General features: G+C 37.8%; 4 protein-coding genes, 1 non-coding gene and 1 pseudogene across 7 annotated transcripts; 2 read left to right on the forward strand and 4 right to left on the reverse strand.

Annotated features, from left to right (window-relative positions):
• Positions 1-14454: 14454 nt before the first annotated feature.
• Positions 14455-155966, forward strand: NT5DC1 (5'-nucleotidase domain containing 1). Of its 2 annotated transcripts, none has more exons than XM_053591767.1 (12): positions 14455-14720; positions 18122-18213; positions 19794-19865; positions 24815-24921; positions 29726-29805; positions 32168-32252; positions 124356-124530; positions 127050-127147; positions 137605-137723; positions 138911-139072; positions 150989-151157; positions 154875-155632. In XM_053591767.1, the coding sequence occupies exons 1-12, from the start codon at positions 14628-14630 to the stop codon at positions 154913-154915; spliced, it is 1293 nt and encodes a 430-aa protein (XP_053447742.1). In that variant the 5' UTR covers positions 14455-14627; the 3' UTR covers positions 154916-155632. The 2 variants fall into 2 exon arrangements, with proteins under 2 accessions (XP_053447742.1, XP_053447741.1); XM_053591766.1 differs by lacking the exon at positions 154875-155632 and adding an exon at positions 155640-155966 and having other exon boundaries at positions 14457-14720.
• Positions 32777-41696, reverse strand: COL10A1 (collagen type X alpha 1 chain). The gene is made up of 3 exons (XM_053591765.1): positions 41627-41696; positions 40946-41111; positions 32777-36225 (listed from the first exon to the last, which is right to left on the reverse strand). The coding sequence occupies exons 2-3, from the start codon at positions 41094-41096 to the stop codon at positions 34337-34339; spliced, it is 2040 nt and encodes a 679-aa protein (XP_053447740.1). The 5' UTR covers positions 41097-41111; positions 41627-41696; the 3' UTR covers positions 32777-34336.
• A 7654-nt stretch (positions 155967-163620) lies between the features above and the next one.
• TSPYL4 (TSPY like 4) lies at positions 163621-167436 on the reverse strand. The gene has a single exon (XM_053591638.1). It carries the CDS (start codon positions 167417-167419, stop codon positions 166061-166063), a length of 1359 nt encoding a protein of 452 aa, XP_053447613.1. The 5' UTR covers positions 167420-167436; the 3' UTR covers positions 163621-166060.
• On the reverse strand, positions 167417-179479 carry TSPYL1 (TSPY like 1). 2 transcript variants are annotated; one of them, XR_008380179.1, is made up of 2 exons: positions 178034-179479; positions 167417-167545 (listed from the first exon to the last, which is right to left on the reverse strand). XR_008380179.1 is itself a non-coding variant. In XM_053591639.1 (1 exon), exon 1 carries the CDS (start codon positions 179398-179400, stop codon positions 178111-178113), a length of 1290 nt encoding a protein of 429 aa, XP_053447614.1. In that variant the 5' UTR covers positions 179401-179479; the 3' UTR covers positions 176521-178110. The 2 variants fall into 2 exon arrangements, 1 of the variants encoding a protein (XP_053447614.1); XM_053591639.1 differs by lacking the exon at positions 167417-167545 and having other exon boundaries at positions 176521-179479.
• Positions 179480-180447: 968 nt separating this feature from the next.
• On the reverse strand, positions 180448-180552 carry LOC128586911 (U6 spliceosomal RNA). The gene has a single exon (XR_008380368.1). It is a non-coding gene; the product is annotated as a U6 spliceosomal RNA (small nuclear RNA).
• A 7016-nt stretch (positions 180553-187568) lies between these two features.
• Positions 187569-189170, forward strand: LOC128586119 (prohibitin 1-like; annotated as a pseudogene).
• The last annotated feature ends 71143 nt before the right edge of the window (positions 189171-260313 follow it).

Raw genomic sequence — 260313 nt, forward strand, 5'->3', positions numbered from 1 at the left:
GCAGAAATTAGGTTCATTTCAATCACCCAGGAGGAGGGAGTCTTAGCTCTCACCAAGACCCCTCTGATTCTCTTTTTCCTACTTGCTTGTAGGAAGTAGGAATTTCCTACTCTTCTCTTCTTTGGAAAATAAACACATTGTCATCCATCTACTCATTTCTGCACTGTGAATCACAGACCCTATTATTACAGGTTGAGTAAGTCAATCAACAAATATTTATTCAGTACTTCATGTTGGTCCTGGGGACAAAAATGTAAACCAGACAGGCACAGTCCCGGTCCTCAGGGAGTTTACAGGCATGAAAGATAGAGATTAAATCAATAATCATAAAATTATTTCGTTTTTAGTGTCAATTGCAGGACATCATCCTGGTTGTGACAGTTGGAGGCTTCCATGGAAGTGACAACTAAGCTGAGATGTACAGAGAGATTAAGATGAGCTAGGGCAGAGGACAGACGAGGACTTCATGAAGAGGGAACCCCATGTGCAAAGTCCTGACACAGGCAGGAGCCCTTTGCTTTCTAGGTGCTTGAAGAAGACCACCTTGGCTGGATTGAACAAATTAAGGAAAATGACAAGAGGTGATAATGAAAAACAGAGGAGCCAGATCTACAGGGCCCTGGAGATTATAGAATGTGAAAATGTAATGATTATAGAATGTGAAAATGTAATGAGATAATAAATACGACATTTTCTACATAACAACCCTTCATTCAAGATTGATTGCTTGAGGCCGGGTGCAGTGACTCACTCCTGTAATCCTAACACTCTGGGTGGGTGAGGCAGGAGGATCCCTTGAGCTCAGGAACCTAAGCAAGAGCAATACCCTATATCTACTAAAAATAGGGAAAAAAAATTAGCTGGGTATCCTGGCATTGGTGGAATTTCTTTCTGCAGTAGGTCCTTGGTCTTGGGGATTCAAAGAATGAACCCATGAACCACAGATAGTGGTAAGATAGGATTTATTAAATAGAAAGGAATATAGAAGGAATAAAAAGCACCAGAACTTCTGGCAGAGGGAAAGATCCAACTGGAAAATCTCCCACGTGGGGATTTTTGTCTAGGGATACCAGGTTTGAGAATTACTTTTGGCCAGGACTTGGTAGATGGAAGATACCTTTTCAATGTTGATGAGTGTATTAACAAATGAATGCAGTAAAGGGCAGGCTCCCACTTCAGAAGAGCCCCATCCAGCTCACATGAAACTGCCCAGGCCTAGGAAACTGGGGTCCCTATCCAGTCCTGGGAGGCAAGGGACCCTGCCCTGTATCCTTGGCGGTGCCTGCAGTCTCAGAAGGAGTCAGAGATTGCTATGAGGTGGCTACCAGAAGAGCACTCTACACTGGAAAATAGAGTGAGACTCTGGAAATAAACATTAAACTAATCAGCCTACAAAAGTTACTACATGGATAATTACAACACAGAAGAGAAATATCCAACTGCAGTCTAGATAAGAAACAATAGGTTATTATTTGCACTGTTTGAGAACTTTCTGGAAGGTATCCATCCATAGAATATGAAAAATATGAAAAACAATGGCTATTTTCCAGACAGCTATTGATATAAAAGCTTTCTACATGTTAGAGAAAAAAAATCAGAAAGAAAAGTAAACAAGAGGTATTAATAGGCAATTCTAGGCAAAGAAATATAGAAGGCTTTCTAAGCATATAACATATGTTCAATGTTATTAATAATGAGAGAAATATAAATTGAAACAATAATGAGGATCTATCATTTGCCCTAGATTGACAAAAAATATAAATATTTATAATACATATTTTTACAAGGATGTGAGAAAATAGATGTCTTCAAATTTTTTTGTGTGAAGGTGCAAGTCAGTATCATCTTGGAGAGCAATTTGGCAATAATTAAAATATATATTCTGTTTGATCCCACAATTCTACTTGTAAAAATTATTTCATAGAAATACTATGTGCTATTCAGAAAGGTAAGACAATGAGAATAATAATAATGGTTGCATTTTTAAAGCACTTATTATGGACCAAAGGATATTATTAAGAGAAAACAGCAAGTACATACTCATTTATCTGATATTTTAATTGAAATTCTTTTATGTGCCATACACTGTTCCAGGTGCTAGAAGCTCAAAAATAATACAAAAAGTCTCTATCTTCATGAAGATTTACATCATAGTGGGAAAGGGGGAGAATGATAATAACAATAAGCATAGTAAATAGAATAAATAGCATGTTCTCTTAAAAAGTATTAAGAGAAGGGATATGGACAGTGGGAGATTGAAAATCAAATCTATTACCCAAGGACAGGTTATTTAAGCAAAAAATATACAGAAGGCCTACAGATACCTGGGGACAGAGTATTCCAGGTAGAATGACATGATATTATAAAGACGGGGGTGGCGGAGGCTTGTACAGTATATTTGAGGAATAGAAAGAAGAGTGGTTTGTCCATAGCAGAGTGAGCACAAGGATAGTGCAGTAAGAGACAAGAAGGGGTAACAGAAACAAGACAATGTAGCCCTTGCCGCCCACTATGATGGGCTCAGACTTGAATGAGGCTGGAAGCCATTGGAAGGGTATGAGCAGAGGAAAGGCAAAATCTATTCTATGCTAAAAGGACCTCTGTCTGTTGGATCCAGGATAGGATAAGGGTGAAAAAGGCAAGGGCAGAAGCAGGAAGATCAATCAGGAGGCTATCGATAAGATTTTAGACTGGAGATGGTGGTGACCTGGATCTAGGTGGTAGCATTAAAGGTGGTTAGAAACGGTCAGATTCTGGATATATTTTTAAAGTGGAGATGTGAGTGAAAGATTAGGGATAGAAACTATCTCAAAGGGCCCATAGATAAAAATCCCCCCATCACACTGCCTTGCACTGCACACAGGGCAGAGGTGTAGACACCTGTAGGTCTAAACAGGATGTGAAGCCCCCAGACTGCCCAGAGTTAACATTCCTAACCTGAATGGCAACAGTTGGGGTTTTGATAACTCCCTCTGCCCTATACAGCATCATTTAGCAACACCTCGGGAGTTCAAACAGAATGCTTACCAATTAAAAGATTAAGATCTGACTGGGCAAGTCTAAGTAGATTGGGAACCATAGGGTAAGGGAGGAAAGTTATGGACTACACCCTAAGCATTGTATCCATTCTTATTTTCATTTTATGATTTTGTGACTACATGACATTTATTTTCTTCTGCTTTTTTCCATTACTTCCTCATTCTTCACTGCTAGGGTAAAGTTCTTTCTTTCTGTCATTAACTTTGTTCAATAAAAGATTTCTGAGGTTTCCCCTGAGGCAGCACCTCCTTGCCATTCTTTGGTGCATGTGGAATTGCTCACCCCTTACAGCCTTTGGCTATCGTATTACTAATAACTTGAATGTGAGTGCTTTTCTCCCCTCAGTGGTCCAACCTCTGAAGTAGAGCAGTGGAACATGGAGGTGCTGCAATTGATAACAGATAAGATATGAAATGTAAGAGCAAGAAAGAAATTTAGAATAACTCCAAACATTTTTGCCTGAGAAATTGAAAAAACAGACCTTCTATCAACTAGTATAGGGAAGACGGTGGGTACAGTAGATTTTGGAGGAATGGTTAGGAATTCACTTTTAGACATTTGAGTTGAGAGGTCTGCTAGATCTCCCAATGGAGAAGTCAAGTGGACAATTAGACCTGTCAACCTCAATTTCAGGGGAGAGTTTAAGCCTAGAAATATAGGAGTTTTCAAAGTATAGATTTGTTTTCGAGACATTAGATCAAAAATAGAGAAGAGAAAATAGTAGGCAGAGGGAAGAAGAGAAGGCAAGAGATTCCAGGAACTCAAAAGTTTAGACATCAGGAAGACGAGGAAAAACCAGGAAAGGAGGCTGAGAAGGCAGCCAGTGGGGTGCAAGTTTCTATAAAGCAAAAAGTGTTCAAAAAGAAGGGAGTGCTCAGCTTTTCCAAGAGACACTCACAGGTAAAATAAATTGAGGACTGAAGATTGACCATTGGATTTGGCAAAAGAATAACACTGATGACCTTAAAGTTTGGGTAGAATGTTGGAGGAACAAGTTCATCTTCATATGCTTAAGAGAGAACGGGGAGAAGGGACTGCAGACAGTGAAACAGGCAACGATTTCAATAAGATTGATTTCATCAAAGAAGAGCAGAGAGACAAGTTGGCTCCTGGAAAAGGAATTTTTATTTTAATATGGGAAAATTAACAGCATGTTTGTATAATGATGAGAAATATTTAGTAGAAATAAAAAATGATATTACAGGAAAGAAAGAAAAGCAATACTTTTGAGAGGATGAAGCCTAATGACCAAGTGGAGGGTTGGCCTTACATGTAAGTGCAGATTATCTATAGCAGTGATTCTCAAATTTCAGTTTGCATCAGAATCGCCTGCAAGTTTTACAGATTGCTGGACCCCACTCACAGAGCATCTGATGCAGTATTTCTCAGGTGGTACCCAAGAATTTCTGTTTCTAACAAATTGGCTCTTGGTCTGGGCACCACAAGATAAGAACTATTGCTTATACTAAGACATGAGGTCAAGTACCTGAGTATGGGTGCTAGAGGGTAGGTTAATATGGTTTGTAAGAGCTTAAGGAAAATTTTTTTGATTGCTTCTATTTCCCCCCCCCTCCCAAAAAAAGAAGCTTGGTCAATACCTGAGATTGAAGATGAGGGTGTAGGTGTTAGCAGTTTGACGAGAGGAAAAATAGGAAATAATTGTCTAGCACAGCAGTAGAGTGAATGCACTAGGGCACCAAAATATGATTGCCCAGTAGCATTAAGTACTCATTGAAATACACATACAATGAATGTATATATTTTCTTTAGGCAGGATCAGTTGCTCAGGTGCAAATGCAGAGAACAGTCAAACCTGTGTATCTGTTAAGCAAAAAGAGATAACTCTGTGTGTGTGTGAGAGAGAGAGAAGTAACTATTGCTGCACAAGTAACCTCAAAACTCAGTGGCTTCAGTAAGTAAACCAAACAGACAACCTTCAGAATGGGAGAAGATTTTTGCAGGCTATGCTTCTGACAAAGGTCTGATAACTAGAATCCACAGAGAACTCAAATTAATCAATAAGAAAAGAACAAATAACCCCATTTTTATGTGGGCAAGAGACTTGAACAGAAACTTCTCTGATGAAGACAGACTCATGGCCTACAAACAAATGAAAAAATGCTCATCATCTTTTTTTATTATTAAATTATAGCTGTGTACATTAATGCGATCATGGGGCACTATACACTGGTTTTATATACCATTTGACATATTTTCATCACATTGGTTAACATAGCCTTCCTCATCATCCTTAATTATCAGAGAAATGCAAATTAAAACCACTTGGAGATAACATCTAACTCCAGTAAGATTAGCCCACAACACAAAATCCCCAAACTACAGACGTTGGTGTGGATGTGGAGAGAAGGAATGCTTCTACACTGCTGGTGGGAAGGCAAGCTAATATGACCTTTTAGGAAAGAAGTTTGGAGAACACTCAAGGAACTAAAACTAGACCTACCACTCGAACCTGCAATTCCTCTACTAGGTATATACCCAGATGATCAAAAATTATTCTATGACAAAGTTTGCACCAGAAAGTTTATTGCAGCCCAGTTCATAATAGCCAAGACATGGAAATAGCCCAGGTGCCCATTGACGCACAAATGTATTAACAAATTGTGGTATATGTACACAATGGAATACTATGTAACTATAAAAAAGATGAAGACTTCACATCTTTTATGCTTACCTGGATGGAGCTGGAACATATTCTTCTTAGTAAAGTATCTCAAGAATTGGGAAAAAAGTATCCAATGTACTCAATACTACTATTAAATCAATATATAATCACCTACACATTCATATGTATGGCAAAACATTACTATAGTCCAGAAAGTAGAAGGGAAGAGGGGAAGAGGGAGGGTATTTAGGGGAACCTCACCTAATGTGCATGATAACGTGCACGATGCAATGGTACATTTTAAAGCTATTAAGCAAAGACTAAAATTGTGATGGATGTGTTACTTAGTTCAATGTAAGCATTTCACATTGTATATCAAATCAGTACACTGAACCCCATAAGTGTATCAATGTACAAATTTATGATTTAATAAAAGCAAAAAAATATAAAAAACAATAAGAAAAAACTCAGTGGCTTAAGATAGTAGTTATTATTGTTCAAGAGTCTGTGGTCATCTGGGTAGGTCTTATTGATCTGAACTAGGCTTAGCTTATTAAGGTTGGGCTTACAGATCAGCTCACAGATCAGCTGGGAACTGACTGGTTTCAAATGGTGCTGTTCCCACATCTGGCACTCCATTGGCTGTAACCACTTGGGTACTGAGTTAATATCTGGTCACACAAGGGGCTAGCCCAACCTTATTCACATAGCAACAGCAGGGTTCCCGGAAAGTGTGGAATCTCTCAAGGCCTCTTTTGATTCAGACTCAGAATTGGAAAACTGTCACTTTCCACTGGAGCAGAGTAGTAGACTCTGAGGCTGAGCCTTGATGAGAAGGGTTGCACAGTCACATTGTGAGGTGCACGGATACAAGGAAAGGAAGAAGGATGGTTGTTTTTGAAGTCCACCACCACCATGCTTGTAATTTTTCTTAGGAGTATGGAAAGGTGAGAGAGGAATATAAAAATTAAGTCTTCATCAGTGAAGTGATTATAATGATTCTCCATGAATATTCTTGACAAAAGGGAGTGAGAACATAGTGGCAGTGAAGGGCAGCAGGGAGAACGTGGGAACCAGGAGACTGCAGAAGGCTGCTGTCCTCCAAGAACTGTTGAATTGGGTACTTTAGGAGATGATCTGGAAAGATGAGGACTTGAGACAGTTGTATGCTTGCTTTTGAGATTATGGTGGAGTGGGTGTCTGGCACAGTGTAGGTGACTTATAATCATGAGATTATATACATGTGTACTGTATATCTTCATATCCACATTCTGTACATTGGAATATATCTATCAGACATTTGTTCAACTGATATGAACAGTTATGTCTGGGAAGAATCACAAATGTGTGAAGTAGTGAAAGGAAATTTTCATTGTCTTCCTATTTGCTTTTTTGTTGTTGTTTCACAACCACATGTATTATGCATAAATAACGTTGTATAGACTCCAAAGAAAAAGTTCAAATAATAAAGAGAAATAGAGTTTTTAAAAAGGCAACATTATTGGATGACTTCGCACAGAGATCACACTTTGAATTTCATCTGTAAATGAGTATGCTTTCCCTTATTCCATACTGCCAGGGGTGAGGCCATTATCTACAGTTCTTTTTTTTTTTTTTTTTTTTTTATTTTTGGCCGGGGCTGGGCTTGAACCCGCCACCTCCGGCATATGGGACCGGCGCCCTACCCGTTGAGCCACAGGCGCCGCCCTATCTACAGTTCTTAATACAGTGCTGCGCATATGGAAGGAGCTCCGTAGTAACATTAGCTGTTTCTTCACTGACTGACAAGTTCCCCCTCAACACATGCACATGAAGTGTGTGGGTGTACATGTATGCTACACACTCACACTCACTCACACACACACACACACACACACACAGTGATGGGATAGTGATATATAAGAACACAAATTCTATAATATTTGTGTACGTTCCTTGGACCACTCTCAAACTGGGGGATAAAAAGGAGGGGAAAAAATGGACATTCTGTTTATATTGCTTACCTGGCTAATTTGCAGAAGAGAGTAATCATAATAAATGATACATATATTCCTACTGTAAGATGTAAGCAGCATTTATTCAATCATTCTCATTAATAATGGTTTACATTATCCAAATGCATTTTAAAAATATAGATTTAAGAACAAGAATAAATTTCAAGGGTTAAAAAGTACTATTTTCTAGCAGTCAACAATTATAATAAGATACTATTTCAATATAGACAAAAATCTATTAATAGAAGCTGGGGGAATTCCATGAACCTCACAATAAAATATACAAATATAAGTTGCTAAAACAAGTATTTTTCTATATGATGTACTACTAAAAAAGTAAGTGTTGCTGGGTAAGTTCATTCTTGGGTTCCTAAAATATTAGCTTAGGCCTTCTTTAACCTGTAATTATTTATAGAGCCTGCATGTCAGTTCTTGGTGTAGACAATAAAGAGTTTACCAGGCTCGGCGCCTGTAGCTCAAGTGCCTAAGGCGCCAGCCACATACACCTGAGCTGGTGTTGTGAATCCAGCCTGGGCTGCCAAACAACAGATATAACAGAAAGAGAAGATATAGGATGAATAGTAGATTAGAGGCAGACTGACCACCACAGAGTATGTGATAGGAATTATGTCAGTTTAAGTGCGGTACATTCCTAACATCCCTAGTTCAAGGTTCTTCTTATGTATTGTCATAGTTCAATTTCTCATGTCTAGCTAATATCGCAGATGGCATTCTGGTACTCTGAGTAAGAAAAGCCAAGGACAATGTCTGACAAATTCAATAAGAATTTATAAATAATTGATTCATCTTTTAATATGATTAGCTCTCCTTGCATGCATTCTTACGTTTAAGTCATGAAAGTACACGTACTGCCCAAGAGGTCTGAAGACAATTCATACACATGAATCTGAAACATGGAGGCTGGGCAAGGTGCATCATGCCTGTAATCCTAACATCCTGGGAGGCAGAAGCAGGAAGATTCCTTGAGCTCAGGAGTTTAAGACCAGTCTATAGAAACAGTGAGTCACATCTAGATAGATGGTCTAAGGCAGCCACCCTAATTTCCCCCACTGTAGTATACATACCTCCTTTCTCTGTGGTTCTAAAGCAGCAGGTTTCCTGTGACTGTGCAAGAGAGGTGCAGGGGTTAGCTGAGTGTAGAGTGGCAAGCTTGAAATGGCCTCATGGTTTGAGCCGAAACTAAACATCACAGTAACTAGAAGGGTTCCAGACTTTATGCAGCTGGGGTGGTTATTGACAGTGTGGCCAGTGTGGCCTGACACAACCAAAGATCACCAGGGATGGTCTAGCTCAGGAAAAGCCATGCGTATGGAGGCCATTAGCCAAGGACAAAAATCCTCCTTTCAGACTCCTCCTCAGTATGTCAGCCCTTCTACAACTTAAAGGCTTCATGCCCCAGTAAGAACAGCCAAAGGGAAGTATTATGAAGTTGTCCATCAAAGAGACACAGTTGAAACTACAACTGCTGAGTTCACCTTGAGTTTTTGGTTGACAGTTTATTTGCAACTTAACTACTGGTAAATCGAGGTTCTCCATCATATACTGTTAAAAGTTGGTTATTTGAACCTTAAAGCAAAACTTAACATTTATTCTCATTAAATTTCAACTGTTCATTGCTCCATCATTTGAGATCTTTTGAATAACAACACTGCCATGTAATATTTTAGCTCCTTTTTTTTTTTTTTTGTAGAGACAGAGTCTCACTTTATGGCCCTCAGTAGAGTGCCGTGGCCTCACACAGCTCACAGCAACCTCCAACTCCTGGGCTTAATCAATTCTCTTGCCTCAGCCTCCCGAGTAGCTGGGACTACAGGCGCCCGCCACAACGCCCGGCTTTTTTTTGGTTGCAGTTTGGCTGGGGCCGGGTTTGAACCCGCCACCCTCGGTATATGGGGCTGGCGCCTTATGGACTGAGCCACAGGCAACGCCCAATATTTTAGCTCTTTATCCAAGAGGAACTCATTTCATATTTTAAACACTGGTTCTTTATCCAGACACAACCTTTGTAAGAAGTTTTCTACCAAAGGACTTTGTCCCCTCATATCGTTCCCTCGCCATCATCAAACATAAATACATGGGCGGTGCCTGTGGCTCAGTTGGTAGGGCGCTGGCCCCATATGCCGAGGGTGGCGGGTTCAAACCCGGCCCTGGCCAAACTGCAACCAAAAAAAAAATAGCCGGGTGTTGTGGCGGGCGCCTGTAGTCCCAGCTACTGGGGAGGCTGAGGCAAGAGCATCAATAAACCCAGGAGTTGGAGGTTGCTGTGAGCTGTGTGAGGCCACGGCACTCTACCAAGGGCCATAAAGTGAGACTCTGTCTCTACAAAAAAAAAAAAAAACATAAATACACATGAAAAAAACACAGTGAAATTTCTAAGTAGATTTCTCTTCTTGTGGCAAAAATAGAAATGAAGAGTAGAAAAGGGAGTATTTTTTATTAAGATATTTAAAGATTTGAATATTACTAAAGAAATCAGATGAAACATTTTCCTAACGCAGAACTACTGCCATCTAAAGTCCTCAGCATAGTATTACAAATCAGCTTTTGCTTCTATTTAGCTAAATGGCTAATGCATACGTATTTCAATGCCATGGAGATTAATTACAAGGCATTTGTATTTTTCCTCATTGTTTTCAAATTCTTAAATAAACTTTCTTATTACCTCTTAAACAAATGATATGGGCCAGAGAAAGCATGTAGAATAGTTTAGGGTACATAAAAAGTTGAACATATAATATTTAATTTGGAGTATTTAGAAAAGCACATTTTAAACTAATAAAAAAATAAACAGGTCATTCTCCTCCTATCCCAAATTAACAGTCAAGCAAATAATATTTACTACATAGATGTTAAAATACAGTATTTTAAATTCCTAAAAGATTATTTAGTGAGTTATGACGGAGTCTAAAACTTAAGTTATTGGATCACAAAGTTTTAATAACAAATTAAGTAAAAGTCACACCTACGGTAAAAGTTTCTAAGTCATAGCATTACCTTCATTAAAAGACGGGTCAGTTGACATGATGAAATTTAATTCTAGAAAATCAGCAATATAACTTCTTATCTGTGAGTGTTTCTAAATTATTATATAACTCTCTAGTTATAAAAAGAGTACATGGAATACTAAAAATAAAACTCTAAAACTTTACAACATGGTATCAATACTACATATAAGTAAAAGCATGCAAATTTAAAATGTAACACATAACAGAAGTCAAAGATCCTTAGGGGATCTTTTAAATAGCAAATACTATTTGCTTGCTACATTTAACAGAATATTAGAATCAGCTTTTATTATTGACTATCTTAGTCTGCTCAGGTCACTTTAACAGAATACTAAACACTGAATGGCTTAAACAACAAAATTATCTTCTCACATTTCTGAAGGCAAGAAGTCCAAGATCAAGGTGCTGTCAGGGTTGGTTTCTGGTGAGGCCTCTCTCCTTGGCTTGCAGACAGCCACCTTCTGTGGCTCCTCACAGGGTCTTTTTCCGGTACTTATAATCTCTGCTATCTCTTTCTTTTCTAAGTTTATTAATTCTATTGGTGTTCTTATGACCTTATTCAGCTTTAACCACGTCCTTAAAGGCCCTAACTCCAAATATAATCATAGTCACACTAAGGGTTGGGACTTAAATATATGAATTGGCTGGGGACACAATTCAGCTCATGACACTGATTCCTCCTCCTCCCCCTCTCTCCTAAGACAAAGACACAAAGAGAAGTTTGGGCCCAAAAACCCTAACTTTCAGAGCAAGTTGTGGAATTTGCCCACCCCTTATGGATCTGACCCTGGGCACAGATGTCACCTTTGCACTGCCCAGGCCAGGTCACCCTTCCCTTTCTTTTTTTTTTTTTTTTTTGTGATTTTTGGCCGGGGCTGGGTTTGAACCCGCCACCTCCGGCATATGGGACCGGCGCCCTACTCCTTGAGCCACAGGCGCCACCCCACCCTTCCCTTTCAATAAACCTGGCCTAAACATCTCTGCTGCAGCCTTGTCTCTGGGCACACCTGCTCCTATCTTTCATTTAACATATCACACAAAGAAAAAAAATTAATTCATAGCTAAGTAGAAGATTGAACTTTTAGGTATCAGTAGAAGAGATGTGGTATTTTATCAGTAAGTTTGATAAAAGTCTAATGTGCAGGGAAAATGAAATATCTGTATTTGAATGTAAGCCTTATGAAACAATTAAAATGAATGTTTGAGGCTGGGTGCAGTGGCTCATGCCTGTAATCCTAGCACCCTGGGAGGCTGAGAGGGGTTAATTGCCTGAACTCACAGGTTTGAGACCAGCCTGAGCAAGAGCGAGGCCCTGGCTCTAAAAAAAATAGCCTGGCAGGTGCCTGTATTCCCAGCTACTACTGGGGAAGCTGAAACAAGAGAATAGCTTGAGCCCAAGAGTTTGAGGTTGCTGTGAGCTACGAGACAACACGGCACTGTACCAAGGGCAAAAAAGTGAGACTCTTATCTCAAAAACAAATAAATAAAATAAAATAAATAAATGGAATGTTTCTATTTAAACTCAGGGTCATGTAGGGAATCAGGGAAGAGAGAGGACTCAACCCATGTTCTTAGTGGAGTTAGACTGAGGTTTAAGGTAGATTGTAGGAAAGTGAGTGGGGTTCAAAGACAAATACAAACCTCCAGGGTGGCGCCTGTGGCTCAAGGAGTGGGGTGCTGTCCCCATATACTGGGGTGGTGGGTTTGAGCCCTGCCCCGGCCAAGAAACTGCAAAAAAAAACACCCCAAAACAAAACCAAATACAAACCTCCAGGTGAAGGGACTAAGTAACTTGCAAAATTCTGCCACAAAGTATTAATCATGTGGACTTTCTGGCCCAAGGGTTCTTTGGGTAGGCATGAGGAATGTATTAATAAAAAATATAAGTTGTTATTCAGCAAGTAGCTATGATTGTTAATACACATGCCTAAGGGCCGCTCCAGTCCCAGGGCCTCCTGGTTACCCACCATAGGGTCTTTGGTTAAGAGTGCCCCAGGTTCCTTCTCTCCCCTCATCCCCAGTGAACTCCCCATCTTCAGTTTTGCACCCTCAAGAGGTTGTCTGAGAGGACTTTTTTGCTGAGTCATCAAAAAGCAATAATTTTACAGTCTTCCCTCAGGCAATGAATGTTCTAGGACATTTACATTACTAAGGGAAGTGCTTCTTCCCACTATAAAATAAGATATCCTCCAAGGGGTCTTGTGGGCTTCACTGTATAGTCCTCATGGGAGTTTGATTTTAGTAGCTATTATAGGGAGCAAAGAGGCATGCTAAGGCCAATGTTTCACAGCCAACAAGCTAGGGGACAACCCAGCTTTTTCTCTTTTGGTTCACAGACATTAAAGATGTGGTTGCTGGGCTGTTAACAGTGAACAGAAGCTCAGTCTTCTTGAGGATTCTTTCCTGCTTCTATTTCAGAGAGATTTGTTTGGGACTTCTAATGGCTATGCTGGAACAAGTCATCCATGTTAAATGGGTCCACTAAGTGTAAATGTCCTCCTACCCGATTCAACTATCTATTGGTCTTCGTTAAGTCACGTGATTCCTCTGTTTGCCTCAGTAAGGATTAGTTCTTGTAAGGGTTCAATGTCATTCTCAATTATAGTTTCATTATGTCATGTCTATCGATTTTTTCCATTAGACAAAATGTTCCTTAAGTTTAAAACAGAAGCAGTATAAAGATAATAGATTTGTATTTTCCTTTTTAGATGAGGAGCTGTACTGTAAAGATCTGAAAGTATTAGTCCTCCACATCTGGGAATCATGGAGAGAAGTAAATCCCTAAAAGCATCTATTGAATGTGAAGGATTAACTTTTCTCCTCTCCATCTAAAACGACACTAGTTACATACAGTCCTTGAGAGAACTGAGCAAGCTGTCACTCACTTTTTGCCCCAGAGAGTGTGCACCAGTCTTTCTCTTCATAGCTCACTGCAATCTCAAATTCCTGGGCTCAGGCCATCCTCCTGCTTCAGCCTCCAGAGAGCAGGACTACAGGCAAGGGCCAGAACCTGCTGATTTTTCTATTTTTAGTGGGGGGGAGGGGGGGAAGCTGATCTCTAACGCCAGGCTCAGTTGCTTGCCCTGCCTCCCCTCCCAGAGTGCTAGGATTACAGGCGTGAGCCGCTGCCCAGGCCTCGTTTCGTATTCCATAAACTTTAAAAACTCTTTGTAAACATTCTTTCTTCAGCAGTATGCTCCCTACATATCTCTATGAAGTTTCTAATGCCTTCATTAAAAAATTCAATAAAAAAGTAGAATCATCAAATAAACAATACTGGTTTCTTTAACCAGTGTCATTTTGTAAAATGGTCCTTTCTTATGTCAAATAATTTTATTTTCTAACGCACTCCAGGGGATGGAATGATGATGGGTTTCTTTTCCATTTTACTACTTAAGAAACTGTGGAAGTATAAATTTTCGGCTTAACCCACTGTCAGAGATCACCTGGGCGAGATTTACCAAACCGTAGGGTAACTGGGTCAGAGGGTTACCAGTGGAAGAACCTAATCTCACACTGTTCTGCGCACAAGGGTAAAGGGCAGGTCTAACTTCACGACCTCCTGGATTCCGAGGCGCTCTGAGTGCAGTTAATTTGGTTGTAACCCTTGGCAAAGGCTACCTGCTAACAGACCCTAGGCGCACAGCGGTGGCACGGCTTCCTGGTCACCGCCTGCCTTGGGGAGTCCCGGGCCAAGGGAAAGAGCAGCCCGTGAGGGCGTCCGGGCGTGAGGCGGCCGCGCGGCGGAAGAGCCGGGACGCGGGCGGCACTATGGGCGGCTGCGAAGAGTGTCCAGGGGCGGCGCTAGAGGGCACCGCAAGCGCCGCAGGCCGCGGGCTGGGACCCGGGCGCCCGCAGCCCCGCCCCACCTCGTCCCGCCGCATCCGGCCCGCGCTCGTCGCACCCTTCCCGGCTGAGGCGCTACCCGGTGCTCCCCGAGCAGCCATGGCTCAGCACTTCTCCCTGGCCGCCTGCGACGTGGTCGGCTTCGACCTGGACCACACTCTGTGTCGCTACAACCTGCCCGAGAGCGCCCCGGTGAGTGGCGCGGGCTGCCCGGGCGCGCGGCGTGCAGCCTCCATGGCGGCCGGGGCTCGAGTTGCCTCCGGGCTGGGGCGGCGGTGAGGGCCTCCGGGGACTGGCAGTCGCCGAGCCCTTCCGCGGACCTCGGCCTCCCGCAGCGGGGCGGGCGGAAGTGCGCGGCCCCCGCTCCTCCCGGTGCGCGGCGACCGCCTTATGGAGCCCAACCCTCAGCTGAGGTTGAGCAGGGGAAGGAAAGGAACGGAGGAGGGGCAACTTGGGCAAGATCGGACTAGAGAAACGGTTTCCAGGGCAGAGGAGCGGCGGGGCCGGCGGTCCGAGGGTGTCCTTGCACGTCCTCCGCCTTGGAACTTCTTTGCTTCGACATTCTGGGCACCAGTTGAGAGTGGGGTACGGCCACCTGCTTCAGGACTTGGATTATCCATGGCTGCGTTTTTCCGTTTACCAAGTAGCCGCCAGTCAGGGACAGATTGTGTAGTGTATTAGAAGGAACACTAGTTGAAAAGTCATAAGAATCTTAGCCCAAATTTTGCCTTTTATCACCGAGAAGAAAACAAACCTTTACTGTGCACCTGCTGCATGCTCCACGCACTTTGAATAAATTCTTATCCCAGTAACTCCCTGCGAAGTTTGGGTCCTCACTGTGCTTTGAGGTTGGGGAAAACACAATGCCAGACCTGTACCCTCAAATTAATTGTCTTCATTTCCCCGTTCCTTCGTTTCACAAGGAAAATAATTGTGAAAAGCTAACAATGTTTTTTTTGTTTGTCTGTTTTTGTTTTTTAGTCAAGATCTAAGCATCCATGCAGAAAAAACCCAGGCAGGTTGTAAGCACAGTAGTCAAAGCAGGGACTTTTCAGTCAGACTGCCTACCATCAGCCCTACCATCACTAGCTCTGTGATTTCGAGCCAGTTCCCTAACCTGTATTTCTTAAATTTACACATCTGTAAAATGGGGCCAATAATTGTATTTACCTCAAAAGATTACTAAAAGGATTAAATGGGCAATAGATGTATAATGCTTAGATAGTACCTGGCTAATACAAGTGTTTGGTTTTATGGTTACTACTCAGACCATTTTAAAATCTCACAATTTATGGGCAGAAGTCTTAGGTCATGGTGCAGATACCAGCCAGGGCTGCTGCTGCTTAGGGATGTTAGCAGCTAGTCAAAAAGGAGTGGCCATGTAAATTACTTGTGTGTTTTCTATGTACAGACGATTAAAAAAAAAGTGTACTTTTCCTGCTATTGTACTTTTCTGCTTTCTTACCATACAGGTCTGTTTTCCTTAGTCATATTTAGAACTAAGGCTTTTCTTTACTTCTTGATCCTTTAGCCACAATTTTCCTGAGGCCTCTGATTCAGATTTTCCTTCCCTCTGTGCCTTTGAGATCCCTTCCTAGTTGACATTTTTCTGCACCTCCTTTCTAGTCATCTTCCTGTGGAGGATGTATAGTTAAACCACTGTCATGTTAGAGCCAATTTTGTCCATATGTGAGCATAACACTTCAGAATGTAAGATTCTCAGAGACAAGGATTTTTTTTATCATAAGCCTGGAATATGAGCAATGTTTCAAAGTTGGAAACAGTAACCTGGTGAGTTTTGGATCTGTTTGGTGTAAAAATCTTTTAAGTCCCACAGTGTGCTGAGCACTATCCTAGAGCTGGAGATTAAGAGATGAACATCACAAAGGCCATCAGGCAGTCCAGTTTGAAGACTTAGTCTCTGGTCCCTGGGATGAAGAGTATTTCTTGGATCTTGTCTCCTTCCTGGAGGGTCTCCTCCCTTCCACACAGTTCCTTCACCCTTCAGTTCTCATCTTCAGTACCCTAGCATTTAGGAAACATTCTGGGCACCTTGATGTTTGCCCCTCCATTCCAGTCCCCCCTCCAGTTTTCCATAAGGCTAATTTCCCATACAGTATTAACATTTCTTGTTTATTTGTCAGACTTCTCTTAGCGCCTAGGGCAGTGTTTTCCAACCTTTTCTATCTCACAGCACACTTGAACCTATAGTTAAACTTCTCACAGCACACTTAAATTATGTTGATCCAAAAAAAAAAAAGCATAAAAAAAGAATATACTTACTTTGCTTTGAACTTCTTTTGAAAATAATTAATGATCCTTAAAATTTTCAAGGTACAGCAGTTGAAAATCACTGCCCTATAGGTTTGCAATCTTTATGTAGTTTTAAGATATGTCACCTGTGGTTCTGAGTCACCATGAGGGTTGAGAACTGTTGATATATAGTGTTGTCATAATGTGGGTGTATTAACAGTTGACCCTGGATTAGGGTCATGTTGCACTGGATGGGAGTACATGTATAGTGATTTTAATTAGCTTTGTGACAGAGCATAGCTCTGGTTGACAAGGAGCTTTGGGTTCTTCACACTCATCTCCTAACATTCAGACTCCAGCTGTGTGCAGGTCCCTCAGTTTCTGGACATGTGGATCACTCAGCTCACTGCTCCATCTGGTGTCAGTGTCAGCCCCACCTACCCAGAGATACCTTCCCCCATCTCAGATGCCCTTTTCTCCCTGTTAGCATGCTACGTTATCAAAACTGTCATGGGCTAATATCTACAGAAGAGGAGTCAGATTGTTCACTGTGTCCTTTGGGGACCACTGCTCTGCCTCAGGTTCGAGCGTATCTGACAGCAGCCCCCTAAGAACACTCTCCTGAGATAAAGGAAAGTAGGGCCGATGTGGACATTCATCTACCTTTTCTCTGGTTTTTCTTTTTTTTTTTTTTTTTTGGGTCGGCACAGTTCAGTTCTTTTAAAATTTAGCCACCTCTTAAAAAAATATATATTTCACTTAAAAACCTAGCATTTTTATTGTTGAGAAATCAGAAGATCTGTCAATAATCAGCAAAGCATCTGTTGTTTATTGTACTTGCTTCCAAAGGCTTCCTTTGTTTTTCCTCAGATGTTTTGGCGGAGAAATAAGAGATATCTGATAGAGGCTTCATGATTTCCGCCTCTATATCACCTGCCTGGTCCTCACACATATTTCACCTTGAGGCTCCCCTGAGGTGGGGCCTTTTCTAGCAAGGGTGGACCAAGGATGGATATAATGGTAGGATGGTCAACATGTTTATTGTCTTAGTGATACGTTAAATAAGTTTACAAAGTTATGTTGAGTCTTGAATTATGATCTCCAGCACATTAGAATTTGGGAGTAGGATCAGTAATTGTCCCTGGTTTGTCATTTGGACAGGACAACTGCCTGGGGCTCGCAGGGGTCTTTGTGAAGGGGGCTTAAACAGCACAACTGCCTATATTTCCTTCCTCCTGCTTTCCCTATCCAGGGATTCCATTAGGTTTTCAGGTCTGTGAAATTGAGAACGAACAGGGAGTTTTATATTTAATCTTTTTTTTTCTTCCCCTTACTTTCAGCTCATTTACAATAGCTTTGCTCAGTTCCTAGTTAAGGAGAGAGGGTATGATAAGGAATTGCTCAATGTGACCCCAGAGGATTGGGATTTCTGGTAAGTTCTTTTATTTTTTTTTTAAGGTCTACACATTCCCTATGTTACTTTCTGATAAAATTTTACTGCTTCCTCTTCCATGAAGTTAGAACATGAAATATGAAATTGAGTCAAAGGACAAGATGTCTTCAGTACTACAAGTTTTGTGTTTAATGGATTAAAAATCTTTGCTACTTTACACAAGATTGCACATGCTTAATTAAATGTAAAAATAAGCTATGAACGTACATGACTAACTTGGATATTTTTAAATGATTTAATTTTGTCATCATTAGGAGTTTCGGAGATTAAGAACTGTTTCTAAAATTTACATCTTTAAGAAAAAAAGTATTACCCTTCAAATTAAGAACTATAAGAGAAAAGGTGGAATTTTCATGGGTGTAATGAGGAGGTGTCTGAATCAGGACATTTGGTTTTCTGTAATTTGGACAGACATTCTTGTTTAAGTCTCTTGTGTATACTCCCTGCTTAGTTTAGGTTTCAACATCCTAAAGCTTCCTTTATCTGTCTTCTTCATTTAAAGAGCAAAAATCCTAAGCCATTCAATTGTTCAGTTTAAAATTAATAGTAATCCTAAAATATATGAAAATACATGCATAATGTTCATCTGGTATATATTCTTCCAGTATTTGGTTAGTCTTTTCTGATGTTTCCCTTTTATAAATGAAAGAAACAGAACCATTTTGCTATATGAAACTATGTTAACAAGTGTGATAAAAATGTGTCAAACGGTCTATAAAACCAGTGTATGGTGCCCCATGATTGCATTAATGTACACAGCTATGATTTAATAATAATAATAAAAAAATAAAGCCAACATGTCAGATAAAAGCCTTCTGAATGAAAAAAAAAAAAAAACAAACTACTGACTCTGGAAATAATGTGGTGAACAAAAGTAAATAATGCTTCTAAAGTACCCTGCCGTTGTTTTAAATTCCCTTGGTATTTGGTGGCCATTAAACCTCTTTGCTTTTATTATTCTTAATAATAAATCTGTACCTCACTTTTCTCCCCAAATCCCACAAGTCTTTTCTAGTGAAGAATCTCCAACTTGGCATTTGACTTTATTTTAGTGGTTTTCAATAATATGCTTTAATATGCTTTGCCCACAGGGCAAGTTCTTATAACCTGACCTATATTGAGGCAGAAATCTAAAGAATATAGAAAAGACTCTGGCTAAGCACTTGTAGAATATAAGTGTGTATGTGTACATGTGTCTTATTTAATGGCAGTCGTTTGCACATTTTAAAAGAGGCACAGGCTGATGTTTTACTTTTTTCTTTGAGATTCTTCTTTTTGAAAGCCTAAAGATTTCACAAGCTAAACATGCTGCCCTTTGTTTGCCACATACCTGTTTACCTGCTGTGTGGTGGACTGTTTACCTGCTGTGTGGTGGATATTTACTTTTACAGTTCTTGGGTATTCTTATTCATGTGGTTAATGTATCATTATTAACCACACGAATAAGCTGGGTGAGGGAATAATTTTTTAGCATTGCGACTTTTAAAAAAATGTAGATTGTTCCTTCTTAGGTTGGCTGTAGATACAAACTGATTGACAATCACACTTTTCTATTTCAGTTGCAAGGGTTTAGCACTGGATCTAGAAGATGGGAACTTCATTAAACTTGCAGATAATGGCACTGTGCTCAGGTAATCAGATTTTAGTTGTAAAATCAAAACTTTACGTCCTCCGGGATACTAGATTAGTTTGTAGCATTTGACCCTTAAGGTGGGGGTTAAATAAGATTATTATTTTAGTGAATAAGGTGACAGATTATCTTCTAACTGCATGTCTTTGTATGAATTGTGTTAAGATATCTAACTACAAATCTTTTTATGAATTGTGTAAACCATTAAATACAAACCTGTGATTATTAGCTTTAAAGGTCTAGTTCCTTTAAATTTAGCTCATTAGAAATGTTTGCAGGAAATACAACAGAAAGTTAATAACTTGCTTCTATTCATTGACCACTCCTTACTGCAGAAGAGCCAGGGAATTATATTTTTAGGTGGGTATGTAGGTGCCTAGAATAAAATCAGGTTCTTTCCATTAAGGAGGAAGGAGAGAATGGGTATGGGTTGGGGTTGTTCATCTATGCCTATCTTTCTTCTATTAATCCAAATTCTCCCCCGTTGTACAGGGCTCATGTGTCTTAGCACCTTCTAGACTGTTCCAATCTCACCAACCTTTCCTACACTCAATGCTGTTGTTCTTTCCTTCCCTTCTGTCCAAGTGGGCCCAACCTTCCAAGTGCTGGGAAGGTACGGCAAGCAGTCCGAAGCAGCTGCTATGCTGCTTTCCGTCATTCAGAGGGTTCCAGGGAGTGGGCATCTGTTTTATCCTCAGTACGAATAGTTCAAGCAAGTCAACATGGCCATGAAGCCCTGCCGTTTATTATTTATACAAACCCGGTCAGAGTCAAGAAGACTCTCAGCAAAAGTCGATTCTTACATATATTCTCTGTTTTCATACCCTATTCTTTTCGCATAATACAAATTCCCTTCACAGTGTCCCCCAGACCATCCCCTAAGCTGCATCTGACTAGAGCAAGGGTGGTGCCACTTTGGATTATTTTGTAATTTCTTTCCATGTTTCTTCCCCGAGGCAACTAGAGATAGTGTGTGTGTGTGTGTGTGTGTGTGTTCGTTTGTATACACATACAATGCTACTTTGACTGTGGCCTTTATACTGTCAGATTCTTACAGCTTACTTGGCTATTGTCATTGTGTATGAATTGTGTAAACCTATGAATTGTGTCACCTGTGGTTAAAAGAGTGAAAAGCATTCCACAATTTTGTTTCTTTCTGTCATTGTTCTGTCTGCCCCTTCCCACCACCCCTCCCTGAAGGTCTACCCTCTCCATTCTAGCTCTGCAGTTCCTCCTGAATTTTAATAGCTTATTTCCTTGATGCCTTCTTTCAACCACTATAGTAGGTTCCTTGTCTGATCTTATTTCCCATTCAGGATTCTTCCATCTTTACATATACCTTTCTAAAATGTTAACCTCTTTATAAAAAGGAGCCTGTTTGTGATTTCCACCCCTCTGTTTGCTCTTCTTAATTTCATTTCTTTTTTCCTTCATATTATTTTTTTCCACAATATATATACCAAGAGAATGCTAATAATACTCCCTATCATTGTAATTTTTCACAATAAACTGTATAAGATGTCAACTACAGTAGTCTCACCTTATCTGAGGGGAGTATGTTCCAAGATCCTCAGTGGATGCCTGAAAATGCCGCTAGTATTGCTCTCTATTATGCTATGTATACATTAAACTATGCTTTTTCCTATACATGCATACTTGTGATAAAGTTTAATTCATAAAATTAGGTACAGTCAGAGGTTAACAATAACTAATAACAGAATAGAACAATCATGACAATACTCAGAGGGAGAGATGCACACTTTAAAACTTATCAGTTGTTTATTTCTAGAATTTCCTTTTAATATTTTTGGACCATGGGTTGGCCATGGGTAAATGAAACTGCAGAAAAGAAAAGTAGGAATTTGGGAGGGATTGCTGTATTTCTTTCTCTACAGGGTAGGAGTCTCTTAACCAGGCCTAACTGATGGAAAAGCAGTATTCTGAGCACAGAAAATGGCTACTTTTTCATCCTATTGGATTTTTTTTTTTTTTTTTTTTTTTTTTTTGGTCACTTTCCTTTTGCCAGTTCCCTGTGTGGTTTTAACTGTTCTATGTCTGAGAGTGGGGACGGGGCTGCCCATTTTGTCTTTGCAGTCTCCATGTGTTCACAGTCATCTGCCCTCAAGTGCGAGGTGCCTGCATGCATCCCGTGGGCCTGCTGCAGCTCACTTTCTAGCTCTGGAATCTGTTGCTCTTTCTCTGATGTGGCCAGAACCAGCTTCCCACCACACTCACCTAGTGGTTTTCTAATTGTTCCAGTTATGTTAATCTTATCTGTATGGCTGAATGGTCTAGAAAACTCTGAAGACTCCTCCAGAAGACTCCTAGAATTCATAAATTCAGTAAAGTCTCAGGTTACAAAATCAGTGTATAGAACTCAATAGGATTTCTGTATACTATTAATAGTCAAGCTGAGAATCAAATCAAGAACTCAGTACCATTCGCAATAGCTGCCAAAAAAAAAAAAAGAAAACCTAGAAATATACTTAAGCAAGGAGTTGAAAGATTTCCAAAAGGAGAACTACAAAACACTAATGAAAGAATCGTAGCTGACACAAACAAATGGAAACCATCCCATCCTAATGGACTGAAAGAATCAATATTGTTAACATGTCCGTACTGCCCAAAGTAATTTATAGATTTGATGCAATTCATGTCAAAATACCCACATCACTTTTCACAGTAGTAGTAAAAACAAATTTTTTTTTTTTTTGTAGAGACAGAGTCTCACTGTACCGCCCTCAGGTAGAGTGCCGTGGCGTCACACGGCTCACAGCAACCTCTAACTCTCGGGCTTACGCGATTCTCTTGCCTCAGCCTCCCGAGCAGCTGGGACTACAGGCGCCCGCCACAACGCCCGGCTATTTTTTTGTTGCAGTTTGGCCGGGGCTGGGTTTGAACTTGCCACCCTCGGCATATGGGGCTGGTGCCCTACTCACTGAGCCACAGGCACCGCCCGTAAAAACAAATTTTAAATTTCATATATAATCAAAAAAGAACCCAAATAGCCAAAGCAATCATAAGCAAAAAGAACAAATCTGGAGGTATCACATTACCTGCCTTTAGATTACACTACAGGGCTAAAAGTAACTAGAACAGTATGACACTGGTATAAAAGTAAACCATAGGTCAATGGAACAGAATAGAGAACCCAGAAATAAAACTATATACCTACAACCGTCTGATCTTCAACAAAGCAGACAATAACATAAACTGGGAAGAGGATGCCCAGTTTTATAAATTGTGCTGAGAGAATTGGAGAGCTGCATGCTGAGGAATGGACTGGATCCCTGGCTCTCACCATACACAAAAATTAACTCAAGATGGATTAAAGACTTAACTATAAGAACTGACACAAAAATTATAGAAAGTAACTTAAGAAAAACTCTGATGAATATTAGCCGACAAAGAATTTATGACTAAGACTGCCAAAACAAATATAACAAAAATATAAATAAATGGATCTTAAAGTAAAAAGTTTCTGCACCACAAAAGAAATAATCAAATAGACAACCTACAGAATGAGAGAAAATATTTGTTAACTATACATCTGACAGAAAACTAATATCAAGAATTTACAAGATACTCAAATCAGCAATAAAAAAAAAAGGCCATTAAAAAGAGGGTAAAAGGTTGGGTGCAGTGGTTCACACCTGTAATCCTAGCACTTTGGGAGCATCACTAGAAGTCAGGAATTTGAGATCAGCAAAGTGAGACCCCCATCTCTACTAAATTGAGAAAAATTAGCTGGGCATGACTCAAACCTATAGTCCCAGCTACTCAGGAGGCTGAGGTAGGAGGATTGCCTGAGTCCAGAAGTTTGGGGTTGCTGTGAGTTAGGCTGAGGCTGTGGCATGCTAGGATGGCTGACAGCAAGACTGTCTCAAAATAAAAATGGCCAAAGGACATGAACAGACATTTTTCAAAAGAGAATACACAGTTGGCCAACAAACATGAAAAAAATGCTCAACGTACCAATTATTAGGGAAATGCAAATTAAAACCACAATGAAAGACCACCTTACACCTGTATATATGTATGTGTAGCACATTTTCTTTATTATCAGCTGTTGGGCACTTAATATTGATTCCTTATTTTTGCAATTTTGTGCTGTGATAAACATCAAAGTGCATGTGTCTTTTTGATATAATGACTTCTTTTCCTTTGAGTGGGTCCCTAGAAGTGGCATTGTTGGACCAAATGATAGGTCTTCTTTTAGTTCTTTGAGGAAGCTCCATATTGTTTTCCATAGAATTGGACTAATTTACTTTCCCTCCAACAGGGAATATAATGATTGTACAAGCCTTCCTTTTTCATTCCATCTGTACTAAATCTATTGTTTTCTGACTTTTTAATAATAGCCACTCTGACAGGTGGCTATTGTCCTCACTGATGTATCTCAGGAATGGAAAAGCAAAGTTTGCATGTACTCACTTATAAGCAGGAGCTGAAGGAAGGGTATCATGGTCAGAGTGGTATAATGAACTTTGGAGACTCAGAAAAGAGAAAGGTAGGAGGGGGCATAAGAAATCAAAAATTAACTATCGGGTACAATTTATTCTATGTTAGTGGCATGTACACTGAAACCCCTAACTTCACCAGTACACAGTTCATCTATGTAACAAAAAGCCACTTGTAGCCCCTAAATATATTGAAATAAAATAATTTCAAAAATAAATGACAACTTCAACAGGAAATGGTGGTGTCTTATCCAGTGTTGACCTCAGAGTGAGCATCTCCTAATCACTGGCTAGTTGGTGGTTTAAAGGGAGGAAAAAATGGAATTGTCCATAGAAAATGCTGTATAGAATGAACCCTAAATGGGGAAATTACCCAATTAAAAACAGAAAAAAAAAATCTTTGCTAGCTTCAGTGGCAGAGGGGATCAATAGTTGCAATGCTAGAGAAGGGAACTGTTGATAAACAGTGTACATCATCTCCTGAAACCAGGGCAAGCCATGGCACCAAGATGATGACTGCTGAAGCACTGTCAGAGGCATATGGCAAGGAGGAGTGGAAACACTTCGTATCGGACACGGGAATGGTTTGCCGCTCAGGTATGGCCCTTTTGTTTTAGACCTTGAATCATCTACATGAGGGCACAAAGAAGACACCCCCCACCCCTTACCTCTTGCTGGGCAGGATGTACAAGGGAGTGATGTTGGGATTTTTTTTTTTTTTTTTTAACAGATGTGTCTTTGAAATGGCACTGGTTCAAAGTGCTGCTAGCCTTTCCACATTGCCTTATTTAAGGTTTTTGTTTTTTGTTTTTTGTTTTTTTAATTTCAGAATATTATGTGGGTAAAAATGTTTTGGTTATGTACATTGCTTTTGTAAAAAAAAAATAATTTAGGTCAAAGTTACAAGCATGCCTATCACCCAGACAGTGTACTTTGTACCTGTTAGGTATGAATTTACCCCCCCACCCCCGCCACCTACTTGGTTTTTGATGAGTGTTATTTCTGTATGTGCGTAGAAGTATTGATTGATAGTTCCAATTTAACAGTGAGTACACATGGCTTTTGTTTTTCCCTTTTTTTTTTTTTTTTTTTGTGAGGCAGAGTCTTACTATGTCACCCTCGGTAGAGTGCAATGGCATCACAGCTCACAGCAACCTCCAACTCTTGGCTTAACCAATTCACTTGCCTCAGCCTCTCAAGTAGCTGGGACTACAGGCGCCTTCCACAATGCCCGGCTATTTGTTTTATTGTTATCGTTGTGGTTATCATTGTTGTTTTAGCTGGCCCAGGCTGGATTCGAACCCTCCAGTCTCAGCGTATTTGGCCAGCGCCCTACCCACTGAGCTACAGGTGCCGCCACACCACTCATGTATTGATGAGCACTTGGGTGGTTTCCACATCTTTTCAATTGTGAATTGTGCTGCTGTAAACATTCAAATGCAGGTGTGTCCTTTTCATAAATGTGGGGTAAATGCTCAGTAGTGGAATCGCTGGGTTGAATGGTAGATCTACTTTTAGTTCTTTGAGGTGTCTCCAGACTACTTTCCGTCCCACCAACTGTGTTGGTCTTCCTGTCTCTGTATCCATGCCAGCATTTGTTGTTTTAGGACTTTTTGATCATTGAAAAAGTCCCAAGGTTTTGTTGATACTCCTTTTACTTGTACTTGTTCTGGAGTGGATATTAACACTTAGGAATAACATATTCCTCCGCTGTCCTGTATTCTTTATCAGTTTGGTACCTGCTCAACCTTTCCCTTCTCCACCTCCCACTTCACTCCACATTCTCAATACCCTACCACTCTTGTTTTTTTTTTTTTTTTTTTTTAGAATTCTCATTATAGAAATGAAAAGAAGGAAGAGTAGCTGTCTCTGACAAAGCTTAATTTTTAAAAGTATACAAGAAAGATCATGTATGTACTTTGCTTTTTTAAATTTACAGCTTGGAGAGCCTGGCATCAGCACAAACACAGGTGTACCTCATTCTTTTAAATGCTGGGGGCCTGCTGTGCTGTCCAGGGCCTGTATCATGATTTATTTAATCATTCCCCTTGCAGTGGACATTTATATTGTATCTGGTGTTTTGCTTTTACAAACAAGCCTGAAGTAATGTTTATATCCAGAATAAATTCCTGGAAGTAACTTGCTCTAAGGATCCATAGGTTTCAAATTTTGTATATATATTGGCAAATAAGGCCTTTATGTTCAGGAACGCCACTTCTCTCTGTGTAGCTTCCTTTTGCATTGAATGTATTCATCCTCAGAGTTAGGTACGGGGTCATAAAGTATGTTCCCTGCCAGTATGTTTAGGAAATTTAAGGCATTGATGGTTATAGAAATTTATAAGGACAATTTATTTGATAATATCTTTTCAGGTAGTTGACCTGACCTGAGGATGGTTTTCCTTGCCGACCAATCTTTAGAACGTTTTGAGCTTGGGCGGCACCTGTGGCTCAAGGAGTAGGGCGCCGGTCCCATATGCCGGAGGTGGCGGGTTCAAACCCAGCCCCGGCCAAAAAAAAAGAAAAGAACGTTTTGAGCTGTTTTCCCTTAATGGTAGATCGTGTAGAAACAGTTCAGTATAGTGAAGTCACAAGGGCTTGATGCCAGATGGTCCTAGTTGGTTCTGGGTAGTGCCGGGTAAAGTGACTCTGGTCAGTTACTAAGCTACTTTTAGCATCAGTTTTCTTTAAGAGGAGATGATATCACTTATCTGCAGAAGTGAGAACCTTGCCAACATAAACTGTTGTTTTCCCCTCAGTCACTCATGTGCCTTTGTTCCATCTTGACTAAGACAGAAGGAGTAGGATTGGCATTGGGTTCTTGGGGATAGTTTTTCTGTGTGTAAAGCTTAATGGTTAAAGGACTTGGTTTGGATTCAGGGGCTTGTTTCATTGAACTGAACTCACTCATCTTTTCATTCACAATGAGCTCTCTAGTCTATGGAGAGATGGAGATTAAGGATTTCATATGGTACAGTCCAGGAACTTGGGTATTGGAAGAGGCATTGGGAGCAGGCTGCCCCATTTAATAGCTCACGGCTGAACAAGCTGTCCTTATGTCCCCATCATGGACATTCAGCCCAAGTATGATGGTCAAGTGACATCCTCCTCTTGCCTTGTGGGCAGGAACCAGTGGGTCCTTATTAACCTCCTCAGACCTGAGTTATGTGATGAAACTTCAACCATGACTCATAATGTTTCAACTCTTAGATTGAATTTTACCAGGAAAGGGGAGAATAGGAAGAGAAAAGCAAGGATGTCTCACTGGGCTTGATGAGATTCTTCCTGTTCCAGCAATGCCCAAGACAGCTAGGAATCAGGTTCAGGCAGGTCCCTGTAATGTCAGGCCAGGAGATAAGATCAAGTGCAGCTTATTAAACTTTGAAAAGCTTTGTCCACTGTGCTAGGTCTTGGGAGTCCTGGAGTGTTATGTGCTCTTACGGTCTAGGGCAGTGTGGGCAGAAATGCACACTGTCTTGTAAGACCAAGTCAACTAAAATATTTTCAACTGAAAGGACACAAAACTGTACAGCCATATTTTGAATTAACTTTGACTTTATTTTTTATACATTTTCAATAAATTGATAGGGTGAGACAAAAGGCACTAAGTGATATTCAGAGAGATAGACCCCCTGGCTTCTGGAAATGATTTTCTCCTAATAAGCCATTTAATTATTAGATAATTGATTCATTCATTTAACAAACATTTGTTGAGTGCTTACAATATTCTGGACAGTACGCCTAGTGGACCCTTAAGGAACAAGACAAATATGTTCCATCACCTCAGATTCGTGGCTAATAAATGAAAGGACGGAGGACTCAAAATCAGGCAGTTGTCATAATGTGCTCAAGAATAGTTTTAAGACTATTTGAAAATACTTTTATTATTATTAAACTAAAATCTGGCTCAACATATCAGTTCTGTTTGGTTCTTCTTTGTACCCAGAGTTCCCTAGGGTTTGAGTTCCCCCAATAGTGGAGTGGTTACTTTTAATCTCAGTGAGCAGGAGTGAGCGAATGAGAGGGTGACACATGGAAGGAAGGAAGGAGCAGCAAAGGCTGGATTCCACCGAGACTTCCGAGGAGAAGCACCAAGAATACCTCCTAGAGTTGTTGTTCCACGGGGCAGGCTCTTGACCTGTTAGTTGAGGTAATTCCTCAAGGTCATGCATAAGAAATCAAAGCCCTCTCTTCTATGAGATTCTGAAATACATCTGTACTCTTGAGTTTTTCTAAGATATGCCACTGTGACCTCACATGCATGGTTAGTGTTCCTCTCATCACCCCATTTTTCTCATACTGTACTGAAATTTGTCTCTAGTGGCCTGAAAATCAAATGCGGTACTATAAGTGGGGCCAATCAGCACATTATGAAAAGGCTAACCTTCTGTGTGGAGCACTTCATGGTACTCCAGGGGCAGGTTATTTGAATGTTTTGAAATTCAGTGGCTTTGATAATATGCATTTTGGTTTTTTCACATTCCCATTATAGTTGGGGCATATTCTGGTTTTAGTTTATATATTTTTAAACACAAGTAGAATATATTTTTTTTCCTTTTTGAGATAGTCCTGCTATATTGCTGTCGGTAGAATATATTATATCGCTCTCAGTAGAGTACTATGGCATCACAGCTCATAGCAACTTCAAACTCTTGGGCTTAGGTGATTCTCTTGCCTCAGCCTCCCAAGTAGCTGGGACTACAGGCGCCCACCACAAGGCCCGGCTATTTTTTTATTGCAGTTGTCATTGTTGCTTAGCTGGCCTGGGCCGGGTTCGAAACCTCCATCCTCAGTGCATGTGGCTGGCACCACTGAGCTATGGGTGCCAAGCCTAGAATATTTTTGAATAAAATGCTTGACTTATATATATCATAGTCTAACTTTCTTGTAATACTCTCAAAGCTTTACAGCTTACCCTTTAAACCTCAAAGCTTTAGACCTTTCTTAAAAGATGATGTGCCCCCCCCTTTTTTTTTTGAGACAAACTCTCACCCTGTCGCCTTGGGTAGAATGCTGTGGCGTCATAACTCATAGGAACCTCAAACTGTTGGGCTTTAGCAATCCTCTTGTCTCAGGCTTCTGAGTAGCTAGGACTACAGGCATATGCCACTGCATCTGGCTAGTTTTTCTGTTTTTAGTAGAGGCGGGTCTGACTCTTGCTTAGGCTGATCTTGAACTCCTAAGCTCAAGCAAGCCATCCTCCCCAGCCTCCCAGAGTGTTAGGATTACAGGCATGAGCCACTGCGCCTAGAATGATGATGTACCAATTTTAACTGAAAAGGAGGATTCTTCAGATAATTAAACCAAAATCTAGTGTCTTGTCAGCCATGTTTCTGTGTTTTTCACATATATGATGCGTTAATCTGTGCCCAGTTTAAAATTATAATTTTGTTCTTTTTTAGGAAAGTACTATTTTTATGATAACTATTTTGACCTGCCAGGAGCTCTTCTATGTGCCAGGGTGGTGGACTTACTAACAAAGGTAAGTAGAAACTCATATTTTAAAACTATGACATGTATTGAATCATAAGTCAGAGGACTTAAATATATATAATTTTCAAGTTGAGATTTTAGTTAGTTTCTTCTTTGTGGTTTCAGAGGTGATGGGAAAGGAAAAACATGGTGAATTTGGTGAAAGTATTTTTGGAAAATTAAATAGCAGTGGCTTTTTTTTTCCCCCCAGGGAAAATAAACCTATTCTCCAGTAGGGGGTGCAAAAGTCTAGAAAAGGAAAATACAGACCAACACTTGAATCTGGAAAAAATATTTTCTTTAGCAGAATAAATAGTTTCACTAATAGAATAAAATAATAAAAGTAATTCAGAAAATTCCACATGTGTAAACGCATTCTAAATAATATAAAACCAGAAAAATGAGATGAAATTTTTTAATTATTTTGAACATAGGTTAATACATATAGATTTTCCCTTCATACTGTATATAAAGATTAAAAAGATCTCTGATACAATGTAATATCAGTTTGTATTTGAAACTTAAGACCTATGAGCGTAAATGGATTTACCTGTCAGAATCACTTTCCATTTTGCATGTTTGTCTTTTGAAATCACTGTCACCATGTTTATGATAGAGCACAGATAATGGTTTATCGAATGGTTTATTTGAATCAGAATTATATCCATATGTTTGTGAAAAGTTTCTGTTGAGCAATAGTTTGGGTATGTTTGTAGAAGTCTTCATTAACACAAGATGGAGTCAGTTTTTCATTTTGTAGTTACTCCAAGCAAAATGTATCCATAAGTATTAGAGACTTTGTATAGATAGAAATATCTAGTAGTCTGTCTTTATTTAGATAGAAGGACACTGGTTAATGTTTCCAAGGAAGCAATGGGTTATGGGGTTTTGTGTTTCAACATAATGTTTATTTGCTTTCTGGTTTAAAAAACATTAAAAATGATTTACACTTTGGATTTAGAACCTCATTTATCTCACCGATAGAGACTTGCTGCTCTTTAAGATTGAAGTTCAGGTTAAGTGTGTACTGAATTTTAAAACCCCCAGCTGTTGGGGCTTTATGATTGCAGGCTCTTTAGCCCCATTGATGCCCTAGTATGTTCAGTAACACATGCTGACATCTCAGAAATTATATAACATTGTAACATTTAGGCTTCAAGCGGAAATTTTTATTTAATTTGGGCTATATGAACTATGTTAACTTTTAGTGATATGTATGTGCATATATAGCAGTGATTTTTGTAGATTTCTCTTTTTAAAGTCACTTTTAGTCATGCTTGTAATCTAGCACTCTGGAAGGCTGAAGTAGGAGGATCCTTTGAATTCAGGAGTGTGAGACCAGCCTGAGCAAGTGCAAGACCCTGTCTCTACTAAAAACACAAAAAATTAGCTAGGTGTGGTGGCACACACCTGTAGTCTCAACTATGTGAGTGGCTAAGGGAGGAGGATCACCTAAGCCCAGGAGTTTGAGGTTACTTTGAACTAGGCTGATGCCATGGCACTCTAGCCTGGGCAACAGAGTGAGACTCTATCTCCAAACAAACAAAATAAAAAAAGTGAAGTCACTTTCAGGAGAATGAGAACTCTATTAGTAGAGTTCTATTATGTTTTCTAAAACATATATACCTGTCTTAGAATATAGTAATGCAGATGCTTCTTTACTTTTGGTGGGGTTACCTCCCAGTAACCCCATTGTAAGTTAAAGATACCTATAAGTTGGAAATGAATTTAATACGTCTAACCTGCCAAACATAGCTTAGCCTAGCCTTCCTTAAATGTTCTCAGAACAGTCGTGCATTAACCTATAGTTGGGTAAAATCATCTAACACAGAGTCTACTTTATAATAAAGTGTTGAATATCTCATGCAGTTTATTGACTCCTATGCTAAAAATGAAAAACATGGCTGGGTGCGGTGGCACACGCCTGTAATCCTAGCACTCTGGGAGGCCAAGGCGGGTGGATCGCTTGAGCTCACAAGTTTGAGACTAGCCTGAGCAAGAGCGAGACCCCATCTCTAAAAATAGCCAGGTGTTCTGATGGGCGCCTGTAGTCCCAGCTACTTGGGAGGCTGAGGCAAGAGAATAGTTTGAGTCCAAGAGTTTGAGGTTGCTGTGAGCTGTGATGACAGGGCAATCTACCAAGGTTGACAAAATGAGACTCTGAATAAAAAAAAAGAAAGAAAATGAAAAACATAATGATTGTGTGGGTTTCTACTGAATCTATCACTTTCATATTATCATAAAGTCAAAAAATCTTGTGTGAACCATCTTAAGTTGGGGACTGTCTGTGTAGTTAATTGTTTGCCAGCATTTTTCACTATGTTTGAAAACAGAAGTATTGCATGTGTTACATTTGCAGTTTTGTTTTCCAGAAGAACAATGGTCAAAAAACATTTGATTTTTGGAAGGATATTGTTGCTGGTATACAACATAATTATAAAATGTCAGCTTTTAAGGGTGAGTAACACAAAGAAAGACTTCCTAATAGATATTTTTAAAATACTGTATATCTAGTGAAGTAGTTGGAAGTTGCCTATTTTTGACTGTAATTTGATCTTAATTATGTCATAAGAAACTATAAAGTTGGTTCTGCTTACATTGTAAGAGGTTCTTTTGTTCATGTCTGTTTCATGGCGATAATTGCCATCATTCCAAGTTGTGCTGTTAAACTGTCTTTTATAAAAATGTTTGCCAGTAGGGTTGTTCTCTGGGTTCCCCAGGATTTAAGTTCCAGCTTTGCTGTTTGCTGGCTTGGGCATGAAGGGTTGGTGACACTTGTAACCATTAGTGTAGTTAGTTCTAGACAGGTGGGCAAAGTACCTGCCAGAGGAAATTTCATTCTTGTTGCTTAAGGAATAGAACTGGCTGACCCAGAATGGGAGCAGAGATATCATCAGCCTAAGGTTTTACCTTTTCATTCACAGCTTTATTTGAGTTACACAAGGTTGCTTCTAGGGAATAAATAGATGTCTCTATCATATGTTACTCCAGTGACTTAAACCAGATCATCCTGGTTCAGGTAATGGCTTGATGGATACTTGACAGCAGTATTTTTTAGCTTCAAAAAATGTTGCCTTTTGATTGACATAAAAATTACTCGCCTTCCTTTTCATGTATAATAACTCAAGCCATCAAAATAATTTTAAGTATTATGACTAAAAACATGTCAAGACAATAAATAGTAACTGCAGGATACTTGCTCAAACTATATATTTCTATGCCACCTGCTGCTTTCCCTTCTAGAAGAAAATCACTGCTTTGGGCCTGGTCATCAGCTCTTGACTCTAGCTCATCGCATGTGGCTTTGTGGGTCCCTTTTCAGTTTATTCTGAAGGCCTGGGTGTGTGGGACTGCCCAACCCCATTGGAAGGACATATCCATGACAATGATAAAAGCCACCCAACATTTTATTGTTTTACTTTGTAATTAACTTTGTAAAATGAAAGCCCTTTTAAGAATGGTTGAAAAGAACAAATTGCTGTTTTCAAATAAATCCAGCATGATAGGTCTATTGACATTATTTTATTGCATTGTAAATAAGTAGTAGGTAAAACATTTCATGCTTTAATAAGTGAGGCACAGCTTGAAAGTTTTAAACAGCAATATAAAAATACAGTACAGAGCATAAATAAATAACATCTTTTTACTTCTAGTCAAAGTTTGAAACCCTTGGTGGTTAGTTATAATTTCACTGAAGTGGGAGGCAGAAGGTACCTATGCCCATGTTCTACAAGCCCACAAAATCATCTCACATAAGATTCTGTAAGGAATTAAAGAAATCAAATTAATCACATTTATGTTAAATAAATAAGGTCAGATACCTGTTTCCAAGTTGGCTGGGTATGTAAAAAGTTTTTCTGCAATCACAGGAAAGGTTTATCGACTATAAAGCACCTTGCATTTCAGATTGATTTTTCAACACAATATTTTGGGGTTTTACGAGAGCTTTAAAAAGTATATATGCACCCATATAGTTGAACAGATCTTGATTGGAAAGGGACCATATAGGCCTCTGAATAATGCACCATCAGAAATATCGCAGGGTATACAATGTTTTTTAAATTTGAATATTCAAGTGTTTAAGTTCTATAAAGTTATACGATACTACCTCTTGATTATTTCCTACAAAGTCTCATATTGAGTGTTAGAAACAGCCTTATTTTATAAGTAAATCCTGAGTTTCTGAAATCAAATTTAATGTAATTTGGAGCCATATTTCTGTTATTTTGTGGTAGTTTACACAAAACATATATATATGTTTTAGCTCAGCAAGACTTCTGTGGTGAAATTTTTAAATATTAAGGGAGTTTACAGAATATTTTAAGGGCCATAGGATTGCTGACTAGTGATTCAAGAGGGTCTTCTCATATAGTCTAGTATTGCTGGTCACTTTCAAAGGGGAGAGAAATTATTGATCTGATAGCTTGGAAATAAAAATCATGTTCTTTTCAACCTATCTCCATATGCATTTTGTGGGGTGGAATGGAGTTGGGGAAATGCCTTTCAAGCAGAGGATTTAAATTAGCTCAGTGGGAACGTGCTCACATCGGAGTCACTAAGAATCCTGTGAAAGAGGAGTGGACATAGTCAGAGGAGTACAGGCCATTCGAATCTGCATTGGGCAGCTGGAGCCACACCTGGTCATTTTCTATGAGATCAATTATGGCGCTCCCTGAAGCCTGATCTAAGTAGCCTTTGGAATATTCTTCATAGGTGTACATCATGGGGGTGCCGTTCTTATACAGGCCCACCCAAACGTGGGTCCCTTTCACATGCACATGGTAGGAGAAATAGTATATTCCTGGTATCCTACAGGTAAAGATTCCAGTTCTTGGGTCATAATGCTGTTGCCTGTTATACAAAATCTTATCAAATGGGATGGGAGTACCTGTTGCTGGGTAAGCTTTGGAGAGAATAACAGTAAAAGCAGACACAGGTATTCCTATTATTCCCTGGTTGGTACTAACAAGAGACATTCCAGAAAGACTAGGCCTCTGGCTTGCCTTTATAAGCACCTTAGGCACAGTTGCTTGGCCTGGGGGACCTGGGGGGCCTGGGGGCCCTGGGAGACCAGGCTGTCCAATGTAGCCTCTTGGCCCTGGTGGCCCTGATGGCCCAGTGGGTCCGGGGAGGCCCTTTGTTGCTATGCCAGCTGGGCCAGGTAGACCTGGATTTCCTGGATCCCCTTTAGCTCCAGGGAATCCAGGGATGCCTGGTGGCCCAATAAGGCCTCTGGCACCTGGTATTCCAGGGTCTCCTCTAGGACCAGCCTCACCATTGTGTCCAGGCACTCCCTTAGCTCCTTCTGGGCCCACAGGGCCTGGGAGACCAGGAGGTCCTCTAACTCCAGGGTCACCTTTTGGGCCCATTAGCCCTGGGTTCCCTTTAGGGCCGTTGAGACCTGGTTCTCCTGGGAACCCTGATTTTCCATCTAACCCGGGGAAGCCCCTTTCTCCCTTAGCCCCAGGGAATCCTGTAGGCCCAGCTGGCCCACTCTCACCTTTAGCGCCTGGGAGACCATAGTTGCCTGGGATGCCTTTAGGACCTTGGGGTCCCATATTTCCAGGAGGTCCAGTCAGACCTGGCTCCCCAGGATGACCTACTGGCCCTTGTTCACCCTTGGCACCTGGAGCCCCTGTAAAGCCAGCAGGTCCTCTTTGTCCCTTCAGTCCTGGCAAGCCTGGTCTCCCATAGCCCGGCTCCCCTGGGGGCCCAGCTATTCCTGGAGCCCCAGGGAGACCTTTTGTTCCTGGAATCCCTGGGTGGCCTGGGAGTCCTGCAATTCCTGGCTTTCCAATGCATGCTGGTCCTCGTTCCCCAGGAGGACCTCGGGGACCTGGTAGACCAGCTAGTCCCTTTTCTCCTGGAAAACCCTGATCTCCTTTGATGCCTGGCTCTCCTGGAAACCCGGTTTCACCTCTTTTTCCCACTCCAGTAGGGCCAGGTGGTCCCATGGGACCCTGTCGGCCTGGAAGGCCCCTCTCACCTGGGTGGCCAGGAACGCCATACCCCATATCCCCTTTCCGTCCACTCACACCAGGGTCTCCTGGCGCACCCTTTTCTCCAGGAAAGCCTCTGGGGCCCTGGGCTCCTTCAGGTCCTTGTTGTCCAGGTTTTCCTGTCACAGAGAGTCCAGCTGGGCCGGGGATTCCTCGTGGCCCTGGTAGGCCTCGTGGTCCTTGAAAACCAGCTGGTCCAATGTCTCCTTTCGGTCCATATGGTCCTCTCTCCCCTGGTTTTCCTGGGAATCCTGGCAAACCTGGCTTCCCAATGCCTGGTGGTCCTGGTGGTCCTGGCAGCCCTGGCTCTCCTTGCTGTCCAGGACTTCCATAGCCTGGTTTTCCTGGTGGTCCAGAAGGACCTGGGTGCCCTCGAGGTCCAACAGGGCCTGGTAGACCAGGAACTCCTTTCTCTCCTTTTACTGGTATACCTAAAAGACACATCCAACTTAGCCACCCAGAGAGGTGGGTGGTTAGTAATGTTAAGGATAATCGTTGCTTCTCAAAATAGGAATTGGGACAGAACATTGCATTGTCATTCAGTCCACGTGGGCAGACCATTTCTGAAATGGTTTTAGATAATACATTTTACATTGTTGAAAAAAACAACTGCTAGAGAAGGTATTTACAGAAAACCATGGTTACCATAATACTTTCATCACATCTTAATGATCCATGAAGATAAGCTGGGATTGAGTAATTCCTCTAAAATAAGACTGTAGTGGAGGTAAATCGATCACATTTATTTTGGGAAAATTACTTAGAACAGAAAGGAAAAAAGCTCTTGCACAGAAAAGGCAGAAAAGACAAGTACAGAATAAGCGAGAAATTGTTTAGGAACTAAATTTTCCCTCACAAAGCTGTCGTATCAGATATAAATGAGAAATGGAATTAGTTCTGATTTACATCTGCCCTGCTGAGAACAGTTTAGATTTAAGTTGCTTTTTTTTTAAAACTTCAATGTGCACATTTCAAGTTTAAGTCAATATACTCTTCATTTTTAAACCTGAATCAAAGAATTAAAGAGAATTAGACATAATGGGTAAGGTACATAAAATAGTAGTAAAGTGCTTATCTAATTACAAGTAAATATTATTTGATTTCATAGACCTATGTGTTCATTTAACCAGATGTATAATGATAAACTTAAATTCAAAAATCACATAGTCAGTGCTATTGGGCCACAGGTGCGGAGAAAGCACAGGACATGTCCTGCAAGGGTTTTAGTCACAGAGTAAAATACGTATGCCCGTGATAAGAACTTGCAGAGGTATCCAGAGGCTGGTTTGGTCATTCAAAGGTGGGATGTAACAGGCATCGCAGGCATTATGTTATACTTTTAGGGAACTATTATTCGGTCATTCTTTTGGCATTAATTATAATAAGCATCTACATGAAAAATTTCTTTATTTTTCAGAGAAATTCTTTAATAGTAAAGATAATAAAATTATATAATTTTTAATATCTACTTGCAAAATTTTAATATAAATCATTTTCTTTTTAATAAATTTCAGAAACATAGTAGAATGTCTGCTTATACTATTTAGATTCTTATACTGTTGGAAAATGGTTCATGGTAATATAGATTTAGTAGATCTCATAGTAGTTGAATAGTTTAACCACAACCCTGAAAATGACTTATAGCATGACTTTTGAGCCTCATCTTTTTGGGGTGGGAGAGGGATGTTAAACTGTAACTAAATCTATTATGGTTTAAAAAATCAAAATGAAGACTACAAGGGAATTAATAGTAAATTAATTAAAATGAATTGCAAATTGCCTTTGAAAACATTTTTATGGTTATAGTTCTCTTTAACCATTTGTTGTTGGGACACAAATGTATTAAAATAATCTGTCATATTAATTGACACACAACAAGAAGTCAGCCAACAGCAGTTGCTAGTGTTATTCTCATGGTAAAGATGTTCCTGAGATTTGAAAAACATATTCCGTATATAAAATACAGAGCAAATCATTAAATATATAGCTGAAATAGGAAAACAATTGCCTTAGATTTAGGTATCTTTTTATCTTGTACTAATTAGAGGTATATTTCAGTTTGTAAACATTTAAACATATAGAGCTTTCACATGGATTTTAAAAATAAAACAGGAGAAAGAACTGTAAGAAAAAGTAATTTTTGAAAAAGCTTTCCACATGTTAAGCCACATATTATTGACTTTAGTGTACATACATGATAAATCTATATATATGAATGCATATTGATACTTTGCAAATAGAATGGATAAATAAGGCATATCTTAATGGTTTGGAATAAAATACTGTTTTTTAAAAAATGCAAACCATGTTAGATTGAGTTTGCATCAGAGTTTGCATAATCTTATTAAAGATTATGTTCATACTAAAAATAATTATCTTAATGTGACTGGAAATCTGTTTACTGTTAAATAGGAAAAACAAGTCAGTGACAGCAGCTGCACTGGGCACCATTTGAGGCTAGAACTCCAATGTCAGGGTTATCTTTGTGGCTTGGAATGTTGTCCTGGGTCCTTACTTCTCAGTGCAAGAGACAATTTGAGTTCTAGTGAGTCTTTGAGGGACAGCCCCTATTTGTAGCTTGTTTTTGGAAAAAAATTTCATTCATTCAAGATTAGGATAGCACCATCCTCAAGGAAAAGTGAGTTCCTACTATTAAGTTTTGTAAATGGCTCAAACTGGGCGGTGACTGTGGCTCAGTGGGTAGGGCGCCAGCCCCATATACCAAGGATGGAGAGTTCGAACCCAGCCCCAGCCAAACTGCAACAAAAAAATAGTCAGGCGTTGTGGCAGGTGCCTGTAGTCCCAGCTACTCAGGAGGTTGAGGCAAGAGAATCTCCTAAGCCCAGGAGTTGGAGGTTGCTGTGAGCTGTGTGACGCCAGGGCACTCTACTGAGGGCGATAGAGTGAGACTGTGTCTCTACAAAAAAATAAAGAAAAAAAAAATAAATGGCTCAAACTGAAATAGTGGTCATATGTGTCGGACTGTGGCGGCATCTATGTCTGCTTGCTAGCTGTGCCATCCTCTGCAGCATAATTTAGTGTGCTTTGGTTGAATTCTGTTTTAGTCTGTGTTAAGCAGATATGCCTAGGAATTATAGGAACTTTTTGAATGTCCGTTATCACCTTAATATTTTGCTTGTATTTGCCTGTGTACTTTTGTGTTTCATTCAGTGCACTCATGCCTACCAAGAGGTTATATTGTATTTGAGTTTCTATCTTGCATAATCAAAGAGACCAAGATTAATAGATTCACTTTTGAACTTTTCATTTGTTAAGATATTTTCATTTGTGCTGTAAAAATAGCCAAGATGATGCAGTATATTAAGGGGGGAAGATAGAAATATTTTTAACCTTATAAATGTGGTGCATTTTATTTTTAATTCAAGACTATTTATCAGGATCTTGGTATGGTATAAACAAGTCCGAATTTATGGTCATGGAGAGTATTGAATCCTGTGCTGCTTGTTACAGCATTACAGATTGCATTTGTTGCCTTCAAGTAAAGTTTCTTTTCTATTTTTTTCTTTCTTAGCTTTTATCTTTATTTTATATTGTGAGACATTCAAGAGGATCTGTACCTTTTGTGAAATACTCTAAATTTTACCTTTCTTCTTAAAATGACAATCTTACAAGTTTCATGTGCTCAAATGGTTTTTCTCAAAAGCCTAGTATTTAAAGTGTATGACAAATAGCTGTGGCTTTATTTACGTGATAAAATATATAGCTAAAGTGAAAACTATTGTGGAAAGGAAATTCGAAGCCCACAATATGTTCAGATTATTTAGTAGATGTTTTGTAGACAGTTTGTTGTCAGATGGTAGTATCATTATTATTAGTAGTATTATTTGAGACAGAGTCTTAACTGTGTCACCCTTGGTAGAGTGCTGTGGTGTCACAGCTCACAGCAACCTCAAACTCTCGGGCTTAAGATTCTCTTGCCTCAATCAGTGTAGCCTGGCTTATTGTACCCTCAATGAATCCCCAACAATAAAAAAAAATAAATAAAAAATAAAAAAAAAAAGATTCTCTTGGCTCAGCCTCCCAAGTAGCTGGGACTACAGGCATCTGTGACAATGCCCAGCTATTTTTTTGTTGCAGTTGTCATTGTTGTTTGGCAGGCCAGGGCCCAGTTCGAACCCGCCAGCTCCCGTGTATGTGGCCGGCGCTCTAGCCACTGAGCTACAGGCTCCAAGCCTGTCAGATGGTATTAAATAGAATTAGTGAGTATGAGGCCCTGATCTGAGAATCTCTTAGTCTTAGTCCTCACATGCATCATTTTAACACCTTTCACAGTAACCAAGAAAACCGGGCAGATGAGTCAAGGAGAAAGTTAAAATTTACCTAAGGCTACAGCCGTACGGTTGTAGTAGTAAAAATATAATGACAAGTAATGTAAGTAGTATCTGTAATACTAGGAATAGCAGCACTTAAAGCCCTCCACAGGTATTAACTCATTTCATCTTCAGGATAGCCCCTTGAGATTACCGTTCCTTGTTTCATATGTGAGGAAACTAAGGCACAGAGAGGATAAACTACTTGCCCAAGGTCACACAGCCTGTATGTGACAGTTAAGTTTGTGCATTATGACCCTAAATGATACTAAAAGAGTGTAAGTAATTATGAGAATTGCTGCTTCATTTCTCTATTAATTGCTGCCCCCCTCCATAAACTTATTTGATAGACTAAGTTTTGTGTTTATTTATGAGCTAGCTGAATGAGTTTTAAAAGTAAATGTTTAAGTGTTTAGATATATAAATCTCTTTGTACAATTGGCAATTATTTTTACTTTAAAATTTGTAAAAATAAATAAATAAATAAAATAAATAAAATAAAATTTGTACACTTGATTAGTTTTGATTGGATTAATATTTCCAGATTATGTATGGTTATTTATGTAAAAACATTATTTAAAGAAATAAGTCTCTACATACAAAAATTCTTAATACTCTTCAGGTTTATCTTTTTTACTAGACTTTAAGGCATACACTTTCTGCTATTTTGCAAGGGATATTAATGTTCTTGAGTAGACCTACTTTTTCACAAATCATCTTATTGTAATAATTTGAGCTGATCAAGGAGTTTGAAAATCATTTATGATGTTAAAAGCATCAGTCAACTGGTTAATAGAGCAAAATAAACAATTCAGTTTACCTTTAGTCTTTATGGTGTAGGGAATGACTAAGTGTGTCTTGGTGTTGAGTACTGGTCCTTTTATGCTTTTGGGTGGTTCGGATCGTTCAGCATAAAAGCACTGAACCAAGTTCAAGGACACTAGCAGCAAAAAGGCTATTTGTGGCAGCATATTCTCTGGTGGATTCTGAAAAACAGAAAAGAACAATTTTGTACAGCTTTGTTATGGACCTGTTTTATTATACTAATTTTGTATAGATGAATTCTTTATACAGTTATCTACTTTTTTACTCTATCCTACATATTTTGAATATATGCCATACATTAATGTGAGATAATATTTTTATTTATGTGAATAAGTGACTTGGTTGTTTTTAGAAGCCACATTCAAGTAATCAAGTAAAAATACAGTGATTTACAAAAAAAAAAAGAAACAAATTATTATTGGCTGTCTCTAGGATCTTTGACATGGCCTGAAATATCCAGTAGTTTCAAAATATACTGATGCAGATTAAGGCAAGTTTGTAAAATATGATTTTATTAAGACTACTTATATAGACAGAAATAAGAATTTATGAGTATATTTTAGTAGAAACTCTTTTTTTAAATTCACAAAGGAAATCCAAACAGTTAATTTTTTGAAGCTTGTTTTTAAGCAAGCTAACATGGAGTCCACCAGCCCACATCAGTTTATGGACTTACCTGGGTGCTGGGAGTTCCTGGAGATGGTGTCTTGGCAGCTTTCTGATGCCTTCACTGCCCAGGTGAGCAGTGCAGAAGGTGCCTCTCCAGAGCTGCCCTGCCTTATTTATACTGCTTTTCCTTACTACATGAGGTTACCCTGAATTTAAGCTCCTCCCTTTAGAGGTGGTAAACACTAATTATGGTGGAACTTCTCTTGGGCAGGCACACAGATCAGGTTAGGCTCTTTTTCCTTGTTTTCTTACTAAAAAATAAACTCTTTGTCTTAAATACATATTAATAGTTTTAACAATGTACCATCTTTTTCTGTGTTTTCTTTTTTAGCTATTATTACTCTCATGTTTAGGCCGGTTCATGATGAGATGATCATATCCCATTGTTATTTTTGAAAAAACACATTCTGTGTCACTTGGTTAAAAATATGTGGTAGTACACATAAGTTGGTGAAGAATTCTCTTGGAGGATTTAAACCATCATCTAAATTCTTCAGTTATTATGTAAAGCCATTAATGTGTCCATTAATGTTTCTAAATTTTGATGAAAATAACTTAATCCCAAGTCTTATTTTTAATCTTGAAAGAAAGAATCAAAATGGTGAAAATGTAGGAATGCCGTTTACATGTCAGAATTTTAGTGTAAGCCTTCAGAAGTTAGTAAGAGAAATTTAAAGTATGATATAGCATATTAAATATTTAAAATGTGTGCACATTAAATATTTTAAGTTGTTCAGACAGAGGCAGGACATCTGTGAATTTGGTAGTACCCTGAAGGATTTAGATTCTTTATTCACATACTGTGAATGGCTGCAGATTTTCTTGCTTCAATTTGGATTTTACTTTAGAGTTTGCAGTAGCGTTTGCAAAAATTCCTTAACTTGATAAACCTCATGTTTATTCACACAAGGTTGCTGTGTTAATTGCAGAAAAAAAAAGTTTTTCTGAAAACATTGCTTTCAGCTTTAAAAAATATGATTGGCTTACTTTGCAGTTTCCTTTGGGGATCTTGAATCATCCCAATTAGAAAAAATTTTCCCCAAAGGTGGAAGTAAATGTTACTATTGTCAATTTCAGTAGTTAGGTTCTCTTTAACAATGTGAGGAGAATTCTAAAATTCGTTTTCAAGATCCTATAAAAAATCTAATGAGTGCAGGATGTTGAGAGCCCAAGTTTTGTTACTTAATTTCATAATTTCAAATCTAAATCAAATTGACTACACAGGTAAACTGGTTGAGAATGAGAATTCCATGCATAAGCATGCATACATCGTTTTTGTACCTCCACAGAACTAAAGTAGTATAGATTGATTATTGATCAATAATTGAATGTTTGGTGAATGATACAAAGGCTTGACCTTTTTCTTTTTCTTTCTCTCTCTTTATAGGCAGTTTTCTGTGTTTGTATAATAAGCCTTGTATAACCCCTTATAGAAATGTAAGTGGATAACTAATCTCAGTGCTTCTTTTTCTCCGCTTTCTTTTAAGTCTTTTGTTAATGGTCACATTTAAAATCTACAGTGTGATATATCTCTACGCAACACTCATACTTGAAAAGTATGCCTTTTTTATCAGTTCAGATTAACAGGATAATTGGAAAGTTTATATTGTAATCCTTTCATCATTTGGAAATTATATATGGAATAACTTTTGTAATTATAATGCTGTGTCTTCCAGAAGTAATGCTGTTCTGTGCTTGAGTGTGATATTGTTATGTTACAGAATTACATGCAAATAATGCAAATTACAAATAATGGCTTCTTTTATGAGCCGATTATCTATACCAGTCTTTTATTACAAATTCATAAACATGTAATTCGATAACACAACAATATCACACTCAAGCCCATAAGGGCACAACTTTTTCTGTTGTGTACTGTATGTATGTACTCTGTATGTACTCTGCTATTATCTGTAAGAGACCCCAAAAGATGTAAGAGAGACAACACCTGGCTTCCATTTCCTTATGGTTGATTTGGGTAAGATTTTGAAAAAGTAGATGAGATGACATTATGGATGCTCTTGAATACTAGTTGAATTTGCTTTGAAAGGAATTTTTAGAAACACATATTTTAGTGGTCACATACATGTATACTCCTATGTGATTATTTAGGGAGTTATATAGGAGTTTTTTATGAGAACATTCAGAAGATTAATTCTCAGCTCTCTATACCTAGCACTAAAGCACCTGTGTAGACCATTTGTTCATCTGTGGCTATTCCAGCAATATTCAGAGCTTCTTCTGTTTTTTCATCAATACAATGAAAAGTTTGAGTTAAGTGGTTTCTAAGGTTTTGCCAACTTTTAAAATTAAATTATTCTCATGCTGAGGTATTCTGCTGCTTTCAGGGTTAGATGGTAGACTTGGCTTTGTTTAGTACTGTTAGAGCCCAAAACCCAAAAATCCATACCAGGTGGTCGTATGCCTGCCGTCTTTTGGGGATGTATAAACATACGGGAATATTTATCATCCTATATTCCCCTTAAGTTTTGGAAAAGGTGGTGTCTTTATTAGATAAACCTTGGGTATTCAACGCTTTTTGCAAATAGTGTACATATTTCAGCACAAGGAATCTGACTACTGTTTGCTTTGTTAGTCACGTAAGAAGCACTGTGTCATCCAAGACAGATTGTAGAATCAGAATATTTGCTAGCTGCACCCCACCCAATTCTGTATTTAAAACTATTTTTATTCTGGGTGTTTACTTGTAGCTGTTTGAAGTGACTAATTTGTGACTTCGTAAAGGAAAACCATTCCACTTACAACATAGAACCATGCTCTTTAAATTCAGTAATCTAAGAGATTTTTTAAAAGAAAATATCAAATATTAATGATATTTTTTGAAAATCTAGCAATTAGCTGTTATTAAGCTTGCCTATTCATTGATATATCCCTGGGTCATCATTGATGATATGCCAAAAGTATTTCTTGAGTACCTTTTGAGTGTCAGGCATTCAGATAAATACTAGGCAGACAATGTATATTCCTTTGCATTTAAGGTATTTACACAGCAGTTCTCAACTTCTTTTCCCCACTCCTGTAGTCCTGAGGGATATGACACAATTCCTTCAATCTTTGAGGTTCAACTACTAGTGATAGTTCAGAGACTCAATTTTGAAAAAACTTCCCAGGTGATCACAGACATATCATGTATATTTTTAATTGATTGATTGATTGTTCAAATTAGGTTCATGAATGGCCATTAATTGATATGTCTGTTGCTATGGTTTGAACATGTCCCCCAGCATTCATGTATTAGAAACTTAATCACTGGCTCGTAGCCTGTAGCTCAGCATCTAGGGCACCAGCCACATATACCGGACCTGGCGGGTTCAAATCCAGCCTGGACCTGCCAAACAACAATGACAACTACAACCAAAAAATAGCCAGGCGTTGTGGCAGGCACCTGTAGTCCCAGATACTTGGGAGACTAAGGCAAGAGAATTGCTTAAGCCCAAGAGTTTGAGGTTGCCATGAGCGGTGGTGCCCCGGCACTCGACCCAGGGTGACGTAGTGAGACTCTGTCTCAAAAAAAAAGAAAGAAAGAAACTTAATCCCCAATGCAAAGTGTTGGGAGGTGGGACATTTAAATGGTGATTTGGTTGTGAGGTCTCTGCTCTCATGTTTGCATTAATGATGTTATTATGGAAATGGGTCATGAGAGTGGACTTGTTATAAAAGCTAGCTTGCCCTCTTGCTCACTTTCGCCCTCTTTTGGACATTGCTTTCTGCCTTCTGCCATGGACAGATGATGCATCTAGAAAGCCCTTGCCAGGTGCTGGTGCCAAGATTATGGACTTCTCGATCTCCAGAACCAAATAAAGTTATATATTACCCAGTCAGTGGTATTCTGTTATAGCAGCACAGAACAAAGAAACCAAGAGCCATCTCCAGCACACACTGAATATTTCCCCAGTCAAATTTACAAGACAAGGAAGTTAGAGAAATTGAGCATCTATTACTGACCTAGCCACCCTATGTATTACCTTCCTTTTATAAGTGGCTATGTTTTAGAAAACACTTGAGTTATCCTTTGTTGTTTAAAAAGTGCATATATTTATTCATAATCTTAGGTAAATAGCATCACAATACACAGAAGACCTTTCTTTATTTTACCTCTTTTTGATGTTACAGGCTTTATTGAGATCACTGAAGTGTAACTTTAATAAAGATGGACTGCATTCTTTTTTACAGCTTTATAGTACTCCATTGCATGGATGTACCATAGTTTTTTCAACTATTCCCCTGTTTGATAGACATCTATGCTATTTCCTGCCTTTCATTAATAGAAATACTTTGTGGTGAATAACTTAGTGTGTATATATATCTTTTACCTGAATATCTTTGGGAGAGATTCTTACAGTTGGGATTCTTGGGTCAGAATGTAATTTTACTAGATTTAATTAAATTGCCCTCCATAAGTGTTATATCATTTTGCATTTCTACCAGCAATGTGTGAGAATGTCTGTTTCCTGATAGGCTCACCAATAAGATCTGTTGTTTAGATTTTATTGAACCTTTAGATTTTTGCCCATCTTGGTGAAAATTGGTACCTTAGTCTAGAAGTAATTTTCATTCATCTAAGAGTGTGGTTAGACTGTATCTCCAGCTCACTTTTTCTGTAAGCTTTCTATAGCTTAGGATTTTAAACCTCCATTCCATGATAGTTTGCACATATTTTTCCCAGTCTGTTATTTGTTTTTGTTAGTTTGCTTATAGAGTCTTTTTTACCTGCAAAATTTTCCCTTAAGATGCATAAAGTTTTGATTCAGAGTATTATTGTTCTTTTATAAACTCTGAGCTGTAGGGGGCATTAAAGGTCATCTAGAGTAATCACATTATTCTCTAGAGGAAGAATTAGTTTCTCTGTTGTGCATGTCCCCACCAAAGCTACTGTTTGGTTGAGTCTGACTTCTGCAGCGACATGCTGTTGCTGAGAGAGCCCATTGAGGGGAAACACTGACTAAGCTAATGTGTTCATCCCCTTGCCCAGCAGGATACTGACTTTCCTGTTCCTCTGACCCTTCATCCTTTTAGCAGTGGAAATGGGAAGAGTGCCCAGAAGTTTAGTCAGGTCACCTCAAGACCCACAGCTTCTAACACCACCGTGCTCTACCTCATTTCTCTTGACAAAAATTTTGAAAGGACATTCTTAAGTGCTACTATAAGCTCAGAATCTAAAAATGCTCTATTTGTGTAAAAATAGTCTAATGTGGTTTAGTGGTTAGATACCTACTGAAGGCTTGAAAAGAGAAGTTCATGCATAAAACAGATGTTTGTGAAGAACCCCTGAAACATCAGGTCAGTTCAGGAAAGTAAGAGTAATTTAGAAGGTTTGAATGAGGGGTTTATATTCTATTTTGTATTGTGTATAAATTACTACATTAGTTAAGGAGCTCATAGTTGTGTGCTCCAAGCACTTAATGACGTCACCTTCTTTCCACAGTTACCTGGCTGAATTAAAAATACAGAACATCTTGGCTCCTGGACCTAAGATCATCAAGGATCTTGGGCACCCTGGGGCTTCTAGTCATTCCCACATGTTCCTACTCACATTTTCAGCTTTCACGTGTAGTTTCTACTAAGTTGAAAGGAGAAATTAGATAGCAGCAGTCCCCAAATTTTTGGCACCAGGGACAGTTTAATCAAAGACAGGTTTTCCATCAACTGAGGTGGGACTGAGGTGAAGGGCATTAGATTCTCAGATTCTCATAAGGAATGTACAACCAAGATCCCTCACATGTGCAGTTTACAGTAGGGTTTGTGCTCCTATGACCATCTGATGTTGCTGCTGATGTGACAAGAGGCTGTGATGTGAGTGATGGGGGGTGGCTGTAAATACAGTTGAAGATTTGTTACCTCTCCTGCTGCTTACTTCCTGCTGTGCAGCCAGGGACCAGTATGAGTCGACAGCCCGGGGTTTGGAGACCACAGAGGTAGAGACTTAAAGTGTTAGTTGGGGAAGTCACAGAGTGACACTTTTGATTTAAATCTTTTTGTTCCCCAGTTTACTATCATAGGTAGTATTTCAGAACAACTTTGTATTTGCCACCTATAGTGTGCAAAGTCCCTATAGGGTATGAAGTCCCTCTCAAGCACCTGAGTACCTGTAGGGTTTGGGTGACACACAGGCCACCAAGACTGATGCTTATGCAGGTATGTAACTTATCAGTGTTGGCAATTAAAATGCATCCTGGAGTTTTCAGTGTAGGTTATACTGCCTGCTTACCATTTGAACAAAAATATTTTGTCTGCTGGCCCATAGACCTCCACCCCTAACAGTGGAGGGATATGGAGTACTTTCCTTCGCTCCATGGCTCCTGCCTCCTGCCCACCAGTTGGCCTGAGCAGGACACCTGGCCATTTTGTACCCAGGTTTCCTCCTTGTCTACTTCCATCATTCCTTCACATTTAAAAAGATAATTGCTGTTTAGAAAAAATGTAGAAAATACAATTCATACAACATTAGCTACTATGACCACAAATAGTGGTGTCCCCCCAACCAGGACATTTTTAGTGCTAAAGTTCTTATTTAAACATTTATGAGTCAAAAATAACTCTTACCACTTCTGATGCCAATAAGGCTGAAATGTAGACAGCCGATGGCCTTCTCTTGCTTTCTCTTTTTTCTCTTTATATTTTTATTCATTAGGAACTTTGGGAGGTGAAATAAGATATGTGTGAGGTAGCAGAACAGTGCCTGGCAATGCTCAGTAAATGTGAATAGTGATGATGACCATAGTGGTGTCAATGCAGTAAGAATCTCTGACATTAAACTGGAATCTCTTTATAGTGCCGCTCTCTCCAATGATTGTCAGGCTGCATCTGACTCTCTACTTTGCACTACCCGCTAGGTTGGGTGCTGGGAACATGCAGCAGGAGCTGACTCATGGAGGAGACAGACACCAAACACTGAAGCCACTTACAGCCTCTGCTCTGGCTGTTAGTGTCTGTGTGATTCTGTTTTCCTGATCATAAGCTGGTGCTCTCCCTCTCATCACACTGTATATTCTATTCTGGACATAACTTGAGGACTGTTGGCTGTTTATCATTGAAACTCTGCTATATACAAAAACTGCCATGGTTAAAAGCATGGACATCATAAATATTGCTGGGTGAAGATACTAAGAGCTTGAGTGTAAATGGTTTGCTTCACACTAGTGGGCGTCCAAGGGTGGGGCTTTTGCATGGTGCTGGATTGAATCTGGGTGTTTCCAGCCCATGTCTTACCTTAAAATAACTCAAACTCCTCTTATAGAGGTCCCAGTGTCAATATCTGCTTCCCAAAGCAGTTTTCACAAAAGAAACTAGCTTTGTCTACTTTTCTAGTGACTGTGTACCTTAAATAGTTCTTTTGGCTAGTTAGTTAAAATTTCAGAGTTGGATTTTCCAAAGACGGTATTTCTCAAAGTAAGCATGATAGGCGGCATAGGTGTAAGAGGATAGGGTGCAGGTTAGAGCCCGCGATAGAAAGAAAAGGAAAAAGAGAAGCCCAGACTGTTAGGGATTTAGAGGTATTTCTTTAAAAGTCTTAGAACCCAGAACTATGCAGTTTCAGAGCAACAGTAACTACCTAGATATGGTGCTTCATTTTCCAAAATTTTTTATTCATCCAGACCTCATTTACTTGTTGGTACATGGATTCAGTCAACTCTTTCATGTGTTAAAAATATACTAAAATGCCAGGAAATAAAAATGGCCTCATAAACTACTGATGGCACTTACTAATTCTTTCTCTACCCAGCCTGTTAGCGTCTTCTCTCCTGAATGTAAATATGTATATGACTGTTAAAGAGGTAAGAAATTATTATTTGGATTGTGAGTATTGAATAGAAATTTTAAAATTTTAGCATTTCTAAGATGAACAATTTGAGAATTGCATCACCTTCACTAAAAAATGAGTTATTAGAGCAGCAAGAAATACTTATCTTAGTAAGTACCAGAAGCTGACACTGAAATTTTGCCCATAGCATAACTCATTTTTTGCAACTATACGTAAGTCCTCTAGATAGCATTGCCGCAGTCTGTAGTTCTACCTATTATTCAGCAAATATGCTTGGGCAGAGTTCCCATAAAAATCTTAGGTGATATGACAGTCCATTACTTAATGAACAATAAACTTACATTCCAAAAACATTTGTCATAAGTTACACTGGATATTTGCTCTGGCCTCATACTTTAATTCAAATAATTCTTTGTTGTTGTTGTTCCTGGAATGTTTTAGGCACCACTCTAGTCTGTGGGTCAACATACCCAGCCTTGGTCGTGTTTTCTTAAATATTCGGGATTTTAAAAAATTTCTTTCCAGCTTTATTGGGGCATGATTGACAAATAAAAGTTGTATAAATCTCAAGTATACAACATGGTGTTTTGAGAGATATACATGTGTAATACATTGTGAAAGGATCACCAAAACCAAGCTAATTGACATATCCATCACTTAGGTACCGTTTTTTGTGTGTTTGGTGAATACGTAAGATCTGCTTTCTTAGCAGACTGTAAGTACAGTATATATGATACAATATTGTTAACTATAGCCACCATGCTCTACATTAGATTTCCTGAACTTACCATTCTGCACAATTGAAACTTTCTGCCTCTGACGGACATCTCCACATTATCCTCGCCCTCCTGACAAACCCCATTCTACTCTCTGCTTCTATGAACTGGACTTTTTTTTAGATTTCACAAGTGAAATGAGATTGTGCAGTGTTTGTCTTTCTGTGTCTGGCCTATTTCACTTAACATAATATCCTTCAGGTTTGTCCATGTTGTCACAATATCAGAATTTTCTTCCTTTTTATGGCTGAATATTATTCATATGTGTTTTGTGTATGTACATACACACATTTTCTTTATTCCTTCAGCCCATGCTTAGACAAATACTATTGTTTACTGGCTAAGATATCTGTTTTTTTTTTTGTTTTTTTTTTGTAGAGATAGAGTCTCACTGTACCGCCCTCGGGTAGAGTGCCGTAGCGTCACACGGCTCACAGCAACCTCTAACTCTTGGGCTTACGCGATTCTCTTGCCTGAGCCTCCCCAGCAGCTGGGACTACAGGTGCCCGCCACAACGCCTGGCTATTTTTTTGTTGCAGTTTGGCTGGGGTTGGGTTTGAACCCGCCACCCTTGGCATATGGGGCCGGCGCCCTATTCACTGAGCCACAGGCGCCGCCCTAAGATATCTTTTATAAAATGCACATATGCCATATTTACAAATTTGGAGTCTTTTACAGTTGTGAAAATCTATTAGAAAATGCCCACCTCAATAGCTAACATATTTTAAGCTTTTATGTGCTAGGTAGAATTCTAAGAACTATGCAGGTATTATTTCATTTACTCCTCAAAGCAGCCCCCTGCATAACTGTTATTGTTGTTATTATTCCCATCGTTAAAAATAATTTCAAGGCCCAGACAGTTTAAACATCCTGACCAAGAATACTGTGGTAAAGTTACTGCTCTCTGTGGATATATTTCTTGAGGATTTATGAAGAACCCAGTATAATTCTGAGAATAGTACTACTTAATTAGGAACTACTATATTGGCTATTCCTTGTTAAGAATTAGTTTGAAAGTGAATTCTCAATACGTTTTCTGTCCAAATCATCATCTCAGATTGATGGAAACTGTTTTTATTCTTCACCTTTGAAAGGGCTATGTTGTTTCAGTTCGAAGATGGGTCAATTCAGAATTTGCCAATTAAAAAAAAAAAAGCTAATTGAAAAGAAAATTGTGCTAATGTCTATATATTTGTTTTTATCCTGAAGAAGTATCAAATATACTTATTTTTTAGAACACTGTCGCCTGTTGTTATTTTTTTTCTTTTTTTTTTTTATTAAATCATATCTGTGTACATTGATATGATCATGGGGCATCATTCACTAGCTTCACAGACCATTTACCAAGTTTCACATATACCCTTGTAAGATGCACCGCTGGTGTAATCCCACCAATCCCCTTCTCTCTACCCACCTACCCCCACCCACCCCTCCCTTTCCCCCTTCCCCCTATTCTTAGGTTGTAACTGGGTTATAGCTTTCATGTGAAAACCCTAAATTAGTCTCATAGTAGGACTGAGTACATTGGATACTTTCTCTTCCATTCTTGAGATACTTTACTAAGAAGAATATGTTCCAGCTCCATCCATGTAAACATGAAAGAGGTAAAGTCTCCATCTTTCTTTAGCCTGTTGTTATTGAAAGAGTGGTTTAATGAAAAAAATTCTTGATGTTTTGAGAGACTTTTGAATTATTACTAATATTGTAATCCTAACAATAAGTTAGCTGTAGTTAAAGTAAAGAAGCTATATTAGTTCTGACAAAAAGACATCTCATTTAAGGAATTTTAGTGTAGTTGAGTAGTTTGATGGTTTTTATTTTAAAGGACAGTTTTCTGTGAGTTGATTTATAATTTGAATTCTCTTATTAATAATCTCCTAAATTACCTTTGGGCTGCTTTTTAAAGTATTAATATTTCTTTAGATTTAATATGATCAAATTAACTTTGAGCTAAGGATTAATCTTACTCTTATCTTTAGCTCACTTGTGCCTTTCAACTAGAAAAAACTCATTTTTGAATTGTCAAATACAACATAAGGAACTTTAGTATCACATAATCGTATTAGATCAGAAACTTTATAATATATTTTAAATTTAGTATTCTATTTTGATGTAGGACTAGCATGCTTATCAGAGAATCTTTTATTTTCCTACAAATTTAGGTAAGTTTAATATTTTACATATAGAAAATTATATTCCAATATAATTTCAATATAAAGTTTCAACATAACACCACTTCTTACTTCTGGGTTCACAGCAGTTTCATTGTGTTTAGTATTTAGAGTGGAACTGGTGGAATGGCATTAGAGTCTATGCTTGATTTTGCAAAGAGTAGCACATAGCACTAACTGACATGTATCAGTGAGATACATTTAGAACTTCATTTTGTGGTCTTAATGTTTGTATAGAATTTCATCAGCAAAGTAGTTACAGTGCTGTTCCAACTTTGAAAGATGTAATTGGCACTCTCTTCCTTGTTTCTCTCCATCTCTTGTAAACTGCTCCATACTGCTGAAGCTGCAAGCTTCTGTATTTGGCAGTTCTGAAAGATGTTTTCTTTGTTCTAAAAGCCTTTGTTCCCTGCGTCAGAGTTTCTTCACATATTTGTCAGTCGGAGTAAAGGGAAATCCTACAAATTCTCCCCAAAACCTGGATTAATTTAGAATACTGTGTTTCATATAGGGAAATTTTGGTGGATTAAACACATAGACATTATGGTTTATGCTTTATATACATTGTGGTTTACATTATATCCTTTATACACATTATGGTTTTTGCTTATTTGGAAGAAGTCTATGGTTCTGTCATAAGTAATTGCTATGACATTCCTAGAGACAGGATTTTGTTACTTTGAATAACATTTAGAAGCAATACCAAAATGCTTAATAAGCTTGCCTCTGGCATAGACAATAGTTGAAGGAATTTTAAAGAATATACATAACATTAAAATATACAAAACATTGACATTTTCCCAACTTTTTACTTTCATTTTTTTTGTTATTGTTCAGAATGAATCAGTTCTACTATTTACAGTATTTTTCCTGTGAAAATTTCCAATAAGTCACACTGTCCTCATTAGCCGGGGTTAAGGAATGAAAGTATGATATTTTTTAATTGCTTTTGAATTAGTGTTTTTCTACATATTTAACTGTTTGATATATAATTTTTAAAAGACAGTGATCATTTTCATGGATAAGCCTAGGAAATAAAACATTCAGCAAAATAATTATAATAATTCTTTTAATTATAATTTGAACAAGAAAGATTACTACTGAGTGTTAATGATTGCAACATTGTTGAATTTATAGTTTTATTTGATTATAATGTGCTTTCTCTGTTAGATTTTAATCTATAGATTTTAATCTATAGTAAAATATTTGTAACCCTTTATGAAAGTGCAGATTGAATGGAATGTCCTAAATCTTTTTATAACTTGAGAAAAAAACTTAGATTAGGAGCCTTTTCACTATGTTTTTTCACATTCATTGCCAAATAAAGTCATTTTTATTTTTATAATGAGGCTGTCGAGAGCTTGTGTTTTAGTGGTATCGTCCAGTCTGCATTCAGATATTTGGCTTTCCTGGGGTTTTACATAATTTGGCTCCTTTTTAAAACAGAGTATGAAAATGAGTATATTCTTGTTACAACATTAAAATGAAAGCTTAAAGGAAAACACCAACTTTCATTCACATACACTAAGCTGCTAAATATATTTATTGAATATGGGTTTTTTTTGTCTTCTATATTACTTTAAATATAAGACTCTATGTTTAGAACTCAAATATTTAGATGTATTTAAATTAACCTTGAATTCCAATAAGCCAATAAATAGACTCTTAAGAGTTTATTTGTAATCCACACCAGACTTTGGGGCAACTGTTTCTTAAACGTCACACCACTAATATAATCTTTCAGGGCACTGGGTGTGATGGCAGGAAGTAAACCAGTAGTGGTGAGCCAATGGTATTTGTCCCTGACTACTTTCAGCTAGTTCACCATATCCCAGCCACAAATATGCATGATAGGAGAATGAGAGCTGTGTTTGGCACGTAGTTCAAAAAGAGAGTTTTTCAAACAAAGGATCTAAGATTGATGGCATTGTTCTTTGTACAGCTTTTTGAAAGTTATTGGATTTGTTTTAAAATGTTCTAGTTGCTAACAGTGAAGAAGTGATTTGAAGGAAAAGAATGAATTAGAAAATGAACTTGAAATAGTCTCAAGGCGAATGGACATACCAGTCATAGATTTGATTCTTACCTTTTAAATCTAATTCATGAGCAAAGGTACGGGACATAAACACTTCCTTTGAGTTCTGTCCTGAAGCCTTAAAATGTATTGACACCTTCTTTAAATTCTCCTTACTCTGCAAAGTGTTGTTACAGAGGACAGTCCTTGCCTGCTTACTTTTAAATGTCTCCAAGTGAATTTGTTTAGAAGGATTAGATATGATGAAATGAATGGGCAAAAAAATATTTGGCTTATCAACATCTTTTAACATTTATATAATGGTATTCAGAGCAGTGAACCCTGCCCAGAGTTTTGTGTTTGCAAATTATTTTAATTTGGTATGAAATGTAGCTTTTTTGCAGAGTACTCCACCAGGCGGAAGTCTTCCCTTACTTATTTCAGGAGTGTAGCACACAAGCAGACGGATACTCTCCGCCTTCTCTCACAGTTACCACATGCATGGTTATCAGCCACATTTCTTACATCCTGACTTGTTCATTATTATTACAGTAAGTACTAATTAGAAAAAACTTTCGCACTTGTGCAGTGGATGTGCTGGGCAGAATTTGAGGCAGGGAGAATCCCTGGAGTATGATAAAGGAATATAATCGGAGAAATGATTAAAAGGAAATCAAACAAATGAAAAGTTATCCAGGCTGCATGAAAACTTTGGCTGTGTACTTTCGTGATTTTAGATAGCTTGTTAGATGGACTTGATCATACTTTGACTTCTCAAGTTCAGACAAAAGGAACAAAAAGGAAGCTACATGACATAATTGGAGTTACTTCACTTAAAATGGGGGAAAGAATCTCTTTGGGTTAAAGCGAGGGAAGTTCAACTACCAGCCAGTTGGAAACTTTGATTTAAACAGAAGAAAATACAGGCAAGGTGCAGTGGCTCACACCTGTAATCCTAGCACTCTGGGAGGCTGAAGCAAGTGGATTGCTTGAGCTCAGGAGTTTAAGACCAGCCTGAGCAAAAGTAAGACCCCATCTCTGCTAACAATAGAAAAACTTAGGCAAGAGGATTGCTTGAGCCCAGGAGTTTGAGGTTGCTGTGAGCTAGGATGATGCCATGGCACTCTACCCAGGGCCTCAGTGAGACTCTGTCTCAAAAAAATGAAAAAGAAAATACAATAGACCCTCCATAGATGACCACCTCCCTAAGTTGACCTAATGTTCACAGACTGGACATGTATCGTGCATACTCAGTGCAAGTTCCTATGTTGACCACTTCTATGGTCAAGACAAGTTGGTTACAGCCCCTTGGGTGGTCACATTGTAGAGTTTCTACTGCATATGCTGAGGAAGAAGAGGAAGCTAAATGAATTATGTAGTTCAATGAACTAAGCAAGAATTTATGTGAATCTTATGGTCTCCTCTAGCTATGGTACAACATAGAAATTCACCCAAGGGGACTGGGAAATACAGTTTGTGATAAAGGTAGTGTTTCAAATCAGTGAAAGACAGATTATTTAAAAAGTACAAAAAGTGGTATTTGACCCATGGAGGCATCTGAGAAAATAAAGTTGTGTGCTACCTCATACCTAATACCAAATTCAATACTACAGAGATCAGAGATCTAAGCACTATAAAAGAAATATATATTAGTAGAAAATGTGAGGAAAAATACATATTTCTTGTCTTTAATCCTGGAGTTAGAAAGCCTTTTGAATTATGATCTCAAACCCAAAACCATGAAAGATAATATGAATCTGACAGCATTAAAAAACATTCTGCATATAAAGAGAAGTACATGTAAAATTAAAGATAAATGACAAACTAGGAGAAAAATTTCCAAGTCATATAATTGACAAGGAGCTGATCGTCTAAATAACCTTCTTTAAAAAGTATTAAAAACAAAAAAGCCAGTTGAATAATAATAATAAAGGATATAAAGAGTTCGATGAAAAGGAAATATAAATGGCTTTAAACCTGTGCAAAGATCTACAATTTTAAGCATAATAGCAAATAGGGCCAGGCCTGGTGGCTCACTCCTGTAATCCTGTTACTCGAGGAGGCTAAGGCGGGTGGATTGCCCTGAGCTCACAGGTTGGAGACCAGTCTAAACAAGAGTGAGACCCTGTCTCTAAAAATAGCCAGATGTTATGGTGGGAGCCTATAGTCCCAGCTACTCTGAAGGCTGAGACAAGTGAATCACTTGAGCCCGAGAGTTGGAGGTTGCTGTGAGCTGTGATACCACGGGACTCTACCAAGGGTGACAAAATGAGACTCTGTCTCAAAAAATAAAACAAAACAAAAATAGCAAATAGAAACCGCCACAGGAAGTGTAAGTTAATGTGAACTTTTAACAGTTTTCAATGTATGTGTCTTTTGCCCAAGAATTCCATCTGTAAGCATTTATCCTACAGGGCGGCGCCTGTGGCTCAAGGAGTAGTACTCCAGCCCCATATAACGGAGTTGGCAGGTTCAAACCCGGCCCCAGCCAAAAAACTGGGGGGTGGGGGGTGGGGGTAAGCACGAGGTTCAACACAACTATGGATACTTAAAAAAAAAAAAAAAAAGAATTTATCCTGCAGATACAGTTGCATATTTGCAGATGATGGATAATAGAGTTATTCATTACATCATTGTTTGTAATAGCAGAAGGAAACTGCCCAAATATTCATTAATAAAACTAGCTACATTTTTTTGTACATTTGTACAGTAGAATATTAAGTAGTCATTAAAAAGACAGAGGTAATGTGTTATGGACTATGAAAACACCTCCAGAATATATTTTGTAGAAAGCCAGGCGTATAGAAAAGATTATATGGTATACAGCATTTGTGTAAAATACATACACATGGTTGATAGATACATAACAGAGAATTATCTCTTATGCCTTGTGTAAAGATAGACAGTAAATAGTAAGACAGCTTGCCACTGGAAATGGGAATTGGATAGACTAACTTTTCATTGTGTTCCAGTCTTTGCCTTTTGAATGTTGTACACTTTATAAGCATAATCTATTTAAAAACTATATCATATTTTTTAAGTCCTTATAAAAATACAAAAACCAAAGAGAAAAGAATGTGACATTTGTTTTCGTTGCAGTTTATCATAGATGCCATCCAAACATTGCCTACTTTTTGGAGCATTCGAATACAGTGATAGGCAACTATAATCCAAATTATATTTAATATATATTTTTTGCTAGTACTAGTCAATGTTGCTTTTCCTTAGGACCATCATTGTTAATACCGATTTTCATAGTACTTTCAAAATGTGGTAAGGTTAATTAATGGAAGTATTAAAATGGTAACAGTTTTCTTTTTTTTTTTTTTGCTTTCACTATTCCTGCTTTATTTATTTTTTTTTATTAAATCATAGCTGTGTACATTGATATATGTAAGTTTTTAGTACATCAATTTGTTAAGAAATGACTAAAAGTTGTAAGGAACATATAACAAACTCATTAATCACTAAATTTTTTTTTGAGATAGAGTCTCACTATGTTGCTCTTAGTAGAGTGCTGTATCATCACAGGTCACAGCAACCTCAAACTCTTGTGCTTAAGTGATTCTCTTGCCTCAGCCTCCTGAGTAGCTGGGAATACAAGCACTCGCCACAACGCCCGGCTATTTTTTTGTTGTGGTTGTCATTGTTGATTGGCAAGCCTGGGCTCGGTTCAAATCCCACAGCTCCAGTGTATGTGGCTGGCACCCTAGCCACTGAGCTACAGGCACCAAGCCCACTAAAATTTTTTTTAAATTTTAGCAGAAGCTAAAAAGCTTCTGCACAGCAAAACAAATAATCAACAGAGTAAAAAGACAATCTGCAGAATGAGAAAAAAGTGTTAACTATACCTTCGACAAATAGCTAATATCCAGAATCTATAAAGAACCCAAACAAATCAGCAAGAAAAAATAAAACAGTAATCCCACTAAAAAATGGGAAACAACATGAACAGATATGTCTCAAAGGAAGATACACAAATAGCCAACAAACATGAAAAATGCTCAACTTCACTATCATCAGGGAAATGCAAATTAAAACCACAATAAGATATCGCCTACCTTACCCAGAATGGTCATTATTAAAAAGTCAAAAAACAATAGATGTTGGCATGGATGCAGTGAAAAGGGAATGATTGTACATTGTTGCTGTGAATGTAAATTAATACAATCTCTATGGAAGACAACATGGAGATTTCTAAAAGAAATAAAAGGAAACCAACCATTTGATCTGGTCATCCCACTACTGGGGACTTACACAAAGGAAGAGATGTCATCTTATAAAAAAGATACCTGCACTCAAATGTTTATTCCAACACAATTCACAATTGCAGTGTTAGGGAACCAACCTAAGTACCCATCAGCTGATGAGCAGATAAAGAAAATGTGATATATGTATATACACACACACACACATATACACGCACCATGGATTACCTCTGAGCCATACAGAAAGAATGAAATAATGTCTTTTGCAACAGTTTGGTTGGAATTGGAGGCCATCATCCTCTGTGAAGTTAACTAGGGAATGGAAAACCAAATATTGCATGTTTTCACTTATAAGTGGGAGCTAAGCTGTGGGTATGCATGGTCATACAGGATGTCATAGCTGACAGTGAAAACTCGGAAAGGTTGGGAAGGAGGTGAGGGATGAAAAACTACCTATTAGATGCACTAAATGTTATTAAGGTAACAGTTATATTAAAAGCCAGAGTGGCTGTATCTGCAGTTAGTTCAGTAAACGGGTGCCAGAATTATGTGATGAATGGGACAGGAAGAGCATGCCCTTTTAATGGCTTCCAACATAATGAGGTTTCATTAGTTATGTGAGATTACAAAGCAGATATTAAAACAACTACCTCTGCTGGATTTCTTGCACCTATTTGGTGCTAGAATTTCTAGCCTTGGCAAAACAAAATTAAGGCAGATATAAGGGAGTGGTTCTGTTGCCTTCTTCAGTAATTGTTAATATTTTCTCCATATGGCCTGGGGAATTTGTCCAACAAGATTCAGATGTTGCCTGCTGCAAGTATAACTGAAGTGGATGTTGGGTATAAATTCAATGATACTCTGGTCCTTTCTGGCGCTTCTAATAAGCAGGTGGTGATATTCAAAATATTTAACAGTTAATAAGATGCAGACTCTGAGCAATCAAATTGGCCCCCGGCTGAGATGACTTACCTGCAGGCTGACTATAAACCCTGTTGAACACAATAATTAAGAAAATGCCATGAAGGCTATATTAACCAGTTCGGTGAAAATATTTCAGACTGTATATGGAACCAGCACATTGTACCTCATGATTGCATTATTGTACACAGCTATGATATAAAAAAAAATAAAAAATAAAAGCCAGAGTGTACAATTAATCTATGTAACTGGTACTCCTAAATCTATCCAAATTCTTGAAAAAGGCAAATATCCCGGCTTGACACCTGTAGCACAGTGGTTATGGCGCCAGTCACATACACCGAGGCTGGCGGGTTTGAATCCAGCCCTGGCCAGCTGAAAAATGACAACTGCAACAAGAAAATAGCCAGGCATTGTGGCACCTATAGTCCCAGCTACGTGGGAGGCTGAGGCAAGAGAATCGCTTAAGCCCAAGAGTTAGAGGTTGCTATGAGCTGTGATGCCATGGCACTCTACCGAGGGTGACATAGTGAGACTCTGTTTTAAAAAATAAAATAAAAATAAAAAGGCAAATATCCTTCACTCAGAAAATTTTTGTGTTATTTTTCTCTATGGGAGAAAGGCAACTGAGGAAAATAATGTCTAATATTCAGGTATACTTCAGTGTACTATTTTTTTAAACCATAGTCTTTGTGGTTTTTAGGCAGTCATTTCTATAAGAAAATCAAAATAGAAGTCTAACAAGGAAAAATAAGGAGCTAGCCAAAGAAATATTTTTAATAAATATATATTACGTGACACCAGTTTATGAATTACAGCTTATTCTGAGGAGCCAGTCCTTTGTTTTTATCACTAGGTGATACTAAACATTTAAGTGATGGGAATTGACTATTCTTCTCAGACTTTCTTAGACATTTGGATTTTTAGCCTATTTTTCGTGTGTTTCTTAATTTTCTTTTTATTACATAATAAAACAGGTACATAATCCATGGAGAAACACACGTGGTCAGTAAGTCAACAAAGTTCTCAAAATATTATTTTGCCTGGTAGAACATTTGGAGTAATTACACATTTGGTTCAGAATTTGAATATTATTAGCAGTTCAATACAATTTAAATTACTCAGTAACTTCCAAAAGTTTAAAGTCAGAACTTTCTCACAATTAATAGCTTAAGTATGTTTTTTCATCACTGCAAGATTTCAGAGAATTATATTTCTATATACTGAGTTACTCTTCTTTCCACCGTGGATGACAGGAAGTCACATAGACGGTGGGTCTTTATTGGACTGACTCAGCATTTTTAGGATTATAATCTTCTAAATTATTTCCAGGCCACTATTAACAGAACACTGACCTATTCAAAGGCTACTTTAGTAAGATAAATAAGTTGGGTCTGAGATGGAGCTTTCAAAACAAGAGTGGTGTTTTAAAAGTAGAGTACATAGAACTATTGCTTTTAACAAAGGTGAACCAAAGGACAACTGTCAAAAGGGTGTCTAGCCTATTAATTAGAGAAATGATCATTTTTCAAAGGAGCCCAAACACCTAGTGCAGACACTGAGTTGAAAGGTCTTAATGTTGGTGCACCAAACTATGGAATCTCCCCATAAAATAAGTGGCAACAGAGATAGAATTGGAAGAGTTGAAGCTTGAACTTGAGATCTTTTTGACCACTCTCCTTTCTTTAGAGAGGAGGAATTGAGATAAGGATTTGATTTGCACAAAGAATCAGGATTAGAACTGGTGACTTTCTATCGTAAGGTTGGTGTTCACCCCTCCCCGGCAAGTACAGTTGAATGTATTGGTACAGTGATGACCCTCAAAGCACTGTTTGGCTAAGAGAAAGTGGGTGGGCCACAGTGGTGTTTAGCTAAGTGGGTGGGCCACAAGCATGGAGGCTTAGAGAATAGGAGCTAGATGCTGTCGTTTTGTAGGCCATGGTAAAGGGTCTAGTCTCAGACCAGTGCTCAGATTTTTATGGAAGAGTGCCCTAATTATATATGTGTTTTTAAAGGATTAGTCTGGCTCCAATATGAAGAACGTCCTGAAGGAGTCCATGGCTGCTGAGAGATCAGTTAAGAAAGTGGTGTCTTGGATTAGAATGGTGCAGTAGAAATGGAGAGAAGTCTCTGTGGATAAGAGTGACTACTTCACTTTTAGTGATCAGGGCATTAGTCCAGCAGTATTTGGTAAGCTTGTTTTTATTTGATATTGTTTATAATTTTTGCTGTCATATTATAATTTAATAAAATATTTGAATGTAGAGAAGCTGGAGACTTTTGGAATATTATATACCTAGTGAACATTAAATATAAGTTTGGGAATGTTACTCAAAATGTATGTCACGTGCACAGTGTTCATAATTAACCACTACATAAGTTGACTTTAGGTACTATGATTGACATTTACATTTTGTAAGTGGGAACATTTTAGATTATTTGTGATCTTTTTTAATGTTTATTTGTTACTGTTCATGGAGGATATTTTTAAGGATACAGATCAACAGGGGTGAAGAACTCCGTGGTTTCCCTGGGCCCACCACTTGTGGTGACTGTTAGGGGAGGACACAGAACTCCGTGGTTTCCCTGAGCCCACCACTTGCAGTGACTTAATTAGGGGAGGACACAGAACTCCATGGTTTCCCTGAGCCCACCACTTGCAGTGACTTAATTAGGGGAGGACACAGAACTCCATGGTTTCCCTGAGCCCACCACTTGCAGTGACTTAATTAGGGGAGGACACAGAACTCCATGGTTTCCCTGGGCCCATTATTTGGCAGGCACCTCCATGTGTTCAGCAGCCTAGAAGCTCCAGAATTTTATGATTTTTGAGAGATGAGCAAATAAGATAATATATAACTCTTCATGGCATTTAAAAATATTTTCTCATTGACTGAAACATTTTAACATCTCTGGATGTATATATCTTTCTGAATTTGTCAGAGATTAAAATGATCTATCAGCTTCAATTTTCAATTTGTATGCTAGGCACAGTGACTCACACCTGTAATCCTAGCACTCTTGGAGGCCGAGGCAGGTAGATTGCTTGAGTTCACGAGACCAGCCTGAGCAAAAGCAAGACCCTGTCTCTATTAAAAATAGAAAAACTGAGAAAAGAGGATTGCTTGAACCCAAGCGTTGGAGGTTGCTATGAGCTCTGACACCATACCTTTCTACCCAGGGTGACAGCTTGAGACTGTGTCTCAAAAAAAAAAATTGCAATTTGTATTAGCTGCTCAGCCTGAGGGAAGTTATCCAGCCCACCTTCCTGCCACCTTCAGTACCTGCACCATCACTTATAAACCTCCCACCCCCACACCCTCTGCCATCTTTAAGGACGATGAGCATATCAGCCATCTTAGATCATATTCAAATACAAATGTACATATATTTTTATTAGACGTGTTTTTCTTGGATAATTTTTTTTTTAATAAATTGCACAGGAAGAAAAATCCTATAGGTTTTTAGCTTCCACTGTTTTGGGTTTATATCCTCTAAATGATTATATGCCTAAAAGGCATTTGTAGAATAAATTTTTATTCTATTTATTTATTATTTGTTCACTTGAAATATATTGAGCACTCAACATTGTGTTCCTGTTTAAATTGTAAATAAAAGGCTATTAAATATAAGCAATGTGTATTTAGTAGTATGCTTTTAAATATACAGTATTATAAAGAAAAGGAAGTATATGCAAATATTGAAACACGTGATATCAGAGTATTAAATTTAGGGTTAGGTTTGTAAATTGTTACGTTAGAAACCATTATTTTATACTCCTACTATCCACTTATAATGGAAAAAGTCTGTCCATTTTAGCTTTTCTATAATAAATGCCGGTTTAATCTACTATAGCAAATAAACTTTAAGTTTAAAAAAAAGGGCAGTCAATAAAATACTTCCACTAAAGCCTGTGAATAATAACAGCTCATTTCTTGATTACTGAGACATTTATAAACTGATAGCTTTGCCTCATCAAATAATCTTTTGTTTCTGAAACACTAAACTGTATTTATTTTGGTTTCTGAAGATTTATAAGGACATGTTATTTGGGGAATATTGATGCCAACTTTATTGAAAACATCTATTTTATTTTACTAAGCTAATTTTGTTGACTGAGACGCAGGAATACAGTAACTTAGTTGATTCTGGTACAATCTTCCTTACAAAGAAGGAGAAATGGAAAATTTAGAGAGGATGGAGTGAAGTTTGTATTCATAGCCTGTTTTAAAAGGATGCATTGCATTTCAGTACAGTTGACTTCTGAAATGCAAGTGTCAAACTAGTTTGAAGATTGAGAATTTGAAATGGGAGTATAAAGGATATAGGAGTTAACTGTGATTTTTCTTCATCTAATAATGATTAGGGTTTTAACATCTTCAAGGTGCAGATAGCAGTTGACTGTTGTACTTCTCCCGCTTAACTTCCATCCCTTTCTTCCACCCCCTGCTTCTACACTGTGAGGTATAGATCCCTTTGTCTCTTGTTTCAGAAAAATTAATCAGAAAACAAATTTTTGTGAACAGCTTTCTCCTCTGCTGTTAAACTCATCTATATGATGATTATCTCTTTACCACTATGTCAGGGGTATGCTCTTTCCCTGTGGCAGTCTGACTCCTGTGAGGGGATTCATCCCTCTATCTCATGTGGGACTTAGGACCTCAGTCCTGTTTACCTGATCTTTATTTAAAACCTCTTAACATTCAAGACTCTGAATGCTACAGAACAACAGCCCTACAGTGTCTTCTCATCTCCCTCCCTCCCTTCACAGGCATACTTTCTGACTAGACTGGTTCTTAACTTTTCTGTTTCCTTTTATAAATTTAATACAGTTCTTAGCACCATTCCAGTGTTAAATTGATAAGGTCAACCAGAAACTTCCAAATCGCTAAATCCAGTGATCTATTTTCCATGGTGATACTGCATTCTTCTTAACATCCAACTTTATAAATCAGCCCTTTCTCAAAACCCTCTCTGCCTTGGCTTTCTTACTGCATTTCTTCCCTGGTTTTCCTGTCACCTCTTTGTTTTTTGTTTTATTTTTGGTTTCTTCCTTTGCTCATCTCTGGACACTGCGATTCCTAAAGGTGCTATATGAAGTCTGCTTCTTTGCACTACAGGGACTACTTAGATGCTCGCACTCTTTGTCATCATAACTTCATACACCATGTATGTACAGATTAGAACTCTTGCCTCTTTTCCAGACTTTCATTTCCCAATACCCTATTTGAAAATTGCTAGACACAGGTAGTTAGGAGTTAGGAGACCACTGCATTCATTTATCCTGATAAAGATGATAAGGTATACACTCTGGAGTCCTCAGAGGGATAGAGAAGTGAGGTGCTTACAGAATATAATAAGGATATCAAATGTAAAGGATCTTATATTCCGTTTGATTGGGGGAATGGGAGTGAAGGAATGACGGAGGTTTTCAGGTTGGTCGTTTAAAGGTTCTTGTCTCCATTCATTAAGATTTGGAGTTTAAGAAAATAAGCAGAACTTTTAAGAATGATGACTTTATCTTTGAAATTGTAGGTTGCAGTGATCAGGCTCACCAGAGGAAAGAGAAATTAAATTTAAACTAGTTATAATCCCCCTTCATACTGCTAGTCTTCGTTTTATAACATAACAAAATACAGACAAACGTGTGCTTTTAATTTAGCACTAGATGGCTGAACTACATTGCTTTTAGAAAAGAAGTAAAACTGTAATCTAATCATTTGAAGTAGCCTAATGTGTAACATTTAACAAAATGTCTGCGATGTAAATATATTTATACATATGCAAATATCATACATACTTATGTACTACAGATATACACAAATATAAATAATTTTGGAATATTAAAGTTAATTAGAATTAAGAATTGGTTTTTAAAAATTGTAAAAATTATAACCCTGATTGATTTTAGCTCTATTTATAAGACATATTATATAAAACACATAAAAGTTTAGTGTATTTTAAAATTATGTTCATATATAGACTAATCCACAAATCAAAATTTACAATCACTTTAAGTGTGAATTTATCTATTATGGACCTAAAATCTATTGTCAGATTAGTACATTCATTTTATCTTTAAATATAGTATTTTGTAGAGTTTCTATTCTGTTGGTTTTCAAAATACTAGGAAAAGATAATGTGCTGTTTTACTCATTTAAATTTTAAGTTGTAAACATTTTTTTCTAACTTTTAAGTCTCTTTGAATTGATTCTTGAGCATAAGTACTTTTGGTTTTGGTCAGGCTCTGGGAATATATGTTACACCATATGAAACTGACATTTTTGTTTGTAAAAAACAGTCAGATATTGACAGTTTCATGTGGTTTAACCTGATGACTTTCTTAATGTTTTAGTAATTTTTATTTATATGTTTTATGCAATGATGTGAATAGTTCTGAGGCTAAGTTTTGGTAAACTAAGGATTGACCCTGATAGAATTATTTCCTTGCCTTCTTTGTGGGATTTTGTGCAAGATACATGTACAGAAATGGAATTTGGTAGAATAACCTTCATGGGGAAGAATAGGTCTTATTATATGCCAGAAGATTTCCAAGAACCATTTTGGTGTAAAGTTATATATATTGCATTTGGAAAATTCAGGGTTCCTGTGTAAAGAGACTATTTCTGGATTTATTTTGGTTATGTGCTGGTTGAAAGAGATAGTAAAATATGTTCTCAAATCAACACTAATGTAATGTATTTTACCCCCTAGGAATAGCAGTTATATAATAGTCTCTTGATTCTATTTTTGTTTAGTGACATTGTGAACACTTAAAATGTGTAAAATTTAAAAATAGTTGGTAAATACATTCAATATTTTAACAAAACAGCAAAATATCTGGAGTGATGTTTTTGGCTACATTAAAAAAGATGCTGTCACTGAGGCCTCAGTCTCTTTCTATTCCTGTATTCTAACACAGTCTGTGGTGATCCAGTTTCTTCATAGAAAGAGACGCAGTTAGGACTTGTTTTCTTACCGGAACTCTTAACACAGGTTCACCAGACACCTTGCACTCCTTGCTATAGTTGATCATGTTCGTGTTTTGAAAATTTTATGGCAACCTTATTTTAAGTCTTTAAATAATCAAAATGCTGATTAAATAAATACACAAAACTTTGTGTTTGCTTTTTAAAAAAATGCTAGAACAGTGATGTAGTGTGAAAAGTTTGAAAGTACACTGCTCATGTTGTTTATTTGGTAAACTTACAGGTTAATTTAATTTCTCCCTGAGAAATACATGGATGTTTTTGATGATGGAATTAAATAATTCCTCATTTGTTCTGTTTTATTTTACCCATCAAACTAAAAACAAAGCAGTGTGTGACTTATTTATGCCTTAGGATTATTAGGAGACACTTGGTAGAGGCATCTTACTGTATTCCTTAACTTGGCTATACTACCTTGTAGATGAACAAAAATAATGAATTACTTGGGGAACAAAAAAAAATTTTTTTTTTTTTTTTTGTAAAATCAGGATTTTAAGAAAACAAAACCCCAAATATCCCTTTATAGCCACATTGTTCTTTCTGTTTTCCTTTTACTCACTGCTGATTTGGAATGAGGCAGGTAGAATAGAATTTTGTCTTGACAGAGAGTACACAGATTTCATATGAGGCCAACTGAATAGGATAAGATACTTAAATATTTCCCTATTTGAATTAGTGAAGGGTACAAATGGTTGGTGTGGCTTTACTGCATATAGAAAGTAATGACAGTTAAATAGAAAGTCACGATAATTAAATGTTACGGAGTTTTCTTAACTTTTCTAAACTGCTCCACATATGTGGGATAATCTGAGAAAAATAATACTAATAATCTTTCTCATTAGGAGTGACTGGTTCATTTAGCACTTTATAGTTGTGGTTTTCTTTTTAGTTTTTGTCACTTACCAACACAAACACCTCTTCTGGAATTCAGTGGCCACTTCCTAGATCCTTAAAGGACCACTCTGAGTCAACATTTGCCTCAAATTATATTTTAAGAAAAGTAATATAATACATATGTAATCCATCTTAAGAAGTTTAAATATGTCCTTTAAAAGACTAAAGCAAATGATCTAACAATTTTAAATGAGTTAAAAATCAATCAAAAATCACAAATATATTTACCTATCAGTATTCTATATATCAGTGGCACATGAATGAAATTATATGTTTGCGTAGGTTACCCATCGCAACATATGTTATAAAAGCAAAAGGTTAAAGGCAAGGCTGGTATCCCTCTAAAAGGCACTGGGTGGATAAATAAACTATCATGCATCCACCCATAAGGAAATAACAATATACTTCTCCAAACAAACAAAACAAAAAGAGGAAACTTTGTATGTACTGAAATGCAAAGATTTCCAGGATGTAAGTTTTTTAATAAGCAGATACAGAACTGTATACATTTTATGTTGTCTTTTATATAAATGGAATCCGGGAAGGATAAGTAAGTATTTAAGGAAAAAAGCACTGGGAGAATGTTCAAGAAAGTAATAGAACCAGTTACCTACAGGCGTTTGGGATTTGGAATACATGTAGGCTACAATAAAATGTACATTAAAGATTTGAATCAAGATCAAGAGGAGCTTCTATCTCCTGTAACAAAGTATTATTATAGGGACTGATATACTTTCCTGATTATGCCATCACTTAAAAATATTGGTTAAGGTCAATAATATGTATTTACTTTGGAAAAATTTTATTATTAGTCTCCTATTCCCCATCATCTTTTATTTGGGGGAAGAATAAGTAAAATCTTATCCATTTGCCTCTTGTTTTCCTGTTTTTGCTCTTGACTTGCTGTAGTTTTTTTTCCCTCCTCTCCTGGTTCCTCTAATTTTCTGATAGAACTAGTGAGCTTTGTTATTAGAGGTTTTTTAATGTCTTTAGGTTGTAGAGCTGATAGAACTAGTGAGCTTTGTTATTAGAGGTTTTTTAATGTCTTTAGGTTGTAGAGCTCATTAAATTCGTTGTGTTTTGTTTATATGCTTTGATTTTTAATATTATGCAGAGACTAGGATTGAAAAAATGTATTATATAATCAATTAGCTTATTATGGAGTGTCTATTAAGGGATTGCCATGCTATCCATAGGGCAGAGTAGAAAGGAATGTGTCTTTAAGAAGATGTGGGTACAGGAAAGGAGGAAGAGACTATGTGGCTAGTGAGGGATGGATGGATGAGGACACAGGAAGTCTTCCTGGAGGAAATGATAATGTGGAGTTACCTTGAAAGATAAATTTGGTCATGTAGAGTTAGGGGAGAGAAGTCAGATGGAATGACACTGTAAATATTCTTGCTGTACTTTCATAATATTTGCTTTTCAATTTCAGCGTACAGTGAATAAGAATTACATTTGAGAGTAATAGCAAAGATAACTTTGAGGTGATAGAATCAGATGACAGAAACTTTGTGCTTCACAGCCTCTTCTCATCCTACCTCTCACGTCACAATTGCCCTCATCCCTTTTGTTCTCCTCAGGACTCCAGTTTGTGTCAGCAGCCACTCTCCCCAGGCAAGAAGGCCTGCTGCGTCTTTCTGGCTTTTTGTATCATAACTTTTTCATTCTGACGTTTTTTCTCTTTACCTAAGTATACTCCCTTTAAAACACTACCTCCCTTCTATAAAAAAACAAGGGAGGGAGAACACAAGGTCTTAGGCTGGAATTACCTATATTACTTGAGGGTGAGAATGTAGAAAATGAAACTAACCCTTGGGAATGTGTGTAACCCAGATATTTGCCCCTTTTCCGTCCTCCTCATGTTTTCTTGATTATAATTTGGTCTAAGATGGAGGATTTCTCCCATAACTCTTGAATTAATTGCGGTGCTCTAAGTTTCTGTAAAAATGCCAGATTGTGTGGGACCAGTCAGTTGTCAGCGTGACTTGTTTAGTTTTTCCTTCTCATCGTCTATGTGGACCCTCGACAAATAATTTTATGGGTTTTCAGACGCAGTTCAATCCTTTGGCCACAGCTATCTTGGAAGCTCAGGCAGTGGGAAAAGAGCTGTGGGGGCAGGTTCAAAGAGTTCAAACTATGTTGAAAAAGCTGCCTGCCAAAACTCAATGTGGATGTCTTAAAACTGAATAGTTTTTTAAATTAAAAAAATATTAATATGAATGGTTGAAGAGATTCGAGTCCAATGGAGGATCAAGTATATGTGAAAATGCATGTTTCTAAGTTACTCTTTTCCAGTAGAATGTAACAAAAAAGTACATGAAACCACAAGAAACGGTGTCTCCCTCCCCTCCCTGAATTTGGCCCATTTGTTAACAAAACAAAAGAGTTGAACGAAATTAGAATGTTGAAATGGTGAGAACAGATGGAAAGATGAAAGTCACATCAGTTCAAAGAGACTTTAAAGGGGAAATAATACTGTTAGTAAGTCCAGCAGATGACCTGACCCACCTGTTGAGTCTCCTTCCGAAAGCCTTTCCTCCCTTGAGTTGTTCGCCTTTTAGACACCTAAAAGTATCATTACAGACCAAAACAAAATGGCCTGTGCCTGTTACAAGAACATTCAGAAAAATGAAAAGCATGTTTTTAAATTAAGTATCTTTGTACTTTTCTTTCCAGTTTTTCCTTCATCGTCTATGTGACATTTCCCCTTTTTAAAAAGAAAAAGCATCACATATTGGCAGCTTGAGCCCCCAAAAGGTCTATTCCTCTGAGCCTGCAAGAATTTTTCTAGTTTCAGTAGTTATAATGAGTACTTTTCAAGTTTCAGGAGTTATAGAGTTCAGATTACTGCAGTTTTTATTACACAATATCTCTGCAATTAACAGTACTGATTACTCATTGTTAGATGTTTAGTATTGCAACAGAGAGTGCAAATCTGAGAATACTTAGACTGATACGTTATGGAAGGTACGTGGCATCCCAGACAATATCGTTCTTGTTCTGTGCATCTGCATGGATGCTTTCCTTCATTAAATTGCCTACTCCAACTTTTCTGTAGTTCCAGAAAAAAAGTATTGAGTTTTTAAAATGATTTGCTTTTTGTTTAACTATTCTTAGTGAGGACAAGAAGATACAAACATAGCAATCCTATGCAGAAAAAATAAATCACATTTTCTTTTAAGTACATTTTTATCACTTCTTGTTTTTTTTCCTTTTTTTATTTTTTTATTTTTTAATTTATATATTTTTATTGTTAAGTCATAGCTGTGTACATTAGTGCAATCAAGGGGTACAATGTGCAGGTTTCATATACAATCTGAAATATTCTTATCAAACTGTTCAACATAGCTTTCATGGCATTTTCTTAGTTACTGTATGTAGGCATTTGTATTTTGCATTTAGTAAGTTTCACCTGTACCCATCACTTCTGAGAAACTATTCAGTCACAGCCAGTGTTCATGCCCATTTTTCATCTAATCCCATTATTGGTTATATAAACCTATTGTCCCATGTTCAGAATGGGACCTGTATTTGCTGAAAGAGTCCCTATGTACTTGTGTTCTGGGCTGCTCTTGAAAAGTCACTACTTTGTCATTCTGGTGTGTTCTTCTGTTACACACAGTCAGAAGTTCATAGATGCTGTCAGTAGTGATTCCAAAAAGGGTAAAAACAGTCCACTACTTCCAGAGCCCTGTTTGTGTTGTTTTTGAACTTTACACTTTTTATACAAAGCTCTGCTGAATCATATGCTGGCTACTGAATGATGGTCTGCCTTCTGATTCATTTCCAGGAGAGAATAAATTTCGTTGTTTTCCAGCAGTCAGTGACTTTTTGAGACATGGATAAGGATTAGGGAATTTCATTTATTTGATCCCACGTGTTAATGAAAGAATGGAATGACCCCAGCACAAACACTTGCATTGGGATGGCTCAAATACAGATTCTTCAGTAGTTTCAAAATCTAAATGATAGGTGCATTTTAGAAGGAAAATTATTTCCTATATAGCCTCTAATTAGCAATGTTAGGGAGTTCCACAGAAGACTGGCCTCTTAATGCCATTTTTCTGGGATCAGTGATACTTTTTTAAAGTATACAATTTTACATGACTTTTTTTGTAGTATTATTGGTTTTTATTCTGCATTACTTCTTAGATGTGACTCTGCTGAGTGTTTATCATCCAAACCCAGTGAAGCATACTTTTTTCTATAAAGAAGAAAAGACATTTTTCAAATCATAAATCCTATTTTTCTTACGTGCTTTTTCCTAATTATTTCTTAATTGCAGTTATTCATTTCTCTGCCCATGCTTTTGTTCTTGATTGCCCTCAAGTTAAAATCCATCATGCACTGTGGAATGTCCTGGATATTACAGCTTTTATTTTTTTCATGATCATGATTATCCATCGTATTTTCTTGGTATCATATGAATAGTTAATTTGCCAGCTAACTGAATCTATATGCTGTAGCTGATAGCTGTGTCTTTCTTATGCTCTCTGGAGTACACACAATACTGGTGTCCTTTTCTATATGCCAGTAAATAGGAAACACTCTTAAAGCCAGGTCAGTAATATATTTGTGCAGTTATAATCTAAATTCATGAGAAATTGCTACTAAATTTTCAAAAGGACCTCCTTTTATCTTACATCTAACAGTTACATAAATTATGTAAAAGATGAAAAGGACTCCACGAAATCAATTTTATCATAGTGGTTTCTGTTTTAAGATGAAAAGACTTAAATTCTTAAATGTGTTGTTTCTAACCTTGAAAGGAGAATAATTTTTTCTTATTCGGAATTGAGCTGAAAAGTATCTTGCCTTTCTTGTCTGCCTGAATTTTGTTTATAATGTTAATTGTTTTAGGGAGCCTGTTACATGCAAAATTGTATTTGGGGCATTATCTAGGACTTTGTATAAAGATGGTTGAAAATTTTTTGCCCTCAAGATTAAGTCACATTGAGACTATTTAGAACATGTAACATTCTTAAGAATCATCTTTTGTCCTTTTCTAGTACTGATGATTTGTGTATGGGCAACAAAATGCATCAGATAACAAAGGATATACTTTATACTTAAAAGCATTTGAAAAATTAGTTCAAATAGAAAAACTTCTTAAGGCAATAAAATACATAATTTTGATATCATTTAATTGCACTGATTTCATTTGATGAAATTCGAGTATTTTACAAGTTCTAGGTATTGTTCTTTCTTTCCTTCTGTTCTTACCTCTCCTTAGTTTCTAAATTCATTTGAATTATTTTTAAATAATATTTGTGCTAAGTGACTTAGAAAGCAGAGCTTTCTTAGAAAAGGCAATGCCTGTGGTTATTGTTGAATAATTACCTTGAGTAGGTCTCAAGTTTGTGATGAATAAATGTGATTATTTAGCACAAATGAAATGTAAAGAAGTTACTTTGTGTATTTACTATTTGTTTACTATTTGTTTAACTATTAATACTACTATTATTTATTTGTTTACTATTTGTTTGCATTTGATATCAAATGCAAATGTCCTTTGGAAGGACATTTTATTTCACCTTTACCCTTAAATATTTTTTCCAGAAGTAGAAGTCTAGGTTGGTGGTTGTTTTCTGCACTCTCTCTCTCTAGTTTCTATTATTTATGTTGAAAAGTTGTCAGTCCAATTGTTCTTTAAAATACTGTTTTTTGCTTAGACTACTGTATGATTTCTCTTTGTTTGGTGTTTAGCCTTTGAGTATGATGAACTGTGGTGTAGTTGTTTCTTTTTTTTTTTTTTTTTACCTTTATCTTCTTGGAGGAATTCTTGAATGTGTGATTAACATCACTGGTTAGTTCTTGGGAAATTCTGAGATATTAATCTTAAAAATATTGCTCTGCCCCTTTTCTCTGTTTTCTCTTTTCAAGACTAAAGTTACCATATTTTAGAAGATATTTTCACTGATTCTTTGTGATCTCTCACCGTCTTTTCTATATTTTCTCTTGTTTGCCTTTTGTTCTGTTTTCTTCTAATCTTCTGATCACTTTCCTTATTCTTTCTTCAGTTAGATCTAATCTACTTTTAACTTTGTCCATTGAGCTTTTAATTTTGCTTACTCTGTTCTCCAGATCTAGAATTCCATTCAGTTCTTTTTATATTTTTCAATTCCCTGATAAAAATCTTGATTTTATTGTACAGCTCCTTGAATTGATCACACCTGGTTGTTTTTGAGGTCTGTGTCTTTAAGCCACAGTCACTCCAGCAGGTCTGGTTCTGTCATCTATGTCTCCCCTCTTTGCTTTTGGTTCTTGTTTTATTTTCATTTTATATTGTCTCTTTGGGTAGCTGATAATTTTGGATTGATTATCAGCTATTGCGTTTTTTTAAGTGATAGAGAAATGTTGAGGCCGAGGGTGATGTTAACTTTTTACAGAGAGTCCTTATGTTTACTCCGGTAGGCAGCTAGTGAACTAGCAATCCTGGATCATTTCATTCATTTTCAGAGATGGTGATTCGAAGTTGTACTTCAGACTGTTGGGATCTGTGTTATATTATGTCTGGTTCACACTTAACTCCTGTAGCACAGCCCTTTGGGTCAACATGCAAATCATGGAGCATTTACTAGCTTCTTACCCAACCTCGGGGGGCACTGGCCTCCTTTTTTTGTCCTCCAGGCTTCTTGAGGCTTCCTGGGCTCTACTTTACCTTTCTTGGAACTGGTGTTGCCGCTAAATCCAGTCGGAGGCCCCAGATTTCAGGCTTACCTTTCTGGCTTTTTGTTTTCCTCATCTTGCCCCCTTAAGTCTTTACTGACTTTTTGGCTCTCTCATGCCTTTAAGCAGATACTTTTAAAACTTTATCTAATTTTTCTAGTTATCCTCACTAGGATAGTTGGTTCAAATTGTATAAATCCTCTACTATTAGAAACAAGAGACCAATATTCTCAACATTTAAAAAATAAAAATATATTACAATTTCCAGTGTAAGATTATTTTAATATTTTATGTCTTTTGCTTATTTAATTTACACTTATCTAAGTCCAAAAAGTGATTATCCAGGATGTTATGTGGTAGACACCTAAGTCCTATGTGAAAGAATATCTGCTAGAAAAAGATATATATATGTACATAAGGCTTTTGAGAATTTTATCTATTCATATTACGCACTGATAAATACATGCAATACTGCATTTTCTTTTTAGCTGTGGAGAAGTCTGTAGTACCTGCTGTGTGTTCAGTTAACCTTTTGTTTTTTATTGGGAAAATTTTTTAAATAGATAAAACATGAGGAATGACGAGTTCTATTTTTGACATGTTAGGTTTACAATATTCATGTATTGTCCTAGAAGAGATGTGTGGGCAGTTGGACAAACATTTAGAGTTAAGGATTATCAATAAAATCTATCAGTTAAAAGTGTACAGATGGCATTTTCACTCTATGAAGGTTGAGCAAGGGACAGTCCAGCACTTAGAGTTCCTTAGGGCAGAAGAGGAGCTGAAGAAGGATGGATAGGAAAGAAAGGGAAGCAGCAGAGTAGGGGAGAGTGACGTCCCAGGACTGTCAAAGCAAAGTCACCTGTGGAGCCGTTGGGTAACCAAGGACAGTTAATTGGCCATTGGATTAGCAGTATGAAGCCATACATGACAGCTGTTCATGGAAGATTCCTGTTTTCTTCAGTAAGAAGACTACTTTGGAAGGACAGTGGGAAATGAGGAAGTAGATAGACCAGGGTCTTAGATAACCACTCTATTGGTTTGGCTGTCAAGTGGAGCAAAAAGGGAATAGTGGCCAAAGGATGATTTTGAATCAAAGGAGATTATTTCATGCCCCTTGCACCAACAGTTGGGTGTGTGACCTGAATGAGAAGAAAATAATAGTGTATATGTATATACCTTTTTTGTTTATTCAAAGAAAACATTCATAGAGTGCAAGCTTAGGTTAAAATGAGTTTGAAGTCCATCCTGCCACTAAATGGTGCTTGTGGGCAGATTATCTAGCCAATATTTTCTAATAGAAATAATTCCTATTCTAGGGTTGTTGTGAATATAAAATTAAATGAGGAATTTATGTAAAGTCTCAACTCATAGTAAGTAATTAGTATACTGTAGTTATTGCTTTTGTTGCTTTTAATGTTACCTTTAAATTCTGAGAAGAGTCTATGTTCAGGAACAATTAAATCATTTCTATTCCCATGATTTTTGAGAACATATTAAAAGGGAAATGTATGTAAAGTACCTGACTCATAGTAAGTAATCAATACACTTTAGCTATTTTTTTTTTATTAAATCATAGCTGTGTACATTAATGTAATCATGGGGCACCATGCAAATTTGAAAAATTTTCATCAAACTGATTAACATAGCCTTCCTGGCATTTTCTTAGTTATTGTGTTAAGACATTTATATTCTACATTTAGTAAGTTTCACATGTACCCTTGTAAGACGCACTGTAGGTGTGGTCCCACCAATCACCCTCCCTCGACCCCATCTCTCCCCTCCCCTCCCCTCCCTTTCCCCATATTTTTAGGTTATAATTGGGTTATAGCTTATGAAAGCTATAAACTTTAGCTATTTTTTAAAGTCACCTTATTAAATTCTAAATAGGGTCTGTGCTCAGAAACATTTTTTTTTATTCATGGGTACTGTCACATTTCTTAGCATAGCACATAGCAGTGGCCATTGCTGTACTTTTCAACCCCCAAATCCAGCCTAAGCAAACTGCTTGTTTCTGATTTTCAAGGTACTTGATAGTATATCAGACTTAAGTTGATCACTTTAGAAGACCTTGAACATCTCACTCACACCTGCCATGCATCCTGGCTTCATCATCTCTGTCAGGACCAACTTATCTTTCAAACTCCTGCTCAAGTCTGCCTCCTGCCCGAGGGCCCTTCCTGACACCTACCACGTCCAGAATAATTCTGCGATTGCATCACCTTCTTCCTCTGTGGCCTCATTTTAGTCCCCATCTCCTACCACTTTGTATTGGACTTGGTGATTCACAAATCTCTCTTTTTTATTGGTCTGTAATGTCCTTAGAAGTAGTGAACATTCATCTTTTTTATCACAACATAGTACTTAAACCATAGTGAGCATTCAATAAGAGAGTGTTGAATAAATAAATTTAAGTGTGAATGACCTGTTAATATGATTGTCACCACTACATTTTGCATATTTTAATGTTTTAATCTCCTGAGTTATTTGTTAATGATTTGCCAAGATTATTATTTAATGAAAAATATAAGTCATAAAATGAAATAAATATATATATTTTTTTTACTCTGCTTGTGAAGAGCATGATTTTGTGCAAGGAATTTGAGGACCAGGAATTATAAATTGACTCTGTTCCAAGAGGTCATTTATAATCTATTTATCAGAAATTTGGAAGATACTTTCTAAAATGCATCAGGCTGTGCATGCGTTAGTGGTGGTAAGGATAATTATCACCATAATAATAATCAGATTAAATAATCAGAGTTCAGACTTGTACTTTAAAAATAATTTGTTTCAACCACAGTCTCATATAATTTGAGAACTAGTTTTTTACAGAGGGCCTGAGATAGGGCAATGATATGGTTTAGGAAGAAGAAGCAGGAAGACAATTTATTCTACATTTGACTTTGCTGAATTCTCCCTTTGATATCCGTCTACTCCTCTACTTTTCTCTGTTGTTTCTATTCTGCTTTTGAGTTTAAAGACTGTTCTAGAATTTCAAGTTTTTAATGCTTTCTCCCATGGTAGGAACAGTGAAGCAGTGTTGGGCAGTTATGGCGTAGAGAAGCCTTGGGACAGCCATTTGTATGAACAGATGATTTCTAAGTCTGGTGTTTTGATTTTGAAGAGGTGCTTAAAAGTTCTTTTTAAATCTGGTTCTTTCATACAGGACGTTCGGGTCCAAGGGTGAGAGAGTTTTCTGACCTACTTTGCTTAGCAATTCAGATTTTTTTCTTTTCTTAATGGATAGCTGGCCAGATAAAAACTGGCACTTTTAAGAAAGTTATATTATAGAAAGATTGTAAGGTGGGATGAAAACTAGGTTCTTGCCCTAACTCTATCACTTCCATCCACAAATACTGGCCTTCAGTTTTTTCCATATAGAAATCAAGGTGGTTGAACTAGTTGAGCATTTCCTAACCTGTTATAAATCTGTCAACATTTTCATAAGTGACATGATCTCATGATTTCTTCGCAGAAGTTTTGAGTTCTTTTTTATTTTTACATACTATATGATAAGTTGTTTTAATTTACAGGTTATATTTGATCAATATAGTATTAAAGGTCATATTATAAAATTGCAGTCCCAAACCCCCGGGCTGCAGACCAGTACCAGTCCACGGCCTGTTAGGAACCAGGCCACACAGTAGGAAGCAGTGGTGGGTGAGCCAGGGAAGCCTCATCTGTATTTACATCGACTCCCCGTCACTGGCATCACCGTCTGAGTGCCACTTCTGTCAGATGAGCCACAGCGTTGGATTCTCACAGGAATCAAACCCTACTGTGCATGTGAGGGATCTAGGTTGCACACTGTTCACGAGAATGTAATGCCTGATGACCTGAGGTGGAGCTGAAGCAGTGGTGTTAATGCTGGGCAGCAGCTGCAGATAAAGGTGAGCATTGGCAGAGAAGTTTGACTGCACAGAAACCATAATAAATCAATTGCTTGCAGATTCATATCAAAACCTTCCTATCCCCCACTGGTCTGTGGAAAAATTGTCTTCCATAAAACCTGTCCCTGGAACCAAAAAGGTTGAAAAAATACCTTCACCCATCTGAGGTAGAAAAACACTGAAGAATTCTTCAGCTGTATGATATTTGGACAACAGAACAGAAGACTGATGCAGTGTGGTGTGAGAAGACAGGCAGTCTGTAAGTCCTCCTCAGAGCAGAGAGCTTCATTCCTTCCCGTGGCGTGTTCTGCTGAGCAGGTAGCAGGAAAGCGGGTGAGGCGAGTATGCTCTCAGGGTGGGAGCAGCGGTGGGCTGCCCTAAAAGCAGGACAGAAAATCCCCTTGGTCTCCTCTTTTTTCCTATACATATTGTTTTGTGATTTATTTTTTGTTATTCTGTAAACTTTTTGTCCTAGACTGATTCCAAGATTGGTAGAAAAGTGTTAAGATAATATGGAGAGATCCTGAATCATCCTTCAGTCAGTTTTCTGTAATGTTAACATCTTACATTATCATGGTTTTGTCAAAACCAAGAAACCAACATTGCACATGGGTATTTACTAACCTCCAGCCTTCATTTGTTTGGATTTCACTTGTTTTTCCACTGTCTTTCCCAGTTCCAGGATCCCATTCAGGACACCCCAGTGGATTTCTTTTTAGTCTTTTCTGGATGGTGACAGTTTCTCAGTCTTTTCTTAATTTCCCATGACCTTGACAGTTTTGAAATATTGGCCAAGTGTTTTGTAAAATGTGCCTCGATTTGGATTTGTCTGATGTTTTCCCATGACTGGATGGGGATTGTGGGTTTGGGGAACAACTCCTGCAGAAGCAAAAAGCCAGTCTCTTCACATCACATCACATCACGTCACATCACATCACAGGCATGTGCTATTAACATGATGTCACTGGTAATGTCAACCTTGTTCACCTAGCCAGCCTAATATGAACCATGGTTCTCTACCATAAAGTTATTATTTTTCCCCATTCCATACTCTGTTCTCTGAAAGCAAGCCCCTAAGTCCAGCTTACTCTCAAGGCTGGGGGGTGGGAGGTACAAATTAATCTCCCATGCTTGGAATAAGAATGGAGAAGCATGAATCCTATGTACTCAATTTTGATATGAGGACAATTAATGACAATTAAGGTTATGGGGGGGGCAGAAAGAGGGACGGAGGGAGGGGGGTGGGGCCTTGGTGTGTGTCACACTTTATGGGGGCAAGACATGATTGCAAGAGGGACTTTACCTAACAATTGCAATCAGTGTAACCTGGCTTATTGTACCCTCAATGAATCCCCAACAATAAAAAAAAAAAAGAAACATTATAGAAATACTGTTTTTGCCCTACTAATAAAACTGTCTGTGTTAATTCCATGATTATGACTAGGTTCATTGTATTTTTCATCTCTGGTTAAAAAAGTTAGAGTACAAATATTAAACTAATAAAATACTCCTAATTTTTGTTTCCTTACATGGCAAAAGTAATGAAAAATAGCAATTTATGTATGAGGACTAGGCAGATTAGATAATTCAGACATCTTCCCTTTACTATTTCCAATAAGGTTTCTTTTTTTTTTTCTTTTTTTTTATAGAGACAGAGTCTTACTTTATTGCCCTCGGTAGAGTGCTGTGGCATCACACAGCTCAGAACAACCTCCAACTGCTGGGCTTAGGCGATTCTCTTGCCTTAGCCTCCTGAATAGCTGGGATTACAGGTGCCCGCCGCAACGCCCAGCTATTTTTTTGTTGCAGTTTTGGTCAGAGCCAGGTTTGAACCCGCCACCCTTGGTATATAGGGCCAGCGCCCTACTCACTGAGCCACCAGTGCCGCCCTCCAATAAGGTCTCTTAAGCTATCTTGAATTTTTACTCAGATACTTGTTTTGATCTAGCTTATAGCTCCTTTTTTTGACTTTGTATTTTGCTTTGGTTATACTCTATTTTGAAGGATTCAGTCTCTGACTTTACCACCTGCCTTGCAACCTGCTAGTAACACAAGGCCTAGTCAATTCAGTCTGACTGGATTATTAATACTGTTGCCTATAAGGCCAGGTGCTGTGGCACATGCCTGTAATTCTAGAACTCTGGAAGGCCGAGGCAGATAGATTGCCTGAGCTCAGGAGTTGGAGACCAGCCTTAGCAATAGCAAGACCCAGTCTCTAAAAATAGCCAGGTGCTATGGCGGGTTGCCTGTAGTCCCAGCTACTTGGGAGTCTGAGGCAAGAGGATCACTTGAGCCCAAGAGTTTGAGGTTGCTATGAGCTATGAGGCCACAGCACTCTACTAAGGGCGACAAAGTGAGACTCTGTCTGAAGGAAAAATATATATATATATACATATATGTATGTATATATAGTTGTCTGTAATTACTGCATGGGGCATATTACAATAGCAAGGGTTTCTTGTAGTTTTAAAGATACATCTGGAAAGTCATTTTGTAATAAATTGTTAGGTCTCCTTTTCCTAATGTTCAGGTTACTAAATGACCATGACATTTGTTTATAAGGGATGTAGAATATTTCTATGAACAGGATTATTTATTTATTGCTTCAAAATTTAAGAAATCAGTTTTGTTGATCAACTTGAGAAATTTAACTTTATTGAGGTATAATTTACGTACAACAAAATGCACGTATTTTGTGTACACTTTGATGAGTTCTGATACATGAACTCATTTGTATAATTGCCACCCCAATCAGGATATAGAACATTTTCAGAAAGTTTTCTTATTTTCCTTTTGTAGTTAGTCCTACCTACCTCAGCCTTCCACCCAAAGAAAACAATGATCTGATTCCTGCCAATATTCTGACCCTATAGGTTACAGTTTTTTAATATGACTCATATTTTTTCTCTAGCTGCCTTAATGTTTTTCTCTTTATATTTGCTTCTTAGTAGTTTGACTGTGATGTGCTACAGATTGAAGTAGAGGAATTTATCTCATTTGGAATTCTGTGAGCTTCTTGGATCTGTATTTGATGTCTTTCATTATTTTTGAAAATTCTCATTCTTACCTCTATTGTCTCTCCTTTTTTCTGGGACTCCCATTTCTATATATATAAATGATTAGACTGTTTGATAATGTCCTGCAGCTTTTGGATGCTCTGTTCCACCTCCTCCTACACTACTTTTCTCTTTCTGGTTTAGTTTAAATAAATTTTATCTACATTTCTTCAAACTCACTGCTGTTTCCTAAGTTATGTTAGAAGCTGATAAGCTTACCAAGGGACTCTTCTTCATTTCTGATACTGTCTTTTAGAATTTTTAGTATTTTTATCAATTTCATTTCTGTACTGAAATTTCTGAACAACTCATTCAGGTTCCTGATCTTTTTCACTAGATCCTTTAACACTTTAATCCTTATTTTTTAAGTCCCTCCCTAATAGTTCCTATGTATCTGTGGACCATCTATTGATCTGTATCTGTTGATCACTTTGTCTCTTAACAGTGGATTGCTTGGGGGCTCTGATGTTTGTTTATTTTGTGGAGTGAGTCTTATAATCTTGATTGAATGCTGGATAGCATGTGATCACTAAACACTGAGACAAGCAATCTTTCTGTCTGACCATGGGCTCACCTCCTCTTCTATTGGGCGGTTAGTGTCTGGGGTTGAGTCAGTCTAGTCAGGAGCTGAGCTGGATTTGGATTTTGCTACCTTCGGTGGATTGCAGACTTCAGATTCTTCTAGTGCTCAGCTGAATTTCCTAGTTTTTAGGGCTATTACATGTAAATTCTGTGTATATATATTTATTCACGCACACATGTGCACATTTACAAAGTATTGTTCCTCCATGTTACTTCTTCCCTCTCAGTTTTCAGCTGTCCCTGAACACCTGTACCACAGAGAGGGTTTATCTTCGCATTTTTGCTCTTCCCTCAGCAGAAAACTGCTGTGACTTAGCAGTCTGTGTTACCCTTCTGTGGGGGCTGGAGACAGGGTGTGCTTCGCTGTTGTTTTGGCTCTGCCTCAGTCCTAGAGAGGCCATGTGCACCTGAGCCTTGGGGATTTTTTCAGCCTTCCTAGCTCTCCTCCCTGTGACAACTAGATGCTGCCTTTTACCGTCAGCTGAGGTGAAGTTCCCTGTCCCTCTACTAGCAACAGGGGACCTCTACTTGTTGTAGGATCTGAGGCTCTATACCTAAGTGGTATCTTGTACCTAGAATAGAGACGGGGTTTTTGGTTTTTTTATGTTTCTCCCAACCATCCTCGGTCCTTTCTGGTGCCCAGTAGATACTTGTTGCCCTCTTCCAGCTGCTTAAGTCTTTTGCTTTATCAGCATGAAGAGTGGAGAAACAGGTGGCACCTGCTGCAGATACCTGAGCATCCCACCCCCACTCACACACTCTGCCCCCACCTTCCTACAACTGCTGATCACCTCCTGGAAGCTGGGTGGGCTGAAAGGTTTGTCATTCCCCAGAGGAACAGATAACACCCAAAGTCTATCCATTTTCTCTTTCTGCCTGACAGACCGTCCTGTGGTCGTCTCACTTCTCCAAGCTTAGCAACTGGTCCAAGATATGAAAGTAGCTTCTTTCTTGCCCCACAGGATTTTAGAAAGTTTATAAGAATTTTAGCTATAATTCTAATATAGTTCTTAATTTCATTGAATCGAATACTGGGACATTTTATGTGCTTAGAAGATGTCCAGAGAACCACAACTAGAATTTGAAGTTTATACTTCTAGTGCAGTTTCTGTTGGAATATAACATGTGGATTAGTTTCAGTATAAATACTCAGTAGTGTCTCATATAATAAATTCGTGCATAAGACTGTAAAAATTTAAGTGTTTTGTTACATGAGCTTTCGATTCCTCCAAAATACTCAATACGCATAATTAAGTTTGGCCTCGTAGATTATGCTTCTTCAATTGTTTATAACATTCATGACATACTTTTCAATTAACTGTGTTTTTATTCATGGGTGTTATAGACTTTAAGGAAGAAACTGGGTAAAATATATCCAAAAGAAGGTGCCATTGTAAGATCTAGACTTTATTATTTTTGTGATTGAAACTCACCCCTCTAAATATTATAAATGGCTTCCATCTGTTTTATTATAAAATTAGGTGAACTTTTTAATGATACAAATTTTCTATCTAAATGCGAACTACATTGCTAAATTTAAAATACTACATAACTAAATAGCAGTAGATGGTAAAGTATAATAGTTAGAAGTAAAGTGTTAGCTATTTTTTTGAAATAGTCTCATCATGTTGTCCTGCTAGAGTGCATGGTGTCATCAGAGTTCACTGTAACCTCAAACTCCTGGGCTCAAGGGATCCTCCTGCCTCAACCTCCTGAGTAGCTGGAGTAGCTATCATGTCTGGCTAACTTTTCTATATTTTTTTTAGTAGAGATGGGTTCTGGCTTTTGCCTCCTGAGCTCAAGCAGTCACCCATATTGGCCTCCCAGAGTGCTAGGATTACAGGCTTTAGTGATGCTGCCCATCTAGTGTTAACCTCTTAAACTCTGTTACTTCTGTTACTTCTTTAAAGTCAAGAGTGTTTGCTATTTTTTTAATAGGTAGGCTTTTGAGATTAGAATAATCCTATTATATACCTATTACATTATATCCCATATATACCTATTTTATTAATACATGTTACCATGCTGCTTCTCACCATATCTATCCAGATCTTTCATAAAAGAAAAAGTTTAAAAGTCTTAGAATCTCCTCTGAATTCTTTGCAGGGGAGAAAGTTTTATCTGCTTCTCAAAATACTGTAAATTACATTTAAGCCCTATACTTTTCAGTGCTCTTAGGTTTTTTAATTAAAGGAATTTATGAAAAAATTTATGGAAACATGTAATATATCAAAATATAGTTAGCTCTTTTTAATTTATTACTAAATTTAGTAATAAGTAATTGAATAATAATGTTGTAAAATGTTTTCTCAAGCATAAGCATGTGAAAGGGCATTAAAATATTCCATTTGTTTATTTTTTACTAATGTACTTTAGATTACATCTCTGAAAGCCCTCCTGGATGGGCAGGGAGGTGGGAAAGGAGATGAACTTTTAGATAGACTTAAATCCTTAGAGATTGGAATTTGGTTTTAGAGTAAATATAAAAACGTTACTACCCTTCACTATAATATCAAGGAGTTTAGTGAGTGACCTTTTTATCCTATATATCTATTTTCCATAAATTATTTTATAGATACATAGAAAGTGTATATGTGTGTGTGTCTTCCTGTCAGAATATAGAAGCAGGACCAAGTCTAAAGTTATGTGACCTAAGTGAAAATTAATTTACTAGAAATCCCTCATTTTATAAAAAGCTGAGGATCGTATACCTACAACAGCTTCTGAAACTCTTTAACTTGAAGTTAGCCTTTCTTGATTCGTGAAGGGTGTAAAAAGAAATCTGTAGACACCTCTGTTTTATGTCCAGGCACAGGAATCCTGAATTTGTATGATCAAAACCTGGGCCAATACGTTAAAAGGGATAACTGCAAGGAGACAGAGACTCAGCCTGCTTGGATTATCTATTGTTAAAGCTGTCATAACTTGGGTGAGCTGGGATGTGAAAGCCAAATTACCAAGTACTCCCACCTTTTCCTCTGAAGAGTGAATTTTTCAAACCCAGTGCAAAGAACTGTAATGTTGGTAAAGGCAATTTTAACTGAACAGTACAAAATTTCATCGTGCTTCTGGAATTATAGAGCAGTTTCCATCTAAAAATAAAATTCATTGATTGACACACCCCAAAATGTGAGCATCTCAAAAGTGGGCCAAGAAAACCAACAACGTGGACTAAGTGACTTGGGTTGGGACCAGAAAAACCTCCAACTCCCACCAAATTTGCTGCTTGAGTGTTCGCCTTATGAATCTTCTTGCCTTAAGCAAAACTTCCTTGACTTGATATGCAGTTCCAGCTCTTTCATTTATTTTTTCTTTATGGGTCTAAGGGCACAAAGCCAATAGAAAGAAAATACTTTCATATCCTCATTGTTATGGTTATACAAATGATTACTTCTTGGCCCTAAAATATTCAAGACAGATTGAAAAATGTTAAAATTAAATACGTCAATTCTGGTTTTTTTCTTACAGTTTATTTAACATTAAGTGGAGCTATTTTGCCTAAGGTAGTGTTTCTGGGAGGGTAAGGAAAGCAATTTATTTCAGAATAATATATAATAGACATTTTCCCAGTATCTGTGTTTCACTATTGATGTCAAAATATTCCTCATCTTGTTAATATTATATTAAAAGGAAAAATTCTGATAGCTGCATCATGACAAAAAGATTTATATTTTTATTCTGATCAGACATTAATACTTTCTTTAGAGGATTGTGGTTTTTGCAGTCACTCTTTTTTCTTGACACGCTGATATTAAATTGTTTTAATCATTTCCAAAGTCATCAAAAAAGAATAACAGCTTTTGAATAATCATTTGGCACTTTGATAATAAGAATCTAAATCCGCGCTGTAGTGATAAACTCAATAAATGTTTTAAGATTCTGGTTTGGCTGAAAGACACATATCTTTGATGCCCTAGTTTGTTTCAGACCTACTGAGGATCACTTAGGTGATCTTTTTTCTCTATGAAATGAACAAGAATATATGTAAATCCTACCAAGAATTTTTAATGTGATACGGAAATCACTCTTATCCTAAAGGATTTGTTAGCCAAGGATTCTTCTGAAGTAAGTACACATTTATTAGAATTTTAGAAAAATGTAGATAGTATGGGTAATTTCAGTTTTGGTTGCATTAAATAGCAAGAAGTCCTTCACTACAGTTAAGTCTTATCTTTTTAATTGTAAAATTGTAAAACACCATCATCCTCTGTATAACTGTGTTGAATTTATGTTAATCTAAGTGAAAAGAATTTGCTCCCAAAGGATACATTTTTGCATTTCTTTATTTTAAATTATTATTAGGGGTATATAGTATTTTAATTATAGAGATAATATATAAACAAAAGATGCATTTTATTTTATTTTCTTAAAAAGTATCACGTTTTGAGGATACAAGGAAACCAATTCTGAAAGTAGTAAATCAAAGGAAAAATAAAGCAATTATCTTATTTCTCCTTTGTAAGTTCTAACGCAGGTAGCTAGTTAATGCAGGAAAGTTTCTCTTCATAATAAAGAATTCAGCTATTCAAAAAATAAAAATGTAATAATAGAAGTGGTACTTCACACTTTATATACCCTAATGAAATAATGATTTGGGCAATAATCATCAATGGCTGCTAGCAACAGGCGAAAGTCTGACGCAGAACTTAATGAGTGGAGACAGTGGATAACACTGGAACCTGTCTTCATTCTTAACATCACAAAAAAAGAAACAATCAGACATCATGTGCCTCTTGATGTGATGCAATAGGAAATACAGGTAACATCTGTACAACTGTCTTGCCAAAGTATCAAACCCAGATTGTATCAAACCTTTCCAGTTACTGCTTGATTTACACTAAAGAAGGGCAACATGCAGAGTCTAGAATGAAGGAAGATTTGTGGAGAAAAAAAACCTAGTTTCATCAGTGAATAAATGGAAAGAAAAAAGAATGAGGAAAAACTATAGGATAAAAGAAATTTAAGTGACATATCAACTAAATACTATTTGTGAGGCCTATATTTCCAGTCAAACAGACCAGTTGTAAAAACAAACTGTTTTGGAGATGCTGGTGACATTTTCAACACTGGCATATGATGATATTAAAGAATTACTGCTCTATTTTTCAGATGTCATATGGCTTAAAAAGGATTCTTATCTTTTAGACGAAATGGTACAGCACCTTGAGTTTACTTTAAGACAATCCAGCAGAGATAGAGGAGAGCTATACAGATGAAAAGACTGATAATTATAGAAGCTGAGAGATGGCTAGAGCAGTTTATCATATTGTCCCCTCTACTTTTACGTGTATCTGAAAATTTCCATAATGATAAAAATAAATATAGGAATATCAAGTAAATACATATAGTAAACATTGGATAAATTTAAAAAGTTGCTTTTTTTCTTTGAGAGTGTAAAATTAGCATAACATTAGAAAATCAGTTTAATTCATGACATATAAAAACAATTTGTGATTATGTCAATGGCTACAGAAAATCCTAGTTAATAAAATCCACAATCCATTCATAATAAATAAAAATCTTAGAAACTAGGACTACAACTTGATCTCCACATAATACACAAATATCAATTGCACACGTGTAACAGAAATATAAACATAAGCAGCAAACCAGTAAAGCTTTTAGAGAAAATCTGAGGAAATAGCTTTATGGCTTATAGTGAAATATTTCTTAAATGAGATACAAAGAGTACTGATCTTAAAAAATAGATAAATGTGACAAACAATAAATATCTCTGTTCATCAAAAAATATCACTAAGAGAATGAAAAGGAAATGGCATAGGAGAAGATATTTGGAATACATATAATTAATTATAAAAGGACTCAAATCTGAAAGTATAAGGAAGGTCTACAGCTGCAATGCTGGCTAGGGTGCACAGAGAAGGGAACACTTAATCACTGTTAGTGAGACTGCAAACTAATACAGCCTTTTTGTGGAAAGAAGTGTGGAGAATCCTCAAAGAGCTACAAGTAGACATTCCATTTGATCCTGCAATCCCATCACTAGGCATCTATCTGCCTAGAAGAAAAAAATCATTTTAACATAAGGACATTTGCACCAGAATGTTCATAGCAGCTCAATTCACAGTTGCAAAGATGTGGAAAAATCCAAGTGTCCATCAACCCATGAATGGATTAATAAACTATGGTATATTTATACCATGGAATACTAATCAGCCATAAAAAAACAATGGAGACTTTATATCTTTTGTATTTGCCTAGATGGAGTTGAAGAACATTCTCCTTAGTAAAGCATCTCGAGAATGGAAAAACAAGAATTCCATGTATGTGCTCAGTATTATTTGAAACTAATAGATAAACAAATACAGGTCCACACTGGAGAAAAAACACAAATTCAAGAGGGAGAGTAGAGGCTGAGGAAGGGGCTCAGCAAGCTCCCATCTGATGGGTATAATGTGGGGGTAGGTGGCACACCTCCTGGGTGAAGGACTCAAACACAACTCGGACTTTTCCTAACACAGACAATGTAACCTAATCATATGTACCTTATATTAATCTGACATCTAAAAAATAAATAGAAAAATTAGCTGGGCACTGTGGCTGGCCCTGTAGTCCTATAACTTAGTCTCCTTGGGAGACTAAGGCAGGAGGACCACTTGAACCCAGGAGTTTGAGGTTGCTGTGAAGTAAGCTGACACCAGGGCACTCTAGCTCAGGGCAACAGAGTGAGATTCTGTATCCAAAAGAAAAAAAGCAATGTATCTTATAATGGAGAAAAAGTCACACAGAAGATGGTTCTGTTCTGGCCCAGGAAGGGGGCCACTCCTAGAGAATGACTGTTTGCAGTGAGAGAGGAGTTGGAATTCAGCTCTCTGATGGAGATTCCTGTGGCTGAGTCCCCACCTGGCCACTTACTGAAAGAATATGTTGTACAGATCATTTCCCCTGCCTCTGCTTCTGTTTCTCATTTGTAAAATGTGGGCATTGTAAATTACGGATACATCTTGATTTTTCTTCCCTTCTTTAAAAAAAAAAAAAAATCCATAAATCAGTAAGAACAAGATAGCAACTGAGTAAAAAAGTAAGACATGATTCTGCAGTTTATAAACAGGGAAATCTAATCGGCTAATAAACATAAAAAGAATGCTAATATTAATACTTAGAAAAATGTGTATTAAAATCTCAATAAGCTACCACTAGACACTCATCAGAATGGCAGAATTAAAGAACCTTAATGATACTATTTGTGAGGAGATGGAGCCAAGGGAACCCTCAAACTGCTGTTGAGAGTGTAAAGTGGTTGAGCCAGTTTTGAAAATTATTAAGTATTATCCTGTAACATTGAAGATGCACATTCTCTGTAATGCAGTTATTCTGGGTTGCAATTCATATTATACAGAATGTTCTTAGTGGTATTCACAGGTGCTTCAAAGTAGAGACAGCTCAGATGTCCTTTGATAGTACAATTGATAAGCTGGAGTAGTCTATTTACCCATAAAAATGAACAAATTATAACTTACACCAACGACATGAATAAATCTTAAAAACATAATGTGAGAAAGAAAAAGCCAAACATAAGAAATGCATACTCTTATGACTATTTATAGAAAAGCTTTTAAAATGGGATAAACCAGAGCATAATTTGGTAGTAAAACCAGAAAAGAAAGGTGTCAATACCATAAATATAAAGATAGTAGTTTTAGGGAGAGTTCCTACTGGACTTGCAGGATCTGGGAAGAGTCTTGCTTTTGGCCTGGGTTAGTGGTTACATGAATGTTTACAACATTTCACTTAAGTATGTATTTGTGGGGTTTGTGCTTTTCTATGTATGTGTTTTTTATAATTATAATAAATGTATTACTTCTAAGAATGTAAGTAGTATTTCATAGCTGATATCTTATTTTTTAGTTTTGTTTTTATTTATTTCAAATTAAGCATCTCCAGGCTTAAAGTATGGGACTTAAGTTTGTAATTGAAATGGACAAATAAAACCCAAAAATCAACTCCCACACTAAAACTTTACTGTATTTAAAACAGATTTTATAGCCAGGTGTGTAGCTTACAGCTATAATCCCATTACTTTGGAAGGCCAAGGCAAGAGGATTAGTTGAGACCAGGAGTTGAAGACCAGACTGGACAACGTAGTAAAACCCCATCCCTACAAAAAATAGAAAAAATTAGCTGGGTGTGATGGCTCACACTTGTAATCCCAGCTACTTGAGAGGCTGAGGGAAGAGGATCACTTGAACCCTTGAGATTGAGGCTGTAGGAGCTAGGATGATGCCATTGTACTCCAGCCTGGGTGACAAAGTGAGGCCTTTCTCAAAAAGAAAAAATTATGAAAGAATATGGTTTACATATCCTAGAAGTTATAGGCTTGATTTTCAGAATGATGGCAAAGGCTTCACCTATTTATTTTCTCATCATTGCAATTAAATTTTGTAAGAATTAATTGAATAAGGTTGAAATGGGATTTTTAGGAATGGCTTTCTTGAATTTTGTTGTCTTTCTTTGATACTTTATCACTCTTGAGAAACATTTTTAGGTGCAAATTCTGATAAAAGCTTTATGTCTATTTGTTAGCCGGTAGTTTTCCCTTTATAGACCATTAGAATTTGTACTAATTGAGTATGTGTGTGTGTATGTATATATTCACATATATTTTCACCATAGTGCTAGTAAGCTCAGAGCCCAATTTGTGACTTACATAATAAATATTGCTGTATGTTCACATTTTATCTTGATGTCTTACTCCTGTTTTCTTATGGTTGTGATATTCTTTATGTATCTCTATCTTTTTCTAACAATTTGTGTAAGTAATTCATACCCTTTATGCATTAAAGAGGAGAACATAGGAGTTAATGTAAATCAAACAAATGTTGGATGACATTGAGTTGCACCCATGAGACTTGATTCTCTATGGTTCTTGTGAATGAAATAAAGTTCAAAAGTTTAAACCTGTTATGCAAACTGTTTTTCTCCTTTAAAAAAGCTCTTGCTTGTCAAGTGAAAGTAAATAGTTATAGTTGGCCATGGTAAATATTCTGAGGGTGTAAAAAATTATTTTAATAGAATTGTATCCTTAATAGGAGCATAGAAAAGTCCATTCATATACAGAAGGTAGGGAAAGTGAAGTAATTCTAGACAGTAGTTACTTAGTTACTATTAGATGCTAATTAGTATCCTCCATGTAAAGTAAACAATTTCTTTATTGAATACTGTGCTATGTTTATGCTTTTGCCTTTTAAGAAGTTTTTGAACCGATTTCAATGGAGAAATGAAATGTATGTTTTTCTTTTAATAATTTTCAGGTAGTGGCAGAGTAATGATGTGATGGAAACTGCATGGGCTTTATTTAAATGTGATCAAATTATTCTCTCTCTGAATCACCCTCAAGATTTTGTTCAGCTGTAATATGGGTATAGCAATATTTGTCCCAGATGTTATAGTGGATATTAAATGAGATCTGACATACAGAATACCCGGCACATAGTAGCTAGATGGTGTACTTTCATTTTCTTCTCTTCACATTTTTTTAATAATACAAAGTCATTCCCTGAGCCAAAACAATATTTTTGTAATTTTCTACCTGTCTTTTCTTTTTTATTATTTTTTTTCTTTTTTAAGGAGGGAGGGGTGATGGTGAGAGGAAGAGCAGAAGGAGGGAGGGGTGATGGTGAGAGGAAGAGCAGAAGGAGGGAGGGGTGATGGTGAGAGGAAGAGCAGAAGGAGGGAGGGGTGATGGTGAGAGGAAGAGCAGAAGGAGGGAGGGGTGATGGTGAGAGGAAGAGCAGAAGGAGGGAGGGGTGATGGTGAGAGGAAGAGCAGAAGGAGGGAGGGGTGATGGTGAGAGGAAGAGCAGAAGGAGGGAGGGGTGATGGTGAGAGGAAGAGCAGAAGGAGGGAGGGGTGATGGTGAGAGGAAGAGCAGAAGGAGGGAGGGGTGATGGTGAGAGGAAGAGCAGAAGGAGGGAGGGGTGATGGTGAGAGGAAGAGCAGAAGGAGGGAGGTGTGATGGTGAGAGGAAGAGCAGAAGGAGGGAGGGGTGATGGTGAGAGGAAGAGCAGAAGGAGGGAGGGTGATGGTGAGAGGAAGAGCAGGAGGAGGGAGGGGTGATGGTGAGAGGAAGAGCAGAAGGAGGGAGGGGTGATGGTGAGAGGAAGAGCAGAAGGAGGGAGGTGTGATGGTGAGAGGAAGAGCAGAAGGAGGGAGGGGTGATGGTGAGAGGAAGAGCAGAAGGAGGGAGGGGTGAACTTTTCTGTTATTATTATTATATGAAATACTGTTTTTTTCTTGAAAAGTGAGATTATTGCCATATGATAAAAGCAAGTTATTTCTAGTAGTTTATATTGAAAGAGGAGAGAAGTTGTTTCGTTAGTGGTGTTAGAAATAGAAGGGAGAAGTGGGTAGTTCCTTGGATAAGGGATGAGAGGTGAGGAAGACAGTAGGTAGAATAACGGAGTTAGTGGCTTTGGGATCTTGCGAAGACAAACACCCCTCCCATCACATTAGTTGTCCTTTTGTATGCAGCTAAAATGCCAGTGTCTCTGGGGTAAACAGCCCATGCAGACAGCCTCTACTTTTGCACAACTTCTTGCTTTCTTGGGTCTTGAATAAAATCAAACAGGAAAAACTTTAGACCTTTGATGCTGCCAAAAATGTAGTGGTTTCTGGATTTTTTACAGCTGAACAGTGAGAATCATGTGGTATGTGAAACGTCTGGAAAGAGTCATTCTGCTGAGGAGTAAGTGACAGGTCTGCTGGATTTCAGTAATCCAAGAAGGTGCCAGAGATGGGCTCTACCATCTTCATTAAGATGTGCTCTGTGTGGTACATCTATCTGTCCTCATTAGGAATTACTGCTATTAATAAAGTTTAATACAAAGAAATTCTAGAATTTCAGAGCTGGAAGGGACTTGAGAAAGTATCCAATTCTACCTCTCTGTTTTAAATGAGGAAACTGAGGCTCAGAGGAGTAAAGTGACTTCCCCAAAGTTGCATGGAGAGTTAATGTACGGCCAACACCCGAGTCTCTGAACACCTGAGCTAAATATTAATAGTAGGAGAAACCATATTTTTAAGTGTAGTGTGCGTTTCTACGAATGTAACATTACTCAGCTCTGAAAGTCAATATTCTAAATCAAGAAAAAGAAGTAAACAACACCTCCTACCCTTCCTTCTGTAGTGTAGCAAGAATTTATACTCTAACCAAAACACCAGGACAAGTTGCTTCATGACACAAAACAAGGAAGAGCACCTGAGGTCTTTAAAAAAATGTTAACCGTAAGTAAACAAACAAACAAAAAACCAGCTGTACTTATATGACTCCCATCTCTGTCTGGAAGAGGAAGGAGAAGAGATTCAAGGGAAAGAAAAGGAAGTAAAAAGTTTTATAGTGCAAGAGATTGCTACTTAGTAGATGCTTCATAAATATTTACTAATAGTTTTATAGTTCACTGATAAGATGAAATAGGCTTCAGCAATCACGTCTAACTTGCAAAAAAGATTTTTATGTATTTACTATGCGTTAGAATAACTACCTCTTGCCTTTTCAACATGCGTGATACCCCAGATTACATGAAATGAAGTGCGGTAGGAAAATACAATCTACCTAAACTGACTGTAAAGGAAATCTTTTTCTTTTTTTTAAACAGAGTCTCACTCTATTGCCCTCAGTAGGGTGCCGTGGTGTCATTGCTCACAGTAACCTCTAACTCTTAAACTCAAGAGTTCCTCTTGCCTCAGCTTCCTGAATAGCTGGGACTACAAGCACCCACTGTAAAAAATAGAACTAATTTTTTCTATTTTTAGTAGAGACAGGATCTTGCTTTTGTTCATGCTGGTCTAGAACTCACAGGCTCAAGCAATCCACCTGCCTCAGCCTCCCAGAGTGTTAGTAGTACAGGAATGAGCCACCAACCCCAGCCAAAAAAAGTCTTCTATTGCTAAAAGTAATACAACATTGTGGGTAATTTTTGTATAATAATGTTTAAGTTAAATAAGTTTTTTGAATCAACATCTTAATTTTGAGGTGTTACTACTAGGTGTTCAGACTCCTAGAAGTGTGTGTATTGATGTGCTATATTTATATATAATAGAGCCCCCATAATTGACCACCCCCTTAAGCTGTCCTAGTTTTTATAGACTTATCATGCACCATGTGTGTTTATCAGCACCGTAGGCCTAGTTCCTTATGTCGACCACCTCTGTATGTTGACCAGTTTTTTACAGTCCCTCAGGAGTCCACTTCCAGCAGTTATCTGGGGTCATATGGTATTTGTCTCCGTTTCTGTGAGCACATTTCTTCTGTTAGGAATTTCTCCTAGTGTAATCTGAACCTGCATCTTTGGCCTCCTACCCCCACCCCTGGACGCTGTGTCTTCTCCAGGCTCAGCTTCCCCTGGTTCCTCGCATAGTATCTTCAGTAGACTCTGGCTCTCCTCCTGAGTGCTCTATGGAAGGAAGGCCTTGAACTTTCAGTGAATATTCTGAGTTGTTCCTAAGAAGCTATTTGTGTGAGATGTACTTGGTTTGTCAGAGCATTATTGGGACCACTTCACCCTTTTATGTGAACACTACATTATTAAAGCTGTGTGGATAGCTTCAGTGTTTTACAGATTCTCTTGTATTACTTCAGAAAGTACTTATGAATCTTCCAGCTTTCTTGACTGTTCAATTTATTATTAGAATAACACTCGTTGTGTAATGGCCATTTAGTTTAGTTGTGTTCTTCTTCTAGTGCTGCCAGCTTTTCAATTGTTTATTTATACAAATCTTGCCCCCCTAATATCTAGTAATTAATAAGGAGTAGAAGTACTGTGTTGCTTTCCATAGGCATGCTGTAATTGATAACAAGACCTATAAATTAAAAAATCATGTTTCAATTCTAAACAAAAAGCAGAAAGAGACCATGTGTTGGGCAGCTGCGCTAGCAGCAAAGAATACTGACCTTTTAAAACAAAAACTTGATTTCAGATCTGGAATTTGCAATTTACTTGCTGTGTGAGCTTGGCTAAAATCTCTCAGTCTCTCTAATCTTAAATTGCTTTATCTGTGAAGAGAAGAAATTGCCTATTTTATGGATGGAGAACATATAATGATGTATGCAAGCAATGTTTTATAAACCGAAAGTACCAAATAAATAGAGGTCATTAAAACACACAGAATACATTGCACCTCTGTGCTAAAAAGGACACATGAATAGATGGTTAAGCATTTTAAAACAAAATAATATTTTCAAAAGTTTGCTTTAATTGTAACTCTGCTACAATAAACCTTGAATTTTTTATCTTGATGTGTTAGATAAAAACAAGTAAAAATTTAAGGATTTGGTAAACAATTTAAAAAAAAGTACAGACAATTAGAAATTCCAGGTAAAGTAAAAGTTGGTAAAATTAGGTTATGGTCACATAATGGTGAATGAGGTTATGGTCACAATCATAATGCAACAAAAGTGTGGCATGATTTTGAGCAATTATGAAAATTAAGAAAAGGAAATCCATTTGGCCTTTAGTAATGTGTTCTTTTGAATGACTGCATTCATAAAAAATGGGCTCTAAAAATAGGAATATAATTCTCGCATATCACTTGTTTTTATAATGAATAATATTTATGTTCACAATACAGTAAACAGGTTATTTCTTACAGACAAAGCATGAAAATTTTGATGGATAATCTGTGGGGGGGAAAGCATAGTCAGAAGTTAGAATGTTAGAATATAGACATGGACCAGAGAATTGATGGGAAAGATCACATACAGCCTATTTTACATTGTGGGGAGTTAAAAATTGGTGGAAGAATAGGTAGAGCTTGAAGTATATTGTCCAAAATTAACAGTGACTAGTAGAAGAATAAAACTATAACTATAAAATTGTGAGAAGGGAGAAGACTAATAAAGGATAATGGGAATTCAATGAATCCTCATTTCTTAGTAGGAATTCAGTAGCTATTTACAGCTTTTAAACTAAGACCTATAATTATATTATTTAGAGTTGTGCATATTTCACTCCCAGAACCAAATCTGGAAGATACACTGTAATTATTCATACCTAAAGTTATCTCGCCTTCCTGTCTTCCCCCCTCAGCACTCCTTTCACATTCTTTATACCTCCTCTCATCCCTGGGTAGCATGGGCTGATTCTGCTTTCCAACCTAGGATCAGCCTGTGTCACATTATGTTTTATACTATGGTCATTCTTACTTCTCTTTTTCACCAAAATGTCAAGATAGTAAATTTCTATAAAGCAAAACAGACTCAATTCACAAAGCAAGGTAAGTGACACAGTGTATCTACTGCCTTGAAAATGGCTTGCTTTATACCAAGATTTCATTATAAAAATTATGCAGAGGAGAATATTCATTGTCCCAAACATTGGAAAATTTATGGAAACACTTATTTTCTATATGTTTCTATTAAATTTACCTCAAAATTTTATTAAGTTAATAATTTTCTTTAAGGAGGTAATGATAGTAGACCAGATTAGCTTGTTCATGGCTAGACTGTGGCAAATCATTACTAAAATATTCATTTTTAATAATTGTTCAATACAGGTTGCCACCAGTAATCTAAACATTCTGCTTTTAGATATGACCACATTTGAAATGATTGCTTTCATACCATTTCTATGCCCTCCCTCTCAAATGTACATAATCAGAGGTTAGAAAGGTGACTTGACAACCAGGACATATTGTAGATATATGGTTGAAAAAAGCACATCTTGGCCAGGTATGGTGGCTCATTCCTGTAATCCTAGCATTCTGGAAAGCTGAGGCAGGTAGAGTACCTGATCTTAGGAATTCAAGACCAGCCTAAGCAAAAGTGAGACCATGTCTCTCAAAAACAATAGCTGGGCATTGTAGTGGGACTGATAGTCCTAGCTACTTGGGAGGCGGAGGCAAGAGGATCACTAGAGCCCTAGAGTTTGAGATTGCTGTGAGCTATGACAGCACGGTGCTCTACCAGGGGTGACAAAGTGAAACTCTGTCTCAAAATAAATAAATAAATAAATCACATCTTTAGAATATGGTAGGCTTTCTTATTAATCAGCTAAATGTATTCATTAACTAAGATTGAAATGTAGGCAGATTTAGATCAATAATGGAGCGACTAATAACGAGCAAATTCCATATGTGGAGAGTTTTTTTTTTTTTTTTTGTAGCACTAACTTTAAAAGTGCTAACTTTAGAAGAGACCAAAAAGAGCTGTTTTGAACCACAGGTTGGAAGGGAAGAAGGTAGAGATGGGAGAGCGTCCCCCTTTCTTAAACACGTTTGACAATGAGCTTTTTGGTCACTTATTCATTCCTCTTTCCATCCATCCATCTAGTAACTGTTTGAGCACCACCTGTAGGATTCTGGTTGGTGTTGTTGAGATGTTAAGGGGCTAACCTTGACATTCTGTTACTATTGTGATTTCTTAAACTCATGTTATCTACAGGGAGTCAGATTGTATTTCAGAAAGGATAGTTTTCAGTTGGGCACCATGGGTCAGTGGTTAACATGCTGACCCCACACACCAGGGGCCGTGGGTTCCAGCCTTGCCTGGACATGATAAACAAAAAGGATAGTTTTCCTTTCTTTACCAATAATGTATCTCCAAAGCATCTAATTTCCCTGATGACTTAAACCTCAAATCACCCAGTAGCAACTTTCAGGAATTAACTTTTTTAAAACTGATCAATTATTTATATTTTCCATATCACATTTGGTATTTCCTAAATATAAGTTAAAATCTCTATAAACTTTTTTGCATTTTGCATTGCTCTAGCAATAACAAAAAATATATACTGATGGGAGAGAGTTCAGTTAATGAAAATTTAAGCCTGTTGTACTTAATTGTCTTTAAATCTTTCCTGAATGTTTTTTCAAAACTATAAATTAACCCATTATTGGTAATTGATAATGATTGGTAATGGTTTAGAAAAAAACAATTTTCTATTTTCTATTTGATTTTTTATTTTTTTTTATTTTATCTTTTTTTTTTATTGTTGGGGATTCATTGAGGGTACAATAAGCCAGGTTACACTGATTGCAATTGTTAGGTAAAGTCCCTCTTGCAATCATGTCTTGCCCCCATAAAGTGTGACACACACCAAGGCCTTGATTTTTATTTTTATAGCACAAGGAAATGATAGCAATTAGAAAAATACTCAAAATATTGTTATGTTATTTTGTCAAATTATATTTAGTACAGAGAAGCTTGAGATCAAAGGGACAGGACAAGTAGCTTCATTTCACCAATTAAAATAGTGTTTATCCCTGTCTGCTCTGACATTTTATGAGCTTTTCACCAGTGTTGCTGACTCTCTGGGGCCTGTTTGGTGCTAAGTAGTTCTGCACTGTCGGGAGGGCTGGCTCAGTCTCTCCACCTTTGCTCTCTGCTTGTGCTACTTGTGATTTTTTTTTAACACAGCGCTTACCATGAGCCAGGGGCCATTCTTCATGAGACAGGGAAAGGAGACAGGGCTTTTTCCAACCCTCTTCCACCCTGATGTTGGAGGTATCCTCCAATGGAAAAGGCATGTTTTCTCCAGAGTCTGGCTGATGGTAACTCATGACCTCTTTTTCCTTTTATTTCTGGCTGGCCTCATGTCTAGGGGCTCTTCTCTTTCCCACAGCTATGTGTGTCTTTTTAAGCCACACCTGAAAACCAGAGTCTCTTCTCCTTGCTGGTGTGACAAGGTGTCCTCTGCTCTCCTGCCTCCTTTCTCCATTTGTAGTGTGCCAACCGTGCAACTCACCTCCTCTTCTACTCCCTATCTGGGGCTTGACGAGGATTGAGCTTTCATGGGTATCTGGTTAAGGATGCCAACATCCTTTTCATCCTGAACCACATAGTACACACAAGTTCTAGACACCATCCCCTCCCTAAGGGTATATGAGACTTACAACTGAACTTTTTACAAAGCCCACAAAAAGCCGTTGATTGCCTGCTAGGTCTCTGGTTACCATTTTGTCTAGATTGGAAAAGTTAAGCAGAACTGAGTCATTGGAAAATACTGGGTAGAAAAATTCTTGACATTTTTGACCTCTACCACCTCTTATCTCTGCCACCCAAGTTCTCAGAATGATCAGCAGTGCAATGGTTAGTAATAATAATTTTATTGTCTATAGTATGGTTGGTGGATTATATTATATAGTAATATAGGTACTCAAGTCTTGAAGTTAGACTACAGAGTTCAAATACCAATTTTACTTTTCTATCATTTTGTGTTGGCAAGTTGACAGAATTACTTTTAAATTCCACATATGAAAATAAACCAGATAATGATATTTGTCTCATAGGTTAGTTATGAGGTTTCAGTGACATGCTGTAGGATGGACTGGGTTGGACAGACTGAAAGCACTAAGTACACATTTGTTCTTTATTGTAGCTACCATTGACAACCAAATAATATGTTTCAGATATTACAGTGCATTGCCTGCACACACATGATTCCTTCAACAGGAGCTCCACAAATGGGTTCACCCCAGATAATACTGCCACCATAAGCTCTCGGCACTTTTTTTAGAGGGTAATGGAAGTTTATAGCCCAGGGCACCTAGCTTTACTCAGAAAATGTCCTTCATTGATTTGTTACTACCAAGAGTGACCAAGCTTTTTCTAAATCTTCTAAGAGAGATTCTGGTAAACAAAAGGGTTCTTTCTCTTGTCAATGTGCTGGGTGGTCACTGACTACATCAACAAACGGGATTCAGTCACTCATTTCCTCTCCAAACTGAGGTCACCGAGTAGTGAACAAGAGTTTCTGGGTAACAGCCTTCTACTTAGTGAGGTTCACCCATTCATTGGCATATTTTCCAAGCCACCTTACTGTTCTGCCCAACTTGTTCCTGAATCAGAAGACACCATACAGCGGGGCCAGTGAAGATGGCTTAAGTGGAGATGTGCCTCCCTTTCCAGGAACGTGATGTAACTCTGCTCATACACACACTTGGGGGAAATTACTACTCTGTTTATGCTCTGCTTAACTGAGCAATTGTTTTAAACTTCTGTTTGTTCCATGAATAAGAACTATAAGGGTCTCTTGTATGATTGAGAGCCACATTTTTTAACCAAAATGGGGAATTTTTCTTCTGATAGGCTAACACATGAAATCACAGAATGAGAAAAGATCTTCCATGGTGGTTACCCATAAGCACCAATGGAAAAATAATTCAGCAAGAATAGTGTAAAATTGCATGTTCTTCTCACAGTCACTCCTTTGTCTACCTTAGCACTATTGCATTTTTTGAACTGGACAATTCCATGTTGTTGGAGATGTTCTGTGCAATATAGGATGTTTAGAATACCCCTGGCCTCTACCCACTCCAGAGGCTAGTAGCAAACCCTCTATCTACAAAAAATGTCTCTAAACATTGCCAGTTGTCCCTGCGGTAAGGACAGCAAAACTTCCCCCAGCTGAAAACCACTGCTATAATACATAAAGCCTTTTTCCCACAGACAGAGCCTCCAGTTATCTTCCTGGACAGACCAAAGAGGGAACATATTCTGGAAGTAACTTTTTCTTTTTTCCTACCGTTGTTAATCTGGTCTTTGATGCTATGATCTCATCCAGATGTCATCAAATAGTGGAAAGGACATAGAACTATCATCAGAGTTTTATCCTAATACTGCTGTTATTAGCCTGATGCTGAGCAGGTACTCTGATCGCTAGTGTACTCTCTTGGCATTGAGGTTATGGAAAAGAGAAATGCGTGTGTGTGAAAGCATCTTTAAAAACCAAAGAAGGCTCTAGCATCCAGATCTTGGTTTCTAATGCCATTCTCCAATAATAGAAACCAGGGCTCTCTGGAGAACTATCTGAGTCTAGGTCTGGGGCAGGAAATATACAAAGTAACCTGAAGCATCTTAAAGCGTTAGAAAGTTTAAAACTGCTTAAAAAAGAATTATAGTGATAGAGGTATGACAAAAGATACAGGAATCAAATGAGTTCCCAAGAGCCAAGCCTGAAACAATTTGAGAACAAAATAAATAAGTAGTATCAGATTATAACCCAAAGTACAAAATAAATATCAGTGAATCTGACATAAATGATTGAACAAAAAACAAATGAGAGAAGAGATTAATCTCCCTTGCAGAACAATTCCAACTAGATTATGCACACATTTTACCCTCAAGAAGGTGGAGCGTAACTTCTCATTATGCACACTGTGACTCCCTTACAAAGAATTTAATGTGGAAAGGGGGTGGGAGGGACTTTATAGTGGTAAAACATGACAAATATTGTCCCAGCCAAAGGGTCATGGTCGACAGCAATGTGTTAAGTCATGATGGCAGTATGTACTTTTGAGGTAATGTGATGACAATGGCACTTTACCTCCATGGTCTTCCTCCCAAAAATCTATAACCCCAATCTCATGAAAAAAAAATCATACAAATCCCAATTGAGGGACACTGCAAAATACCTAAGCAGTATTCCTCAAAACTGTCAAAAGTTATCAAAACAGGGCAAGTCTGAGACTATGTCACAGCCAGGAGTCACCTACGGAGACATAAACACTAAGGGTAATATGGTATCTGGGATGGGATCCTGGGTCGGAAAAGGGACATCAGGCAAAAACTAAGGAAATCTAAATAGAGTACAGGCTTCAGTTAACAATAGTGTCAGTAGTGTTTCATCATTTGTGACAAATCTCACCAGTAGAAAGTTATGTACACGTACTGCCTTTGTATGTTTTTAATAAATCTTAAACTATACTAAGCTTAAAATTTTATTTAAAAAAAAATAGCTCACTAAGAGTAAGGTGCTATTGTAAGTAATAGTTATTTTATGCAGAAGGATATTATCAATAGCTGGTGCATAATTCTCTTAGTTTTAAAAATCTGTTGATGAAGTTTTTCTCCACCTTCATTCTCAGGGTGACGTTTAAATGTCCTGGTCAGTCTTACTTCATCTCTCCTCCCACTAGCTTGAAGCAGCTTTAGGTTTCCAACTGAAATGGCTGAAGGGTATCACATATCAGTTCTTCGGCTTCTTGGTGTAAACCCTGTGGTGGACCATTTGACTTCTTTATGGGGAAATCCTCATGTGCTCCACTCTCCTTCCCCACCTCATCTGGAAGTACAGCTGTCCTTACAGTTTACCAAAATCTAGAAGATTCCCTATTTAGCTGCTTTGTTCACAAGGTAGAATGGAAAAGGTTGGGGAGGTCCTGTGGCTGGGAAGCACAAACCTGCCCACAGATACCACAGAAGAGAAATGTAAGCTTGGGGGAGGGGCCCTTCAGAGTGGATCGCCACATGTGAAATCTTGGAGGGACAACAATATATGACAGGATTACAAAGTTTAACATAGGTGACTAAAAGGAGTTCGCTTCTTCCCTGTCTAGCTATAGTCATGATACCTAACTGTGCAATTGGAAGTCATTCCCACTGTCTTTGTTTCAGTGAACAGTCTTGTGTATTCATTCCGGGCGTACAGCACGATACAAGCCAAGACATGTTTTTGAACATGGTTTGTTATAGAAATTGAATTCAGAGACACTTCATTATATAGAGAGCAGTTTTCTGTAATCTCTTGGTGAAAAAGAATTGACCAATCCAGTGTCCCTAATGTGACCAGTAACTTATGGAATCACCTCAGTGATTCTTTCCAGTTCTTAGCACCTCAGTGAGGTGAGTGAGCATTTGCCAGAGTCAAGTTTACCAATGATACCAAAAGTGGCCTTTAAGATAAAAATAGCACTACCAACATGTGCTTACCACTCCCCAAAGCATTCTCACGGTTAGGGCTTGTTTGCCATTTCATCCCACCCATGTGCAGGGACAGTGGAATATGGCCACTTTTGACAGGTGGGGGTGAGGACACAAGGCTGCAGCACAGGTGTGAAGCCTTGGCCACCTGATTCTGGGCAGTGTCTCCCCGGCTGGCCTGCACAGAAGCCTTGGCATGCTTCATGACTATAATTATTACTTCTACTTTTTTAAACGATCTCTTTCTGGACCAAATCATGTTTGCTTATTATTTTGTTCCACATGCCACACTGTAGCTTTATGCAGCTACAGCTGATAATTTTAGAACTGTGCACTGAAGTTAACTGTACCTAGAGGAGTGTTGACTGAGAGAACTTCCTGCAGTGGTGAAACATTCACCTCTGTGTGTCCAGTGAGGTAGCCACTAACCACGCGTGGCCAGGGAGCACTCAGAATATGGCTGGGGTGCTGCAGAAACTGACTTTTAGGTTTTATTTAATTTACTTAATTTAAATAGCTGCAGGTGGCCAGTGGTCTGCAGTGTAGGAATCCTCCATTATGGTGTTGGCTCTTTAAGACATGAGCTCTCAGCACTGCTTGTGCACACTTGGCCTTGTTTTTTGAGAAAAAATGCTTTTTGGAAAATCTTTTTTTCTTATGCTTTCTTACGCTTAGGATATTTGGAGTTATATGCATTACTGGCGGAAAAAAGTTCCTTTGCAATTTTGACCTACTAAAACCTAAAGCTATCAGATCTTCAACACTAAAAAATAAAATTTATTGAGTTTAGTTCATCATACTCTTTGGGCGGGGGGGAATGAGACAGTGATCACATGTGTCATTGATTCTACCTTTAAGAGTTTGAACCTTTAGAAAATTATTATTGGCAAGAGGTTTATTTCGTTTATTCTAAAAACAAAGGGCTATTTCCTTTTACAGATAGAAATCTCTTATTTGATGCCTGCAAAGTTCAGTGACACTTTAAATCAGGATGGAATGATATTTACAGAGCAGAACAAAAATCCAGTCACATGATCATTAGCCTAAGAGTGGAATTCTGAGGTTATAGTCTGAGAAAAGGGGAATTTTGGTTTATAAACCATATGTATTTCATATAAACATTATCATATTAAAACAATGACAACTATTTTTTTTGTTATTTCATTGAACCAGTGAATTGAGAAGTTCTGTAGAAGAAATCAGAATATGACAGTTCTTAAAAACCTCACATTTCCTTGACTGAAAAAACTCAAGGAGTGAGGAAAGTACAAAGGTAACAAATATTACTAGGAGTAATATAGAAATGTAAAAAGTCTGGGAGTGGCTGTCTCATAAGAAACTTTTTCTTCTCCCAGCATGGTTTTTAACTTCTTAATACGAGTACTTGTTTATTAAGTTTAATAGTTTCACCCTCAGATTATGAGATTAGAAAAACAATTCTTTTGCTAGGAGACAGAATATAGTGAAGTTAACCTAAAAAGTTATTAAATGCAAATGTGAACAAACTGTATTACCAGGTGGTTTTCTACACTGAAGAGTTTCACAGTGTTGAACATTCTCTTTTAACGTGAGTTTTCATTTCTGATTTAACACTTGTTTCTACTCTATTTCTTGGATTCATTTTCATGGTCATGAAACTATTGTGTCAATTCTTTATTATTGTTATTATTAGACATTGTTGTTAAATATGAATATACTTTTAGCACAAAGAACACTGAAGTCCCCTAAAAGCCCTCTTCACGTACCCTTCCAGCTGACGGCCCATCTCTGCAGAGATGATGTCTAACACCACATATTAATTCTTAATTAATTTTTAACTTTATATAAATGGAATTATGCACCATGTATATTCTTGTCTTTGATGTCTTTTCCTCAATATTATGCTCCTGTAATTTATTTCTGTTGTTGAATATAACAGTAATTTATTCATTTTCATTGCTGTACGCAATACACCACTATATCTATATCATAATTCATCTATTCTATGATTGGTGGACATTTGATTTAATTCAGTTGGGGACCATTACATATAACACTTCCTGAACATCATTTACATATGTTTTGCAAACATACTATCATGTTACTCTTAGATTTATACCTAAATTGGAAGTGCAACATTATGGGGTAAATGTGTATGTGTGTTCACACAGTTTTCAAAAGTACTTGCACAGTGTAGGAGAGTTCCTGATACTTTATATTTTCAATATCACCCAAACTCGATATTGTAAGGATTTGTTTCTTGCCACTTAATATTATAATGACAACCATAAAATAATTAACTTTTGGAGAAAGCTGGTTGTGACTGACAGTTTCAGGCCACACAGTGATCATACCCACTCCCAACTTTCCATAGACCCATTTTGAAAACCTCTTGAAGGCAGTGGCCTCTGACCCAGTTTTCTTTTGGCAGTGTATTTTGGAATTTGGTCTTGGAGGAAGCAGTTGAGTAAGGCAGAGTACAAGGCAATGATACGAGCTTGAAGACTTTTGGTGGGGTGAGAAATACGTCAGGAGTATTGTTAAATACTAAATTTGCTGAATGCTCTCAAGGGTGTTTGGTGAATTTTGATAATAAAGCAATTTTTCATAAATAGTCCTCAATTCACCCATCTGAATTCCACAAACTTTTTTTTTCTCATTGTTTAATTCTAAACCTAGTATGTTGTAAAAATACAAAAGGAATGAAAGATAGGCACTAATAAGGATTCAAAAAGAGGCACTGCCTAGTTAGTACCCGGGGAAATGCAAGGTTAAAACATCAATGAGATGCTCATTTTCATTCAGTGGACTGGCAAAAATTCAAGGTCTGTAGTATGAATTGATGAGAATGTAGGGTAAGGGCACACACATATATGCTGCTAAAATGGTACAACCATTCTGGGAGGAAACCCAGTAAAACTATAGATGAGAAATGTGGATATATAGTGACCCAAAAATCTCACTTGTAAGTATAAACCCTAGTACCTATATATGTACAAGAAATCGTACATGATACTTTAAAATCATCAAAGACCGGGTATATTCATATAGTGGATTCCTATGTTGTGGTTTAAAAGAATGAAGTGTTTCTAGAATGTAATCTCTGTGAGGCAGGGAGCTTTTTTGTTCATTCCCATGTCTTCATCAACTGGAACAAGTCCTGGCATGTAGTAGGTGCTCAGTAATTATTTGTTGAATTTACCTATATGTGCCTGGCTAGATTTCCAAGTCATTGTTGAGTGAACAAAGAAAACTGCAGAAAATGTGTGCTGAAAAATACACATGCATATGTATTAAGTCCATTATTAGAAAAATACACGTGAAAATGTGAGCTACAAATGTGTGTATTAAGTCCATGGAAACTTATTTGGAAAGATGCATACCAAAATGACAGCAGCGATATACTTTAGGACAGGGAAAAGACCAGAATTTGAGAATAGTATTCAGAGAAAACTATTTTTTAATGTTCCAAAATTTGGAAAAGGGATAGTGTTTACCTAGGTAATTATAATTTTAAAATTGATGTTTTACTATGGGAAAAAAAATTTGTACTTGTTTTGTTACCTGACAGGCAGCAACTTTCTGAGTCAGGAGCCCCCCTCACCCCTGTGCCCCACTATCTCTACACAAATATTCAGAGATCTGATTTTCTTAGAGCTAGTCTTCCCAAAGGGAATTACTTGAATATGTGGAATAAAATGGTGGGGGAGGGGGGAAGCTATCAGGAGATTTTGCATATTTCTTTAGAAGAAAGCTAGCTGTTTGTGTCGTTTCCATCTTTGTTTTGATTTTATATTAGACAAGTACATAAAAGAATTTATTTCTGCTAATTGTTTTCATACCTCTTTACAACAGGTCTTCAAAATATCTTAATAAAAGGGATAAAACAAGGTTGATAGATGTAGATAGTAGGAATATAGAATGAAAAAATCAGGAGACCAGGATTTTCATCCCCTCATGTTTTTTTTTTCAGTGTGTGTTGATAGGCAAATTAGCCTCTCTAGGCCTCGTTTTCATTTCTTTATAGTGAGGAGATTGGGTTTCGTGGTCTTCAAGTCCCAGTAGCCACCCCAGGTTCCCTGCCTCAGTGCTAAGAAATGATATAAGAATCATGCATACATATGCCAAAAAAAAAAAAAAGAAGAAGAAAAAATGACGATATAATTGGCCATCTAGCCCACTGTTTTGCCCTGGAAGTGACAAAAAAAGAGCCATCCTAGCCATCCTGCCTCCCCCTCAGTAGGACTTTTGGGGCTTTTGCATAGCACAAAATACGTTTTTAAAGTAAGTAGCATTTTGATAAGGGAAATACTGCATTTTGTACCTATGCAGGGCAATTTCATGCTGCAATGTGGCCCATAGCATTTCATGATTTATTAACTGTCTATACTTAAACTAGGAGTGCTTGATGAAGTAAAAATAGCTCTAACCAAAAGGGTTAACTGTGTGCCAAGCACTTTGCTAAGTGTTTCACATACATCATTATTGCATTTAATCCACACAATTTCCTGATGGGTCTTGTTCTATTATTATCATAATTTTATATGTAAGACAACAAAGTCTCTAAATGCCTAAGTCACTTACCCAAATAAGTTACACAAACAAGACTGGAAACAGGACTGCCCGATTTGGATCTTACCACCCAGAACACTGGAGACCACACCTTATGATATGCTTACACATGTGTGTCTGCTCCAGCACAGAAATGCTTTGTCCTTAGAAGCTTTTTCAGTAGGAATGGAATAGCCCCCTCCTTACATCAATAGCAATAGCAGTTTCTTAATGAAGTCATCTGCACATCATGAATTCCTGCGCTATAATGATTTAATTTGCTGGCATGAGCCATTGGATTAAGCTCTTTTTGAAGTTTTAAATGGATTTCTTATCTAGAAGGCAAAACATTTTCTTGGTCATAGTTTTCAGATAAGTTGAACTGCTATTAGTCATCTATGAGGTCTAGTGCAATTTCCTTTTCATTCGCATTTTTCTTCATTGAGTGTACACAGCTCACGTAGTGTTTATTGCTAACATTTGCCAAATAATTGTAAGTCAAATATTTGCCTGATTTAAATTGAATTTTGAATGTTTCCTTGTTGGTTATTGAGTAATTCCAAGGTTCATGGTTCTCTGGAGTTATGTTGACAACTCTTTCTTTTAAAAAGGAATAGTCTAATCACTTATGTCATTTCTTAACTGACTTTTTTCTAGGTCAAAAGAAAGTTATAATACAGATTTTCATCAATAAATAGTTTCATTATAATGTTGCTTTACTGAGGTCCTCTGGGAACTAATAGGCTTTCTGCCTTATAACTGCAACTGTTCTCTGCCTATAAGCAGATTTATTCTAAAAAATTAGAGGTATGCATTAAATATACATCAATAGTCAGATGTGCACTACTGGTCCTAAGACCTTGAGAGTCCAATTAACTGTACTGTTAAGTAGGCCGCATTTAAGTAAGGTAGAATGAAGTTTACCTTTGAATACAGAAGAAATGGTGTGTTTTACTAAAGCGCATAATAGTACCACTAAGATTTAAAGAGAATATGTTTAACCTCCTTAAGAGAACATGTTTCTATCACATTCCCTTTACTGAATGTGCTCTGTATGCCTAGAATCTAATCACTGTAGTGCTAAACACTGTAATGGCACAAAGGAAACTGATTTCATGGAGCTTAAGTGGGAAATAATCTATTGTACAATTATAAACTATATAGAAAAATACATGAATAAGGGGTAGAGTATGTGAAATAACATATGAATACTTGGCATATGCAGTGGAGAGAGAAAACCAGAAAAAGTGGGAATTGAGCTGACCCTTTAAAGCAAGGTGGGGTTTAAAAAAGCAAAGAAGAAATCAGTGTGGGGGTAATGGCTTCAAGTTGAAGGTGGGATGGGCTGAATAGCAAACATTCTGATTAAAGAAACTTTACTAGGAACAAATAAATATGTTTAGTTGTCCAGACAGTAAGAACATCCTTTCCTTCTGTCCTCTCCAATATGGACCCTCAGCTCCAGATAGCTGCCAAAGTTCATTCTCTTTACCTTTTGCTATTCTGTCCCTAGGTTGTCCTTTCTCCCCTTCACAACTGGCTGAACTAACTGACCATGACCCAATCAAAATCTCATCTCCTGCATCCTTAACATTAATGCTGAAGAAGTAGCCATTTTTTTCTCTAGCAGTCCCTGGCATGTTGGTCATCTACCTGAGCATACTTCAAACTGTGTTTCAGTGATTTCAGGTTTTTGGCTCAAAGATAAGACCTTCTTGCATGTAAGAACCATGTGTCATTTTGGTATCATCAGTGCTAATGTAGTACCTGGCCCCAGATAGGCACTCAGTATATGGATCTTGTGTTTTAAGGAACAGTGGGAAAAATTATTTCTTTACCAACATTTCTTATTTTTTTAATCATAACTTTGTACATTGATGCATTTATGGGGTTCAGTATGCTGCTTTGCTATAAAATGTGAAATCAACATTTCCTATTAACATCAATAGAGTCTATAACTATACAAGTAAATGTTTATGTTTTTATTGTAGAATTAAGGTATTTTAAAGAGAGAAAAAAGAAAATCTTTCTTTTAAAACCTTTGATAAGATAAATGATGGATGGATGGATGGATGGATAGAAAATAAAATTCTAAGACCCCTCCTGACTGAACAGACCCCCTTTTGGCCAAGGGGACCCTAGAGAAACCTTAAACCCGAGTTCCAAATCCTGATAGAATGGGAGGTCAGACATACCTCATTATACCTCCCTCCCTGTTACTAGCCCTTAGGCTTTCTTCCTGAAAGGCTAATTAAGTATGAGCTATTTGGGAAGATTTGTTCAACCACTGATTTCAACCAACCAGCTAATGCTGCTCCTCCCTTTGGGGGGTTTGTGCACAGCAGTTGGCCAGCATTCTTTCCTGATAACAGTGACCATGGAGTGCTTCTTACCAGACTAAGAGAGTTTGTGCCTTGAGGGGTTTCAAGTCCTTTGCTTCATCTTTCTGTCAGAGGGCAGAATATGCCACCTTTGTATCATGGTGTCAACCACCATTTTTTTGCACATGCAACCTAGGAGGGCATGAAGCTCAGTTCCAAATGTGTGTTTCTCCTTTTATAAATATTCATAAGTCCTCCTGTAACTTGTTAAATATATATATTTGGGCCACCCTGCTCAGCATAAATTCCTGAGGACCTGTTCTGAGCTTCTACCTGAAGCTGTTGTTTCCCAGCCTATCAGAATGGTAACCCTGCAGATGGAAGTTCTTTATGAAAAGTAAAGTTCCTGTTTCTAGATTTATGAACCTCATTATTCAGGTGACAATAGGTACAAATATGTGTAAAGACTGAGTTCATAATCTGATTTTTTAGATTTTTCATGTTAACCTGACAAAGTTGTTATTAATTATTTTAAAAGTATTTCATATTTGTGTTTTAAAAAAACATATGATTTTTATGTTAATATATGTGTATCTAGAAAAATGCCCAAGGTACATAAAATTGTTGCATTATTCAGGTTGGAAGGAGGCAGCGTGAAAGAGGTAAAAGGAGTCAGGCCAGAGAAGAAAAAGGAGGGACTGTGAGGTTAACAGCATTGAACCTGGAGTAGAGTATTCTCTGGAGGCCAGCCATACCCAGCCATTAGCCACTCTTGAACTCCTCCTGTCCAGATGTCCACTCTGTGTGTACCTAAAGCCCTGCCCACTGCTTACAAGAGGTTCCAAGCTGCCCGAAGGCTTTGGTCCTGAACCTCGTCACTGTTCATTATAAAATGAGGACTAGGTTCCCCTCATGGATCAATTTTAGTTATTTATGCTGATTTGGGGGTTGAATTTACCCTATATATATACCCTAGCATATACATACTAAAATGCTATTTTGGCTTTCCATTGGACTACTCCTACAAAAGACAAACCAGATTAGAGAAACACAGCGAAAGTTGTATTCCAAGTCTTCTGTTTGTTAAATAATTGAGAGCTTCAGCCCTTAGTGGGAGGCAGATTTTCTGAAGACATTTACAGTAAATGAACCCTAAAGTCTGGCTTATGATTCCTTTGTTCCTGTTATTGTTTCTGATCTCTCTGTGCCTCAGAGCTAGAGAATCAACTGTAATTATATTTTAAAGGAATGAACATTGCAACATCTCTGAGCCTTCTTTGCCTAGAGTTATTCCATTTTAAATCTCCTACTTTTCTATTCTGGAGGAGATGGGAGGTTTCCAGACAGTATAGTCCGTCAGTGGACCAACTTCTGGTGGAAACAAAATCCTCCGAATGCATTTCAGAACTATTTGAGACAAAAACTGCAGTGTATCTCTTCAAAGCTAGCCCCTAAAATCTGTCCCAGATTTTACCTGGACACATCTTTAATTTGCTATTCCAAGAAAAAACATTTCTGTTTTTTGCACAGGTAATTTGTTAAGAGTGTATTTAGGCAACAGAGCCTTTATTCATCCCAAGCCACAGGCTCTTTAGCTCATTCTGATGATGTCATCATGTCATCATGTGCATTTTGGATCTTCCTATTTCCTCTGACATTAACAAGGGAAAATATTACCATCTGATCTCTCTGTGCCTGAGAGAGCTTGTTGTGCTGTGGCCCCTGCCATTGCTCCATTAACAGACAAACCAAGTGAGCCTGAAGCATTTTACTCAGAGACTAAAAATAAAGTGTGCTAGAATTATAGGGCAATAGCAATGGCAGATTCAGATTTGTTTTCAGAATGTGTCCAACTGAAGAGACCCCTCTTGTGTCTTATGGGCTATACTATTAGTGGACCCAGGACAGAGAATAATTGAGGGGCAGTTAAATCAGGCCTGGGGATTCACTGTGATAAAAGGACAAACTTCTGTTGTCTTTCAGAAGTTTTATCATGAACGATGTAATATTCCTTCTGCTGAGGGTCTACAGAGCTTTTAAGCAAATTAATGATATTATTTATTATAATATCTTTTGGTACTTTCTAATAATGAGGTCTAACTATTTGTTTCTTTTTAAGTTACTGTCCTATAATTATGAAATACTATATATCCGGAACTAGCAGACTTTTTCTTAAAGGGCCAGAAAGTAAATATTACAGGCTTTATGCACAAAGAAACGAAATCACAGCTATTATATTGATACTTATACATCTCTTTCTTAGCTTGTGGTCTCTATGGCCATCTGGTGAATCTAAGCTGGTAGCTCTCCTAGCACATACACTTACTTCTGCAATTATTACAATATTTTGCCTGACAGTGGGAACATAAACATGAATAGAAACACAGTTCCCTTCCTAAAAGATCTCAGTCTCCAAAGAAAGAAAAATACAGTAGAACCTCTGCAAGTCGACCACCTCATGAACCATAACAAACTGGTTAACATATGGAGGTGGTCAACATAAGGAACTTGCACTGAGTACATGTGGACCTTGTCCAGTCTATGAAAATTAGGTCAACTTACGGTATTGGTCAATGTAGGGAGGTGGTCAACTATGGAGGTTCTACTGTACATGTGTGATGAATGTCATAATGGATGTCCAGAGATGGCATGATGGCGGGTAGGGTCATTAGGAGGGCTCTGCACAGAAGGTAATAAGCCTCCCAGGATCACCAGGGAGGCTTGTGATAAGCCTCCCAGGTTCACCAGGCAGCAGAGGGAAGGCTGGGCATTCCAGGAAGGGAGATAATATTTATCCTTTAATGTGAGACATTTATTTGTTTTTTTCCCCCTATTTCAGATAAGGGCTCAATTAGCAGATTAACAGAGATAAGATCAGCTCAGTGATTTCAAAGAACTTCTATAGGTAGAAATCTTGAGGAAGAGCAGAATTGAATCTTATAATTATTATTCAGTAGCAACAGAGTTAAACAGGTATGCCATTTAAAGTATTTGATTTCTGTTTCTTCCTTAAAAGACAGTGGTCACAAGATGTAAAAGTAAGATCTAAAAATACATATACTGGATTTAGACATGTAAGTGATGAGATTTAGTAGACTAGGATTCTTTTTTTTTTGAGACAGGGTCTCATTATGTCGCCCTCAGTAGAAAGCTGTGGCATCACAGCTCATGGCAACCTCAAACTCTTGGGCTCAAGTGATCCTCTTGCCTCAGCCTCCCAAGTAGCTGGGACTACAGGCAACCCGCCATAGCACCTGGCTATTTGTTGTTGTTGTTGTTGACATTGTTGTTTAGCAGGCCAGGGCCAGGTTCGAACCCACCAGCACCGGTGTATGTGTCTGGCATCCTAACCACTGAACTATGGATGCAGAGCCTAGACTAGGATTCTTGAACACTCTATTCCATTCCCTGGTATATTATTAACTGTAATCTTAGAGCTAAGTCTGTGGTCACTAATCATATTCCACATGACAGGTTTGACAGAGGTGATTTCTAGATGCTATGATTATAATTAGAATGCATATTGATAGATACTTTTTTCCTCTACAGAAACATAATTTGACTTATCCAAATTTTTCCAGATTCTCACTGAAATTCCAATTAACCCCAAAGCTCCTAAACTGTGACATTATGTAATAGTGTACCATATGAAAAAAAAAGGAAATAAGGATTTATGGTGACCCTGAAGTTACTATATAGTCCCCAAATGCTATGTTATGGGAGAAGCAGTGTTGCACAAGCTCTGAAAACAGACTGGGTATGTTGAAATCCTGATTTGCCGCATGGTAGCTATGTGACTTTGGACAGGTTCCTTCCTGTACCTCAGTTTTCTCTGTTGCAGAATAGATACAATATAGGATCCATCCCTGGTTGTTATAGGATCAAATACATTAATAGTAACAAAGGTCTTAGAACTGTTGGGAGAAAATAATCATTCAAAGTATGTTAGTTATTATAAGGATAATTATTATAAATAATCCATTTTAAAACTTTGAGATTAAGTTAAAACCCTGAAAAATCTTTCAAAATAAAATGTTAATGCCATAGGAAATCCCTCAAATGTGATGCTGAACAAAAACACAGATAACAGAACTGTATGTGGTATGCTTGAAATTCCCCCATGGTTACATATGAACAGAAACATACTGGCAGAAATTACACAGAAGTATTAGGATGTTTGTAGCTAGTCTGCAAATGAATCATGCCTCCCAAAATTAACACCTTTCTTTTTTCTTCTTTTTGAAAAATGAGCTTACTCTACAGCACCAGTTAAATGCAGCAGAAGTATTGTTGTCTACTTGTAAGACTAGGTCATAAGAAGCCTTTGCAGTTTTTGCTTATTTCAGAATACTTTCTCTGCTACCATTAATGAAGTCTAACTACCCTGAGACCCACTAGCCACAGGAAACCCAAGCTCGCTAACTGGGGAGATGTTTACCAGCCCTCACTGTTCCACCCAGCCCCGCTCAGGTGCCAGACAATGAGTGAAGAAACCTTAGATGATTCCAGACCCAATGACATCTGGGTAGCACCACTTTGAGAACCACCACCCAGCTGAGTGCAGTCAACCCTCAGAATCATGAGAGTTAGAAATATATTTTAAGCCACCATGTTTTTAGATGGTATTACATTACACAGCAGTAGAAACCCCAATATAATGAATTGAATTTTCTGTAGCAAGAATGTATCATATTTTTAAAGCAATAATTTAATCTTTAAATATTTTTATTTTCAGTATAATTTTAACATCAGGATATTATGTTTTACATATGTTTTTAGTTATATATTTGATATAATTCTCAACCTACAAATTAAATTAACTACAGCTACCATTTTTTTACCTATCCTAAATAAGTATAAATTTATTGGACTTAGAATATATAAAAAATAGAGTCCTGAAATTATATTTATTTGTGCAAAAATTCTGTACTACCTATTATAAAGAATCTCTTTTTTTCTAAGACATTTTTATAAGATTATTCTTGACAACAATAAAGACAGAGTATTGGAATGCTTTTTTTATTGGACTCTGTTATTCTAGGAGAATCTAAATCTGTGGCTCTTCACCTCATTGGGGAGCGGGGTTGCATGTCTCTCACCCCAGGAATCTTATGAAAGCTAGAGAGCCCACCTATCCCTGCTCTAATCCGTAACACTCACAACACACTAATGAACAACATGTTAGGCTTTCATTCACCCACTGAGCCCAAAGAATAGACTCTAGATTAAGAACCCTAATCCCTCTAGGTTTAGGACATTCATATTCCTCAAGAAATGTTGCAGGTTACAAATACATCCTATGTGTTTCTTGGCTATATCAAAAGAAATTATTTAATTACTCTAATTCTCTCTTCTATTAACAAAATTATAATTCAATCAAAACATTTTACCTGAATTAAAATGTCACTGATCTGAAACTTAAGTGAGTTCGTTTTCTTCTTTTTTTCAGTTAACATAGGGTAACTGTCCAACTGGTATTTTGAAAAACCATGTAGAAGATATATCTGATACAATTCAGATTTAGGTGGAAATGTATGATGAAAATCAGTAATGTCAAAAAAAAAAAAAGAAAATCAGTAATGTCTCCTTAAAGTATCTGTTAAACTATTCTGTGTGTGCTAGCCATAAATGTGGCAGACTTAAGAGCCTTACTGGAGCTGTCATGTTTATGTAATACACTGCGAGGCCAGACAGTGAATAAGTAATTCTTTATGATTATAATCTTTGTGTGTTTCTAAATGTATTTCTTGTGAGATACAGCTCTGCATACTTCTGGCTTTATTAGAAAGAAAAGATATTTCTAAAGACACTGAAGATTATTTGAACTAAAGTAATTAAGGAAACAGTGCACCCTTGTGATAAAAATTTGATCTTTAAAATGCATGCTTCTTTGAAGACCAATGTTTTATTAAAGAAATATCAAAGTTTTTGAGTTGAGATTTAATGGAGGGCAGACATCCCCAAGAGATTCATTTTTTACTTCTAAAATGAATTGGTTGTTTTCAGAAATTGGTTGTTTTCAATTTCTAAGTATATATTTAAAGTAGATGAGAAGTCAGAAGTATTATGTAGAACTTAACCTTAAATGCTGGTTAATTTGAAATTTTTAAACCAGTTTAAAAGATTTATGGTGACAAACTGTTTATGTATTTACATTTTGTAAATTATTTATATATTATATATAACTATTATATAATAGTGGAGGGCTTTTGGAGGTGAAGAAAAACAATTTAGAACCTAATTACTTTTATTTCAGATGTTTCTAGAAGGATTTATAAATGTTTTCTTATCTTGAATTTCACAGAGAAAATAATTAAAATTTTGACTTCATTCCAAAGCATCTTGTTTTGATTATCTATTATTCCATAGGAAAAAAACCACTACAAAAATTAGCTTAAAACCACAGTTGATTGTCACAAATGATTTGGGGTTCAGTTGGGTGCTTCTCACTTAGGACTTTTCCGTTAGTTACAGACAAGTATCAGCTGAGGCTACAATCATCTGAAGGCCTGACTGGGCTGGATGTCCAAGGGAGCTCACTTCCAGCTGAAGCTTTTAGCTCAGCACTCAGCTAGGGCTTGCCATTTCAGTACCTGCACACAAGTTCTTTGTCTGACATGCTCCTCACCACACGGTTTTCTCAGATTGCTGGCACATCCTACATTGTACCTGGCTTCCAAGAGATAGGGAGCCGAAGCTATCAGGCCAGTTAAAGGGGCTACACCTGGAACTAACAGTGTCACTTGTGCCACATTCTATTGGTCAGAGCATTAAAAGGTCCTGCCCAGATTCAGAGGAATGGAGCAGTCAGCTCCAGCTCGAGACTAACTTGTGAGATGGGAGATAATATTGTGTCCATTTTGGAAACCTGATTCACTGCACATATTCCTAGAATATAATATGTACAATAAGTTGAATATGTATTCTATATATAGATCACATGTAGGAGAACATGGAAAATGCCACTTCAAATATAATAAGCTTTACTAAAAAGTAAATGCTTTTAGAAGTGCAGTTAAGGCCTAGGATCCTGGCTGTTTCTGTTCTTTTTTTTTTCAAGTGTGCAGTTTGATAAGTTTTATTATATATCGCCAGGTATCAAACATAATTGCCATAATTAATACATAATGAATATATTAAACATGCTCCCAAATTTTGTGCCCCTTTTTAATCTCTACTTCCTTCCTCTAAACACTGATCTGATTTCTGTTATTATGAATTAGTTTGAATTTTCTAGAAATTTCTTTAAATAGAATCATATTGTAAGCATCTTTTGTCTGGCTTCTTTCACTTAGCACAGTTATTTTTAGATTAATCCCTGTTAGTTTGGTACATTTTTAAAAAGTTGTCAGACACTTAACATATTTATCCAAGAGAAATGAAACAATTTCTTTTTTTCTTTTAGCACTTGGAATATATTAGCCCACTAATTCTGGCTTCAAAAGTTTATGATGAGAAACTTGGTGATAATCTTTTTTTTTCTTTTTTTTTTAATTATTAAATCATAGCTGTGTACATTAATGCGATCATGGGGCACCATACACTGGTTTTATAAACAGTTTGACACATTTTCATCACCCTGGTTAACATAGCCTTCCCGGGATTTTCTTAGTAATTGCGTTAAGACATCTATATTCTACATTTACTAAGTTTCACATGTACCCTTGTAATATGCACCACAGGTGTAATCCCACCAATCCCACCCTCCCTCCACCCATTCTCCCCCTCCCTCCCCTCCCTCTTTTGAGGAACCGCAGGTTCAGGCATTTGGTGTATGTGCTTGGCTGAGGAGCCAATGGCGCGAAGCTACCATCTGTGGGATTATGACTGAATGCCTTCTGTTTCTTTTTTGCTTTACCTACACAAAATTACTGCTTTCATGGCTGAGAAATCAAAACTAATGCAAAATAGTACATTGAAAAACAATCGGATTTTTACCCTTGTGTGTATCCTTTTTACAAAGCTAATGAAAATAATGTTTAAAACCTTAAAAAGCTTTTGGCTTAGATCCTTTTTTTTTTTTTTTTTTAGAGATGGGGGGGGTCTCACTGTATTGCCCAGGTGGGACTTGATTTCCTAGGCTCAGGATCTTCCCACCTTAGCCTCCTGGACAGCTGGAAATATAGGCATGTGCCACCATACCCAGCTCTAGATCCAAGTTAACAGAAGACACAGGTTTGAAAATTTTCACCTGATAGCATTAAATGTGCTTAATCTAGTTTCTGCATTCCTAGCTAAAAATAGTGAAGATCAAGTTCCACTAGGGGAAAAGTGCTTTCAAAAGCTATCTGGTTTTAAAAGAGTATTCTACTGCAATAATTCTCAAAGTGTGGTCTTTGACTGTCAACCATCCTGGGAAATTGTTAGAAATACACATTTCCAGGCTGCATCCCCCACACCCATTGAATCAGCCCTCTGGGTGATTCTAATTTACCCTTGAGTTTGAGAATCGCTGCCCTTCAGAAATCCTATTTGGGAAAGATAATATACATATGTATATTAAGAAAAGACCTGTGTTAGAGGTGGAGAAACGCTGTAGAAACAGGTGTTTATTGTGACTAAAGAGTTATCTGACTGGACATCACCATCGAGGCATAGACTCAGGCAATCCTAGAGTTAAAATGGGCCTTCAAAACCACCTATTTCATAGGTTTATAAATGCCTGATTGGCCAGATGTGAATTTCTAGGGCCCCACCAGAGATATTTAGGGTAGGGGACAGGCATTGATACTTGCTACAAGTGCTGCAGGGTATTTGTCATGCTTCCCAGTTTGAGAATCCAGGATTCAGGTGTCATAACTTAATACTTCTCCTACTTCCACTTGCCTGTAGCACTGTCACTGTTCTTACATTGGCATGTTCAACTCTTTCTTCTCTTCATTCCTGTTCCCAGCATAAGCCTTCTATTTTTCAAAAGAGATCTTTTATCTGATGTCCGTGCCCATGTATTGTCTCAGACACACTCTCTCTTGAACAGTGTCATCCAGAATTGAACCGGTAATTCAGTTTTAGTCTGAAAGGTGGGAATTGTTGCTGTCCTAGTTCTGAACATTCTGGTCCTAATGTACCTCTCCTCTTAAGAACACATACAGAGCCAATGCCTAGGGCTATGAATGAGGAACACATTATTCTTGCCCCACTTTCTAGAGTACAAATATCTTTCCAAAAACATGACAGTGTCACAAGTACATAAAATTAATTAAATTGTACAACATGGTCCCTAAACTTTTTAATTACGCTTTGTCTATACCTTAGAACTGAGCTGATTACAGGCTCCATATTTTGAAGTTGCCAAAAAGCAACAGCTCCTCCATTGCTGAACATATGGCTGAGTTTTCAACCTAATTAAGACTACATGAATCCCTATAAAATTTACCTCACCAAGTCACCTTGTGGATGTTACAGCCTTTCCAGATGTTACTATATGTAGTTCTTTCTGTCACCAGATGGATATGCTGCTGTCTCTCTCAACAGTCAGTGTCTTCATCAGAGGATTCGTTATGTTAGTAACACCAGGCAGGTTGTTAAAACTTCTCTCCAGGGGCAGCGCCTGTGGCTCAAAGGGGTAGGGCACTGGTCCCATATGCCGGAGGTGGTGGGTTCAAACCCAGCCCCGGCCAAAAACCACACACACACACACACAAAAAAAACTTCTCTCCAGATTTACAGCTGTCCAATAACCATATCAGAAAAAGGAAGCTAAATTATTTTAGAACTCATATTGGCATCATATTGGTTGTGAATTCTGATGGCAACAGGGGAGTTGACTATGCCAAGTATAATATAATATGTATTGGGCCAATTGTGATAAACTGGTAGGGTACATATGTAATCCTATCTAAAGATATTAACATCCCAAAATTGAAAAACACTGATGACCAGAAACCATGTTTATATAGTGTATTCCAAGGTTTGCCGTTTTGATGGCTTTTGAAAGATAAAGAAGTCTCTTTAGCTTGTCTGTGTTGATTTAAACTGTTTACGTAAGTTTTCTCTGAAAGAATTCCATTTCCTTTTTTCCCTAGTCCATAGGTATGAAATCTACTATTCTATAAATGGAGTACTTAATTCAATCTAGCATGCTATGCTTAATTGGTATAAAGTAAGAGTAAAAATTTTAAAGATCATCATCCACAATGACATTTAAGATAATCAACAGTCAATATTTTTTAATTGCCTATTATGCCTATCTGTTAGGTATTAAAGATACAATAAAATCGAAAATTCCAGTGAAGAAGGCAAAATATGCAGACAGTAATAGAGTCTTATATTTCAGAGCAATAATTCTTAGTCCTAGTGACATATTAGAATGACTTGTGGAGATTTAAAAATAAATACCAATGTGATAGCCTAGCCCAGACCAATTACCAAAATCTTTGGGGTAGGGAACATATATGTGAATTACATTACAGAGCCCGAAGTCAGATATTGTTAAAGTATAAATTTTATGAATTATGTTTTTCAATATATTATATACTTTATCTCCAAGTTCTGACTTGGCATCATTTTCTAAGCATTATATTTAGCATATAGATTCTCATTTTACTTAAAATAAATATTCTAGTTTTTATTAATTATTTTATATTCTAGGTTTATTTAAAAATAAAATACAAATAGATACAAATCATATGTCTGTTATATAGACAGAAAATCTGTCTCAATATCAAATTCCAATTGTATACTTTGCCCTCTAAGAAGAAAAGCAATTTATCTCTTTTATCCTCCAAAAAGTATTTCAGTGTCTCTTAGCCAAGAAAAATTTTAGTTATTTTTCCAAAAAATACTATCTCTACAGCAAGTAAATTTAAACAATTCATAGGTAAACATTTTAGCTGTTCACTAGCATTCTCTTACATAACTTATAAAAACTATAAATATTTAAATCTCTCTTAAATTATGTTCTGCAATGGGAACAGTAACAGACCTTAGTTGGAGGCTGAGGGTGAAGGTGTTAGCATCCGTATCTCTAATCCTCTTGGGTAACAGCTTTGAAAACCGTAGCCACAAATCACACCACCAGTAGTTACATAGTTAACAAGAAAAATGCTTACTTATTCAGTGATGATATAAATAGTGATGTGGCAGAATTGTCTCTTAAACTAAAGAAGTATTTTTGATACTCAAGCTGCACTATTTTTTTTTTTAACCACGAGAGGTCCCTAAATCCTGTTTAATATGTATAGGCCTTTTTATGTACGTATTACTGTTCCAACACTTTGCTATTATTTTTATGACTGTTATCAACCACATTTTTAACGTAGGATAGCTAACCTTTTTTTCTTTAGAATCAGCTTTTTAAAAAATTTATCCCAGCTGGACGTAGAAAATATCAGCATCTAAGGATATAAATGAGGTAGAGAGGCCAGGAAAATGAATTACATAAAGTGGCAGTGAAATGGAATTCCTTTAGAGGTCAAGTGAAAACACAGACTGCTTTGTGAGTTAAGAACAAATAATACCATTTCTTTGCACCTTTGATCTAAATTCCCTGTTTTGCTTGGTGTTGATCTTTTAGTATCGTAATTAAACATGATTTTTCCCCCCAGTGGGGGTAAAAAAAATGAAAGCATACATTAATAGGGTGATTTTTATATAGTACATGAATAACACAGTTTTTGGTCACTCACACTTGGCCATATCTTATAAGTTATATTAGAATGTAAAGAAACAAATGTTCCATGTCTGCCGCTGCACTAATTTAGGGATTCATACATTGAATGCTTGCTCCATGCCAAGCATATGTATTTCTTGCCTTTAAGAGTTTATAGTCTCAAAAAAAAAATAGTTTACATTCTCTTTTGGAAAATAATTTAACAGACAGTTATAATTCACATGGTATGTTTAATACAACTCTTCCTTTAGTTTAATAGATTGATTTCAATAGAAAGATAAGTGTCCTTTTGTCTAATTATATCTCTTCTTAATGATTTGAGGCTACAGGGGACAAAAATATTTTCTCCAGTGATATTTTTTAGTAAGTGCAATTCATAATCCAGCACTGGGTATTTAATTTTATAGGACTTATCTTTTTTAATTTGTTCACTTCATTCTAGCTTGTGAAGAAAACAAAGAAATTTCATTATTTCTTAAGAGAGTGATTTTATGATTAAACTATTATGTTTTCACTCCTTTGAATTAGGTATTGCTAATTAAGACACTAGTGAAATTAATCTAGGTAAGAAATTAAAAAAAATTTTTTATTGGTTTAGAAATGATAACAGTAGCTTTTTAAACAGTAACTTCTGTTTGGGTCACTAGAGGGCACTAAGCACGTACTGTATAGCTAAGAAGAAAACTTTCTCAACAGTTTTTTTCCTGAATCCAGAAGTTTTCCCTATAATTTAGCATTATATAGTATAAATCATTTGTTATGCAGCCCATAAAATTCCTTTCAAGACAAAATTCTTTCTTCTAACTGAAATAGTCTCACATATGACTCCTTAGGTATAGTAAGTTCTGAGCAAGAGACAAGTCTCTGAAATTACTTTGGTAGTCATCCACTTAAACTATTTAATTCTTAACTGTTTAGCTTTATTATTATTTCTTTCTTACATTGGCCTTTTCTTACTGGTCCCTGTTCTGTAAAGCAGAAAATATGTTTTAATCTTTTTAAGGGCAATTATTTAGCTTATGGGATAGCAAGAGATCCCAGTGATTTACACACAAAAGTTCCTGTAGAGCAGAATACAAGAAGAGCACAAACTTTGTTTTTGTTCTTGGTCCTCTGATGTCTAAATAATATTCTCACATTGTTAACATAGTCTTTCTTTTGTCTTTTTTTTTTTTTTTTGGTCTGAATATGATATTTTTGTGATTATTTTCATAATCAAGATGTTTTAAGTTATAAATAATAAATATCCTTAATGTTTAAGCTATTATTAAAGTGAGTTATTTTATATGACTAGAAGTTGTCCAGAGGCTGGGTGCTACTTCAATGATGGTTAGTTAGGCTCAATCCAAAACCCAGTGATGTCATCAGGAAGCCAGAATCTTTTCTTATTTCCACTCTGCCATCCCTGGTATGTCAGATTTGTACTTTGTGTTGAAGAAGGCTATTGCAGTCCTAAGTTGAACTTATAATCGTGGCAAATTCCAGTAGTAGAAGAGAGGACATTCCCCTTTGTATATTACTTTTTATCTACATATAATACTTCAAAGTTCTCTAGCAATGTTCTTCTTGGGTCTCATTTCCGTGAATGGCTCTCTTGAACATTCTAAACAAATCCCTGGCAAGGGAGGGAATTGCCACAATATGTGTAGACTGATAGATGAAACCTCAAACAAAACCAGAGAACTGTCCACCACGAAGTTGGGGAGCACACTATTAGGCAGACAGCAGTATTTGCTTCCATTTGTTCCATTTGTTTCACTTAGAGATTCTTCTGATACTCTTGAAATAAAATTTTTATTTCAGTTATTTCAAGTGCATCCCACTGAACAGAGTTACTCAGGTGTCCCATATGCAGGTATCGCAGAGTCTGTCATTCAGTACAAGCTCTTTAACCTGTTGTTTTGTCTATGCACGCAGTTAGAGAAAGTGAGAACGTGCATTCTCTTTATCTGCTTGTTTGTTTTATCATGCTTAGAGAACAATACTTCCAAAAATGCTTTATGAATCCAGTAACAGTTCAACCAAATCTTCAATTATCTGGCTTGGTACCCATAGCTCCGTGGGTTTGAACCTGGCCCAGGCCTGCCAAACAACAATGACAACCACAACAACAAAAAAATAACCAACAGCCGGGCATTGTGGCTGGCACCTATAGTCCCAGCTACTTGGAGACTGAGGCAAGAGAATCGCTTAACCCCTAGAGTTTGAGGTTGCTGTGAGCTGCGATGCCATGGCACTGTATTAAGGGCAACATAGTGAGACTCTGTCTCAAAAAAAAAAAAAAAAAAAAAACACCTGCAATTATCTGTTACATACACACAACTTTAAAAGGCACCAAGTCAGCCGGCATGGTGGCTCACACCTGTAATCCTAGCATTCTAAGAGGCTAGAGCAGGTGGATTGCCTGAGCTCAGGAATTTGAGACCAGCCTGAGCTAGAGGGACACCCCCTTCTTTACTAAAAATAAAAAAATTAGCTGGATGTAATGGCCAGTATCTGTAGTCCCAGCTGCTCAGGAGGCTGAGGCAAGAAGATCGCTTGAGCCCAAGAATTTGAGGTTGCTGTGAGCATGGCCTTCTACCCAGGGCAGAGTCTCAAAAATACATAAATACATACATACATGGCACTAAGTCAAGCACTGTGGATGAGGTTAGCCAGGACATCTGGGGATGCTGCCACCATCTGCCTTGGAGCTCAGCCTGACCTACTGTACTCTCTAACGGGGCAGAGCCAGCACTCCCAGTTCTGTGATTCCAGTCCTGCAGTCTTCCCTGTTAGCAGCAGTAGCTTTTTACTTTTGTCTTCTGGCTTATTTTGCTCTGGTTTTTCCATTTAACATCTCTGTGCTTCTCAGAGGCTGTAGACTGGTTCCCCTAATATGGGTTCTACCTGGAACACTACTGTGACTCTAAGGAACCCTACTCCCTTCTCAGCTACTTTATGCCAAAGATGTGTTCCTGGTGCATTATCTGAGTGCTTATTTGTTTCTTATCTGTATTCAGCAAATATATATTTAATAATTACAAGAATATTTATTAGTAACTGATATTTCAGATGCAGTAAGTTTTTTCACTGGTTTGAAAATGTTGATACGGTATTCCTTATCTGTTTGAAAAGTTTATCAATTCTTGTCAAATGGCCAGCCAATGTTATCAACTGACATTTTCAACTATCATATTTTGTATCTTTTCTAACAACCTAGAAGGATTTGGAGAACCATTCTCCTACGCAGAGTATCACAAGAATGGAAAAACAAGTATCACATGTACTCAATATTAAATTGAAACTAGTAGATAACAACTACAGGCCCACAGGAGAGAAAAACTCAGCTAAATTCAAGTAAGAGGAAGAAGGAAAGGGGTTTGGTAAATTCTCACTTAACAAGTACATTACACAGATATATGCCATACTTCCTGGGTGAAGGATATAACTACAACTTAAACTTTACCTTACAAACACAAACAGTGTAACCTAATTGTGTATAGCCTAATTAATCTAAAAAGAAAGTATTCTTAAAAACAGTATGAGCAACATTGCTAAGTTGTTCGAATGTAGTTTTCGCCTTTTGTCTATAGTAGCTTTGAAAGAGATTAACTTGTTTGAGAATATTCCATGTCAAAAATATTTCTTTTAAAACTCTCTGGTATTTTTGTCTTTCAGAAAACTGTGGAATGTATTTTCCAGAAATAAAAAGAGATCCAGGCAGATATTTACATAGATGTCCTGAATCTGTCAAAAAGTGGCTTCGACAGCTAAAGAATGCGGGCAAAATTCTTCTGTTAATTACCAGTTCTCACAGTGATTACTGTAGACTACTCTGTGAATATATCCTGGGGTAAGTGATGAGTTGTTTCATGTTCATTGTCTTATAAAAACTGATAGCACACTGGTCCAGTGCTTTTTAAAAAGTGTCAACCCTGACTATATCATTATAGTTATGATGTTAACTAATTATGATGTACAAGTTATACTTGTACAATTTAGCACATCCAGGGATGTGATTGATATCCAGGAAAATCAAAGAAGTATCAGTACATAGACTTGAAAATCAGACAGACTTGGGACTGCTCTACAACTTACTGTGTGACCTGGGGCAGGTTTTATAACCTCTTTAAGCCTCGATTTCATCATCTTAAAAATAGTACAACGCTGACTATATACTATAGTTATAGTTATCAACTAAACATTGCTGAGTCATAAGTTGTGTTTTTTCCGCATAACATACCTCAATATCTGCTGAAAGCAACCCACCCACCCACTCTTCCCCCCCACCAAGTACATTTTAGCAAAGCAGTGGTGCTGGGAGTCAGTATGCTCATAGCTCACTGATGGTCAGGGCTTTCAGTTTTATGAAAGGTGAACAGACTGCACATCCCTCAATCTTCCATGAATTTGGTTTCTCAGCTTAGATGATTACTGAGGGACACTAAATTATAGATTATTTTCCCAGTGGAGTTCAGCCACTCTATAGCCATTACAGTGTGAAGCTATATACTTGTACAATTTAGCACATCCAGGGATGTGATTGATATCCATGAAAATCAAAGAAGTATCAGTACATAGACTTGAAAATCAGACAGACTTGGGACTGCTCTACAACTTACTATGTGACCTGTGGCAGGTTATATAACCTCTTTAAGCCTTGACTTCATCATCTTAAAAATAGTACAATAATACTGTGACTGGAATTTCTTTCAGCAGTAGGTCCTTGGTCTCAGGGATTGGAAGAATGAACCCACAGACCACAGATCAGTGGTAAGATAGGATTTATTAGCCAGAAAGGAATACAGAAGGAGTAAAAAGAACCAGAGCTTCTGGCAAAGGGGAAGACCCAAGGTGGAAAGTCTCCTGGGTCCTTTGTCTAGGGATATAAGGTCTTAAGAATTACTTTTGGCCAGGACTTGGTAGTTGGGAAACACCTTTTCAGTGTTAATGAGCCTATTAACTTGGGGCAAAAAAGCAGGGGGTTCCCTTCATGAAATTGCCTGGGCCTAGGAAACTAGGGTCCTCTGGCCAGCTTTTATTGGGGGAACCTGAATAAATATCCCCTCACAGGTATGAGAGGATATTTAAATAGCAGTAGTATTAGAGTAGCTGATAAGTTTCAATGTGTTAATACTTATCTATGTCATTCTTATGGACAATACCAGAAAATTTTCATGGTCAGAGCAAGATTCTACAATGGGCTGTAACATGTCCCCTAATATATCTTCATATTTCAGTAAATACTGAATTGCCATGAGTTGGAGTGAGTTTTAGCCTCAAAACTGACCTCCACCAACTTTCTGTGTTCCTTAGCTTGTATGGGGGGTTAATTTGTTCTGTAATGTACTTGCTATCTGTGAGGGGATTTTCTGCTGTCTGAATTATACAGAGGCTTGGGATCCATGCAGTAAATTAAGGCTGAAGCCCTTGTAGTGAGAACATGCTCTGGAACAAACACTCAGGAGATTTAATTTATTTTACATTAGCGTAAATGACAAAATTTTTCTCCCTACCTTAATTTCTGTTTATTGCTCTTTTGATTTGTAAAAAATACTCTGGAATGTTGGGCAAATACTGTCTCCCCAATGTGACAGTGTGCTCCTCAGGGAGAGGGACTACCTTTCCTTTGGCATCTAAAATAATCCCTAGTATAATACTAAGTACAGATTAAAATTCATTAGTTGTCATCTAAAAAAATGCCACATTATAATACTATACTGATTTTCAAAATAAAATATCTTTTTGAGCATCCTATGAAAGATTTCACCTGACTTGCTATAATACTGTTTTCTTTTTTTTTTTTTGAGACAGAGCCTCGAGCTGTCACCCTGGGTAGAGTGCTATAGCATCACAGCTCACAGCAGCCTCTTAACTCCTGGGTTCAAGCGATTCTCCTGCCTCCGCCTCCCAAGTAACTGGGACTACAGGCACCCACCACAGCACCCGGCTATTTTTTTGGTTGCAGCCATCACTGTTGTTTGGCAGGCCCGGGCTGGATTCGAACCCGCCAGCTCAGGTGTATGTAGCTGGCGCCTTAGCTGCCTGAGCCACAGGCACCGAGCCTATAATACTGTTTTCTGTAGGACCCATGTAACACACAAAATTATTAACTCTTCAAGCTAATAAATACAAATTTCAATCCCCAAATTTGAAGATAGAGGTTCCAAATATTTGTAGCCATTAGAAACTGTTGAATTCACCACCATAACTGTTACCACCATGAGAAAAGCCAGCCTAATACCTAGATTCAATGTGCCATTTTCCCCCCAGTTATGTTTATACTCAAAAGAGTTGTCTGGAAGACACCTTCTATTTCTAGTTAATTTATAACCTGAAAATAAATTTATGGGAAATTTTTTTGCTTTTTAGGAATGATTTTGCAGACCTTTTTGACGTTGTGATTACAAATGCATTGAAGCCTGGTTTCTTCTCCCATCTACCAAGTCAGAGGCCATTCCGAACACTTGGTATGTTGTGTTTGGTTTCTTCTACATTCCTGTTGGCAAAGCACTGTGTTAGATGGAATGCCATATTTTCTTTTCTCTTATGGTGAGAAAGAAGATAAACGTATGTTTTTATTAAATTTTTATTTTACCACTTTAAATCATAATTATTCATTTGTATGTCAATCTTTCCCTGACTTTAAAAATGGAAGGCATAGGCTTTACCTTAGTTTTAGGGCCTAAGTAAATATTTGAGGGATGAATTAATGGTAATAAGTCAATTGGGTTATTGTCTGGAACAAAAGTGCCTGAAGAACATATGAGGATCATGACACATGAAACAGTCCTTTCTCTGGCCAGGCCTTCAAGAAAGTTACTTAAAATTGTCATTCATACAGAAGAAACTGATAGAGAAAGAGGTAGAATGAAGAGTGATCAGCTTTTGCAGAGGAAAAAGAATGAGACTAGCAGAGTGAGATACAGTAGGTGCTCTCTGAAAGCTTTTTTAATAAGTACATGAATAAATAAAAAGCAGAGCCTGATCAGGAATGGAGGAGTTACAGATTTGGAGGGAGTGAAAGAAGGGCAGTGAGTTTGCGTGTTCATATCTTTCATGTCTTTTGTTTCTATTTAAGTACCTGTCAAATAAGCTCAGTGCACATTAACATCTGAGGACCACACAGAAGTTCTCCTAGGAGATGAACATCCAAAGTAAACCCAAGAATTATTAGAAATGGTTATAAACACATATAAATGTATATATAGTCATTAAAAAATAAAATGTATAAACCTATATAGAGATCTAGCTTTGTTTAAAAGAGAATGATAAGAAATTAACATATTATATGTATATATTTATTACACTAATGCTTAATACATAATAAGCAGCCACCATAATAAATGCTTTATAATTTATTTTACTTTTGATTCAGATGCTCGATATTATTCAAACAAACTGGGCCAAGTTGGAATGATACTTAATATGCATTTCATCTTACTTTCCTGTGGCCACATGCTACACTGTTTGAGAATGAAATTGAAAATTCCTCAAAAAAGTGTTCAGTGAATCACATATTCAATACCTTTACTTAATTTGATAATAGAGTAATGGTCACTTTGAACTCAACCTCTTTATGAGATTCAAAAACCAGATTGAGTGCTAGGCAGTTAACAGTGGCTTAGTACTGTACCCAGTGATGGGCTCATAAACAGTGAAACCCAAATTAGATTCAGTATAACAAGTGTTATATAACAACGAACCCTCAGTGAACCAGATAGATGTGTAAATATTTATCAAAAGACTTGAGAGTTCTTGACTTGAGTTTATAGTATGAAAATGTTAGATCTAAACTTTAAAAAAATTCTGTGGCTGTGAAAAAAAACCTGTGGCTCAAAGGGGTAGGGCGCCAGCCCTATATGCCAGAGGTGGGGGTTCAAACCCAGCCCCGGCCAAAAAAAAAAAAAAAACTGCAAAAACAAATTTCTGATAATAAACGTAGCATTTTAAAAATTGTTTTGTAGGGCGGCGCCTGTGGCTCAGTGAGTAGGGCGCCGGCCCCATATGCCGAGGGTGGCGGGTTCGGACCCAGCCCCAGCCAAACTGCAACAGCAACAACAACAACAACAACAACAACAACAAAAAAAAAATAGCCAGGCGTTGTGGCGGGCGCCTGTAGTCCCAGCTACTCAGGAGGCTGAGGCAAGAGAATCGCGTAAGCCCAAGAGTTAGAGGTTGCTGTGAGCTGTGTGACACCACGGCACTCTACCCGAGGGTGGTACAGTGAGACTCTGTCTCTACAAAAAAAAAAAAAAAAAAAAATTGTTTTGTATTTCAGATTGTATAAAAAATTTTTTATTCCCATGTCATAATTTTTACTTATTTTTTAGTGACAAGTAAAAGTGCTTGTCACTAAAAAATAAGTAAATTTTATTTACTTGTTTACTCATACTTATGATACACATTATATTTTGATGTCTATATACCTGTGGAATGGCTAAACCAATCTATTTCAGTATGTATTACCCCACATTAACATTTTTATGTAGTGAGAACTCTTAAAATGTAATTTTAGCAGTGTTCAAATATACAGTGTACCGTTTTTAATTATAGTCACCATGATGTTTCTTATATCTCTTTAATTTATTCCTCCTTTCTAACTGAAATTTTGTGTCCTTTCACCAACATCTCCCTAATCTCTTGACCCCAGGCTCTAAGAACTATTATTTTACATTCTGTTTTTATGAGTTGACTTTTTTTACATTCCAAATGTGAGTGAGATCATATGGTATTTGTCTTTCTGTGCCTGGCTTATTTAACATTATACCTCCCAGGTCCACTCATGTTATAAATGACAGGATTACTTTTTTAAGGCTGAATAATATTCCATTATGCTCCATATTTTCTTTATTCTTTAATCTGCTGATGGGCATTTAAGTTGATTTCATATCTAAGCTATTGTGAATAGTACTGTAATGAACATGGGAGCGCAGATATCTCTTCAACATACCAATTTCATATCTTTTGGATATGCTGAGTCATATGGTAGTTCTATTTTGAATTTTTTGAGTGATTTTCACACTGTTTTCCCTACTGGCTGTACTAATTTACAGTCCCACCAAGAGTGTACAAGGATTCACTTGTCAGCAGTTACTTTTGTCACTTTTATGATAGTCATTCTAGCAGGTATGAAGTGAATTATCGTTGTGGTTTTAATTTGCATTTCCCTTATGATTAGTGATGTTGAGCATTTTTTGTGTGTCTGTTGGGAATTTATATGTCATCTCTTGAAAAATGTCTATTCAGATCCTTTGCCCATTTTTAAATAAGGTTATTTTCTCGCTATTGAGTTGTATTCCTAATATATTTTGGATATTATTTCCTTATCACAGTGTGGTTTGCTCATATTCCTCTCATTCTACAGATTGTCTCTTCACTCTATTGTTTTCTTTGCTGTTGCATAGCTTTTTAGCATAATGGACTCCCATTTGTCTATGTTTACTTCTGTAAAAATTCTGTTTATGCTTTGGGGGTTGTTTCCAGAAAATCTTATAAAAACTTAGTTTTAAAAAGCATTCTACTGCTTTTCATTCTCTTCTGTGGTGTCAGAGAGAAAAAGTCTGGATTGACAAAGTAGGACCTAAAGTCCTACTACTATTCTCATTTAATAATCATCTGTAATGATGGCTATAAAATGCCTAGCAACCTCAGAATATATAGGATTTCATGCATTTTGTACAGATGTTTTTAAAAGCTTACTATAGTTTTATCATATCCAGGAAAGATTGGACTAGATGTCTAAGGTTCATGCCAGCCTACATTTTCTGGACCTTTGATTTAGAATATTTCAATAAAAGATATAATGAATCCTACAGTTTTTAGAATTGATATAAAATAGTCGACTCCCACTTAAGAGTGCAAAAAAGATCATCAGAACTGTTATGAGAGGGTGGTACCAATATTTTAAAATCTTGAGTTCGTTATGTTCTGTTGGAGTATTTATTTTGCTGCTAATTGTGATTCTTCAACTACCTCTAACTGCTTTATCCCAGTTTCCACAGCTGGTTTCCCTTCACCTTTCCCTTTAAATGTTGATGTTCCCCAGCATTCTGTATGTGGCTCTCTTTTTTCCTGTTGTCCTTCAGAGTCATACAGATAAAGTTTTAACTATCATCTATATATACACTAATGACTCCCATTTCCTTACCTCTCAACTTCACTTTACCCTGACCTTCAGAAAAGCCTTTTTCTGTCTTCTAAACTCTTCACAACCCACAGCCCCAGTCGTATGAAGCTTGATGTGCTTACAGCAGCTCATTAAATCCTCCTCCCATTTTAGCATGCCTCTCTTCCCATAGTCCATAATTCTATGAGGAACTTTTCCAACTACGGACCTTAACCAAGCTAGGGAAGTCAGTCATCCTCAGTTCCTCTCTCCCCTTCGCATCGAAGTTACACTTCAGTTTTCTCAGGTCTGTCCCCAGTATATTCCGACCCTGTCTTTATCCCTCAGTGAACTGGTGCGATATGACACCGCGTCTGGGTTCCCGAAGTACTTAACTCATCTCCCAGCCTTGGTCCAGCCTTGTAGCCCTTAAGCCATCCTCTGTGACAGTTAAGTTAAGCACAACACAAGCGTGTCAGTCGGCTCCTATTTTCTCCAGTGATATTCAAATGAAACCTTTTCTCCGCTCAGCCTGTCCTCGGCGAGTCGCACAGGTTTGACGTCAGCGGTTGTCATGGTGGCGAAGGAACAAATGGTAATGGCTGGGCCGAGAGGGCGATACCGGGGACAGGAGGCTGAGCCTGGCTCCCCAGCCTGATTCCTGCCAACGCTTACATCTCTTCGAAGCAAAACCTGCTCCTGCCTGTCCTCTCTCCTGCGCACCCGGCGTCACCCAGACCCCCGCCGGTGCTGAGGGTGGAGGGGGAGCTCCACTTTGCAAGAATATAAATTCATTGCGCGGAGGAACCACGTTTGTCTTACTGCCTTGTCTCAGTGCTGCCAACTCATTCCCCGCCCCTTCCCCCCATTGGAGGAATCATAACCACCTTGCCCTTTCTGGGCCTTTAGCCTCGGCTGTAAACAGTACACTGACTCCCGAATCTTTTCCTAAGGCTGTTACGTATTTCTTCCTCCACACTAGACAGATCCACGTAGTGTTCTGAAACCAAACTTGATGTTCTCCTTCCGCCTAGAAATCAAACACAGTGAAACATGCTGGTCTCCTTGGTTGTTTTATCTTCTTGCTTGACAATCCCTTAAATTGCTGCAGCTGAAAAGCTGCTTTCGCTGTTTGACAGCTATTAAACCGCATCAAGCCTTGTTTAATCTGCCTCGGAACTCTCTCATCTCTGCCTCTCTCTTCTTTTCCACTAGGCCTTCTAATTCCTCTCCACCTCTCTTCAAATACGTTTTATTATTAACACAGACTTCATTTGTGACTTGCTTTAAAAATTTCCAGTATCTTTTATATATTCATTTACTCTCATTAGGCAAAAATTATTTAATTACATACACACAGAATCTCACTGGCTTACACTCCATGTAGTATCCTAAGGCTACTTGCACAATCTGATTTCTGAATTACCTTTTCATCCTCCCCACACTGTCTCTTCATACCAGTGCCCATTACTTCTGCTGAAATGATTATTTTTCATTCTTCTATCAGGCTTTTGTTCCCACTATTCTCTCTACATTGGCGTTTCTCAGACTTTAGTATACATACAGATCATGTCAGGATATTGTAAAAATGGAGATTCTGCTTCAGTAGGCCTTGGTAAAGACTTAGATTCTGTATTTTTTTTTTTTTTTTTTTTTTTTGCAGTTTTGGCCAGAGCTGGGTTTGAACCTGCCACCTCCGGCATATGGGGCCAGAGCCCTACTCCTTTGAGCCACAGGCGCCGCCCTAGATTCTGTATTTCTAAACAAAATTTCCTTTGAACTAGATATTGCTGGTTAGAAGATGGTATTTTGAGTGGTAAGGATATACCTGGAATGCCCTCTCCTTCCTCTGTCTGATGGCTTCTACCTATGCTTTAAGGCCAAAAGCAACACCTCCTTTGCCATACCTTCCTTCCTCTGCAGCTCCAGGCAGAGTAATTTCCTCTTCAGTATTGTTTAGTGCATTTCACTTGGCAATATTTAGAAGATTGTCTGATGAATTTTCTCTCTTACTGGGTTGTGAGTCCTAAAGGCAGCAGCTGTATGCAGAAATCTTTCTGTCTCCTAACACCTTGCCACAACATTAAAAGCTTGCTGAATTCACCAATATACCAGTCAAAAACTCATTAATTAACATAGCTTTTTGACTGTGTCTGGCCTGTTGATTTGCTTGGCTTTGTATGGAGTTAAATTCAGCATTTGACAGACAAAGCCACAGTTTCTAATCAGAGACATCAGAAAGCCCTGCCTGCCTGCCTGTTCCTATACCAGCAGTGACAGACTTTAGTAATTAAGCAATGTCTTAGTGTGTGCATTTAATTGAAGATTGTTACTCTGGAAATAAACTTCTCATCCTATTAGCTATGAAAATGAGCTAGGTAATTGTCTTAGTCCATTTTCTGTTGATTATAACAATACTGAATGATGCAGTCACCTCTTAAAGGCCCGACCTCTCTATACTGCCACATTGGGGTTTAAGTTTCAACATGAGCTTAAGAGATAAAAAAATATTTAAACTGTGCTGGTACTTAAGCATATTTAAACCAAAGAAAAAGACTTTAAAGGAATTAGCCACTATTATTAAAGAATTATGACTAGAAGAGTAGTAGATAAGAGTAAGAATCAGGCTTTCTCTTCTGTTAAATTTTTCCAGCTCACTGGTAGGGCATTTATTTTCTTTTAAAAGTATAACTTTTCTGTTATTGTCCCTAACACAAGTAATGCTTACTTGTGTTAATATTTTACTTAAAAAAGTCTTAGTGTTCATTCGAAAAATTGGAGAAAGTATGTATACAAATATACAGTTGGAGGAGGTGGGATTCCAGCTTAGAATTAGGAAAGATTTATAAAAACAATTATGAACTATTCAAATTCACAGATTTTTGATTCTGGAAATCAAAGGAATAATAAACATTTTTAATCAGAAGCTATTGTTTCATAGCCTCAAATAGGTTAAGAGATCTCCTCCAGAATACAAGCATCCTAAGGTCCGGGACTTGGGCCATTTCATTCATTACTACTCTTAGTGTCTTAAACATTCTGTGAAATATAGAAATAATTGTACTGTAGAAATAAACAATGAAACAAGAAGAGAAAGAAAATGAGCTGCGTTTCCAGCTCAAATTCTGTTGGATCTAACCAGGCCAAGAGGATCCTTTGATGTTTGTGACTCTTTCCTTGTAACAGGAAAGATTGGCATTAACCTCATGTCTGTCAATAAAGGCCTATTAGATTATGGAACATAATAGAATGAAATTCAACATTCTGGGTGCAGTGGCTCACACCTGTAATCCCAGCACTTTGGGAGGCCAAGGCAAGAGGATTACTAGGGTCAGAAGTTTAGACCACCCTGAGCAATATTGCAAGATTCTGTCTCTACAAAAAAGTAGAAAAATTAACCAGGCTTGATGGCACACTCTGTAGTCCCAGCTACTTGGGAGGCTGAGGTGGGAGGATGGCTTCAGCCCAGTAGTTTGAGTTGCAGTGAACTATGATGATGCCACTGCCCTTGTTCCTGGGCTACAGACTGAGACCTTATCTCCAAAAAAGAAAAAAAGAGAGACAGACCACAATGTACTATGCAGGGGTCCTCAAACTACGGCCCACAGGCCACATGAGGCGGTGTGATTGTATTTGTTCCCGTTTTGTTTTTTTACTTCAAAATAAGATATGTGCAGTGTGCATAGGAATTTGTTCATAGTCTTTTTTTTAAACTATAGTCCGGCCCTTTAACTGTCTGAGGGACAGTGAACTGGCCCCCTGTTTAAAAAGTTTGAGGACCCCTGATATAGAATAGTTTTAAAAATAGCAGAACCATGTGCATGTTATGCTAATATTTGCATTTAAAAGGAAAGGAGTACTCAATACTATTATGAAACCAAGGAAATAATGTATAAACATTTATATACTCACATGCATGATAAAACACAAATATAGTCTAGCAAGGGGAAGGGGTGATGAGGGGAAGAGGAAGAGGGGAGGACAATTGGAGGAAGGAGAGAGGGCATTTGGTGGCATCTCACCCGATGTGCACAATGCAAGGGTATATTTCAAAATAACTAAGAGTAAATTTTAAACGTCTTACCAAAAAAAAAAAAAAAAAAAAACAAGTTAAGTGAGGTGATGGCTATGTTAATCAGTTTGCTTTAAGCATTCCACATTGTATATCAAATCATTACATTGTACCCCATAAATGTATATATCCTGTTTCCCCGAAAATAAGGCAATGTCTTATTTATGCATGATAAAACACAAATATAGTCTAGCAAGGGGAAGGGGTGAAGAGGGGAGGACAATTGGAGGAAGGAGAGAGGGCATTTGGTGGCATCTCACCCGATGTGCACAATGCAAGGGTATATTTCAAAATAACTAAGAGTAAATTTTAAACGTCAAGACAATGTCTTATTTTAAGGTGTGCTCCCAAAGATGCACTAGGTCTTATTTTCAGGGGACGTCTTATCTTTCCTGTAAGTAGGTCTTATTTTCGGAGGATGTCTTATTTTCGGAGAAACGGGGTAATTATGATTTTACTTAAAAATTAATTTAAAAAAGGAAATAAGTCTTGAGCATTAGTTTGCTAGGGATGCCATAACAAAATATAGTACTACAAACTGTACAACAAATGTAGTGTAGAACAACAAATTTCTGTTGTTCTCTGAAACAACAGAAATTGATTTTCTCACAGTTCCATAGGCTGTGAAGTTTTAGACCAAAGTGTTGGCAGAATTGGTTTCTTCTGAAGCTCCTCTCCTTTTATAGATGGCCGTCGACTTCCTGTATCTTCACATGGTCTTTACTCTGCATCTATCTGTGTCCTAATTGCCACTTCTTAGGAGGATACCATATAGTATTAAGGCCCACCCTAACAATCTCATTTAACTTAGTCACCTTTTTACCGGTCCCATCTCTAAAGACAGTAGAATCTCTGGAAGTTGACCACATACAGAGGTTGTCAGCATAAGGAATTGGCCTATAGTAGTGATACATACATGTGTTATATGTGTGGTCTATGAAAATTACAGTAACTTAAGGAGGTGGTCAACATAGGGAGGTGGTCAACTATGGAGATTCTTCTAAGTAGTCACATTCTGTGAGGTACTGGGAACTAAAGCTTCACATAGGAATTTGGGGGAGCACAAATTTGCTCATCAGAGGGATATCATATGCTAAAAAACCATTGCACTCCAGAGCAAGACTCTGTCTCTTAAAAAAAAAAAAAAACAAAAAAACAAAAACCTTTTTTTTTGAAGATAGGGTCTTGGTCTGTTATCGGCACTAAAATACAGTACACTATCATGCCATGATAATTTTTCTGTTTTTGTAGAGATGAGTTCTCTCACTCTTGTTCAGTGTAGTCTCAAATGCCTGACCCAAAGTGATCCTCCTGTCTTGGCCTCCCAAAGTGCTAGGATTACAGTCATGAGTTGCTGTACCTGGCCATAGGGACACTTTTTAAAAATATGTAAAGGACTGGTTAGAGTGGACCACATCTGTAATCCCAGCATTTTGGAAGACTTACTTGAGGCCAGGAGTTTAAGACCATCCTGGGCAACATAGCCAGACCCTGTGTCAACAGCATTCTATTCCATTGCAACTATAGTAACCAACAGTTCATTTATTAATCTTAAATTCTCCGGTACCTTATTCAAGGTGGCTTATGTTATACTCTAAGCAGTGGTTTGGAGATTTTAGTTAAAGGTACTAACAGTGCCTGAGATGTGTTTTTAATCACAGACTTGCCTACCTTTGCCACCTTCTTTCTAGATAGACCCATTGTTTTCCTCCTGTCCTGTTCCAGGGTTGACTCACACTGAAGCCAGTGAAACTTAATCTTCAGTACCACCCATTCGTCCCTTCTAAGTCCTGGCAGGACCACAGCAATTTTGTATTATTAATTTTGTATTTGTTCTCTGAAAGAGGCTCTTATTATATAAGCTTCTGTATATAACACCTGTATACAACATAGGACTAGATCTCATTAGGAACCTTCTTAGAGGCACTGCAGAAGGGACCAAAAAATTAAAGTCTAAACCATACAGTTAATGTGGGGGAAAGGGGATTTTTATTTTCTCATACAATTTCCAAAGCTGTGCCAATAGCTATCAAAATCTCCTCTCGAGTATATCATCTATTTCGTCAATCTTTATTCAATCTCCATCATCTTGCTAAGGGGTAAATTGTCTTCAGCTTTCTGCCTGTGTAGAAGTTATAGAATATAGAATAGTTGGCAAGATCTAGAGTGGCAAAGACATTGTACCTCTTTCACCAGCCCTGCTTTGACTGGAGTGAGGAAGTAAGTCCTGAGAGAGGGCAGTTTGGGATGGTCCGCAAACTTGTGCTTGGCCTCCATCGTCCTTAACTCCACACACACACACCCTGGACCAAAGCATTTGAGGCATCTAGGGTGCAAATTTTAAGCCTGAATTTGAAAGACTACTGATAAAAACTTCTTTCTTATCCCCAAGTCTAAACAAATAGGACCTAATGGCTTCCGTAAGATTGTTTGTTTAGTAAAGCAATTTGCAAAAGTAGGAACATGATGTCAAATAGTCTTTATATATCGCTGAATAAATCATGTACCAGTTTTAAGATCTTGGGCAAAGTAACTGCCCTCAATCTTGTTTCCCCCAATTAAGAAGACCATAGGATTAAAAAATATATACCCATAAAGTGCTTATAATCCGTAAGTGTTCCCTGATTGCCAACTCCCTTCTCCACATGGTTCCTTTTGTACATGTCCTGCAGCTGACCCTACGTGTGATCTGCAAAACTGGGTTCTCGCCCTTGATTAATAGTAAATGATTGTCACTGTGTTTTCAGAGAATGATGAGGAGCAGGAGGCACTGCCGTCTCTGGATAAACCTGGCTGGTACTCCCAAGGGAACGCTGTCCACCTCTATGAACTTCTGAAGAAAATGATGGGCAAACCTGAACCCAAGGTACTTTCTGGCTGAGGTGGAGTCCATGGTGCCCATTTGCAGACATAAGCAGTTGTAAACAGTTGGAAACCATAATTCTCAGTGCATTCAGCTTAGATAACTAGGACAGAACCGTCTGCCTCTGCCCATCTGCCTCATCCTCCCCTCTTACCTCTTCTGCTTAATAAACTTCTCCTTTGTCCATGTAGATTGGGTCTTTATCTGCAACAGAAAAGAGCAAGGATTCCAAACAGGAAACCACAAATCTCGGGGGTACACCAGATGAGGGGGGATAGCAGAGGAATGATATTCTCATAACAGTCCATCAAAAAAAATTATAGGTAAAAAAAACAATAATTGAAATTATCCTACAGATTAGCCTAAAGATATGCTTGCTTTTGACAAGTTGATCACGTTGTTGATGTTGAGCATTGTTGCATTTCTAACAGCAGAATCCTTTCTTCTAAAAAATATTTACAAGGTGTCCCATGAGCAAAGAAGTCATTGGGTAACTGACGGAGCATTGGGTAACACTGCTCTGTTGGTTCCCACACAGCAGTGTCCCCTGGGGACTTCAGAGGGAACTTAGTGGCATCCTGACTCGGAGGTTCTAGTTCTCATATCCCTTCACCTTTATTTTCTCATCTGCAAATTGAGGGATGTGGACCAGATTAGTGGAGTTTTGCCTCAGATTACCAGATTTCACATGTCCAGCCCTACCTACCCTCAGAAATTCTGTCTCAGCAAATCTGGGGAAGTTCGGCCCAGAAACTCTCTTGAAAAGTGGTCATGACGTGCACTCTCTACAATCTGCAGCTTACAATAACAAGTTGTCTCCAATATCTGACCAGTTCTTCAAGTCCAGGGGCAGGTGTCATTGTAAACATATATGTAAATATGTAAGTTCACTTCTTCCTTAGGAAAATTGAATAAAATCGTATATTTCATCATCTGCTTTCTTCTACCTGCAAATGTGCTATGCAACTTTGAAACACATATCTGGCACCCAGTGACTCAAATGAAACAAGTCAATGGTCACCTTTGAAGTTATTCAGGGAAGTTTAAAGTATTTGTGCATTTTTCATTGTGGTACTCTGTCTGATGCCTGTTGAGGAATTTTCTTCTGCCTTCCATGGAATGAACACTTTTCTTTTTCACAATTCTCTGCCTCAAACAGAGTGTTTGAGGATTTGCTGTGTGTCTTACAGGTTGTTTATTTTGGTGACAGCATGCATTCAGATATTTTCCCAGCCCATCACTATAGTCACTGGGAGACAGTCCTCATACTGGAAGAACTCAGAGGGGATGAAGTTGTGAGGAGTCGGAGGCCTGAGGAGTCAGAGCCTCTAGAGAAGAAAGGAAAATATGAGGTAAGGGTTCCCTTTATCTCTTACCTCAAAAGAAAAACACTTATGTTTGAAATCTAAAGTATCCTTATGCTGCTTGACTCCTAAATTATTCTGGTCGGACAGAATGCCATCCTGTTTCCATAGTTCATTTCTGAGGCAGTATTTATATTAATGGGCCCAACCTTAGCAGATGATCTAGGCCAACTTAGTTGTTTTATCTTCTTTGTGGAAAATCTTCTATCACATATTTTTCTCTATATATTTAAGGCAAATGAAACAGTTATGTGGTTTTTTCACATTTTCCTTTTTTTTTTTGCATTTGTTAGGTAAAGTCCCTCTTGCAATCATGTCTTGCCCCCAGAAGGTGTGGCATGCACCAAGGCCCCGCCCCCCCTCCTTCCCTCTCTCTGCTTTTCCTTCCCCCCCATTACCATAATTGTCATTAATTGTCCTCATATCAAAATTGAGTACATAGGATTCATGCTTCTCCATTCTTGTGATGCTTTACTGTGTCTTCCACTTCCATCCAGGTTAATACGAAGGATGTAAAGTCTCCATTCTTTTTAATAGCTGAATAGTATTCCATGGTATACATATACCACAGCTTGTTAATCCATTCCTGGGTTGGTGGACATTTAGGCTGTTTCCACATTTTGGCGATTGTAAATTGAGCTGCAATAAACAATCTAGTACAAGTGTCCTTATGATAAAAGGATTTTTTTCCTTCTGGGTAGATGCCCAGTAATGGGATTGCTGGATCAAATGGGAGGTCTAGCTTGTGTGCTTTGAGGTTTCTCCATACTTCCTTCCAGAAAGGTTGTACTAGTTTGCAGTCCCACCAGCAGTGTAAAAGTGTTCCCTTCTCTCCACATCCACGCCAACATAGGTAGTTTTGAGATTTTGTGATGTGGGCCATTCTCACTGGGGTTAGATGGTATCTCAGGGTGGTTTTGATTTGCAGTTCTCTAATATATAGAGATGATGAACATTTTTTCATATGTTAGCCATTCGTCTGTCTTCTTTAGAGAAGGTTCTATTCATGTCTCTTGCCCATTGATATATGGGATTGTTGGCTTTTTTCATGTGGATTAATTTGAGTTCTCTATAGATCCTAGTTATCAAGCTTTTGTCTGATTGAAAATATGCAAATATCCTTTCCCATTGTGTAGGTTGTCTCTTTGCTTTGGTTATTGTCTCCTTAGCTGTACAGAAGCTTTTCAGTTTAATGAAGTCCCATTTGTTTATTTTTGTTGTTGTTGCAGTTGCCATAGCAGTCTTCTTCATGAAGTCTTTCCCCAGGCCAATATCTTCCAGTGTTTTTCCTATGCTTTCTTTGAGGATTTTTATTGTTTCAAGCCTTAAATTTAAGTCCTTTATCCATCTTGAATCAATTGTTGTGAGTGGGGAAAAGTGTGGGTCCACTTTCAGTCTTTTACATGTAGATATCCAGTTCACCCAACACCATTTATTGAATAGGGATTCTTTCCCCCAAGGTATGTTCTTATTTGGTTTATCGAAGATTAGGTGGTTAGATTAGGTGGTTGTAAGATGTTAGTTTCATTTCCTGGTTTTCTATTCAATTCCAAGTGTCTATGTCTCTATTTTTGTGCCAGTACCATGCTGTCTTGAGCACTATGGCTTTGTAGTACAGACTAAAATCTGGTATGCTGATGCCCCCAGCTTTATTTTTGTTACTAAGAACTGCCTTAGCTATACGGGTTTTTTTCTGGTTCCATATAAAACGCAGAATTATTTTTTCCAAATCTTGAAAGTACGATGTTGGTATTTTAATAGGAATGGCATTGAATAGGTAGGTAGATTGCTTTGGGAAGTATAGACATTTTAAAAATGTTGATTCTTCCCAGCCATGAGCATGGTGTATTCTTCCATTTGTTAATATCCTCTGCTATTTCCTTTCTAAGGATTTCATAATTTTCTTTATAGAGGTCCTTCACCTCCTTTGTTAGGTATATTCCTAGGTATTTCATTTTCTTTGAAACTATGTTGAAGGGAGTTGTGTCTTTAATTAGCTTCTCATCTTCACTGTTATTGGCGTATACAAAGGCTACTGACTTGTGGACATTGATTTTTATATCCTGAAACATTACTGTATTTTTTGATGACTTCTAGGAGTCTTGTGGTTGAGTCTTTGGGGTTCTCTAAGTATAGGATCATGTCGTCAGCAAAGAGGGAGAGTTTGACCTCCTCTGCTCCCATTTGGATTCCCTTTATTTCCTCGTCTTGCCTAATTGTATCGGCTAGAACTTCCAGCACTATGTTGAATAGTAAAGGTGACAGAGGACAACCTTGTCTCGTTCCAGTTCTAAGAGGAAAAGCTTTCAGTTTTACTCCATTCAGTAAAATATTAGCTGTGGGTTTGTCATAGATAACTTCAATCAGTTTTAAAATGTGCCACCTATGCCTATACTCTTCAGTGTTCTAATTAGAAAAGGATGCTGGATTTTATCAAATGCTTTTTCTGCATCTATTGAGAGGATCATATAATCTTTATTTTTGCCTCTATTAATAACGGTAGATAACGTTTATGGACTTGGTATGTTAAACCATTCTTGCATCCCTGGGATGAAACCTACTTGATCATGATGAATGACTTTTTTGATGATAAGCTGTAATCTATTGGCTAGGATTTGTTGAGAATTTTTGCATCTATATTAATGAATGAGATTGGTCTGAAATTCTCCTTTTTGGTTGGGTGTTTTCCTGGTTTTAGTATTAGGGTGATGTTTGCTTCATAGAATGTGTTGGGGAAGAGTCCTTCTTCCTTGATTTTTTGGAATAATTTCTGCAGTACAGGAATAAGCTCTTCTTTAAAGGTTTGATAGAATTCTGGTGTGAAGCCATCTGGACCAGAACATTTTTTGGTTGGAAGATTTTTTATTGTTTCTTTGATCTCAGTGCTTGAAATTGGTCTGTTCAGGAGCTCTATTTCTTTCTGGCTAAGTCTAGGGAGAGGGTGTGATTCCAAATATTGATCCATTTCCTTCACATTGTCAAATTTCTAGGCATAGAGTTTCTGGTAGTATTCAGAGATGATCTCTTGTATCTCTGTGGGATCAGTTGTTATTTCCCCTTTATCATTTCTGATTGAGGTTACTAGAGATTTTACTTTTCTAATTCTCGTTAGTCTGGCCAATGGTTTATCTATTTTATTTATTTTTTCAAAAAACCAACTCCTTGTTTCATTAATTTTCTGAATGATTCTTTTGTTTTCAATTTCATTGATCTCTGATTTGATTTTGGATATTTCTTTTCTTCTACTGAGTTTAGGCTTACATTGTTCTTCTTTTTCCCAGTCCATAAGATGGCTTGTGAGTTTGTTGATGTGTTCTCTTTCTGTTTTTCGAATGTAGGCATCTAAAGTGATAAATTTTCCTCTCAAAACTGCTTTTGCAGTATCCCACAGGTTTTGGTAGCTTGTGTCTTCATTGTTGTTATGCTCAAGGAAGTTAATGATTTCCTGTTTTATTTCTTCCTGCACCCATCTGTTATTCAACAGAAGATTGTTTAATTTCCATGCCTTTGTGTGGGGTCGAACGTTTTTGTTAGAGTTAAATTCCACCTTTAGTGCCTTATGGTCTGAGAACATACAAGGTAAAATTTCAATTCTTTTTATTCTGTTGATAATTGTTTTGTGTCCCAGGATATGATCAATTTTGGAGAATGTTCCATGGGGTGATGAGAAGAATGTATATTCTTTATCTTTGGGATAGAGTGTTCTATATGTGTCTATCAAGCACAGTTGTTCTAGGGTCTCATTTAAATCTCTTATATCTTTGTTTAATTTCTGTTTAGAGGATCTGTCCAGCTCTGTAAGAGGAGTGTTAAAGTCCCCTGTTATGATGGTATTATCAGATATCATATTGCTCAGACTGAGTAAGGTCTGTTTCAAGAATCTGGGAGCATTTAAATTGGGTGCATAAATATTTAGAATTGAAACGTCTTCTTGTTGTATTTTTCCCTTGACCAATATAAAGTGACCATCTTTGTCTTTTTTGACTTTAGTTGCTTTAAATCCACATGTGTCTGAAAATAAGATTGCAACTCCTCTTTTCTTCTGAATTCCATTTGCCTGAAAAATTGTCTTCCAACTCTTGACTCGGAGTTTTAATTTGTCTTTTGAAGCCAGGTGTGTTTCTTGCAGACAGCAAATGGATGGCTTGTGTTTTTTAATTCAGTCAGCCAATCTATGTCTCTTCAGTGGGGAATTCAAGCCATTAACATTTATTGAGATAATTGATAAGTGCGGTAGTATTCTATTCATCTTATTTTGTGAGAGTCCATTGCTTAGTTTAATCTTTTGCATCAGTGTGGAGGTTAGGTTCTGTCCTTTAATTTCAGAGTTCTTACTTTGTTGCTGATCTATTGTGGTCGTCAGTGTGTAGAACAGGTTGAAGTATTTCCTGTAGAGCTGGTCTTGTTGTGGCAAATTTCCTCAATGTTTGTATATCCATAAATGATTTGATTTCTCCGTCAATTTTAAAGCTTAGCTTAGCAGAGTACAGAATTCTGGGCTGTAAATTGTTCTGTTTAAGTAGATTAAAGGTAGATGACCATTGTCTTCTTGCTTGGAAAGTTTCATTAGAGAAGTCTGCAGTCACTATGATGGATTTGCCCCTGTAGGTCACCTGGCGCTTACTTTTGGAAGCTTGCAGAATCTTTTCTTTTGTCTTGGCTTTGGACAGGTTCATCACAATGTGTTTTGGAAAAGCTCGGTTAGAGTGGAGGTGACCTGGGGTCCAATATCCCTCTGAAAGCAGTGTGTCAGAATCTTGTGATATTTGGGAAATTTTCTTTTATGATATTCTCTAGTATGGCTTCCATTCCTCTGGGGCATTCTTCCCTTTTTTTTTTTTTTTTTAATTTGAAACAGAAACTTACTCAGTTGCCCTGGGTAGAGTGCTATTGTATCATAGCTCCTAACAACCTCAAACTCCTGGGCTTGAGCAATCCTCTTGCCTCAGCCTCCTGAGCAGCTGGGAGTACAAGTATGTACCAGTACTTCCGGCTAGTTTTTCTCTTTTTAATAGAGATAGGGTCTAACTCTTGCTCAAGGAATCCACCTTCCATGACCTCCCAGAATACTAGGATAACAGGCATGAGCCAGCACACTGGGCCTTAAATTATCTTTTGACATAAACCTAGAACCACAACTTACAAAGTCAGTCAGACTGCTTTGGACAGACTATTCTTCTGCCTAGCACATTCCCATCCCAAAGGCCAGAGCAGCACATCAGAAACATTTGGGAGGCTGAGACAGGACGCTGGCTTAAGCCCAGGAGTTTGAGGTCACTGTGAGCTGAGCTAAGGCCACAGCGCTACAACCCAGGTGACAGAGCAAGCTCTGTTTCAAAAAAAAAAAATCATGGCTCTGCACCCATAGCACAGTGGTTACAGCGCCAGCCACGTGCACCAAGGCTGGCAGGTTCAAACCCAGCCCAGGCCAGCTAAACAACAATGACAACTGCAACAAAAAAATAGCTAGGCATTGTGGCGGGCGCCTGTAGTCCCAGCTACTTGGGAGGCTGAGGCAAGAGAATCGCTTAAGCCAAATAGTTTGAGGTTGCTGTGAGCTGTGACTCCATGGCACTCTACCGAGGGTGACATAATGAGATTCTATCTAAAAAAATAAATAAAAATAGAAATGAGGCAGTAAGTAGTGTACCTCATTCAGATCCTTTCCTGCTTCCTCAGGAAGGGGACACCTCTGAGGAGTCTTCTGTTTGTTGTGTGATAATAAAAGTGTAGTTTAGTTTTCCAATCAGACATCAAGCACAGAACATATATAAAGGACAGTTTTTTGGTGAGTAGAAAGTCCGAATGCGAAAGGATTCAATTCTGTATTTCCAGTTACTTATTCAGCCTAAGTAAACTTTATTTTCTTTTCTTTTTTTCTTTTTTTTATTAAATCATAGCTGTGTACATTGATATGATCATGGGGCATCATTCACTAGCTTCACAGACCGTTTACCAAATTTCACATATACCCTTGTAAGATGCACCGCTGGTGTAATCCCACCAATCCCCTTCACTCTACCCACCTCCTCCTCCCCTCCCTTTCCCCCTTCCCCCTATTCTTAGGTTGTAACTGGGTTATAGCTTTCATGTGAAAACCCTAAATTAGTCTCATAGTAGGGCTGAGTACATTGGGTACTTTCTCTTCCATTCTAGAGATACTTTACTAAGAAGAATATGTTCCAGCTCCATCCATGTAAACATGAAAGAGGTAAAGTCTCCATCTTTCTTTAATCAGCCTAAGTAAACTTTAAAAATATAATTTAAAAACGAAGTTAATCATATCATTATGAGATTGATGGTGTGAACCAAACACTTATATTTACTGCATTTTATGGAGATTAATGTTTTGTTTCACTCAGGTTTGAATTCAATGTCCCCAATCTTTACAGTAATTTCCATTCTAGATAAAGTCATTTGGAGATTGAGGATCACTTTCACCTCTTTATGACAAGAAGCTTACTATAAGCACAGGGACTATCTCTCATGGAACTTTAAAGGCTTATAAACAAAACGTTTTCTAACATGATACAATTGATCATCCCCTCTATTATACCTGTAATTATTTGTACATAACTAGACTCCTGTATGAAAAGAAAAATAACTCTTTTCTGCTTCCTTCATTAATGTTGTCATGTGTTCCTTCATTTTAACTAAAAACAAAAAGGATGCGCAGACTTTTTAGAATAACATGAAATTCAATGGAAAATTAGTTCATTTTAATGATTAAAAGAATTCTTAGCAGACAAGAAAAAGAGACCATCCTTTAGAGAAAGGCTATCTACCAAAATCCCCCAGCATAATAGAATGTGTAATGGAGAAACTTGAAGAAGGGAAAGGCCATATTTAATGGAGACACATGCCCTTTAAGGTTCTAAGCTAAACAAAGATTCCTGTTATTACTTACATTGTGTAACAGAGATCTGGCTAACACCACAAAAACAGAAAAAGAAATGTCGGATAAGATTAAAAGGTAAGACACTTATGTTATGATTTCAGGTCACATGATTATTAGCATAGAAAGCCTTAGTGAATCAAAAAACAGAGAAGAGAGTTCAGTCAGAATCCTGGATCCAAATTGGCTTTCAGAAATCAAGACCTGTTCTCTGTACTAATTGTAATCACTTACAAAATGTAATAAGAAACAAATCATTTGTAAAAGCAACAAAAGCCAATCATTGTCTGGGAATTTACCTAACAAATACAGAAGACCTTGATGGAGTAAATTTCAAGCCTCTATTAAATTTTTTTTTTTTTTTTTTGAGACAGAGTCTTACTATGTCACCCTCGGTAGAGTGCTATAGTGTCACAGCTCACAGCAACCTCAAACTCTTGGGTTTAAGCGATTCTCTTGCCTCAGGCTCCCAAGTGGCTGAAACTACAGATGCCTGCCACAACACCTAGCTATTTTTTGTTGTAGTTGTCCTTGTTGTTTAGCTGGCCTGAGCCAGGTTCCAACCACCAGCCTCTGCATGTGGCCAGCCTCGTAACCACTGTGCTACGGGCACCAAGCCTATTAAATATTCTAAATATAAACGCATAAATGGAGAGACAACCCATGGTTATGAATGCATGATACAAAACTACATAGATGCCTATTTTTCTCAAATTTATTTATAAAGACAATGCAGTAGGGCGGCGCCTATGGCTCAGTGAGTAGGGCGCCAGCCCCATATGCCGAGGGTGGCGGGTTCAAACCCAGCCCCGGCCAAACTGCAACAAAAAATAGCTGGGTGTTGTGGTGGGCGCCTGTAGTCCCAGCTGCTTGGGAGGCTGAGGCAAGAGAATCGCGTAAGCCCAAGAGTTAGAGGTTGCTGTGAGCCGTGTGACACCACGGCACCCTACCCGAGGGCAGTACAGTGAGACTCTGTCTCTACAAAAAAAAAAAAAAAAAAGACAATGCAGTGTAATGCAAAATGCAATACAGGATTTTGATTGGACCTTCACAGACTGATTCTGTAGTTAGATGGAAGATCAAGGCCCCAAAATAGCTAAGACAGTTTTATAAAATACAATAATGAAAGGGGGAAATTCCACCCTCTCAGATACTAACCACATTAGAAAGCCAGAGTAATTTTTTTTAATGTAGTACTCGTTAAAAAATGTATAAAAAGGTCAATAAACAAACAACAGAAAAAGACAGACACAGGTCCCTGTATCATATTCTAAGTCACCATGTAAATACAGTATCTGATACAGCCTGTCGGGAAAGAATAGACAACTCAGTAAATGGCAGTGAGTAAATGATCTTAGTGTATGGAGAAAAATAAGATGAGCCCATTCTTGTCCTATAATTAAAAGTAAATTCTGAATTGATTATAGATCTGAAAGTAAAACAGGTACCTGTAACTGTAAAATTTATTGAAGAAAATTTATTTATTTATTTTTTTTTTTGTAGAGACAGAGTCTCACTTTATGGCCCTCGGTAGAGTGCCGTGGCCTCACCCAGCTCACAGTGACCTCCAGCTCCTGGGCCTAAGCCATTCTCTTGCCTCAGCCTCCCGAGTAGCTGGGACTACAGGCGCCCGCCACAACGCCCGGCTATTTTTTGGTTGCAGTTTGGCCGGGGCCGGGTTTGAACCCGCCACCCTCGGTATATGGGGCCGGCGCCTTACCGACTGAGCCTCAGGCGCCGCCCTGAAGAAAATTTATAAAAGTATTTTTGGAATCTCAGAGTGGGAAAGGATTTCTTAAGTTAGAACTCAAAAAACAATAGTAAATAGAAAATCTGATGACTTTGGCTGCATTCATATTAAATATTTCTGTTAAAGATACCTGAGGTACTGTTAATCAGTGGGCAAAAGACAGGGGAAAGAGTCTTGCAATGTCCATTTAGATTGAACCTTATGAAATTGCTATTCTTGTATTTCTGAAATAGGTAAACATCTGTACTTTAATATGCCTCAGCCTAATGAAACTGACAATGGATTGATATCTAGCATGTAAGAAATTGAGAATTCAAAAGAGAATTAGACAAAAGGTATCAGATAGTTAACTGAAGAGAAAAGCTTATATCTATCCCCAGTAGTCTTTCATAAAGTGGAAATTAAACAGTGGTGATTTATCACGTTAAAGCCATAAACTTAGTCTGGACTTTTAAATTGATTTACTAATAAAATAGTCTGATATACATATATGCATATGTATATGTATGTGTGTGTATGTGTATATACATATACTATATCTTTTCCTTTTTTTTTTTGAGACAGAGTCTCACTCTATTTCCCTGGGTTGAATACCATGGCCTCATAGCTCACCGCAACCTCAAACTCCTGGGCTCAAGCCATCCTCTTGCCTCAGCCTCTTAAGTAGCTGGGACTAGAGGCATGAGATACACTTTTGAGTTAAACTTACAAAAACAGACCAGGATAAATATTGTTCACTAAAGTGTCAGTCCATTACATTTGACTACTGTGTACCATAAAGAAAATAATTTTCAAATTTTTGTTTTAGTGAACATCTATTTGGCTTTTCAATCAGAAGCAAAGGCTGTGCTATTTATAATTATACCTGGAGTATAACCATTATGCTTTGGAAATGCTCTAAATGAAGAGTTTATCAGGGAAAAGGATTAGACCTAGAAGTGTACATATTTCTCTCTCAGTACTCCCAGTGGGTAGTAAAAATGAAGATTTTTTTAAAATCATGATTTGAAAGCTTGTATCAAATGTATTGGTTTTATGTTACGTGGACACTGAAAGCAACATATAATAATTCCAATAGCAATCGCAATGGTAGTGTTTGTATTTGAGGAGTGATCACATTTATAAACACACAAGCTGTATTCATTCTGAAATTCATGTCCCTATATTAAAATAAGGTACACAAAAAAAATTCTGTCCTCGTTCTTTTCTAAAAATTAAGATTTCAAATAAATTAGACCAAGTTGTTTTTTATCTGTCCTTTAGACATAATAACCATAAAATTAGAGTTGTTTTATTAACAGTTTTTTTTTTCATTGTTGGGAATTAATTGAGGGTACAAAGGTAAAGTCCCTCTTATAATTGTGTCCCACCCCCAAAAGGTGTGTCATATATACCATGACTCCCCATCCCCCTCCCTCCTTCCCTCTCTCTTCTCTTCCTTCCCCCATCCCCCTCCTTCCTTTCCTCTCTCTGCTCTCCCCTTCTCCCATCCTCCGCTCACCGTGTACTAGGTTATTAATTGTCCTCATATCAGAATTGAGTACATGGGATTCTTGCTTCTCGATTCTTATGATGCTTTACTAAGAATAATGCGTTCCACTTCCATCCAGGCTAATACAAAAGATGTAAAGTCCCCATCTTTTTAATGGCTGGATAGTATTCCATTGTATACATGGACCACAGTTTGTTAATCCATTCCTGGGTTGGTGGGCATTTAGACTGTTTCCACATTTTGGCAATTATAAATTGAGCTGCGATAAACAATCTTGTGCACGTGTCCTTACGGTAAAAGGATTTTTTTTCTTCTGGCTAGATGCCCAGTGATAGGATTGCGTGATCAAATGGCAGTTCTAGTTTGAGTTCTTTGAGAGTTCTCCATACCCAAAGTCCCACCAGCGGGTAAAAATGTTCCCTTCTCTGCACATCCACGCCAGCATCTGCAGTTTTGAGATTTTGTGATGTGGGCCATTCTCACTGGGGTTAGATGATATCTCAGGGTGGTTTTGATTTGCATTTCTCTAATAATTAGGGACAATGAGCATTTTCTCATATGCTTGTTAGCCATTCATCTGTCTTCTATAGAGAAGGTTCTATTCATCTCTCTTGCCCATTGATATGAGGGATTGTTGGCTTTTTTCATGTTGATAATTTGAGTTCTCTATAGATCCTAGTTATCAACCTTTGGTCTGATTCAAAATATGCAAATATCCTTTCCCATTGCATAGGTTGTCTATTTGCTTTGGGTGTTGTCTCCTTAGCTGTATAGAAGCTTTTCAGTTTAATTAAGTATCATTTGTTTATTTTTGTTGTTGCAATTGCCATGGAAGTCTTCTTCGTAAAGTCTTTCCACAGGCTGATATCTTCCAGTGTTTTTCCTATGCTTTCTTTGATGATTTTTATCATTTCATGCCTTAAATTTAGATCTTTTATCCATCTTGAATCAATTTTTGTGAGTGAAAAAAAGTGTGGGTTGAGTTTCAGTCTTTTACATGTAGATATCCAGTTCTCCCATACCATTTATTGATTGAATAGGGAATCTTTCCCCCAGTGTATGTTCTTGTTTGGTTTATCAAAGATTAGGTGGCTGTAAGATGTTAGTTTCATTTCCTCATTTTCTATTAATTGTAGGACAGAATTATCTTTTAGATTGCTCTGTTTAGGGTAGTTTTTAGATAATAACCAATTGACCATTTAAAAAGGCAGCACCAGTTTAAAATATGTCAGTGTGACTTGATGCAAAATAACACCTACTCAGTCAATAGTGTACTGAACTGAGGGATCCTGGGAGGACAACACAAAAAGCACTCCACAGGGAGAGGCAAGGGTGTCACCCCTCCTAATGATCCTCACAGACTTTCATTGCAGTCTTAGCCATGAGAAAACACAGTACAGCAGCAAGCTTCAAAAAGAGTCAAAGTTAAAAAACAAGGAGTTTTTCTTTAACTGCATGATTTAACTTTAACATAGTCTGTGTACTGCATTTCTGCCTTGTCTTTTTCCTGTCACTGCTAATATATGATGTCACAGCTAGGTATGCTGTGTCTAGTCAATGTTGTTTTTAATATTCAGGGCCAACAGTAATGCTTGGACTTTCTCCCAGATTACTCTGTTCTTAATTCCAGAAAGGTAATGTATACCCAAAGCCTGTTTGTAGATTACTACAGAGTTTTTCTGTTTTGATTTACGCAATGGATGAAAAAAAGTCTGAGATTGAACATTAGTTAATCACAGTTCTCGTTATTTTATTTTCTTGTTTCAGGGACCAAAGGTAAAACCTCTAAATATCTCATCTAAAAAATGGGGCTCATTTTTTACTGATTCAGTTTCGGGACTGGAAAACACAGAAGATTCCTTGGTTTTCACATGGTCTTTTAAGAGAGTCAGTACTTACAGTACTATTGCGATTCCAAGTATTGAAGCAATTGCAGGTAAGAGGAAAATACCCATACCATATTATCTTAAAGCTTTACCTCTTGCTAGATAGTAACGAGCTAGGTCTCTTAGAACTTTTCCCATAAGAACTCTTCCCACACCATGATTCATTTGGGTGGGGGGGACATCTAGATATGACAACCTTGTGATGGAGCCAGCTACAAAAGGTAGACAGTTTGTTGTTGTTGTTGTGTTGTTGTTGCAGTTTGGCCAGGCCCGGGTTCAAACCCACCACCCTCAGTATATGGGGCTACTCACTGAGCCACAGGCGCTGCCCTGGACAATTTTTTTTTTTTAAGTCTGTTTGGAGGCACGGGACAAAGATAAGGAAGAACTACCAACCAGAGCACTATGCGAAGGAAGCCCAGGAAGGCAACACTGGCTCTTAGGGCTACTTTTTCCTGTGGATATTTGCAGCTTCCAGAGAGGGCATCAAAGAGAGTGGGCCTGTCAATAACTTCCTGAACCTACAAGAATAGGAATTAGGCTAGAGGAGAGGACCTAAGGGAAGAGGGGCCTGGTGAACTCCCTCAGTCGTGCCGAGACCCTGAAGGGCTTTATCTCAGGGTAAGAATGAATTGGAAAGTAGTTCTCATTTTCACAGGTACTATGAAGTCAGTTGAATCTCTAAATAGATTGAGGAGATTCCAGATTACTAATACAGCTACACACCTGGTAGAAACAATTGCACATTCTCTTTCGAGGAAGATAATATCATTCTAGGACTCAAATTATTTCTGAAAACCTCATGTATTTCTGAAAAACTCATATAAGGTTGAGCGCATAATGAAAAAAATGCCCAGGCACATAAAGATAGGAAACCACACTAACAGAAATAACCATGTTTCCTGTGATTAAACATAGAAAAGTAAGGAAGGAGAAATTTGGTAGAGACACAAAAACTATAAAGGAATGTACAACACATAAAGATAAATATATGAATAAATTAAAATGAATACTTACTGTTTGAAACAATAAAAAATTAAGTCTTACGGGATTTACCTAAATAGGGAATTAAAATACATGATGCCAGAGGGAGGCAGCTGTAGTTCCAGTATTCTAACATCATTGAATTATACAGTAAAGAATAAGTTATCTACCTAATATGTTAGGTATTAGTAAGTCAGAAATGTGTGTTGTAATCTCTAAGATAACTATCAAAAGAATTGAAATAATATATATATACACCAAACTAATATGGGAAATAGTTTAAGAATCCAAAAGAGGACAAAAAAAGAGAGAAAAAAGAATACTAAACATCAGCAGGACAAATGGAAAACATTTAATAAGTTGGTAGATTTAAACCTAAAGTTATTACATTAAATATAGGTGATAAATACTCTTAACTAAAAGCCTGAATAAACACTACCCAACTATAGGCACTTTATAAGAGACATATCTGAAACATAAGGACTCAGAAAGTTTAAATCTTAAAAGATGGAAAGAGTAATACTACATTTTGGTATTTGTTTTTTGTTTGTTTGGAGACAGAGTCTCACTTTGTCACCCTCGGTAGAGGGCCATGGCGTCATACCACACAGCAACCTCAAATTCCTGGGTTCAAGTGATCTTCTTGCCTCAGCCTCCCAAGTAGCTGGGACTACTACCCACCACTATGCCCAGCTATTTTTAAAGATGGAGTCTCGCTGTTGCTCAGGCTGGTCTTGAACTCTTGAGCTCAGGGTATCCACCCACCTCACCCTTCCAGAGTGCTGGGATTAACAGGCGTGAACCACCATATTCAGCCTTACATTTTGGTATTTGGTAACCCAAAAAAGAGTGGCTGTTAATATGAAACATAGTAGACATTAAGGAAAACATTCCTTAACATGAGAGAGAATTACTTCCTAATGATAAATTCTCAGTTCTCAGAAATACAGTAGAACCTCTGTAAGTTGACCACCCAAGGAACGGTAACGAACTGGTCAAAATACAGAGGGGGTCAACATAAGAAACTAGGCCTGCTGTACTGATACTGTACATGTGGTGCTTGTCTGGTCTATGGAAATTAGGTCAACTTAAGGAGCTGGTCAGTGTAGGGACATAGACAACTATGGAAGTTCCACTATATAACTGAAAGTCCAAGCTATCAACAGGGCCCCTTTTCTCTCTCAGGTCAGAGCTTAAAATCTCTCCCTACTATCACAATGCCAAGAACTGATAAAAAAAAATCCACTCTGCCTTAACAGAGGTGTATGCTTTCTGCTTGGATTCTTAGTTTCCAAGTTCCCTTTGGAATTTGGCAAAAAGCTTGAGGAGAAAACCCATGAAGTTCAGTGCTTTGTCCTTTTCTTTGCACTGGATTCCTGCCCCTCAACATTTGTCGCTGCAGCCCTACAGGTGCCTGAAGCCCTGCTGGATTTTCTGCCGCTGGGAATGGAGTGGCCCCCCCAGAATTCCAGTTCCTAAGGGGAGAAACTGTGGCAGTAGCTCCTTTTCTGCAGATTACTCCTTCAGGGTCATGTGTCCAAGGACTTGGCTGCCTTTTCAGCTCTCCAGCCACTTTACTCTGATGTTTGTATTTTATCCAGCTTTTCTAGTTGTTTCAGCTCCAGCTTAGAAGTAGAAGTCTACTTAAGGCTATTGAACTTCAGATTCTTCTTTATATTGGGAGTGGTAATACCAGGGTGCATTTTCTCCCTCAGAGGACAGATGTGACATAATTATCTAAATTTTGGTAGGATGACTGATGATGATGGTTATGACTTTCTAATCATTCCTTCTCCCTGCCAGTATACAAATCCAATACATACGTCAGTATTGTCTACCCAGGGTGATAAAGTGAGACTCTGTCTCAAACAAACAAACAAAAAACAAATTATTATGAAATAATACCTTGCTCTTACTGGTTTCAAAACAATGATTTTTTTTTTCATTTAGTTTCATGCTTACACACATAAAATTAAAGATTACCTAAATATAATTCTTCCTTTTACAAACAATTTTCCTTCTTAAGAAATGGACTTTGTTACTTTAAGTGAGGGGGCCAGCCCAGAATTAAACTATCTTCTTCATTCTTTATCGTTCATTTTTATTTTCTTGCAAAATGATTTCAGATTTTTAGTGAGTATGATAACAGCAGTTCCTGAATTATTCTAAAATACCTAGATAAAACTTGTGAAATGGTAAGAAAGTCAAAGAAATGTGACTCTCCATTATTCCAGAAACTTAAATATTTCTCAAAAAAATTAGAAAATAACTACATCTCCTTTGACAGTGGCATCCTTAGTGCACATTTCATTTTCATGTCCCACAGGCTTTCTTCACAGTACCCTCTAAGAGAACTTGGCAGGCCTTTTGTCTTCTGGCCAGCTTTTCATCCAAGAAAATATTGAACTAGGACTTGTTGGCATCAAATACAGCTAAACAAATGCCCATTTTGTTGGTGGGGGGCCAGGCCAGGGGTAGTGGGGTGGGATGAGAAGGATTTATGTCATACTCAGCTGTTGATTTTGATATTCAGGTTACTTCCTCAAAAAAACAAAGTGTTAGTCTCTAAATTAGCATTCATTGCTGTGATCACATTTTCATAAAGAAGTTATAGCTCCCACGGAACTTGATACTGTTTTAGTAACATCTTCAGTATAGTTGGATACTACTGTAACATCTACCTCCAGGTAAGAAAAATACTGTGATGGTCATGACCCAAGACAATGTTGAAGGTAGTTGTATAAATGGTATCCTGCTGATCTTTTTTTTTTTTTTTTTTTAAGGTCCCAAGAGTTGGTCTTTTTCTTTCTATATTTTACACTGAACTTACTGTGTAAGAATATTTACTCGTTTGGTTCACTTCATTGAATTTTTACCTAACTCTGGGTAATATGACTAAAATCATAATGTATTTCGTATGCAGTTTCATAGAATATTTTGGTAAGGAAGAATTTGCTTCTTTGTAAAGCTCTCTTCCTTTTTTCTTCCAGATAATAAGCACCCAACAATGACTTTCCTATGACAAAAACACAATTCTTTTCCTCTTATTGAGGAAAGTTGGGGGATTAAGTCTTCTTATCTCAGTTTTGCTCTCCCATACTCAGATTTCTTAACAGTGATAAACCTCTTCTGTTACATGGGAGGAAGAATAAAATTAATTTGTTTTGAATGAAATAGGAAGTGAAAAACAACCTGATACTTCCCTCTTAACCTCTCAAAATGTATTTGTATTAATGTAATGTTGATATATTGTGGATATCCTGTTAGATGTGTCATCTTATTCACATTAAATGCATAGAAGGCATTTTTATAGCTGTTATAGAAGTATATATTAATAAATATATGTTACAATGGTGATTTGGTTTATAAGCATTTTGATGAGATCATTTTAACTTTATAATAATAGCTACATAAAGAAATATTAAAATTATGAACTTCTAAAACATTTTATTCTCAGTAAATATCAAATTTTGATTTGTTTATATTTATGAAAGATATTCAGAGACAAGTGGAATAATCAAATTGTTTTTGGGTTGTCTCCCCCTCAGAATTACCTTTGGACCACAAATTTACAAGATTCTCTTCAAGCAATTCAAAAACAGCTGGCTACTATCCAAACCCTCCCTTGATCTTATCAAATGATAAGATGCTGAAAACCAAATAAAAATTCTTCACAGTTGAAGTGAAGAACTACATATGTAGTAAATGTACTGTAAAAAGAAATGTTAATTTTTAAAAAGTACTTTAGTGCTTTAGTAAAATCCTTTATAGAAAAAAGTTTGTAATGAAAATTGAACAAGAAATTTGTATTTGTCCATAGGTCTCCTTTCTATATATCATCTTAATGTTTAACAACTCTTACTAAAATTCAGAATTAAAAAGAATCTTATTAATATTTTCTATACAACTAGTTTTGAGATTAGAATCCAGTGGGGAGAGAGACACAAACGCACAGGGACACACTTATTTACACATATGCCTAGTCCAGTGCTTTTCAAAGTGTGGTGCAGAGACCAGTGGCACAGCAATACCCGAGAACTTACAGTGCATCTCTGTAAGTGATGTGGGCCCCATCCAAAACCTGCTGAATCCGAAACTCCAGGAGTGGGGCCTCGCATTCTGGGTTTTAACCAGCCCTCCTGGTGATTCTGATTTATACTACTATTTGAGAACCACTGACTAGACCGTATCCTCCAGACATTAGCTCTAGGTAGATAGATAGCTGAGCACTGATATTTTTTACACACCTTAGGGAAGTGCAGCCAGAATTGAAAACAACAGATCTATACCAATCCCTTCAATTGATAGTCAACAATGCTGAGTCCAGTGAAATTAAATGATTTTTCTAAACTATTAGGTTTTATGCTATTTGTGTTTTCTAAAACAAGAAAATAAAGAGACATGATTTCTTCTGAGATCATACAGCCAGTATGGACCACATAGAGTATTGGAAGTCACCTATCTCAAACTCCATTGTTACCCATTAAGTTCCACTCCCCCCAATAATGTTAAAGTTTGTTTAATTCATTTTAATTCACTTTAAGCCATGCATTCTGAATGAGGACGAAAATTGGTTCTTGGAGTTAAAAAAAAACCTCATAGATAATACAGTGGACTGTAGGCTTCCAAAAGCATGACCCTGCCCAACAAAATCTTATTCCTTAATATTAATCTTTCTCATTGAGAAGGAGGATGATAATGAACAAAAAGGTTGAGAAAAACTGCTTCAAGAGGTTTTAGAAGTATACTGTAATCCAGAATTGTTGTGTTCTCTGTGGTATGTGTCATATTCATAGCTATTTGTTGCAAGATATTTGGAGCCAGATAATGTTTACAGCATAAATTCCTGGCTATACTTTATGCTGTATGTTCACGCTATCAGGGAAAATGTGAGAAAATATACTGGTCACTATCATTATTTTACTTGGATTATAGAAGAGAATTTAGTAGTTCATGTGCACAATGAAAAGAACAATATTTTGTTAAAATTTGTAAATGTCAGATAAATCCCAGGTATATTGTGGAGATGGATGTCTCAGGGTAGGTAAAAAATTATTGATATTTTTTCTTCAAAGTCAGTAGCTTTGTTTTCTACAAGATGATGTACTTGATATTGATTTCTATAATGTCACTGGAATGTCATAATGAGCATGCATAGTCAAGCTTATGTCTAAATGAAGGATGCTATCTCATGTATGTTTAAATAGACATTTGATTTATTTTAAAAAATAAAGCTATTTTCCTTATGCATGTTTATTCTGTAAATGCCAAAGGATACACACTTAAATGCTTGTAAACTGCTGTTAATATGAAAAATGAGAACCCCAAGTAAGAAAGCAATGGTTCTGAGGAGTGGGTGAAACAATAGCCAAGTCAAAAGTTCTAGTCCTACTTCTGCCAGGACAGGCAGTCTCCAGGTTATGAACAAGATAGCTTCCGTAGGCTTGTTCTTAGATTGAATTTGTATCTAAGTTGGAATAGGTACATTTACCTAGTACCAGTAATAGCCTCCATTGATAAGTGTGAGTTAAACATCAGTTGGATGTTTGTAACTCAGGGACTTTATGTGAGTTGAACGTAAATCAGAAGTCAGAGACTTACCGTAGTAGCCTCTGTTCGTAAATGTGAGTTGGATATAAGTTGGATGTTTGTAACTCGGGGACTGCCTGTATCTACCTAAAGACCCTGAAAAAATCACTTCCTAATTTGAACTCAGTTTTTTCTGTCTTGCAGTAAAAGAAGCTTAGAATTTATTTATTTCCTTCTGCCTTTCTAGCGTAGTCAGTGCTTCTAGAGAACATTACTTTTCTGCTAGACTATAATTAGGCTTTTAAATTTTGTATTCATTGTTTCTAAAAAATGCTGGTGTTTCTAACTGGGTAAGAAAATTTAAAAAGTCATCCAAGAGTGCTACCATAAAAATTAAAAAGAATATTATAGAAGAGCTATATATTCTCTAATGAAGTATATGAAGTAAGAAAGCAAGAAAATGTGTGTAAATGGGCAGAATGTTTGTTTAATCTTAGCGTACGGGCAAACATCCATCATCAAAAAGATACCTAAAAACAAATGCAAGGGAGCTGAAATTTTCTTTCCTGGCCACTGTTGATCTCAGCAGAGGGAAGATCTGAATGACTCCGTGGTCAAATATTTTGTCAGAATTTTTTTGTTATTTGGTATATTGAGGTAGCAGAAACTTCAGTTGAACCTTAAATTGCAGTCTAAAATCAACTTCTGTGTTCATTGAACTTTAATTTCCCCTACCAACATTCGTATCTAAAGATAACTTTATACATATATGCACATAAATTCACAGTGAATTGATTTGAATGAAAATCAAATCTATATAATTAAACAGCACCAAGTGGAACATCAAACTGTATGTGTTAGAATCATGAATAGCCTTTTAAGATGTGCAGCAGTAACATTTATCCCCTTTCCTCTTCTCAGGCTTTTGAGCACAAGGTTATCATAAGAGTTGACTTCCAGATTAGCGCAAGACTGGAATACACTTGACTACATATCGTTAAAAAAAAAAAAAAAAGAGTCATCAGGGACACAGAGGGACGAAGCAGTGCCTGGGCAACCACCACCAGGTCCCTCTAGACTGCCCATCCAGTATACACTGCCATCGTGGCAGGTGGAGACCATCTCCATGACGCACTGCCCTGGGATGCTTGAAGGTAGCGATGATCCTCCCAGGACAGAGACAGCCCTGTAAGTTTATGCTAGGCAAGCAGAAAGTGATCCAAGGCTAGAAAGAAGAGGTCTCCCAGATGCATGTGGGTCAGTAGCCAAACTATAACTCCAGGCTATGCATGTAGTGCCACAAGGTGCCTGGCCATCATCCTACCACAGGCCACTTCCCTTCAACATGGAGCTTCTGAATATGGAATGACGAGAATGGCCTCCTGCTCTTGGATCTGCCAAGCAGGGATCCTTGTGCCTCCAGTCATGCATGTGAATCCATATGGAGCTTTTCCTGGTGTCCTCCCACACATTGTAGAAGCATCTACCCTAACTGATGCCAGCTTTGCTTCTGATACCTCCATTTTCTCTCCTTGGAGGTTATTTACCTAAACTAAGCCATAAACCTCAAGTTACTCATTTTCTTTTCATTTTGGGGTGAAGATTCAATTACAATCTTTTGAATCTAGGTTTTCTAGTAAGTATATGGTCAAGTATTAACAGCACAAGTGATGGTTTAACTTTAGGAATTGGTGAGGGGGATGCAAGAATCTACTTTCTTGGCTGAAATTATTATCTATTATGTATTGAACATTCTTGCTGCTGTGCTGCAAAGCAATAGCAGATTAGAAGCTGTTAAGAGCTGAATTATGCTCCAAGTTCAGAGAGTTAAAAGCCATACCAAAAAGTGAAGTAGGGAGCAGAGAACAGCACCTCTGCCTCCACCAGCCCCACCTCACCCTCCCATTAAACCCTCTGCCTTTTTGAAGCAGATCATTTTCTCTGTGACATTAGACACTTCAGATATCTGTCCTGGAGCCAGCAAGGACCTCTGAAACCTTCATGGCCTGGCTTTTTTTTTTTTTTTCTCCCATCCTGTGGTGTTTTTTTATGGAAATTTGGAGAATTTGTAATCGCATAATTTCCCAAGTTCCACCACTTTCTGAATTTTAGGAAAATGAATAATCAAAAGTTTTTATACCCAATGAAAGCCCAGTCATCATGACAAACCCTCAAATGTTCTCTTAAGAAAATGATGCTGGTCATTGCAGCTCCACCATCTCCTGTCTTCTGATGCTTGGTTTGTTCCCTCTGCTGATCTCAAAGTTTCCTGATTTTTGCCCTCACAGCCTCTTCTTACCTTGTTGCTGTCATATTTAGTGAATTGGTGAGGGAAATTATTGCTGCTTTTCTCCCCCTAGTACCACATACAAGTTTCTAATTTTATAATTGCAATAAAAGTGCTTTGTGCTGGCTTTTCTCAAAGAAAGAAAAAAGCCACGCCGAGTAATTCTCCCAGTATAGTCCAGTTGCTGCCCTTGAAAATTCCTGGGCATGGTCCAGGCCACATAGGGTGAATTCAAAAAAGTGTCTCTTGATCTCTAGAACCTTCTCAGAAATAATGGTTATGAGGCCTGACTCCTCACCAGAGCACTTCATGTATGTTATCTGTTTACTTCCTATAAGCAACCATATGAGCTGTGTATTACTGTTAAAACTGAGAATATTGATACACTACACTTGCTCAAGTTGCATTGTTAGTAAGGGTTAGACTCTCATACATGAGCCCAAGTTTGACCCCCAAAATCATGCTTTCAGTTGACGGACACAGAAAGTCTTCCAATACTGATTCTAGAGTGGAATGAATTTTCAGTCTTAAAACCACACTTGGATTTAACAAGTATATCGTGTTTAGGCCGTGGAGGGAATAGAAGTGCAGACATAGGCTCTGCCCTGAAGTAACTTATAGTGAAATATATTAAATGTCTATAAAACTTACCTAGAAGAGTAAAATAGAGATTCAAGAATCACAGAAGTCCTAATTTAAATGCTATGTAATGTTCACTATAAATACTTAGCAAATCTCCCTCATTGGTGCTGAAGTAACCAAAATGGACGAGTAATGAAAAGTTGTCAAGTAAACTTAGTAGGGGTGATGGGATATCTGGGCCTGTGTAGACAAAATGGATCATTACTTAGAATGACAAGCTCAGCCCACACTGCTGACGATCATTTTCTTGTACCTCTTCATAGATCCTTTTGAAAAAAAACAAAAAAAAATTTTTATTTCACTTTCTTGGTACTTTAGCCTTGGTACTTGGTTGGCAAGTTCAACAAAGTTCAATACAGAAGAGGAGATGCTTGAGTCCAGGAGTTTGAGGCTGCAGTGAACTGTAATCACAAAGACAACCCTGTCTCAAAAATAATAATAGGCCAGGCGTGGTGGCTCACCCCTGTAATTCCAGCACTCTGGGAGGCTAAGGTGGGCACACTGCTTGAGCGCAGGAGTTCGGGATAAGCCTGAGCAAGAGCTAGACCCTGTCTCTACTAAAAATAGAAAACCTGAGGCAGGAGGATCACTTGAGCCCAGGACTTCAAGGTTGCTATGAGCTATAATGACACATGGCACTCTAGCCAGGGCAACAGAGTGAGACTCTGTCTATAAATAAATAATTAAAGGAATAAATTACTAAGTCTTTATTAAAAGCAATCGCTAAGTTTAATCAATTTTTAAAAACTCTGAATTTAATAGCAATTCATTTTTTGACAATTCTTAGCAGGTATGTTCCATGAATAATATAACATTTAAAGTCCTATTGATGCCTTTACTGCCTTTAATGAAGGGAGACAATTTCATCCCTATGCAGCAATCATAAAGACTACATATGTGTATATTTAGGAGTGTTTTAATCTATGGACACCTGTATTAAAATAAGCAAATAAGAAAAACTATGTCTTTCAAAGGCCAACTGAGGCCTGACTATGCATGAGTAAATAGGATTTTTTTTAACATTTTTATGCCAAATTTAATACAAATGGCTGTGTTTAAGTGAAAACTTAGAAGTCTGCGTGACTTGTGTCTTATGTGATTTACTTCCACGTTCTGAGCCTATTCTCTTAACCCTTTAAATAAAGATACTAAAACCTGTGTCACAAGAATTATCAAGACAGCGTGAGAGCAGCCCAGAAGGGCCTGACCTAGCTCAGACCTTTGGAGGAGATTGTGAAGCTAGGGAATGCAGACTTAAAGCAAACTCAAACATCCAAAGCTCTAATTGTGAATCCATGGATCAGGGAACACAATGAGAAGAATATAGGTTGGTTTGATTTTGAGGGTTTTATTGAGACAGAGTCTCATTCTGTTGCCCTGGATAGGATGCTATGGCATCACAGTTCACAGCAACCTCTTGGGCCCTAGCAATCCTCTTGCCTAAGCCTCTCAAGTAGCTGGGAGTGTGGGTGCCCACAATACCTGGCTATTTTTAGAGAGGGGTCTCGCCTTTTGCTCAGGCTGGTCTCGAACTCCAGGGCTCAGGCAATCCATCACCTTGGCCTCCCAGAGTGCTGGGATTACAGGCATGAGCCACCTCACCTGGCCAAGGTTTATTTTATTTTTAATGATGAAAACTGATGTAAGGAAGCTTGAGTTAACTAGAGATAAAGCAGCAGCAGTAAGCATGAGAAAAAGGCCTCAGTAAGAAGGTCCGGAAGCCTTTTTTAAGTGTCTGGCCTGAGCTAAATGCTCAAGAGGAAACCTAAAGAGAACACTGTGAAGATGAGAGAAACTGTGTCACTGCTACTCAGAAGGCAGTAGTCCTGAGTCAACTAAAATGATAATACATATTTCTTTGGTGACCAAATGATGAGACAACATCTTATCTAGTTTGGAGCTTTGCATAAAAAATAAGGTCTAGAACTGAGGAAGAAAAATAAGGCCATGCCAAAAAAAAAAAAAAGAGCAGGGTTATAACAGTGGACTAATTGGTTGGTAAGGTAAACCTGTAAGATGCTGAATTGCGTATAATTTATTGACTGATTTTATTAGACTAAATGGAAGAGAGACCATGTTAATTTGTAGCAAATGGCATTAGCCTATTAGAAGAATCAATGCTATTAAGTGAAAATAAACCAAATGCAGAAAAAATAATATTTTTTGATTATGTCCACCACAGGAATAGAAAAAGGACAAAGCATGAAACGGTTGACAATGCAGAAATCACTGAATTGGAAAGGTAAAATAAACATTGTTAGAAGAATTTAGGGTTAAGATGGCTATACAGATTGCAAAGAAAATCTGGCTAATAAAGTTCTCTAGGCCTAGAAAAATACCTCAGCAAGTGAAACTTAGAAGTAATAACTGCACCAAGAGTCATTAAGTCTTTTAAATGTACAGTTTAATAGTTCCTAACTCTAATCAGAGATGTGGACCCATTTATTTCAAATTTTTGCTTAAATAGCTAAAAATACTTGCCTATTCATTTTCACAGATTTTGCAGCATCTATACAGCCCTCTCTAGTACAGATAGTAGCTGCTAAACAACAAAACTCACTACTGGTAATTAAATTGTGTTATCTTGTATTACTTGTGTTGACACTTTGTCATAAACTTTTTGGTGTCCTTTTTAAAACACCATACTGTAGTAGGAAAAGAATATAAGTAGCACTCATGGAATGCACGATAATTAATTCTTCCAAAAGTCTAACTGAAGCTCATTAAGAATAGACCAATGAAGGCACAGTTAATGCAGTAAACAAGGATGGTGTATGGACAAGTTTTCTACTCAAAACAGTATTTTATTTAAGGGTTAAAGTCAGTATGTGGTGCTTCAATTGCCACAAAAAAACTGCACTGGTTGTATAGGAAAAATTATGTTCATGAATATGCAGTTGGGCTTTTTTATTTGCCATTTTTTCAAGCAAAAAAATCTGGGAAGGTTTGGTGGCTATTGCCTTTTTTTTTTTTTAATTTTCAGGATGATGAAATGGGTGGTTGATAATGGTTACTGCAATCATTTGATAACTTTAATGATTTCCCAACCTTTTATTAACCTAGACAACACAGAAGTTTTAATTCATTTTTATTTTTTGGTGAAAACAAGAAATACAGTAGTGACATATTTTTCCTTCAAGCACAAAGGAAAAGACAAAAGTACTAATGATCCTCATTTAGTTTGACAGAGCATTTCTACTAGTACTTACAATTGATTAGGAACATAAATGTCAAGTACATTATTCTAGGACACGAAATATCAAGTAAGATCACACAGTTATATTTTTTCTTTTTGAGATTACTTTCACAAGACAAAGCAACAAAATCTTCGGACTACTCAAAGATGACATTTAAATTATGTTGGTAAGATCCGAGCTATATTTGAACAGAGACCAGAACAAGCTAATATATTAATGAATAGTCACTGAAGTCTTCATACAGCACAAGATACAGATTCGATATTTTTGCACATGTTCTCAGTTACAAGCAAAAAGCGAGCCTGTAAACAACAATTTTGCCAGTAGGCTGAAATGAAGAAAGTAATTAGGGTTTTACTCGAAAACAGTGAAATATGGAGCATATACTATTAATCTTCCACATACATAAAGGTCACTCCCAGAATAATAGAAAACATCCAGACTTACATTTTTGTTTACAAAAATCTACTTGTGAATTCAAGGAGTTAGGAAAAATTGGAGGAAACCCCTCCTCCAAGTATACTAAACTCCAGCCCCTTAGATTCTCCTCCTCTACCCTGGGAGGCACCTCAGAGGCCTCCCCTTCCCTCCCTGATCCTGCAGGGTTTCAGTCCTTCCATGCCAAATCCACACAGCCTCATTCTGCTTCTGGACATTTACTCACCCTTCTCCACTGCTTGTGTTAAGACCTCCTAAACCATCAGGTAGCTTAGGACAAGGCTTCCAAACAGAAAAAAGGGTAGGAGTAGAAGATCATAACCACCACACATTCTCACAACTAAGATGGCCCTGACAGTGCTGTTGTTCCACCTCCTGGAACTTGTCCCAGAAATCCAGGCAGATGCCACACGTCTTCACCCGCTTAAAAGAGGCTTGAGATCTCCCCCAGTGCAGACTGCAGCCTGCTTCGTCATCTATCAGGATAGACACAGAGGGAAATGCAGAAGCTGAAGACGGAGAGCAGACAGGGCTGGCAGTAGGATGGAGGCCAGTGGGATATCAGGGCAGTAATAAAATAGAACAGAGGAAGGAGTGACCTGAAAAATGCTAATCTGGGGTCATTTCTAAGCAGTCCAAGGCCCAGAAAAAAAAAATTCTATCTTTAGAAAAGCAGAGTAATGCTAAGTTTTGATTACTTTAGCTCACATCCTGCTCAGGGCCTGTCCTGAAGCCATCCCTGTGAAACCCTTCTCTCTCTTTTTCATATTCTCAAACTAAAGGTAAAGAAACAGGTTTTGGTAAAACGACTAAGGAAAAAAGGGAAGGATGTCAAAATTAGCTTTAAAATACTGCCTATAACTAAACAACCCTTTGAAACTGACACCTTGCTAAAGTGGAGGAATGAAGGCAGGAAGACATCTGGAGTCTATTTTAGGGCACATTTCTCTCTCTAGACACAATCAAAGAGAGAGCAAAGTAAACAAGCCTGCTTTACCAATTTTGTTTGCTAAGTCTGAGCTGTAACTGCTTTGTAGGGAAAAAAGGAGGGAGAAAGAGATGTAATAACCCTACATTCCAGAAACACTTCTTCAATTTCCCCACTCTGGCAAAAGCAAGTAGGAGTGGGCTTTATATCACAGGGGGCCTTCATACTCACCAGCAGTGGGTCATGATGCAGAATAACCAACAGTACAGGAAGACCTACTCGATAACATACAACACTTCTCATCTGTTACCTCATTCATGCCTAGCAGTCAATCACCAACCACCTGCTTGTTCTACCACAAAACCAGCAGGGTGGGTGGCACAGCTCCAGGAAGGCAGCTGGGATCCAGTTAGTGGTAGCCTGGAATGTCCAATTTGGGTTGATGGCTGGGTTGGGATATCAGTTTCATCTTGCAGTGGTTAAGACTCAATGTTAAGCAAGGGGGTATCAGGAGCACAGCCAGCATAAATATGAAGCCCAGGTAGTTATCTGTAAAGATGTTTCAAGCTTCCTTGTGATAGAGAACCACTTAAAACCGGGGAGAAGACCAGAATCACAGACAGGGGCCAAGCCATGCAAAGAAAGGCAAGTACTGTACAGTGTATCTACAGCTTCATGTGCTTGGCAGAGAAGCAGGAGGCCATGCGTCTGGAACAGCTTGGAATATGTTACTACAATGCAGAACAGCGTGAGGGTCCAGAGAAGAAAGAACACAGGCATGTAAGCAACAATCTTGCAATTGATTATTGAAGATTTAGAAGAACCAAAAGACAAAATAATCCACAGTATGAAGAGAAAGCAGACAGAAGACTGCATGCAGTTGGCCAAGCACAGGCCCAAGAGGAGATGGTAAGGAAACCTGTGCAGAACCTTCTCACAGGGCAGAGGTTAGCCAGACTGGAACCTGAAGGACCTGGGGCTCTCCACTGGCTGCCTTGGTGGGCCTCGAATTCCTCTACGGGGCCCTTCACCCATCAGGTAATACTGCAGGGGATTGGGCCACAATTCACCCTTGATAATCTCAGCAATTCTGTCGAATTCTAGGAGGCTGTGGTCTGAGAACCAGTTGAAGAAACTGGGGATAGTGTTCCCTTCCCGGTTCCTGTGGATATGGGCCTGGGGGTCTTGTCCCCGGTGCCAGCGGATTGGAGTGGAAAGAGATACCACCCGGCCAGAGGATCTGCGCTCATATTCCTTGACAAGCCCCTCATTTCGGAAGTAGGGATTGCTCTGAAAGATGAATTTGAATTTGCAGCCTGCTCTGGGGTGTTTAAGCTCCTCCACCTCCAAGTTGATCATGTACCTCATCACATCTTCATCTTGGCCACTGATCATAGGTGACAGCTGGGGGTGGTTTCGAAAGGCGGTGACCCAGAAACATGGGATATTTTGGATAATGAAACTTCTGCGCTGCATATGGAGCCTTCGCATTCGGCCAAACTTGCGCTCCAGCTGAAGGAAGGCCCTGTCGGCCTGGGCATTTACGTTTGACAGCTCTTGATCTATGGCCTCCAGAGAGTCCATGCAGTTATTGATCTTCGGGGCCCTAGAGCGCGTCTCCTCTTTCGCTCCTCCTACTACCTTTTTCTCCCTCTGTGTCACCTTCTTTTCCTCCATGACTGCCCCTGCTTCTCCCTCCTTTTGCTCTGCCGCTGAGATGGCGCACTTTTTAGTCGTCACTTCCTTGGCTTTCTTCCCAGGCATCATCTGAGACCCCAAGACCCCTGCGCCACAGGCTTCTAGAGGCTTCTGCCCAGCTGGGCCGCGGGGCTCTCCACGCTGACATCCATTTTTCTGGCTGTCGTTAGCTGCCAGGGAGGGAGAGGCTGCTTCCAGGCTTTTCGTGGAAGGAAGAGCATCCTCCTGCCCGGCTTTGGTCGCTGCACCACCGCGCCTGCCAGCAACTCGGATGCGGAATGCGAAGCCACAATCCACGGGATCCCGGCCTGCATCTTCCTCCGCAGCCGTCTCCGAGCTGCCCCCATCTGCATTCGCCATAGCCTGTGTCGCCTCGGTTTCCTCGCGGGGCCCTTGGCACTGGTTTAGGTCCAGATCTTCTGGGGCATGGTCGGGACTAGCGAGGCCGCTGGTTTTAGCGAGAGGGAGCTTGTTCCCCCCGTCCAGGCCGCTCATTTTGGTAGAAATCAGCCTAGCGGGAGAAGGAGCGTTCCTTGTCCTCTGCAGCAGCCGCACTCTGCTAGATGATCTAGCACCACCCCTCTTTTTCTCTCCAGCGGGCGCTACCATGGCAACAGGTGACGTCAGGGCAGTAGCGTCTGATCTTCGCGCGAGATCTCTCCTTGCCGGTGACTGCTTATCAGTCAATCATATTCCTTTGTCTTCTTGTTAGAAAATGTTTTGCGTTTAATGATCCTGGAAAAGAAATTTGACTTTCGTAAATGGATGTAGACCAGACTCGAACACGTGAGAACTGTGTTAACGTGTATTTGTAGGCCTCTCAATGAATTTCTAAGGCACCTAAGCTATTGTCTCTTAAAATATTTAAAAATAAGAAAGGTTAGTCATTGTCTAAGTCAGTTAGCTTAAACAGGGCTTCTCACGAATAGGAAAGTGGATTCACCAACTCACAGGCTTTGCTTCTTTAAGGTATGGATTCATGGCTATTAGCGAAGAATGGAGATGAGCAGATTTTTAGAGAGCCAGAAGTGTTACTGTGTTAAGTGATTTTTTTTTTTTTATTGTTGGGGATTCATTGAGGGTACAGTAAGCCAGGTTACACTGATTGTGTTAAGTGATTTTAAAAAATTAGCAACAGCCGAAAGGAGAACGCCTCTCGTAACTTTCGTTAAAAACATAATAAAGGATTATCAAAATCTGCATTACAGATTTTAAAATTTAATGTGTTTTGGCTAACGTCTGTGAAGCAATTGGACAATATTGGCTTTTAACTATTAGGGGTAGCAAAATGTTTTTCCTTACAGGTGACTGAACTGGCATGCACAAATTAATCCTTTAAAAATTACTGAAAGAAATATGATCTCAATGGGTTTTAATTTCTAACATGATGCACGTTATATGCTGCATTTCCTCAGGTTACAATCTTAATCTGAAAGTAGTTCCTGCTTCATAATTTCTGTGGGCGTGAAACCAGCAAAATTGGCCACAATTTGTTCCTGTGGTAATTAACTGTAGGAAAGAAGAATTAATCAGCAATTTGCAGGCATCTAAGCTATTGTCTCTTAAAATGTTTACTTTAAAAGTAAAACAGGTTAGTTATTGTCTATTTGAGTTACTTCATAAAATTCATTTGATAGTGATGAGGATAATAGTGTAAATTCTTAGAAAAAGCAAGACCAAGGGAAATTAACATTGTATTTATGCTTAACGTCTTAAATTTTATATTAGAATAAACAGTAATAGTTATAACTCTTTGTGATAGAAACTCCATTTTGAGCACCAGAGATTATGATCGTTTTTTTCAAATAAGGGCTCGGAAGTAAAGATTTAGATAGAGATTTAGAAAAACGCAGCACTGTATACCGCGATTTCAGTAGACGAGGTTTACCCAAGAATGAAGTGCCGATGGGAAGGACAGTGGCAGACCATACAGAGAAACAGCTTGCCACACATGGCTTTTTTTTTTAATGCCTAGCCTCAAGGACACTCAAGGACAGTATGTCCAGATTGCCAGCTAATCAGTTATCCCGCAAAAAACTGATTCACTCAACAGATAGCAAGGATTTTTCTCTCCTTCTTTCCCTTTTTCTTAAAAAAAAAAAAAAAAAGTCCTCTTTTTGCATTTGTGGAGTGAAATCAATCTTTTGATGTATATTTTGCTAAACAAGTAAATGGTATGCTATGATTGACTTTGTGTTATTCTTTGACATTTCTTTGTTTTATTTCTGTTCTTAAAGAATTGTTGCACTGTTAAAGGAATTATAACCCCAGGCAAGATGAAGATGAAGAGAAACAGCAAATGCTGAATGCAAGCTCCTTCGCCATACAGGAGGAAAAAGTTTGCTGTGATAAAACTTCATAGAAAACTATGAAATTCCATGTGCTTTTCTATGTGTACCAAAATTTTTAAAGATTTACATCTCTACTACACAATCAATAACTTTGATTATTTTTGTTACCTGAATCATTTTTCATTCAGAACAGCCTACCCATTTTCTAAAACTCACTTCAGTCTGGGTATAGTGGCTCACACCTATAACTCCAGCATCTTGGGAGGCCAAGGCAAGAGGAGCACTTGAGAATAAAAAGTTTGAGACGAGCCTGGGCAACATATTGAGATGCCATCTCTACAAAAAGTAATTAGCAGAGCATGATGGCATGTGCCTATCATACTAGCTACTTGGGAGGCTGAAGCAGAAGGATCACTTGAGCCCAGGAGTTTGAGAGGCTACAGTGAGCTATTATTACCTCACTGTACTCTAGCTTGGGTGACGGAGGGAGACTCTGTTTCTTAAATAAATAAAGCAAATTTTAAAAATATAAGTTCACATCAATTGTGCTCAGCATTTTATTTATTTTATTTTATTTTTTGGAACAGAGTCCCCAGCTGTCACCCTGGGTACAGTGCCATGGCATCATAGCTCACAGCAACCTCCAACTTTTGGGCTCAAGCAACCTTTTTTGCCTCAGTTTTTCTAATTTTAGTAGAGATGGGGTCTCACTTTTGGTCAGGCTGGTCTCAAACTCATGAGCTCAAGCTATCCACCCGCCTCGGCCTCCCAGAGTGCTAGGACTACAGGCATGAGCCACCTCATCTGACCTGTGCTTAGCATTTTAAATACATTGTTTTATAAAGGACGACCCAGGAAGCACAGAGAAGTTAACTTGCTTATGGTTGCACATATTTTAATTGGCAAATTAATTTGTCCCTAAGCATATCTAAACATGCTTAGAAAAGGTGCAGTAAAAATACAGTATTATAAATCTTATTATAAATCTAATGTGGTGCATCATTGATCAAAATGTTGTTTCATGATGAATGACTATACTTCTACTTTTTAACTTTCTTGGTTGTTTCATGGTCAGTCTCCTCATCCTAGTTAGATAACAATAGCTACGTGGCATATTCTTCCTTGTAGTACAGTTCAGTGACTATTTCATTAAATTTCAATGAAAAATTTAAAAGCTACTAGTGGCTTAGGAAAACAAAAGTCCCAGAACACTTTTATAAGTGGTAGGACATTCTGTAAGAAATATCATCAATGAATTAAAACAAACTCAAAAACATAAATGAAAGATGTATGAAAATAATTCATTGGTTACCGCCTCAGGAATCTTTGTGGTATCACATCAGACCTATGCTTAACTGATTACTCAGCATATACATTTATAACATAAATTTTTATTGAAATTCAATTCAGTACTAACAATATGTCATTACAATGAAATTTGCTTATAGAAATACTATTGTAATGTTATTCAGGAACATTAGTAGTTTTTAATGTTCACAGGAAAATAATTTTCAAGATTTGTATTACTAAAACTGGAAGGATTGTACAAATGAATAATAAGATGGCAGGGTTACTAATACATGATTCATTATTTCTACTGGTAATAATATCAATATTTCTATAGCCCTTATCATATGCCAGGCGTAATTCTAAGCTTTTACGTATGTTAATTCATTTAACCTTAAATAGATCTCAAGAAGTGGCTACTACTATGTATTATTATCACATGTATTTTACAGATGAGGAAAATCAGGCCCATATATATTAAGAAACTTGCCCATACACACAGCTAAGTGGTGGATTTGTCTACCATTTGTCCACCGTTAAGCCCACATAATCTGATCCAGAGCCTCTCTTTTAAAATAAAATAGATTCCCAAATGTCAACATTAAAGTTTTTATTACTTAGCAAAAAAGAAATATCATTATTAAAATTACTCAAGGTACAAGGGTATATGTGAAACTTGGTAAACAGTCTGTGAAGCTAGTGAATGATGCCCCATGATCATATCAATGTACACAGCTATGATTTAATAAAAAAAAAAGAAAATTACTCAAGGCACAAGCCAGGCACAAAGATTTATGTCTGTAATCCCAGCACTTTGGAATGCTGAGACAGGAGGATCACTTGAGGAAAAGAATGTAAGACCAGCCTGAGGTGTGGTGGTGCAAGCCTGTAATCACAGCTAACCGGAGGCTCAGGTGGGTGGATTCCTTGAGCCCAAGAGTTTGAGGCTGCTGTGAGCTATGATCACATCACTGTTCTCTGTCCTGGAGAACAGAGTGACTGTCTAAAAAAAAAACTTCAAGGCACAGAGGACAATACTATTTGAGAAAATAATTTTGAGTCAAAAAGTGATTATTATTCTCAATGGGAAAATAGACTACTGAAACAATTTATTTCACTCACAATTTACTTTTTATGTATACTCATGATATATGATAAAAATATATAAGGTCCAAAAATCTTTCAAAAAGTATAGAATAAAAATTCTAAGAATTAGAAAACTTTGTTTCAAAATTCAATTAACAATTGTTTTCATTCTTATGTTAAGTAATAGTGTATTTTACAATCAAGTTTTAGGGGTGGATAAAGTAAGAAATTGCTTTAAATGCAGCACATATTTTAAAAGTGAAAATTTGGTTTCTCTTTTCATATGTGAAATATAGTCAGTCATAGCCAATATGCCACATTAATAGTACTTCAGTGGACAATGAAACACATATAGGACAGTGGTGTCATAAGATTATAATGGAGCTAAAGAATTGTTATTGCGTAGTGAGACTGTAACCTTCATAATGTTGTAGCGCAATTCATTACTCTTTAGTTGGTGATACTGGCGTAAACAAACCCACTTCATGGATAGTGTACAAAGATACAACACATACACATACAGCACATAAAATGGGATAAAATTGTTACTAGTTTATATATTTACTATACTATTTTGTATAATTATTTTAGAGTGTGCTCTTTCTACTTATTAAAAAAAAGTTAACTATAAAACAGCCTCAAGCAGGTCTATCAGGAGGTATTCCAGAAGGCATTGCTGTCATAGAAGATGACAACCTGTGCTATTGCCCCTAAAGACCTACCAGTGAAACAATATGTAGAGGTAGAAGACAATGATATTAATGATCCTGAACCTGTGGTAATCCCATGTGTTTTGTAGTTTTTAACAAAAAGTTTTTTAAGTAAAAAAAATTAAAGTTGGAAAAAGGCTTATAGAATAAGGATACAAATAAAATATTTTTGTATAGCTGTGTGATGTTTATCACAAAAGACAAAAAGTCTACAACATTAAAAGTTTATAAAGTAAAAATGTTACAATAAGCTAAGGTTAATTTAATATTGAAGAAAAATCTTTTAAAATAACTTTACTGTAGCCTAGATGCACAGTATTTATAAAGTCTACATCAGAGTACAATAATGTCTTAGGCCTTCACAGTCACTCACTACTCACTGATTCACCCCTAGCAATCTCCAGTCCATTCGTGGTAAGTGCCCTATAGAGGTGTGCCTTTTTTTTATCTTTTATTCTGTATTTTTGCTGTGTTTTATGTTTAGATATATTTGGTTACATAAATACTTAACCATTGTGTTGCTCTTGCCTACAGAATCTAGTACAGTAACATGTTGTATAGCCTTGTAGCCTAGGAGCTATACCATACTGCTCAACTGTAGTAAGTTGTACAGTTGAGTACTCGAGGTTGGCACAATGAAAAAATCACCTAAAGATGCATTTCTCAGAACTTATCTCCATTGTCAAGTGATACATGACTGTAGTGCTATGTTCTAGGCTTAAATAATAATGGATTTTTAATCTACATGAATCTTTAGAGCTGGATATTTAATATATAGCACCATCCCTCACATTGCAGGACATCTAACATACCTAATGCTCTTAATGAATGCCAGTTGCAGCCTCATTCACTGTAATAATAAAAATTACTCTTGAAAATTTCCCACACCCCGCCCCCCTTGGGAGTGGCACATACATTGAGAACAGAATGGTTAGAGCTGTGGTAATCCCATTCCTGGTCACTAGAGGGAGGAAGTAGTCTTTAAGATTACAATGTGATCCTAGTTTGCTTTTGCAGTTTAAGTTGCTCTAAAGAAAATATTTATGGGAAGTATAGACCATATGTTAACTAAAGGAACTATGGCATGGTTTTTCAACATAAATTTGGTACTCTATGTATTACTAAAATTGAATCATAATCTTTATTTAGGCTATCACTGTTACAAAATTAAAATTTTCTCAGGCTTCTTTAGTTACGATGGCTTCCAGTGATAATACTTGGCAAAAGAAAATCTCACAATGCCCTGCTTTCCTCAAGCTTAAGGGAAACCAAATACAAGGTCCTTGACCTGAAAACCTTATACCTTTGTAAGCTGGTTAAAGACACAGTTTAGAATGAGTCAAATCTGGCTCCAACTCCTAGTTTGATACTTACTGTTTGATTTGGACAAGTCAATTCATATCTATAAGCCACAATTTTCTCATATGTAAAATGAATATAATAAAACTTAATTTACAGGACTATCATGAAGATGAAATATCTGTGAAGTGTTCACACAATGAGCTTTCAATAAAAAGAAGCTAACTTGCTCCTTATTATTAAGGTTACCTACATTAAACAGACAATATTGCAGGCAGTAAAAAAATCATTGTCACATTCTGTTATGCAACTGTTAAGTGAAGTTCAGGAACAAAAGATAACCATGTAGAATGAAGCAACAAATGAAGAGCTTTGTGGAAGAAGAGTTGAATTGATCCAAGCCTGATATGATTTGAATAATCTAAAACTTGAAACAGTTATTTCTAGTCATATGGTATTTCCAGTTTTTAGGGGGGAAAAGTTTATTGCTAGAACTAAAATGCCTCACTACATTCTTCCACAAAACAATCACTTTAAAGACCTTATGAAATACTTTTAAGAAAAAAAAAATCTTTGTAAAAGACATGCTTTTAATAGGAGATTTCCTCAAAGTCACATTCTAAGTGAGAGACAGAGTCTGGATTTCAAACCAAGTTTGTCTAACCTCAAAATCTTTGCTTATAATGGATCAACATGTTTACTTCATCAATATTGGATCAAGCCTGGAACATAGTCACTGTCTGAAATCACATTCCAGTTAAACATCTAAAATGCTAGAAAAGACACAGTCTAGGCTCTGACAGAGCTTGTAGTTTAGTAAAGACCTAAATACAGACAAATAGAAAACAAAAGTGTCTTGGAAAAAGAAAATTACTCTGGAGAAACAGAGTATTGATACATAAAATGATCATAAACAACCTTACCCTTGACAATTTGGTGAAAGGATTCACCAAAATTGGTCCAAAAGTCAGAGAAGTTTGGCCATTAGATAAAATGGTTGACTACATTTAGCCAGGCATCGTTACGGGAACCCATTATTCCAGCTAGTTGGGAGGCTGAGGTAGGAGGGTCCCTTGAGCCTGAGAGTTGGAGGTTGCAGTGAGCTAGGGTAACACTATTGCACTCTACCTCGGGTGAGACTCTGTCTCAAATAAATAAAATTATGCAACAGTAAAAACTAGCCAAACAAAATTTTAAAAGTCAACAACTATTAACCACAGAGGAAGAGAAGCCAAAAGATTATAGCATTCTAATTTTTAGAATAATTATTGTAGAGTTCTAATTTTGAGAATAATTTAGAATAATCTATTTGTTATTTATTGAAGTATAATTTACTTATGCTAGAATGTATGGATCTTAAGTATACGATTTGACAAGTTCTGACAAATGGATACATCTGTTAACATCACCCAAATTAAGATATGGAGAACTACGCCACCCCTAAAAAAAAATTTTCAGGCCTGTCTCACCTTCTCTTCATCATGATAGCAACCCACTTCCAACTCTCTTTGGAAGTGCTCTAAACTTTCCCTTTGTTCTTAAATAAAATTTCTCTGTTACCCTGAAAAACAAGATTTCATGGGGAGAAATAACATGTTTAATTTTTGCCAGGTGTTTTATATGATTTGAGACATTCATCCAGAAGTCTAGAGTCACACTGTCGTAGGAAATTTAAAATTTACTAGTAGCCGCATTAAACAATGGAAAAAACAAGGAATATTAATTTTATTAATACATTTAAGCCAAGGTCAAAAATATTATCAACATGCAACCAATATTAAGATTGAGATAGTTTACATCCTTTTTCCATATTAAGTCTTCAAAATCCAGTGTGCTTTTTTCACTGACAGCAGATCTCAATTTAGATTAGCCATATTTCAAGTACTCAATGGCCACTGGTGGCTAAACGCTACTATATTGGATGGCACGTCTGGAGTCTAACTTATCTCCAGTGTAATAATCATCACCTTAAAATATACAAAAATGAAGTACAAAAAGTATTGTACACAAAAATGAAGTACAAAAAGTATAATTACTGAGAAAGTGTGCTGTTACTTAGAAATGGCTTTACTAATATTTTTGACATCATTTTTATGAATGCCTTCGAAACCATTCTTCTTTCCATTGTCTCATTAAGATAATGAGCACTACGTTATTTTTCCCCCGACATCTGACTTGTTCTGTCATTCAATTATCATCTGTTGACAACATAAAACTATGCTATGCAAAACTATGCAATGTAGTGAGGGATGTAAAATAACACTCCATTTCCACTTTCACAAAGTTCCGAACTAGTGAGAGAAAAAGTGACAATGTGAAAATGTATTATCTGTATTTTATTTCACTGAATCACTCCAATTATTTGTTTGCATATCAATCCTTCCCCAATTCTTTAACAATGAAGGGAATGGACTTTATCATCTTCCCAAGGCAACATCTGTGGAGTTCACTATAATGAAAAATTACATATTATTTTCTAGAACAGAGGTCCCTACAAAGTATATAAAGAACATTTTATCTTCCCTATGCTGGACAGAAACACTACAAGGCATGGGAGTTACTAAGGGCAGTCTTTGAAAGACATTATAGAAGAGGGTAGTGAGAAGTTTGAAGAAAAGAAATGAAACATTTTTACAGATGATAAAGTATGGAAAGAGTATATGTCACAGGTATTCCCTGGATGTTTGGTTATTAAATACATAAATGACTTACAGGAAAGAGCCTGGATGACTAAGAATATCATTTATGGAGATAGAATGGGAGTATTTGAGGACATGAAGGGGTGGTGGTACTATATAAGCTACATAGGAAATAGGGACATAAACACCAGGCAGCTGTAATTCTTAACATTTTAAAGCAAAGTAACAGCAGTCAACTACCCTCCCTACAGTGGAAGGCACAGGTCTGGAACCCATTTCTTACCTTTGGGATATTATCTATTGTGTCCATTTAAGAACTTGAATGATTCCATAATCTGTCAGTAATTTAAACAATGTTACTGAAGCATGTTTGGGGGCTAGGTAAGAAACAAACAATCTAGCAGAAAGACATGCTTTTATTTTACCATCATGCATAAAGGAAGACAAATATGCCAATGATACACTTCCAATTTGTCAGAGCAACTTCACATTATTTTTGCAATTTAGGAAAAAATACACATCAGTTACTAAATTGTTACTAGGGCAAATTACCAAATAAGACAATCCAATCAAGCCACACACTTTTTTGTAGATCATTTTTCCACAAAGATAACAATTTGACAAGCCTGACAAAGACCAAGCTATTCAAACTATGTTTCTAAGAATACAGGTTAACAAAAATAAGAACAAGTTGAAAACTGTTACGAATATTCATGCTTCTATATTGTACTGGAAAGTACAATTGTCCTTTTCAATGCTACCAAGTGAAAGCAAAGGAAAGCTTACACTGCTCAATTTCCCCAATAATGAGAAACAGAAAATAACAAGATTTTACTAAATAGTAGTAAACGGGCATATATTAATCTTCTACATAAACTAGGTCACATAAAAATGAGAAAACAAAGTTGCATTGTTTCGTGTTTCTTTAAAGAACGCTTGCTTAGGCAACCATTTCTAACACTGCAACTCTCTTCAATTCTCCTGCAGTAATCCTGAGAGGTACTTCTCCCATCCCCACTGATTAAGTAGTCCTTTCTTGAAAGCTCTTAGCCAAGTCTTCCTTCTAGACCTAATTTTTACCTGGCTTATTTCTGCCTTTAGCCTCTTGTTTAGTTTCCCCCCTCCTCATGGCACCCACCGTAATCTTCTCCATCCATTATAAACTGTATCTCACCTTTGATTCCATCTTCTCTTTCCCCTTAAAAAACCTCTAGGAGCTGCTAAAGAGGCTTAAGAGTTGGAAAGAGAGAAGAGGGGGACAAAAAGAGCTCTTAAATAGTCTCTTACAGGATATCCTTTTTCTGGAAATTACAGAGTCAAAATAAACTAAAAGGCTTGCTATTGCAGAGGTTTGTGAACTATCACTTTCTTTTTTAAAAAGATAGGAGGAAAAGAGGGAAAAAGGGACCTTGGCAGCAGCCAAGGGGGTTAAGGGGTGGACATAGTCCATAGCAGATAGCAAAACATGACAAGAGGTGCAAGAAGAACAATGGAGTAGCACATATCACTCAGAATAAGTGTCCCACCACAGCTCTCCCTTAATGTAATTAATACTTAGTAACTGTCCACAGACCACATTCCTGTACTCAAAGAAGCTAGCAGAGTCAGTAGAGTAAGTTCCTAGATAAAGCCAGGCATCTAGGTGATAGTAACCAAACCAGAGGCTCTGGGAACAAAAAGGATTCAAGCAGTGCAGATAAAGCAGTACAATCTACAGCATCATTTGCTTGGCTCAGAAGTGGTGTGGACCATGGCCACAAAGCATGTGACAGTAATATTGAACAGTAAGCAAGAAGGCCATGTGGAAGTGGAGAAGAATGCCCATGACTGCAAATCTTGAGGTTGAGGGACGTAAACATCCAGGAGAGAGGGTGCAGAAATGTCAGCAAAAAAAAAGGGAGGGAGCCATACCAGTTGCTGTTGCCCAAGCACAGGTCCAGCAGGAGGTGGTAGGGAACCTTGTGCAGAAATACTCCCGAGGGCAGAGGTTAACCAGACTGGAACCCAAAGGGCCTGGGGATCTCCACTGGCTCTCTTATTGGGCGACGTCTGGCTCTACGGACTCCTTCACGCAACAGGTAGTACTGCAGTGGATTTGGCCACAGGTCCTCTTTGATAATCTCAGCAATTCTATCAGACTCTGGAAGGCTGTGATCTGAAAACCAGGTGAAGAAGCTGCAGACGAGGTCTTGGTTTCTGCGAATGAACGACTGCGGTTCATGTCCCCTGCGCCATATGATTGGAGTGGAAAGAGACACCACACGGCCGGAGGATCTGACCTCATATTCCTTGACAATCAGCTTGTTTCTGAAGTAGGGGTTTCTTCGGAAGAAGAACTTGAACTTGCAGCCAGTCCTAGGGTGTCTGAGTTCCTTCACCTCCAAATTGGTTATGTACCTTAACATCTCTGCGTCTTGGCCCCTAATCATGGGGGACAACTGGGGATGGTTACGAAAGGCAGTCATCCAAAAGCCAGGGATATTCTGAATGATGTAGTTCCTCCGCTCCAAGTAGTGTCGACGCATCCGCCCAAACTTGTGCTCCAACTGCTGGAAGGCCCTGTCAGCCTGAGCATTCACAGTGTCCAGCTCCAGTTGGATGGCCTCCAAAGGGTCCATGCGGAGGGCCGCATTCAGAGGCCAGGGCCCTGCCTCCTCCTTCACCTCCTCTACCACTCGATTTTCCTCCACCGCTTCTACTTCTTCACCTACTGGCTTCTGCTCCACCTCCATGGCATCTTCCACCACCGCCACCGCCGCCTCTGACGGAACAGCCCTCTCCTCCGCCTCAGCTCTCTCCTCCTCGTTCACTGCTGGGAGGGTGGCGCACTTTCCAGACTTCAAGTCCTCAACCTTCGGCCCCTCCATCGCTTCAGACCACGACCCCTCTGCGCAACAGCTTTTTAGGGCCTTTTCTCGCCACTGAAAGCCATTTTTTATGTTGTCAGTTGCGGCTTCCAGGCCCTCTGTGGGAGGCAGAGTCTCTTCCTGCCCAGCTCTGATAGCTACGTGGCCGCGACCCCCACTGACTCGGATTCCGGGAATATAGCCACAGTCTGCAGGATTCCGTGGTACGCCCGCCTCCGAAAGCTGAGGCGGTGGGAGCGCAACAGCCTCCAAGCTTCCCTCACCCGTCTCCGCCATCACCTGCGTCGCCTCGGTTTCGTCGCGAAGCCTCAGGTACTGATGTGGGTCCGGGTCTCTTGGGGCACCGTCGGAAATAGTGAGGCTGAGGGTTTGGGGGAGAGTAGTCCTCTCGACCCCATCCAGGCTGCTCATGCTGGTACCAATCTGGCCAACAGTAAGTTAACGTTTGTTTTCCTCACAGTAGCTGCATCCGGAGGTAACCGTCGCGAGACACCGCCCACCGTCTAGTCTCGCGGACGTCTCCGTCGCGTTGACGTCAGAGCTGCGATCTCACCGTATCGCGAGAACTCGATGCGACCGAGGACTGTCTTGGTTGTTGTTTGCTGGCCTTGCGCCGAATTTTAGTTTTAGTTTTGTGAATTAAACCTGCAACACCGGTAATTTTATCTGCATAAATAAAGGTAGGTCGTCCTCAGGAACTAAAGACGTTGACGACCCTTTTTGCAATCCATCTGGAAACTACCCCCAGAATGTAAACTAGAGCAATTGCAGGGATCACAGTCCTAACGCTACTTGCTATCCAGTGTCTGAAAAATGTTTTCTGATTTTCATTTTTTTTGGAGCCAGGAAAGTAAATCTATTTCCTATTTCTCCATATGGCTAGGAACAGAAATCATCTCTTTATCTTTAAGATGAATAAGAAAATATTTTCCTTTTTTTAAAGTAGAAGTCAACTGACAATTCTAGCCTCTATCATTACTGGGAGAAAAAACTACTCAGCAGCTTTTCACTACTGACGTGATGCATATTATTCATTGCTGATCTTCAATTTATAATCTGCATAAGAGTCCGCACTACACAATGTTACAGGAATTAAGCCAGGGTCAATTTGGTAAATTCTGTTACATGCCCCCTCACTACAAGAAGAAATAACTATTTCTACTCCCGTAAGCGTATTTAGTTCTACACGATAGGAAAGTTTTTCTCTAATGAAGTATCTATCCATGGCAGTAAGAAAATAGAGTTCATTTGAGAGGCATTTCCGTGTTTCTGATTGTTTTGGTTTGCTGACTTGTTTTATTTTAGAGCAGATTCCAAAGTATCAGAGAAATATTGTTGGGGGGGCCACCCACCATTATTTTATACGGGGAAGCCACTTAAAATGGATACCCAAGATGGCCTTGAAGAAGGAAACAACGTGTAGCTGATTGACTCAAGGTATAAAAGGTATTTTTTTTTTTTAATATGAAACGCTTCAAGAATTTGTGTCATCCTTGCGCAGGGGCCATGCTAATCTTCTCTGTATTGTTCCAATTTTAGTATATGTGCTGCCGAAGCGAGCACATGATCTTTTTTTCTGTTTGATTTGGCTTGTGTAATAGGCTGATGGCCCCAAAGATGTCCATATCCTAATCTTCATAATCTTCATAACCTATTATTTGGCTAAAAGGACTTTGCAGATATGAATAAATTAAGGATATGGAGATGGAAGATTACCTTGCATTTTCCAGGTGGGCCCTGTGGAATTGCAACAGTCCTTATAAGAGGAGGCAGGAATGTCAGAAAAGATGTAATGACCAAAACAGAGGTGAGAGAGAGAAAGAAGGGAGGGAGAAAGGAAAAACAGATGCTATGTGATGGCTTTGAAGAAAGAGAAGGAGCTATTATCCTAGGAATTATCCTTCTAGAATCTAGAAGCTGGAAAAGTGAAGAAATGAAGTCTACCCTAGAGCCTTTAAAGGAATGCATCCTTGCTGACACTTTTTAAAAAAATGTGTCCTTTTAAGCTATTAAGTATTTGTAAGCTATTAAGTATATGTAGTAATTTATTACAGAAGCAATACGACATCAATGCACCTTGGGTTAAGGTTTGATTGTATCTATGCATGCTTCAAGTTGTTCTAGCACCAGGTTCTTCAGCCTTACCCATTGCTTCTCATGAGGTACTGGTCAAAAGCTGTGATTTATCACAGCTTGTATCTCTCTTTTAATATTTTGGTCAGAATATACTTAGGAAATTAACACAGAAAGATAAAATTAAAATCCATACTACCACAAAAGATATTTGAGAACATTATGAACTGCAGGAGGAAAAGGTCAGAGTTTTGTTTATCTCTGTTTACCTAGTGCCTAGCATGCTGCCTTGCACATTACTCTTTAAAATGTTAAAAATAATTAAAAAAAATAAGGAGCAAATTAACAGAATACAGTTTTTCCTGCTTGCAAGTTGGTGCTCGCAGAAGAGAAGTGAGAGGCACATGGATTGTCGTTATGCTCGCCTCCTCATATGTCACTGGCAAACTAAAGGCTCTACTGTATACAGTAGTGTTTTTAACCTTTTTTATCTCACTGCACACTTGAACCTATAGCTAAATTTTTGCAGCACACTTAAATTATGTTGATCAAAAAAAAAAGAGTATACTTACTGTGCTTGAACTTCTTTTGAATGTAATTAATGATCTTTAAAAATATTTGCAGCACACCTAAGATTCTCTCACAGCACATAGTTGAAAATCACTGGTATACAATAACAAAACCCTAATCAGGAGAATGAACCTTTTTTTTTCCTGATGATTGTCTTAATAAGTTTTTCTTTTCACTAGCTTTATTGTAAGACTAACAGTATATAATACATAGAGTGTACAGAAAAACTAAAAGAATGTTTAGAAGTAAAAATATTATTATAGAATTTTTTTTAAGACAGAGTCTCACTTTGTGGCCCCCAGTAGAGTGTCATGGCTCATAGCTCATAGCAACTGCAAACTCTTGAGCTCAAGAGATTATCTTGCCTCAGCCTGCCAAGTAGCTGGGAGAAAGCAGAAAGTTGGCTATATTTTAGAGACGAGGTCTCGCTCTTGCTCAGGCTGGTCTCGAACTCCTGAGCTCAGGCAGTCCACCCACCTCGGCCTCCCAGAGTGCTAGGATTACAGGCAAGAGCCATGGTGCCTGGCTAGAAATTTAGAATTCATCAGTTTATTAGCATTAAATTGCTTTAAGTATATGCATTAAAATTTTAAGTGTCATCTCGTACATATAATGAATAGCAAATACAGTTTTTCTTATGATTAACCTTGTAAGTTTTTTTCTCTACCTTACTTTATTGTAAAACTACAGTATAAATGCATAGAACATACAAAATATATGTTGATTGACATTTATGTCATTGGTAAGGCTTCCATTCCATAATAGGTTGTTAGTAGTTCAGATTTGGGGGAGTCAAAAGTTATACAGGAATTTTTTTTAAGTATTATTGTCTTTATTATGCCATAAGACAGTATTTTATACATTAAGTCATCTTACAGTAAAAACATTTTATGTACAACTGTAAAGTAACTGCTGCACAGATAGCTCAAACTTTAAAACGGACTATAATTTTAAAGTCCTCTGAGTTGTAAGATACATAAATTGGAAAATAGTTTGTCTGTATAAAACAGTAAAAATGATAACATTTCCCAGGCTACCCCAACACATACATTTAAACCAAACAATAGCTGAATACATTATACATTTAAAATATGATTTGAATTCTGGGATCCAGGGGAAACATTAGTTTCACTTTTTGAAACAGTTATGTTTGTCTTAAAATTGAGTTACGTAAGCTGAAATTCCTATTAATTTCCCTGTTACTCCTGATTTATGTCTCATTATTTTTCTTTAGGCTTGTCAGTTTCTATGTGAGCATCAGTTCTATCCTTGAATAGATATATAAAGTTAATCATAAGAGAAACTATATTTGCTATTCATTATATGTAAGAGGTTACACTTAAAATTTTAATGCATATACTTAAAGCAATTCAATGCTAATAAATTGATGAATTTTAAATTTATGTCTCATTATTTTTCTTTAGGCTAGTCAAGTTTTAGCTGTTTCTCCTAAAGGATAGGTACCATACATATCATTTTAATCTGCTTGATAAAGAACCTATTCCTATATGGGTTCCTAAATTCCTAAAGTACCCAAATCATGAAATCTTTGTCTGTTAGTAAACCATACCCATAATTTGGGCAAAACCAGAATTTAATAAATTATAACCCACAAGGTGTATGTGGACTATCACCAAATACTTCCCCAAGGGCTTGATGGGAAACCAGGAGGAATCAGGAATAAACTGACTAAATGAACAAGTGGATCAAGGAATAAAAGCCAAGCGAATTCTGAGAACAGAGGGCAAGAAATGTCTAGTCAGGATTCAAGTATAGAACTGAAGTTCACACAGAAAAAGGATGTTGCCTCAAGGATCAGGAGTTAAGTTGGCAGTCAGAGCCCCCAGTGCAAGGTGATAAAGTAAACAGCAGATAGGGATAAAGACTGGATTAAGCACGAGAAATCAGGGCCTAGAAAGTTTTTCACACTGAATGAAAACTAAACAGACCATGTCGTTTTAATTTTCCTAACATAGTTCCAGGATTCGCAGTATAGAATCTCTAGGAATTAAGGCAAGAAGACAATGCCACGCTGAAGCTCTTTATACAGGAATTTTTGATTATGTGGGAGCTCAACACCCCTAACCACTGCATTCTTCAGGCATCAACTTATTTCTTCTTGCATTTGAGACTTTTCTCAAAATACTACTTTATTTTTTCTTTTATTTATTTACTTTTAATTTAAATACCAACTTGAACCAGATGGATTACTTTTCCCTGAAAAGTATTCTTTATAAGTTTCTGTCTACTAGTAAACTCCATCAATGTCTGATTGTTTGCTCAGATCTTCATTTTATTACTCACTTTAGAAAAGTATCAACTGGGTAAAATTTGAGCTAGATAGATGTTTTGCTTCCACACTGTGAGGAAGGCATCCTGCTCTCTGGGCCACGCTCGGGGCTGGTGAGGAAAGGCCTACTAGACGCCTAACGGTCTTTCCTTTTAGGGTCCTTCTTTCACCTCTGCTTCTCTTAACATTTTCTTTAATGTTCCTCAGTTTCACAGTAGCATATCTAGATATGGATTTACTATTAAAGGTGGTATTTCCTCTTTGGCATTCTGATATTTCTCAAATCTGGAAACGTCTCCGGTATCTGAATGCTGCCTTTCCTTATTTATCTTAACCTTCTCCTTTGAAACCTCAACCTGACCCACATTAGATCATCCTCACACCATCACTCTGTGTCCGTGGCCCCCTTTATTTGCATTTTGTTTCTCTCTGCACTACAGTCTATGTCATTTCTTTACACACTCATTTTATTTCACCAATATTCTGATCACGTATCTAATATCTGATTTATCTTAAATTTCAGTGATAAATCCAAACATGTTTGATGCTTTTGTAAATCAGTCATCTTTTTAAACAGCATCTGATTGTTTTATCATGTTTCCTTGTGTATTTATCAAAAAGCTCACAAATTTACATTTCTAATATATCCATTATCTGGAATTTTAGGCATCTTTGTGGTTTCTCTGCTTCCCACTTCTCTCCTCACATGTTTTGTAATACTGGATTGTGAGCTTATGTTTGGTGGCATTTTTCCTGTGAGGATCCTGTGAGGCCGGCATGAATGGGGGGATAGGCCTCCAGTAAGAATTGCAAGTAATTCGACACTGAGAGTGAATGCTGCCAACCTGTGGCCACAATAATTTAATACTAGACCATGTATGGTAATACAAATGTGGATCCCAAATCTCTGTGAAGGTAGGTCTGTAGATACAGATTTTCAAGGGGTTTTTCCTGCCTGTGCCAAGTGTAAGATGTCCATGTTTTCCTTGGCTTTGTGACCTTTTGAGACCTCCAGCTGTTTGATAAGTTCTGTGCTTCTTATATCCCCTTTCATGAACTCAAGGCCTTGTCTTGTTTTACCATATGGCTCCTGAAGGATACAACTGAAGTTAGGGAGGTCTGGAAACAAACCTGGGTTAGCCACAGGGCAGAAAGCTCAATTTTAGGAAGTCTGATATTTTACTTCCAGTGGATAGGAAACATTGGGCTGATACTTCCGTTTTGTCTTATCAGAAAAATAAAATGGACATCATTAATTTTTCATAGGTAAACAGAAATAGTACTCTTGATATTTTAAGCTTCAGGTTACTGATATGCATGAACAATTTTTCCTTAACTTGCTACGGTATACCTTATACTCTTTATTATACTGTCCTGTCCAATATCTGCCTATGCTACATAGTTTAAGCAATAAAAAATTAGTTTGCACAGGGAAATTATGTGGAAACCACCATTCACTCCAGCCAGCATCACAATTGTCATCATATTAGAGTCAGTGCATTTCCCCTCTAATCCACAAGTATACTTCTGAACATCAAGAAGAGAACCTTCCCAGTAAGTGTGTGTTTTATTGGTTCTTCCAACTCACCACATCACTGAGGTTCCACCACAGTGAAAGCCAAGTCCTGTTGGCAGTGGCCTACATGGTCAGTCATAGCCTAGAGCTAATCCAGGCTGGTCATGTGCTGGAAAAACACGGGGTAATAGTTTTCTCCACACGAGATTTTGACTCTGGCCCATAGTCTGCCATTGTGCTGCACAGAGGTCCATGTAGCATCATCTCTTCAATGAATATTTGCAAACCCAGGGCTGTGGCTCCTCAGAGCTCTCAGGAGCTGTTAAAAAATGACTGACCATGGCAAAGCTGATGCAAGTGGGGCATCACAGTAATCAGCATTCCTGGCTACCTTGTTCAGGTCTGAGCAGACAGCAGGAGCATCCCGAGGGAGGCCTCAGCATCCATCTTCACACTCCCTGGGGCTCCGCCACCTCAAAGCCCAGTCCCCTGCTGTGCATGGGGCTCATGGCTTCTTCTGCTCTCATCCTGGGGCCTGTGGAGGAGTGTCACTGCAGCCACGCTCCTCCCCGAGAAAGAATTTCTGTATGTGCCCCTACAAGTCCAGGAAAGCCAAGGAGAAGCCAATTTTGTTTTACAGATAATTTACATTAGTGTGGTCACAAACTCTGAAAAGATCAACATATTTAGGTGAGGTTTACATAGAAAAATCTCAAACAGCCAGCACTGTATTTCTAATTTTTCTTTCTGGACAAGCAAAGGTGATGATTCTAGGCCTTACTACATTTTTCTCTATGAAAATGAATAAAGGATTCATTGCACTGTATAAGAAATAGATTCTATAATACATGACTAGAATTACTTCTGGTATAGAAAAGAACGAATAATGGAACTTTCCACAAGGCCTGCTTTTTTCTAATTGCCATGAAATCATCTTCTATCTTGGAACTGGAATAATTTAATTTGGCCTAAAGTGGAGACTTTTATTACTCCAGTATGCCTTCTATTTTTAAACAGAGATGAGTGCCAAGCTTTGACTAATTCTAGAAGATCTGTCTCTATTTGTCAAAGTCGCCATTATGTAATTAGTGTAATTAGTGCTGTTACTGATAATGCTAGAAAAGGCTAAAATTACAACTGATGTATGTAAATGTAATCAGAACTCTGCTGAATATATTTCCCCAGAGAGCATTGAAATTCTTTGGAGAAACTCTTCCTTCTCTTTTTGTCAATACATTTGAAAAGCTGTGATATGGGATACTTGATTAAATAGAGAGAGAAAATGAGGAAAAACTTATTTTTTTCTAATTTTAATTATCTGAAAAGCTCTTTGGAGATGTGATTGTGATTATAACTCTTTCTTATAGATGGTGAAGAGCTCAGGTCATGATTTTTTGAAGTGCACAGAAGGGCCAGTGAAGGGCAAATATTTTAGAGGGGGGAAATATGCATACTCTATGCCCTATCTTTTTTTAAAAAAGAAAGAATCTTTGCTTGGAAGAAGGAACTTTCTAGGATTTCAACCTGTCCCAAGGCTCATGTATTCAGGGAGTTACTTTGCCCAAAAAAATGTGGTTGTCATTTGATACAGAATGTTGGTTCCAAGGTGACCTCTGAACCATGAGGGGCCCCAACCCAGGCAGTATAAAACAGAAGTGCTGGCCACAACCCAGGTCTCTCTGTCCTTTTGCCACAACTATGGCAGCCCATTTGCTGTCTATGGCCAGTGGAGAAAGGGATAGACCCATGATTTGAATCCAGGAAAGTATAGTCTTAAGAGCCTGTGTGCTCACATAACAAAATGTGAAGTCATTTTTGTAAAATAAGGCTATAAAACCACCCTTAATTAATGTTGAATTGATATATAATATTTTCTCTCCCTTCCTCTTATCTGCAAGTATATTAATATTTGTTATGAAAGTGCCCAAATATTTGCTTTCTGATTAGAGGAAAATCAATTATCTATGATCCCAAATTCTTTATTTGCTTAACCCTATGAGACCAAATGCTGCCTTTTTTGGAGCAGATATTTTCTAAAAGTCTTTCCTTTCCTGAAATAAAATTCACAAATAATATAACCCTTTTCCTTATTTGTATACAAAAGAAAACAGAAGAAAAGTGTAACCCACCTACACGCATAAACATAAAAACATCAATGTAATGAATCAGCGGGAAATCATGTGGAGGTCAGAGTGGAAGCAGGCGTGTGTAGGTCTAACAGAAGGAAATGTGGCTGCCCAAGTGTTTGGTCCATTGGTAAGTTCTGCCTGGCCTTAGCTGTTGCAGGAGGTGTGGTGAACTCCGCCTTGTATAATGTGGTTGCTGGACACAGCTGTCATCTTTGACAGATTCTGTGGCGTGCAAGACATCATGGTAGGGAGAGGGTCTCGCCTTCTCATCCCAGGGGTACTAAAAACAATTATCTTCAACCACCTCTCTGGACTGCATACTGTGCCAGTCATCACTGGTAGCAAAGATTTACAGAACACCACACCCAGTGTCCTCTTCCTGCCTGTTGCTAGCCAGCTTCCTCGCATCTTTAGCAGCATTGGAGAGGACTACAGTGAGCATGTGTTGCCCCCATTACTACAGAGATCCTCAAGTCGGTGGTGGCTCACTTTCAGGTTGGAGAGCTAATCACCCAGAGAGAGCTGGTCTCCAGGCAGGTGAGCGACCACCTTACGGAGCTGGAAGCAACCTTTGGGCTGATCTTGGATGGCATTTCTTTGACGCATCTGACCTTTGGGAAGGAGTTCACGGAGGCGATGGAAGGACACCAAGGCAGCTGAGCTGATCGCCACCTCACTGGCCACTGCGGGTGGCGGCCTGATGGAGCTGTGCAAGCTGGAGGCTGCAGAGCGCCTTGCAGACCAGCTGTCGCGCTCTCTGGGAACGTCACCTACCTGCCAGCGGGGCGGGCGCTCCTCCAGCTGCCCTGGGAAGGACCCGTCCGGCCTCACCTCCTCAGGCGAGTGGGCCACAGCCTGATGATGCTCAATGCCACCTTCCTTCTGCCCCCACCCAGAAATCACTGTGAAACCTCGTGATTGGCTTAAAAGAAATAAAAGTAAAACCGCTTCAGATCTCTAAAAGTAAATGTAATGAATTAACTATAAAAGAGAAATAAAAGTAATTTATAGTAATGTCTTTCAAAGTGTAAAGGAATTAACATGACTATGCTATAAGAAACGGCAAAGTAGTTAGAAAATTACACCTATTAATACAATCACTATGGATGGAGACTGATGCAGGTTATTTTATATGTGATTAAAATACCTTGGTGATGAGAGATTTTCTGAAATGGTGATCAAATCTAGGTTAAGTTCTAGGAAAGAAAAAGCTCCCCTTGATAACATGCTACTGTTTTTTTTTTTTTTTTTTTACATTTTCACATTTCTGAAACAGGATGTGCCTCACAAGCACTTTCAGCCAGGTGTCAGGCCATTGTCACTGCCTGAACATCTGCAAACTTGGTTATTATTACCGATTTCATTTCTGAACAATTTAAAGACTATCTGAAGTCTGAAGTTTAGACTATCTGAGTGCTGGTTGTTATCTGAAAACTTTTCATCAATATCTTTGGAAGGCTCAAAGAAATGCCATCATCAAAACTTACATAATTGATGTCAGTGGCTTGGAAGAAAACCTTAACTACAAGAGTTGAGCACTCTTGTAGGAAATATTGCATCATCAGAACACTTGATAACATAGAGGATAATGTTGGTCATAAAAACATGGATATTGATAACTTTGAGTCACAAGCTGTTTCAGTAAATTTTCTGAATAAAGAAGTTTACCAAGGTATTTTGCATTTGTTTTTCTTTATATAAGTCCATATATTTTATTTGTGTCTAAATACATCTAAAATAGCTCTTAAGCAAAGCTAAAGTAATAATTATGTATAAGAGTGCATTGTTTCATAGTTTAGTTGGCAGTATTTTTCTTTCTTGATATTTAAATAATACCATGTTTTATAATTTATGATGTCTTAAATTAAATAAAATAGCATAGTTTCCTACCTGGAAAAGTTATTGCACATAAAAAGAGTACAAACATGTCTTATTTTTATATGTAAAATGATGTTAAATTTTTTTTTTTTTTTATTGTTGGGGATTCATTAAGGGTACAATAAGCCAGATGATGTTAAATTTTAAGTATAGATAAATATAAATAGATTTCCCCTCTTGGAAGTGGAGCAATTTTTTGTTGAGGTGGACTTCCCTTGGATAGCATGACATCTAGAATAACTGACTCCACTTAATGAAAGTAATTCCCATTTTTTGTAATTATTAAAATATACAACTGCAAATTTCCAAGAGATCTTTAAGAAAGGTACAGCTTCTGGGTGTGGTATTCCCACCAATTCTCACCAGAGGGAGCAACTAGTCTTTAAGAAACTGATGTATCTAGTCTATGGGGTAATAACTAAAGAATTGTCTTCACTCTAACTAAAGTCCTTTATATTATAATTATTATTTATTTATATTGTAATTTAAATGGAATTATAATATTTTATTCCCATGAAGTAGTTTTCCTAGTCAGCTTAGATTTGTTATCATGGCTTCTAATCACAGTGGGCCAAAGTACCTCTCATACAAGCCTTCCTACAAGGTCCCCACCTAGTCATGAACCTGGTTTCAAGTTCCAGCTCTGCTACACATTGCCTGTTTGACCTAGTCTAGTCACTTCGTCTCTTTGAGACAATTTCTTCACAGGTAAAATTGAGATTATAATACATATTGTACAGGCCCATTATGAAATGAAATAAGATAGATATAAAGTCTTTAGCACTATAAGCCTTCAAGAAATAGATTATGTTAGTATAATTTGTATTATTTTATGCTAAACCTTACATACAGTAAAGTTAAACTACTGTGTAAGGCATAATATGGCACTAAATGCTCAATTTCCTATGCACAGTTAAATTTATAGGAGTTCAGAGAAGAACATTATCCATCAGATAAAAGCTGATATGGAAGAAACAAGCCTTAACTTGTATCCTACTATGGGTAGGAGCTGAATAGCTTAAGGGATGGAGCATGAGAACATAGTAAATCACACTTGTCCACTGCTCCAGATATTTCAACATGGATTCTACACCTACACTGTCCAGCATGGTAGCCACTAGCTAACCTGTGGCTATTTAGGTTTAAATTAATTAAAGCTAAATAAAACAAAAAAAATCAGTTCATTAGTCACACAGCCACTTTTCAAGTATTCAGTAGCAGCATCTTGCTATATTAGATCACATGCAATGTTTCATCATGGCAGCGAGTTCTGTTGGACAGTGTTGTTTTAGATGTATGGTATCTTTAGGACTCAATGGTTCTCAACCTGTGGGTCGTGACCCACAGGAACTGTATGAAAGGATGGCAGCATTAGGAAGGTTGAAAACCATTGCTTTAGGTGATGGAAGAAAATGAAGCTTCTGGAACTAAATGCCTTACCACAGAGATAGCAAGTATACACTTTATAAAAGTTTTAAGGAAAAAAATGCTTTTGGAAAAATTCATGCCTTTCAGTTAGCATTTTTTAGCAAAAAATATGTGTGTTAATAATTTGGAATACATAGTCTAAGTAAATGTATTTATTCACTGATTTACATAATATCAAAAAGATAATCTAAATATTATGTTCCTTCACTATAACACTCATGATTTAAATAAATTACAAAAGTGTCTGAGTCATTACCCTTCAGAGAGAAGAATGAAGCTAAGTGGGTCAAATTCAGGAAGCATTAATTGAAAAATTTGTGTAATTACATTTATTATTTAAATAATTAATAGGTGTGCTTCAGCCACACAAAAGAAAAACAGAAGTATATCCAAGTGGTGGCCGAGCAAAAGGGGAAAAAGGAGAAGAGAGGTAATTGGCAAGTTCTTAATGTGTACAATGTAAGAGTATACCACATCCCCCCTGTATGAAGGGCTCAACTACAACTTTACCTTAGAAACAAAAACAATGTCACCTAAACATTTGTACCCTCATATTAATCTGAAATGAAAAAATAAAAAGGCCTTTAGGTAGGAAAAAATAAAATGGGTGCTCTATTTTTAGTAAGCTAAAATAGGCATAATAATTTGAAAGAAAAAAAAACTGGGAGGCTGAGTTAGGTAGATTGAGCTCAGGAGTTGGAGACCAGCCTGAGCACGATTGAGACCCCCATCTCTACTAAAAATAGAAAAAACTAAGCATAGTCCTAATCCTTTCTTTTCTTTTCTCTTTTCTTTTTTTTCTTTTCTCTTCTTTTCTGCTTTTCCTTTCCTTTCCTTCACTTTCCCTCTTTCTTTCTTTCTCTTTCTCTCTCCCCCCCCCCTTTTTTCCTTCCTTTCTCTTCTTGCACAATCTCATTCTGTGGTGTCATAGCTCATAGCAACCTGAAACTCTTAGACTCATGATCCTCTCACCTCAGCCTCCCAAGTAGCTGGAACTATAAGCATCTGGGGTACCTGTAGTCCTAGCTGCTCAGAAAGCTGAGGCGAGAGGATTTCTTAAGCCCAGGAGTTTTAGGTTGCTGTGAGCTGTGATGAGACCAAGGCACCCTATCAAGGGCCACAGAGAGAGGCTCTGTCTCAATAATAATAATGTATGTTAAACAATTAATGAAAATACTATACATTAGACCCTCCATGGTTTGCCACCTCCCTACATTGACCACCTCCTTAAGTTGACCTAATTTTCATAGAACAGATATGCACCACATGTACTCAATGGAAGTTCCTTATGTTGACCACCTCCATATGTTAACCAGTTTGTTCCAGTACCCTAGGTAGTTAACTTACAGAGATTCCACTGTAATTACACAGATTTTTAAAGTCTCTATGAATACATTGATTTGTTTGTTATAATACCAAAAAATGATACTAAAGCTACTTAATAAATATGACTTTTTCTATTGGAAAGCATCTTAAAACCTTGAAGTTAAGAAATTTCACATAAGGAAAAATATTTTTGTGCATTATTTAGGTAGTAGGAAGCTTAGATTAGTATTTAAAATCTTTTAAGCATTGTTCCTATGAATTGGTCTTATTTACCATTCATTTAAAACTCCGGAGCTCATATGTAATCTTACAAAAATACCACTGATTTCTTTTTAAAATACAAGTACAGTCCCAGAGCAAAGAACCTTTTTAGAACAACCCCACTTGCATGATTAAAAACTAGCCCTCTTGCTTTAAAGCAAGGCTTATTAAGATCATTCACTATTTTCCATATACAAAATAAATCAATACAAAAAGTTCATATTATTTTATCTAACTTGATACTTGGTTGTAATAACACTTCACCTGTTAGCTAGGAAGTCTGCTTATGACTTTAGGACCATACACATATTACAACTCCCATTGGCTTGTAAGTAAGCCTTTCTATACACATCTGTTTTAAAAATGTGAAAGGTTAATTTGGAAAGTTACCATCGTTCATTCATTTCATCATTAATAGAAAGGTTTACTCATTGAATATACACAACATAGTATGTTAATGGGTTAAATGCCTTCCATGTATTGTTTTTATTTCATCCCTCCATGATGTAGGTAGTATTCACATTATTGTAAAGATTAAGGATTCTCAGAAAGAGCTAGTGACTTGCCTAAAGTTATGTAATTTGTGAGCAATGGAGTGAGTATAAATCCCGTGTGCTTGACTTCAAAGTTCTTTCTACTATGCTCTTTTCTTCTTCTTTTTTTTTTTTTTTGTAGAGACAGAGTTTCACTTTGTAACCCTCAGCAGAGTGCTGTGGCATCTCAGCTCACAGCAACCTCCAACTCCCAGGCTTAGGCAATTCTCTTGCTTCAGCCTCCCAAGTAGCTGGGACTACAGGCACCTGCCACAACGCCCAGCTATTTTGTTGTTGTTACGATTTGGCTGGGGCCAAGTTTGAACCTGCCACTCTCAGTATATGGGGTCGGCACCCTACTCACTGAGCCACAGGAACCACCCTCCTATGCTCTTTTTTTTTCTTTCCTTTTTTTCATTTCTTTCTTTCTTTCTTTTTTTTTTTTATTGGAGGCAGAGTCTCACTCTGTGGTGTCATAGCTCAAACTCTTGGGCTCAAGCCATCCTCTTGTCTCAGCATCCCGAGTAGCTGGGACTACAGGCACCTGCCTTGACACCTGGCTAATTTTTCTATTTTTAGTATACTCTTGCTCAGACTGGTCTTGAACTCCTGAGCTCAAGCAGGCCACCTACCTTGGCCTCTCAGAGTGCTAGGATTACAGGCATGAACCACCATGTTCTTTTCTTTTTAACATTTAAAAATCTTGGACAGTAACCAGGGAACTCAGGGTTGCTGCCACTTACAGTTAGTATCTTTGCGACCTGTCTCCCAGAGGATTTTTATACAGTATTAGCTGCAATGATTGAATAATCCCACACTGAAGCCCAGCTTAAACTTTAATTATAACTCTAATACATTAATCTAAACAGGACATATGGTTTTTAGGAGACAAGTGCTCTCAGGGGAAGCATTTACTAAATGCGGGACAAGTTTAAGAAACAATATCTCTTGCTCCTGCTGGTATGTCTAACTTAACAGTATTTCCAGATTCTCTGACTTGGGGTTCAAAGATTTCACTTCATGATGAATTAACTCAAAAGAGCTCTAGCAAGTAAATATTTCATTCATTTGTATGCTTCTAAACTGAGTAAGAATTCTTAAAAATCAAATTTGTTATCAGGAAACACAGGAAGTCCAATTCGGAAATAATGCTTTCAAACACATCCTGAGAAGAGAGAGGAAATCTGTATCTTTCCCACATAGAATATTTTCTGGTCCCTCATTATTGGAGATGTTTTCCTAATTCCAAAAGCTGAAAGGGACCATCTTAACTGCTTTCTACTCTCTGAGAAAAATTTCCCAGCACAGTCACAGTGAAATTGCTGATGGAATGCTGACCCTAAAACTTCAATACTAGTACAGAAAAGCAAACAGAACACTCATTCTAAGTTGCTCGATTTTCTAGCCACCTTTGTGCTTTACAATGCCATCTGTAACACAGGAGATGGGAGGCACAGATTTGAAAGCTGACCACTCCGTTTGTCCCTTCCAAACTCTGTAAACTCAACATATACTTGTTGGTGATTGCTATATGCAAGACACAGAATTGTATGATGGGATATCAAAATCTGAAAGGCATGGACTTTATTCATTGGGCATTTATGACGTTGTGGAAAAGATAGATACAGACACAAATATTTCTAATACCAAATGATAAAGGCAGCAAGACAGACATGGACAAAGGGCTTTAGATGCACAGAATAAGAAGTTTGTATTTCTATAAATGATAAGAAAGCTGGGTGAGAATTCACAGAGGAGATAATTTTGAGATGAGTTCTAATCAGACAAATAGGATCATAACAGGAAGAGGGATTAAGACAGAATTCCAGGCTAATTAAAACACCCTGAGCAAAGATTCAAATGCAAATAGATCCCAGCCTGTCTGTGTAAAATAGCTGAAAAATGGTGTTATTGGTCAGGAATTATGGCTAGGTAAAATTATGTCTGGTTGTTAAGGACATTTTGATATTATAGGTATATAAAAAATTAAATATAATTACTATGTATGTATGTGTTAATACTGTGGACATTAGAATATATCAGAAGTTTTTATAGGGGATTGACATTGATTGTGTGAAAAGATGACATTGTTATCTGGAAAATGGTTTTAAGGTGATATGATTAAAGGCTGGGATAGCAATTATAAAGGGTAAAAATTCAGGCAAGAGTTAATGTGGGTGTTTTTAGGAATGTGGTAGATAAACATCTCCAAGAAATACTGAAATACTAAATATGAAGGTAGGTGAGAAGGTGTTGAGGAAGATTGATTTGTTTTAGTTTAAACTAGAGAAATCAGTGGAAATGTGATTGAGTAAAGAAGAATACTGTAGAAAATCAGGTTATGATAAGAGGGGAAACATCAGGAATTCAGTTACAGACAAGAAAAACTTTTATGTAACTCTGTGGGAGATATTGGAATATAGATTTAGACATTCACTGGTCAAGAGAAGAATGGGGTTTACAGATGGCTTTGGAAGTCATTAGTGTTTGAATCCATCACGGTGGCTGAGGACAGCAGAAAGACAAGCTTCGAATAAAGAGATAGGTGAGGTGGGACAAGCAGAGAAAACCGAGGAATGGCCATTCAAGGTAGGAAAAGAACCAGAAAAAGAGTATTGTCAGCAGAAAAGGGACCAATGAACTTCAGGAAATTATGGTTCAAGGGATACAGCCATGTTGAGTGAGATGGAGACCGGGAAGAAAAGTTCCTGAATTGAGTAGCAGCTGTGTAGGTGTGTCTTTATTGAGAGCAGTTTCATAAGAGCAGTGGGCCAGAAGATGGCAGGGTTGAGGAATGAACGATACATGAAGAAATTGTAGATAACTGGTGAGGACAGTTCTTTCACAACTGATAACACAGAAAGGGAGAAAGACTGGGCATCAGATTTGGGGAGATGTAGGTTTGAGGAAAGAAAGTTTGCAGGGAAACTAAATATCAGTGAGTATATGAAAGAGTGGATAAATTATGGCATGTTCACACAACTGAATATTGTGTAACCTTTAAAAAGAATAAAATGGATCCAAAATAGTGATCTTCAAAAGTATCCATGTTAACTAGAAAGATATAAAAGAATATCGAGGACCAATATGTTTATTCTAGTTATATTTTAATAAACATTAATTGACCCCTGTGTCTATGGTATCTGTGTAGACCTGGGAAATATTTGTGTTCTACACCTGATAGATCCAACTTGTACTTGCGATATGCTCCATAGGTGTGGTCCCCCTACTAATCCTCCCTCTATCGACCCACCCATCTCCCTTCCCCTCTACTATAGTTGTGTTTCATTTTTTCATATGCAAGTGAATTATCACATTTTGAACAAATGTTTCTGTTTCAGTGTTTAAATACAAATTCAGGAAGTTATCAAAGCAAACATGTTAGTTTATGTTTTCTTCTTTTGAATTCTGTAATTGATTATATAAATTTAAATTATATAACTCAACTGTAATTGGGTAAATGAGGTGAAGGCTATGTTGATTAGTAGGATGTAAGCACTCCAATTTGTACAAATAATCAACACATTGAATCCCATAATGGCATAAATGTATTCATGATCTATGTACAAATGACTTATTAAAAAAATCTTATTTAAAATGATAATTGAGTTCAAGGTGAATTAAGGATTATTTTTTCTTAAATCTGGGAGATAAGGCCGGTATTAGTTTGAAGAGTAATTTAAATAGCTGAAATTCAATCAAAAACTTAATTTGTTGGGTTTTACCTCTGTATTATGGAGCATTGGTTGCTTTAAAAATTATTTAGAAGTGACCTGGGTGATCTATTTGGTAGTATTTATCATTAGACATATATTTTTAAAAAAATATATGCAAGTTAATAATTATCCAATTGTTAATAAATATGTCTCCTTTTTTTGCAAAAAGCTATTTTATATGGAAAGCTCAGAAGCAAGGTGCTGGAATTAGTAAAAAAAAAAAAACAGTTTTTAAGTTAAAAGTACTTTATTAATTAGAATTGCATTGGAGGTAACAGATTCGTTTTAAAATAGATATGCTCCATATTTAGTTTAAGTAACTTAAATCATCTGTATACCAACCTTTTTAGTTTGAATTTTGGGGTCTAGGCAAATTAATAGAAGGATCAAGGAAGATGGGAAAGCCCTCAACAGGAGTAATGAAAAGCTTGAGGGAACAGAAATTTCCGGAATGGAGAGTAGATGGAAAGAGTATTTGTAAAAGGAGGTGAGCAGACCTAAGGAAAACTTTTCAAGCCGGCACCTGAGTCATGTCGTCACTGGTAAATTAGCACGTCAGAATCTCAATCCAGAGTCTCGCGCTCTAGCCTCTGGCCAGACTGGAGCCAAACAGGAGAACAAGAGGAAAAAGAGAAGGCATGTTCATAACAAGTTCCTTTCCCAATCTCCCCCCACCCCATTTTATCATCTTTTACCAATGGAGAGCAAAATAATATATGCAGAACATACCTTCTCAGAACCCCAAGGTACTTAAAATGAATAGAACATTTACTGGCTTCTTATTGAGCATTTCCTATAGTAACTGTTGAGGATTTCAGTGCAAAAGACACTTTCTGACCTTGAGAAATTATCCTCAGAGGGGTGGAGAATGAATTACACCACGGTGTGAAAAGGGGAATGTTAGGTATATTCTACCAAGTACAATCAGAGTATGGAGCACCAGATAAAAGACCTACTGAGTGCTGGAACTGGGGGCTGAAGAAAGCTTCATAGAAGAAGGAACACTTCTGGGACTTGAAGACAGAAGAAAGGTGGGAAGTGGATAGGAGATAGGTTCAGTGAACAGCCTAGGCAAAGGTGTAGGGAGGAGGAGGGTGGATGGGGGAAAGAAGGCTGGAATGTGGTTTGGGTCATATGTGAAGGACTTTGAGACTCATTGTGGAGTATCGTGTTCTCCCATCAATGACCTAGTGTTCCCTGACAACATCCATTTATATTTTTCCTATTTAAAATTTGCTGGCTGCCTCCCAGACATTCTTTAATTTGAAGGATAATCTCTCAAGGTCAGAAAGTGTAAGATGAGATATGATCCAACAACTAAATTAGCCCATATGTAGAATGAGAAGGTATGTATTACAATATAAAAAGTAAAATAGAATAGACTTAATTTAAATATTTAATGTAGAGCTGTCTAGATTTTCAGAAAGCAGTAATTTACCTCTTGAAATGGATATATTTTTTGACACTGTTAGTTTCAGTTATTTTTCAATGCATGACTAAACCCTGGAAGAGTTTGAATTTATAGTTATAAATAGGTTTAATTTAGAGGAAAAAGAAAATTGCAAGATGTCATTTTATTTCTATCCTTAAAATAGCTAGAATGTTATCATAGAAGCCTCTTTGAAAGTAGAACTCCATAAACTGGGACACCACTGGGGACATTTTTCCATAATCTCATCAGTTTTGCTTTTTCTTAGCAAACCATTAATTCATGATTGTCATAAACCAATAATAAACAAACTATATTGGAGTAAAGCTTACAATATGAAAGAAAGTCTTTTTCAGACAACTTCATCAATCTTGGAAACATATTCTTTCGGTAACTAAATATTTATGAAATCTCTAGAATGTGCTTGGCATCATTCCAGATACTGGGGAAATGTGGTCATCCATCCTTCAGGATCCAAGGAGGATTGGTTTCAGGAACCCCATGGAAACTAAAATTCATGGATGTTCAAGTCCCTGATATAACATGGTGTAGTATTTGCACATAACCTACACACATCCTCTCCTTTCTTTATACCATCTCTAAATTATGTATAATATTTAATTTGTATTTTGTTTTATAATTATATTATTGTTATTTTTTTCCAATTTTTTTTTTTTTTTTGAGACACAGTCTCATTCTGTCATGCTGGGTAGAGTGCTGTAGTGTCATAGCCCACAGTAACCTCAAACTTTTGGACTCAAGAGATCCTTCTGCCTTACCCTCACAAGTAGCTGGGACTATAGGCACTCACTACAATGTCCTGCTAGTTTTTCTGTTTTGGGTAGAGTCAGAGTTTCACACTTGCTCAGACTGGTCTTGAACTCCTGAGCTCAAGGTATCCACCCACCTTGGCCTACCACAGTGCTAGGATTATAGGCATGAGCCACCACACTGGGCCTTTTTCCAAATATTTTTGATTCACAGTTGAATCTATAGGTACAGAATCCTTGGATACACAGAGCCAACTAGTTTTGAACAAGACATGCCAAATCCCTGGCTATTAGGAGTTTACATTTTGGTGTGGGGAGAGAAGCAATAAATATAAAAACATAAAAATATAATTTGAGGGACTACAATATGCTTGAAAGAAAGTTAGATAAAGGCATGACTAAGGCTAAGGTGGTGGGTGAGACTTTTGTATGGAGGTGATATTTGGGTTATACCTGAGTGACGAGAAGGTGTCAAATTCAAAGATCCACTGGGAAGAGCATCATAAACAGAAGGAAAAAAAGAGCAGAAACCCTGAGACAGGACTAACTGGCAAAAAAGATTAATGTGGCTAAGTAGAGAACATTTTATTGGGAGAGTGGGATTCAGAGAGATGGAAGTGGTCAAATCATGCAAGGCTGTAAGAAAGCTGTAAGATGCTATTCTGGTTACAATGAAAATCTGTTTAAATTTTTGGTAGGGTGGAGGTGACATATTTGGATTCATGCTTTGGAAAAAATACATGCTTTGGGCTGTTTTGTGGGAATTGGATAAGTTGGAAGAGTGAGGCAAGGAAGCTGGTGCAGTGGTCCAGGGGAGAGTGGCCCGTACTAGAGTAGTAGCCATAGGAATTACGAGAAGTGGTAAGACTCAGAGTATAATTTGGATAGACATTTTATAGCAGAACTGTTGGTGCTCTGGCCATACCCCCTTGGCATTCACTGCTTCAGTGTATGCTGAGGATTTTCTACTGGCAGGCCAGAATGCCAGGGAGTTTGTCCTCTCAGAAACAGCCCTTAGCCAAAATCAGATGGGAGTTGGAGGATAAAATTCAGCTTCTTCTCCTTTTGAATGCATGCTCTATCCCATCTCTCAAAGGTCTGGATGCCCCCATCAGTAAGCTGCTCATCCTCATACCTGTCACTGGTTTCCTCACTTCCTTTCTCCTTTCCCTATTCTAGTGGTTCTCAACCTTCCTAATGCCGCGGCCCTTTAATACAGTTCCTGTGGGTCGTGACCTACTCGCACACCAGTACCTCCTGGGATCACCTCTCAAAGGAGTGACTTACATTCCAATTCCTAATTCAGGGACAGCTTCTGGGGGAGCACCATTTGAGACATGAATTTTAGTAAATTCTAAGTAATTAATTAATGACAACTAAAATGAAGGCCTTTATTAGGTAATATTTTAGGATTATTTGATTTGTTTATATATACTTCAACACAAAAAAACTGTATTTCTTTTTGTTTTGTTTTTTTGTTGTTGGTTTTTTTGTTTGTTTGTTTGTTTTTTTGTTTTTTGGCCGGGGCTAGGTTTGAACCCGCCACCTCCGGCATATGGAACCGGTACCCTACTCCTTGAGCCACAGGTGCCGCCCAACAAAACTATTTCTAACTCAAGTGCATTCTTGTATCTACTTCCAAGGTTCTCCTTATGAATCTTCTTAGAATAAATTATCTCAACCATTTTCAGCAAATTCACTTTTTTGTCTGTCCAGGGAAAAGTGAATTTGTAGGAAGAGGTACCATTTCTCTAACATCTCTTTGCCTCATAAAGCACTGTCCATCACCCCAATGAAGATTCTGGAATTTAGCTGTGATCTATGATCACTAGATCCTTAATAAACTCTTACTAAATTATTGTAACAAGGATTTGGCTTAAAGGTTCAGACACAATGACTAATCATCCTGTTTTGCCGGGGACTGAGATATTTCTGGCCTGGGGATTTCAGTGTTAAAACTGGTCAGTTCCAAGCAAACCAAGATTGTTGGTCACCCTATCAGAGTTTAGACCCTAAGAAATATTTGAGTTCTAATTCCTGATTTGTCATTTATTGGCTTAAAAGTCATGGTCCAATTGTTTATCCTTTCTATTTCTTCATTTATTATCTTTCCTTAGTGCTAGTACCGAATTCATAAATATGTTGTGAAGATTAAATGTGGTTATCCATATGTGGTAGGTAGAATAATGGACCCCCCAAAGATGTCCATCTCTCAGCCCTTATCACCTGTGAATGTGTTATGTTGCACACCATGGGAAATTAAGTTTGCAGATGGAATTAAGGTCAGTAGTCAGCTGACTTTGAGATAGGACATTATCTTGGATTATTTAGTTGGGCCCAACATAGTCATGAGTGTCCTTTAAAGTATGCCAGGGAGGCAAAAGAGGACAGAATGACACAGTGTGAATGAACAGTCATTGCTGGTTTTGAAGATGGGAGAAGGAGCCACTAGCCAAGGAACACAGGCAGCATCTAGAAAGTGGAAAGGGCAAGGACATGGATTCTCTTTAGAGGCTCCAGAAAGGAAGCCCGCCCTGCTAATACCTTGCGTTTAACCCAGTGAAACCCATTTGTCTAGAACTCTGAGAGAATAAATTTGTGTTGTTTTAAGCTGTTAAATTGGTGACAATTTGTTAGTGCAGCTATACAAAACTAGTGCAGCTATACAAAAATACCACCTAACTGTAGTGTTCATGCAGTGCTGTTGTCTGACTCATTCCCAGTTAAGACTCACAGGAAGCCTTTGACTTCTCTGCATTTTGCCAGGTGGGCCAGGGAAAGAGGACCCACCCTCTCCTTCTCTATCCATCCATTAATACCCTTCTTAATCATTAACTCCTGAATAAAAATTGTGTTGAATTCCTCAGGCAAGATATATTATCTTTTTCTTTTGAAACCTTAGGCATTATTTATATAGATATTGAGATGCTTATTTTGTTTTACCTTGTTTCAAGTTATTTGTAATTTAACTTACCCTCTTAGTTTGGAAACAAGTTGAACATAAAAACAACTTTTACTAACTTTTTTTTTTCTTTGTAGAGACAGGGTCTCACTTTACTGCCCTCGGTAGAGTGCCATGGTGTCACACAGCTCACAGCAACCTCCAGCTCTTGGACTTACGCGATTCTCTTTCCTCAGCCTCCCCAGCAGCTGGGACCATTGGCCAGGGCCAGGTTTGAACCCACTACCCTTGGTATATGGGGTCGGTGCCCTACTCACTGAGCTACAGGCAATGCCCACTTTTACTAACTTTTATATCCCAGGATGGTATCAATTTTCATTTCATTTTCATGATAATATGTATTAAGTATTATTAAGTCATAAATATAGGAAAAGAGGAGTTAAAGGCAAACAGTTTTCTAATGTTACCTGGAAATTACCCAATCAAGTCCACTCATTTCATGCCAATAGCAAAACTTTCTTGCAAAGAAGACAAAGAGAAATTAGTCTTTAGTTAGTGTGGTTTTGTGCTTACTTGAAACTCTGGGGGGAAGAAAAAGAGGACTGAAAACTGAAGAACAATTAGAGGTTTCTCCCTCTACTGGTTTTAAGAATAATTATGAGTTTAGAAAGCTGTGAGGGAAGAAAGTGTCCCAGGGGCATGGTAAATTAGAAATGTAGGTAAACTCTCATCCTGAAAGGCTGCTTGAATTTTATATATACATATACGTATATACTCCTTGACTTCGAGTTTTGCTTTTCATAAAATGTCATAAAATTTGAGTTTATAAGTGTTATTATGACTAGAATATTTGGCTATTCTGGGCCAAAATATTTAAGAGCATAAGCCAAGGTAGGTCAGTTTTGTAGAGTCTACCCTTCAGAACTCCCTCTTTTTTGAATTCCTGGCTGTAAAGGTGGAGTGAAGAAGAAAAAAAGCAAAAGAAACGTGTGCCCCATCTGTGGGTAAGAAAAAGGTGAGCAGAGGGAAACAGCGTTCTGAGTGTAGTTGCATTTATATATGAACTCAATTTCTGGATGTATTTTTGATGTAAAACTTGTTGGACCATCAAGACGGTTTTTAGGAAGAATAAACAAACAAAATCCTCCACTAATTTAATCTTCTGGGGCTGTTTTTTTTTATTATTTGGAAGATTTTCTTCAATGTTACTAAATCTTTTATCTAATGCTGCTACAGCAGAATGGGTTTAAGCTACTTTAGAATGTGGTTTGGTTGCTTCCTTTTTCTAAACGAGTCAGAAGACTATATCAACAGAGAGGATAATTGTACACACATACACACACACAAACACACACAGAGAGAGACTGATTAGTTGTGGGTATAGGTATAGATAAAGAGACAGAGATAGATGAAGGAGTTTCCCTTGCTCTCAACTTGTACCAAATAGGATCTCGAAAACCTTGTCAAAACTATTCACAATATTTTTTGTCCCCTAAGAGGTCCAAGATAACATTTCAGTGCACATCTTTAGCAGTTATTAATGTTTAGATGGATATTTCCACTGTGTATTGAAGTTGAGAAAGTAAAATCAGTATGGTCTAAAAGAATGTTACTTAACATATTTTACTGTTTTCTAAAATTGCTGGTGTTTTGGCAATGACTGGCTGTGGGCAAGGATAACATGCAGTATTAGATGGAAAAATAGTTGTGGAATTTTAATAAAAGGTTGGTCTGATAATAATTTGCTTTTATTCAAACCATTTTTTAAATTTGGCAGTTATTCATAAATCTCAGTCCAGAAAAAAAAGGTATGTTTTTCTTAGGAAAATGTGTACAGTAATAGGGACTAAAGAGAAGACAGACCTTCAAACCTTCAGGGAAGAGACTTTAGTTAGCCTTAAACTACAAAATTTAAACTTTCAGAAGTTGCTGTAGTACTTTGTGTTTCAAAGTCACAATGAGAGGAAGAATAGGAACTAATAGAGTCATGTTTGAAAAGTAAGTTTCAAGCAAGGAACCACGTTTTGGGTGGTTGCTACTATTTTTAGAATACTTGACAGTCCTTACAAGTACAGCACTTATTTCCTTCCATATTTGAATATTATTTTCATACAGATGCAAAAAGGAAAGAAAAAAAGCCCAGCTCCAAATTTATGTTACTTCAACTTCTGAATATGTATGTGTGTATATATGTATATGTGTGTGTGTGTATAATTGTATCACCCTTGATGATAAAATTCCACAAAATCAAACAGCTGGGAATGTTTAGAATTCAGAGGGACTATGAATAATATTTGGCAATGGCTTGATGTGTTTCATGACATATATTTATTTTATCTTTCCGCTCCAACTGAAGATCTACTTTGCATAATTATTTTCCTGACTATTTTGCCTTAGGCCATCAAGTCTAAAGGAGGGATTTTTGGTCTCCTAACTTACCAGTGCTGGTGTCAAAGAACTATTGTCCTTCACCCCTTCCTCTCACCCTTTGAATCTAAGTCCAAAATAAATGAATGGTAACAAGTTTTCTTCACTGCTGTTTAGTGTAGAGTTTCAGTTCAGGGAAAGTTCTGTTCAAGAATGAATTCCAGCAGTGTTCCTGATGCCAGCAGGCAGCATAAAAGTCTTGGAATATGGAAGCAAGCCAGAGAAATTTCTGTTCTATTTGAGTGAAGTCATTTATATATGATAACATGTGATTATGATTCTTAATGTAAACTTCCTGGCCATCTTTTCTTAAGAGCTTAAATGATCAGCATTTATTAACAAGGAATGCAGAGGAGAAATCAGCGCAACTATAATTTTTATTCAGTTAAGATACTATTTGTATACAAAATAGGCAGGGAGGTCCTAAGAACTAGAGTGGTTTTTGTTTGTAGAATGGTGGTTAGACTTCTGAGGTAGCCAGGATGTGCAGGGGTGGGGAGAGAGAGAGAGATAAATACAGTGAGAAATGAGAGATGGGGGAAGGGGAAGGAGGGAAAGGAGAGGGCGAGAGGAGAGAGAGGAGAGGCTCCTCCCTCAGGGCTCCTCCTTCACAGGTAAAAGGCAGCTCGGAGGACCCACCTGGACAGGCAGTCTTGCCCTTCCTCCTTAGAGATGGCTAGTCCTTCCTGCAAGTCCTGACCTTGCCCCTGTGCAGGGAGACTGTTAGATCCACTGTTTGCAGAGCAGGGAGATCCAGTCCTGCTTGGCGGTGTCGTCCTGATTCAGTTTGCTTCTGTGTTCTCTCTTCTATTAGATGTGTATGTCCTGAGAGGAAAGAACCATTTAATCTTTAGTAAGATTCTTCCTACATTTACTCTTGATCTTCAGAGTGATATGACAGGAAGTATCTGACTACCTCCTGGTCTTACTTAAAACCTCTCAGTGGCTGATTGAGGACAAAGACCAAAGTTCTCTTATCTCACCAGATGCTCTCTCCCTTTCTACCCTCCAGCCACAGCTTTCACTTGCACACTTGATCAAGCCTGCCCTGGGTCCTTTTTCTGCAGTATCCATCGCCTGGAATTCTCTCTTCCTGCACCCTCCCCACCACACTTCACTCTCTTTACCTGGCTACCTCTTTCTCTTCCTTCTCAACTCACAAGTCTCTTCCTCCAGGAAGACTTCCTTGAGTCTCTACACCAAGTTAGGCCCCTTCTGCTCCTACACACTTTCACTGCATTCTGCATCCCCATCTGCAGTACTTACTACAATCGGAGTTAACTATTTGTTTAATATCTGTTCCCCTTGGTAGATTGTAAACTCAATGACTACACCAAATACATTTTTCAATTACCTAGCACAGTGTCTGGCACACCATAGATGGTTGATATGTATTTCTTGAATAAATGATGAGCACACAAATGACCAACTGGGTGGTTGAATGGCTGGGTAGTCTGATTCCTTTTTCCCCTCAGCTAAGGGCAGGGCAGCAGGAGACAGGTGCAAATGATAAGTCCCACCAGGCAAGGGGAGGTTGGAGGGGGTGGTAAGCCCTTTTCCTAGAGGTAGTTACTGTTCATAGGACCATAGACAAAAATAGCAAAATACATATCCTGAAGAAGAGTGAAGACTTTGGATCAGAATGTAAAGAGCCAGTCTTGTAATAGTTGCAGAGGGACAGAATCAAAGAAAAGAGCCAAGATGCTGAAATGAGAAATAGCGGGCCAGAACCAGTGAAAACGAGACCCCTGGGGAAGCTTCTTTGAGTTATACTCACATTTTCATGGTCAAAGTGTTCATTTCAATGTGTCACTCTAGGTTGCAAATACATGTCAACATTTTCCTATGAGAAGTCTTTACAGTTGTATGATTTTGAAATTCAGAATATTCTGGATTTAGAAAGGGGATAGATTGAGTGCATTTGCCGTGAGTAAAGTACCATCTCCATTGGGTCCTGAGGCAGCACTTGTTACCAAAGACATTACTAGCCTTGCAATAAATCATATAAATATTTTCAGTCAGTGGGATAATTAAACTCTATTAATAGCCACACAGCGTTTCAGGTCTGGTTTTGCTGCTAAATGAGATACAGAAATGCTTTCTGCTCCTCTCCATCCAGTTAATACGAAAGATATAAAATCTCCATCTTTTTTCATGGAGTTTAAACACATTCTTCTTGGTAAAGTATGACAAAAATGGAGAAGTAAGAATCTAATGTTCTCAATACTTATATGAAGCCAATACTCAATACTTATATGATCTAATAAATGCCCACAGGAGAGAAAAACTCAAATCAATTCAAGGAGGGGAGGCAGGGGAACGAGGGAGCAGGGAAAGGGAAGGAGGGAATGAGGGAAGGGGATGGATGTGCTCCCACTTAATGGGCACAATGTTAAGTGTATGGAACACCTTTTGCAGGAGGGACACGATTATAAGAGAGACTCTACCTAACAAATGCAAACATTGTAACCTAACTCTTTGTACCCTCAAGTTAACCTGAAACAATAATACAAAATAAAAAAATAAATAAAATAATTAGATTATCATTAAAAAAATGCTTTCTGCTTTCAGAACTTTTGGATTTAGAAATTCTGGATGGGGGATTATGGCCCTGGTACAAAGCCATAATGTCCTGTTAATTCTGTTTCACTGGTTCCCAGCAGCAGAGGAGAAGTGCTCGGGATGAGAAGACTGAGGGGTTTCTCAGTTCTGCAGGGAAATCCCCAGAGTCTTCCCAGCCCTCTTCTGCTCGGGAGGAAACTTGCCTTTTCCTTAAGCTACTGTGAGATGTTTGCCAGTTAATGTCTGCTGTGTCTAGGGCTCAACTGGGAAATAGAAAGATAAGCAGAGGATGGACTGCAAGGTTTATTCTGCTTTAGGTAATATCCTTCCAGATTCTTGACATTTCACCTGAGCTCTATGTCTTATTTCCAACTGCATAATACACAGATCCACCCAGCATTCAAAATCAAGACTCGAGTATCTTCCTTCAACCTAGAATCAAACTAACAGACAAACAAAAATTGCTGCTTGTCCTATAATCTTTATCACCGTCCACGAAATGGCCCAAACTAGACTTGAACTTTCATTTTATTTTATTTTTGCATATAATCTACCATCCCTTTGCGTCTCCCCATAAGTGCTCTCTTCTCTTGTCCCAATAGGCCTTCATCACCTCATCTGGCTTAACCTCCCAAGTTTCCTCTCTGCCTCTGATTTTATGCCCTTTCTTTCCATTCATCTCTTTCTTGATGACCTTAGTTATTTTTCAGTAGTAAAGATTTCCAAATATTGTTTGCTTTAAAAATCCTATTTTTTTAAGTCAGTGTTATGAAAAATAAAGCCTGAGGAAAGCAAATGTAACCCAAATGTAACCCAAATTCTGGATTGGGTACTGTACAAGAAAACAATTTCCATAGTATAAGAAAACTGTACAAGAAAATAATTTCCATGTCATTAGTAGTGCAATTGACTAAATTAGAATAGATAAAATTATTTTATCACTGTTAAATTTCCTAAATTTTATAACTATTCTATGGTTATAAAAGAGAGTATGTTTATTATTGAAAAATACCCACTGAAAAAGGGATTAATGTGTGAGTCTACTCTCAACTAGTTTGGAAAAGAATGTGTGTGTGTACATTCAAGAATGTGTATATGTGTATACATACATACACATACATCTCTATGTTTATTTCTATACGTATATATAAATAACATATGTTATTTATATAAGTACATATATAAGTAGAGAGAGAATATTAAATATGGCAAAAGAGTAAATCTGGGTAAAAAGTACGCAGGAGTTCTTTGAATTACTCTTGCAACTATTCCATAAATTAAAGATTATTTCTTCATTTAGAAGTTCAATCGCTAAATATTGAATTTTTATAGCTATTGCCCAAACAACAAATTAATTATAACATACATACATACACATACACACAAATTCATCAGCTTCCCGCGGCCCATCTTAAGATATTTTAGGCTCATCAATACATGCTCAGGGACTTTCTACAATCTGGTCCCACCCTAATTTTTCTACCTCACTTTTCCTTTCTCTACAAGATCTCCTTCCTCTGTGTATGCTGCAGTGATCACCTTTTGTTCCTCCTCCTGTGTTTTTGTTCCTGATGTTCTCTCTACAAAATGAGGCCTCCTTGCTTCTCCACTGGTAACTTCCTATGTCTGTTTCAAGGCCAAGCTCAAGTTTCACTTCTTTTAAAACACCCTACTCTATAAGACTAGCCAGAATAACTATCGTTATAGACTGAATGTTAATGTCACTCCAAAATTCATATGTTGAAGCCCTACCCCTCAGTGTAGTAGCATTTAGAGATGGGGCTTTGGGAGGAATCAGGGTTAGAGGGGTCATGAGAGTGGGGCCTTCATGATGGGATTTGTGTTAAGAGCATCCTCTCTGCCACATGACACAAAGCCAGAACGCTGCCATCTACAAGCCACAAAGAAAGCACTTAGCAGGAACCGAATTGGTCAGCACTCTTGGACCGCCCAGTGTTTAGATTGTGAAAAAATATGTTTATGTTTTTGAAACTACTCAATCTACAGTGTTTTGTTACAGTGGCTGAGTGGACACATATACCTCCTCTGTGTATTCATAGCACTTTGCGCAGAGGTAAAATATAGCCGTTAGGACCCTGTCTTATACAATTCTTTCTCTCCCACTGGGATATGAGTCCTGAGGGCAGCAGCTGTGTGCTTCATCTTTGTGTCACCAACACACTGCTGAACACATGGAGCCCTGCAGTCCAGGCTTGTTGAATTCATATGACAGAATCTGAACCTACCTCTCTAATCATCCATTAACCTTACTATCTAAGTGCAGATTGATCATTACTTTATTTGAATTTGGGATAAGTCAATTTTGAAAGTTGACAGAACTATTTTCTAATCAAATAAAGGCATTCTATGTCTTCAGTGATGGATTTCAGTGACCTAAAAAGAACATCTTAGAAAAGAATGTTGAATGCATTTAGTTAAAACTGTTATTCTGAAAAAATAACTCTTTTCACACATTTTATGTATGTATTGATGTGAACTACCCTGTTTCCCCGAAAATAAGACAGTTTTAAGGTGTGCTCTGAAAGATGCGCTAGGTCTTATTTTCAGGGGACGTCTTATCTTTCCTGTAAGTAGGTCTTATTTTCGGGGAAACAGGGTAGATAATAGCACATGCTTACCCTAATAGGGAAAGTTTTTTAAAAAATGAAATACTATGAACAATTCTTTTTCTGTAGGTAGTACAAAGTTAAACAACAGTTGGAATCTTGGCCTTTGTTTGTTATCCTTACTCCAGTTCATATTTTATTAAAAATATTTTTCCTGTATAACTTCCTACCTCCTTACTCACAGGCATCTCAGCAGATACTTTAATGAATACAAAGCAAAATAAAACTGTAGCCCATGCCGCACAAGATTATTCCAAAAGGAAATGCATGTTTCCAGTTGAAAATTGGAGAAAGGTTAGAGAAATATAAACTATTTAGTCAAGTTCAAGTATAAATAGAAGGAAGTATTGGAAATGCATAAACAATGAATATATTCTTTAATTCTAAGTCATTCAGTAGCAATTCCTATCAGCTCAGAGAACACGTTTGCTTATTTTCTTTGTTTTTATTTCATTCTGAACAGGGCTTTGAATATGAATGACAATCTATGGTAATTGCCAAATCCACCATGACTACCCTGTGTTCTTTGGATTACCAGCAAGCCTAATTTTGAATGTCCTGAACCTCATGTTACCGTCAAGGAGTGGCTTCATTTCTTTTGTGGGCTATCAATGATCTGACTCCTTCTGCTTAGTATGTATTTGGCCGACACTGCCTATCCCCATACTGTATGTTATAAAAGTTGTTTCCTGGCTCAGCACCTGTAGTACAGTGGTTACAGCGCCAGCCACATACACCAAAGTTGGTGGGTTCGAACCCAGCCTGGGCTAACTAAACAGTAATGGCAACTACAACAAAAAATAGCCAGGTGTTGTAGCAGGCACCTGTAGGTCCATCTCCTTGGGAGGCTGAGGCAAGAGAATCACTTAAACCCAAGAGTTTGAGGTTGCTGTGAGCAGTGATGCCACAGTACTCTACCCAGGGTGACAGCTTTGTCTAAAAAAAAAAAAAAACAAAATAAACAAAAAAAAACAGTTGTTTCCTGGTAAAAATTAGACTCAGAAATTCTGGGAGGTTTTTTATTAGTTTTGTTTTTAAGCTTTGCTTAAATCTTGTAAGGGATTTGTAAATTTCATTAATATATAAAGTAACATAGAACTTGATGTGAGCTTCCTTTCCCTCATACATTTTAGACAGAAAATATTTAGTTATAAACATAAATGAAAACATAAGGAATGTTGACCTGGGGACTAAGTGTCAGAGCACTTTGGTGATGACCGGGTATAGGCGATGGAAGGAGGGCTTTTTAATACCAAAGACCAGGATCTATATTGTTGTTTTGTGACTTACTAGCTATATATTTAAAGCAATTTGCATAAATTCATTGGGTCTTAAGTACATCTATAAAACGGTGATAATAACACCTATCTTTCTGTCAGATTATTTTTGAAAATGAAAAATATATATAAATTGTGAGTTATAGTGCCTTGTGCATAGTAGCTACTCAATAAGTAGTAGCTATTATGATTAATAATTTTTAAAACAAGAGGGCAAAATAAGAAAGCAATAAATATCTGATTATTGCTTTTACTAAAATTTTTTATTTTGTTTAGAATACCTATTAGTAAATTGAGCTTATTAATGTTATCTCATAATGATTTTATGAAGATTAAGTAAAACTAGACTCCTATATTGTACTATATGACACATAGTGAGCACTCAACAGGTACTCATTTTATTCTCTCCTTCCCAAATTCCACATACATAAATCTCTTTTTTAGAAAGTGTTCTTCCAAGGTTGTCTAGAAAAGAACTGTTTTAATGCTTAATCATTCCATATGTCATATGGAATACACGTGCATAGAGCCCCCACTCTAATATGAAGATCAAGTACCTATTACTATCTATCTCTGCTGTGAAACCTACTAAGGCTATTTTACATAATGTTATGTATGAAAGCAATCACCGTTTCTTATACATGGATGCAGATGTTTGCATATAAATAAGTACAATATATTTATTTTTAGATACATATGAATGGCTTTATGTAGGAATGCATTCACCTTTGCTTATGTTAAATCAAATACAAAAATAACACGATAGTCATTGTCTTGGTCTGTTTGTGCTATCACAAAATATCTGATACTGGATCATTTAGAAAGACAGAAATTTATTTCTCACAGTTCTGGAGGCTGGGAAGTCCAAGATCAAGGTGCCAGCACGTGGGTCATCTGATGAAGGTGTGACCTCTGCTTCTAAGATGGAGCCTTGAATGTCACATTCTCTAGAGACATGTCCTCACGTGACAGAAGGCAGGAGGGCACAAGGGGACCGGCTCTCTCCATCAAGCCCTCTTGTAAGGGCACCTCATCCCATTCATGAGGGCATGAATCCATCACTTCTCACAGGCCTCACTCACCTCCCAATACTGTTGCACTGGGGATTAAGTTTCCACATAAATTTTGGCCGTGAAAAACATTCAAACTGTTGCAGTTATGAACATAAGGAACATTCTAAACATTGCCAACTATTAGAGTTTACAGAGTATTTGTTATGACCAGGTTTTCTGCTGGGCACCTTACATATATAATCTTATTTAACCCCTCATAAATTCTCATAGGGAAGTACTATTTTATGTATGAGAAACCTAAGGCTTAAAATCTGGGTCCTGTAACTTGCAAGTGGCATTGAGACCCTACATTCTCAAGTTGTTGTTCCTCTTCTATAAGCAGCTATTTCTCATCTTTTCTACTTAATCCCCCCCCGCCCCCGCCCAACCTCCCAGTACAAAATGGCTTGGCCTTGGCCTTCTTCATTTCTTTTCGTTTGCTTCCTCTCTAGGTTGTTTTGTCTACTCAGATGGTTTTTAAATATATTGATATAATCATCTGCAAGCCTAAGTATTCTTATTTTCTTCTAGTTACTAATGAGGTCCTCTTCTTCTCCAGCCACTCTCAACAATCTCCACCCAGATGCTAACAAGTTTCAAATTCTTACTATGTCCTTCTTGGTATCCTCACTTGTTCCCACCAACCATGCCCCAACCTCATCATAGTCCATGGCTCCAGCATTCATCCAGTTGTTCAGGACAAAAGCCTCAGAGTCCTTCTTCATTTTCTCTTTTAAGTTTTATTTTTTGCATTCAGTCCACCATCAAATTCTTTTGTCTTTGTCTTCAGATTATATCCCAAGTCTGCATATTGTCACATGCACTCTAATATATGATGCCCCCATCAAATCTCACCTGGATGGCAGCAAGACTCATATCCCTGCTTCCAGTCCTCCTCCCATACTTCTCTTTCTGCATTCAGAGCAAGCTTTCCAAAACACATATCAGAACACGTAATTGTCCTTTTCAAGGGTCCTTACTGATGGCTTCTATTTTTTTCTTCTGAGGCAGAGCCTCACTTTGTCTCCTCTATGCCTTAGGTAGAATACACTGGCGTTCACATAGCTCGCAGCAACCTCAAACTCTTAAGCCCAAATGATCCGCTTGCCTCAGCCTCCTGAGTACCTGGGACTACAGGTACCTGCCACCACGCCGGGTTGTTTTTTTCTGTTTTTACTAGAGACGGAGTATGGGGTCTTGCTCTTGCTCAGGCTGAGTCTCCAACTCCTGAGCTCAAGCAATCCACCTGCCTCACCCTCCCAGAGGGCTAGGATTATAGGCGATAGCCACACGTCCCAGGCCCTAGGGCTTCTTCTTACACTTAGAACATACCCACATTTCTTGTGTTGCTGCAGATTTTCTGAGACCTGCCCTGCCTGTGCTCTAACGCCAGCTAGTTTCCTTGCATGTGGCTGGGTGTGCTCTGACCATCCTGCCTTCTTGCTGCTCTCTCAACCTGCCAAACTCTCCCCCATCTCAGGTCTTCACATGAGCTGTGCCATCTATCTGGGATGCTCTTCCCCAGACCTGGTCATGGCTTACCCTTCATATCATTTCTATCCTGCTTAAATAGTACCTCCTCCAAGGCTGTCCTTGACCAATATGTCTAAAACAGCGCCCACAGCCCTGCCCAAGGTCCCAGCAGAACCTGTCCTGCTTTATGGTTTTTTGTTTATGGCATCTGTCACAATCCAATACTATATCCTTTTCATGTATATGTTTATTTTCATATTGTCTGTCTCCCCAACCAGAATATACACATCCCAAGAGCAAGTTACATCCCTAGTGCCCAAAACAGTCAGTGAAATATAGTAGAAAAAAAGAATGGTATAAGAAAGAAAATGAGGTGTTTCCTGTTCTGATTCTATTTGATTCTACCAGGCTGTACTAACTCTTCATTGTTGCTTAGTAACAACAAAAGATTGGCAACAACTTACATGTCTATCAATAGAAGACTGTTAAATAAATCAGGAGACATGCATATAATGGAATAAAATATGCCCATAAAAAAGAATGAAGAAGACCACAAGGTACTATCTCTAAAATAAAGTGAAAAAAGCCTATTTGCAGAACCGTGTGCTCTGGCCATCTGCCTCCTGCCTCTGGGCCTTTGCACATGCTGTTCCTTATTTCTGGAAGGCTCCTTCCTCAAGCCTTTTAGTTCTCTCTCAAACAGCTCCCCCCAGAGAATGTTCCTCCACACACAATTTTAAGTTTCTTAAACATCCACATGCTAGCCTCTTGCTTTGCTTTACTTTTCTACATGGTAGTTACCACCATCCAAAATTACATTATTTACTCATATTTTTAAGTTGCCTATCTCTCCTGTGAAAATATAAATACCACAAGCGCACCCCATCTTATTTACTGCTGCATTCTCAGGCCCACAATGGTGATGAGAGGAACGTGGAAAGAAAGAAGAAATAAAAGAAGAGATCTGAGTTTCCAAATCAGATTCTATTGAATACTAGAGTGTAAGTGCCACAATATGCTACCTCTTATCTTTAAACACTTTCGTGTGTTTTTAGACTAAAAGACATCTTAGAGCTCATCTATTCCAAGCCTTGATTTTGCAGAAGAGTGGACTGAGTTGACGTTAGGTGATCTGCAGAGGCCCAATAAGTGCAGCAGTCTGGGGTGAGAGGATGACTTTTTATACTTTTTAAGTTTCAAGTTATTTAATGTGTTACCTAATTTTAAAATAACCCACATAAATATATTTTGAAAAATATCAGTGAGATGGCAACCAGTTAAATAATTCAGGCACAAGTACTGCGGGGGTTTGGAGGGAGACAAGTCATTTAAGTCGCCACTGTGTGGACACAGTCATTGGTCAGAGGAGACTTCCTGAAGGAGGCTGTATGCTGGCCCTTAAAGGACAGAAGAGATTTAATAGTGAGGAGGGAGAAGAAACATTTCCCAAAAGCTTTGCAGGAGTGAAGAAAGGTTGGTGGGAGGGATCCAAGTATAGGAAGGAGAACTTGAGAAGAGAAATCTATGAGGGTTTAACAGAAAATTAGTTGTCATCTTTAATAGAGTTTGCTCTGGAAATAGGAAATGGAACATCAATCTGTAAATCCCTACGGCCAATCATGGGCATACTCCCTTGAAATTTACTGTTTTGAAGATATTACCCTCCTTTTCTCTGTAGACAGAAAATTTAAATCAAACAGCAGTTGCAAACCATTATGGGTTAAATCATGTCAAAAAAAATGTTGGAAGTCCTAACCTTAGAAGGTGACCTTTCCTGGCGATACAGTTTTGCAGATGTATGAATTAGTAATAGCTGGTTAAGAGGAAGTCTCACTAATCCAATATGACTAGTGTCCTAAGAAGGCACCCATGTGAAGACAGAGACAGACAGGGAACATCCCACGGAAAAAAGGACACCGATGTTAAAGTTAGACTCCTGTAAGCCACGGAGTGCCTGGGCCCACCAGGAGCCGGAAGAGACAAGGAAGGATCCTCCCCTGGAAGCTTCCGAGGGAGCATGGCCCTCATGGCAGGGAGTTTTAACTTTTAGCTTCCACAATTGTGAGACAATAAATTTCTGTTATTGTAAGCCACACAGTTTGTGGTACTGTATTACAGCCGCCTGAGGAAACTAATACACAAAGTCTCCTTTTACAACCCAATTTTGAAAAGAAGCCAAACAGAAGAAAGCCATCATGTTGCTTTGTAACTGGGTTTATGGAGCATTTGGTACATTTGATTAGAACTTTGTATGTTTTTGTTGATTAGTGATAATGATTCGTTATGTAATACCCATAAATGTGCGCATCTTTAAATGCTTTGGACCTAAGTCCTTTATAAATTAATTGCAAGCAGAGTTGGAAGAACTCAAGCCACAAACTAAGTGAATCACCAGCAGAATGGGACATAGATCCTTTCTTTTCATTTTCCAAAATGAAAGCTCCGTCTTCAACAGTTTTATTTTTCTCTTCTTTTAGTTGAAGCATTAACTACCATGTATATTTAATCAAATGACTCAGTCGCTAATTTCTTATAAAAAACAGATTTTAACTCTTTTGGTTTTAAGTTCACAAACATGCATGTCATATAGGCATTAATTATTTTTGCTATTTTACCCATAATAAGACACTTAGGATTCACTATCCCAATAGTCGTGCTGACTCATACCCTAAATCAGACAGCAAATTCATAGAGAATAAATTATACATAAACTTAAACCCACCTAAACACATAGCAATTTTTTTCTGCTGCTTACATCAAGTTTCATTTTACTTATCTTTGTTTTCAAGGTTCTCATACACTGCCTTGATGGTTTCCTTTCCCCATTTTTATCTGTCACAGGAATTGCTTATAATAAATCAAAGTTTACTGTTTTGTCTTTCTCTTTTCCGGTCCATGTGTTTTCACAATAACAATGAAAGATTTTGCTGTGATACAATATAGTGGATATAAATAGAACAAATTATATTTTTAAATAATTGTTTCTACTGTGGTTTGCAACATGTTAAAATTGTTCTTCTTTTACTCAAACTCAGAAGTTTACTCTTAATTAATTCAGTTTTTCTTTTTTTTAACTTGAGGGTCATGGGAACAACTTCAAGGTTTGAGTTTGTTCACATTACTGGGTTTTAACCTTCATGGTTATCTCATAACCCAAACAAATATTAGTCATTCTGATAAAGGGATAGAAGAATTGTTTGGACATTTCACAGGACCTTGGCTCAGATCAATTAATCCATTAATACGTTTTCTCGGAAAATGTCTTCAGTTTTGCTTTCCTTACTTGGGTCTCTTGTAAGTTTTCTAAGTTTCATCTGACTTTAAAAGTGCTTTAAAATATTGTTCTGACCTAAGTATCTTTGGAGAAATTATCAAATTTGCTTTATTCACAAGATAGCATTATTTTATTTGAAAGAAATTTTAATAATAATTATTATTATATTAAAATAAGTCAAAGATTCATTTTTAGTTTACTTTTACATTTTTCCGTAGCCATTACTTGCTTATTCATGATACAGAGACCAGTAGATAGCTCCTCGTAGGACCATTATTATATAACGATGGTTAAGGTGTTGGCTGGAGCTGCAGCAAGGTGAGTTCCTTTAACCCTTTATCTTATACATGCCGTAAGGGATATCAAATAAAAGCTTCATTTAGCTCCTGACACACGGCAGCAGCAAAAGTTACATTCAGATATAAGCATGTGTTAAGAGGTGGGCTCTGTCCCCACTGTTCTACCATCTTCCAGCTCCAGACTGAAATTCTTCTAGCAATAAGTTAACTGGGGAGAGTTAGAGGAAGTCCTGGACCTGGCTGGCCTTCTAACTCTTAGGATTGCTTGGGCATATACTTCCTCCTCTCTAGATGTCAGTTTCCTCTTCAGTATAAGAAGCAAATAGCCTCTAGTACTTACTGAACGTCCTGAGCCAGGCGCTGTTCTGAGCACCTTAGCAGAAAAATCTGCTTAATCTCCACAACACGATGAGAGTGGAAAACCCAATACATACATACTCTCTCAATTCTTTGTCCTGCTTCCCCCTCCATTGTCCTATCACTGTCTAATATGTTTTCCTTATTTACTATAATACATTTTTGTTGTTTTGTCAGTCTCCTTGCTCTATAATGGAAATGTCATAAGGGCAGGAATTTCCATTTGTTTTGTTCAATGGTAAAGCTCTAGAACACAGACTGGCATTCAATAACTATCAAACGGATGTTAGGTGAATGAGGTACAGAGGTCATGTGATTTACTGAGGCTCAGCAAGCTAGGGGCAGAGCTGGGGACTGGTCCCAGGTTGTTTTTGTCCAGACCCTGTAAGTTAAACTGAGCTAAACTAGGCAATTGATGGTTCTAAGCCATGGTTCATAATGCTGACTCTACATTCAGAATTACATGTGGTGCTTTAAAAAATACAGTTTGTTTACTGCTCCCTACTCTGCCCCCATTTCATACTCTGAAGGGATTTAGTGAGTCTTGTGTCACTATTTTTTTCCTAAAATTCTGAAATGAACTTAGTTTACATCTTAAGTTTAACCAATACTTACAGTTTATCTCAACAACAAAAAAAAGTTTATTTTTGTCTCATGATCTACATATGCCTTGTGAGCAGGGGAACTTTGTCATTGTAGTTATTCAGGGACACGGGCTGACCAAAGAACAAATTATCCAGGTTCCCCAACCCTTGTGCTACAGGGAAGAGGGAATACAGTGAATCTAACACTGGCTCTTGAAGCTTCAGCTTATATTCCATTTGGCTAAAGCCAGTTACATCTAACATAGAAGGAAGAGGCAGCAAAGTACAATTCAGAAAAGGAGTGAAATAGAAATATTTATTGATAAACTCTAATGGTTGTCACAAAACTAGTACAATGTGAAATGTGAATCTGGTTGTATCTTGTTCTTACTTAAAATCCTACAGTGCCTTCTTAGGGCCCGTAGGGATACATATAGCATCTGGTCAGCCCACAAGCCCTGTTGATCTGGCACTTACCTTCCAAACGTAAGTCATCTTTTAATTCTTTCCCTTTCACTTTCTTCATTCCAGTCATGTTGGTGAACTCTTAGTCTCTTAAATATGTATGTTCTCTTTCTTCCTCACATACCTTTACACTTGATGTTCAGCCTACCCACCTTTCTAAATAGCTAAATCCTACCCCACCTTCACATCTGAGTTTAAACATGACTTTCTCTTGGTAACCATCCCTGAATCTCCAGTAGAAACTCCAATTATACATTCTTATAGAACCTGATGCTTTTCCTCAGGTCATGAACTGTGTCTATTTAACTTATTACCCCAGCACAATACTCAGCACATAATAAAAAACTCAAATATTTGTTGGACAAATGTGGACTTTGGGTTGGTGCCCAAAGATTGCATCACGAGATTCCACAGGAAAAAGAGACAATTTTACCAGCAGAGCTGTTGGAAAGTGATCTGTATCAGGCTTGCTGGTATAAGAGGACACACAGCCAAAGATCTCTTAGGTAAATACTTCGTTGCAAAGGTTTTTCTCAGTTTCAGATATATTCCTATATTCATGGATAGTTGTTCATTTGGGGCGGGGGTGGGGGGTTGGCTTTTTTTTTAAAACACAGTCTTGCTCTGGTGCATAGGCTGGAATACAGTGGCATAATCATAGCTCACTGCAACCTCAAATTCCAGGGTTCCAGTGATTCTCCTGCCTCATCCTCCCATGTAGCTGGGACTACAGGCATGCATCATCACACCTGGCTGGTTTTATTGTATCTTTTGCAGACACAAAGGTCTTACTATGTTGCCCAGGCTGGTCTTGAATTTCTGGCCTCAAGCAATCCTTTCACTTCAGTCTGCCATAGTACTAGGATTGCATGTGTGAGCCACCGTGCCCAGCACTGGATAGTTCTAACCGTGAGACTTTCTGAATCTCATTTTTTCCATTTGTCAAAGTTTTTTTTTTATTGTTAAATCATAGCTGTGTACATTAGTGCATTCAAGTGGTACAATGTGCTGGTTTCATATACAATCTGAAATATTCTCATCTATAATTTAGCTTCATAGTAGGGCTGAGTACATTGGATACTTTTTCTTCCATTCTTGAGATACTTTACTAAGAATATGTTCCAGCTCCATCCATGTAAACATGAAAGAGGTAAAGATTCTTATTTAACAAAAATAAGTCAGTTTTTTAATCTTTTCTCAAGAGAATAAATTTTTAGATAAAAACCTTACCAGACACTAGATTTGTCAGCAAACAACACATAGCTAACAGGTACAATGCACACTGTTTGGGTGAAGGGCACACTTATAACTTTGACTCAAATTATACAAAAGCAATTGATATAACCAAAACATTTCTACACCAGTAAGATTCTGAAATATATATATACTTACATACATACATACACACACGCGCACGTGTGCGCACACAGAGGATGTCTATAAAGTTTATGTACAATTTTAAATAGTTTAATTTAATACTGTATATGTGCTTTGGGGAGTCTTGGTGAAGAACAAAACAAAAGCAAGAACAGTACACATTAAGGCAGGTTAAGTAGTAGTTCTCCTTCAGGGAAGGAGATGTATTTGCTTGGTCAGGTTGCTGCAACAAATTACTGCAGACTGGTGACTTTACAATGAAAATTTATTTTCTTACATCCTGGAGGCTTAAAGTCCATTACCAAGATGCTGGCAGGATTGGTTCCTCTCCTTGTTTTGCAATGGCTCCCTCTTGCTGCCTCTTCACATGGTCTTTTATCTGAGCTTGCCCACCCCCCGTGTCTCTTTTGTGTGTTCATATTCATATTTCCTTTTTATAAGGAGCCGGTCAGATTTGATGGAGGCCCACTCTAACAACTTTGTTTTTATTTAATCATCTCTTTAAAGGAGCATCTCCAAATACAGTCATGTTCTGAGGTACTGGGACTTTATGGCTTCAACATATCAATTTTAGGGGGGACACAGCTGAGCCCATAACAGAAGGCAAGGAAGGAGTGTCAGAAGGAGGACTCATGAGGCCTCATAATAGGCTTGTGCTAGGTGAGGTTATTGAGTCCTTGTTTTGTGACTTTCAAAACAGTTCTGGAACCCCACTTCCACCCCAAATCTCCATCCCTCCCCATGACTACAAGTCACACATTCAAATACTCTCAGGACATTTACAGTTATTTAATTCATGTTTTCCTTCTCCCCTACAAAGTGTCATAGGGGCAGGGACTTTTTCTTATTCTGTGCTGTAAGTCTATACCTGAAACTTCATCAATGTGCAACAATTTTTCTTCACACAAAAGTATAAGTGGAATATGATGATAAATAAGAGAAATGGAGTCCCGGAAGCTCTCCAGGGTCTGTGGGCCTCAGCCAGATTCCCAGAGGCAGCAGAACCTCTGCCATGCAGACTTGGAACAAACATTTCCTCTCCCACCCTCCCCAAATTACTGAATTACTGTTCCTCTCTCCCCAAATAAATAATATTTATCCTTGGGACCTGTTGAATAAACTCAGAGTGACTTTTAGATTTTTGTCTGATTTTTCTTCTTCCTAAAACACATGGATTTTGTTGATGCCTACAGTTCTTTAATATAGGAAAAAGGCTTTTATTCCTCAACCAGTGATAAATGATTTAAATGTAAATCTATGATTTCATACAATCTATTGAAATGTAATCATCTCACCTGAACATGGAAATGACTCTCAATCAAGATTTCCTGGTTTAATATGAAAGGAAGAGAGAGAAGGAGCAGGGAAAGGGAATTGCAGAAAGATGTTTCAGAAAGCTAAGTTCCCCAAGACAGGACAATCACACAGAGCACCTTAGAATGTTACGGGAGAGGACTTTTTTTTTTTGCTTCCTTGCTGTGGGAAGTCCTTCCTTAACCACTGGCAGGAAATAATTTACCCATATAGGGAACAGAAGAGTCTTCCAGAGACGACAGCTGACTGTAGTTTACAGTAGTTTGTATTTTGCTAGGATTTGATTATTGAATTACGTATTTTCAACAATTGTTTATGTTTGGTTTTGTTAATATTGTTCTTTAAGAAGTCAGTGGAAAAATCCACTCCCCACCCAAGTTCCTTGTAAAGTGAAAAATATACTTCAAGCATAAGCCAGCTTATATTTAACAGATTTCTTTAAAATAGTCACTTTTTTTTCAGTTGCTAGAAAGGCCATATCATCTAAGAAACCCTGTACTAAAAAATATAAGAACTAAATATCTTTCCCTGTGTTTCTCCAGGACTGTGGTCGGTCTTACTAGATCCTTACTAGTTAAGCTAATAAATAATGTGGACATAACTTTTTTTTCTCCCCTGAGTAGTGAGATTCTCATTTGACTTGCCAGAAAAATGGAAAAAGAAAAAAAAAGTAGGGCGGCACCTATGGCTCAAAGGAGTAAGGCGCTGGCCCCATACACCAGAGGTAGCAGGTTCAAACCCAGCCCTGGCCAAGAAAAAAAGAATGGCATCAATGCAGATAATAAATATTTCTTAGCTATTAATTTAGTAGTCAGGCACTATGGTGTGCTTGAATCATCTAGAAATGTGCTTTTAAATGTTCTTACTCAAAAGTGTGTCCAGGAAAAAAACTCTTATATTATTATAATTTATTTTACTCATTTCATTTGAAGTGAACAACACAAAGATTTTTAAATATTGTGAAGAAAGTTTTGAAATTTAGATCTACTTAAAAGAAAAATAAGAAACACATTAAACAGCACAGCATTTGAGATGATTTAAATTGTATACCAAGGGAAAATTTAAGTCCATGGTAAGTTACAGTTAACTATGTACATAGTTTCTCTAGAAAGCAGGCCCGCAGGTAGCGTGTACCTTTCCCGATACCTTTGTATATGGTTTCTCTGGGAGAAAGCAGGCCCGCAGGTAGCGTGTACCTTTCCCGATACCTTTGTATATGGTTTCTCTGGGAGAAAGCAGGCCCGCAGGTAGCGTGTACCTTTCCCGATACCTTTGTATATGGTTTCTCTGGGAGAAAGCAGGCCCGCAGGTAGCGTGTACCTTTCCCGATACCTTTGTATATGGTTTCTCTGGGAGAAAGCAGGTCCGCAGGTAGCGTGTACCTTTCCCGATACCTTTGTATATGGTTTCTCTGGGAGAAAGCAGGTCCGCAGGTAGCGTGTACCTTTCCCGATACCTTTGTATATGGTTTCTCTGGGAGAAAGCAGGCCCGCAGGTAGCGTGTACCTTTCCCGATACCTTTGTATATGGTTTCTCTGGGAGAAAGCAGGTCCGCAGGTAGCGTGTACCTTTCCCGATACCTTTGTATATGGTTTCTCTGGGAGAAAGCAGGTCCGCAGGTAGCGTGTACCTTTCCCGATACCTTTGTATATGGTTTCTCTGGGAGAAAGCAGGCCCGCAGGTAGCGTGTACCTTTCCCGATACCTTTGTATATGGTTTCTCTGGGGCAAAGCAGGTCTGCAGGTAGCGTGTACCTTTCCCGATACCTTTGTATATGGTTTCTCTGGGAGAAAGCAGGTCCGCAGGTAGCGTGTACCTTTCCCGATACCTTTGTATATGGTTTCTCTGGGAGAAAGCAGGCCCGCAGGTAGCGTGTACCTTTCCCGATACCTTTGTATATGGTTTCTCTGGGAGAAAGCAGGTCCGCAGGTAGCGTGTACCTTTCCCGATACCTTTGTATATGGTTTCTCTGGGGCAAAGCAGGTCCGCAGGTAGCGTGTACCTTTTCTGATACCTTTGTATATGGTTTCTCTGGGAGAAAGCAGGCCCGCAGGTAGCGTGTACCTTTCTCGATACCTTTGTATATGGTTTCTCTGGGGCAAAGCAGGTCCGTAGGTAGCGTGTACCTTTCCCGATACCTCTGTATATGGTTTCTCTGGGAGAAAGCAGGTCCGCGGGTAGCGTGTACCTTTCCCGATACCTTTGTATATGGTTTCTCTGGGAGAAAGCAGGTCCGCAGGTAGCGTGTACCTTTCCCGATACCTTCGTATATGGTTTCTCTGGGGGAAAGCAGGCCCGTATGTAGCGTGTACCTTTTCCGATACCTTCGTATATGGTTTCTCTGGGGGAAATCAGGCCCGTATGTAGCATGTACCTTTTCCGATACGTATATGGTTTCTCTGGGGGAAATCAGGCCCGTATGTATCATGTACCTTTCCCGATACCTTCGTATATGGTTTCTCTGGGGGAAAGCAGGCCCGTAGGTAGCATGTACCTTTTCTGATACCTTTCTTTATTATTCCCTTTTTCTTTATCTTCTTTTCACCTATAACTGACATCCTGTCCAGTTTTACCTAAACCTGATTTTTCTGCCAGAATATGATGTTTTTAGGGACTGATTTACCCAGCTTCTCCCTTCAAACCTGTCCCACATCATCAAGCCATATCTCATTAACACTCCTCAGAGGCAGAGCAAGAGGCCAACAGAGGTAAGGAATGCCTGCCTGTGGAAGCTGAACTCAGCAGTTAATACTCCCATCTCTCACCCCAGGCCAAAAGGGATTTTCTTCATACTTGCACAAACAGAAAACACAGACCCCCAAAGCTATGTCTCCTGGCACCCTTTCCTGCTAATTCCACCCTGAGACTTGACTTATATCTTACTTCACTATCTTGCCATTGACAGGTGGGAAGAGTTTCCTTCGTTTTGGCTAAACTCCAAGGTCCGTGCAACAGCAGGCAAGGTCCAGGGAAGCAAAGATATTTTGGTTTGCTTTGATAGCTAAAGACAAGTAACCAATGTGAGTCAGCAGTTTAGATTAGTGACAAGGTAGCGTGTCTATATAAGTCACATAGTTCTATATGTGACTATATAAGTCACATAGTTCCAGGTGAAATCCCAACTCCACCTCCATATAGCTGTTTAAATTGACTGTGAGTTTCAGATTTTCATCAGTATAAAGAGCAGTGAAAGCACAGGTGCCTCAGATGAACAGGGCGATTGCAGATTCAGTAGCTTTGGAATCTACACAAGATCCTGAGGGGTGTGTGCAGCACATGTAAAACACAGAAAGAGCCTGACTTTGTTGAATGCTAGCAGTAGACCACCCTAAGTGGCCCTGAAGGCCCTCTCAGTGGTAACTCAAGGAAAGAACAGGCTGGCATTTCAACTACTTCTTTCCATTGCATTGATGCTCACGGCTCTCTCCCTTTCTTATGAATGGTGGAGTATTACAGGGATGGTCTTGCCCTTCTGTGAGCAGATGCACTCTGTGTTTGCCTGGCCTATGTTGTAGGTAATAAAGGCTCAGGCGATCATGTGCACATCTCTACTTTTAAAGTTTTATCTCAAGCTATTCCATTTTTGTATTTGTATCATAAGACATTAGTAGGGAGTGCTCACGAGCCCTTTGCATGACATCTGGAGACCAAGTAGAGACACACATGACCCCATTCCAGTGCTCTGCATTTTTGGAAGCAGCAGTGTTTAACTGGTTCACCCAGAGTGGGAAAGAACCCTTGTACGGGTGGCTCATCATCATTTGAAAGGTGGGGACCAGGTCACTGCTAGCCCAGGATCTTGTTTGATGGCATCAGAGGAGTCCTTTGGACACCAAAGCTTCCCAAGCCCACCAATCACTGGGAAGAGGTGAATTTTCTGCAAAAGGAAAACCCCTGGGAGAGTGAGATCACTGGTGGCCCAAACTTCGCAAGTCTCCAGCTCTCACTTTCAGATGTTACTGCCCCAGGTCTGAGGTGAAGCCAGGCATTATTTTGAAAAATGTCCACTACGAGTTGTGATGCACGCTCCAGGATGAGTACTGCCGAAAAAGGTAATCTCCAAATTCCCATCAGCCTTTTAGTTCTCAAGGCAGGTGTCATTGTGAACATCGTTGAACTCTTTCTCTTTTTAGTTAGAGACATTTCATAAAATGATTAAGATGAAACAAATCATTTTATGAAATGTCATTTGTCATTTTTGTTGTTGTTGTTGTAGTTGTCATTGTTGTTTAGCAGGCCAGGGCCAGGTCTGAAACCTCCTAACCTGGTGTACGTGGCTGGTGCCCTATCGGCCTGAGCAATGGGCATTGCCCCATTTTTTTTTTTTTGGAGACAGAGTCTCACTGTGTCCCCCTCTGTAGAGTGCTGTAACATCATAGCTTACAGCAACCTCAAACTCTGAGGCTCAAGCGATTCTCTTGCCTTAGTACCTGGGACTACAGGCGCCCATCACAACACCCGGCCATTTTTAGAGACAAGGTCTTGCTCTTGCTCAGGCTGGTCTCAAACTCTTGAACTCAGGCAATCCGTCACCTTGGCCTCCCAAATGTTAGGATTACAGACGTGAGCCAGTGCACTCAGCTTCCTTTTATCATTTTTAATGAAACCTAATGTCCTTGTAACAACTGCGGGAGGTAGACGGTCTCCTGTGAAGTTCAGATGTTTTATACTGTTTCTGCTTGTCACACTCTGATGCATGATGTGGAGTTGTCTTCCACATTCCAAGAACCACTACTCTCTTTACAACTGTGCTTTCTTGAATACATTACCCATTGGTAATTTGCTGTTTGCCTTACAGCAAGCTTTTAGCTATTTTCCTGCCCAGTCACTATAGTAACCAAAAGGCAGCCCTCATCCTAGAGCAGTTCCGAGGGGAGGGAGACAGGAATCCTGAGGAGTCAGGGCCTCCAGAGAAGAGAGGAAAATCTGAGGTAAAGGTTCTCTTCAGCTCTCTCTTAGAGAAAAACAAAAACCAAAAAGTTTATGTTTGAAACGTCTTATGGGCTGCTTATGCCAAGAGTGATGGAATCTTTTGGCAGTTGTGATCTTTGGGCCAGTTCACCTCTTTAGCATATCTTGCTGATAAGATTTAAATGGTGCCAACCTACCACTCTTGACTGTTGGACCATCTCTCTCTCTTCAATGCTCTGCACATTCATCTGGAGCTGGGGCACCACGTGTGTCTTCTGGATGGGTGCAGAGGCAGCCAAACCGTGACTCACTATAGTCCCAAGCCATGTTTCTTTTGCTTGGCCAAGAACACTGTGAGGCTCTCTCTTCATCTGTCAAATGTAAGGATATTGGGCACTCCCTGAAACTTCCTGCTGAGCTACAAACTAGGAATTTGGGTGATGATTTTAGTAGAAAGAAAAGTAAAATATATCAAAGTCTAAATGGAGGAAATAATGTATAAGGGCAAAATGAAGCAGAAAAATTACTAGAGAGATGAGAAAATAAAATCTGTTTTTCTTACTTCATTCCAGTAAAATAATTTATAAAGAAGGGAAAACCCAAAATAAAAATATAATTGTGAGTAAACTCTTCCAAGTGACCAGTTAGCTAGATAGATTATCATGATATTTCATATTTATTAAATTCAGGCTTTATGCTGAGGTTGGCGGTCATTTGTATGATTTTCAAATGTGCAAGCCTTCTATATGGCCTTCTAACTCCAGGGAAAATGGGCCGGTTTCTCCTAAAAGAAAATTAATGGGGCCTAAAGAGGTTTGTAGTACATATAGTAAAAAATAAAAAAATCAGGAAAAAGTTGGACGTATTTCCAGCTTGTAGAGCTTCATCTTCTTCTAGAGCAGACCCTGTTTGTCTCAGTTTCATATCATATCACAAAGAGTAAGGTATTGACCCTTGAAGTACAGAAAGTAGTGAGCCAAAGACTTTATAAATCTTTACTTCCTAGCAGAAAATTAAAATAAATAATGTTTTATGGTCTTCTTATCTTCTATCACAAGGTAAACAAAAGAGGGAGAAAGTTGGAATAAACTTCCCATCTCACAAATGTGACCTGGGAGGTCATAACTTTGACCTTCAACTGTCTTTCCATCTCCCATGATGTTGAGAATCCAGAAAAGGTAGATTTGGAAGAGAATAGATTTTCCAGTTAAGATCTTGGACAAATGATATGCTTGAAAGAACCATAGCTCAGGTCCAGGGGATAGAAATCATTGAGATTACAGTGGAGTTCAAATCTTTAAAGCAGCAGTTCTCAACCTGTGTGTCATGACCCACAGGAACTGTATTAAAGGGCTGCACCATTAGGAAGGTTGAGAACCACTGCTTTAAAGCATTCTCGATAATACTTAACTTCAAATTGCTCCTGGGAAATATTTCCATTTGATGTGTATGGGACCATTTTTATTGTATACTTCCTACCTCTTTGGCCATTCTGCATACTTTTTTAAGAAAATTCCCTGTTGGGCGGCACCTGTGGCTCAGTCGGTAAGGTGCTGGCCCCATATACCGAGGGTGGTGGGTTCAAACCTGGCCCTGGCTGAACTGCAACAAAAAAATAGCCGGGTGTTGTGGAGGGCACCTGTAGTCCCAGCTACTTGGGAGGCTGAGGCAAGAGAATTGCTTAAGCCCAAGAGTTGGAGGTTGCTGTGAGCTATGTTGATGCCATGGCACTCTACCTAGGGCCATAAAGTGAAACTCTGTCTCTACAAAAAAAAAAAAAAGAAAATTCCCTGTTATATACAGAGAGTGCCCAAAATAGGTGTATACACTTATTACAAGAGGAAAAAAAGTTGTATTAAAATGGTAATATTCAGGGCATGTTTGACTTTGCAATTATAAAAGATACAATATACAAGATAGCAAATTTTGTCAGTATATACTATTTTGCCTGCCTAATTTTGAAGGCAGCTGAGATTATTATGTTGTTACTAGAGGAATTATATTCTTAGACAAGTAAATTTAGAGACACAACTGCTAAGCGTCAGCCTCTCACTTGACATTTTTCACTGCTTTTAGTATGAGTTCAGGTCGTTTCCCCTGCACATGGAGCTTCCACCACAGAGGCCAGAGCAGCACATCAAAGCCAAAAGCACAGCAAGTCATCAGAGTTCAGATTCTTTCCTGCTTCCCTGCAGAGGGGTCAAGAATACAAACATTCTCAATTGCTGCAGCAGGAGGGAGCATTAGTTCATCAGCAGAACCAAACAGGAAGCACCAAATGGATATTTCTCCTATTTATTTAGTGATTATTGAGAAAGACATAGTTTAGTTCCTTCCACTGAATTTGCCACTTAAGCACAGAAAACATACATGGTGCAGTCATTTTAGAGGGAAGTCAAATTGCAAAAGACTTAATGCTGTTTTTTTCCAGTTATTTAACTTATTACAATTCATACTATAAGGATTCGGAATTTTAAAATAATTAAGATTTGCTGCAGTCTTGTAAGATTTGCATTAGGAATCACTTAGGCTTTAATTAAATTTCTTAAATATTTCCTTCCTAGACCAAGGTGGATGTGCATATAGAGCAGAACATTTTCAGCTCATTTCAGTTTGTGGTAGGCTGCTTAAAGTTTCAGATAAAGCCAGGGAATACCTCCAATGGCACTACCCAGGTTTGTAAGCTTAACGAGAATGTTAAATCTTGCTACACTGATTCCACTCTACCAGAGTAAGTTCTGTCCAGTAGTCCACTGCCAGTGCTGGGAGATGATAAAAAATGACGTACATGGTAATGATTCAAGCAAGCCTAGTGAAGGAGTAAAATGAAATGTAATCTTGTATCATGAATATTTCCAGAAATAAACCAACAGAACATTTCATTATTCACATAATTACATGGAATCTCTTAATTACAGAAGACTAATCTGCTCGGTGAAAGGAAGTGAGTGTTTTTTTTCATCTTGCTTCACTCTTTTCCTCACCCAGCCAGTGGAGTACCAGACGAGGAGGGGAGATTCGGAGGGGTCCACCCCTCCTACAGACAACAAGGGGCTGTTTTGTCTATAGAAAATTGGAAAGCAATAAAATAAAATAATAATAAAATCCAGTCTGCTTTTTATTATCACTATGCACTGACAATCCCAAGCAACATCAGTGATACTATTCTTTTTAAAAAAACAAAAAAACGAAAAAAGAATACTTTTATTGAATTCTAAATGACTGCTACATTTACTGAAATTTAACAATCTTTAAACATTCTATTCTACATTAAACGTATTCTAATTCTCAGATTCGTGCAGATTCAGCTATACTTGTTTATTTCCAGGATAACCATTCAACTTCTGTTTCATTTTTATAATTATGTACTATAATTTGTTTATTTTGAGACTATGTTAAACATAGGCTTACCTTGGGCGGCGCCTGTGGCTGAGTTGGTAAGGCGCCGGCCCCATATACCAAGGGTGGCGGGTTCAAACCTGGCCCCGGCTGAACTGCAACCGAAAAATAGCCGGGCGTTGTGGCGGGCGCCTGTAGTCCCAGCTACTCGGGAGGCTGAGGCAAGAGAATCGCGTAAGCCCAGGAGTTGGAGGTTGCTGTGAGCTGTGTGATGCCACGGCACTCTACCGAGGGCCATAAAGTGAGACTCTGTCTCTACAAAAAAAAAAAAAATAGGCTTACCTCATACCACAGAGGTTGAGGATATGAATTGACTCTGAGGAGAGTGCAAATAATTAACAATCATTACAAGCTTTGGAGAATTTTACCAAATATAATAGAAATTTATGAAGAATTTTCTTCACATAGGATTTGCTTTTATTATTTATGTATTTATTTATTTATTCATTTTTGAGACACAGTCTCACTTTGTCACTCTTGGTAGAGTGCTATTGCATCACAGCTCACAGCAATCTCCAACTCATGGGCTTAAGCGATTCTCTTGCCTCAGCCTCCCAAGTAGTTGGGACTACAGGCGCCCACCACAAAGCCCAGCTATGTTTTGGTTGCAGTTGTTGTTGTTTGGCAGGCCTGGGCTGGATTCGAACCTGCCAGCTCTGGTGTTAGGTGGCTGGCGCCCTTAGCCACTGACCTATAGGTGCTGAGCCTAGGATTTGCTTTTGGTATCATTATTCATCATTTAAAATGAGAAATTTTCTATTTGCAGAATTAATCCAGATAAATTGGAAAGAATTGTTATTAATGATTACAGAACATCTGGAGGTCAAATAAGGATTTGAATATTTAGATTCAATATTGAATTCAATTTAGATTCAATTCAAGATTAAATATTTAGAATAATTAGTTTTGGCGAAGACTGAAAGTTCAGATACATTGCAGTAAGATGGTTTCCCATACTTCTTAAGACCGTTAGTAAGCAAAAAGATGTTTTTTTTTTTTTAATGGCACTGATGACTTTGAATATAAATTTAATCTGTTCTCATTTATTTAGACTTTTCACTTCTGCACTCAATAGCTTTTGAACTGTTATTGCATCCTCCTGGGAATTTTTGGAGGATGTTATGAAATTTGGTATAATTATGAAGATTATACATGACCTAGAGCAGAGATTTGCAGTTACCTTAATTCTATGAGAAAGGACAAGAACCACAGAGAATAAACTTTGTCAGTTCTTTGCTGTAATAGGAGCTTTGTTATTCTTTCTATCTGTTTGGTGTTTTGATTAACTTTCCCTTTTTGGCTCTATTTCTCTTTAATTAATATGAATCCTTTCATAGTGAAATGTTTTAAATTTGGATCTTACGAATTCAAAAGTCATTATAATTCATAGGCTGAACTGAAGATTACCTCTGGCTTAAGTACAGGAAGAGTGGCGGGCTCAGCTACACAATTTGACTCCACCCCCAGCCAGCATCTGCAGAGTTTTTGTTACCTAATTTGCAAAATCCATACAACTTATTCAATTCACAAAGCTGTACAGAGATAGAAAGCTTTTTTTCATTTTCCAGCAAAGTGTTGTATAGGCAGCAGCATGTTTATATGAAACAAATCAGCTTCATGTCAGCTAATCAAGATTCTCCAGCTTCCCATTATCAAGGGTCTCAGACCTTTAAGGGCTTTCCCAGACATCCTTTGCCCAGGTCTCTCTGGAATGACAGGCTCTTCTATAATCCCAAAGAACAAAACTGAGTATGCTGGAAATGTTCACTCTGATCTGTTTTATTTGTCTCATGAATCCTGTGCTAGAATCTCTGTTCATCTGTATCCATTTATTAGTAAATATGCTCCTGTTCAGTAGATAAATCAATTTGTCTTCTTGTCTGTTACTGGCTAAAAAAGTCCAGGGTGGGATCACCTCCACCCCAATCCAGTCCATCTGTTCACCATATTACAAGGCCATGTGTCCTGAACTTTTTGTCTCCCATAGCTGATGTGGCCACTCCACTCTTCCAAAAACTTACATAATGCTAGATCTTAGAACATTTACAAGTTGTCAGGGAACATGTACCCACCCAAAAGTAATAACCTCCCCAGCCCCCATTTCTTCTTTATTTTTTTGGTTTATTTCAATTGAATTGAAAAAAAGAGTCACCACATTTTTTTCACAAGTGGAATTTGGGGTTGGTGAAAGGAAGTGGGAAATACAGTTTGGAAAGGAATGTTCTGCTAAGGAATTCAGATTTTATTTTGTGAGCCATGGGAAACTAGTGAATCTTTTTGTTGTTTTAACAACAAAATGATCACAGCTAGGTGTTAAGAAAATTGATCTGTCTGCTACGTTTTGGACAAATTAAAGACAGAAGAAAATAGGGTCATGTAAATCCAATTACTGCTGTAGGATCAGTCTGAGTGAGCAGTAGTGAGACCCTAAACTAGGGAAGGCGCAGTGAGAACGAACAGGAAGGTGACCATTGGCAGCAGAACAAGTATGAGTTGGCAACTGAGTGGAGTTGAGGGGGAAGGAAATGTCAAGGTAACTGGGGTTTTGAGATGTCTCTTGCCCATTGCTTTTGCTTGTACTATTATAAAAAAACATAGAACAACAGAAGAAGAATCTCTGTTCTCCATTTAGGATTCTAGTAAATACCCACAAAGAGGTATTTAATCAAGCAATGGAAACACTGAACCCATGTAATATGCTTTGAAAGTTTCCTTACTAACGGTCTATGAAAATGCATGGAATTTGTGAAAGTATTGAGTCACTCACTGAGAAAAAAAGTATTAAGGAAGGAAAGTACACAAGACAGGAACAGTCACAAATTATCACGGGACCCAGGAGAGTACACAATCACAGAAAGCCAGACAGAAGAGTTTCAGGCAGAAGGTTTACCTACTTGTGGTGCATTGAGCTTCTTGGATCTGCAGCTTAATACTTTTTCAATTTTTTTTTTTTCGGCCATTCTTTCTGTCTTGTCTCTTTGTGGAACTCCCATTACATATATATTAGTACAGTCGATGCCCTCCAGGTCTCTTAGATGATTTCCACTGATTGCTCTTCAAGTTCATCAATTCTTCTGCTATGTTGAATCTGCTATTGAGACCCCCTACTGAATTTTTTATTTCAGTTTTCAAATCCAGAATATGTCTTTGGTCCCTTTTTCTAAATCACCTGAGAATTTCTATTCGTTAATTCATTGCCGTCCTACCTCTCTTTAATTCTTTCAACATGATTTAATTTAGTTATTTGAATAATAAATATCAGTTTTTAAAAATAGCTGCTTTGTATTTTTTTGTCTGCAAAACCCAACATTGAATACAACCAGAGTGTATCCATGGAATGATTATTTTCCTGAACATGGGTCACACATTCTTGTTTCTTAGTTTTTGTTTTTGTTTTTTAAATTAAAGAGCCATTACTCTTTTTTATTTATTTATTTATTTATTTATGGTTTTTGGCCAGGGCTGGGTTTGAACCCGCCACCTCCGGCATATGGGACCGGTGCCCTACTCCTTGAGCCACAGGCGCCACCCTGTTTTTTTTGTTTTGTTTTGTTTTGTTTTTATTGTTGGGGATTCATTGAGGGTACAATAAGCCAGGTTACATTGATTGCAATTGTTAGGCAAAGTCCCTCTTGCAATCATGTCTTGCCCCCATAAAGTGTGACACACACCAAGGCCCCACCCCCTCTCTCCATCCCTCTTTCTGCTTCCCCCCCCCATAACCTTAATTGTCATTAATTGTCCTCATATCAAAATCGAGTACATAGGATTCATGCTTCTCCATTCTTGTGATGCTTTACTAAGAATAATGTCTTCCACTTCCATCCAGGTTAATACGAAGGATGTAAAGTCTCCATTCTTTTTAATAGCTGAATAGTATTGCATGGTATACATATACCACAGCTTATTAATCCATTCCTGCATTGGTGGGCATTTAGGCTGTTTCCACATTTTGGCGATTGTAAATTGAGCTGCAATAAACAGTCTAGTACAAGTGTCCTTATGATAAAAGGATTTTTTTCCTTCTGGGTAGATGCCCAGTAATGGGATTGCAGGATCAAATGGGAGGTCTAGCTTGAGTGCTTTGAGGTTTCTCCATACTTCCTTCCAGAAAGGTTGTACTAGTTTGCAGTCCCACCAGCAGTGTAAAAGTGTTCCCTTCTCTCCACATCCACGCCAGCATCTGCAGTTTTGAGATTTTGTGATGTGGGCCATTCTCACTGGGGTTAGATGATATCTCAGGGTTGTTTTGATTTGCATTTCTCTAATATATAGAGGTGATGAACATTTTTTCATGTGTTTGTTAGCCATTTGTCTGTCATCTTTAGAGAAGGTTCTATTCATGTCTCTTGCCCATTGATATATGGGATTATTGGCTTTTTTCATGTGGATTAATTTGAGTTCTCTATAGATCCTAATTATCAAGCTTTTGTCTGATTGAAAATATGCAAATATCCTTTCCCATTGTGTAGGTTGTCTCTTTGCTTTGGTTATTGTCTCCTTAGCTGTACAGAAGCTCTTCAGTTTAATGAAGTCCCATTTGTTTATTTTTGTTGTTGTTGCAATTGCCATGGCAGTCTTCTTCATGAAGTCTTTCCCCAGGCCAATATCTTCCAGTGTTTTTCCTATGCTTTCTTTGGGGATTTTTATTGTTTCATGTTTCAAGGACTTAAATTTAAGTCCTTTATCCATCTTGAATCAATTTTTGTGAGTGGGGAAAGGTGTGGGTCCAGTTTCAGTCTTTTACATGTACACATCCAGTTCTCCCAACACCATTTATTGAATAGGGAGTCTTTCCCCCAAGGTAAGTTCTTGTTTGGTTTATTGAAGATTAGGTGGTTGTAAGATGTTAGTTTCATTTCTTGGTTTTCAATTCGATTCCAAGTGTCTATGTCTCTGTTTTTGTGCCAGTACCATGCTGTCTTGAGCACTATGGCTTTGTAGTACAGACTAAAATCTGGTATGCTGATGCCCCCAGCTTTATTTTTATTACTAAGAACTGCCTTAGCTATGCGGGGTTTTTTCCGGTTCCATACAAAATGCAGAATCATTTTCTCCAAATCTTGAAAGTACGATGTTGGTATTTTGATAGGAATGGCATTGAATAGGTAGATTGCTTTGGGAAGTATAGACATTTTAACAATGTTGATTCTTCCCATCCATGAGCATGGTATGTTCTTCCATTTGTTAATATCCTCTGTTATTTCCTTTCTGAGGATTTCATAATTTTCTTTATAGAGGTCCTTCACCTTCTTCGTTAGGTATATTCCTAGGTATTTCATTTTCTTTGAGACTATGGTGAAGGGAGTTGTGTCCTTAATTAGCTTCTCATCTTGACTTTTATTGGTGTATACAAAGGCTACTGACTTGTGGACATTGATTTTATATCCTGAAACATTACTGTATTTTTTGATGACTTCTAGGAGTCTTGTGGTTGAATATTTGGGGTTCTCTAAGTATAAGATTATGTCATCAGCAAAGAGGGAGAGTTTGACCTCCTCTGCTCCCATTTGGATTCCCTTTATTTCCTTGTCTTGCCTAATTGTATTGGCTAGAACTTCCAGCACTATGTTGAATAGTAAAGGTGACAGAGGACAACCTTGTCTGGTTCCAGTTCTAAGAGGAAAAGGTTTCAGTTTTACTCCATTCAGTAAAATATTGGCTATGGGTTTGTCATAGATAGCTTCAGTCAGTTTTAGAAATGTGCCACCTATGCCTATACTCTTCAGTGTTCTAATTAGAAAAGGATGCTGGATTTTATCAAATGCTTTTTCTGCATCTATTGAGAGGATCATGTGATCTTTATTTTTGCCTCTGTTAATATGGTGGATAACGTTTATAGACTTGCGTATGTTAAACCAGCCTTGCATGCCTGGGATGAAGCCTACTTGATCATGATGAATGACTTTTTTGATGATAAGCTGTAATCTATTGGCTAGGATTTTGTTGAGAATTTTTGCGTCTATGTTCATGAGTGAGATTGGTCTGAAATTCTCCTTTTTGTTTGGGTCTTTTCCTGGTTTTGGTATCAGGATGATGTTTGCTTCATAGAATGTGCTGGGGAAGATTCCTTCTTCCTCAATTTTTTGGAATAATTTCTGCAGTACAGGAATAAGCTCTTCCTTGAAGGTTTGATAGAATTCTGGTATGAAGCTATCTGGACCAGGGCATTTTTTGGTTGGAAGATTTTTTATTGTTTCTTTGATCTCAGTGCTTGAAATTGGTCTGTTCAGGAGCTCTATTTCTTCCTGGCTAAGTCTAGGGAGAGGATGTGATTCCAAATATTTATCCATTTCCTTCACATTGTCAAATTTCTGGGCATACAGTTTCTGGTAGTATTCAGAGATGATCTCTTGTATCTCTGCGGGATCAGTTGTTATTTCCCCTTTATCATTTCTGATTGAGGTTACTAGAGATTTTACTTTTCTATTCCTCATTAGTCTGGCCAATGGTTTATCTATTTTATTTATTTTTTCAAAAAACCAACTCCTTGTTTCATTAATTTTCTGAATGATTCTTTTGTTTTCAATTTCATTGATCTCTGATTTGATTTTGGATATTTCTTTTCTTCTACTGAGTTTAGGCTTAGATTGTTCTCCTTTTTCCAATTCCATAAGATGGCTTGTGAGATAGTTGATGCACTCTCTTTCTGTTTTTCGAATGTAGGCATCTAAAGCGATGAATTTTCCTCTCAAAACTGCTTTTGCAGTATGCCACAGGTTTTGGTAGCTTGTGTCTTCATTGTTGTTATGCTCAAGGAAGTTGATGATTTCCTGTTTTATTTCTTCCTGCACCCATCTGTTATTCAACAGAAGATTGTTTAATTTCCACGCCTTTGTGTGGGGTCGAGCGTATTTGTTAGAGTTGAGTTCCACCTTTAGTGCCTTATGGTCTGAGAAGATACAGGGTAAAATTTCAATTCTTTTGATTCTGTTGATATTTGTTTTGTGTCCCAGGATATGATCAATTTTGGAGAATGTTCCATGGGGTGATGAGAAGAATGTATATTCTTTATCTTTGGGATGGAGTGTTCTATATGCGTCTATCAAGCACAGATGTTTTAGGGTCTCATTTAAATCTCTTATATCTTTGTTTAATTTCTGTTTAGAGGATCTGTCCAGCTCTGTATGAGGAGTGTTAAAGTCCCCTGTTATTATGGCATTATCAGATATCATATTGCTCAGACTGAGTAAGGTCTGTTTCAAGAATCTGGGAGCATTTAAATTGTGTGCATAAATATTTAGAATTGAAATGTCTTCTTGTTGTATTTTTCCCTTGACCAATATAAAGTGACCATGTTTGTCTTTTTTGACTTTAGTTGCTTTAAATCCACATGAATCTGAAAATAAGATTGCAACTCCTCTTTTCTTCTGAATTCCATTTGCCTGAAAAATTGTCTTCCAACCCTTGACTCGGAGCTTTAATTTGTCTTTTGAAGCCAGGTGTGTTTCTTGCAGACAGCAAATGGATGGCTTGTGTTTTTTAATCCAGTCAACCAATCTATGTCTCTTCAGTGGGGAATTCAAGCCATTAACATTTATTGAGATAATTGATAAGTGTGGTAGTATTCTATTCATCTTATTTTTGTGAGAGTCCATTGCTTAGTTTTATCTTTTGCATCAGTGTGGAGGTTAGGTTCTGTCCTTTAATTTCTGAGTTCTTACTTTGATGCTGATCCATTGTGGTGGTCAGTGTGTAGAACAGGTTAAAGTATTTCTTGTAGAGCTGGTCTTGTTGTGACGAATTTTCTCAATGTTTGTATATGATTTGATTTCTCCGTCAATTTTTCAGCTTAGCTTAGCAGGGTACAGAATTCTGGGCTGGAAATTGCTGTGTTTAAGTAGATTAAAGGTGGATGACCATTGTCTTCTTGCTTGGAAAGTTTCATTAGAGAAGTCTGCCGTCACTCTGATGGATTTTCCCCTGTAGGTCAACTGGCGCTTACTTCTGGCAGCTTGCAGAATCTTTTCTTTTGTCTTGACTTTGGACAGGTTCATCACAATGTGTCTTGGAGTAACTCGGTTAGAGTTGAGGTGACCTGGGGTCCGATAGCCCTCTGAAAGCAGTGTGTCAGAATCTTTGGTGATATTTGGGAAATTTTCTTTTATAATATTCTCTAGTATGGCTTCCATTCCTCTGGGGCATTCTTCTTCCCCTTCTGGGATTCCTATAACTCATATGTTGGAATGCTTCATAAAGTCCCACAATTCTGACAGTGAACATTCTGCTTTCTCTCTCTTCTTTTCTGCCTCTTTTACTATCTGAGTTATCTCAAGAACTTTGTCTTCTACCTCTGAAATTCTTTCTTCTGCATGGTCTAAACTGTTGCTGATACTTTCCATTGCATCTTTAAGTTCCCCAATTGACTGTTTCATTTCCTTCAGCTCTGGTATATCCTTTTTATATTCTTCATATCATTCATCTCTTATTTGATTCTGTGTTTGGATTTCCTTTTGGTTATTTTCCACTTTATTAGCAGTTTCCTTCATTATTTCCATCATTTCTTTCATTGTTTTCATCATGTGTATTCGAAATTCCCTTTCTGTCATTCCTAGCATTTCTTTACAGGTGGAATCCTCTGCAGTAGCTACCTCATGGTCCGTTGGTGGGGTTGTTCTGGACTGGTTCTTCATGTTGCCTGGAGTTTTCTGCTGATTCTTCCTCATGAGTGATTTCTTTTATCTGTTTCCTTGCCCTAATTTTCCTTTCACTTCCTCTTGCTCTTTAAGTTCTTGTGCCTGTGGAAGTTGTGGGCGGGTTTAGTCCGATTGAACACACGTGACCACTTGCCGGCTTTCCACCATTTCAGTCCTCCTCTTGGGATCCAGAAGTGTCTCGCTGACTCTCTGTATCCTCGTAGGGGTGATGATAGGCGGATCCCACAAGCCAGAGATGCCTTGAGTCCTATCTCCCCGGACTCACGGTGCCCAGATGCAAGGAAGCTGTTACTCGGCCGCCATCTTGCTCCAGGTCATTCTTGTTTCTTTGTATATCTCACAATTATTTTGTTGAAAACTGGACAGATTAGATAAAATTTTGTATTAAATCTGGATACTTTGTTTTGTTTTGATTTACTTTCTGAAGGTTATTGTTGCTATTTTTATTTGTTTTGTTTAGTAACTTGCCTGGGCAAAATTTGTGAATCTTTTTCTCCCTTCCGTTTGCACATGCTGATGTTTCTGCCCAGTTAAAAAAAAAATGGTACAAAGATCAATATACTATAGATCCATATAACCCACACATAGGTGTAGAGATATATACTAATATATAATGTCTATATATGCACCATGTCTGTATATTTACATATACAATATATGTATTTATATATATATACACACATATATGTATATATAATGTATTTATACATGTGCATACACACACACACACTTCTACGCCTGGATTCCTAAAAGTTTCCTAATGTCCTCATGATGTAGTGATTGGATAGAGGTTGTGCCCATGAAACTTCTGTCCTATGCCACTCAAAGTTCAGGCTACTTTTGAGTTCTGCTCCACTTCCAGCTATTACTCCAACTGGGCCTTTTCTTATTCTACCTATGTGCACACAGCTCTAGGGTGAGCCAGGAGTGGGTGACTAGATTTGGCCTTCTGTGGTTTCCACATATACAAATCCAGAAATCTCCCCCAACCATGACTACAACCACAGACAAGTAGAGCTGCTGGCTCTCCCTGCTTACCCACTCAGATCATCATTTCCACCAGAAATGTCACCAGGAGTCTCCCACCACTCCAGATTGACTGAGCTCCCATTCACCGACCCTACAGAGAAGCTCTGGTTGTCATGGCCCTGCCTCTGCAAAAACCTCCGACCTCAATGAGGGGAGGAGAGAGGAAGCTGGGAATGTGAGTAGCTTCAGGGTGGAATGCCACAGATTCTTATTATTCTTTCTCAATGTTTTTCAAGCCTTAACACTTCTCAGGTTGTTGTATGCCTTTGGTTGATTTTCAGAGCTATAGGAGGATTGTTTTTGTCAATTTTATCCAGGCTTATAGTTGCTTTTTAGAGAAAGGATTTTTCAGAGAGGAATCTAACCTTATAATTTTGAGACAAATTAGCTCACATATAAATTTTATTTTTAAATTTTATGTTTTCCTTTTTCTTTATTTCAAAGTGATTTGTGTCATAAAAGAATAAAATAGTAAGAAAAGTGAGAAGTAATTAGCCCATTCCATATTCTTTAACAAAATGGCTCACAAAGATATGGTTGAGGAATGGTATGAAAATTTAAGTGGTATGAATCTTTGTAATTGTAGGACTCACTTACTTCGCCACAGAGTGGAAATCTTCTCTCTAACTTCTGTAGCAATAAACTCCTTTTAAACAAGCGTGATTATGTCAGAACTTACTTTTCAGAGAAAAGAACTTGTACCTCTCCTTTTCATGCCACAAAAACGTATTCCAGGGAACGAATCTAAAAATCAAATTTAGAATTTGCAGGTTCATGACCTTCTTCTACCCAGATTTTCTCAGGAAAAAACTATTAAACAGACTATCATGAGCCCATCATTCATATAAAAACCCACTGATAGAATTGTCTTTTCTTTGAGGGAGCAAAGGCACCATTCAGTCAATTTTGTTTTGTCACTTTTATCCAGGTTTCTAGCCGCTTTTTAGAGAGAGGATTTGTCAGAGAGAGGAATTTGACCTTATAATTTTGAGATTAATTAGTTGAAATCTGTTTTATTTTCAAATTTTATAATTTCTTTTTTCTCTTTTTAAAAGTGATTTATGTCATATGGCTAATTGTTTTATTTTATATTCAACTGGTAATTACAGTGTTCAAGACTATTCCTTAGACAGCAAAGTATATGGCTATCTACAGGTGGGGTAAGTCCCCATTGCTGTGATAGGCTCAAAGATGAGTTATGTTCTACACACACAATTTCACTAAACTTGTATACTACCATATAATCTGACTCCAAGTAAGAAAAAAAGCTTTTGGGTCATGACTTTAGACATAACGAACATGGACTATTTAATTGTACAAAGATTTTCCTGGCATATCTTTCTTTTGGAAAAAAAAAAATTCTGAAAGTCCCTCTGTTTCATGAAACATTCTAGTCTCTGTTCTGGAATTGTATTATTTTACGTAGAACTTACAGACTTAGAAAAGAACATTCATTTTTGTTAAAAGATACCTAAGTTGGCTAATATTATTAATATTATATTTTTTTGCATAGTGTTTTAATAGAACATTTGTTGTAATTAAGAAAGATTTTGGTCAACACCATTAATAACTTTCCTATACAGAGATGTGAATGTTTTCCCCCTGCTGAATCTCCAGTCTCATGAGTCTTAAAAGCCTTGTTTTAACAGAATAGTCATCTGACTTAGTTTGGCTATCCCATCCCCAGATTTCTTGGCAGCAACAGAGTAACCCTTGCTGGTACCTGTGGGAGAAAACAAAGGGTCTGTTTTAAGTATGAAGGAGATTTAAAAATAAACTGAAAAAAAAAATAAAAATAAACCTGGTATTTCATCTTCACATCTTAAAACTTTTAATTAAAAAAATGTGCTAAGAAGTGGATAATCTTATCAAAATTTAAATATGTAAAATAAAAGGGTCAGACTAGCTGTCTGGCTATAACGTCTCTTGATTTTAGGTGTTTAACAAGTCTGAGAATCAGTATCAATACTAAGTGATGCCTTACCATATGTTTCTTCGAGCTAATCAACAGCAATGTATACACAGCCTCATTGGCACAGCCAGTCCTTCCAGACCTTAACTTCTCCTGTTCCTGTGTCTCAGTTCAACTGAAATGACTGGTCAGAACATTTCTTCTCTTGATCATAAGATTCTCCAGACCCCATGCTGCCTCAAATGGCAAAATACCTGCTCCAGAAGAATCTCTCAGTAAAGTGCTGAGTCTAAATGGGTTATTGATACTAATTTCTGAACTCTGAATGGAGGTAGCTGTGTTTGGAAGGGTGCTTCCGAATGGCATTAAGGACTAAAAATCCACAGGATTAGTGCTGGGTAGGGCAGAGGTCAGTAGCTCCTGAACTGAATCGTAAACATTAAGGAATTGAGAAATGAAAAGTGGAAACATTGGGATGTTTTGAGGAACACACTTAAAAACACTACAGCCTCAGATGTTTGTACTGAAGAAGGAAGAGGGCCAAGATAAAAAAAACATTAGTCAGGTCCAGGACGTCATTCATTCCAATAATATGCCTGGCAGAGAAAGCATTACCCATTTTGCAACACAGCCTTAGGGCAAGTCTGGGCAGGCTCTATTTGAACAAAAAATTGGCTTCCCCAAACTGACCCAGTTTGCCAACTCAACCCACACATATGCCCCCCATGCGGAATCTTCTTTTCTTTCCTCCTTCCTTTCCACCTCCTCTCTTCCCTCCCCTTTCCAACCTCTCCTGCTTTGTCTCTTCCCAGAGTGATTTGTGTGAATATGAAATGTGTTTGTCAACCAAGTCCATCAGAGACTTAACCGTCCCTTAACAGGGTAAGAGACAGACATGAGTCTTGTGGTCATCATAAGTGGTTAGGTTTCCCTACTACTTTATTCATTCATGTAAGCTAAGTACTAAAATCTAGGCCTTTACTACTTTATAGTTCAAATCTATGTGAGTAAATTGTGAGTCTGTGTATGTGTGCACACGGAAGTATATATGTGTGTGGGTGTGGGTGTGTATAAACACCGATGGGTATCTTTCCAGATGAACTGATGATGACCTCTAACTTGTGGTTCAGGAAGAGGAACTCAATGTTCTAGTTTCTCACTGAAAAAATAAAAAGAGTGCTGAGGGTGGTGGTGGTGGTGGAATAGTGCATGTGTGCATTAGGTAATATTGGGTGGAAATTTTAGGGATATTTTTCTTTGTAGTATTCCAAATAAATACGTTTATGTCATGGATAGTTTCTTGGAATAAATATCTTTCTTCATGGGCTACTTCCCAATTTTCAGAACATTTTATAAATGTGTCTCAGTGAGATTCTTTAAATAAACTTTGTTTCAATAGTAATAATAGTTGCCACTGAGAATTTACTCTTCCTGGCATTGTGTCCAACACTATACCATCTTTACCTCTCATCCTCATAGTCTCAGAAGACAGGCATTGATAGTCTCAGAAAACAAGTAATATGTCTGAGGGTATGGAGCAAATAAATTGCACAGCTGTGACTTTAACATAGATATGACTGGCTCCACCGACAGGACACTTGCTGCTGTGACAGGAAAAGGATTCAGGTAGATTTGTGGCTTATTTTATAATGGTTATCCTTTGAGGGGAGCTTGTCAATAAAGACGTATGCTGTTTGTGAACTTTCATAGCAGATCTAAAATAACTTAGTGATTATTATTTAAACTTAAAAAATACTTATAATAAATCAGAACACACTCATAAGTCATGTACTGAGATTCTCAGGAAAGGTTTTAGAGTAGATGTAAGCAGGCTTCACGTACTGAATTATAGCAGCTGTCTACTAGACTTCAGAAAGCTCCATAGAAACCTATGATTGTAGCAATATTTAGATATATTTCCTGAAATAAGCCTTCTGTTAAAGAAAATAAATAATATTTAATACGGGCTATATAGGAACAGTGTCCTTCCTTTTTTTTTTACATAGCAGTTACATTTTACTAGGTATTATGAATAAACCAAAGATGATCTAAAGTATGTTGGACAATGTGCCTAGATTACATGCAAATACTAAGCCATTTTATATAAGGGACTTGAACATTCTTAGATTTTGATATCCATGGAGGACCTGGAACCAATTCCCCATACATACCAAGGGATAGCCCTAATTACTTTCTTGCATTTTTTTTTTTAAGAAAAGCAAGCTTATTAATATTTATTTAAAATGAGAAATCCTGTGGTGCATCTTACAAGGGTACATGTGAATCTTAGTAAGTGAGAATGTAAATTTCTTTTTTTTTTTTCTTTTTCTTTTTTTCTCTCTTTTTTTTTTTTTATTGTTGGGGATTCATTGAGGGTACAATAAGCCAGGTTACACTGATTGCAATTGTTAGGTAAAGTCCCTCTTGCAATCATGTCTTGCCCCCATAAAGTGTGACACACACCAAGGCCCCACCCACCTCCCTCCTTCCCTCTTTCTGTTCCCCCCCCATAACCATAATTGTCATTAATTGTCCTCATATCAAAATTGAGTACATAGGATTCATGCTTCTCCATTCTTGTGATGCTTTACTAAGAATAAGGTCTTCCACGTCCATCCAGGTTAATACGAAGGATGTAAAGTCTCCATTTTTTTAATGGCTGAATAGTATTCCATGGTATACATATACCACAGCTTGTTAATCCATTCCTGGGTTGGTGGGCATTTAGGCTCTTTCCACATTTTGGCGATTGTAAATTGAGCTGCAATAAACAGTCTAGTACAAGTGTCCTTATGATAAAAGGATTTCTTTCCTTCTGGGTAGATGCCCAGTAATGGGATTACAGGATCAAATGGGAAGTCTAGCTTGAGTGCTTTGAGGTTTCTCCATACTTCCTTCCAGAAAGGTTGTACTAGTTTGCAGTCCCACCAGCAGTGTAAAAGTGTTCCCTTCTCTCCACATCCACGCCAGCATCTGCAGTTTTGAGATTTTGTGATGTGGGCCATTCTCACTGGGGTTAGATGATATCTCAGGGTTGTTTTGATTTGCATTTCTCTAATATATAGAGATGATGAACATTTTTTCATGTCTTTGTTAGCCATTCGTCTGTCATCTTTAGAGAAAGTTCTATTCATGTCTCTTGCCCATTGATATAAGGGATTGTTGGCTTTTTTTCATGTGGATTAATTTGAGTTCTCTATAGATCCTAGTTATCAAGCTTTTGTCTGATTGAAAATATGCAAATATCCTTTCCCATTGTGTAGGTTGTCTCTTTGCTTTGGTTATTGTCTCCTTAGCTGTACAGAAGCTCTTCAGTTTAATGAAGTCCCATTTGTTTATTTTTGTTGTTGTTGCAATTGCCATGGCAGTCTTCTTCATGAAGTCTTTCCCCAGGCCAATATCTTCCAGTGTTTTTCCTATGCTTTCTTGGAGGATTTTTATTGTTTCATGCCTTAAGTTTAAGTCCTTTATCCATCTTGAATCAATTTTTGTGAGTGGGGAAAGGTGTGGGTCCAGTTTCAGTCTTTTACATGTAGACATCCAGTTCTCCCAACACCATTTATTGAATAGGGAGTCTTTCCCCCAAGGTATGTTCAGTTTTGGTTTATCAAAGATTAGGTGGTTGTAAGATGTTAGTTTCATTTCTTAGTTTTCAATTCGATTCCAAGTGTCTATGTCTCTGTTTTTGTGCCAGTACCATGCTGTCTTGAGCACTATGGCTTTGTAGTACAAACTAAAATCTGGTATGCTGATGCCCCCAGCTTTATTTTTATTACTAAGAACTGCCTTAGTTATACGGGTTTTTTTCCGGTTCCATACAAAACGCACAATCAGTTTCTCCAAATCTTGAAAGTACGATGTTGGTATTTTAATAGGAATGGCATTGAATAGGTAGATTGCTTTGGGAAGTATAGACATTTTAACAATGTTGATTCTTCCCATCCATGAGCATGGTATGTTCTTCCATTTGTTAATATCCTCTGCTATTTCCTTTCTGAGGATTTCATAATTTTCTTTATAGAGGTCCTTCACCTCCTTCGTGAGGTATATTCCTAGGTATTTCATTTTCTTTGAAACTATGGTGAAGGGAGTTGTGTCCTTAATTAGCTTCTCATCTTGACTGTTATTGGTGTATACAAAGGCTACTGACTTGTGGACATTGATTTTATGTCCTGAAACATTACTGTATTTTTTGATGACTTCTAGGAATGTTGTGGTTGAGTCTTTCTGGTTCTCTAAGTATAAGATCATGTCGTCAGCAAAGAGGGAGAGTTTGACCTCCTCTGCTCCCATTTGAATTCCCTTTATTTCCTTGTCTTGCCTAATTGTATTGGCTAGAATTTCCAGCACTACGTTGAATAGTAAAGGTGACAGAGGACAACCTTGTCTGGTTCCAGTTCTAAGAGGAAAAGCTTTCAGTTTTACTCCATTCAGTAAAATATTGGCTGTGGGTTTGTCATAGATAGCTTCAATCAGTTTTAGAAATGTGCCACCTGTGCCTATACTCTTCAGTATTCTAATTAGAAAAGGATGCTGGATTTTATCAAATGTTTTTTTTGCATCTGTTGAGAGGATCATGTGATCTTTATTTTTGCCTCTGTTAATATGGTGGATAACGTTTATAGACTTGCGTATGTTAAACCAGCCTTGCATGCCTGGGATGAAGCCTACTTGATCATGATGAATGACTTTTTTGATGATAAGCTGTAATCTATTGGCTAGGATTTTGTTGAGAATTTTTGCGTCTATGTTCATGAGTGAGATTGGTCTGAAATTCTCCTTTTTGTTTGGGTCTTTTCCTGGTTTTGGTATCAGGATGATGTTTGCTTCATAGAATGTGCTGGGGAAGATTCCTTCTTCCTCAATTTTTTGGAATAATTTCTGCAGTACAGGAATAAGCTCTTCCTTGAAGGTTTGATAGAATTCTGGAGTGAAGCCATCTGGACCAGGGCATTTTTTGGTTGGAAGATTTTTTATTGTTTCTTTGATCTCAGTGCTTGAAATTGGTCTGTTCAGGAGCTCTATTTCTTCCTGGCTGAGTCTAGGGAGAGGGTGTGATTCCAAATATTGATCCATTTCCTTCACATTGTCAAATTTCTGGGCATAGAGTTTCTAATAGTATTCCGAGATGATCTCTTGTATCTCTGTGGCATCAGTTGTTATTTCCCCTTTATCATTTCTGATTGAGGTTACTAGAGATTTTACTTTTCTATTCCTCATTAGTCTGGCCAATGGTTTATCTATTTTATATATTTTTTCAAAAAACCAACTCCTTGTTTCATTAATTTTCTGAATGATTCTTTTGTTTTCAATATCATTCATCTCTGATTTGATTTTGGATATTTCTTTTCTTCTACTGAGTTTAGGCTTAGATTGTTCTTCTTTTTCCAATTCCATAAGATCTCTTTTGAGATTGTTGATGTGCTCTCTTTCTGTTTTTCAAATGTAGGCATCTAAAGCGATGAATTTTCCTCTCAAAACTGCTTTTGCAGTATCCCACAGGTTTTGGTAGCTTGTGTGTTCATTGTTGTTATGCTCAAGGAAGTTAATGATTTCCTGTTTAATTTCTTCCTTCACCCATCTGTTATTCAACAGAAGATTGTTTAGTTTCCATGCCTTTGTGTGGGGTCGAGCATTTTTGTTAGAGTTGAGTTCCACCTTATGGTCTGAGAAGGTAAAATTTCAATTCTTTTGATTCTGTTGATATTTGTTTTGTGTCCCAGGATATGATCAATTTTGGAGAATGTTCCATGGGGTGATGAGAAGAATGTGTATTCTTTATCTTTGGGATGGAGTGTTCTATATGCGTCTATCAAGCACAGTTGTTCTAGGGTCTCATTTAAGTCTCTTGTATCCTTGTTTAATTTCTGTTTAGAGGATCTGTCCAGCTCTGTAAGAGGAGTGTTAAGGTCCTCTGTTGTTATGGTATCATCAGATATCATATTGCTCAGACTGAGTAAGGTCTGTTTCAAGAATCTGGGAGCATTTACATTGGGTGCATAAATATTTAGAATTGAAATATCTTCTCGTTGTATTTTTCCCTTGACCAATATAAAGTGACCATCTTTGTCTTTTTTGACTTTAGTTGCTTTAAATCCACATGAATCTGAAAATAAGATTGCAACTCCTCTTTTCTTCTGAATTCCATTTGCCTGAAAAATTGTCTTCCAACCCTTGACTCGGAGCTTTAATGTGTCTTTTGAAGCCAGGTGTGTTTCTTGCAGACAGCAAATGGATGGCTTGTGTTTTTTAATCCAGTCAACCAATCTATGTCTCTTCAGTGGGGAATTCAAGCCATTAACATTTATTGAGATAATCGGTAAGTGTGGCAGTATTCTATTCGTCTTATTTTGTAAGAGTCCATTGCTTAGTTTTATCTTTTGCATCAGTGTGGAGGTTTGGTTCTGTCCTTTAATTTCTGAGTTCTTACTTTGATGCTGATCCATTGTGGTGATCAGTGTGCAGAACAGGTTGAAGTAGTTCCTGTAGAGCTGGTCTTGTTGTGGCGAATTTCCTCAATGTTTGTATATCCATAAATGATTTGATTTCTCTGTCAATTTTGAAGCTTATCTTAGCAGGGTACAGAATTCTGGGCTGGAAATTGTTCTGTTTAAGTAGATTAAAGGTAGATGACCATTGTCTTCTTGCTTGGAAAGTTTCATTAGAGAAGTCTGCAGTCAATCTGATGGATTTGCCCCGGTAGGTCAACTGGCGCTTACTCCTGGCAGCTTGCAGAATCTTTTCTTTTGTCTTGACTTTGGACAGGTTCATCACAATGTGTCTTGGAGAAGCTCGGTTAGAGTTGAGGCGACCTGGGGTCCCATAGCCCTCTGAAAGCAGTGTGTCAGAATCTTTGGTGATATTTGGGAAATTTTCTTTTATAATATTCTCTAGTATGGCTTCCATTCCTCTGGGGCATTCTTCTTCCCCTTCTGGGATTCCTATAACTCGTATGTTGGAACGCTTCATAAAGTCCCATATTTCTGACAGTGAACGTTCTGCTTTCTCTCTCTTCTTTTCTGCCTCTTTTACTATCTGAGTTATCTCAAAAACTTTGTCTTCTACCTCTGAAATTCTTTCTTCTGCATGGTCTAACCTGTTGCTGATACTTTCCATTGCATCTTTAAGTTCCCTGATTGACTGTTTCATTTCCTTCAGCTCTGCTATATCCTTTTTATATTCTTCATATCGTTCATCTCTGATTTTATTCTGTTTTTGGATTTCCTTTTGGTTATTTTCCACTTTATTAGCAGTTTCCTTCATTGTTTCCATCATTTCTTTCATTGTTTTCAACATGTGTATTCGAAATTCCCTTTCTGTCATTCCTAACATTTCTGTATAGGTGGAATCTCTGCAGTACCTACCTCATGGTCCCTTGGCAGGGTTGTTCTGGACTGGTTCTTCATGTTGCCTGGAGTTTTCTGCTGATTCTTCCTCATGGGTGATTTCTTTTATCTGTTTCCTTGCCCTAATTTTCCTTTCTCTTCCTCTTGCTCTTTAAGTTCTCGTGCCTGTGGATTAAGGGTCACAGGACCAGAAGGGTGAGAAGGTTTAAGAGCAAAAAAGGGATGAAAGAAAGGAGGACTGAGTGATAATAAGAAAAAAAAAAAAAGAAAAATAGAGAAAGGAGAGGTGGTGGGTAAAAGGAATATTGACAAAAAGAAGAGAGGCACAGAAAGAGGGAGACAGAGCAATATAGGTGTACAGTAGGGTACTTTGATGCAACTTTAAAAAAAAAAACCACCTTCTGGGGGTGCCCAGTGGGGTGGTTCCCTTGAGGTCAGCAGCTCTTTGCTAACCTGATCAGACACAGTACCCCACCTCCACCAAGTAGAGAGGAAAGACAAAAATGCTGTAAATCAAACCAAAACAAGCAAACAAAAAACTTTACGGGATAAAATTGGCTGGAAAAAACAAATAGTAGTGGTAGAAACACTAACAAAAATGAAGTTCTAATTATTGAAATAGGCAGCAATGGGAAATTATACTTAAACTAGAGAAATTGAGAAAGAAAAAGGATCTGTATGGAAAAGGTTGAACTTAAAAAACAAAACAACAATCCACAACATCAAAATAAACAAAAAAAACAACCAAACCAAAAAAAAGAACACAACCAAAAACAAAGCAGTATGTATATGTTATTGAATATTGTCTGGGCAACACGTGGTCTTCTGGGGTATGAGATGTTAATCACAGTTCTGATACGACTGGAGGCTGCTAGTTTCTCAAACCTCAGCAGGTAGACACCCTAAATCTCTCTTCAGCCCACTTAAAAGGCACTTTGAACTTGTTTACTTACTGAGCAGAAGCTTTCTCAGGGAAGTGCTTGTCGCTGGAATCACTGCTGAAGTGGCTATCCACTTACCCTGTGTGTCAAAACTGGTCTCCCTCTGCCCCCGAGGGTTAGGGCTACAAGGCGGCTCAAACCCCGCCCTTAGGCTACTTGGTCGCTGGGTTACCAGCTCCCACCCAATTCCATCTCTGCGACCCTGAGGGCGGGGCTTGCCGGGGCAGATCACTCACAATGTCTGCCTGTGACCCAGAGCCAAACAGTATTAGCTCTGTCTGGCTCAGGGGCTCAGACTGGGGCCCTAGACAAAGGCCAAAGTTCTCCGCACTCCCGCTCAGGCTCTCCCCAAGGCAGTTCAGCTGAGTGCCAAGTCCAAAGACACCAAAACAGTTCACAGGTAAGGCCTTTCTGGTTTGCAATCTCGCTGCTACTGAACTTACAGTTGCGGGCAGGTTTAGACGGATTGAACACACGCGACCACTTGCCGGTTTTCCACTGTTTTAGTCCTCCTCTTGGGGTCCAGAAGTCTCTTGCTGACTCCCTATATCCTCTCAGGGGTGATGATAGGCAGATCCCACCAGCCAGAGCTGCCTGGAGTCCTATATCCCCAGACTCACGGTGCCCAGATGCAAGGAAGCTGTTACTCGGCTGCCATCTTGCTCTGCCCCCAGTGTCCTTCCTTTTATTTGTCCTTGAGATATGGAGCAAAGATTAGGGATATAATTAAAAAAATATTGACTCGCACTATTGGGGTGTCCAACCTTTTTTCTTTTCTGCCACACATTGGAAAAATGTGTTGTCTTGGGCCACACAGTAAATACATGAACACCAATGAAAGCTGATTAGCAAGAAAAATTAAAAGGTATCTGCATAATTTTTGTGATATCTGATGCAACAAATAAACAAAAACAAAAAAGTCCTCTCAAAATTAGCATGTGGCCCCTGAGCAGCAGGTTGGGCATCCCCCCAATTTTTTTACAGAGGTTGGAAAACAGTAGATAACATTTATTGAAAAACTGTCATGTGCTATGTGCTGCTGGGAGCTTAGACAACATAACCTCATGAAGATCTTATAAATTGCTCTGGGGGTCGGCCATTGTTCTCAGAATGCTCTTTTGATGCCAAAGAACAGAGTCACCACCTGTCATGCTATACCCAAAGGTGAGAGATGTTTTAAGGGAGAATGGGTGGTTTGTGCAATAAGGCAACTGGGAAGCTTGTGGAATTGGCATTAAATAGGGCCTTAAAAAACTGCTGTTAGAACTCTGTCCAAAATGGGAAACAACTCAAGAAATCTGCTTCTTCCCATCTCAGGGAAGGATATTTTGTGGCTTTAGTTGAGAAGAGTTACTTTCAGAATGGTCTAATCTACCTTATTGGGTCTGAAATCTATTGTTCATAATTATATAAATGAAATAAAACTTACTTGTATTCATATAACACCTATATAAAATTATAGTTTTCTGTTTATTTTCCCACAATTTTGTATTTGTATTCTTTGTGCAATTGTATTAATTTTTTATAATAGAATAATAACAGGTTTTATGTAACATCTTGTAATTGGCTTTTAAATGTAATATACTTTCCATGGAAATACTCCAAATCTTACATCATTAATGTCGATTTTATTGCATTCATATCTATATATACATACACACTTACATATACACATGGACCATACAGACACATACACATATATACATAAACCATAATTTATTTAACTATTTAAAAATTATTGGACAATAGGGTTGTTTTCAATATTTTGCTAATTTAAACAAGACTGGGCCAAAGATCTCTGCATACACATAGTTGCACACAAATGTGCATCCATTCCAAAGAGTAGAATTGCTGGATGCAAATTTATATACCTTATAATGATTTGTTATATGTTTGTCCTTCAAATGCTCTCTCAAAGGAGTTCTTTTTTCAAGTCAAAAATACTTTATTATCACCCACTTATTTCACAGAAGAAGGAATGGAGCAAACGGGTTAAGGTTGTATGAAAAAGTAATTCAGGTTTGTACAGGTCACTCTGTTTACATCTGGGAGTGGGAGTGGGGGTCTCTCGACAGTGAGCACAAAGCTGCAAGTGCACTTGTTTGATGAGCCTTCCAGTTACAGCCCTGGGCACATTTGGCACAGCCCATGTGGCAGCATGAGCAGCAGCTCTTCTTGCAGAGGGCACATTTTCACTCTCTTTTTGCAGGAGCTGGTGGGGGTACAGGATCCACCAGTGGCACAGGAGCAGGTGGCAGCATGGTGGGCTTTAGAGGTGGCTGGAGTCTGACATGGCTGCATGCAGTATGCAGGACGTTACGGAGGCATTGTCTCTTGTAAAGGAGTATGCTAGAGTACACTTTTACCAGCAATGTATGGGAATGACTACTTACCTGTACAATCATCAAACATTCAGACTTCTAATTTGAGCACTGCAGGTATGACCAGCGTGTAGAACAGTGATTTCAACCAGAGTGCCCCTGCATACTGGAAAACCATGAGAAGACCTTAGAGGTGCCTTGAAAATTTTTAATTAACTTAAGTAAATTATTTTTGAAAGAAGTTCAAAGCACAGTAAGTTTACTGTTTTTTTTTTTTTTATTAACATAATGTAAGTGTGCTGTGGAATTTGACTATAGGTTCAAGGGCTGTGAGATAAACGAAGTTGAAAAACACTGGTGTAGAACTTCAGGTTACTATTTATTCACCTATTGTTTTTCAGCTGAGACTTTTAAGCCTTCTGCTCCAATTAGGCCACTGACCCCCTCATTACATTTGGAACCCATTTCCCTTTCCTGTAGGATAATGTTGGCTAGGGCTCATTGTAACATATCTGTTTTCTGAAAATTTCCTAGTTAGTTTCCCTTGTCCATGCTTACATGATTCTAGAAGTCTAAAAGGGAGACTTCTAGCATATATACCCATTTATTTCATGTCAGTAAAATAAAAACATGATAGGACTCTTCACTTTGATAAATTCTCTCAATTACTGTTATCACTCAGTTGAAGACAACCAAAGGTGAGAGTCAGTCCTAAGAAGATTGAAGGTAACCCGCCCACGTGCCAACTTTAAACATCTGTTACTGCATGTGCAACTCCATTGAGTCACCACATGGATACATCCTGGCAACCTGGAATTTGATCTCCTTTGTTTTACAGCATTGGTTCATGGTTCTTTAATAAATTTTAACTTGAAAAAGGTAAACTGCCTTCAATAACTGTAAGTACTCTATATTATCATAGAATTAACATTGAAATCTTCTAGCTCAGATAGTAGACAGAAGATAGTTCTGTTAACTACCTGGAAAACCCCTAGAGAGGATGCTAGGGGGTTTTCCACGTGATCACTGCTTCCCTTATTCTTCCCATCTCTGAATGGCAGGAAGGCTCAGTTAGCTCAGTGAAGAGGTTTTCAAAGACTACCCTGTCCACTGCTATGGATAGGCTGCGTATCGGATTTAGTTAGGGGGATTTTCTAAGAATTGACCCATGCTCAAGGAATGGAGTGGGCTCAGAAATATTTTTTGAAGTTCCTCCATTAATTTTGGTAAATAACCGGGTTTTGGAACCATGAGTCAGGGCATCAAATAGAAATGTGGCTGCTGCTCCCATCCTGTGAACTTTATACAGCTGCCTAGAGCTACATTATCCAGTACCGTAACCAGCAGTCGTATATGGCTGATGGACACTTGGAGTGTGTGTAGCTAGTCAAGGTTTCAAAGACACATTGAGATGATAGTATTTTGGACAGATTGGAATAAACAATATCTAATTTCACCTGTTTTTTTTTTTTTACATGTTTTAATATAGCAGTGAAACGTTTAAAATTATATACATGGTTTGTATTATATTTCTACTGGACAATAGAAGGTAGTTATCAGTTCCCATAACTCAGGAACACTGAGTCATAACATTCTAAGGTTAAAGGAATCTTGTAGATGATTCAACCCCTTCATTACACCCCAGTGGGTCAAGTGACGTATTCAGGCCCCTGAGTTGAGGGTAAAGCTAGGATCCCTGAATCTTGTAGCTCTGGAACCCATTCGGTGCTAGCTTCTCCCTGCCACGCTGCCTGTGTTTGGCTTCAAGTAGCCACACTGAGTCCTCTAGGGTTCCTCCGATTCTGGGGCATATCAAGGCTTACCAGCACCAGATTCTGTCTGCGTGACTAATGCCTCCAAATTCAACACTAAAGAGCTGTATTTGGACCCTTAAGCAAATGTCTCCCACCATCTCACATTCAGTACTCATTTTGACTCCACACGGAGCTGTGGGTTTAGTGAGGCCTTGGTATCTTTCCAACGCATACTTCAAGAAAATGAATTCTAATTAACTGAGTAGTGTGAACCTATGAAATTCACTACTAATGTTTCTCCTCTGAAATCCAGAGAACAATATTCCTTTTCCTCCTTTCTCTAGTATTCGCTCACTCTTTAAATGGATCAAGTGCTGATGGCCGGGGAGCTACTCCCTGGCTCCTGTCCTTTAGCCATAAAAACAAGTTATTTTTTTTTACATGGCATCAGCACAGCTTTGCTTATATAACACTTTCTTTAACCTAACAATCAGTTTTCCTTCTTTCTCATTTTTTAATAAAATATTTGAATGGTGTTCTGAATGGTGCATTCCAGGGACCTGCTTTCCCTGATAACCCCAAATCTGCTGAGACCCATGTACATACATGTCCCCAAAAGTATTACAATCCATTTGTGTGTGTATGTGTGTGTGTTTGTCAAAGTGGAGATGCAGAGAAACGCCCTGACTGATGTCTTTGTTGCCTTTTGTTGTATTTCCTTCTAGATTCCTCAGGTTTAAGCTGAGCTGTCAAATGTAGAATTTATAGAGAGTAATTAACTCAAGTCACTGATAAATTCAAATGTCCCCAGGCAAAGAAGAAGATGGAAATAAATCTGGCGTTAGGATTTCTTACCACAGGCCACAATAATTCTTTTCCAATTTCAGTCCTTTATTGTCTAGTTGAAGCCTCACTGCTGGCAGAAGGCCGGCAAGCCGTCTTTGCTGGCTTCAAAGCCCTGTATCCAAAGCAGCATGAATTTCTGATCATGGCTCTCTTCTCCACATCACTGATAGGTGTCTTTTACTATTGCTGATTGTTTCTGACCATAGATACATAGGGCAATGATATTCACTCTGTGAAAATTAATAAATAAAAATTAAAGAAGACTTGTTTGGAGATTAGAATGTCAACACCATCTGTAACAGGAGAATGGAGCCTATGGTGGTGTAAATAGTAACATATAATTATTTATAAATGGAGCTTTGTTGAGAGGAAGAGCTGTTCTTTCATTATTAAAAATCTGAGATAAGACAGTGATGGAGTATGGCAGGTGTGGTCTGGAAAGTATGGGTTTTGGACATATCCTACCCAGAGGCAGGAAATGATGACTCTTGATGGACTTTCAGCTTAATGAGCTGATGGCTTCTAGGCTGTGGGGAACCCCTGGTGCTTTACAAGTCCAACAATTACACACACTATGCTCTTCCTGGTGGAAGATTTAGAAATCTTCCACATAAGCAATGCACGTAAAGGTAGAGTACTGCTTTACACCTTGTCTATTTGCTACTGTAGTCTTCTCCTGTGGGATGAATATGCCTCTACGTGCCAAAAGAGGTTTGATTTTAATCAAAGTTGCCTTTACTTTTGCCTCTTGTTTAGCTAAAGCATCAGGCACCTTCATGATGTCCTTGTGTATTTAATTAGCCATATCTATGTAGCTGAGTTATTTCAGTTTCCTTTTTCTTTTGTCTATACTCTTAAACTTTGAAGGTAAACATGAACAATATCTCTCTACACATACACAACAACCGCCATGCAATGTTTTTAAGTTTCAAGTTGCAAAATATGAGTGGGTCTTGAAATCCATTTAGTATGTATTTAGTTGACCCAAATCTTCCTTTTTTAATAAAAGAGACTAAAATAGAAAATATAATGATGAACATTGGTCTCTGAAAGTTCATATTTATATATATTTCTATATCTTTATAATCTATCTTCCTGTTATCATCTACCTATCCATATCAGATTTTAAATAAAAATAGGATATAAAAAAAGGCTTGAAGAAAATCTTCCTTAAGGGTCCTCTCACATAGATTATTAGACTGCATAATGATTCTTATAATTTTATGGTAGACTAAACAGAAAACATTTGCTATATAAACATTTGTAGGTTTGCATATATGATATCTTTCATTGATGTTTTATTCCTAAAACTCTCATATTGTCTTTCAAAAAAAACCAATGACCTGTATTCTGAAGATATTAGAATCTGCTGCTGGTTGACAAGAGAGCCCTGCTTCCAAAGGTAAACAGAGTAGCCTATGCAAACCTGAATTATTTTTTCATATAACCCTAACTCATTCATATAACCCTAACTCCTTCTTCTATGAAATAAGTGGGAAAATAATTTTTTCCCACTTCAATTTGGGAAAAAAATTCTGTGAGAGAGGATTTGGAGGAGAAATATATAAAAACCTTTAAAAGGTATATAAATTTGCATCCAGCAATTCCACTCCTTGAAATGTATGCACATTTGTGTGAAACTGCATGTATGCAGTAATATTCAATAGTAATAAGTACTGTTTACATTAGCAAAATATTGAAAACAATCCAACTGTTGTGTCCAAAAATAAAAACGTTTAAATAGGGTGCTGCCTGTGGCTCAAAGAGTAGGGTGCTGGTCCCATATGCTGGAGGAGGCGAGTTCAAACCCAGCCCCAGCCAAAAATAAAAAATAAATAAAAATTAAAAAAAATGTTTAAATCAATTATGGTTTATGTAAATGTGTTTGTACATATATATATAGTATGTATAAATCTGTATGTGAATGAAATAAGATTAACAGAACTGTCTTCTATCTACTACATAAGCTAGAAAATTTTAACATTCATACTATGACAGCAGAGAGTACTTTCCGTTATTGAAGGTAATTCAGCTTTTTCAAATTAAAATTTAGAAAAGGGTTAACACTAACTCTTCAGAATTTCAGTAATTTTTGTCAACCATGATGATCACATTTGGGAAAAAATACAGTATGCTTTTCTTCATATTCATAATTTTAGCTCAGCTACTATAGTTACACATCTTGTGTTTCCTATGTATAGCAAATACTGCTTTAATATTAGTAAAGTTTAGAAGCTTCTTGTCTCGGTTTAAATTTCAGAGAACAGCTGACAGATCAGGGAAAAACAAAAGTTAGTACTGCTCTTTTATACTCAAAATAGAAACTTTAATAGAGATATTTGATTCCAATACAGTATATAGGACAGGTGATGTGGTTAAGTGGAAACAGGAGCATTGCAATATTATTACAAGTCAGGATTCTATTATATTGCCTTTTCTAGCATATGCTAATCACAGTTCATGTGTAGTTCTAAGTGTTGATATAGCTCATTTTATTCATAAAATGATAGCTATTAATTTGTGAGGCAAGAGTTCTTAGATAGGCTATAGTCATTCTCAGTAATATCCAACATTGTTTTCAAATGATCCCCCTTCCCCAAATTATGTTTTGGTTTTTTTTTGCAGTTTTTGGCTGGGGCTGGGTTTGAACCCACCACCTCCCATATGGGGCCGGCACCCTACTCCTTTGAGCCACAGGTGCTGCCCATCCTAAATTATGTTTTAAGTAAAATTTTGGTTAAAGGGAAGGAATATTGCCCTGCAGCTGCATATGAAAAGAAAGCTACATCTTGACATGTATTTTAATATGTCATTTGTAATTTTCCTCGTAATGTTTACTTATTAAAACATGGGGAAAATATTTGAAAATTGCTCTATGATGGACTTGTAAACAAAATGGACACTACATATATATATATATATATATATATATATTTTTTTTTTTTTTTTTTTGAGACAGAGTTTCGCTTTGTTTCCTTTGGTAGAATGCTGTGTCATCACACCGCACAGCAACCTCAAACTCTTGGTCTCAAGTCATCTTCCTGACTCAGCCTCCTGAGCAGCTGGGACTACAGGTGCCCACCACAACCCCTGGCTATTTTTAGAGACAGGGGTCTCTTGTTCAGGCTGGTCTTGAGCTCTAAATTCAGGCAATCCACCCACCTCGGCCTCCTGGAGTGCTGGGATTACAGGCGTGAGCCATGGTGGCTGGCCCAAAGTGGACACCATTATCCTTCTTTCAATAGAGCATGCACTTTTGAGTCAATGTACTAATTTAGTGTTAACTGTCCCAATCCCTCCTAATCATAACAGAATTCTAATTAAGCCAAGTGCTCAAACGCCATTCTTAGTAATTCTCCTATTGTACTCTAGTATTTTAAAGATGATTGCTAGCTTTTATTTTTGTTTCCTGTGATGTTTTAGTAAAGTACACTACTCATATTCTCATCTAACATGCATAAGGTCCCTAACACACATGGGAGAAGGGAGTAGGGGGTTAAGATGAATTGTATTTGCTTTTAAATGCTTAGAAGATGATTGTTTGTTTTGATTCATTAGTTATTTATTCCTTTGTGATAAATTTGAAATTTTTAAATGGAGTTTTTAAATGGCCCACGTGCTTTGGAGAGAGAAAAAAATATATTAGGAGTCGAGCTTTCCACTTTTATGTGCTAATGTTTGTGCTGACAATATTAGTTAAATTCACTGGTCTGAGCTCTGGTGATTTGAGATATGGATTCTAAAATGTCATTTGTCTACAACTATTAGTGTAGCATTTGGGGGAAATGATGTTTACGATTTTATCATAGATCCATTTAAATTCTGTCATCAAATAATATTTAAAAATTATATAATTTGAATACAAGTTTTAATAATAGGAAATGCCCATAATTTCTTCGTTTATATGATTGAATAAACTTTTTTGAGATTTACAAAATAATTGCATTATGTTTGTTGGTTTTTTAGAATTACTCCTGGACTCTAAATTTGTTAAGACTCTTTTAAAATATCTTATAAGTGTCTGGCTGCTATTCAAATGGTTATTTAGTCTTATCCATTAAAAAGACAGTGACCATCAAATAAATATTTGAGTTTTACTGAGGAATAAAGGAACATATATCTAGCAAAATTACTATCAAAATAGTAATTCTCAAAATATTCCTGTTTAATGCATTATATCATCAAGCAATTAAAGAAAAGAGACCATAAACAAATGTGAGTTATCCAAAGACTTAAAATAGCGCTATCCTATCATCTGCCTACTGACATATATTATTCTAGATTATGTATCATGTTATAGTACATATTTATATATGTCATTATATTAAAGTTCATACAATTTCAGACCGCAAAGACAAGTGGTCCTCAGATTTAACTCACTTTCAGAGCTTTAAAATTTGTTTAGACCCATTCTTATAAGCAACTGAGAGAAGATTCCTCTCCTCGTTGGATAATTCAGCTCCTTGCTTAGTTACAAACTTCATGCAGGCTGCCATGTCATCGTATCGCTCAGTCAGCTCAGCCAGTTTGGCGTTCGGAACCAGCTCATTTTTATCCATGACTTGATGCTCTGTGTCTGGAGTGGGTGGTGGCAGACAGACGGGGGATCAGCAGTCTCTGGGCGGTGGCAACGGCAAAGCTCGGAAAAGATAACTCCTTAAAGGGCCTGACAGGATGCATTGGCTGCAAAATACACTCCTGATGAATTGCTGTTGAGTAGAAAAAAAAAATTGTTTAGACTATGCAACCTGCAACAAATAAATTAGAATCCCTGGGATAGGGTCCCAGGCATCAAAGGTTCACAAATTCCCTAGCTGATTCAAATGTGCTGTCTAGTGTAAGAACCGGTGGCCTCGACCAGTGGTCTCTGAACTCCACTATACATAAGAACCACCTGCAGAGTTTTTTAAAACTTGGATTCCTGGCCTCCACCCATAAAGAATCTAATTTAAAAGATTTGAATTTGGGTCTGAAAATTTTCAAGATCCCAAGTGCTATTGACTGAATTCTCCCAAATTCATATGTAAACTTTACCCCACCATGTGATTATTTTTGGAGAAAGGACTTTCAGAATGTAATTGGTGTTTAAAGGAAGACATAAGGGCAGTGCCTTATAAAAGGAAGAAAGAGAGAAAGCATTCTTTCTCTACATGCGGGCTATGTGAGAACATAGCTAGATGGTTACTGTCTGCAAGCTGGGAACAGAGCACTCATCAGAAACAATTGGCTAGCACCTTCACCTCAGAATTCCAGCATCCAGAACCGTGAGGAATAAATTTCTGTTATTTTAGCCACCCATGGGATGGTATTTTATTATGGTAGCTGGAGCTAACTAATATACTAGTGATGCTAATACCAGTGATCCATGAATACGCTTTCAAGAACCACTAGCCTAGGCCACATCCTCCCAAAATTCTGTTTTAATTTATCTAGGGGTGTCATTTGTTTTCAAAGATTCCTAGGTGTTTCTAAAGTATAATCAGACTTGAGAACAAATGAACCAGGCAGTTTCTTTCGTTTATAGCTAAAGACACCAGGACTCAAAAAGGTTAAGTAATTTCCTCAATTATCATAGTTCATGTTATTAATAAATTTTCCAAATTTATGGGGGGGGAAAAAGAAGAAAAATTTCTTCTGGGTTCATTCTTCTAGTTTGTAAAAGATTAAGTGCTAAAATCACAGAACTCAAGAAATTCTCAATTTCCAGAAATAACCCATTCATTTTCCCCCAAACAACATTACAGTTTGTCTAATTCAGGTAGATTGCCTTTAAGTGACTTTTCATTATACTACAATCCAAGATTGTTAGTATCCACTGTATTTCTAATTCATAATGGTTGCTTTTTATTGTAATATATTTAATGACTAATCAGAAAGTGAGATTTTGAAATATAGATTATACATACTACAATTTATAAATATCCTATATACATTATAGATACCCAGCTGATCTTCACACCATAATATTGATCTGCCCACTCTGAACAAAAGCACTGCTATCTAGCTGCCTTCTGTTGTAGCAGGAAATTTAGAAAATTTATTCATGTAATAAAAAAATGGAAGTTTGTTAGAACTTTTAAATGCCTTAATTCCCAGGTTTGATGAGAGGATAAATAACTCAAGATGGGTAGTCATGTGAGCTTAGTTGACGTATTTCAAGAGGAAAATTATATCATAAGTAACATACATATTAAATTTAATAATGTTAAATGACAGGTGACACCCCATACACACTTGAGTAGGCATTTGCTTTCCTTCAAAGATGAACCTTATTTCTTTTTATGTCCTGACATTTTGTT

The sequence above is a fragment of the Nycticebus coucang genome, chromosome 5, assembly GCF_027406575.1.
Source record: "Nycticebus coucang isolate mNycCou1 chromosome 5, mNycCou1.pri, whole genome shotgun sequence".
NCBI classification, from domain to species: Eukaryota; Metazoa; Chordata; class Mammalia; order Primates; family Lorisidae; genus Nycticebus; species Nycticebus coucang.

Bases quoted from the DNA above. Each gene is read 5' to 3' on its own strand.
- COL10A1 (XM_053591765.1), bottom strand. From the start codon at position 41,096: ATGCTGCCACAAATAGCCTTTTTGCTGCTAGTGTCCTTGAACTTGGTT. The intron at 36,226-40,945 runs GTAAACTGAATT...TGTGTCTTTTAG, and splicing joins CTACACCATAAAGACTAAAG to GTATACCAGTAAAAGGAGAG.
- TSPYL1 (XM_053591639.1), bottom strand. From the start codon at position 179,400: ATGAGCAGCCTGGATGGGGTCGAGAGGACTACTCTCCCCCAAACCCTC.
- NT5DC1 (XM_053591766.1), top strand. From the start codon at position 14,628: ATGGCTCAGCACTTCTCCCTGGCCGCCTGCGACGTGGTCGGCTTCGAC. The intron at 14,721-18,121 runs GTGAGTGGCGCG...CCTTACTTTCAG, and splicing joins ACCTGCCCGAGAGCGCCCCG to CTCATTTACAATAGCTTTGC. The intron at 32,253-124,355 runs GTGAGTAACACA...TTTGTCTTTCAG, and splicing joins TAAAATGTCAGCTTTTAAGG to AAAACTGTGGAATGTATTTT.
- TSPYL4 (XM_053591638.1), bottom strand. From the start codon at position 167,419: ATGGTAGCGCCCGCTGGAGAGAAAAAGAGGGGTGGTGCTAGATCATCT.